The sequence below is a fragment of the Kogia breviceps genome, chromosome 1, assembly GCF_026419965.1.
Source record: "Kogia breviceps isolate mKogBre1 chromosome 1, mKogBre1 haplotype 1, whole genome shotgun sequence".
Classification (NCBI taxonomy): domain Eukaryota; kingdom Metazoa; phylum Chordata; class Mammalia; order Artiodactyla; family Physeteridae; genus Kogia; species Kogia breviceps.
The window spans coordinates 182,655,458-182,943,815 of record NC_081310.1 but is presented as its reverse complement, the minus strand read 5'-3'; the positions used below and the strand labels follow the sequence as shown (position 1 = coordinate 182,943,815).

The 288,358-nt window shown below is 43.2% G+C and overlaps 5 protein-coding genes, 1 long non-coding RNA gene, 1 other non-coding gene and 1 pseudogene across 15 annotated transcripts; 4 read left to right on the top strand and 4 right to left on the bottom strand.

Moving 5' to 3' along the window:
* Positions 1-66,153: 66,153 nt before the first annotated feature.
* Positions 66,154-66,256, top strand: LOC131746873 (U6 spliceosomal RNA). Its single transcript, XR_009332692.1, has one exon. It is a non-coding gene; the product is annotated as a U6 spliceosomal RNA (small nuclear RNA).
* Positions 66,257-103,633: 37,377 nt separating this feature from the next.
* LOC131752787 (pre-mRNA-splicing factor SYF2) lies at positions 103,634-109,431 on the bottom strand. The gene is made up of 7 exons (XM_059057510.2): positions 109,339-109,431; positions 108,997-109,107; positions 106,949-107,074; positions 106,417-106,534; positions 105,979-106,069; positions 104,734-104,832; positions 103,634-103,950 (listed from the first exon to the last, which is right to left on the bottom strand). Exons 1-7 carry the CDS (start codon positions 109,363-109,365, stop codon positions 103,785-103,787), a joined length of 738 nt encoding a protein of 245 aa, XP_058913493.1. The 5' UTR covers positions 109,366-109,431; the 3' UTR covers positions 103,634-103,784.
* Positions 109,432-113,089: 3,658 nt separating this feature from the next.
* Positions 113,090-138,386, top strand: LOC131740229 (pre-mRNA-splicing factor SYF2-like; annotated as a pseudogene).
* A 3,822-nt stretch (positions 138,387-142,208) lies between these two features.
* On the bottom strand, positions 142,209-146,096 carry RSRP1 (arginine and serine rich protein 1). 3 transcript variants are annotated; one of them, XM_067014665.1, is made up of 5 exons: positions 145,882-146,096; positions 145,077-145,659; positions 144,525-144,676; positions 143,254-143,337; positions 142,209-142,682 (listed from the first exon to the last, which is right to left on the bottom strand). In XM_067014665.1, exons 2-5 carry the CDS (start codon positions 145,597-145,599, stop codon positions 142,545-142,547), a joined length of 897 nt encoding a protein of 298 aa, XP_066870766.1. In that variant the 5' UTR covers positions 145,600-145,659; positions 145,882-146,096; the 3' UTR covers positions 142,209-142,544. The 3 variants fall into 3 exon arrangements, with proteins under 3 accessions (XP_066870766.1, XP_066870773.1, XP_066870771.1); XM_067014672.1 differs by lacking the exons at positions 142,209-142,682; positions 143,254-143,337 and adding exons at positions 143,350-143,898; positions 144,100-144,144; XM_067014670.1 differs by lacking the exons at positions 142,209-142,682; positions 143,254-143,337 and adding an exon at positions 143,350-144,144.
* Positions 146,097-156,243: 10,147 nt separating this feature from the next.
* LOC136792655 (uncharacterized) lies at positions 156,244-161,491 on the bottom strand. Of its 4 annotated transcripts, none has more exons than XR_010836754.1 (3): positions 161,387-161,491; positions 160,547-160,669; positions 156,244-158,066 (listed from the first exon to the last, which is right to left on the bottom strand). It is a non-coding gene; the product is annotated as an uncharacterized lncRNA (long non-coding RNA). The 4 variants fall into 4 exon arrangements; XR_010836753.1 differs by having other exon boundaries at positions 160,547-160,690; positions 161,387-161,480; XR_010836751.1 differs by having other exon boundaries at positions 161,244-161,450.
* Positions 161,492-161,504: 13 nt separating this feature from the next.
* On the top strand, positions 161,505-184,207 carry TMEM50A (transmembrane protein 50A). Of its 2 annotated transcripts, none has more exons than XM_059057520.2 (7): positions 161,505-161,721; positions 163,379-163,484; positions 165,524-165,636; positions 167,830-167,897; positions 169,969-170,061; positions 172,566-172,626; positions 183,327-184,207. In XM_059057520.2, exons 2-7 carry the CDS (start codon positions 163,392-163,394, stop codon positions 183,370-183,372), a joined length of 474 nt encoding a protein of 157 aa, XP_058913503.1. In that variant the 5' UTR covers positions 161,505-161,721; positions 163,379-163,391; the 3' UTR covers positions 183,373-184,207. The 2 variants fall into 2 exon arrangements, with proteins under 2 accessions (XP_058913503.1, XP_066870761.1); XM_067014660.1 differs by lacking the exon at positions 161,505-161,721 and adding an exon at positions 161,801-162,168.
* Positions 184,208-185,491: 1,284 nt separating this feature from the next.
* Positions 185,492-226,673, bottom strand: LOC131752755 (RH-like protein). Of its 3 annotated transcripts, none has more exons than XM_067014646.1 (10): positions 226,556-226,673; positions 219,697-219,727; positions 209,319-209,505; positions 205,606-205,756; positions 203,001-203,148; positions 202,057-202,223; positions 197,164-197,297; positions 193,348-193,427; positions 190,159-190,232; positions 185,492-185,639 (listed from the first exon to the last, which is right to left on the bottom strand). In XM_067014646.1, the coding sequence occupies exons 2-10, from the start codon at positions 219,710-219,712 to the stop codon at positions 185,613-185,615; spliced, it is 984 nt and encodes a 327-aa protein (XP_066870747.1). In that variant the 5' UTR covers positions 219,713-219,727; positions 226,556-226,673; the 3' UTR covers positions 185,492-185,612. The 3 variants fall into 3 exon arrangements, with proteins under 3 accessions (XP_066870747.1, XP_066870740.1, XP_058913425.1); XM_059057442.2 differs by lacking the exon at positions 226,556-226,673 and adding an exon at positions 200,145-200,282 and having other exon boundaries at positions 185,604-185,639; positions 219,697-219,844; XM_067014639.1 differs by lacking the exon at positions 226,556-226,673 and having other exon boundaries at positions 219,697-219,844.
* A 450-nt stretch (positions 226,674-227,123) lies between these two features.
* MACO1 (macoilin 1) lies at positions 227,124-283,497 on the top strand. Its single transcript, XM_059082518.2, has 11 exons — positions 227,124-227,403; positions 241,997-242,138; positions 243,678-243,804; positions 248,138-248,261; positions 249,800-249,978; positions 251,222-251,723; positions 270,739-270,897; positions 272,274-272,456; positions 274,681-274,801; positions 277,852-278,026; positions 282,322-283,497. The coding sequence occupies exons 1-11, from the start codon at positions 227,324-227,326 to the stop codon at positions 282,522-282,524; spliced, it is 1,995 nt and encodes a 664-aa protein (XP_058938501.1). The 5' UTR covers positions 227,124-227,323; the 3' UTR covers positions 282,525-283,497.
* The last annotated feature ends 4,861 nt before the right edge of the window (positions 283,498-288,358 follow it).

The following is a 288,358-nucleotide window of genomic DNA, read 5'->3' as shown; positions in this document are numbered from 1 at the left end:
CATTCCAACCTCAGGGCCTTGCACTTACTATGACCATTTTGTGGAATACTTTTGTCCCAAATCTTCGCATGACTGATTCCATCCTGTTGTTTCTCAAATGTCCCCTCTACTAAGAATACTTCCTCTGCCAGCTCAGGGTGGCCCTCTGCATCAGTTTGGGCTGATATAACAAATTACCATAGACTGGGTGTCTTATAAACAACAGAGATTTTTTTTCTCACAGTTCTAGAGGCTGGAAGTCTGAGATTGGGCTGCTAGCATGGCCAGGTTCTTGGCGAAGGCCCTCATCCAAGTTGCAGACTGACAGCTTCTCACTGCATCCTCACAGGGTGGAAAGAGGACTAGAGAGCTCTCTGGGGCCTCTTTATAAGGGCACAAATCCCATTCGTGTGGGCTCCACCCTCATGACCTACCTACCTCTCATTTAAATTCCTCACCTCCTAATACCATCACATTGGGGGTTGGGATTTCAACACATGGATTTGGGAGACACATACTCTTGATCTGTAACATCCTTCACACTCCATCACACCCCCGTGCTTTACTTTTTACAGCTATCCATACAACACATATTTATCGAGCAGATACTGGTCTCATTTCCTTACCTGTTTTTCTGTTCATTGCTTGCTGTCTGTCTCCCCACATGTACACCCCTTGGGAACAGAGGCTTTTTGGGTGAAATAGCACCCAGCACTAGAATTAAGCACACAGGAAGCATGCAGTAAATATTTGTTGACAAAATGAATAAATTTGGGGCTTGAAAATGAGATAGGAAGAGAGTCCTGCACAGGAAATCAGGTGTTAAACGATGTGAGTCTGAGACCACCTCAGCTGCTGGCTGACCTTGGGCCAGTCACAACCTCTCTGAGCCTCATATGTCCTGATTCTGAAGGTCCTTTCCCACCTGGAGAGCCTGAGGCTCTCTGACCAGGAAGACCTCAGAGCCCACCCAAGACGCAGCTCTGTCCCTCAGACCTGGTGAGACGGGAAAGGTGGGCTCTTTCCCCCTTCTCTGTGGTTCCCTCCATTAGTTCCAGGTCCAAACCCTCCTGGGAAGAGAGGTGGAAGCCAAGGTGAGCCGGCAGCCCTACTCCTCAAGAGCCTGCAGCCCGCATTCGGCCTCCGGGATAACTGTGGCCAGCTGGGCTGCATTTACCCTGCCAGCTCCCTGCCCCTGGGAAGCTGGAGAAGCTCAGCCTCTGCCCACATGTGGTTGTTTGATCAGGGAGTGGGGAGAGGGAGCTGGCAGCCTGACTGCTGGGCCGCGGTGCCAGCGGGGCCAGCCCTGCTGATGGTCTCACTCGAGGGTCCAGAAGTACAAGTAGAGCCAGGCACAGTGAAATGTCAGAGTGCTGCTGCCTTCCTTCTAGCCTGGGGTGACAAAAGAGGCCCCAGGTTCCAGCTCACGGCCACATGTGGCTGTAGGCTGCGGCCGGCAGATCCCTTTACAGCCTAGAGCACTCTGGGAAAAGGTACCTATGGCTCAACTGTGAGAGCTAGGAATGAGCTACTGATAGATGCAGAGCCCGTGCACCCCTAGGCTGAGAAGCAGGAATAGATGTAAGGGCCAGAAACCTGCAGGAGCTTAGGTGAGGTTTGACCATCAGCCATGGAGCCAGAGCCACAGACAGGCTCTCTGCCCATGGAGGAGGGACAGCAAGATGAACCAGGCTGGTCCTCGGCCTTTCATGAGGGCCTCCCCGGTGACAGCGCAGGCAGGGCACCATGTTCCTAGATTACCCCAGATGGAAACTTCTTTCAGTCAAGAGCCACACTGGAAGGGCACTGAGCTACTAATTCATACTAGGGTGTCAATGACTACGGCTAAATTAACAGGACAAGTCTTCAAGTGGGGATCAAGCTTCTTGGGTTCAGAGCCTTCCAGGCCAGTATCCCAGGAAGACCAGTCATACGTGGAATGAATTTTAGCTTATGTAAGTGTGTGTGTGAGTGTGTGTGTGTGTGTGTGTGTGTGTGTGTGTGTGTGTGGAGAGAGAGAAAGCGAATTGCATATCTGACATCTTTTAAATGTCTCAAGAGATCCTCAGCCTTAACACGTGCAAACGCAACCCAGAATCTACCCTCCACCCAAGCCAGGTCCTCTCCATGGGGTCTCCCCAGCACCCTCCGGTGTGCAGGCAGGAGCCCACCCCTCAACTCCATCTCCCTGTCCTATCTTTCACTAACTCCCAGAGATTTCACATCCTGAACACCTTCTGGGTCTGCCCACTTCTCTCCTGAGTGGTGGCGATGCTGGGTCGCCCATACAGGCCCACTCCTTCCGAGAGTACAAATGGGGGGCTGTGGGTCCCTGTCCTCTGCCTTCTCTTGCCGCCCCTGCTCCATCCTGCTGTAAGGGCAGGGTGTGGACACTGCAGCCACACCCTTGCACACCAACTGCTTTGCCACCCTCAGGCCCAGGGGTGCACACGTTGGCAGTGGGGGAAGAGGCCCTCACGGCCTTGGAATCAGGCTGCTGTGGTGAAGGGTTGTGGGTAGAGGCTGGGGGAAGCGGGGCAAGGGCCCTTGGCCCACTGACTTGTCTCCCTGTTGGGAGAGACACAGACCACGGAGGGTGAGAGCAAGGCCCTCTAAAGGGTCCAAGGATGATACTGTGCCCGCCTCTACTCTTGACCGCCCCAGCCGACTTCTTCTCTATTAGCCAAAGTGATCTTTTAAAAGCAATCGGATCACATTACACTCCCCTGCTTTAAACCCTTCAGTGGCTCCCCTTTGCTCTCAGGATAAATGCAAAACTCCTCAAATGCCAGCTATGAGGCCTCTGGGTCTGGCCCTGCCAACTTCTCCATTCTTGTCCCCCTCCCTTCACTCTCCACCCCAGTCACGCTGGCCTTCCTTCCGACCCACGCTGGCCATGTCGCTCCCCCCACAGGCCTCAGCACATGCTGCTGCCTGCAATGCTCTTCCCTCCCAACCTGGCCTAGTTCATTTCTCTGCATCCTTTAGATCTCGGCTCTTGATTAACCTCTTTCTCCCCCTGCTAGACCAAGGGCTCATGCAGTCAGAGACCTGTCCTTTTTTGCTTACAGCCTGGCACAGAGGGTAACAGCTGGCATTTATTGAGAGCTTACCACGTACCAGGCATTGTGCTAGTGTTTTCCATGCATATTCCCTGTGGATCCTTGTCACAACCCTATGAGGTTTAGGGTTGTATGCTGCTATTGTGTCCATTTTTCAGGTGAAGAAACCGAGGCACATGGGGTTAAGAGCCTTGCCAAGGTCACATTTAATAAGTGGTAGGGCCAGGACTGAACCACACAGTGTCATGGAGTCCACGGGCTTCCCTCTCATCGCTTCACCATCTCCATTGCACGTGCTCCATGAATAGTTTTCAAATGAACAGAAAGACACACACACACACGTACACACACAAGATCCAAAAGAGCACACGCCAGGATGAGAACAGAGATGATTTCTGGTTGGTGGGATTATGAATGTTTACTTTCATCTTTCACTTACTCGTATGTTCCAATTTTTCTATATGAAACAAGTTTTTGTTGATGTCTTTAAATTAAGAAAGAAAACCTTAAAATCTCTTTAATCTTTTTTTTTAACAACAAATACCTAATTTTTTTTTTTTTTTTTTTTGGCTGCCTCGTGTCTTAGTTGCGGCACGTGGGATCTTTTGTTGTGGTGCATGGGCTCTCTAGTTGTGGTGTGGGTTCCAAAGCGCACAGGCTCAGTAGTTGAGGCGCATGGGTTTAGTTGCCCCACAGCATGTGGGATCTTAGTTCCAAACCAGGGATTGAACCCGCGTCTCCCTGCATTGGAAGGCGGATTCTTAACTACTGGACCACCAGGGAAGTTCATCTCTTTAATCTTTTAAAAGGAAGCAATCATGGAGCAAAATCAAGACTTCCAAAGAAATGGTATGTCATTCCCTTCCATTCCACCCAAAGCCCTACTTTGATAGAAGATAACAAACCATCTTCCAGCGGTAAAGGCCTCAGGATGCGTCAGTTAAAACAGAGATGTTAGCTTCAAACAGACCAGGTCTTAATCTCGGCTCTTACTGTGAGGCTTTGAGCCAGTCTCCTCTCTGACCTCAGGGGACGTCCTGACCTCTGACCTCCTCTGTAAAACATGGCACTACTGCCTTATAGTCCTCACAGAACTGTTGTGAAGACTGGAGAGAAAGGACGTGAATGCCTCCAAGTGGGTCTTGGCACATAATAGATGCTCAGTGAATGGTGGCCATCAGCCTCGGCCCGGCCCTCCTGGAAAAACAGAAGACATGGATGCCTCACGGAGCCCATGCGCCCACACCCAGAAGCAGCCACCTCCAGCCGCTCCACTGCGCCTCTTGTGAGCCGCGTTCCTGCCTGCCAGCCCCAGCAGTGTCTCTCTGGGTCTAAGGACACTGGGCCACCTGAGATGACCCCCACCTCCACCCCCCAGGCAAGCCGTGGGGGTGGGGGGAGCCCAAGGACGCGGGCCACCCAGGCGGCTGTTTTCATGCCTGCAGGGGCCCCATGGGGGTGGAGGATGCAGCCCCCTCCCAACACATCCTTGCCAGCCCCCCAGAAGGACAGAAGGAGCATTTTTTCACCTAGGTGGAAACCCCAAATCAGCTTCTGGGGCTGTGGTTTGGAGCCGATCTAGGAGGATTCTCTTGTGAGGCCTCGGGAAGAAAAGCAGAGGAGGGTAGAGAGAAAGGGAGTGAGCGAGACAGAGAATGGGCCGCCTGGAGGCCCCTGCGGCTGGTCTGGTATTTACTTTCTGCCACAGCCTTGAATACCGTGGGGCTCTGAAGGAATTTCCAAGAAGATGGAAATTTGAGGAAATCAAAGTTTAATTAGTCACAGCTGCTGTAATGTATTCCAGGTGATGGCTGGTGTGGCCGCATCTCCCCTCCAAGCCCCCTGACGCTTCTCAACCTCCACGGGGGCAAGTAAACAGTGGGGTGTTTGCGGTGGGAGCCCTTTCCCGGGTCAGCTGGGCAGGGATGGCCTCCTGCTACCTGGACAGACACGGGGGAGGGAGCAAGAGGGAGGGTTATGCTCGGGCTCTGCCCTCCTCTCCGCTCCTTGTTCAATTCCCATGCGGCTCTTTGCTCTTTGCAAGTGAGAGCAGAGGACTTATGGAAGGCTGGAGAGCACGGGCTAGGAGTAAGGGGGAGGTCTCAGCTCACTCCTGAGTTACAGCGTGACCTTGGACAAGTCGTTTAACCGCGAGACTGGCCAAACTTTCAGGAGTCCGAGCGCTCGGTGGGAATCCCAGCTCTCCCACTCCACTCTGTGGCCTTGGGAAAGTTGCTGAACCTCTCTGAGTCTCGGCTGCTCCAACTATAAAATGGAATTAGGAACCGCATTGGCACATAGGATTGTCGTAAGAGTTAAGCGAAGTCCCTTAAGTCAAGGAGTGTATGTGGAGGACGTTAACACAGAGCTGACAGGAGTTCAGTTAGTAACCACGGTGGGCCTCAGTTTCCCTATCATCAGACTGGAATGGGATGGCAATACTATAAGAGAGGGAGAAGCACTTTCAGCCCCTCAAAATAAAGCCAAGCTGACAGACATGCAAGGGCAAGGTTAACCCATCAGAGCACCGTTCTTCAGAGAGGGGTCTGCTGAGAGCCCAAAGGGGCTGACAGGTAGTACCAGGTGTCCTGTGATGATGGGTCCAGCTCCAGAGCTGGGAGGGTAACTGATAAGGGTGCGGAGCAGGTTCTCCCTTCTCTGGGTCTTTGCAAAGATGAACCTGTCACCGCGACCACCTGCAGGAGCCTCTCTGCTGTGTTGACACCGGCCTTCCTCTCTGACGTCATCTTGCCAGGGGGAGTGTCCACACTCCCAGCCCCAGATGGTTCACAAGCTGGTTCTGTTTAGTCCCAGCCAAGCTTGGGGACAGGGACAGGGGCTCAGGCTTGCCTTTTCCCCCCACTCTGCCCTCCACTGAGCCCTCACTCCACCCTATGTTTGGGGGTTCAAGTGTCCTGGAGTGTCAAAGGGGGCAGTCCCCAAGAACACAGACGGGCACCCTGCCAGCTGACTGGTCAGTGGGCAGCGCTCCTGCTGCCGTCCGTGGGAAGACCTCATGGGCCAGCAACCCAGCCACAGAGGGCTTGAGGACGCTGGGCCATCTGCAGTGTGTGCTCTACTCCACGCAGCTCCCTGGGGTCCGCCACAGACGGTTCCCTCGCGATGGAGCTGGACCTGATTCGTCTCTCCCCCATGTGGTCTCTCCAGAGCCAGCTCCCGCCCCCTCCCCACCAACTTCTCCCCCTCTGTTTCTCTAATTTTTCCCCCAGCCCTGGGGTTATTTCTAGTCTAAGTCTTTGAAACTCATAGCTAAGAATCCATTCTTTTTTCTCTCTGCATTTCTGCTGTGTCACCCCTTCCCTGAGGCAATGATCAGAAGAGTCTAGCGAACTGAAGGGAGGGGTCAAGGGGTAGAAGGAGACACCAGAAACCAAGGCCTCTTGGTTAACAGTTCAAACACAGTATCCTGCTTCGTAGCAGGGGAAGCTCATGTGTAGTTCCAAAAATACGTCTAGGCAGCCATGCTGTTGTACGGACTATTTTCCTTGATTAAGTGTGTTACTTGTGAAGACTGTCATTTGTCCATTATTTACCTTTCTCTTCCCTTGCAGTGGTTATGAAGAAGTGAAAGGGAGTGTGGCAGACACTATGGCTTGTCTGTCCACAGCCTTCCCCCCTCTTTCCTTGTCAGCCAACCTGCTTCTACCTCAGAGCCTGAAAATGCCAGCTGGTCACTTTCCTATCCTCCCCTGCAGCTAGAGATGGTCAGAGGACCCCATTCTCGTCGGTATGACCTGAGAGGAAGTTGGCTGAGGTGACTTCTGGGGAAGCCTTTCCTCTCTGGTTTAAAAAAGAGAAAAGATCGGTGAGGAGAAAGCCTCCTTCCTGCCCATGGTGGCCATCTCGTGATCACACAAGGACCAGCCTGAAGACAAAAGCCAAGACAAGGTCGGCAGAGCAAAAATGGAAAGCACCTGGGTCCCTGATGATATCCTTGTGCCTTGTAGAATCACCCCCCAGACTTCTGGTTAAATGAAATAAAGAGTGTTCTCATCGTGTGAAAACTCTTTAAGATTTATTTCAGCCACTTGTAGCCAAAAGCAGCCCAACTTATGCTGAGAAAATATCTCAGAATCCTTTCAGGTCTGTGCTAGTCAGGGCTCTTTTTAGTTGCAAGGTAGCCACAGGAATCCAACTTCAGCTTGCTTAGCCAAAGAGGGCAACTTTTAAAATTAATACACATGGGTATCTTGTGAAACTCAGCAGAAATATGACTGGGTCTCAGAATATGGAACCAGGGACTCTAAGACTGTCAGAATTTTCTCTGTGACCCTCATATTGTGTCCCACCATTCTGAGGTAGTAAATCCTTGGTGATGTATCACAAAAAGTCTGATTGTTCGGAACTGACTATTTTTCAATTTAATTTTAACATGCCTGGAGAAAAAGGATGAATGCATTTCTTAGCTTCTATATATTGCAGAAAGACTTCTTTTTAAAGACAATAACTGATTCATGTTGTTAATAACTTACCTCTAGAGTTCTAAACATGCCCATGAGGCCTCAAGGTTCTGGAAAAATACTTTCCTTTTTTGAATGTTCAGCGTGTCATATTCTGGGTGTGATATGAGTATGACTGATGGTGAGAAACCCTCTTCTAATAGGAGAGAGAGCTTCCCCCCCTCCCCGGTGCCTGTGTGGGGAAGCCAGTGCCTCAGACGCCGGCGGGGCTCGCTTCCCATGGGGGCGACATCGTTTTCTGATGAGTGGAAAACTTCCCTCCACAGAGAACCTGCTGCTGCACTTTGCCAAAATGAGTTCAATATTTGGTTTCAAATCCTCCTTCAGGCGCCAATGCAGGAAGAACTTTCAATGTCGTGGGAACTCGGTCAACCTATAAGCAAAGATTTTTGAATGTTGTGTCAGTAAGAAGTAAAGGTTGTACGATTTTCTAAGTCTCTCTTTTACAGGTTTAGAAGCAAAAGATCAGTTTTTGAAAAAGAAAAAATTTGATAAGAATAGCACAATCTAATGTGAAACGGAAGAGAGAAAGTAGGCAGTTAGGAGTGGATGTCCTCTGTCACACCTGGATGGCTTGGCCATTTGTGTGTTTAAAAAGCTTTTCTGGGGGCTTCCCTGGGGGCTTCCCTGGTGGCGCAGTGGTTGGGGGTCCGCCTGCCAATACAGGGGACGTGGGTTCGTGCCCCGGTCCGGGAAGATCCCACATGCCGCGGAGCGGCTGGCCCCGTGAGCCATGGCCACTGAGTCTGCGCGTCCGGAGCCTGTGCTCCGCAACCGGAGAGGCCGCGGCAGTGAGAGGCCCACGTACCGCAAAAAAAAAAAAAAAAAAAAGCTTTTCTGGTGATTCTGGGGCACAGAGTGTGAGTCCCTTGAGGACAGGGCCCATGTCTTATGTGTCATTGAGTCCCTGTCCCTAACATTTACATGACTGGTACACAGTAGGTGCTTAATATATGTCCCCTGAATCAATGAATGAGGAAAAGGAAAGATGGGAATGCAGAAGTGAAGGAAGGTTTTCTTCTGTAGGATTTTCTCATCCATAAAATACCAGAGAATCTGTGCCTCTGGGAATGGCCCTTCCAGGTAGGGGTGGGTTGGACAGGAGCTCAGTGGAGGCCAGGGGCCTGCCCATGGTGCTGACCTGAAGCTGGGGTTCAGTCCAGACAGAGCAGCTTCTCGGAAGCCCCTGCCCGTGGGGAGATTCACTGCCCTGCACCAGGCCCTGAGGAGAAAACACATTTGTTTACTTGACCTGAGTGACATGTTCATTGATTTCTCTGGAGTGGTTCATTCATAAATGCAAATTGAGCTCCCCTCCTGGGGATGCCAACGGCCTTTTAACAAGCTCCCCAAGGCGTGACTTCTGAAAATGAGTCACTGATGAGCCAGAAATGGAGTTCACCTGCCCACCCTGGCCCTGCTGGCCCAGGACCACAGAGCAGCGGGGCAGGAGGTGCCACCTTGGACTTGGGGTGGGGGATGGTCTCGGCCAGCAGGCGGGGTGCTGTGGGCGGGGCAGAAGTGAAATGCACCAGCTCCTTTACACTCACAGCATCTGGACAATTAAGGCAAAAGGGGTTTGTTGCTCACATTTTCTCGATCAATCTCCCACTTCAGTCAGCTTGAGTAGATGAACGTAACAAGAGAAATGGACTGAGAGGGTTTCTTCACCAGAAACACCGCGTCTTCTTTCTTTTGGGTCCCAACGTTTTCAGTTCTTGCCAACGCCAGCTGCTCAGGGAACGTTGAGGAAACAGAGGCCCAGAGGGGAGCAGTGACCTACCCAAGGTCAGACAGCCTGGTGTCTTTTAATAGGGATTTACCGTTCACAATCAGGCACTTTTACATCTGTAATCTCACCTGATCCTTACAGCAAACATATGGCGTAGGTATTGGTACCCATCACTTTATTTTATTTTATTGTGACATTACTTTTCATTATTTCTAACCCTGACCCCTCTCTCCCTCATGTTCTATTTTAGGAAAGATTTTCTTTTCTTTTGTCTTACCAGATGACACTGTTGGAGCGGATCCTCAGAAGGCATCTGGGATCCACTGGTCTGGAGAACACTCGCTTCCTTTACTTTTGTTGTTGTTTTGTCCCCTTTGCTTCTTCCTTTTACTCCCTTATCCCTTTCTTTCTCCTCCACTTCTACCTCTTTATTTTCTCCCTTCCCTTCACCCCTTTTTCCCTTCAAAGACAGCCCACGGACTGGTCCAAGCATTAAGAGATATGAGTTCCAGTTCCTGTCCTGCCACCAACTTGCTGGATGACCCCAGGACAAGTCACTTCTCTCTGAGCTTTGGTTTCCCCATCTGGAAAAGAAGAGGTTGATCCTTTGCTCTTTGAAATTGCTTCCAGCTTAGAGATCCTGAGATGGCTACGACCTCTGGTACTCCGTTGACTCGCAACGGAAGCAAATGGACTTTGTACTTTCTAATCTGCCGGCTGAAGTCCTAACCCGAGAAATCGGGGTGAATTAGTGAGAAGTCACACCGATGGGGACAGCCTGGTACTCCTGCCCACTGGAGAGGCCCCCTCCGTATCTCACTCGTGATTTCCACCGTGATGAATCACCAGCGCGTTCGCGCTGGTGAGAGGGCTCCTTGCATGCACTCTCCTTCAGAATGATGGGCCATCTATCTCACTTTGTTCTGTTTATTGTGTGTGACATGGTTGTCACTATTGATTCAGCATTATTGAGAGAGAAGCTTCTTATTTCTTCTTAGGGATTTTGCCAGCAATTAGGATGTGCAGCCAGCAGTTGAATGATGGAAACTTAGTAACGGTCAAAGCCTTTTTATACCCCATTATTCTTTTGAAAAAAAATTGTTATGAAAATTATTAAATAAATAGGAAAGAGTGAAATAGTCCTAAAAGATCAGGAGATTTAAGGAAAGCAACTCATAAACATAATATGGTACTCTTCTCACAATACTCACTCAACTCTGCTCATTCGAACCCTGGTTTTATCTGAAGATTCATCAAACACTTCTTACAACTTTCCCTTCAAAGGACAACCCTCAGAATGGGAGAAAATATTTGCAAATGGAGCAACTGACAAAGGATTAATCTCCAAAATTTACAAGCAGCTCGTGCGGCTCAATTACAAAAAAACAAACAACCCAATCCAAAAATGGGCAGAAGACCTAAATAGACATTTCTCCAAAGAAGATATACAGATTGCCAACAAACACATGAAAGAATGCTCAACATCATTAATCATTAGAGAAATGCAAATCAAAACTACAATGAGATATCATCTCACGCTGGTCAGAACGATCATCATCAAAAAATCTAGAAACAATAAATGCTGGAGAGGGTGTGGAGAAAAGGGAACCCTCTTGCACTCTTGGTGGGAATGTAAATTGATACAGCCACTATGGAGAACAGTATGGAGTTTCCTTAAAAATCTAAAAATAGAACTACCATACGACCCAGCAGTCCCACTACTGGGCATATGCCCTGAGAAAACCATGATTCAAAAAGAGTCATGTATCACAGTGTTCATTGCAGCTCTGTTTACAATACCCTTCAGTAGGTTTTAAGAGGAAAGCATTCCCAGGGAGCGTTTATGTTCTAGGACTTGAGGACTTGAGGGAGTGGGTATTTAAAAGCCCAGGTCTTTGTTCTCTCTAATAAAAGGGATGTGACTGCCTGCTTTTGACTGATCACAAAACCAGTATTACTGGTCTTAAGGAAAAGGTCATATGGCTGTAAGTTGTTGTGTTAGTTTCTATTGATGATGTAACAAATCACCACAAATTAGTGACAAATGATACTAATGTATTATCTTAGAGTTCTGGAGGTCAGAGGTCTCAGTGGGCTAAAAAGCAAGATGTGGGCCGGGCTGCCATCCTGCTGGAGGCTCTAGGGAGAACTCATTCCTTGCCTTTTCTTCTGGAAGCTGCCCTCATTCCTTGGTTCATGGCCCTTTTCCATCACTCTGACCTCTGCTTCTATCGTCACATCTCCTTCTCTGATGGGACTCTCCTACCACCATCTTTTACCTATAGCAACCCTCGTAATTACATCGGGTCCACCCAGATAACCCAGGAAAGTCTCCCCATCTAAAGATATTTAAATTAATACTTTAATTAATTCACTTAATAAATTGATTTTAATGATTAATAATTTAATAATGAATTGTTTAAATTACTAATTTAATTAACCTGCTATGTCCTTTTTGCCATGTAAGGCAAAACATTCATGAATATAGCACACGAACGTAGAAATCTTTGAGAGAGCCATTATTCTACTTACCTACAGGTAACTTTTGACCTTAGGAAAACCAACCTGATGGATTGCAAAAGTAGCCTCAGATTCCTTTCATCCCTAGACCTATGTCTCTTCTCAACATGACTTTGTAACTCTTTCCAATGAGAGGTTGAGTCTATTCCTTTACCTGTTGAATTTGGGCTTGGTCCTGTGACTTTCTTGGGTCAATGGGACATTAAGCAAATGTAATGCAAGCAAAGACATTGGAGATTGCCTTCTCTTGCTACTCTAGGGAGCCCCATGATGACACCCATGTTAACAAGCCTTAGGTTGGATGATGAGACACAGCTCAGTTACTGCTGTCACCCCAGCCAACAGCCAACCACATACCAGACAAGTGAGTAAGACTATTGTCTGTCGGTTGACTGTGGACACGTGAATTAACTCAGCAGAGACCAACAGAAGAACAACCCAGCTGATCCTGGCGCAAACTGCCAAACCATAGAACCCTGAGCAAATAGATGTCTGTTTTAAGCCACTATATTTTGGTGTGGCTTGTTACACAGCAAATGCTGACTGATATAACTAGTGACCCACTGTCACCTGATCAGATAAGTTTTTTCAATTAAGATATCCTTACATCAAACATTTCCTCCTGGTTCTCACTATAGAGAGGCAGATACCTTTCTATTGACCAGTAAAATATAATGGAATTGCTTCCTAAACAAAGGTTTAACAAAGTATTTCAAGTCCTCTTTCCTCTATTAGATTCAATTTCCTTGAAGGCAGGATGAGGTCCTCTGGGTCAGGTCTTTCTTATAGAGCAGGAACTCAGATGGCAGAGAGCTTAAGAGCATGGAATCTGGAGTCAGGTATACATAAGTTCAAATCCTGAATTTATCTGCTGATTATAAAAACTTAGGCAAGTTACTTAACCTCTCTGCAACTCGCTTTTCTCACCTTTAAAACTATAATTCAAAAAGATACATGCACCCCAATGTTCTTTGTAAAACTATTTACAATAGCCAGGACATGGAAGCAACCTACATGTCCATCAACAGAGGAATGGATAAAGAAGATGTGGTACATATATACAATGAAATATTACTCAGCCATAAAAAGGAATGAAATTGTGACATTTGCAGAGACTTGGATGGACCTAGAGACTGTCATACAGAGTGAAGTAAGTCAGAAAGAGAAAAACAAATATTGTAAAATATCACTTATATGGGGAATCTAGAAAAATGATACACATGAACTAATTTGCAAAGCAGAAATAGAGACACAGATGCAGAAAACGGACGTATGAATACCTGGCGGGGGGGAAGGTGGGGTGGGATGAACTGGGAGATTGGGATCAACATATATACACTACTATGTATAAAATAGATAACTAGTGAGAACCTACTCTATAGCACAGGGAGCTCTACTCAATGCTCTGTGGTGACCTAAATGGGAAAGAAATCCAAAAAACAAGGGATATATGTATACGTATAGCTGATTTGCTTTGCTGTACAGCAGAAACTAACACAATGCTGTAAAACAGCTATACTCCAATAAAAATTAATTTAAAAAAGAAAAAGGAATCTAGTCACAAATTATCTGTGACTTGACAATAATAAATCACCTACAATATTGATTATTTTGTAACAAACAAAGCATTGATGACAAAGAATAGTCCCATCTTGCTGTAATGTGGTGCCAAAGGATAATTTTCAAAATGTTAAAGACATGATTTTCATACAAATATAAAATTAATGCATAAAAAATAAAATGAGGCTAATGAAAATACCTACCACATGGGATTGTTATGATAATTATGTCCAACGATATGTATGAGCACTTTGAGAATGTCAGGTACAAGCCCTCAAAAATGCTAGTGATTATCATCACACAGGGCAGGGCATAGAGTAGGTGCTCAGTAAAGACTTGCCCATTTGACTTGAGTCAGATTTGGGGGATTTGGTTTTGGAAGAATCAGGAAACAAAATTTCCAGGGCCCAAATTTAGGCAAACTTCAGTTCTTTGGGAGAGTGTGAGGGTGCCTGAGACATTACAGGCCAAAGAAGTGTCAGCTCTCCTCATTCAGAAGTTTACCTCCAAATTAACACTTGACCCAAGTCTCCTGAGTAGACTCTGATTCTCAGCCATGCCAGAGTAACTGAAGCCCTTGGGACCTTCATGATTCAGTGCTGCTCCTGTGCTAACTAGTCTCCAAAAATGCCCTCCCTCTGAACCAGTGAACACACCTCCCAGTACTCACTGGACCAAAATGACAGCATGTGACTTCCAAGGCTGGGTCATGTGACCTTCAAGGCTTCAGCCTGGGCCTCTTGGAATGCTTTCCCTGGATGGAGCCAGGCACCATGTAAGAAATCCAACTAGCTTGAGTCCACCATGCTATAAGGAAGCTCAACCAACCACATGGAGATGCCATGTAGCAGGAGAGATGCCTGACCATCCTTCAGCCATCTTGGATGTCCAGCCCAGGTGAGCCGTTAGATGACTCCAGCATCAGTTGCCATCTGAGTGTAACCTCAGGAGGGACCACGAGCCAGAACCACCCAGCTGAGCCCCATCAAATCCACAGAACCATGAGAGATAATAATGAACAGTTATTTTAAGCCACTAAGTTTCAGGATGGTTTGTTATGCAGTAGTAGATAACCAGGAAAGCTGCCAGAACTTCCGACGAATTCATTCCCCAGCCATTTTTTCACTGATTCGATCCACAAACTTTGGAAACAAATAAATCAAAGTCCAATACTGGGCCCTGTGAGGTGAGTTCATATTCAAGCAACATTTGAGAATCTGTGGCTATGGGCCAGGCACCACCCCAGGCACTTCCACACATTTTATGGTATTTAAGCTAGTAGTTATGAGCTTGGACTCTGCCATTAGACTGCTTGGGTTCAAGTCCGGGCTTTACCATTTACTAGCTGATGACTTTAAACAGCTTAAACTCTGCCTCAGTTCCTTTTTCTATAACGTATAGAGGATAATGACACCAACCTCATAGTTTTGAGTATTAAATAAAATAACTCCCATAAAATGCTATAGGCCTGGTCACAGAGTAAGCATTCAGCAAGTGGAAAATACTATTATAATTATTATCACAACTACCACCGGCTTCTGCCTTTGAGGAACTTGGAGACATAAGACATGGGCAGAATAACATTCCAGAACCAAAGCAAGTACCCACAAGTGTTTGTGAATGATGGAGTGACTCAATTACAAGGTAAAAGATATCCCAGTAAAGGTAAGAGCATTACTTCTGGCTGAGACACTCAGAGAAGCCACCCTGAAGGAGGTGGCTCTGGGGCCGGCCAGTGAGAGGTGGAGAGGACGCCAGCATCAGCGATGGGGGAGTGAGCCCTCCAGGTGACGGGGACAGCCAGGCAAACCCAGACCACCGAGGGACCCACACGCTGACCGACTTAGCTGAGACGGGGAATGTGTGAGAGGAGAGGGGAGACAGAGGTAGATCAGGGCCAAATCATGATTTGATGATTTCCTATGTTTATTTATTTACTGGAGCTTCCAAAGCGAGCCAAGCATGTCAGCCAGGAAGGCCATCCTAAGCAGCCCGTCACGTCGGGGAGGGAATGGCAGGGATCTGGCCCTGAGCCTGGCTTCGCACCCAGAGGATCACAGAGTTCCCAGCCAGCCAGAGGTCTCTCTCCATTCTGCTTCTGGCCCATGGAGCCCTGGAGGGACCTCTGGGTGTTCAATCCAGCCCCCAAGGCTCCTGACCTGTGTTCCTTTGCCTACCTCAGCATCTACCACTTCTCTCCCTCCACATCCATTTTTAAAATCTAGCCATCGCTCCTCAACATCCCCTCCCCACCCCTCCTTAGACACTTACATCGGCTCAAATAGAGAAGGTGGACAATCCTGATTGAAAGGGACATCATCCTGAGGCCTTGGGGAGAAACAGAAGGCACGGTCCCTCGGTCCTTCTGTGAGCCTCACCCCCATCCTCTCCGTCTCTCCTGACTCAGACAGCCCTGAGTTCGGATCATTCAGACCCCGTCTCCACCACCTTCTAGCTGTGTGTCTCTGGGTCAATCACCCCAATTTCTCCGGGTCTCAGTCTCCTGATTTGAAAAATGGGGAGAACAGCCGGCCCAATTGTTCTATAGGGACTGAATGGGGACATAAAGGTGAAAGCCCAGCACATGATAAATGCACGGCAAATACCAGGGATTATGATCATCAATGTGCTTCCTGCTTCCCTGATTCTTTCCTCTGAACCCCTGCCTTACACCTGGGAGCCAGCCTCCTACTGTCCTGCCCTGAAGGCCTGAGCACACCTTCCCTGATCTCCCTGCCCAGCCTGGCCAGCCCATTGCTCAAGGGCCTGCCTGACCAGGGAGCCCACTTCTTGCCTGCTGCCAGAGGGGCCTTCTTGAGTGTTGAAATCCTTCCATTTCACGAGGCCAGAAACTTGATTATGTTATTAATTAAAGCAAGATGCTGGGCCTGGGAGATTTATTTTCTTTTCCATATCTGTGGCTGTAAATGCCACTCAGGGAGCTCAAAGGCCCATGTCAGCCTGAATCAGGCTCCTGAACAGACGTTTTGTTCCCAGTTTGGTCTCCTCGGCCCCTCCTCCTCAGTGCCAGGAAGGAAGTGTGTGTTGTGATACCCGGCCCTCACCCCAATTTCCCTTGCTCCATCTGCATGAGGCAAAAAGGGGGAAATACCTGGGCAGTGTGGCATGGGGAGGGAATTTTCCAAGAAAGTTGTTTTAAGTTTCTGCCTCATTATTATAGGACTTTCACGTTTCTATTTTTAGCTGCACAAACGAACCAGGCCCACATTCCCCTCATCTCCTTGCCCCAACCTTTGTTTATACAAACACATGCTGAAATCATTATTTTAAAACCTCCAAACCCATAATTGCTCAGGTAGGCGAAGAATGCAGGCTTTATGGACGTAGCTTACCGAGGGGCCAGAGTATTCCTGGGGAACCATGGCTTATTCATATTTGCATCTCCCTGCTCCTAGCCCACGCTGAACCCCTGGAAGACCGAGAGGAATCAAGTAACTTAGAGCAAGAAGAGGCATTATTGATAATAAGAGTCCAAGCACTACATTTTGCTTTGTGTTGGTGTTGTTTTATTTAGTTTTGTTCTTTATCAAAGCATGGTTTATTTATAACATTACATTCATTTCAGGTGTACAACACAGGGATTCAAAATTTTATAGATTATATTCCATTTAAAGTTATTATTTTAAAAAATGGTTATATTCCCTGGGCTCTACATCTAGCAGTACATTTAGGAAGAGGAAACAGAGGCATGGAGTACAGATGAGGCACATCCAAAGGTCCCCAGGATATCACTGTCATTGCTGGGATTCAAACCCTGACATCCTCACTTCTAATGTGGCACTACTGATTCTACTCCACTATGAAAATGAGTCGAAAGCTGGACTGTTTGTCCCAGCTCTCCAGTTACTAGCTGTCAGACCTTGAGCAAGTTACTAAACCCCTCTGGACCTCAGTTTCCTTACCTGTAAAATGGGGATAACAAAAATACCCACCTGATAAGACTGGTGTACGAGTCAATGAGTGCCTGGAAGAAAGTAAGCCCTGTGTTTTGGTTCTGGTTGCCCCAGAAAGCAGAGCCAAGCCATTAGCCATGCCCAGGACCCCATGTATCTTGGGTCCTTTTTCTCTCTGTGCAACATGGACCACAGAGGGTGCTGCTCACAGCTCTGCCCGTCTAGGATTTCCCTTCACCATGTCTCTTAGGGCCACTCCTGAGTGGGGTGGCACCAGGCCAGTTTTGGCCAGTTCCAGGTATTGCTTCAGCTCACATGTGAACCAGGCCAAGTTCTTCCTTCAATCAGTCCTGAAGAACCCCCACCAAGGTCACACGTGTGAGCTGAGGAAAGGGTGTCTGTATGAAGAATGTAGTTGCATGGGGTTCTTCCCTATCTGTTCATGAATTGATTTGTGCCTCCTGGATCCACTTGGCCTCAACCCCAAATAAGCCATCTCCACTTGAAGCATTATAACTAGCATCTTGACTTGGAGCATCTGACAAGACACAGCTCACGATGGACAAGCAGCTCTGGCCACACAGGCACTTGTGTCCCATGGTTAAACACTCATTCTGTGCCTGAAGCTGCTTTTCAGATAGAGTAGCTCTCTGCCAAAGAGGGCATGGCCTTGACAGGGAACCCTAGGGAACTGCGCTCTGACTCTCTTAATGAGACTGACCAGATACTCTCCATGGCAACCTGATCTGCCGTAAGTAGGCCTAACAGCATCAAATTGACCAGATTCCACGTGGTGAGAGGCAAAGCAACACCCAGAGCTGCACTATGGCTCTCGTGGGCACCAGGCATTTTTGCCATATGGGCTCTTTCTTTCATTAAAAAAAAAAAAAAATTAAAAAGTGCATTTTACAACTCCATTGGCATAAAGATGGGTATAATCTAGGCTGAATTCATGATCATTAGATTTATTTTTTTCTTTTGATTTTAAAATAAACTAAAATTAAAATATTTTAATGGACCCCTATAAATGTATCTTGGGCCCTAGGCATTGGGCAGAATGAATAAGCAGACCCTGCCTCCATCTCAGTCTGGACCCATTGCAGAGTCCTCTCTTGTCCTGGACCCACTTAAAATTGGCAGCCTCCTAAGTCATCGAATAAATGAGTCAGAGCAGTATTAGCAAGTGTGGTAAACACTGCCTCCAAAATCCAAAAGGCCCCACCAGGCATTAGGTCTATTTCTTAGTGGTAAGATGTGTAAGGCACAACAATTTGTCCTTTACTTTAGAGATGTACTAGCATTCCCCAGACCACTGTATCCCTACAAACCCCACCAATATGGCAGGTCTCTGAATCTTTGTGGGGTTTACTTCCTGCCCTATGGCACATAGGGGTATTTCTAGGGTATCTTGGTATCTACTTCCTGCTCACCAGGTCCATTATCATGATATCATCAATACAGTGGACCAATAAAATATTCTGCAGAATGTCCAGACCATCAAGATCCCTATAGACTATATCATATCAGAAAGCGGGAGAATTAATGTAGCCCTGGTGCAAGACATAAATGTATACTGCTGCTCCTGCCATGTGAAAGCAAGCAGCATTTGCTCTTCTCTACTGATGGGAACCAAGAAAAATACATTCACCAGATTGTCACATACTAAGTTCTAGAGGTTGTGTTGATCTGCTCCAGTAAACATATCACTTCCAGCACAGCAGCTAGGATTGGGATACCCACCTGGTAAGTTTACAGTGTGCCATAATCCATTCAAGTCAGATAGGCGAATTGGATAGGGATGTGATGTGGATCACCACTCATGCACCCTTTGAGTTTTTGTTGGTGCCACTAATATCTGCAACTCTTCCCTAAATACACTATTGCTTCTGATTTACTGTCTTGGCCAGGAGTGGCAGTAGGAAAGAGTTTCAAGGGCTTCTATGTGTCATCTCTTACCATAATGGCTCTTACCTCCATAGGTCAGGAAACCAATGTGAGGGTTCATCCAGCTGCCAAGTATACCTTTCCCAGGTATATGCTCAAGGACCAGTAAATAACTTCAGAGTAGGTCTGCAAAACTAATGTGAGATGTACTTGGGCCCAAAGTCCATTTGTCACCTGACTTCCATAAACCCGCACTCAACTTAGACTCCTTATCTAATAGTACTCAAAAAGTCTGATAGAGCCCGAGACAAGGTTAATGAATAGGCTCTTAGTGCTGAAATATCTTGGCCCCTTCCCTTCCCAAGTTGACTCTTTTGAATCTGTCAGTTATTTCAGTACCCATTAAATTACCAACTCTTTTCCTTTTAAAAAAATGTCCATTTCTATTGTTTTCAGCCAAAATTATTTTAACAAACGCAACAGTGGCAAAATGTCTGTCACTGGAGACTGGTCAATGAAGCTCTTCTCATGTTACTCAAACTCTCGGCATCACTTGACACTGTGGACCTCCCAGTCCTTCTGGAAACCTCTTTCTGGTGGCAACCAGGACACCAGACTTCCCTGGATTTCCTCCTAACTCACAGGCAGTTCTTTCAGGTAGAGAGGAAGAGGAGGCCTTGTGGCATCATATACATCATATTTAAAAATACTTGCCAAGGGCTTCCCTGGTGGCACAGTGGTTGAGAGTCCGCCTGCCGATGCAGGGGACACGGGTTTGTGCGCCGGTCTGGGAAGATCCCACATGCCGCGGAGCGGCTGGGCCCGTGAGCCATGGTCGCTGAGCCTGTGCGTCCCGAGCCTGTGCTCCGCAACAGGAGAGACCACAACAGTGAGAGGCCCGCGTACAGCAAAAAAAACCAAAAAAACAAACAACAACAACAAAAACACTTGCCAAGGTTCCAATTTTACTGCTGTTTGGTTCATGCTTCTCTCCTCCATTAAACCCCAAGTTCCCTGAGGGCAGGTGCCATGAATGATTTGCTCACCAGGGTATCCCCTACATCAATGGTGTTAAAACTTTCCAGTCTCAGGACCCCTTTCCACTCTTATTGAGAACCCCAAAGAGCTTTTGTTTATACTGGTTATATCTATAGATCAGAGATTCTCCACTGGGGGCCATTTGGCTATGTCTGGAGACATTTTTGGTTGTCACAACTTCCAGGGAGTAGGTAGCAGGAGAGCAGGGCATGATACTGGCATCCAGTGGGTAAAGACCAGAGATGCTGCTAACAGCCTACAGTGCACAGGACAGCTCCAATGACAAAGAATTATCAGACCAAAACATCAATAGTTCCAACATTAAGAGATCTTGCTATAGATATTTACCATATTAAAAATTAAAACAGAAAATTTTAAACATTTACTAATTCACTTAAAATATTGAAAATAAACCTATTACATTAGCAAAAAAGAATTTTTAAATAACTGTGTTTTTTCAAATCAAAAATATTAATGAGAAGAATGCATTGATTTATTTTGTAAATTTCTTTAATGTCAGGCTTAACAGAAGACAGCTGGATTTCCATATCTGTTTCTGCATTCAGTCTGTTCCAATATGTTGTTTTTGTTGAAGTGTATGAAGAAAATCTGGCTTCACACAATATGTAGCTGGAAAGGGGGAGAGTGTTATGACAGCCTTTTCAGGTAACTATTCATATTCTTCTTTGTTACTACACCAAACTCAACAACCTCTTAAAGGTTAGTTACAGTGTGGAATCTTAAACCACATCCATGAATTTTTCATAATCAGTTACTATTAAATCCATTGGTCTGTCTTGAACTTTGAATGAATCTTTTACCCATGCATTATTTTGTGACATCATGTGCTGTGGGCTGAACTGTATCCCCCCCAAATTCATATGTTGAAGTCCTAACCCCCAGCACTTCAGAATGTGGCCTTATTTGGAAATAGGGCCATTGCAAATGGTATTAGATAAGATGAGGTCATACTAGGGTAGGGAAGACTCTAATCCAAAATGCCTGGTGTCATCATAAAAAGGGGAAATTTGGATATAGACACATACAGGGAGATTGCCACCTGAAGATGAAGGCAGAGATCCAGTGCTGTGTCTACAAGCCAAGGAACATGAAGGATTGTCAGCAAACCTCCAGAAGCTAGAAGAGAAGCATGAAACAGTTTCTTGTCACAGCCCTTGGGAGGAACCAACCCAACCAACCTTGATCTTGGACTTCTAGCCTATAGAACTATAAGAAGACAAATTTCTGTGGTTTAAACCAAAGTGCCAGTTTGTGGTACCTTGTTAAGGCAGCCCTAGAAAACTAAACCATCATGCACTGGACACTTTGAAAACAGTGGTTCATTGAATTATGCAGATCTTCCAAATGTTGACACATTTCATTATGTGATATCAAAAATCACACTTGTTAATACCATCACAGATCTCATCAGAAAAGTCTGCAAGTATTGAGAAGCTGCCAAGCTCACAGTGGCAGATACAAGCTTTCCAAAATTCTAATTTTCAGTTGAAAGCTCAAATTTTATCACTGACCACAAATACTGTCTGTTGTTTTCCTTGAAGTGACAGACTCATTTGGCTCATATTCAAGAAAAGATCTACCAGATACCCAAGTCTGAATAACCATAGTTTGTCCATCAGTCTTTAAAATAAATACGGTGACCCATGAAAGAAGCAGCTATTTCAGCACACCACCCAAATAATCCACCAGTGTTTGTTCTCAAGGCAACCATCAGACTTCTGTACACAGACTTCTGTTATGTGTCTCCCCATTGCCTCACACAGAATACTAAAGAGATGTGTACTCAAAGATCAAGATTTAACAAAACGAATACTGCTTTGTTTTATTTTTACCGTGGGTACACGGCCATGAAGAACACAATGAGCCTAGTACGTTGGACACCATGGTCTTGATTCATGTTAGGACACCGGCAGTGTTACCCACCGTTGCTTTTGTACCCTCTGAACAAATATTACCAAAGTGAAAAAGGCAAATAACGTCTTAGTGTTATTATTAAAATAGCTTTGGTTTCACAGACATCCTGAAAGGGTTTCAGAGACACCCCCTCACCCCCCTGCCAGGGACCCACAGACCACAAGTTGAGAACCACTGCTCTGCATCAAGCATAGTGGTAAGATCCAAACAAATCTTTGCTGAAAGAATGTTTGAGTGGATGGATGGATGGATGGATGGATGGATGGATGGATGGATGGATGGATGGAGTCAATAAAATAGTAGAGAAAGAGAGAAGGAAGGCCTACTTTCCTTCTGCTCTTGGCTTTCCATATCATCTGAAAGACTGGGCCCTACATAACTAGATTTTCAGCTGAAGACAGTTGATAGAGAGGGCTCTGTAGTGGGTTCTTCCCAAGCCTGGGAGACAATTCCATGAATGAGCGTTGTTGTCGAGTCACGTCTTTGAAGGGGCTCAGTGAGACATGTCTTAACATCACACCAAAGTACCTTGGCTCAAAGTGCCCCCTTGTCTCAGTGACATTATTATGACCAAAAGAAGAATGGAAAGAAAGACTGTTTTACCCTTCAATGCCTGAGGAAAAGTACTCATAATCATTTACAATCTGGGAGTAATGAACCACTGTAAAATATTTTTAAAGTCTTTTTTTTGAAAAATTTTACTGAAATATGAATAAGGGGAGAGTGAAGAACAACTTTATTAGATATTCTAATAAGAATTTAAACATAGCAAACCTAAATTTTTATTCCATGTCATCCTGGTTTTGAAGGTAACTGATATGGGCAACATCCTCCAAATATAAACAACATCTCATCAACTGTCATGCATGAACAGGAACACACACATCTTGTAAATACTGATTTCAGATTCAAAATACATCTCCACTGGATTCTAGATTCTCATCATTTCTGATTTCCCTTCTTTCACTTGCAAATCCAAAATGCAGTTCCTGAAGAAAATTTTGAAATCTTTGATGGCTCATAATTTTACTGGAGAGAAGACAGTCATCTTCTTTGCTCCATAATTGCAAAAGAATTGCACTTTTACTTTTATAATCTCCAACCAGAATGAGAAGCCAATGATTTTTTAAAACTTCTCCTCCAGGTATTTCCTTCCAACTACCTTTTGTTGACACCTGCCTTAGCATTTGTCTACTTATGAACTATATCAAGTAGATGTTGGTGCACAAACATCACAAAAGATGAAAATAGTGTGACATATCCTTTTAGTGAAACAGGATAGTCCAGGTTCTTGTCCCGCCTGTGAAGTGAATGACTAGATGAGAATGCCACATTTCCTTTTTTCTCTGGAAATACATTGTTGACTCATTGATTCTTGAGTTTGAGAAAGTTCATCTAGGACGTTGTCATCTGAAGACTGATGATCTGAGATTTCACTTATGTGATAAGTTTCACCATCCTCATTAACCTGAGTCTAAAGTGATGCTATCTGTCTCTGCATTCATCTTCTGAATCATCCAATTATTTCGAAACACCTCCCTCTGTCCATTTTCTTCCCTTTGTCATTATAGATGAAAAGGAAAACATTCTGATTTCTCAGTTGTGTTCAATGAAAGCAAAAGTCAGACTATAAAATGGTGTTTCCAGATTTCTCTTCATATCTTCTGACAATGCAAGATCTGGGGCAACTGTATTCATTTCCTACTGTGTCTATTAAATATCACCACAAACTTGACTTAAAACCACACAAATATATTACCATCTACTTCTGGAGGTCCGAAATCTGAAATGGGCCTCACTGGGCTAAAATCAAGCTGTCAGCAGGGCTGTGTTCCTTCTGGAGACTCTAGGGGAGAACCACCTCCTTGCCTTTTTCAGGCTGAACCACATTGCCTAGCTCACCGTCCATTCCTCCATCTTCAAAGCCAGCAATGCTGTATCACCCTGGTGCTCCATTTTCATAGTCACATCCTCTTCTCCGACTCCTTTAGGGATGCTTGTGATCGTATTGAGCCACTCAAGTAATCCAGAATAATTTCCCATCTCAAGGTCCTTAACCTAACAACATCTTCAGTCTCTTTTGCCATGTAAGGTAACTTATTCACAGGTTCCAGGGATTAAGATGTGGACATTTTGAGGGGCCATTATACTGCCTGCCACAGCAACACAGTAAAAAAACTGTAGATGATACAACGGTGATGACTTGTGTCACATCATCCTTCTAGATAATTCCATCATTGTTCCTTCTTCCTATTATTTTAGTCTTTTTAGCATAGCTGAGAATAGTTAGCAAGTAATGATGAAATAATTCCTAGGATGAGGAAACAGAAGAGCGTTTTAAGAGATAGGAAAAATAAGATCACTAAAATCCCAAAATCTATCTTAGATTTACAAATGTGTCCAATGGACCCATGTGGTAATTGCAAGATAGAGTAATATTTTTCTATTTAAAAAACAATAAGTACCATTTCTCTATATTCTTTGGAAAATCTGTAAGGAAGAATAAAAGCTATGAAATATCAAGCCTTACAAATAGAACTGCGCAAAAAAAAAAACCAAATTAAAATCAGGTGCAAAGGACCCTGATTATATACTGAAGTTTAGGGTGTACTAAGCAAAAGCCCTATCTATTCCCAAACAAGAACATTAGTGCAGTGGTATAGGCTAAATCTTGAATTCTGAACATTGAGCTTAAAATCTGTTGGGGTAAAATAAGTGGGGCAGAGAGAGAAGTACTAGTTATGGTAAGGTAAGCTGCTGTAACATAAGTAAACCTGCAAATTCAGTGACTTTAAGAACAACAACAAAAAAGCATATTTGTGTCTCTCGTTCATATCTGAGTTGAATATTGACAGTTGGCAGGTATCTCAGCTCCATGTGGTGATTCAGGGAACCAGGCTCCTTCCATTTTGTGGCTCTGTCACTCTTTGGGAAGATGTCATCTGCGTGGCTGAGGTCCCAGATGGCTGGAGAGAGCTCACAGAGAAGACCCAGCCTCTCTCTCCAGGCTTAGTCCCAAAGAGGTGTGCATCACTTTCTATGCGCTAGAACGTAGTCACATGACCCCTCTCAACTCTAAAGGAGACTGGCACTTGCAGTTCAGCTACGTGCCCAGGAAGAAGGGAATGAATCTCAGCGCCCAGCTAGCAGTCTCTGCCCCAGGGAATGACATTTGATGACCAGTGATGCTTTGATCATTGCAGATAAGCCATCTCAGCTCCTGAAGGACAGAAATAATTGGACTACCTTACAAAGCAGTAGTTCTTAGCGAGCCAAAACTGAGAAGCAGAATTAATGTGGAAGCTTTTTCTGATTCAGCCTTACTGAGTCAGACACACTGAGGGGGGACCCAGGCAAACACATTTTGAAAAAGATTCTCCAGGCGATTCTGCTAGGATTAAGATCCACTGTGAATTCAGATAAGAGAGGTAAACTCGGTGTCTAAGGAGGCCCTTCCTATAGTTAGAGGCCGTGTGTGGGGATTGACCTGGCTGAGGTTTGCATTCTTAGGTGTTTCCTGATGCATCTTACTCAAGCCTGGGATCTCCTCTCCAGACCGTAAGTCCCAGGCCCAGGTTGTGGCCCATAACAGGCACCGAGTGAATGTTTGTTAAATGTATTGTTTTTACCCTCACAACAGAAAGAGTGGGGAAATCCTTTGAAATGCCTTTACACCTACAGAAGGAAGTATCATTTGACTCAATCTGCTTTCAAAAATAAGCATAGATAAACCACCTCAGAGGAAAGGTGTTTCCCAAGTGTCACCTCCAGTGAAACTGTAGCATCTGCTCTGAGAGCAAAGCTGTCCCTCTACCACCTCTCCCTGCCGGCCAGGGGCTGGGGTGGGGATGTGGGGGACTGCTTCTCCATCTTGAACCTTGAGCGTTGAAGTGTAGATTCTGCTCTGTGGGGCCCAGGTGCTGCATTTCTAACAATGCTCAGGCATTGGCAAGGCCACAGCTCCACAGACCAGGCTTCCAGGATTCAAGCTGTAGAAAGCAAATAAGCCAGCAAAGGTAGGATGTGATGGAGTGAATGCAGAGACAGCCCCGCTACCTGGCGGCTGCAGCCACAATTCCCTTCTGCCCCTTTGGATCCTCTCTCCTCCCTTTCCCAGGCTCCCCCTCTTTGGGGAGGGAGCAGATTCCTGTCCGAAAGTTTGGAGTCTTACGGTAGGAGCCGAAGATGTGACCTGGAGTGAAAGGTGAGATCTGGGGCTTGGGGGTCCCCTTCACTGCAGAGCATTATCTTCAAATATCTCATGGATGGACCAGAAGCCGGAGGAAGTCTTTCCTCAAAGACCCCAAAAGACAAGAATCTCAGAGCGGGGAGAGTCTTGAAAACAGAGCTAGAACAGACCCAAGTGATGGATTTGCTGAGTCCTGCTCATTTGTGGCTCTTAACAAACTGTGTACCTGGACCATCCCATCCTCAAGTTCATGCTGAGTGCATTGAATCTCACAGCTGGGAAGGACGTAGGCATCGCTGTCAAGGATCTGCTCTCCCAACCGAGGCAGACGGGTAAAATATAATCTGCCGGAGGCCACAAAATGAATACTATTTCCATGTGTCTGAGCTTCTGGCCTAGAGGTTTTCCCAGGAAGTCACACCACCTACCAGACTTGTAGGAATCAAGGATAATCTGCGTGCTGGGCCATCTCCCTGCCTGACAGCCAGGGAAAAGGGACCGTTGGCCACGCCCCATGCTGGGTCACCTGACTTGACCCCTCCCCCCCCCCAGCTGCTTGCCTTGCAGAACTCCCTGTTTAATGTTTTATTCCTCCCAGTGTTTCATTATTGATTCAGCCCCTTGCTGCCGGGTCTGACCAAATAAGCCCTGAGCGTTTGTATAATGTCAACTTCATCAAAAATGCAGGAGTTGGGGTTTTACTTGTCTGTGCTACCTACATGGTTTAAGTCGATGATTGGTGGTTTTGTGAGCCAAAGGGTACTGACAGCCCACAGGCTGATTTCTGGCTTCTTTGAAGGGATGCTGTGTCCCCAAGCTCCAGGGAACCCGGCATCCCTCACCTCTTGCAGATGGGAATGAGATCTAGGATACGACATTGGTTGAGGTGGAGAGTTAGGGGGTTGGGAGCGATTTTTTAAAATAAGCACCCGCACAAGTTTAGAAACAAATTCAGCAAGGCATTATTATGCGGCTGTTAAATGTAACAGATGAAAATCTAATGAGGTGAAGAAATGTCTCTTCATCTATTTATTCAAAATATGTTTACTGAGCACCTACTATGTGCCAAGCACTAGATTACCAACATGAGTAAGGCATAGAAGGTTCTCATTCTCATGGAGTAGAAATTCTATTTCAGAGAGAAAATGAGGCTATAAAATGGAAATAATGATAATAACAGTTTACACTTATCAAGCACTTACCATGTGTCGGGTACTGTTTTAAGCACTTTACATAGAGATTGATTCTATTTTCCAGGTTTTTTAAAAAATTAACTTATTTATTTGGCTGTGTTGGGTCTTTGTTTCTGCACGAGGGCTTTCTCTAGTTGTGGCGAGTGGGGGCCACTCTTCATCGTGGTGCGCGGGCCTCTCACTATCGAAGCCTCTCTTGTTGCAGAGCACAGGCTCCAGACGCGCAGGCTCAGCAGCTGTGGCTCACGTGCCCAGTTGCTCCGTGGCATGTGTGATCTTCCCAGACCAGGGCTCGAAACCGTGTCCCCTGCATTGGCAGGCAGATTCTCAACCACTGCGCCACCAGGGAAGCCCTCCAGGGTTTTTTTTTTAAGCCTATATGTATATCTGCCCATTAAAAAAAGACAGGAAAGATATGCACCAAACATTAACAAGCATCATCCTCAGATTGTAAGTTTATGGAGGACTTCTGTTTTCTTCTTTGGGCTATAACCTGAATTATCTAAATTTTCTTTATGTCTAGAACAATTAGGGAGGAGAATTAAAGTGGGAAAGGCATTTTCTTGGGCCTCAACCTCAAAGAAATCAGGCAGAGAGCCTCAAAATGTTTCTCATTTGCTGCCTGATGTCTTCAGGCTCTGAGTATAGAGGCTCTGGTCTGCTCCAACCGCTCTGGGTTCTGTCCCAGCTCAGAAATCCATCGCCTCTTCCTCCCTGGAGAATAGAGTCGCTGGAGAGTCCGGAGAATGCAGCCTAGCACCGTATGGCTTGTGGTCAGCGCTGGGGGAGGGCTAAGGCATCTGAAGATGGAATCCTTTTATATATATATATATAAATGTATTTATTTAATTTATTTATTTTTGGCTGCTTTGGGTCTTTGTTGCTGCGCATGGGCTTTCTCTAGTTGCGGCGAGCGGGGGCTACTCTGTTGTGGTGAGCAGGCTTCTCATTGCTGTGGCTTCTCTTGTTGCAGAGCACAAGCTCTAGGCACGTGGGCTTCATTAGTTGTGGCACGCAGGCCCAGTAGTTGTGGCTCGCAGGCTCTAGAGCGCAGGCTCAGTAGTTGTGGTGCATGGGCTTAGTTGCTCCACGGCATGTGGGATCTTCCCGGACCAGGGCTCAAACCTGTGTCCCCTGCATTGGCAGGTGGATTCTTAACCACTGCGCCACCAGGGAAGCCCTGAAGATGGAATCCTTTAAGCAATGTCCCCAGATGAGCATTGGGAGCCTGACTCCCTGCTGGTGCCAGGTGTGCAGGTGCCAGGATCCAACCTCCCTTACTGATGAAACTCCAACCTGACTTGGGTAGCCAGGGCTGCCGGCCAGCCCAACTGGACCCCTGCCCTGGCTGGAGAAATGGACAGTAACAGCTATGCCACTGTCTGAAAGGCCTCATGGCCCTGGAGGCCCTGCTGGCCCACTCTCTGGCTCTGAAAGCTCCCAGGGAGGAGGGTGGAGGGCCCATCTTCAAGTGGATGGCCACCCCAGGGTGATAAGAATAACCACAAAAACAACAACAAGTTACATTCAGGAAACTTCAACTCTGAGCTCTGGATGCACAAGGCTGAGCACTTTACTTTCCTAAAATGCATTTAATTCTCATTATCATCGTCATCCTCATTTTACCAATAAGGAAACAAAGGCCCAGAGAGGTTAAGTCACTAGCCCAAAGCCACACTGCCAGGGGGTGTCAGAGTGGCAGGATGACTCCAGATGCCACACCTTTAACCACTTTGCCACACTGTCGCCCACTCTCTGCCTGGGATCTCTGGGGACATTGCCCCGCAGACCCTTCCCTAGGACTTGTCCCATGAGGAGGACAGCAGCTCTGGTCACTGAGGAGGCAGCAGAACACTGAGTAAAGGGAACAGGGTGGGTGTCAGGCAGTCCTGGCTTTGAATCCCGGCTGAGCCACCTGTCACTGTGGGACCATAGGCAAGTCTGTTTCCTCATCTTTGGTGGATATGTAATGCCTAACTTTTCAGACTGCTGGGCAGTTTTTACCATACAGACAATTACTAGTGTTGATTGAACACCCGCTAAGTATGCTATGAAGGAGCATCATTTCTAATGATGTGTGCATTTCTAATCTTTGTAACAGCTGGAGACACTATGATCACCTCCACCTTACAGAGGGAGAAACTGAGGCTTGACTAGGTTAAGTGACCTCCCAAGGTTATAAGAAAGAAGCAAAGCCAAGATTTGAGCCCACATCCTCTGAGAGCAAAAGCCCTAGTCTTAGTCCATCTGCCATAGATGCCATACCTGCATCAAGTGAAATGAGGCCTGTCAAGGGCCTGGCACTGTGCCTGGCTCATGTGAGCCCTCAAGTAACAGAGCTATTATTGCTGTTGCTATAACGAGGAGAGAGAAAATGTATTTGCACTCAGCATAGGGCCTCGTTCCTAGGAAACCTAGGAAACCTCAGATCAACCACGTGTGTTAAATGGTTGTAGTTGTCTCGGGCAGCTCAAGGCCACCTGCAGCAGCCAGGGCCTCTTTGCTCAGCCCAGTGAGGGCTCCAAGGGAATCAAGCAGGTCACTTCTCCTCCCCGGGATCCTGTGGTTTACCTGGGAAGTGAGGAAAGACCCACGTGCAGCAGTTTTGTCACTGTTCCCTCCTCCACAAACCAACCAAAGTGGATGGGAGACCCTCAGAGGCCCTTCCAACCCTAACGTGATTCACATCCTGCGTGGAATTGGCACCAGGCGAAACTCGAAACAACACAGCTTGAGTGCTGTTTGATCAAAAAATTTCCCAGGCCTATGCTCCCCATAGAACAACTTCCTATACAAACATCGCCAGTGGGCCCGATATTCCACCCAGGTCAGGAGTGGATCCTTAGGAGTCTCTGGATCTTGGGCATCCAGCCGTGCATCCTGCCTCCACCCCATGTTTGAAGGCTGATCCCCAACTCTCAAGTGTTTACCAGAGTCCTCAGCAGCACTACTTCCTTCACTTTTGACCCCTTGTGGGCAACGCTGCTAAACAGGGAGGATTTGCCGTCCCCCCAACCCTCTCCCACAACCATTGTGTTCCTAATCTCCCCTTGGATTATCTACCAAGCCACTTGCTCCCATTCTGCAAATCTTGATACTGAAGCTTTCGGTGTTTGCCCAGACAACAGCAAGTGTAAGACGCCATCGATCGTAAGATACATCCAAATTCCTGAGGTGTAATATGGGAAAGGTTTGTTTTTATAGAATGGATGATTTGGGTAATAACATTTATTAAGGCCCCAGTATGAGCCTGGCCCCATGCTAGGTGCTCCTAGCACACATCTTCCTCAGTGTCACATCTCTTTTATTTATTATTGTTATCATTCCTCTATAGAGAGGTAAAGCCATCTGTCCAAGGTCACATAGCAAATAAGTGGCAAAGCCAGGACTTGAACTGTGGTCTCTTTGATCTTGTCACAATAGCAGAGATAGACCCTCTCCTGGGCAAGCTACCTTCTGAGCCCAACGGATTTATGCCAAATTAAGTCAGCTCTGACCTTGGGAAGCCTTTCCCATCTTTTGATTTCCTTACATTAGAGAGTAATAATAATAGTACTCTGTGCCAGGTACTGTACTAGCTGGTGTATGTGTCCTAGTGCATTCAATGTTCCCATCTGCCTTATAGGGTAGGCTCTATCATTAGCCCCATTTCACAGATGAGGAGACTGAGATGCAGAGAGGTAACGTCACATACTCAGGTCAGATTGCTGGGAAAGGGAAGAACAGTCTGGCTCCAGATCTCACTCTCCTAACCCATCCCATCTTCCCACTTCACCAAACTGGCACAGGAAGCCCTCTGGTACCCCAAACCCAACCCCACCCCTCCCCACTCCTGCCACCCCAAATCCTATTGACGTTCATGGTAGCCAGGCCCCTCTCCTGCTGGGAGCAGGACCTGGGCTGTCAGGCTTGAGTCAGATGGATGGTCCTCCCCAGCCAGGCCCAGCTTCCCAGTTTCTTCACACTGGACCCAAACATAACACAATCTAGCAGCCCTGGATGCTCTTCAGAAAACGAAATCGAGGGGCGGTGTGGAAAGAAATCTAATTAGAATCCCTTGGAGCCCCAGCTCTTCCTATTATTAAATTAGCCCCCTTTGAAGTGGAGCTTGACTCATTACAATAATTTGAATACTGAGGAATTGTCTTCTGTGATCCTGGTCCGAGGCAAATTGCTTTCACAATTGCATTTATCCATGTCCTGGTCTCTCTCCACTGGGACAAAGGATCGCTGGGGATGCCAAGCGGTTCCTGCTTCAGAGAAGAGCTTGGGGAGTATCCAGGGGGCCTGCTTCCCTGTGGGCCAGAGCTGCTGAGATGCAGCGTTGGGGACCCCACACAAACATGGTAAGAGGGGCCACCCAGGTTTCCTACAACATCATAGCCATAGACCCCAATCAGAGGGTCACACTGGGACAGGAAGGCTGGTGGGGAAATTTAGAAGGTCTGGGCCAAACACTTCATGTGGTAAATGGCCCAGAAGAGGGATCCCCTGGGCATGTATCAAAACCACCTGGCTGCAGATTCCAGTGTCCCACCCCCCAGAGATTCTGACTCTTTGGGTCGGCAGAGGGGTCCCCTAATCTAATTTAAGGCTCCCAGAGTGAATCTGAGGTGCAGCCAGGTTTGGGCCCTGCTGGCCTGGCACCACTGGGGATCCTTCTGTGGTTCCTGAGATCCAGTGCCCATCCACCACCCCGGAACCTCATTACTCTTACGGAAGGGGATTCCAGTACCCCCAGGCTGGCAAAATGCTAAGAGGGTCAGCGCTGGTGGCCAACTCCCTTTCTTTCCCTGGAGTCTTAGAGAGCAAGACCCATGGCTGCCAGTCTTGGTGTCCTTGGAGAACACCTGACATCTCTGTTTCACCAAGGATATTTTTGTACCCTTTACTGAGGACAGAAACAAGAGGTAGTGTTTTCTCTGAACTTTTTTAAAGGAATGTGTTTTGGGGGATTCTTATGTCTGCCCGTCTTAGCTGACCTAGTTCAAGTCTCGCCTCCTCTAAAGAAGACTGCCAAATCTTCCAGGTACTCCAGCCCTTACCTGGTCTCCACAGCCCTTATTTTCTGGATTGGCCCCCAGGTCACCTTGCAGCCAGGTGCTGAGCTCCTTACTACTTCCCGCTCTCTCTGATCTTTACCCATTCGTGGTGCTCTGGGGATCCGGAGCCAGCCATCGGTTTATAAAGCACACTGGACATAGTGAATGGAACCCAAAATGGATCTCCAAAACAAGCCCAGGCCAGTTTCTCAAATATCTGACCGGTCATCCCTCGGGGGATCCCCTGGGGACACAGGAAGCTCAGGGACCAGGTGCCATCCTTCCCTCTTTCGAGATGAGGAGCCCGAGCCCCAGGCAAGATGGCACAGCGCCCAGTCCCCGCTCTTGACGCCGTCTTTCACCCACCCAGAAGGCGGCTTCTTGTTCCCTCTGATCAAGCAAGTTAACGCCGGGCCTCCTTCCCTCCTGAGTGACTATTTCCTGCCCAACAGTGAGGAGGTTCCACATGGCTTCTCTCTTCCCACAGGGTTGGCTGCTGAGAGTGCGGCCTGGACAATGCTCCATGCATCTGCCAGTCTTAAGAAAGAACCACAGTATTTCGGAAGAGAATTGTGGTCAGAAAAGTGACTCGGTTTCAAGGGCCCTCTTTACTCGATAGAGCTTCTCTCGTGTCTCCTAGTCACATCCACTTGCCTTCCTGACCTGAGGGCAGGGTCTCCACAGCGTAGGACATAATGAGCTACCAGCAACAGTGCTCTCCCAGTGACTGTTTATCCTTTACCTCCCCATTCCCGAGACCCTAAAGAGAAGAACAAATCCAAATATCTGATTTCCAGAAAATGTTTTCACCATCTGCCATTAGTCTCACCCCGAAATGGAATAAATCCAACCCTTGCATTAGCTTGCAGAGAATACCCCTGCTTTGACATTACAGATGACGTCAAAGGCTGGCAAACCCAACAGCTTGCAGCAAAACAACCACAGGGTACAACCTTGCAGACCTCCCTGCTTCCTTCTTCTGGTCTTTCATTCATACTCTTAATTAACTCTGTCCACACTGCACTCTACTGTAGGACATGAGTACTGCAGTGCCAGAGACTCATGACTCAGAACTGCTTTTTCCAGTCTTCCAAATCCCTTCCACTGACCTTTAACCATAGACTTGCCAAGTAGGTTCAATCGCTTGTGACCCCTTCATCCTGCAACAACCATAGGGCAGAATATCGTACGGACCTTGGCACCACATAGACTTGGGTTCTAGTCCTGGCTCTGCCACTCTGTGACCTTGGACAAGTCATATACGCTCCAAGCCTCAGTTTCTGTGTATGTAAAATGGGAATGATAATGCCAACAGGTTTACTTTAAAGATCTACTGAGATCAAAAGGCTTATCACGGTGCCTGGAAGAAAGTGGGTACAATGAATGTTCTATATTATTTTTTTTTCCATTTTACATATGAGGAAATTGAAGTTCAAGAGAGGGAAAATGGTTTCTCAAGAGACACACAGATATATGAGGAGTTCAGGAGGCAAACACATCTCCTGATTCTACATTCTGGGCCCTTTTTATTCAACAGCAGAGTTCAGCCTTTAGACTGAATTTGAGAACAAAGGCACCTTATGTAGACTCAGAAAAGATCAAATAGGATAAAGTCACAGCAAGAGGACAGCACTAAGGACCCAGGTAAAGATGGAGATCCTCACTGATTCCTACCATGTCTCCTTATTGATGTAGAGAAACACAAAAGTACAAAAGAATGTTAAGGGGGAAAATAAAGACAGGGATAGGGACAAAGAAGGAGAGGAGCCTCAGTGTCTGAGGAAGGGAGCTGGAAAATTTAACACCAAATGCATCACAAATTCACTGCCCCCTTCAATGCTCCTCCCTAGGTCAGATGGGCATCTGGGTCTGGCCCCTTTCTGGATGGAGAAATGGCAGCGACAGAGGCAAAGGATTCAGCCCTGCTGCCAGAAACGGTCGGCCCCAGAGACAACAGAGGCTCCCAAATTCCTGGTGTCTCATCTCTGCCTTGGAACATTCTCGGGCCAAAACAGACATGAGAACCTGACGGTGGAGTCTTTGAGCTGGAAGAAAATCCAAGATGTCGCCCAATGTAGCCCAGTCCTTCCAGGCAAAACCACACCGAAACCATCCGGACGGATGCTAATTGGATGAATGGTTTTAAATTACATAATGGGGGATGGGTGGGGAGAAGGGAGCCAAGGATAATCTGAACAGAAACACAGTCCAGAGAAAATAGTGGTGACAACAAAGAATGACTTAAGCACACACAAAGGAAGCCGGTATACAGGTAGGGGCCTGTTTCCCCCACAAGGGGCTGAAGGCAAAGATGCAGCCACAGAGCCTCACAAGGCAGGGAGAGCTTTGGCCTGGGCCCCTCCACTTCTCAGACAGGTTGCTGGTCTCTCCCTACCAGTCCTCCTGTCGATGCTCCACCAGTCTCATCTCCCTCCTCGCTTTCAGTTCTTGGAATGCACTGCACTTTCCCTTCTCAGCCTTTGCAACTGCTGTTCCCTGGGCCTGGAGCACTGTTCCCTCACCCCACTTCCCACCCCGGATGCTAGCTCCCCAGCTCCCATCCTTCCTGGAGGTCCCAGCTTGGTCCTGGGAAGCCATTTACCATCCCCATCCCCAAAAGGCATGGACTCCAAGTGCCTGGGAAACTCCCTGTGCGCTCACCCACCCCGGCCCAGGGCATGTCACTGACGCCCCGACTAGGCTGGAGGCTCCCAGCCAGCAGGGACCGTGGTCACCTTTTCACAACTGCATCTCCCAGATGGAGCCCCAAAGAGCAGACTCTTCATAAATATTCGGTGGATAAAAAAAAGACAATGAATGCTAATTTCCCATAGCGTGGCCCACTGTTTCAATTGTTGAGGCTGAAAATAAGAAATTAGTATCGAATGTGCCCTAACAGGTCTCTAAATAATAACAAAACAGATATTTCTTAAGTGCTTCTAATGTGCTGTGCCCCATGCAGGGTGCTTTACACTCCCTGACTCAGCTAAGTGCACACAACTCCATAAGCCAGGGGTTGCTGTCATTATCTCCACCTCCAGGACAGAGAAATGAACAGAGTGGTTGAGTAACTTGCCCGAGATCACAGATCCTTGACTTAACTGTGGGCCTGGCTGATCCTGGAGCCCAAGCAGTTGCCAAGGCACCCCAGCCTCTCCCCTTGAAACCCACTTCAGAAAGCCCCTTGTGTGTAACTCTAAACCGTGCCTGCGGCGAAGTCAGCCCATCTCCTCTTCTCACATCTCAAGCCCAGATGGGGTCTGAGTGACATTTATCTCATCCCCAGTCACAGAGCTGGAGCCCAGCAGAGCCCTGGGAACATGGAACTCCCCGTGGACAGAGAGCAGGAGGAAGTGACCGCTGGCCCGAAGCGGGGCTTGGTCCCCTGGGTCCGATGGTGCCTTCTGGCCCCTGCTGCCACACGCCTCGTGTCGGTAAAGCAGAAGTCTCAGAGACAGGGAAGGAAGCCAGTAGCAAGCAGACTGTCATCACAGGTTAGGTGTTCTCCTGTCCGAGGACAACAGGAACTAGCCAAGGCTGCCTCCTCCACGCAGTCTTCCTTGATTTCTTGATTCCACATTTGTGAACAACTGTTGCTTGAGCCCCCGGATCCCTCTGCTGGTACCTGTACTATGGTCCTGCCCTGACCTTTTGTGTACCTCGTGACCCAGCTACAAGCAGCTTTTAATTGCCCGCTTTACCTCATCTGTAAAATGCGGCTGTTAATATCACCTACCCCTGGGGCTGTTGGAAGGAGTGTGTGTGTATATACTCATATAGATTACTATAGATAATGTGATTACATAGATGACTATATAGATGTATGTGTGAGTGTGCAAATGCTTGGAACAACTCTTGGCATATAGTAAGTGTTTAATAAACATCATCTGTTCTCATTAATGTCAATATGATTATGGAAATAGGCCAGGGAGAGGCATCCTTTGCAATGACAGAGGAAAATGCCTTTTATGAATCACGCTGAGATTCCCAAACACTGGTCTGTGTAACAGCCTCCAGAGGACCTCCCTGGGGCATTTGTTAGAGACAGAGTCCCAGGTCTTGCTCCTGGACCTACTGACTTTGAGTCTCGGAGGTGGAGCCCAGGAACGTATATTTTTACAACCTGTCCAGATGAGGACAGTGGTCAGCCAGGTTTGGGGCCCACTGGGCTAGATCAGATGTTTCTTGAGCAAGTGGAGGAGTGGGCTCTCCTGGGATTCCAAAGTGGGGAGGGGTCTCTCCCTCACTCCCTGCCTTGTTTTATCAGTATTTTCAGCTTTACTCCAGAAGAACTCCCAGTAGACCTTCTGACCATGTGAACCCTGAGTACACTTAGTCTTGTTTCACACCCACTAAATGTCCTTGAGCAGTTCGTTTTCCATCCCCTGTGCAAATAAAGGTTTGCTACCCATGTGACTTGTGTACACTGGATAGAAGGGGCCATGTCTGATCTACCAAAAAGGTGCCTTGTAGCATTTAACCTTTCTCTTCACAGCTAAGAAGCTGAGACCCAGAGAGGGTATGTGATTTGTCCAAGGTCACACAGGAAGCAACCAGAGTGCAGACTATAGTCAAGTCTCTGGTCTCTTAGCCACCACCATTTCCACGGTGACAGGCCCCTCTTCCAACCCCACAGGACCACTCATATGTGTATGCTAATTAGTAGGGTATGAGTTACAAAGTTTTCTCTATTGAATACTCTATGTACCAGGCATAGTGCTAACTGCTTCACATACATTCTTTCATTTAAGCCCCGTGAACAGTTCGTTGTGGGCATTTTATCCTCATTTCACCTCTAGGACAACTGAGCCTCAGCAAGGTAAAGTGACTATTCAAAGCTACACAGCTGGAGCAAGCTAGGATTGCAATGCAGGCAAGTCTGATTCCAGAGCCAGGATTCTTGGCTGTGATGCCAGCCATGGAGCTAATGTTTCTCACCTCAAACCCCGCCTTCTCTCTCTACTCTGTGATGCGGGCAGGGACTCAGCACACTGCATCTTCTCTGCCAGCTGGCTCTGTCATGAAGGGGATAAAGGGAGACTGCAAGGCTAGAGGAGGAAGGAGGGACCTTCTGCTCCCTGCTCGCCTCCTGCTGCTTCACAGCCCCACTCAGAGACACCAGAACCAGCCCAATTGCACCTCTTCCTTAAGAGCTGGGTCCCGGGCCCACGAGGCCCCTCATGTGGCCTCAGAAACACCAACCCCAGCTGAGCTGCACCCCGTCCTCAGAGGTCTGTGTTTCCTCTCCACGGAATTGCTCCTCTAAATTCCTGTCTTCATAATTCCAACTTCCTCCTTTTGTTCTCCCATCCCTTCTGCAATACCTCAGTGTTCTATTTTGACCTTTTCAGTTTCTTAGTTAACAGCTGTATACCTGGTTAACAATTCTTTATATTAAACCCTGTCTGTTTAAATAAGTGATGTGGTTTCTGTCTCCTGACTGGATTTGACTGAACCAGGAGTGGTGCCAGGAAACAGATCCCCAAAGATGGAATTGGGAAATTGGTTTTGCTCCTGTGAGGTCATCCTAGCAATGTCCCTTCACCCCGGCAGCAGCAATTCCTTCTTGCAGCAGAAGCTGAATCCACTTGGCAGTTTTTCCAGCAATTGCGGAACCGCTTCATTGCCCCCACCTCACCCCCAGATTCCAACACTAGCCAGCCAGTGCCCACCCCCACCCCCAGAGGTCTGGGTCCCAGTCCCATGGGACCTACGAGCCCAGAGACACCAGCACCAGCCAGAGGGCTCTTGATGGACACAGTCATCATATTACACTGGATAGTGTAAGTTACTGTAGACGCTGCAAAAAACAAAAGGACTTGTGTCTATGGGCAGAGGGTATGATCCCAAGGCATCAGTTTGACCTAAGCAGGACTGTCCAGAGAGAGAGAGAGAGAGAGACTGCTCTCTTGGGCAGAGAACTAAGCCCAGTGGGGTGGACCAGGCCTGCTGTGTGACCAGCACTGACCATCAAAACTGCCTGGGATGGGAATTCCCTCATGGTCCAGTGGTTAAGGCTCTGTGCTTCAGGGGGCACAGGTTTGATCCCTGGTTGGGGAAATAAGATCCTGCATGCCATGCGGTGCCACACCCCTGAAAACAAAACAAAACAAAACAAAACCCTGCCTGGGATTTCACCAAAGAGGATAAACAGACAGCAGATCAGCACATGAAAAGATCTTCAACATCATTAACCATTAGGGAAATGCAACTTACAAACCACAATGAGATACCACTACACACCTATCAGAATGGCCAAAATTTTTTAAAGTGACAACACCAAATGCTGATAAGGATGCAGAGGAACTGGATCCCTCATACATTGCTGGTAAGAATGTAAAATGGTACAGCTGCTGTGGAAAACAGTTTGCAGGCTTCTTTAAGAACTGAACATGCAATTATCATATGACCCAGCAATTGCACTCCTGGGCATTTATCCCAGAGAAATGAAAACTTATACTCACACACACAAAAGAGCTGTACCTGAATGTCTATAGCATTTTTACTTGTAACAGCCAAAAACTGGAAACAATCCAGATGTCCTTTAATGGGTAAACAGTTAAACAAACTTCAGTATATTCATACCATGGAATACTACACACCAGTAAAAAGGAAATATTGATACACAATAGTACACACAATGATTGATACAAAAGAATTATTGATACACATGACAACCTGGATCAATCTCCAGAGAATTATGCTGAGCGAAACAAATCAATCTCAAAAGGTTAAATACTGCATGATTCCATGTATGTAATACTCTTGAAACCACAAAGCTATAGACATGGAGAACAGATTTGTGGTTGAGAGGAGTTAAGGAGGGGGTGGGGGGAGGAGGGAAGTGAGTGAGGCTAGAAAAGAGCAGCATGATGTAGCCTTGTGGGGACAGAAATGTTCTGTATCTTAACTGTGTTAATGTCGATATCTGGGTTGTGACTACAGACACGCTTAGGAGAGATTGCGGATTGGGTTCCAGAGCACCGCACTAAAGCAAATATCACACTAAGGTGAGTCACACGAATGTTCTGGTTTCCCAGTGCATATAAAAGTGATATTTACACTATACTGTACTCTATTAAGTATACAATAACACTGTGTCTAAAACAACAAGGTACATACCTTAATTTTAAAATACCTTATTGCTAAAAAATGTTACCCGTCATCTGACAATGCGAGGTTCCCACAAGCCTTTGATTTATAAAAACCAAAATATCTGCAAAGCGCAATAAAGCGAAGAGCACTAAAGTGAGGTCTGCCTGTACAGTTTTACAAGATGTTACCTCTGGGGAAAACTGGGTGAAGGGTACAGTGGCTCTGTCTTATTTCTTGCAAATGTATGTGAATCTACAGCTCAAATTTAAAAGTTTAATTTACAAAACAAAAACAACCTGAGACCCCTTTTCAGAGCCCCCATCTGAGCTGGAAGACTGGTTCACATGTGTTATTTGAGAGTCTCCCCAAGAGTTGAAAACCACACAATTAAATGATTGCTAAAATCCTTTCATCTAAAAATGTAACATTTTTATGTGAAAATATATCATAATCCAAACATCTTATGAAGTCAGGCTGGCACTACACCCTCCAACACCACCCGCCCTCTCCCCCAGCCCCGGGCTCCCCAGCAGAAAGGGAGAGGAAACCCTGAAAGATGGAATCAGGACGCAAGGGAGGGTGACCGGGGAGGGGGCAGCTCTCTCTTTCATGGTCTGAGGACTCCCAACCATGAGACTCTCAATGAAGCAGAGCTAATAGCCACAGTGGCTGAGGGCGGGATTAGAACCCACCTTTCTGGCTCTGCTTCCCGCAGCTCAGCGAGCTCTGGGCAGCCCCCCCCCCCCGAATGTTTCAGAACAGTTAGAAATGGTTCCAATTATAACCAGGAAGTTTTTAAGCCTGTGGCTGGAAAGGAATGCCGATTCATGTAATAGCCGTTACCGCGCACAATACCCGCCCACCAAGTATTCTTGGCGCAGTTTTTGAGGGTGACAAATGGTGTCCCCATTGGCACAGATAGGAGCCTTTATCACAAAGGGGAGAAACCCCCAGTCTCTGGAGAAGAACAATAGTGGGAAAGGTCTTGGGGAGGACAGCACTCTGTGTCCCTGGATGTAACTGGATACCTGCGGGGGAGGGGGGTAGTCCTTCCCCCTTCATAATTAGTCAGCTAATTATCCTCTTCTCCATGCTAATGAATCACCAAAGACTCTTTCAGGAAAAAGAGTACTCAGAGAGGTTTCGCTGTCTGGGGCCCCACAGCCTCCCTCCTCCTTTCTCCCTGGCTCCCACTGGGGTCTCCTCTGCCACCCCGAGCAGAGAGCCAGCCATGAGCTTGTGATCCAGAGCCACTGAGCCTCACAGCTAACATGCAGCGCAGGGGGGTGGGCTGAGCCGCGAGCTCTCGGGGTACTGCTTCAGATATTATTATTTCCTTCTTCCTGGTGTGTCCAGCAGCTCCTTCAAGTGCCAGCGATGGTGTTACAAATCACTGCAGGAGGCCTGGAAATAGGCATCTTCATCCACCGTTTCCTAGCTGTCTGACTCTCAGCAAGTCACTTCACCTCTCTGCACCTTCCAGAGTTTCTATCTCCAAGGAATCTTCTTCAGAGAGCTATGGGGGTGGAAGTGGGTGCCTGCCACCCAGAGCCCAGGCAAACAGTGGGTGCTCCATGAACAGTGGGAAATGCTCTACTTCCAACCTCCCAGACTCCACAAGCCCCTTGGTAGGTCCTCTGTGCAGTCCAACTTTTCCAAGCTTGGACCTCAAAAGGTCTGAAACATCCAACAGCCATTCAAGACGGTGTTCTTGAAGAATATTTAAGTATATGGGGAAAGTCTCCCAAAGACTCCTGAATGATAAGCACAGAGTAGCAAATATATAGACACCAGGATGACAGTACTGTCACAGGTAGAAAAAAGACTGTAATGAAATCCACAAAAATATTAGCAATGGCTTTCCTGGGATGTGGGGGCACTGCAGGAGATGGTCTTTTCTTATTTATTTATTTATTTATTTATTTATTTATTTATTTATTTATTTATTTTGCGGTACGCGGGCCTCTCACTGTTGTGGTCTCTCCCGTTGCGGAGCACAGGCTCAGAGGACATGGCTCATGGGCCTAGCCGCTCTGCAGCATGTGTGATCTTCCCAGACTGGGGCACGAACCCGTGTCCCCTGCATCGGCAGGCAGACTCTCAACCACTGCACCACCAGGAAAGCCCGGTCTTTTCATCATTATATGTCTAACATTTATGAAATTTCTACCATGAACATTTAAAACTCATAGAAATACTGTTTTATGTTTATATGCTATATACAATGATTTTACATTATATACAATATAGAAAAGCTACCATTTAAAAAAAATTAAAACCTTTCAATAGAATTGTTGAGGGTGGAGATTGGTTCAAGATGGCAGAGTGGAAGGACGTGCATTCACTCCCTCTTGCAAGAGCGCCAGAATCACAACTAACTGCTGAACAATCATCGACAGGAAGACACTGGAACTCACCAAAAAAGATATGCCACATCCAAAGACAAAGTGGAAGCCACAATGAGATGGTAGGAGGGACATGATCACAAAAAAATCAAATCCCATAACTGCTGGGTGGGTGACTCACAGACTGGAGAACACTTATACCACAGAAGTCCACCCACTGGAGTGAAGGTTCTGAGCCCCACATCAGGCTTCCCAACCTGGGGGTCCAGCAATGGGAGGAGGAATTCCTAGAGAATCAGACTTTGAAGGTTAGTGGGATTTGATTGCAGGACTTCGACAGGACTGGGGGAAACAGAGACTCCACTCTTGGAGGGCACACACAAAGTAGTGTGAACATCGGGACCCAGGGGAAGGAGCAGTGACCCCATAGGAGACAGAACCAGACCTGCCTGCTAGTGTTGCAGAGTCTCCTGCAGAGGTGGGGGGTGGCTGTGGCTCACTGTGGGGACAAGGACACTGGCAGCAGAAGTTCTGGGAAGTACTCCTGGGTGTGAGTCCTCCCAGAGTTCGCCATTAGCCCCACCAAAAAGCCTGATAGGCTCCAGTGTTGGGTCACCTCAGGCAAAACAATCAACAGGGAGGGAACCCAGCCCCACCCATCAGCAGATAAGTGGATTACAGTTTTACTGAGCTCTGCCTACAAGAGCAACAGCCAGCTCTACCCACCACCAGTCCCTCCCATCAGGAAACTTGCACAAGCCACTTAGATAGCCTCATCCACCAGAGGGCAGACAGCAGAAGCAAGGAGAACTACAATCCTGCAGCCTGTGGAACAAAAACCACATTCACAGAAAAATAGACAAGATGAAGAGGCAGACGGCTATGCACCAGATGAAGGAACAAGATAAAAGCCCAGAAAAACAATGAAATGAAGTGGAGATAGGCAACCTTCCAGAAAAAGAATTCTGAATAATGATAGTGAAGATGATAGAGGACCTCGGAAAAAGAATGGAGGCAAAGATTGAGAAGATGCAAGAAATGTTTAACAAAGACCTAGAAGAATTAAAGAACAAACACCTAGAAGAATTAAAGAACAAACAAACAGAGATGAACAGTACAATAACTGAAATGAAAAATACACTAGAAGGGGGCTTAGCTGGTGGCGCAGTGGTTGAGAGTCCGCCTGCCGATGCAGGGGACACGGGTTCGTGCCCTGGTCCGGGAGGATCCCACGCGCCGCGGAGCGGCTGGGCCCGTGGGCCGTGGCCGCTGGGCCTGTGCGTCCGGGGCCTGGGCTCCGCAGCGGGAGAGGCCACAGCAGTGAGAGGCCCGCATACCGCAAAAAAAAAAAAAAAAAAAAAAAAAAAAAAATACACTAGAAGGAATCAATAGCAGAATAACTGAGGCAGAAGAACAGATAAGTGACCTGGAAGACAGAATGGTGGAATTCACTGCTGTGGAACAGAATAAAGAAAAAAGAATAAAAAGAAATGAAGACAGCCTAAGAGACCTCTGGGACAACATTAAATGCAACAACATCCTCATTATAGGGGTCCCAGAAGGAGAAGAGAGAAAGAAAGGACCTGAGAAAATATTTGAAGAGATTATAGTCAAAAACTTCCCTAACATGGGAAAGGAAATAGCCACCTAAGTCCAAGAAGCACAGAGTCCCAGACAGGACAAACCCAAGGAGAAACATGCCGAGACACATAGTAATCAAATTAACAAAAATTAAAGACGAAGAAAAATTATTGAAAGCAGCAAGGGAAAAATGACAAATAACATACAAAGGAACTCCCATAAGGTTAACACCTGATTTCTCAGCAGAAACTCTATAAGCCAGAAGGGAGTGGCATGATATATTTAAAGTGATGCAAGGGAAAAACCTACAATCAAGATTACTCTACCCAGCAAGGATCTCATTCAGATTTGATGGAGAAATCAAAAGATTTACAGACAAGCAAAAACTGAGAGAATTCAGCACCACCAAACCAGCTCTACAACAAATGCTAACAGAACTTCTCTAAGTGGGAGACACAAGAGAAGAAAAGGACCTACAGAAACAAACCCATAACAATTAAGAAAATGGTAATAGGAACATACATATCGATAATTACCTTAAACGTGAATGGATTAAATGCTCAAACCAAAAGACACAGGCTTGCTGAATGGATACAAAAACAAGACCCATATATATGCTGTCTACAAGAGACTCACTTCAGACCTAGGGACACATACAGACTGAAAGTGAGGGGATGGAAAAACATATTCCATACAAATGGAAATCAAAAGAAAGCTGGAGTAGCAATATTCATATCAGATAAAATAGACTTTAAAATAAAGAATGTTACAAGAGACAAGGAAGGACACTACATAATCATCAAGGGATCAATCCAAGAAGAAGATATAACAAGTATAAATATATATGCACCCAACATAGGAGCACCTCAATACATAAGGTAACTGCTAACAGCTGTACAAGAGGAAATTGACAGTAACACAATAATAGTGGGGGACTTTAACACCTCACTTACACCAATGGACAGACCATCCAGACAGAAAATTAATAAGGAAATACAAGCTTTAAATTACACAATAGACCAGATAGATTTAATTGATATTTATAGGACATTCCATCCAAAAACAGCAGATTACACTTTCTTCTCAAATGCACATGGAACATTCTCCAGGATAGATCACATCACGGGTCACAAATCAAGTCTTGGTCAATTTGAGAAAATTGAAATCATATCAAGCATCTTTTCTGACTACAATGCTATGAGATTAGAAATCAATTACAGGGAAAAAAATATAAACAACACAAACACATGGAGGCTAAACAATACGTTACTAAATAACCAAGAGATCACTGAAGAAATCAAAGAGGAAATCAAAAAATACCTAGAGACAAATTACAACGAAAACACAGTTATCCAAAACCTATGGGATGCAGCAAAATCAGTTCTAAGAGGGAAGTTTATAGCAATACAAGCCTACCTCAAGAAACAAGAAAAATATCAAATAAGCAATATAACTTTACACCTAAAGGAACTAGAGAAAGAAGAACAAACAAAACCCAAATTTAGCAGAAGGAAAGAAATCATACAGATCAGAGCAGAAATAAATGAAATAGAAGCAAAGAAAGCAATAGCTAAGATCAATAAAACTAAAAGCTGGTTCTTTGAGAAGATACACAAAATTGATAAACCTTTAGTCAGACTTATCAAGAAAAAGAGGGAGAGGAATCAAATCAATAAAATTAGAAATGAAAAAGGAGAAGTTACAACAGACGTGGCAGAAATACAAAGCATCCTAAGAGACTACTATAAGCAACTCTATGACAATAAAATGGACAACCTGGAAGAAATGGACAAATTCTTAGAAAGGTATAATCTTCCAAGACTGAACTAGGAAGAAATAGAAAATATGAACAGACCAATCACAAGTAATGAAATTGAAACTGTGATTAAAAATCTTCCAACAAACAAAAGCCCAGAACCAGATGGCTCCACAGGCGAATTCTATCAACATTTAGAGAAAAGCTAACACCCATCCTTCTCAAACTATTCCAAAAAATTGCAGAGGAAGGAATACTCCCAAACCCATTCTATGAGGCCACCATCACCCTGATACCAAAACCAGTCAAAGATACTACAAAAAAAGAATATTACAGACCAATATCACTGATTAATATACATGCAAAAATCCTCAACAAAATACTAGGAAACAGAATCCAACAATACATTAAAAGGGTCATACACCATGATCAAGTGGGATTTATCCCAGGGATGCAAGGATTCTTCAATATATGCAAATCAATCAATGTGATATACCATATTAACAAATTGAAGAATAAAAACCATATGATCATCTCAATAGATGCAGAAAATGCTTTGGACAAAATTCAACACCCATTTACAATACAAACTCTCCAGAAAGTGGACATAGAGGGAAACTACTTCAACATAATAAAGCCCATATATGACCAACCCACAGCAAACATCATTCTCAATGGTGAAAAACTGAAAGCATTTCTTCTAAGATCAGGAACAAAACAAGGATGTCCAGTCTCGCTACTATTATTCAACATAGTTTTGGAAGTCCTAGCCACGGCAATCAGAGAAGAAAAAGAAATAAAAGGAATGCAAATTGGAAAAGAAGAAGCAAAATAGCCACTGTTTGCAGATGACATGATACTATACATAGAGAATCCTAAAGATGCCACCAGAAAACTACTAGAGCTAATCAATGAATTTGGTAAAGTTGCAGGATACAAAATTAATGCACAGAAATCTCTTGCATTCCTATAGACTAATGATGAAAAATCTGAAAGAGAAATTAAGGAAATACTCCCATTTACCATTGCAACAAAAAGAATAAAATACCTAGGAATAAATCTACCTAGGGAGACAAAAGACCTGTATGCAGAAAATTATAAGACACTGATGAAAGAAATTAAAGATGATACAAATAAATGGAGAGGTATACCATGTTCTTGGATTGGAAGAATCAATATTGTGAAAATGCCTATACTACCCAAAGCAATCTACAGATTCAAGGCAATCCCTATCAAACTACCACTGGCATTTTTCACAGAACTAGAACAAAAAATCTTAAAATTTGTATGGAGACACCAAAGACTCTGAATAGCCAAAGCAGTCTTGAGGAAAAAAATGGAGCTGGAGGAATCAGTCTCCCTGACTTCAGACTATACTACAAAGCTACGGTAATCAAGACAGTATTGTACTGGCACAAAAACAGAAATATAGATCAATGGAACAGGATAGAAAACCCAGAGATAAACCCACGTACCTATGGTCAACTAATCTATGACAAAGGAGGCAAAGATATACAATGGAGAAACGACAATCTCTTCAGTAAGTGGTGCTGGGAAAACTGGACAGCTACATGTAAAAGAATGAAATTAGAACACTCCCTAACACCATACACAAAAATAAACTCAAAATGGATTAGAGACCTAAATGTAAGACTGGACACTATAAAACTCTTAGAGGAAAACATAGGAAGAACACGCTTTGACATAAATCACAGCAGGATCTTTTTTGTTCCACCTCCTAGAGTAAAGGAAATAAAAACAAATATAAACAAATGGGACCTAATAAAACATAAAAGCTTTTGCAAAGCAAAGGAAACTACAGACAAGACGAAAAGACAACTCTCAGAATGGGAGAAAATATTCGCAAATGAATTGACGTACAGAAGATTAATCTCCAAAATATATAAACATCTCATGCAACTCAATATTAAAAAAAACAAACAAACAAATCCAAAAGTGGGCAGAAGACCTAAATAGACATTTCTCCAAAGAAGACATACAGATGGCCAAGAAGCAAATGAAAACCTGCTCAACAACACTAATTATTAGAGAAATGCAAATCAAAACTACAGTGAGGTATCACCTCACACCAGTTAGAATGGGCATCCTCAGAAAATCTACAAACAACAAATGCTGGAGAGGGTGTGCAGAAAAAGGAACCCTCTTGCACTCTTGGTGGGAATGTAAATTGATACAGCCACTATGGAGAACAGTATGGAGGTTCCTTAAAAAAATAAAAATAGAATTACCATATGAGCCAGCAATCCCACTACTGGGCATATACCCAGAGAAAACCATAATTCAAAAAGACACATGCACCCCAATGTTCATTGCAGCACTATTTACAATAGCCAGGTCATGGAAGCAACCTAAATGCCCATCGACAGACAAATGGATACAGAAGATGTGGTACATATATACAGTGGAATATTACTCAGCCATAAAAAGGAATTAAATTGGGTCATTTGTAGAGGCATGGATGGATCTAGAGACTGTCATACAGAGTGAAGTAAGTCAGAAAGAGAAAAAGAAATATCGTATATTAACGCATATATGTGGAACCTAGAAAAATGGTACAGATGAACTGGTTTGCAGGGCAGAAATAGAGACAGAGATGTAGAGAACAAACATATGGCCACCAAGAGGGGAAAATGGCAGGGGGGTGGGGTGATGAATTGGGAGATTGGGATTGACATATATACACTAATATGTATAAAATGGATAACTAATAAGAACCTGCTGTATAAAAAAATAAATAAAATAAAATTCAAAAAGAAAAAAGAATTGTTGAGAGCAAAAGAGCTGATTTTCTTTCATTGTGCACTCAGCCAACATTACTGTGGATGCTGCAGGGGGTACAGGGGTGTGAAAGACCCAGGCCTAACCCTCAGAAAACTTGACAATCTAACAAACAAGGAACATCAGGTGTTATTGAAGAAGTACAGGCAGCAAGGAGATCAAGGAGGGTCACTTAGAAGAGATGCCATCCGGACAGGTTTGGGAAGGATGGATTGTAGGGTTGAGACACATGGTTATATTTCACCCCACTGTACCCATACCTGGGACATCAGTTGGGGGGGGGTGATGTCCCAGGTATGGGTACAGTGGGGTGAAATATAGGGGGTGAAAAATTGGTCTCCTGCCCCCTTAATTTTCTACACCTGCACCTCCCTGGACACAGCACAGAAAATGATCCCTCTCTGGGCATCTCACAGAATCACAGGACCATAATCTGTTGGATATGGAAGGGTCCCTTAGAGATGATGGAGTCAAATATCCTTATTATGTATACAAGGATATTGAAGCCCAGTGAGAGGAAGAGTCTTGCCCCCAAGGCCTCTTAATTTTCCATCCAGGGAACCAGCTAGACTCACATCCAAGGACAGACTTGGTTTCTGAAACCACTGCTATGCAGGGTGTATTTTCCAGAAGTAAGTGACAATAGCAGCACTTCAACCCCAAGATCCTACTCTGGATGCTCCTAATTTCATCTTCCTAATTGTTTTCCACATCCGACAACAGCACTGTGTGATACAAATGGCTTCGGAGGTCCTGAACATGAGCCTTCATCTGCTCAGTCCTGTTCCTTGGAACTCTAAGCTCTGATCATGGATTAGCCTGACCTATTACCCAAATTCATCCTAAGAAAGCTAACAATGGCTTCTACCTGCATATCCCTCCACACATGTAAGAAAGAAAGTGCCCTCTCTTCCGGGCATACCCAACAGTGCCCTCTTTGGGCATAGCAAGGAGCATAATGTTAAGGACAAAGGCTTTGCAGCCAGGCAGACCTGGGCTCAAGTCCCTGATCCACCTCTTAATAGCTGTCTGACCTTGGTTAATTTACATAATTTTTCTGTGCCTTCTTTTCCTAATCAATAAAATGGTTGTGTACAACCCGCAGGGTGGTTATGAGGATTAAATTAAATAATGTACATAAAGTGCTTAGCACAGTACTGTAAATTCAAGTCACTGGACTGTGAGTCTCATGAAAGCAGACAGGGGTTGAGTCTACCCTGTCCACCTGAATCCCCAGGACCTAACAAAGAGCCTGGCGTTTCACAGAGGCTTAAAAAAATGATTAGTGAATGAAAGAATAAACATGCTAGCCCACATTAATGATTCAATGCTGTGATTATTACATCTGACCATGTCCTCTACTTGCATGTCCAAAAACAATAACATATTAGGAAGAGAAAACCAACCAGAAGCTGATTTACAGGTTTTCACTAAAAAAAATTGCTAGTAGGGGAAATGAAGGTCTTTAGACCCTCCAACCAAAACCAACCAAACATGCCAGCTAGGAAAAAAAAAAAAAAAAAGCTTTAATTGCACCAATTAAGTCTCCAAAAGGTAATGCCTATCAGAACCCAAAACTAACTGAACAGTGGAACTCAGAGAGGTTAATGTTGTTCTAAAACTACATGGGGTACAGGCTGGGGACAAAACCCAGAGCCCACCCAAGGTGAGGACTCTAAGAGAAAAGTCCCTCAGCATAAAGCCCAAAAAGTTACACATTGGTATCAAGGTGAACTAGACCAAAACCACCCTACCCTCTACTCCCTGGGGACGACAGGCAAATTGCTTGTACTGAACACTGGCAATGAGTAGAAGAGGGGGGAAAAAAATCTCTCTCAGAATTCGTAACTACAAGCCAACACCAAAAAGAGGGTTTGCAGCCTGAATTCACTCTACTTGGGTGGTCCAAAAAATACGAAGCCAAGAAATTAGTTTCAAATGGTCTCAAGCTGGTAATGACCACAGGCTCCTGGCAGAAGTCAATGCACATCCCCTGTAGGAACCGACCTCCATCACAGCCCCAAAAATTACCCAAAGGTAAAATTCTGATATATGAGCTCATGGTTGCAATTACAAAACACACAAGGAAACCAAGCATCCTGAACAAGACTCAGCAGAAACAACAGGTAGTAGACTCAGACCCACAAAGACCTCAAAAACTGGAATTATTAGACATAGAATTTAAAATAATTTTAACATATTTAAAGAAATTTTTAAAAGGACATTTGAAAATATAAGTAAAGAGTGTCTATAAAAATGACTACACAGATTTATTTATTTATTTATTTTTGGCTCGTTGGGTCTTCGCTGCTGCGTGCAGCTTTCTCTAGTTGTGGAGAGTGGTGGCTACTCTTCATTGCAGTGCACGGCCTTCTCATTGCAGTGGCTTCTCTTGTTATGGAGCACGAGTTCTAGGTACATGGGCTTCAGTAGCTGTGGCTCACAGGCTCTAGAGCACAGGCTCAGTACCTGTGGCACTTGGGCTTAGTTGCTCTGTGGCATGTGGGATCTTCTTGGACGAGGGATCAAACCCATGTCCCTGCATTGGCAGGCAGATTCTCAACCACTGTGCCACCAGAGAAGTCCCAACTTCATAGATTTAAAAAAGAACTTCTAGAAATGAAAAATATAAAGACTGAAATTTAAAACTCAGTAATTGTCTTTAACGGTGAATTAGAACAAGTTGAAGAATAAAACAGAAATTATAGAGGTGCAAAATATCAAAGAGAGATTAAGATACATGAAGAATAGCATGACAAGTTGTAACATATACCTAATCATGGTTACAGAACGAGGGCAGAGAAAGAATATGGCAGAGGCAATATTTGAAGAGATAATGGCCATTGAATCAATTATTATCTCTGAGAAGTTTCTATAAATAATGAAGATAAATAGCCACAGATTTAAGAATCTAAAAAAGCCCAAGCAGGGTAAATAAAGGAATTAACACCTAACAGTGTTACCAGATTTAGCAAGTAAAAATACAAGACTCCTAGTTAAGTTTGAATTTCAGATAAACAATGAATTTTTTTTTTTTAGTATAAGCATGTCTCATGCAATATTTGGAACATACTTATACTAAAAATGTACTTGTTGAGACTTCCCTGGTGGTCCAGTGGGTAAGACTGTGAGCTCCCAATGCAGGGGGCCCAGGTTTGATTCCTGGTCTGGGAACTAGATCCCACATGTCTGCTGCAATTAAAGATCCTGCTTGTCACAACAAAGATCCCTCATGCTGCAACTAAGACCCAGAGCAGCCAAAATAAATAAATAAATAAATGTTTTTTTAATGTACTTGTTTTTTATCTGAAATTTTAATTTAACTGGGCATCCTATATTTTTTTCTGGCAACTCTAATACCTAAACACATTATAATGAAACTGCAAAACACCAAAGTAAAAGAAAAGTTCAAAAAAGCAGCCAAATGGCCTCTAAGTTGATGACAGATGGCCTCTAAGTCGATGACAGTTAGACTGACAGCTGACTTCTCAACTGCAACAAGAGATGTCAAAATTCACTGGAGTAATGTCTTCAGTGTACTCAAAAAACATAACTAGAATTTTACATCTAGAGGAAAGACCTTTAAAAATGAGACTAAAATAGAGACATTTTTAAACAAATAAAAACTAAACAGGTTTGGGCTTCCCTGGTGGCACAGTGGTTGAGAGTCTGCCTGCCGATGCAGGGGACATGGGTTTGTGCCCCAGTCCAGGAAGATCCCACATGCCGTGGAGCGGCTGGACCCATGAGCCATGGCCGCTGAGCCTGTGTGTTCAGAGCCTGTGCTCTGCAACGGGAGAGGCCACAACAGTGAGAGGCCTGCATACTGCAAAAAAAATAAAAATAAAAAAATAAACAGGTTTGCCATAAACAGATCCTCATTTTTTTTAATGATAAAGGATTTCTTCAGTCAGGATAAGAGTAATACCAGATGGAAACTTAGAGAAGCAAGAAGGAATGGAAAGCAAGGAAGATGGTGAGTGAATATGTGGGTATTTCTAAGCAACACAGATTGACCAAACCATTAATACCATGCAAGATTTTAAAACTAAAGTAGAATTAAAATATGTAACAACAGTGGAATTGAATAGTGGTGGTGGGGACTCCCCTGGTAGTGCAGTGGTTAAAAGTCTGCCTACCAATGCAGGGGACACGGGTTCAATCCCTGGTCCAGGAGGATCCCACATTCCTCGGAACAACTAAGCCCGTGTGCCACAACTACTGAGCCTGCGCTCTAGAGTCCACAAGCCACAACTACTGAGCCTGCGAGCCACAACTACTGAACCTGTGTGCCATAACTACTGCAGCCCTGTGTGCCTAGAACCCGTGCTCCCCAACAAGAAAAGCCACCACAATGGGAAGCCTGTGCACCATAGCAAAGAGTAGTCTCTGCTCCCCACAACTAGAGAAAGCCTGTGCACAGCAATGAAGACACAACGCAGCCAAAAATAAATAAAATTTTAAAAAATAAAAAGAAGTGTGGTGGTGGAGTTTTAGCTTGCATTTGGGTGAAAAGAATAATGGTAATTAATTTTAGTATTGGATTATGTAAATGGTATGCTGATATTTCTAGAGTAATGACTAAAAGAATAGCAATAAAGTATATAACTTCCAAACAGACAATTAGGATGGAATGCAAAAAAAAAAAAAAAATCCCCCCCAAATGGTTAGAAAATACAGAGGGAAGAAACAGAAAAGGCAAAAAATAGTTTAAAAAAAAAAGTTTTTAAAATAAATCATTGATTACCTAAAATCCCAGTTATCAGGGTGGATTTTTTAAAAATCCAAGTAAGTATCATTTATGAAAGTAAAAACTAAAACATAAGTACCCAAGAGGGTTAAAAGTGAAAGAATGAAAAAAGATATTCTAGGTGAACACTAATTAAATGAGAAAGATAAGGTAGTTATATTAACATCAGAAAAATAGACTTTACTGAAAAATGTATTATTAGGAATAGTGTCACAAACTAATGACAAAAGGTCCAATTCACCAAGAAGATACAACAATTCTAAACCTGTATGCAACTAATAACATTAAAAATTTTAAGGAAAAATTGACTGAGCTACAGGAGAAATTGACAAATCCACCATATATGAGATTTTAACATACTTTTCTCGGTAATTGACAACACAGAGCAAAAAAAAAAAAATCAGTAAGCATATAGAAAAATTTGACTGACACAACTAATAAGCTTGATCTTATGGACATATATAGAATGTTGCATTCAGTATACTTTCAAGAGTACATGAATCAATTTTCATGAATATTTCAAAGGCTGGGTGTCATACAGATAAGATTCTCTAAGTACAATGCAAATAAGTTAGAAAATCAATAACAAACACATAATGGAGAAGCCCCATATATCTCCAAATTTTAAAACATTACTAAATGACTCATGGATTAAAAAAAAGAACTCACAATGGAAATTAGAAAATATTTAGAATTAAATGATAATGAAAATATTTCATACCAAAACTTGTGGGATGCAGCTATAGCAATACCAAGAAGCAGATTTGTAGCCTTTAAAGGTTATATTACAAAGAATGAAGGATGAAAACTGAGTTGAATATTCTATTTAAATAACATCAAAGACAGTAGAATGAAGGAAACAATACAGAGTAGAAATTATGAAATAGAGAACATACATTTTAGAAGATCAATAAACCCCAAAGTTGATTATTTGAAAAGACCAATAAACCTGAATCTAATCATGAAGAAACAATCAAACAAATCCAAATTTAAGAGTGTATTAGTTTTCTACTGCTGCTGTACCAAATCAACACAAACTTAGTGGCTTAAAACAACACAAATTTATTATTTTACAATTCTGTAAGTCAGTATTCTGATATGGGTCTCAACAGGCTAAAATAAAGTTGTCAGCAGGGCTGCATTCCTTTCTGGAGGTTCTACGGAAGGGTCCATTTTCTTGCTCATTCAGCTTATTGGCAGAATTGGTTCCCTGTGGTTGCAAGACTAAGATCGCTGTTTCCATGCTAGCTTCCAGCTTCCATTTCCAGCTTAGGACCATTTCCTGCATTTTTTGGCTCATATCTCTGTCTTTCTTCAAAGCCAGCAATAGCAGGTTGAGTCACTCTCATGCTTTGAATCTCTCCTTTTTCTTCTTTCATCTCATCTCTCTCTGACTCAGTCAATAAACGTTTTCTACTTTTAAGGATTTATATTCCAAAATAATGAAAAAGAAAGAACACTTCCCAACTCATTTCATTATGCATAACCTTGACTCTAAAACCCATTAAGGACAGTATGAAAAATAAAAATTACATGCCAATGTCACTCATAAACATAGATGAAAAATCCTAAATAAAATACTAGCAAACCAGGGACTTCCCTGGTGATCCAGTGGGTAAGAATCCATGCTCTCAATGCAGGGGGCCCGGGTTCAATCCCTGGTTGGGAACTAGATCTCTAATGCATGCCACAACTAAGGGTTCGTATGCTGCAACTAAGAAGAAGGCCGCGTGCTGCAACAAAGATCCTGCATGCCACAACTAAGACCTGGTGCAGCCAAAATAAATAAATAAATATTTTAAAAAATATACTAGGAATGAGCAATGAGTAATAAAAAGGGTAATAAACACATCAGAATCAACTTGTATTTATTTCAGGAATCCAAGATTGGTATAACATTCGAAAATCACTTAATATGCTTCATTACTTTAACAGATTAAAGAAGAAAAATAATATGGTTATTTCAGTAATACAGAAAAATCATTTGATATGATTCAACATCCATTTATCATTTTTTTAAGTTAGCAAACTATAAGTAAAAGAAATTTGTTTGTTAAAGAGTATCTGGGAGAGAAAGAAAAAAAGGAAAAGAAGAAATAAACCCACATTATATTGAATATCATACTGAATGGTGAAACACTGAAAGCATTTGCTTTAAGATCATGAGCTAGATAAGGTCTCATTATCACCCATCTATCACTATACTGGAGTTCCTCGCAATGCAGTTATGCAAAAAATAGGACAAAAATATCCAAAAGAGAAAGGAAGAAAAAGAATGCAATTATATATAGAAACAAAAAAATTATATAAAAATTATTAGAATTAATAAGAGTGTCAAGAACAATTGTGCAATACAGAATCAATCTATAGGATACAATTGCATTTCTAAACATCAGCAACACAATTTGAGAATGTAAGTTTAAAAATACAATGCAATACAATACGATCAAAATTTGCAATAGCATCAAAATATAAAGTATCCAGGACTAGGGCTTCCCTGGTGGCGCAGTGGTTGAGAGTCCGCCTGCCGATGCAGGAGACATGGGTTCGTGCCCTGGTCCGGGAGGATCCCACATGCCGCGGAGCAACTAAGCCCGTGAGCCATGGCCGCTGAGCCTGCGCGTCCGGAGCCTGTGCTCCGCAACAGGAGAGGCCACAACAGTGAGAGGCCCGCATACCGCAAAAAAAAAAAAAAAAAAAAAAAAGTATCCAGGACTAAATTGTAAAAAAATTTTGCAAGCCCTTTGTATAAATAAGTGGAGAGAGATACTACCATGGATAGAAAGACACAATTTAAATATATATGTGGGGCTTCCCTGGTGGCGCAGTGGTTGAGACTCCGCCTCCCGATGCAGGGGACACAGGTTCGTGTCCCGGTCCGGGAAGATCCCACACGCCGTGGAGCGGCTGGGCCCGTGAGCCATGGCCGCTGAGCCTGCGCATCCGCGTCCAGAGCCTGTGCTCCGAAACGGGAGAGGCCACGACAGTGAGAGGCCCGCGTACCGCAAAAAAAAAAAATAAATAAATATATATATATATATATGTGTGTGTGTGTGTGTATAAGTTTTTCCTCAATTGATCAAACCCTCAGTAAAATTCTTTTTGTGGAACATACGACCTGATTCTAAAACATATGTGGGGCTTCCCTGGTGTCACAGGGGTTAAGAATCCGCCTGCCAATGAGGGGGACACGGGTTTGAGCCCTGGTCCAGGAAGATCCCACATGCTGCGGAGCAAATAAGTCTGAGCGCCACAACTACTGAACCTGCACTCTAGGGCCTGCAAGCCACAACTACTGAAGCCCGTGTGCCTAGAGACCATGCTCTGCAACAAGAGAAGCCACTGCAATGAGAAGTCCACGCACCACAATGAAGAGTAGCCCCCTCTCACCGCAACTAGAGAAGGCCCATGCACAGCAATGAAGACCCAACATGGCCAAAAATTAAAAAATTTTAAAAATAAAACATATGTGGAAATACAAAACACAATGACACTTCAAAAGAAGAAAAAAATGGGAGCTTGTCTTTAAAGATATCAAAAATTATTTTAAAGTTATTCATTATTAAGACAATGATGCATTGGCATGGGAATAGACAAAATGATCTATGAAAAGAATAGAAAGCCTAGAAATAGACACGCACATATATTGACGTATGAGTTATAACCAACTTAGCATTGTAGATGAGAAAAGGATGGACTCTTCAATACTTGTTGCTGGGTCACTTGGTTAAACATACAGGTGGGGGTATAAAATTGAATCCTTATCTCACACCATATACTGAAATCAGTCCCAGGTAGATTAAAGACCTATAAAGCTTTTAAACAGACAAAAAAGAATAACATTTTATAACTTTGGGATAGGGGAAGGACTTTGTAAACTAGATATAAAAAACTTACCATAAAGGAAAAGAAAGGTAAATGTAATTACATTAAAATAAGAACTTTTTTCACCAAAGCACATCATAAAGAGAGTGAAAAAACAAGCCACAAAGTAGGAATAGAGCCATCCATGTAAGAACCACATAAAGAACTCCTACAAACCAGGAAGTAAAAGACAAAACAAACTAATAGGCAAAAGATTTAAAGCAAGCATTTCACAGACGAAGAAACCAAATGACTAATAAACACATAGACAGCCAACCTCATTGGTAGTCAGGAAATGCAGATTAAAACTTTAATGTGTTACCATATTCACAAAGTCAAAAAGTCTAATCATATGGAAACAACCAGAAAGTCGATCAACTATAGAATGCATAAACTGTGGAGTATCCATATGGCAGAGAAAATAAATGGATTACGACTACATGCAGCTACACGGCTGTATCTCGGGAACAAGATGTTGAGTACTAAAAGCAAGTCACAGAAGAATACAAGATTCCATTTTCATAAAGTTTAAAATGTGAAAAGCAGACAATATTCATTTTTAGAAACACATTCATCTTGTTAAACTACCTCGAGGAGGGAGGTGAAGGAATAAAACTGAGAGGGTGGCACACAAAGGACTTCAAAAATAATGGTAGTTATATTTCTTAAACTGGGTGGTAGGCGATGGGGAGGGAGAGAGGAGGCGATCTTAGCTCATTGTTGGAGGGGTTGCAAGTCAGTCCCCACTGAGAGGAGGGGAGAGGGGTCACATTTTTCCTTCCCCAAGTGTGTTGGGAGACAGAGATGAGGAAAATTGGGAGAGAGATGCAGAGGAAGTGAGAGAGATAGAAGAGTCCGGGGGCGACCAAAAGTCCAGAAGGCAGGTGGAGGGCGGGAGGGTGGGGAATGGAAAAGTCAATGTTAACTTACCCGTTAAAGTCTTTTCTTTTTTTGTGTTTCCTTTTTTAAAAAAATTTTGACTGGAGTACTGTTGATTTACAATGTTGTTTAGTTTCAGGTATACAGCAAAAAATTGTCTTAAAAAAATCCCTGGGGACTTCCCTGGCAGTCCAGTGGTTAGGACTTGGTGCTTTCAATGCCATGGGCCGGGGTTTGATCTCTGGTCAGGTAACTAAGATCCCTCAAGCTATTTGGCACAGCCAAACAAACAAACAAACGAACTCCTGGAACTCTAAGCAATTATAGAAAAAATGCAAGATACAAGGTTAACATACTAAAGTTAATCACTTTCCTATATACGAGCAATGAACATGTACAATTTGAAATTAAAAGCAATATATCATTTACATTAGCACCATCCCCCAAACTGAAATAGGTTAAACATAACAAAATATAAGCAGTGTCTGTGGGAGAAAAACTACAAAACTCTGTTGAAAGGAATCAGAGAACTAAATAAATAGAGAGGTATTGTTTGTTCAGTATTAAAGGTAGTAAGACCCAATATTGTCAAGATATCCGTTCTTCCCAACTGGATCTGTAGATTCAATGTAATCCCAGTCAAAATCCTAGCAAGTTATTTTGTGGATATCAACAAAGTGATTCTGAAGTTTATGTGGAGAAGTGAAAGACACAGAATAGCCAACATAATTTTGAAGAAGAACAAAGTTGGAGCACTGACACTACCTGACTTCAAGACTTAATGTAAAGCTACAGTAATTAAGACGCAGTGTGGTATTGACAAAGGGATAGACAAATAGATCAATGGAACAGGATATAGAGTCCAGAGATAAATCCACATAAATGTAGTCTAATGATTGTTGACAATGGAGCACAGGCAATAATGATGGAGCAATGACAGTCTTTTCAACAAATGGTGCTGCAATTAAGAAAATATATAAGCAAGCTACAGACTGGGGGAAAATATTTGCAAAACATCTACCTGACAAAGGACGTCTATCTAGAATATGTAAAGAATTCCTAAAATTCAATAATAGAAGACAACTAATCCAATTTTTAAAGGACAAAAGCATCACTTCAAAAAAAGAAGACATAAGAATAGACAATAAGAACATGGAAACAATGAATGATTTATTCATTGATTCTACAAACATTCACTGAATATTAAATATGAACTACATGAATAAAACAACAACTGTGCTCCCAAGGGCCTCACTGTTGGTAGGGGAGGCAATTAAACAGATTCGTTTTTTACAAAATGGTGCTGGAGCTTCCCTGGTGGCGCAGTGGTTAAGAGTCTGCCTGCCAATGCAGGGTACACAGGTTCGAGCCCTGGTCCAGGAAGATCCCACATGCTGCAGAGCAACTAAGCCTGTGTGCCACAACTACTGAACCTGTGCTCTAGAGCCCATGAGCCACAGCTACTGAGCCCGCGTGCCACAACTACTGAGCCTGCGTGCCACAACTACCGAAGCCCGTGCACCTAGAGCCCTTGCTCCGCAACAAGGGACGCCACCACAATAAGAAGCCCGCACACCTCAATGAAGAGTAGTCCCCTCTCACCACAACTAAAGAAAGCCCGCATGCAACAATGAAGACCCAGCACAACCAAAAATAAATAAATAAATATTTTTTAAATGGTGCTGGAACAACTGAACATCCATCTGCAAAAAAATTAATCTAGACACAGACTTTATACCCTTCACAAAAATTAACTCAAAATGCATCACAGACTTAAGTGTAAAATGTAAAACTATAAAACTCCTAGAAGATAAAATGGAATAAAATCTAATTGACCTTGGGCATAGCATGATCCATGAAAAAAATAACTGACAAGCTGGAGCTCATTAAAATTAAAAACTTCTGCTCTGGAAAAGACTAACAAGAGAATAAGAAGACAAGCCATATACTGGGAGAAAATATTTGCAAAAGACACATCTGATAAAGGACTGTTACCCAAAATATACAAAGAATAATAAGAAACCCAATAATAAAAAAACAAATAATAAGAAAACAAATGACTTAACTAAAACTGGACAAAAGACCTAAACAGACATCTCACCAAAGATTTATAGATGGCAAATAAGCACATAAAAAGATGCTCAACATAATGTGTCATTAGGGAAATGTAAATTAAAACAACAAGATACCACTACACACCTATTCAAATGGCCAAAATCCAAAACTCTAACACCACCAAATACTGGCAGGGATGTAGAGCAATAGGAACTCCCATATATTGCTGGTAAGAATGCAAAATGGGGGCTTCCCTGGTGGCGCAGTTGTTGAGAGTCCGCCTGCCGATGCAGGGCACACGGGGTCGTGCCCTGGTCTGGGAAGATCCCACATGCCGCGGAGCGGCTGGGCCCGTGAGCCATGGCCGCTGAGCCTGCGCTTCTGGAGCCTGTGCTCCGCAACGGGAGAGGCCACGACAGTGAGAGGCTCGCGTACCGCAAAAAAAAAAAAAGAATGCAAAATGGTGCTGCCACTGTGTAAGACAGTTTGGCAGTTTCTTACAAAACTAAACATGCTCTTACCATATGATTCAGCAATCACATTCCTTGGTATTTACTCAAATGAACTGAAGACTTATATTCACACAAAAATCTGAACAGAAATGTTTATAGCAACTTTATCCATAATTGCTGAAACTTGGAAGAAACCAACATGTTCTTCAGTAAGTGAAAGATTCAATAAACTGTGGTACATCCAGACAATCTCAGCACTAAAAAGAAATGATCAAGCCATAAGCCGTGAAAAGACATAGAGGAAACTTTAGTATTACTAACTGAAAGAAGCCAATCTGAGAAGGCTGTATCCTGTATGATTCCAAATATATGACATTATAGAAAAGGCAAAACTTCAGAGACAGGAAAAGGATCAGTGGTTTCTAAGGCTTAGTGGGGAGAGGTGGATGAATAGGTTTAACACAGAAGATTTTTAGGAGAGTGAAACTGTTCTGTATTCTGTATGATACTACAGTAGTGGGTATATGTTATTATACATTTGTTGGAACCATAGACTGCACAACACCAAGAGTAAATATCAATGTAAATTATGGACTTTGGGTGATAATGATGTCAGTGTAGTTTCATCAACTGTAACAAATGCACCACTGTGGTGCAGGATGTTGATAGTCAGGGAGGATGTGTGTATGTGGGGACACGAGGCATATGGGAAATCTCTGTACCTTCCACTCAATTTTGCTGTGAACCTAAAAGTGCTCTAAAATTATTAAAAAATAAAAACATACTATGACCCATCAAATAGAATAGGAAATCATGATATAAATTAATAAATTGAAATTTTGACAAGAATTGGGATATTTACAGTTTCCAAGTACCTCCCCCCCACAAAAAACACGTATTAATTCCAAGGAGAAAAAGAATAACCTGACAGTGGAGAAGTGGAAAAGTGGTTGACACCACCTGAATCAAGGGTTCAAAGTGCACTTCATCGGTAATGGAAAATATCCAAATCACACCACCTGACAGGATGCACTGAGAAGAACCCCAGCATTGCTTCTGTGATATTCTGGCTATATATGCAAAATCTGAGTCTAATCTTGAGGAAACACCAGAAAAAGCCAAACTGAGAGATGGGCTACAAAATAGCTGACCTGCAATCTTCAAAAATGTCAAGATCTTAAAAATTAAGGAAAGTCTGAGGAATTTTCCAGAATGAAAGAAAAAAGACATGATACTAAATGATTCTGAATTGTATCCTTTACTATAAAAGATATTGTTGGGACCACTGGGAAAACTTGAATGGAGTCTGAAGACTAGACAGTAGTAACAAGCCAATGTTTATTTCCTGATTTTGATGGTTATATTGTGGTTCTATAGAACTATCTTGTTTGTAGGAAATACACACTAAAGTATCAGGGGGGTAATGGGGCACCATATTGGCAACCTACTCTCAAATGAATTACAAGAAAAAGCTTTTTTGTACTATTCTTGCAACTTTGAGGTTTTTCAAATTTTTTTAATTGAAGTTTATTTTATATGATATCTGCATGCTGTAGAATGAAGTTGGACCTCTACCTCACACCATATACAAAAATTAATTCAAAATGGATCAATGACTTAAATATAAGAGCTAAAACCATAAACTCTTAGAAGGTAACATAGCAGTGAATTTTCATGACCTCAGATTTGGCAATGGATTCTCAGACATGACACCAAAAGAACAAGCAGCAAAAATAAAAATAAAGTGGACTTCATCAAATTTAAAACCCTTGTGCATCAAAGGACATTACCAAGAGGGTGAAAAGGCAACCTACAGAATCAGATAAAATATTTGCAAATTAGATATCTGATAAGGGTCTAGTATCCAAAATATATAAAGAACTGTTGCAAATCAACAATAAACAGAAAGCCCAAATTTAAATATGGGCAAAGTACTTGAATAGGCATTTATTAAAAATATATACAACAGAAATTTTTCCAAAGAAGACATATGAATAGCCAGTAGGCACATGAAAAACTGGTCAACATCACTAATCATCAGGGAAAGGCAAATCAAAACTAAAATATCACTTCAAACCTGTTAGAGTGGCTATCATCAAAAAGACAAGAGATAACAAGTGTTGGCGAGGATGTGGAGAAAAGGGAACCCTTGTACACTGTTGCTGGGAATATAAATTGGTGCAGCCACCATGGAAACAGTATGGTGGTTCCTCAAAAAGTTAAAAAATGGAACTTTATGGTCCAGCATATGATCCAGCAATCCCACTTCTGGGTATATATCCAAAGGAAATGAAAGCAGGACAGAAAAGAGATATGTACACTCCCATGTTCATTCCAGCATTATTCACTATAGCCAAGATACGGAAACAACCTAAGTGTCCACCAAAAAATAAATGGATAAAGATGTTAAAAAAAATAAAAAATAAAATAAATGGATAAAGAAGATGTGGCATCTATGGAGAACAGTATGGAGGTTCCTTAAGAAACCAAAAATAGAACTACTATACCAGCAATCCCACTACTAAGCTTATCCCTGAGAAAACCATAATTCAAAAAGAGTCATGTACCACAATGTTCATTGCAGCTCTATTTACAATAGCCAGGACATGGAAGCAACCTAAGTGTCCATCAACAGATGAATGGATAAAGAACATGTGGCACATATATACAATGGAATATTACTCAGCCATAAAAGGAAACGAAATTGAGTTAGTTGTAGTGAAGTGGATGGACTTAGAGTCTGTCATACAGAGTGAAGTAAGTCAAAAAGAGAAAAACAAATACCGTATGCTAACACATACATAGGGAATCTAAAAAAACAAAGGTTCTGAAGAACCTAGGGGCAGGACAGGAATAAAGACGCAGATGTAGAGAATGGACTTGAGGACACAGGGAGGGGGAAGGGTAAGCTGGGATGAAGTGAGAGAGTGGCATGGACATATATATACACTACCAAATGTAATATAGCTAGATAGTGGGAAGAAGTTGCATAGCACAGGGAGATCAGCTCGGTGCTTCGCGACCACCTAGAGGGGTGGGAGAGGGAGGATGGGAGGGAGACGCAAGAGGGAGGAACAGATATATATATATATTACAGCTGATTCACTTTGTTCTAAAGCAGAAAGTAACACACCATTGTAAAGCAATTATACTCCAACAAAGATATTTTTTTTAAAAAAAGATGTGGCGTGTGTGTGTGTGTGTGTGTGTGTGTGTGTGTGTGTGTGTGTGTGTATAGTGGAATATTATTCAGCCATGAGAAAAAAGGAAATCCTGCCATTTGGGACAACATCGATGGCCCTTGAGGGCATTTATGCCGAGTGAAATAAGCCAGACAGAGAAAGATAAATACTACATGGTATCACTCATACGTGAAATCTTTTTTTAAAATGTCAAACTCAGAAACAGAGAGTAGAAACGTGATTGCCAGGGGCTGAGGGGTGGGGGAAAGGGAAAAGTTGGTAAAAAGCTACAAATTTTCAGCTGTAAGATGAATAAGTTCTGAGGATCTAATGTAAACATTGTGACTCTAGTTGATAACAATGCATTGTATAATTGAAATCTGCTAAGAGAGTAGAGCTTAAACGTTTTCACCATAAGTAAATAAATAAATAAATAAGGCAATGGATGTATTAATTACCTAAATGGGGGAAAATCCTTTCACAAGGTATACGTGTATCAAATTACCATGATGTACACTTCATATACCTTACAATTATATATGTCAGTTATACCTCAACAAAGCTGAAATAGATGAATGGTTTATTTTAACCTTCTCATCTTTGGGAAAAAAATGATGAAGAAGATATACAAGTGGCCAATAAGCACATGACAAGACGCTCAACATCACAAATCATTAGGAAAATGCAAATCAAAACCACACTGAGGTACCTCTTCACACCCACTAGAATGGCTCTATTTTCTTAATGGAAAATAACAAGTGATGGCAAGGATGTGGAGAAATTGGAAACCTCATGTGTTGCTGGTGGGAATGTAAAATGGTACAGCTATTTTGGAAAACAGTTTGGCAGTTCCTCAAGATGGCCCATCAATTCCACTCCTAGGTATATACTCAAAAGAATTGCAAGCAAATACATGTTCATAGCAGCATAATTCACAAGAGCCAAAGGACATATGGAAAACAATCTGACGTCCAGCAAAGGATGAACAGATAAACAAATTGTAGTATGTACAAACAAAGGCATATTATCCGTCCATAAAAGGGAATGGAGCACATTGTAGCATGAGTGAACCACAAAACATAATGCTAAGTGAAAAAAGAAGACACAAAAGGCCACATGTTATATGGTTCCATTTATATGAAGAGTCCAGAGCAGGCAAATCTATAGAGACAGAAAACAGATTGGTGGTCGCTAGGGCCTGGGGGGAAGGGGAATGGAGAGTGACTGTTTAATAGGCACGAGATTTCCTTGGGGGATGATGAAAATGTTTTGGAACTAGGTGGAAGTGATGCTTGCATAACACTGTAAATGAACTAAATGTCACTGAATTGTTCGCTTTAAAATGATTGGTTTTATATTATGTGAATTTTGCCTTAATTTAAAAGAAAAGAAAAGTACTATCTTCCTTCCCTGAACCTCATCTTCTCATCCCATAGAGATAAAAATCCCTATAAACGTTTGGATTATAACCCATAATATAAAATAATATCTGTGTGTCCATACTGATACAAATAAGTGACTGGATTAAAAATTAATAAATAGGGGAGAAGAGATACGTCTCCTATGCAAAAGAATTCCAAAGAATTTATGTAGACACTCACCCGCCTCAGAGAGGTGGAGCTCAACTTGCCTCTCCTAAAGTATGGGCTGCACATCTTGACTTCCTTCCAAAGAATAGAATATCAAAAGGGGTCGGAGGGAGCAACTTTACAGTGGAGAAATCTGGAAACACAACCTTAACCAAAGGATCAAGGGAACATCACAGTGAGAAGTCATATTGGTGATATGTGCCCCCCCCACGATGTGAAGTGATGAGAAAGCAATTCATCTCTGTGGTCTTCCTTCCAAAACCCATAACCCCAGTGTAGGCATGGAGAAAACATCAGATAATCCCTAACTGAGGGACATTCTACAAAATACCTGACCAGTGAATGCTCCTCAATACTGTCAAGTTCAGACTTCCCTGGCGGTCCAGTGGTTAGGACTCCAAGCTCCTAATGCAGGGGACCCGGGGTCAGTCCTTGGTCAGGGAACTAGATCCTGCATGCCACAACTAAAGATCCTGCATGCCACAGTGAAGATCTCTCACGTGGCAACAAAGATCCCGCGTGCTGCAACTAAGACCCAGCGCAGCCAAATAAATAAATAAATATTTTTTAAAAGACTGTTCAGGCCATCAGAAACAAGGAAAGTCTGAGAAACCATCACAGACCAGAGGAGGCCAAGGAGACCTGACAACTGAACACAATGAGGTGACCCGGATGGTGGGCGAAAACAGGAAAGAGACCTTAGGGGGAAACTGGGGAACTTAGAATCAACCATGGAGTTTAGTAAATAGTAGTGTACCAGAGCTGGTTCCTTAGTAGTGAAACATGGACCACACGAATGTAAGATGTTAACACTGGGGAAAACTGAATGGAGGGTATACAGGAACTCTTTGGACTATCCTTGTAACTTTTCTGTAAATCTATCAATAAAACTATTCTAAAATAAAAGGTTTATTTTAAACAAAAAGGCAAGGGACAGAACAGTAAATATTAGTGTCATCATATACACATACATATGCATGTGTAATACACACGTTTGCACATGCACTGAATATTTCAGAAAGCATACTCTAGAAACCGATAACACCAGAGGCTTCTGAGAGGAACAAGGTGCTTGGAGGACAGGGAAAGGAGGACACAGCATACTTTTTCTATCTTTTGAATTTTGATACAAATGGTTAAAAAAATGAGTGTTCTGGGAATTTCCTGGTGGTCCAGTGGTTAGGACTCGGTGCTTTCATTGCCAGGGGTGCGCGTTCAATCCCTGGTCAGGGAATTAAGATCCCGAAAGCCACCTGGTGCAGCCCAAAAAAAGTGTTCTGTGTTGGCTTCGGCACAGACTAAAATTAGAATGGTATGGAGAAGATGAACCTGGCCCAGTGCAAGGATGACACACAAATTCATGAACTGTTCCATATTCTTTAGTGTTTAGTGTGTATAGAGTTTCAATTTTGTAAGATGAAAAAGTTCTAGAGATTTGTTGCTCAACAATGTAAATATACTTAACACTACTGAATTGTACACTTAGAAATGGTTAAGATGGCAAATTTAATCAATGTGGTTTCACCACAATTTAAAAAATAGAGTGTTCTAAAGCAAAAGTGACAAAATGTTAATATCTGTTCAGAGATGGGGATCCAGTTTATCTTCTTAATTATGTTCTGTAATTTTCTTCATATTTGAACATTTTAAATCTCAGTCCAGGGTTCTGTGTGTGCAAAGGCCCTGCGGCAGGATGAAGCATAGCCAGTGTGGGCTGGAGAGCAGGGAGCAAAGGACAAGGTGGCACAGGATGAGAGAAGTAGGTGGGGACTCAATCACACAGCCACCGGAGACAACGTCCTTCCCACACATTCCAGAGGCTCCCACCTGTGCCGCCTAGAAGTCAGGTCTGCTCCCTAGCACTAACAGGGCTCCTGAGTCTGCTTCCTAAATCACATAGTGTCAGCCCCAGCCCAGCCCCCAGCTCTGCCATGAACAGGACAAGCTCATGTTTCCCCATCCCCTCTAGGCTGCTTTTCCCCACAAGAGACAGTTCTGAGCCAACAGGTTTCTGTGGGCGGATGCCGCAGGGCAGGGTTCACACAAAGACGTGACTGTCTCAGGCACCATCCTGGCCCTGCAGAGCAGGATCCTTGCCTGATCCTCCAGCCTCCACATCAAAGAGGAGACATCTAAACCCCCACTAGCTGCCCACAGCACTCAGCCCAGTCCTGGTTCCGGGTGGCTCTCTTGGGGCACTTTTCATCCCTCGGATAGGAGGAGGGAGGTTGAGGCAGGACAAGACAGTAGCGGGTTGGCACTTCTGTGCCCAGGAGAAGAGTCAAGCCATGGAGCGCAGCATCTTCCATGCACACAGCACTTTACAGTGCTCAGCGCACCGTGAAGGAGGCATGGTGAGTACTGTCATGCTTGTGAAAGGTCAGGAAAAGGAATTGATTGTACTGAAGTCACAGCTGGCCAGAGGGTCCAGACCCTCCAGCTCCCAGGAGCACAGGTTTCCACCCCAGGAGTGACAGTCTGACAGCAAAGACACTGGGCGAGGCCTCCCAACAGCACCACTTAGTAGCTGGGATCTTTGGCAGACCTCCTCCTTGTGACCTCCCTAGGGCTCCAAGTAAATATTCAGCAGTAGGTGGCTCTTCTAACTGTGATGCCCCAGAAACAACCCACTAGAGAGCTGTCGCTAACAACCAACTCACCTACTCCAGAGGCCATCACATGGGCTGAAATAGGAGGAGGGGTGAGGGCACCTGGGGCCAGAGCACCTGCCTACCAGATAGACCCCCTGCCCCACACCCAGGCTCACCAGCTTTGCTGAGATAAAATGCAATCACAGTCACAGAAAAGGCGGTGGGAACCAGGAGACCTGAGAGGTCCAGTCCCCACACTGATCATAATGTGCTGTGTTACTCTTGGCAAGTCACTTCCTCTCTGAGCCTCATGGGTTTTTTTCATCAGTAAAATGAAGAGTCTGGACATCAAGAAAGGCCCCTCAAAACTAAGGTTCTGTGAATGTATTTTCTTTCCAAATTCCTTCTAAAATGAATCGGTAGATAAACATGGATGGATGGGTGTGTGGATTGGGGAGGTGGATGAAAGATAGATAAAAACTGATTAGTTATTATCTTCTTTGAAGACTGACTCAAGAAAGGAAGAAAGGAATGAAGGGAAGGAAGAAGGAAGGGAGAGAGGAAGGAAGGGGGAGAGAAAGAAAGAGAGAGAAAGAGGGGGGAAGGGAACTAGCTACTGCTCGCTGCGCCCTCCCACATGCCATGTGTTGTTCAAAGCACTTACGTGGGGCTCTCCTGCCTCTTCGAGATGGTGGCAAGTGAAGAAATTCTTCAGAAATGATGAGGAGAAAAGGTCTAAAATTACTGCCAGAAACCAGCTATATCAGTCAAGGTTCTCCAGAGAAACAGAACCAATAGGATGGATGGATGGATGGATGGATGGATGGATGGATGGATGGATGGATGGGTGAATGGATGGGTGGGTGAATGGATGGGTGAGTGGATGGATGGGTGGATGGATGGATGGATGGATGAATGGATGGATGGGTAGATGGATGGGTGGATGGATGGGTGGATGGATGGATGGATTTATCTTAAAGAATTGGCTTACACAACTGTGAAGACCAGCAAGTCCAAAATCCTGTAAGCAGCAGGCTGGAATCTTCCAGCAGCAGGAAACTCAGGCAGAAGTTGATGTAACAGCCTTGAAGTAGAATTTCTTCTCTTGGAAACCTCATTTTTTGGTCTTAAGGCCTTCAATTGATTGGATGGGGCCCACCCACGGTATCAAGGGTAACCTCCTTCACTTAAAGGCAACTGATTGTAGGTGTCAACTACTATCCCTTCAGAGCAACACCTAGATTAGTGTTTGATTAAACAACTAGGTACTATAGCCTAGCCAAGTTGACACATAGCATTGACCATCACCCCAGCTGACCCAGCTTCAACCGTGCTTCCCTTAACCTCTCTCCTATTTCCCCAACCCAGCCAAACCCAACTTCCCATCCTTATCTCAAAGAATTAACTTCCGGTCTGTGGCATTTCCACAGTCAAGATCTCCAGGGACCTCACCCAAGAGGGTACTGTATTGGGATGGGAGCTGAACAGAACCAGAAAGATATTTCTATCAGGAACTTGGAACAAGAGACCCAGACTCGGCCAAATCAGCCCAAAAAACCTGAAAAAGAAAAGAAAAAACCTGCTCCCCAAATCAGCTGATCTCTCTCTGGGTTCTCGGTTTTTTCCTGCTCCATGGATTCCTTGGTATTCACTGTCTCTCATAAACATATTTCTGTGATATATACTGTACATCTGCTTCATTTGAAATTCACAGTTAATGACCTATTCCCTCGGATTCAGGAAACAGAGTAAGGTTCCGGCTTTTAAAGGCCAGGAGTTTACTAGCCAGAATATGACAAGTATTACAAAGTATAGGCCTGCTCTAAAAGCACTTAAGAAACAGTCTCCATCAGAAATTTCAAGAATACCTTCAAATAACATCATTTATCTGCCAAAAGGCCAAGGGGGTGGGGAGCGATGGTGGGCAGGGAGTAAATGAGTATTTGATCAAATCCATACTCTCGACTCCCTGAGGAGGGGGATAGATATTTACTAACCCTTCTTGCTCTGGCAAGGTTTGTGTGCGCATTTGTGCGGGCCGGGGGTCTGCAGGGCTGCAGATGGGTGCACACGTGGGCACCAAAGACCCTTCCAGCCACCAGCCCCCACGGCTGACAAAGCAAACTCCACCATGATCTGAACTCTATGACAAAGAGGTAATTTAATAAAATGAGTATCCCCGTTTTCGGGTCGGCCCACTTAACTGAAATCCAAAGCCCGCTCTGGAGTCAATTGGGCTGAGGATGCATTGGTCAGGCTCATCCACACTTTCTCATTTTCAATAGAGTCAGGGCTTAACCAGGTTAATTTCTGTTAAACACATTACCCAGGTTCTCTCCTCTTACCAGCCCAGTGATTTTGTGTCAGGCCTGAAGGATTGTAATTGCAATCCAGTGAGACGCCAACTCAACAGGGTGATTTACTGAGGCCCACGGAGCCCAGGCCGGCCTCCTACCTGCTGGCCGCTGGACGGGAACTTTCTTCCTTGAGTCTTGTGATTAACAGCCGAGGGCCCAGAACAAGGTGTCACGTGAGAGGCTGTCCCTGGGGAGAACAGGATGCTGCTTCTTTTGGACACACACTCCGTGCTTCTCTCCAAGCCTGGGGAGGGGGAGGGGGGGAATTGGCACGAGGGCCTCTTTGTTCCATGGAACAGGAACGTGGGAGGGGCTGGGCTTCGGGAATTGGTCATTCCAAGTCACGCCCGTTCCTCGGTGGAGTGTGACCCTCCTGTCATACAAGGAACGTTCCCAGCCGTACTTTCCAGTCTCCTCTGGACCACAGGCCTCAGCGGGACAGGCCCCGTGCTCCCACCTCGGACCCCACCTTCTCCCAGCTTCTCTCCCCTCTGCTCTCTTTGGGCCCGACTCCCACGTGCTCCCATCCTGCTTTGTGATTGCTTCACCTGTGGCCTGAGCCACTCGCCTCACGTGTCCACTTCCCAGGCCCCTCACCTGGGGTGTGACGAGGACACCTGCTTGTAGGGTCACGGAGACAAAGCTGGGGAGCAGCCCGCCCAGCGCCTGGCGCACGGTGAGCCTTCCGTCAATGTCACGTGCCGTCATTTCCCTTCAGAAGAGAAGCTGGAAAGGACAGACGAGAACCGGCGCTGGTGAGGATGGGGAGAAACTGGAGCCCTCCTCCCGCGCTGTTGGGAATGTAAATGGTACAGCCCCCGCGGAAACAGTTTGGCAGTTTCCTAAAAAGTTAAATGTTCACTTACCGTCTGACCCAGCAATGTTCACTCCTAGGTTTTTTTTCACTCCCAAGAGGAATGAAAACAGGTGTCCACACAAAGACTTGTGCACAAATGAGCACAACAGCTTCATTCGTAATATACCACAAAATTGGGAACTGCCCAGGTGCCTATCAGCAGATGAATGGATAAACTGAGTGTGGTCTATCCACACAGTGGAGTGTTATTCTGCCATAAAAAGGAATGAAGAACTGAGACCTGCTACGACATGGATAATCCACAAAATCATTATGCCAACTGCAAAAAGGTATACACAAAAGACCACATAGTGTATGATTCCGCACATATGAAATGTCCAGAAAAGGCAAATCTATAGAGACAGAAATTAGATTAGTGGCTGCCTGGAGCTCAGGAGTAGAGCAAGGATTAACTATAAATGGGCACTAGGGATCTTACGGAGGTGGCAAAACGTCTAAAACTCAATCGTGGTGATGGATGCACAACTCAGTGACTTTACTAAAAAGCATTGAACTATACACTTAAAATGAGTAAATTTTATGGAATGTAAATTATGCCTCACAAAGTTGTTTAAAAAGAGAGGATGGGGCTTCCCTGGTGGCGCAGTGGTTGAGAGTCCGCCTGCCGATGCACAGGGGACGCGGGTTCGTGCCCCGGTCTGGGAAGATCCCACATGCCGCGGAGCGGCTGGGCCCGTGAGCCATGGCCGCTGAGCCTGCGCGTCCGGAGCCTGCGCTCCGCGACGGGAGAGGCTACAACGGTGAGAGGCCCGCGTACCGAAAAAAAAAAAAAGAGAGGATGAGAGCAGCTGGTACCTGTCACTTGTAATGAAGGTTGCTACCTTAATTTGATTTGGGTTTGTTTGTTCTTTGCTTGTTTGTTTTGCACCTGCCGTTGCAGAGAACACGGATTCGTGCCCCGGTCCGGGAAGATCCCACATGCCACGGAGCGGCTGGGCCCGTGAGCCATGGCCGCTGAGCCTGCGCGTCCGGAGCCTGTGCTCCGCAACGGGAGAGGCCACAACAGTGAGAGGCCCGCGTACCGAAAAAAAAAAAAAAAAAAAAAAAGCTCTTGGCTCTTTCAAGAGAAATTGATTTGTCGTGCAGACCTATATAGGACTTTTAATTCCATTAATATGTGCACATAAATGCTATTATAAGTATCTATATGAGATGATGTATGTTAACTAAATTTATTGTGGTCATCATTTCACTATATATGTAAGTCAAGTCATTATGCAGTACATCTTAAATGTGTACAGTGCTGCATGCCAATTACATCTCAATCAAACTGAAAGGGGAAGAAAATGCTGTTATGAGCATCTAGTTTGCCTGGAAAAAAATAGTAACGTTAGTACAATTATTAGGTGCCAGGTGCGCTTTATGTGTATAATCTCCAGTCTTCACAAGAGAGCTGCAAGGTGGTATTTTTCATTTCTAAATTCAGCTGAGCACTGAAAATTGTCCAGAATGTAGGGGAAATTTTGGCCTGGCTTTGCGTCTGCTCAGAGGTTGTCCAGTGAACACAGCAGCTGAGAGCCCAAGGAACACAGTATACCACTTCTTCCCATCCGGAACCCACCCACTCAATAAGTTTAAAGAAGGAGAGATGGCTACGGTGGACAAGGAAGATGAAGGGGCTGGTGGGGCTGGAGATGTCACGAGAATAGCGACATCCTGAAAGTCAGAAAAATCAAAAGTTTCCAATAGGGAGAAACAAAAGCTTTTCCTGAAGGTGATCAAACATCCAAGGGAAGCAGCTTTTCATTCGGTCCAATAGGGCAACTGGCCAAAAAGCAGCAGTGTTCTGCGGCCCCAAATGTTACTCACCACTTGTGAGAACAAGGTTACTTGTCACCTGTTTTATAAAAACAACTTCCAGGGTAAATCACTGGTGCATGTTGTCCTCTCCTTCTGAATCAGGATTCAAAAGGACACTTCAGCATCAAGAAGAGAGTCAGTCCTGTTCATCCTAGGATAGCCTTATTGAGCCTGGAATATTTAGAAATAAATTTTAGAAATATTTAGACACGATAGTTTTCTAAATTATATTTAGAATGTAATACCTAACCATTTGGGGGCCCCGCTTGGCCACAAAAATCATTTGAGAAAAGAAAGACTTCATTGCATCACTACTGTCCTTTGGTAATTGTGCAGGAAAAGGGCAGGTGACAGATGACTAATACCTGCGGAGGCCAGGCGCTCCCCAAAGCAGATACACGCTTGGTATGAGGAGGGCGCTTCGTTCCTGGGTGCTGAGTCGTCTGCAGGGACACGAATGCTCAAGTGTCTGAATCTGGACTCACCGCATCATTCCACTGGGGCAGCTTCCTCGCTGGTCTTGGGAAGTTCTGGAACAGATTTGTTTTTCCCAGTCTGCAGCATGAAAGCAGGATATAAGGAGTTGTTTTTATGAACCACAGCGGAGTGTCTATTGAAGGAAGTGCCATGCGTGGAAAGGTCTGGATGGGAACATTAGACAGTTTTAGGTACGGCTGAGATCAAACCACCATCTCTTGGTTTAAAATATGGTTGACTGCCCACCCTTCCCTCTGCAAGCCGAGCTCACTTGCAGAAGAAGTCAGGACTCAGGCCCTCGTTGCATTTCCGGAAGGTGGTCGAATATGGCATCTAATGAGAATGGGATATGAGGAAGATAGATGAACAGCTACATAAGCCGAAGAGCCAATTCCAGCTGATTCTCCATCTCTCACCTTCCTAAAAACAACAAGAATCGTTTTCATCTCTCACCACCTACCAGGGAGGCAGGGGAGCAGGTGACTAAGCCCAGTGCTCGGGAGCACATGCTCGCTGGGCAAGCTCCCCATGCCTCATTTTCCTCGTGGGTAAAACGTAGATGATAATAATCATGTCCTTCTTCCTGGACTGTTGTGAGGATTTAAGGTGATTACTCAGGTATAGCGTTCTTGGTGAGGGTATTTGGCTCATGGCAAAGGGTCCACACACAGGACTTATTTGTAGTGTATTCACCCGTTCCAGGCACCAGGTAAGCCTTGGCCTTCACTGTTTCATTAAATCATCACGGCACCAAATGAGGTAGGTATTTTATTTTCCCCTTTTACAGAAGAGGAAACTGAGGCCCAGCCAGGTAAAGTGGCTTTGGCCAAGGTCACACAGCCTCAAAACCTGGTAGGCCCCTAAGGGTCACAAAAGCAGCCCTGTTGGGGGCAACTTCCAGGCCAGGGCCCCCCACAAGGGGTCTCTGTGTGGGCAGGGCTCCCCCAGCCTGAACCACAGCCTGGTCCCCAGGGCCTCCTGCTCCAGACCAGGCCAGGCTCTCCATCTCTGCCCATGGACGGAGGCTCTGCTGAACCTCTTCTCCCCCATAACCCAGCTACTCATTCCCACCCCAGCTAATGTGCTGCCAGCATTTCAGAACTAACCAGCAAATAAAAAGCTTTTCGCTCTCCATCAGCCTCTTAGGGCCTCTCAGCCACGTTCCCTCACTTGTCAGTTTCACTTACGGAGGCAGACCCGGGAATGGAACCACTCACCTCAGCCGACCACGCTGCTACGGATGTGTCTCATGGAGACGGGGAAGGGGGGAAAGTAAGTGTGTGTGTGTGTGTGTGTGTAAGTATGTGAGTGTGTGTGTACATGGGTGTGTGTATGGCCTCCTGGTGCTGTGCCCAGAGGAACTGAGCTGAGGGATATGGTGGGGATGGGCAAGGGCTCCTACCACTACTTACTGCTTCTGGAAGGCTCCAGGATCACCTGAGAGACCCCAAACCTGAAAGCCTCTGCTTTCCTGCCTGAGCAGGCAGAGGAGGGGGGTGGACCATTGTCTTCATTTGGCAAACGGAGAAACTGTGGGAAGGTGTGTGGGCCGACATCCTGGCCTCTGTTCCACACCCAGCACTCCTGATGCTCCTCCACCCCCATCCTCCACTGCCTGGGCACCGCGGGTTGACTGCCTGTCCCAGCCATGTGGCTGCCTTGCTTTGTGCCCCAGAGTAAGGCACTCAGGCTCTCTGTCCTTAGTCTTAGTGACAGCCAGCAGCTGACTGGGCACCAAGCACGTTACCCTCACGACAGCCCTCGTGGAGGGGATCTGAGAGCTGAGCATCCCCATTGTACAGATGAAGCAACTGAGGCCCCAAGAGATTAAGTAACTAAACTTTTACACACATCTGTGGTTGTCTCCTTAAGATAAAATCATGGGTGTGGAAAGGCTGGGCTGCAGGGCACTCAAAATGAAGGCTTCTAATTCATCTTACCAGTGACCCTCCATAAGTGTGGTACCGATTTGTGCACCTACCAACCAATTTCCCTCTTTGTTTGGAAATCTCATTTCCACCATTCTGGGGGCCTGACCTGCAATTCCAAAGTCAATCCCTTCACCAATTCTGCCAGAGGTCTCAGGGGTCCCAGGAGACATCCAGGTGCTCAGCTAAGGTGTCCCAAGCTCCCCAGGTGACAGACAAGTTACCCCCTCCCCCTTGCATGCACTCACAAACACACACACAGAAGGTGTACCTCAGCTTCTGGACACAAGCACGTATGTGATAAATGACTTCTATTGAGTCTGTTCAACAGGCTGTGGGCTGGGGCTCCTCACAGAGCCCTTCCAACCCAGTGAAGAAAGTCACACTCAAATAACAATAAGCAGGTCCTAACGTAGACAACAAACATCCTCGAGATGGGAATGCGGGGCGCCCTCTGAGGGATGGGATGGGCAGGGTTTGGATCTCAAGCCAGAGGAGGTTCTCCAGGCAGGAGGGGGCCTGGAGTTCCATCAGTTCTACTTTACAAAATAACTCCTCAAATTGGAAAACTAAGCAAGACGCTGCCTAGTTCCTAGAGAGCCTTTTGAGCTGGAGCAGCTCTGCAAAAACATTTTCCAAACTCATTAGCCCTGCAGAAGTCCAGTTTTGCTTGCAAAATTTCCCCTGGCCCTACCAACACTTTGTACAATTGCTCCCCTTTTCATTCCATCCGTCCCCCAGGATCTCTCCAACCTCTTCCCACATCACCTGGCAAAAGGAAGGCTCAAACATTTGCTGCTCACAGCAAAGAACTTGAACTTGGGTTTGGATGTGGTGTGAGAGGTTACAAGCAGGGAACCACCCTGGGTTAACAGATGTCCTTGCCCCTCACCCTCCACTGCCCGCCACCTGACCTTCATTAGCCAGCTTCTGTTTTCTCTTAGACCCCATACCTGGGACCGTTTTTCACATCTACAGCCAGGACGTGCTCTGCCTGGCTCTGTACCCCACCTACATCCCAGCCCCCAGAGCAAACACAGAGCCAACAGCTGCCCAAAGCAGCCGCCTTGATTTACAGTCAAGCGTAAGCGCTGCAAATTCTATTTCCCCAGAAACACATGAAAAACTTGGCTCTTTCATTTGCTGACACAAATCTTCTTTTTTCTATTATTCCTCCCTCCCCAGGCTCCTCCCTCACCTCCCACCTCTGCCCCAGGCACCAGCACCTAAATGAAAAGCTGCAGTTGCAGAGGCAGGGAGACTAGACAAACTGACTCATCTTGAAAATCAGCTTCCTTCCGAGTCTGCATGTCTCCGGGAACACACATCTGTTATCACACGTTAAGGGCAGGAGGGGGCATTCGCTGGCCCTGGCTTGTTTGTTAGGCACCTGGAGGGACCGCACACTTCAGGGTTCAGCAGAGTTGGAGAATCCGTAGTCCCCGCACCCATCCCAAGGGGCTGGAGCCATGCAGTGGAGTTCCTTCAACCAGCCTGCCCACGGAATCCTCACCCATCTCCCCACTCCCTCCAGACCCATTCTCCCGAAACCCCACCATGTCCCATGTCCAAATCAGATGTATTTGGTCACTCCAAACAGGAAAGTCCTCTTGACCGCCCATCCCCTGCAGCGCACACACACACACACACACACACACACACACACACACACACACACACACACAGTCTCACCATCAAGCACAGCACAGAAATGTCAGCACTACAAGGTCTCAGAGCACAGCCACAGGCCCGCAGCACCCTTCCAAGTCCTCTGTAAAAGTGCTCCCCCTCTAACCAAGTTGTCTGGATGCTGGAGTTTGTTAGGCTGGGTTGGGGGCGTGTTTCTTAATTTAATGTAGCCGTTGAGTCTGAGCACAAGGGTCACCAGCTGACTTGGGGGGTATAGAAACCTGATTAGGACATTTCACACATCACAGGAGGAACCCATCACCTTGACCAGGGCCTTCTCAGATGGCAGCTCACAGGTCTGTGATCTGTGACAGCATCAACACTGCCCAGAGGCTGGGGGAAGAGTTGGGCAGCATTGAATTTGAACCCAGCATCCCCTTCAGGTCCACAGGGGAGATGAGTGATCTAATTAAAGAGTCCTGAGAGTTTGAGGATGGTGGAAATAAGACCCTGGCTTTCTCAGGCTCACTTTTCTTCCTGAGAGCCCTAAGCATTTTCACAAAGACAGTCGTGTCTGTCCTAAAGAGTTCTGTGAAGGTAGAAATGCACAGGAATTGCATCATGGAGTTGTACAACAAAGTTGAGGCCCAGGGAGGTTAAGTCACTTGTCCAAGGTCACACAGCATGATTTTAAAAAAACTGAAGTTGGCAGTTTCTTAAAACTTAAACAGACATTTAACATACAACCCTGCCATCCTACCCCTGGATATTTACTCAAGAAAAATGAAAGCATATGTCCACGTAAAGACTTGTACCCAAATATTTATAGTAGCTTTATTCATAACAGCTCCGAACTGGAAACAACTCACATGTCCATCAACAGGTAAATGGATAAACAAAGTGTGGTATATCCCTACAATGGAATATTACTCAGCAATAAGAAGCAAGAAACTACTGGTACATGAACAACGTAGATAAATCTCAAAAAAACATTATATTAAGTGAAAAAAATCAGACTCAAAAAGAAAAAAAGTACATACTATAGATTCCATTAATACAAAATTCTAAAAATGCAAACTCATCAATAGTAATAGAAAGCAAGTCAGTGGTAACCTGGCGAATGGGAGGGATGGATTACCAAGGGAACTTTCAGAGGTGATGGATATGTTCAGTATCTTGATTGTGGCGATGGTTTAACAGATGCATTCATATGTTAGAAGTCAAACTGTACGTTTTAAATACGTGCGGCTCACTCTATGTCAATTATACCGCAAAAAAGCTGTAAAACAATTTACTGGCAAAAGGAGAAGGGGAGACAAAGCAAAGAGGAAGTACAAGTAGAAAAATTTAAAATGCTAGAAATGAAATCAGGGTGCAGAATGTAAGACATGCTGCCTGCTAGAGGCCCAACTCAAATTTATTTCTAAGTGAAAGCAAGGAGGGGGGAAAATGATTTTAACACGATAAAATAGTGTCCAGGAAGCTAGAAATAAAAATGTTTGGGTAAAGCCCAGTAGGCTCCCAATCCTGCGCACTTCTCTGGAGCCTAGTCATCTACCCCCACTGTCGATAAGATTCCTAAATCCTAAATTCCTGTTGGTACAGGTAGAAACAGAGGTGTGCTAGTAAGTGTTTAACAACCGGCTTCTGGGGTGGGGCCATCTTGGTTGCAGTGTTTGCCGATTTCTGGGGTATAAATACTCTCACCACAGCCAACATCAAACTACTAATGTGAAGTCCTTGGTCACAGGCTTGGGAAGAGAGACACAGTAGCATCGTATAGTGTTTCCACCACAGATACAACAGCTGTAAATAACCTCAAGGCCATAGATAATAACAAAATATAGGGAAATACTTAGGAAGTGGTGGGTTTTGAATACTTCTTGTCCTTGTTTTTAATATAATTTAATTGTAAGCTTATATAATGTAATTTATAATGATGGCTGGCTCATAAAATTCCTGATGATTTAAGGAGTGGATCTCGATCTGGTACCAGCCAGCTCTAGCACACCACCGGGCAGAAGCTGGAGGGTGCCACTGAAGACAAAGTCTCCACGTGACCCAAGGCCCCATGGTTGGATGTGGGGCCAGAGCTGGGTAGCAGGAGAGGGTGGCTGAATCCACCTATCAGACACGGATGTAGGTGGCCATACAGGTGGTGCTAAGGCAGGGGTCCCTAACAAGGAGCTAGTCAGCTACTCCCTGGAGGCCTCGGAGGGATTGAGCACCTCTGAATATTAAGTGAGGGGGCTTCTGGCTGTGAACACGCTTCAGAAAGGCCCTCGTGCCCTGAGTGTCTGGCCACAGACTCACAGAATCCAGGGCTGGAAGCCCGGTGGGTCCGTAATGCACGTATGGCATCTTTGGTAGCTCTTTGCTTGAAGACTTCTGCCACTGGGGAACTCATGACCTCCCATCATTCATTCACCGAAGATTGACCGAGTGCCCTCTCTGTGCCAGGCGCTATAGAAGGTGCTGACCAGACAGCCCTGAACAAGACATTGGTGGTTCCTGATAAGGGGAAACTTAAAGTCTGCTCCAACGACTCATTACAAAACGACACCGGGGGCTTTGGAGTTTGACCACCCTGGGCCCTCTCTCAGCTCTGCACCCTCCTAGCTATGTGACCTTGGGAAATTGTTCGCCCTCTGAGACTCGGATTCCTCACCCCAAAAATAGGACTAAAAGGCCCCTGTAAGATCATGTGTAAAGTTGTCTGACACATAGCCTGGCTCACAGCATGTATTCAAGTGGGCTTTGTCCTCCAGAGCCACACAGAGAATGTCTGGATCCTTCTGCACATGAGATTCGTCCAAAAAGGTGGAATGAGCCCCAATAATAATAATAATAATAATAATAATAATAACTGACACAGATTGTATTCTGTGCCTCAGGGACTATTCTGAGGCTCTCTGTGTATTAATTCATTTAATCCTTTCAACAACCATGGAAGATGGGCACTTCCATCATGCAAATGAAAAAAATGGAGGCCCAGAGAGGTTTAGTTACTTCTCAAAGTCACACAGCTAGTAAGTCATGGCATAGGACTTGAACAGGGGAAACATCCTCAAGCTGGACATCCCCACCCCCTGAGGTGGTTTCAGGTATCACACCACCCTGTTTTCCCCCCTTAGTTCCCATAGACTCAGACCTGGACTCACTGCTACACACAATGTCCCAGCACACAGGACAGAAGGAGCAGGGCTGGTGGTCCCTCCTCATTGCTGCACTCACCCCGTCAGTGGTTTCCAACCCCTGGGTCCCAGAACCTGCCTCCCCTCCACCCTCTGCCCGCTTGGACTCTCACTGATCCAAGGGAAAACATGTTCTAGGAAAGTCACTAACTGTTCTTTCTTGGAAAATACTGTTCTTTAACATGAGACTATGCCACTTCCCTTTTTTAAAATGTCCTTCCTTTTATGATATGATAATGGTGGTCTATTTTTGGCCACAGCTTTAACATCCTTAACTGGCAAAATAAGAAGTTTGACACCCCAAGCGGTCCCAAGATTGAGAGAAGGGGCCCTTACCAATCCACAAGGCCCGAAGTCTGGGGGGCTTGGGTGTTCCCCTTCAGACAGACACCCACCCCCGCACGTCCTCCGTGTCCTGATGCTCCGCTGCTCTCCCGCGCCCCCCACCCCAGGCACCATGCCTGCCTTTCCCTTGTCTACCTGGGGGTTGCCCCCCGACGAATTCCAGAGAGAAGCACCCACACCACCACTGCCTGACCCACTTGCGAAATGATCTGGTGGCTTCACCCACTCACCAGTGGGCACTGAGGGCAGAGGTGGCAGGTTGGCCGTGATGAGCCCCTGTAAGTGGGAACAGACGTAACACTTCACCCTTAGAAGGGACAGGGGGGATGGTCCTGAGAGCTTAGCATGAGAACATCCGTCCCCAGCCTACAGGGCATGGGGCAGGAGGAGGGGACAAAGGGAGCACTGCTGCTGGACCTCAGATGCCGGCGGGAGGCAGGGACCTGCAGGAACCGCGGGTAAAATCCACAGAGGGCCTCTCTGTCCCTCTTCCCCAGCGGAGGGCTCTGACCCAGCCCCCCTCCTCCCTCTCACACCCTCAGTTCACGCTCACACATACTCACACACTTTATCGTACAGCTTGCGTGCACAAACACGGAGCCACACTCTCTCATACACTGACACTCACTAAAGCACACTCACACTCTCACCTCCACACCTTCTCACACACCCTCGTACACACACCCTCATACACTCACACCCTCTCACACAGCCCCGCACGGCCTCGTACCCTCACTCCCTCACACACACTCACACACACTCACACCCTGTCACACGCCCCCTTCCATGGGTGGTCCCTGGGACCCATCTTTGAGCCATAGCTCCGAGGACCCCCAGGTGTGGGGCCTGCACCCAGCCCCGCACGGCCCCCCTCCCCACCCCGATCTAATTTGGATTAGGGAACCAGCCTTCCTGTTCCTCAGACACAGACCCTGCTTGGGTGATACAGAACCTAAGGAGGATTTGCTCTCTGTAATCATTGCAGCATCTGGTCTGGTGGGGGGACAAAGGGAAGTGCCCAGGGAACAGAGCAGCGCCTGCCAGGCCTCCATCGCCGTCCAGCGCAGCCCTCGAGCTGCTGGGCCCCTGAGCAACACAGGCCAAACTGGTTCCTCTGGCGTGTGACAGATGCGAGGCCACCAGGGGGAAGTGCCAAGGCCTCAGTTTCTTTCGGTCTTCGGGTCACAGCAACTCAGAAGGAGTGCCGGCTTCCATGAGATATTTTAAACTCATGACTAGTTAGGCCTCCTGAGAAACACCACCACCCCAGCCTCTGTTCTGTCTGCTGTCCTGGGGGCCCGGGGGTTTGCCTCTCATGGTTGCAGCCCAGCACCTTGCCCAGGAACCAAGTGAAGAACTAAGTCACCACAGAATTAGCTACCTCATCCCATTGGATCCTGGCTGCAGCCCCAAGGGTACCCATTTTGCAGATGAGCAAACTGAGTCTCAGTGAAGTCAGATTACTTGTCCAGTGATCAGCCTCTGAGTGGTAGGAGCCCAAAGTGGAACCCAGGCCAGTCACCCCCCGAGCCTGAGCTTCTAAACATCATGGCCATGAATGAAATAGTAGACATTCTGGTGGGATGAAGTTTTTAAAGTTCCGTGAGTGATCCTGATGAACAGCTGGGTTTGGAAACATCCATCCCGGGTGCAAATGCTCCCATCCAAACTCCCAGTGGTTGCTGGACTTTCCCACAAAAATCGTGGCCCCTTTCTGCTTCCTGATAAAATAGCATCCTGTATGGAGAGCTTACTCTCCGCCAGGCACTGCTCCGGGGACTTTACATGAAGGGACTCGTTGAATTCTCCCTTCCAGTCTTCCCAGTCCTGTGATATAGGAATTACTATACCCATTAGACCGATGAGGAAACAGGCACAGAGCCATTAGGAGGCACAGCCAGGAAGAGGCAGGGACTTCAAGCCAGGCGGGGCAGCTCCACCTCCACTTTGGGCGGCGACCCTTAGCGCTGCCCCCTGGCACTTGGCTGGGCTGCTGGGGCCCGGGGCAGAAGCACTGTCGAGCACTGTGATTTTTATCTTGACAAGTGGCCTTTTCACAATTGCTATTTCCCCTCCACAGCCCAAAGCGGAAATGAGAAAGGGAGAAAAAGAAAGAGGGCGACAGCAGGGCCTGATGGATGTGCCGGGTTGGATCACACCTTGAAACCAAAACTCCATTCCCTTTGTCTACACCAACAATGTGTGCGAGGGGAGGCAGGAAGCACAAGCGGTCCACCCCACCCCGCAGGGGAGCTTGGCATACCTCCGGGCCATGTGGGCACCCCTTGCCCGCGAGGAGCGGGAGACACGGGAGGGGCAGGTGTACACAGGGTCCAGATGGTGAAATCATGGAGGTGGGGAACAGGCACTGGGGAGGCCCCAGAGCACCCAGGACTGGCTGGGGAGAAGCCTTTCAGATCACCACACCCTCCCCCCCAAACAGCTCTGGAGTCACTATCAGGACAAAGGTTTCCTAGGCAGCCTCAAGTCTCCGGAGAAGCCGGATCAACACACCTCCCAGGATACAAGACTCGGGGACCTAGCCCCGCCCTGGTCAGTCTGCAATCGAAGTTTGTCTGTGGTTCCTCCCCGCTCTGACTCGCGGGGGGGGGCCCTGTCTAGGGCTACAGAGGTGGGATCTAGTCTTCGAGGGGCTTCCAGGAATGAGACACACACACTCAAAGTGACACCAGGCAGGTGGTCTCACCACTACACCTGGCAGGTGTGTGTTGGGTGAGTTGGTGATGAGAACATCAGTAAAAAGCTAACATTTATCAGCCGTGGACTATGAGCCAGACACGTGGGGATTATCTCTTGTAATCCTCCTAACAACCCCACGACGAAGGCACTCTGTAAAAACCCCAATTTTACAGATGAAAAACGGAGGCCCAGAGAGGTTAAGTAATATATCCAAGTTCACACAGCTAGGAAGGACAGAGAGAGGATTTGAACCTCGAAGCGTGGCTCCAGAAAATGAATACAAGCAAAGATAGGAATTCAGAGGACTGGAGATGGGGACCACTCAGGGGACACTGGGGACAGTCGCGCAGAGCAGGAGCCATCTGGGCAGGTGGAGAGGAGACAATGCCCTGCCCCTGCCTGTGGGCTGCCCGTCAGGAACCCTGGGCATCCACCTCTGTGTTGATGATACATTCAGCCCCAGGGTGTCCTAAATGGGCAAAGCCAGCCCCAGGCAGCCCAGGAAATGAAGCAGCGGGGAAGGGCCCACGGTGAGCAGTGAGGAGCCACCCGCGCCAGTGGGGTGAGTCAGGCCTGGGAGTCGGGCTGAGACGGAATCCTGACTCAAGCCCCTGACTGGAGGTGCTGAGTGCCTCCATAAACGTCAGCTGCCACTGGGCCCAGTAATGAATCACGCCGACAAAGCATCACTCTTTTGGAGCCACCAGTGTGGGCACCTTTTGCTGCCTTGGGTAGGTGAGTCAGCATCCTCCAGTGCTTCCACTGGTCACCTCTGGCTCCCAGTAACTCAGCCGTAAATCCTCACTCCGTATCACGGACATGTCCATCTGCCCCTGGGAAACCCTGATGAATTTACGAGCTCACAAGTCCAGATCCACTGGCGAGGGAAAAAGGGATCGTGTTGCCCATAGGGGACCTGGTGCTCAGAAGCCATAAACCACGCTGGTGACAGCGGCCTGACGGGTTGAGGGCCCTCCCGGGTCATTTGCGCTCAGCTTAATGGCCACGATGATCAGGCAGGCGCTGTGCGAGAACTCCACGCGGGCCACTGCTGAAGCTTTAAATCAGTCACAGGAGGTAAAGGGAGCAGCTGCCTCTTTTCATCTTATTTTTGGGGTGCCTGATTGCAGCCCTTTTTCCTTTTCCTCTCTTGTTCCTTCTTGTTTGTCCTACCTTGGCCCACGAGACGGCCACAGCATTTCGAACACACGAGTCGAATTCTAACTTGGGGGCACAGGGGAGCCACTGCATTTCCCAAGCTTTTTTATTCTCTTTGGAACAATAGTCTGCTGTGTTCCAAAGCACACAGGCTCATCTTGCATGGGGCAGCAGAAGGAATGAGGGCACTGGGGGGTGCGGCGGGGGCAGGAGGGCGTCCAAGCCAGCAGCAGAGAGCAGCCCGTGGGGCGATGCAGATCTGGGGATAACCTCGGGGAAGTCGGGTCCTCCGTGTCTCCACTGGCCTGCCAACCACAGTGTGGTCTGGGCTACCTCCCCTTGACACCTCTCTCCATGGACCCAACTGCCAGCCCATTAAATGGCCATTGAAAGGAGGAGTGCTGGTCTTCTTGTCTTGTGCTGGGGCAAAGAATATCCAGGTCTTATCCAGGGAGAAATCTCAAATTTCCAAAAGCCAGTGCTTTTATATGATCTAAGACTCCGTGTGTGTGTATGGGTGTATGTGCGTGTGTGTGTGTGTGTGTGTGTGTGTGTGTGTGTGTGTGTGAGAGAGAGAGAGAGAGAGAGAGAGAGAGAGAGAGAGGGGGAATTAAAGGCAAAAGGGGGTATTATATGAACTATCCATTGGCACAAGGAAAGAAAGAGCTAGCGTCTCTGGCTGGCTATGAATGCCCTTTAATTAAGCAATAAATTTGGAACTATGGAAATGAGCATTAGTAAAGAAACACTCTGTTTAATTACCCATTCATCTGTTTGGCTCTGCCAGGGCACCTGTGCCAAGACACGCCAGCATATGGTCACTCAGGACAGAGGCTGCCCAAGTACACATTCCAATTTGGTTCCAGCTCATGCCATGTTGAGAGAGAAAGAGAGAGAAACAGATGCCCAGAAGCCAAGAGAGACAGAGGCGGGGAGACATTGACGGCACAGAGCAACAGCTATAATTCCATCAAAGGGCTCTGGTGACACTGTAAACCACCAGACACAACCAGAGTGGTTTGTCACCAGAGCCCCAGTGGAATTGACTCAGAAGGCATTGTTGCAGATTTTTCCAACATGAGGCCAAAAGAAGGAGGCTGTGTGTGTGTGAAACACTGTTCTCCGTCATCTCGAGCCCTGCATGGCTGTTGAGGAGCAAACCCCGTGGTTTTGATCCCAAGTTCAATTCCAAGTCATTGCCGTTGAGCGAAGTGGCAGAATGACACCCTGTCTGCTCTTACATCTCGGATTCAGAGTCTAGCGGGGAGCGAGGCAGGATCCCGCGGGGCAGCTGGACACCAGGAGCCAAAGGCTTCAGGACTCTCTGTCTGTGTTCCTGGGGGACCTTGGAGCTCTGGGCCTGATTCCAGAGCTGAGGCTCCTGGGTCAGCTCCATGGAAGCCAATCACAGGACCGCCCAAAAGCCAGGGGCCAGGATGCTGGGAAGAGCTGGGGAGGGGGTGGGGAAGAGGCTGATCAATGTGAACTCTTTCCCAGCTGCTCACTGTGTGACAGGCCTCTGGGAGTCTGGAGTTTGGGTTCCGGAGCATTTCTAGAATCCAAGAGAAGAGCAAAGAGAGGATTTCAGGCACCAGAAAGGGTCCTTCGTGTTACTACGGTGCCCTAGGGGTGACTGAAGAGGTACCTCCCACCTCTATCAGGGACCCCAAACCTGTCACTTGTTTCCAGAACTTTCTCTCCATGTGGAAGAATTTCTGGAGAAATATGTACTATGGAGGAATATGTATTTCTGTGTAGGGGGATGTGCTTAGGGGATGGACCAAATCTTTCCTGCTTTGGCCTCTGATCCCTAAAATCTGCACCCATTAACAGCTTTCGCTCACCAGACAGCCTCATGACATGTGAAGAATAAGTGAATCTGAAACTGCAGAGGAGATGGCCTTCCAAAGACTCGACTTTAAAAATTAAGGCGAGGAGGAAAGCATTTGGCAAAGGACATTTCAGGTTTGGACAAATTCAGGGCTTGGAAAAAATATCTTGCGATGTTTCACTAAACCCAGAGCAAAGCTGTCAGGGCCCGGCTCTGGTCATTATAAGTTATTTGTAGCTTGTTTCTTTCCAAAGCAATTTTCTTTTATCTGCAAGCTAAGCTCTTTTGACCCAGCCTGATTTCTGCAGCTGTTGTGCCCAACTCCTGCCTTCACCAGCTGACAGGCGTTTGGAGACAGCTCTGGAAAGCGGCAGGAATGTGAGGGCCCCAGCTCCAGTCCGAGACCCCAAAAAGACTCTGGCCAGCTCTCTGCATGCCCAAGAAGTATCACTCAAGAATAGTGCCATGGGGCCGGCGTGCACGTGGGACACAGCAAATCAGAGTTCTCCCAGGCGGGGTCCAGCCAGGCGAAGTCATGCCCATTAGAAGGTCAATACCATGTGGGACCCGAACTCTGACAGACAGGGACTCAGGACAGATGGCAGGAGTGCAGGGAGAGGGAAAGATGGAGCCTGGGCCTCTGCGGCAAGCTTCAGCACACAGGCCAAGTTGAGAAGACTTGTGGCTGGTGGTTGGGTCCTTAACCACACCACCCACTCATGGGGCTGCATATACACTAAGTGAGCTCCTGCGTGGGAAGTTTCCTCTACAGGGAATAGATCTTTAGGCCTCTTCTTATAGCCTCTCCATCTTCTTTAAGTTTTGTGATCTTCCTACCCCATCAGTCCATTCTCTGTTAAAACTGTATCAGTGTATGCTGCTCTCCCATGCCTCACTCCATCCCCATGGACCTGCCCAGCCAGCAGAAAACCTCTGCGGCTCCCAGGTCCCTCAAGGTCATCAGCTTCCATGTCCACCTCTCACCCATACAGGCTGGAGGTCACTTGTTGGGAACAAGTCCTCTGGAGCCTTCCAAGAGGTCAGTTTCACAAGTAAATAAATCCCCTGGGAACATGTCCTCTGATCTGCCTCGCCTCCAGGTGATGTGATCCTAAAGGCCATGTCACCAACCTGTGTCCTCCAACAGTGTGGTCGGACTGGGAAGGAAGGCAGAGGGTTTTAGGGCATGAAAGCATCCAGTTACCCATACCTGATGCTGTATAAGCCATGACCCTGCTCCACCTTCAGTACCTCCTGCAAAAAATAAGGATGGAGGAGATCGAGATCTTCAGGGCGGGTGTTTCTCCAAAGGCACCCACACTTATTAATTCTGATTTGTACACCTGTCAACACTTCCCAAGATAACAAACTAAACACCAAGGAATAAAAGAGCAATGTGCTCCCTGGCACATCTATTTCCAGATGCCCTTGTAGGATTCTCTGCTCACCAAAAGGAACTTTGCCAGCTGCCAAAGTCAGTCTGAGGCTGGAGATGGCGGGCCATTCCCAGGCTGGGGTAATTTGTTCTTCCACAGGCCGATGCTGAAAATCAAGACCTAGAACAGAGTCTAACAAATTTTCCTGGCCCACGGAGCTTGGTTTTGTCTGATTCTCTTCCTGTTGCCCAACGGTGGCAAGTTGCAGGTGCATCTGTTCTGAATACTGGTCTCTTGCCTTTGATGCCCCTGGCTAGTGTCTCTGAGATGTTTAGTCAGAGCCACCAATGAGACTGACACGTCTCACACAAGGCTCTGCTAAAGACCTCGATTTAACTTAATGGACTAAACAGGGAAACATTTCTATATGATTAAGTAGAGTCTTACTAGGAAGGATAATAATATAACAATTTAAATAAGACTGCAAGGCCTAGCTGCCAGTTCATAAACAGAACACCAAGAATAGCACAATTAGAAAGACATTCAAGACAGAGGGAACATGAAATAGTGGACCCAGCTCTGACTAAGTCCACCCTTAGTTCACGGGGTTTCAAGTCCAGGGTCCACCTATTCGACCTGAAAGTTACCTGCCTTCTCTGAGCGGTTTCCTCTCTCAATAAATGGAAGGACTGAGGTATATTCGTCAGTGCTGTTGTGGAAATCCAGTAGATGCCATGCATGAAAACTGTCCAGAAAACAGGCTTAAAATGCATGGAAACATTGCCCCAGAAATTCCAGCCTAATAGCTTGTACTAAGAATGGAAATAAATGGAAAGAGTTCTGACGAACATGGTCCATTCTGTTTTATCAGCAAACATCTTATTTTTCACTGCACTTTTTTCACTGCTTGCCCACTCCAAGTCCTTTGAAAGTAAGTGAATGAAAAGTCCCCATAAGAACCATCTTAGCTGATTATATATGAATAAATAGTTGTTATTTGCAGATGAGTCAAGATGATTCTAGTTAGTAGATTTGCTGGTTGTTATTTGGATTGGGGGGCATTTGTAGCATCTCAGTGTCCCTCCAACCTTCACCCAGCCCTCTCCTCTCTCCCATACTGCTCCTCCTTTCTCCTCCTCACCCCTCACACTTTTGCCCATATTACTTACTACTCGAGGTCTCCCACCTTGGGTCCCTCAACTGTCCTGCGTCCAGAGACCCAATCCCTCAAGGCCTTGCTAGATAACTCTTTATCTAAACCTAAACCTTTTCCTGTAAAGGACCAGACAGTAACTATTTCAGTCTTTGCAGGCCATACAGTCTGTCACAACTCCTCAACTCTGCCTCTGCAGTGTGAAAGCAGCCATAGACAAGATGCCAGTGAGTGTGGCCGTGTTCCAATAAAACTTTATTTGCAAAAACAAGTGATGGGCCTGATTTGGCCCAAGAATCTAAATAGTTCTTTGGTGTTACAGGATTATAATGGTTAATATGTTGGAGCTAGAGGTTCACTTCCTCACTTCCTTCTGGGGCTTTTTATATTTTAACCCTAAGTCACGATTAATGGGGGACATTTTAGACAGTGGGAAAAGCCCAGTATAAAAGATATTGAGGGGCTTCCCTGGTGGCGCAGTGGTTGGGAGTCCACCTGCCGATGCAGGGGACACGGGTTCGTGCCCTGGTCCGGGAGGATCCCACGTGCCGCGGAGCAACTGAGCCCGTGAGCCATGGCCGCTGGGCCTGCGCGTCCGGAGCCTGTGCTCCGCGTTGGGAGACGCCACAACAGTGAGAGGCCCGCATTCCGCAAAAAAAAAAAAAAAAAAAAAAAAAAAAAAAAAAAAAAAAAAAAAAAAAAAAAAAAGATATTGAGAATGGGTGCCTTTTAGTGTCTCTCAATCACAATACTTGTGGCTAAAGACCAGCAGACTTTGTCGCCTGTAATGCTGGCATTTTCAGATCACAAAAAGACCTAAGCTTAACTAGATCAATGGCTCTTAAGCTTGAGAGTATAACAGAATCACCCAGAGGGCTTTTTATAAATTTATTTATTTATTTATTTTTGGCTGCGTTGGGTCTTCATTGCTGAGCGTGGGCTTTCTCTAGTTGTGGCGAGCGGGGGCTACTCTTCACTGCGCCGTGCGGGCTTCTCATGGCGGTGGCTTCTATTGTTGCAGAGCACGGGCTCTAGGTGCATGGGCTTCAGTACTTGTGACACGTGGGCTCAGCAGTTGTGGCTCGCGGGCTCTAGAACGCAGGCTCAGTAGTTGTGGTGCATGGGCTTAGTTGCTCCGAGGCATGTGGGGTCTTCCCGAACCAGAGCTTGAACCCATGTCCCCTGCATTGGTAGGAGGATTCTTAACCACTGCACCACCAGTGAAGTCCCTGGAGGACTTTTTAAAACACAGATTACTGGGCCCCATTCCCAGACTTTCTGATACAATAGGTCTGGGGTGGAACCAAAAGATTCACATTTCTAATTCCCAGGCAATGCTGATGCTGCTGGTCCAGGTACCATGGTTTGAGAAATGCAGAGTTACATGTTAAAAACCTAGAGGTATACTGCCACCTAGTGGAGAGTTCTTAGTGATACCCTACACCAACTATTCTTTGATTTTTAAAGTGTACCAAAAATTACACATCTTTTGCCATGGAGAAGAATCAAATTCATAAAGCCAATTTGTCGTTTGTATATTTGGGATTCCATAACCATATTCCAAGCTTCTTTAAAGAAATGAGATGTCACTTTATTTACGATAACATGGCAGCAATTTTAAATCAACTTAAACTAAAACCAGATTATTTTCCACAGGGAGAAAAACACTTAAAACATCTAAATAGAATAAAACCACTGCTGGCTCTGTTCTCTGGCCAGTCTCCCATTGTCCAGATGCACATACCTCTTCTAAGGGCAAAATCCACACCCCAGCCCTCCAACCCCCTATCGATGAACCACTTCGACCTGGTGTAATTGATGAAATTCAGCAGGAGATTAGCCAAAACGAACCTGTTTCAGACCCTGGACTTTGTGATCTTTGCACACACAGAACAGTAGCAATGGTAAAGGTCCCTGTTAATGGGTAACTGTGTAAATGTTTGCATTCCAACGTACTGACAATGTAATGACCCACTCCCACCTATTCATCCCCATTAGTTTCATCTAACTCCACCTGGCACAAAATGAAGGGGCGCTACAGTTGCCAATAGCAGATGACTTGGGAAGCCATGCTTGGCGGGCCGCTGGATCATTGTCATTGTGGAGAAACACATTAGGGCCGTGTTACAAAGGATGGCCTGGTACCAAGAGCACGGAAATGACAGGGACCGGAACGATTTTTGATGCCAACAGTTTATATTTGATCTCCAGATGCAATGCAGCTGACAGCTAATTAGTTTGACTTAGATCTACACAGATCTTCCCCTTTTTTCCCACACATGCTGTGGGCATGCTAGTGTGAAAATGTGTCTGCCTGGGGTTGCGCTTTGATTGAGAATTCTCTGGAATGAACACACTTGGAACCCCTGAGAAGTCTGGAGCCCCAGCATGTGGACCATCTGGTGAAGACAGTCTTTTTCTCTCCTACTTGGCCTGAGAGCAGGTAATGCAGTGGCAGTCTTTATTCCAGTGGCCGATTCCAGCCTAACAAAGCTGGAGTAAATCATGCAGCTTCATTTTTTCAAGTATGAGGCCACCATTAACTGCAAACCTCAGTGGTCGAGAGCTACTGGATGTGAATTCTGTGGCTACTAACGAAAAAGCAATCGCAGTAAATTAGCTGGTGAGCTGTTTGGGAGGAATGAGAAGGACGTGCAGAGCTACAGTCCCGGGGACAGCAAGAGCAGCAAGACCCTCCCCTCCCCTGGCCCCAGAGTATCAGAGCTACATTTATGCAGTCTTACTGTGCGCTGAGCATTTTTAGAAGCACATGTAGTCTTCACAACAGGGGCTATTGTTGTCCTCACTTTACAGTTGAGGAATATGAGACATGAAATTGATTGCACCAGATCAAGCAGCTGGTATGTGGAGAAGCTAGGTTTTGATCTCCGAAGTCCTTCTCCAGAGACCGTGCTCTCAACTACTACACCTTACGACTTCATGAGCCCAGCTTGAGCTAAGCCTTCCATGGCAATCCAAGCCCTATTGACTGGTCTAGGGAAAGGCAGGTGTGGCCTTCACTCCCCAGAAGTAGGATTATATCTCACCCCCTACCATGACCTCATAGTGGACTGAGTGGGTCTCCCTGTACCCTGACTTTGGGCTTGGCCATGTGACTTGCTTCAGCCAATGGGATGTTTCACCATGTGATCCAAACTGGGGCTTGAAATGTGCTCGTGCCATTGTCCTCATGGGCCTCAGAAGGAGATTCATGGAGCCAACCCAGACTGGAGTGAAGCCCAGAGCCAGGCCCAGCTGAACCCAGACTTAATCATCAAACCCTGGCCACCCCACTGGTTGTATACATCATGCACTGATACAGCTCATCATCGTGTTCTAGTCCATGATACTCTGGGAAATGTTTCTAGAATAAATTGAGCCTCCAGAGGAGAAATATTTTTGGACCTTACACCTCTCTTCCTCCCTGGGCACTGTACCTAGTACAGTGGTACAATGTACAGAGGACATTGTACCTAGTGCTAGATACCATCTGGTGACCACAGGAAACAAACACAAAAGGCCAATACACTAAGGATGCCAAAGTAGAAAAAAGGACTGATCCTAGGTCCTTGGTGATCTTTCAAGCCACTGAACAATTGCCTACCTCCACATTTTTAAAAAATTTATTTATTTTATTTATTTATTATTTTTGACTGCATTGGGTCTTCGTTGCTGTGCATAGGCTTTCTCTAGTTGCGGCGAGCGGGGGTTACTCTTCGTTGCGGTGCGCAGGCTTCTCATTGCAGTGGCTTCTCTTGTGGCGGAGCATGGCTCTAGACGCATGGGCTTCAGTAGTTGTGACTCGTGGCCTTCAGTAGTTGTGGCTTGCAGGCTCTAGAGAGCAGGCTCAGTAGTTGTGGCACATGGGCTTAGTTGCTCCGCAGCATGTGGAATCTTCCCGGACCAGGGGTCAAACCCGTGTCCCCTGCAATGGCAGGCGGATTCCTAACCATTGAGCCACCAGGGAAGCCCTACCTCCACATTTTTTGAGACAAACAATCTTCTCTTTGTTCAAGCCAGCATTAGTTGGGATTTCTATTATTTACAGCCGAAGCCTTTCTTAACTGCTATTGACTCTCTTAAGTATGGTAAAGAAGAACTTTTACAAAAGCTATACCTTCACATCTCCCTCTTTTTTCTTTAAGTTGGTCAAACCTCTCCAAAATAGCAGGAGGGAAGTCACAAATTCTTGCTAATATCAGTCAATCGAGAACTGCTGCCACTCTTCCTGGAGTGATCAGTTTAGAGTTGCCCATGTGAGAAGCAGCTTAACTAAAATCAACCCTTAAATTTTGTTTGTAGATGTAGTCAAACTTCTAGAACACTTCCTAACATATAATAGGTGCTCAGTGTAGCTTGTTAAATGAAATTTTTAATTGAGTTGTTGATATTTCTCTGGATGGGCCATCACACGCGCCTCTTGGGAATCTGCTTTGTCTTCTCAACAAGCCTCCTGGAAATCACACCAAAGTGAATTTTGTGAAAACTGCATACTAAACAGACCTTCTAAACTCAATGGAAGTCTTCTCATGATATGATTACAAACAGAAATCATAACAGCTTTATTGAAATATAATTCTCATAGCATAAACTTCACTTTTTAAAGTGCACAGTTCAGTGGGTTTTAGCATATTCACAGGATTGTGCAACCATCAACCATAATATAATTTTAGAACATTTTCATCATCTCAAAGGAAACCTCATAACCATCAACAGTCATTCACCATCACTCCCTCCCCCATCCACCCAGCCCCTGGCAACCACTAACCTACTTTCTGGCTTTATGGATTTTCCTATTCTGGACATTTCATATAAATGAAGCCATACAATATATGTGGTCTTTAGTGTCTGATTTGTGTCACTTAGCAAATGTTTTCAAGATTCATCCATGTTGTAGCAGGTATCAGTACTTTATTCCTTTTTATTGCTGAATAATATTCTATTATATGGATATACCACATTTTCTTTATCCATTCATCATTTGACTGCTTCCACTTTTAGGTTATTATGAAGAATGCTGCTACAAACACTTGCTTACTAGTTTTTGTGTGGCAATATGTCTCCTTTTCTCTTAGGTACATACCCAGGGGTAGAATTTTTGGGTCAAGCTCTATGTTAACCTTTTGAGGAACTTCCAGACTGTTTCCCAAAGCAGCTGCCCCATTTTATATTCCTGCCAGTGGTGTATGGAGAGTTTCAATTTCTCCACGTCCTCACCAACACTTGTTATTATCTGTCTTTTTGATTATAGCTAGCAGGTGTGAAGTGTATCTCCTTGTAGTTTTGCTTTGCATTTCTCTGAGGGTTAATGGTTTTGAGCAGTTTTTTTGTGTGTTTATTGGACATTTGTACAACCTCTTTAGAAAAATGTACAACTAGAGCATGGACTTGAGGGTATGGGGAGGGGGAAGGGTAAGATGTGACGAAGTGAGAGAGTGGCAGGGACATATATATACTACCAAAGGTAAATTAGATAGCTAGTGGGAAGCTGCCGCATAGCACAGGGAGATCACCTCTGTGCTTTGTGACCACCTAGAGGGGTGGGGTAGGGAGGGTGGGAGGGAAGGTGATGCAAGAGGGAAGAGATATGGGAACATATGTATATGTATAACTGATTCACTTTGTTGCAAAGGAGAAACTAACACACTATTGTAAAACAGTTATACTCCAATAAAGATGTTAAAAAATAAAATAAAATAAAATAATAAAAAAAGAAAAATGTACAGACATAAATTTGATCTTATTTATATAGTCTAATTTTGCTGAAAACTTTTGTGAGGCTGCATTATGAAACCAAAATTCTTTTTTCCCTAATAATATACAAAGTATTATGAAAATCTGATTAACTCACATGTCACTGATTTAGAATGGCTGTATCCACAACAAAGGAAAATATCATTGTTTTCTCAGCCACTAAAATCCCATCTCTTAGCATGTCTGGAAAAAAAAATCAGTCTAGTAGAGCAAAAGTGTGATCAGAATTAGTTAGATGTTTAAATGTTAAATGGCTTTTAGAATTCCCTTTTCTTCTTTTAATTACATGTAGTAACAGAAACTCCTGTGTACTTTAAAATTATAATGTCCCACTTTTTAATTTATCTACTAATAAGTTTTTTCTAAGTTGCTATATGTCAAACATTATACCAGATTTATTCCAGCTGCTGGTTCATTTAATCTTCACAAGAACACTATGAGGTGGGTAGCATGTATTAGTTAGCTATGCTGTGTAACAAATCATCCCAAAACATAGCAGCTTAAAACAACAGCCATAATTAATTAGCTCTCATAGTTTCTGTGGCTAAGACATGGGCAGGATGGCTAAAACAACAGCCATAATTAATTAGCCCTCATAGTTTCTGTGGCTAAGACATGGGCAGGATGGCTTGACTCTGCTACACAACATCTGGTGCCTCAGTGGGAAGACCTGAAGGCTGGGGACTGAAATAGCAAATATCACTCAAACGTCCAGCAGTTGATGCTGGCTGTCGATTGAGACCTTCACACAGGCTATGCATGTTCTTCTTGACGTGGTGGCTGGATTCCTGAGAGAGAACCAGATGGAAGCCATATTGCCTCTGTGACTGAGCCTCAGAAGTCACTCAGCATCATTTCCAACACAGTTACAAAGGTCCACCCAAGTTCAAGTAGAGGAAACACAGTCCCTCCCAGTTATGGATCACAGTATGCACTGTGATGGTTACTTTTATGTGTCGACTTGACTGGGCCACAGGGTGCCCAGATTGAACATTCTTTATGAGTGTGTCTGTGAGGGTGCTTCCAGATGAGATTAGCATTTGAACCAGTGGACTAAGTAAAGCAGATCACCCTCCCCAATGTGGGTGGGCATCATGAAATCTACTGGGAGCCTGACTAGAACAAAAAGTGGAGGAAGGGAGGATCCATCCTCTTCCCACCGGCTTGTTGAGCTGGGACATCAGTCTTCTCCTGCCCTTGGACTGGAACTTACCCCTTCAGCTCCCCTGGTTCCCAGGCCTTCAGACTCAGACTCAACTGCACCACTGGCTTTCCTGTGTCTCCAGCTTGCAGATGGCAGACCATGGGGCTTGTCAATCTCCAAAATCATGTGAGCCAGTTTCTTATAATAAATCTATCTACATATAGAGATTTATATAGAGATTGTATAGATACACGTACATAAAACTACATATACATGTGTCTGTGTGTGTATTGGTTCTGTTTCTCTAATACACATGCCCCAACAAAACTCATATGTTGAAGTCCTAATCCCCATACCTCAGACTGTGATCTTATTTGGAAATGGGGTCATTACAGAGCTAATCAAGTTAAAATGAGGCCATTAAGTTGGGTCCTAATTCAGTATGAGTGGTATACTTATAAAATGGGGAAATTTGAAGACAGTTAACACACACCCAGGAGAACACCACATGAAGATGAAGGCAGAAATCAGGGTGATGCTTCTACATGCCAAGAAATTCCAAAGATTGCCAGAAAACCACTCAGAGCTAGTGAAGAGGCATGGAGGAGATTCTCCTTCACAGACCTCAGGAGGAACTGGCCTATTCTTGGTCTCAGACACCCAGCCTCCAGAACTGTGAGGCAATAAGGGTCAGTGGTTCAAGCCAGCCAATTTGTGGTACCATCAGCCCGTATCCTCAGATGCAGAATCCACAGATATGGAGGGCCAACTCTGGAACTTGAGCAATCCCCTGCAGATACCGAGGGATGACTGTACTTTATCACAGCAGCCCTAGGAAACTAATCCACCACCTCTTGATGGAGAATCATCAACATCACATTGTAGGAAGAGCTTGCAGAACGGGGTAGTTAGGGGTGTGGCCATCTTTGGAAATTCCAACCTGTCACAGCCCATCCGCCGGCCAAAAAAAATTCACCTCCCTCCCATACGCAAAATACACTAGTCCCCTCCTGCAGACCACCAAGTTTCATCCCATTACAGCACCAGCTTAAAGTCCAGGATCTTATTATATAAATCAGGTCCAGATGGAGTTGAGACTTCTGGAGTTCAGTCAAGGAGCACAGCTCCTCTGGATCTGGTGTCATCAATTAAATAAACCAGTTATTTACCAGCCCCCATGGGCCACAGGCAATGGGGGGACAGGTCACTAACATCTTCTCCTTTTTGTCATCCTCATTCTTTGAAGAGCCTGAAACTATCAACTCTAAAACTCCATCAAATGTCTCTCTCAAATTGTATTCTTCCCTCATTTCCTCCCTCCTTATAGGACTAGATGATCTCAGAGTTGGAAAGGGATTTAAAGTTTAAGCTGGCCCCGCACACAACCTGGGCAAATCTCACTCTAGACATGATGTTGCACTAAGAAAGTCAGACTCTGAAAACTAGATACTGTATGAGTCCACTTATGGGAAGCTCAAAACTGGCAAAGTAATCTGAGGTGATAGAGGTCAGAATAATGGTTACCTCTGGGTGATGGTTTGACGGCGAGTGGTCATGAGGTATCCCTCTAGGCTTGACCTGGTTGTAAATATGTAAAAATTCATCTTAAGATTGTGCATTTACGTAAGTTATACCTAGTTTTTTAACAAGAGGTTTAAGGTAGTTCTGTGGTTCCCATACTTAAGGATTTCATAAACTAATCAAACTCCATACTTCCTTCCCCACCTCCCAATTAGAAGAAATAATTTTCTAAAATTACTATGGATTAATGTTATAACTAGGAAAAAGCCGAATGCTTTCTTCTCGGGTTTAAAAAAGTACGACTGATTTTGAAACTATGCTCCTCATACCCCACAAGGGAGAGCTACACAGTTGCCATGATCACTCCAAAGGGCTGTTTATTTGTCCCTGCTTTTCTTCCCCAGCCCTTTCTGCTTTCAGGCTCTGTTCCTGTGCACATGGGCCTCTAAGCAACAGGTGAGAAACAGACCCCTCCTTATTTGAGGGCTTCTATTACATTAATAAGAATGAGAAATGCCAAAGCAGGACTTTGTAAAAATTGTGGTATATTTTAGATGTTTTACTTTTACATACATGTGGTGACCGATATCCTATGTATGGAAGACTCCACACATTGTAGAGTATACCTCTGAGATTGTGGGGTATTTTCTGCATCTTTCCCCAAGGAGTCATTTCTAGCCGAAGAAACACACACCTGCCCCTCCCAACACACCCCACACACCACACACTTGCATGTACACACACAGGTTTCAGCCAGGTGAGATGTTGTGTCTCCCAGTTTCTCGTGGTCCCTCCAGCCTGCTGAGCTCCCAACAGCCTGCAGCTTTCCAAACAAAAATCCGACAACCTCATCTGCAGGGACAAGACTGGATCCAAAGCTAAACTAACTATTCATTCAAAAAGTGAACATGTTTATAGATAAGGATTTTCTGTTTGTTTGTTTTTGCTTTAATGATTTGACCATAAGTGCTGGTCCTATTGTAGCAAAAAATCCAGGAGGGACCTCTGATTCTCAGATCCCTGGGTTCTGCAAGTAGTTGTCGTTTGTCAGAAACTGGTCTCTGGGGACTTCCCTGGCGGTCCAGTGGTTAAGAATCCACCTTCCAATGTAGGGGACGCGGGTTTGATCCCTGGCCAGGGAGCTGAGATCTTATATGCGGTGGGGCAACTAAGCCCATGACGCGGCGCCACTAAGACCCGATACAGCCAAATAAAAGAAAGAAAGAAATAAGTATTAAAAGAAAAAAAGAAACTGGATTTTGAGTCTAACTGCCTTGGATTGGAGAAGCAGCCCAAGGAGAGCTCAAGGTTAAATCTGCATTAGTGGTGAGCTTCTGAAGAGAGCTTGCCAAGGGAGCAAGGAGCAGTGCTGCAGCATGCAGGCCCCAGGAAAGGCCTGGGGAAGGGTGGTTTCAAAGCTCCTGGGTTTCCTATCTCTTCAAAACTTCAGATTGGCAGACAGAGGAAGTCTCTGCTGGTCCTAAAAAAAAAAAAAAAAAAAAAGCCAAAGACTTTTGGGGGCAGGGAGCAAGTCACACAGAAATCCTACCTCCCTTGGAGATTTCTGAATGTTCAATTTGGCATTATCTTGATTTGGAAGTGAGGAAAGTACAGAAAATATCCATGAGGACAGTACTTATTCATTTCATTATTACTATTATAACTCACATAGTACCCACTATAAACCAGACATGTCTAAGCATATTACACTCATTCAATCCTCCCAACAACCCTCAGAGGTAGGCATTATTAACAAGTTTTAAAGCTGGGGAAACTGAAGCACAGAGTAGGTGGTTGATGTTATGGACTGAACTGTGTCCCCCCAAATTCATATGCTGAAGCCCTAACCCCCAATTTGACTAGACTTGGCGATGAAGCCTTTAAGGAGGTCCTTAAGGTTAAATGAGGTCATAAGGGTGGGGCCCTAATCCAATACAACTTGTGTTTTTATAAGAGGCAGAGACACAAGGAATACACATGCATGGTGAAAATGCCATTAGGACAGCAAGAAGGTGGCTGTCTGCAAGCCAAGGAGAGAGCCCTTGCCAGAAACCAACCCTGCCAGCACCTTGAGCCTGGACTTCCAGCCTCCATCACTGTGAACAAATAAATGTCTGTAGTTTAAGCCACTTAGTCTGCAGTATTCTGTTGTGGAAGCCCTAGTGAACAGTTCAAGTGACTTGCCCAAGATCTTTTGCTTGGTAAATGGAAGAACTGAGATTTGAATCCAGACTGTATTCTGAGTCCATGCTTTTCATGGCTATTGTACAGTGTCTATTGCCCTGAGAAAGGGGAGAGTAGAAGAGTCCCACTGGAGAACATGATGGTGACCACAGGAACTGCCAGCATGCATAAGCATTTACTCTGCACTGGCCCACCTCGCTAAGTGCTTTGCATGGATTATCCATTTAATACCAACAATCCTGTGAGGTTATTGCTATTAACAACACCCCCCCCATTTCACTAAGGCCTTAGGAGGAATCCAGTGGGGGCAAACTCACGCCAGAGCCAGCTGAGAACACTATGCTATACCACAATTAATGATAACTATTAGAGATCATTTTGTTATGGTCAGCTTCACCACCTGGCCAAAAACTATTCAACTGGGTTTCCCAAGTATGAGAACACAGTTGAGCCAAGTGAGAATTATGAGCCAATGAGGAAGGTGTCCCCACTGAGATAGCACAGTGCTGAAGACAAAGGGCCAGTGGAGAGGCAGCTCCGCCCTGATGGGCAGGATAGGGTAGGAAGAAGCACTGTCAGAGGGACATACCCATCCAGGACTGCTGCAGCAGGGCCACGGGACCCCTGTTTGCTCCTTCTCTCTTTGAACAAGCAATGGCTAATGGGGACTCAGCAGCAGTCAGGTTGGGGTTAAAGAGAGTTTGCTCACATTGCCTCTGTCTCCAGCCACACCCTCTACATCCCCCCAAATAGGCCTCGCTTCCTTTTTTAGGCAGTCAATTTCATCAGTCCCATGGATGGGTTAGGAAGGACTGACATAACTCATCTCCATTCTGCTGGCACAGCACTTTCCAAAGGGCAAGATGTGTCTCGCAGGTGGGCACCCCGGAGACGGGTAGACCCTTTTCAAATCTTTCTCAACCTTGTGACTATGTCAAGGAAAAGGCTTGGTGCTAATGTGTCTTTTATAATGCCTCCCATATTTGCTCATACTTGAACAAAGAGAGACCAGACTTCAGGCCCAGAGCCTACCATGGGCAGCAGTGTCTGCTTGGTAAATCCAAATTACACATACAGGGGCCCACATCTAACTGATGCCCTGTTCACTTTTTAATTTTTACTTTCTATATTGCCTTTTGGAAGGTTTCTGATGCTGTGTCTCCAAGTTCACTACTTTCTTTCATGATGTCTAATCTGCGATTAAGCCCATACAGTATACTTTTCATCTCAGACATGTACTTTTCATGTTAAGTTCTATGTGGGTCTTTTTTATTTTATTTTATTTTTTTTAATATTTATTTTATTTTATTTTATTTTATTATTTTATTTTATTTTTATTATTTTATTTTATTTTATTTTATTTTTTACGATACGCGGGCCTCTTACTGACGCGGCCTCTCCCGTTGCGGAGCACAGGCTCCGGACGCGCAGGCTCAGCGGCCATGCCTCACGGGCCCAGCCGCTCCGCGGCACGCGGGACCCTCCCGGACCGGGGCACGAACCCGTGTCTCCTGCATCGGCAGGCGGACTCTCAACCACTGCGCCACCAGGGAAGCCCTGTGGGTCTTTTTTATATCTTCCTGTCTCTTCTTAACTTCTTGAACATGTGGAGTACAACTATAGTAACTGTTTGATTTGTCCTTTTTTTTTTTTTTTTTTTTTTTTTTGGTGGCCATACTGCACAGCTTGTGGGATCTTAGTTCCCCATCCAGGGATTTAACCCAGGCCCTCGGCACTGAGAGTGCAGAGTCCTAACCACTTGACCACCAGGGAATTCCCTGATTTGTCTCTTAATTCAAACATCTGTGTCAGTTCTTGGGAAGTTTAGATTGATTTTTCTTCTCATTATGAGTCCTACTTTCCTGTTTCTCTGTTAGATGCTGGACATTGTGAACTTGATGTTTTGGGGTACTGGATATTTCTGTCTTTTTTTACAATGATTCTTAATCTTTGTTTTAGGCTGTAGTTAAATTATTCAGAAACAGTTTCTTTCAGGTCTTAACTTTTGATTTTTAGGCAAGACCCAAGCAGTGTTTAGTCTAGGACTAATTATTCTCCACTACTGAGGCAAAACCTCACTATACTATTCCATGAATTATAAAGTTTTCCAATTCAGCTGGTGGAAAGCACTACTCCTGGCCACACGTGAGGGCCGGGTGCTATTCTCCCCTCAGCCTCGAGTCGTTTCCTCACACGTGTATTCTGCCTGATACTTGAAGAGACCTCTGCAGACTTTCAGAGTTCTGTGTGCAGCTCCCACCTCTCCAGCACTCTGTACTGTAAGGTCTTGCCACTGTGGTGTCCCCAGACTTTCAGCTCTATCTCCTCAACAAAGGGCACCCCTGGGCTCTGCCTGGGTTCTTCCGCCACGCGTCACAGGCTGGAAGTTCTCTAAAGACAGTAAGCTGAGGTGATCACAGGGCTACACCTGTTTGTTTCCTCTCTTAGGAACCATTGGCCTTCCTTGCTTGATTTCCATTATCTTGAAAACTGCCGCTTTTTAAAATTTCAAGTGGCAAGGCAAATCCATCCCCTGTCACTCCATCTTGGCTGGAAGTAAAAGTCTTAACTCTTTTTTTTTTTTTTTTCAGTACGCGGGCCTCTCTCAGTTGTGGCCTCTCCCGTTGCGGAGCACAGGCTCCAGACGCACAGGCTCAGCGGCCATGGCTCACGGGCCCAGCCGCTCCGCGGCACGTGGGATCTTCCCGGACGGGGGCATGAACCTGTGTTCTCTGCAACGGCAGACGGACTCTCAACCACTCCGCCACCACGGAAGCCCACTCTTTTTTTATTTTTGGTAGTTGATTTACAATGTTGTGCCAGTCTCTGCTGTACAGCAGTGACTCAGTTATACTCCTGTTAATTCTTTCATTAGATTTTATAATTTTCTTCACGTAGGTCCTATGACTTCTCATTAGTCTCAGTAGATTCTTATTTTTATTGCTACTGTAACTATTTCCTCCCATCTCCATTTCTATTATTTCTACAGTGGAGAAAAAACTATTGACTTTTGTATATGTAACATTTGTCCTGAAATTGAAATATGCATTGGTCATAAATTTATTCAGCAGTGAGGAACAGGAAGATGAGAGGTAGGCATCTAGTGCTGGTGTAGCTACTCAGCAATGCCAAAAGGAATGCAAGCTCTTCTCCACTCTCCTCAGCATATTGACTTTGTCCTCATGCTTGTTACTTCACGGCACATACGGCTGCTAAAACTCCAGGCCTCACGTATGTGCTCCAAGCTGGAAGGAAGGGGGAGGGAGTGACAACTCCCTTACCAGGAAAGCAAAAGATTTCTCAGAATAATTAGATTGTGTCTTATTAGCCAGAACTATAACATTTGACCACCTGTAACAGCAAGTTGGTCTGGGGAAGCAAATGTTTAGCTGGAAATTTTACCACAAATTCACCAAAAAAATCAGGGTTTGGTTGGTTATGAAGAAAAGAGAATTGATATTGGACAGGTAACTAACACGACTACAAGCTACTCTTGCATTCTTAGAATAAACCCTGCTGGCTCATAGTGAATTATTATTTTAAATACCTTGCCAGATTCTATTTGACAACGTTTCTTGATGTGATTTTGTTTAAGGCTATTGCAATACTCAGGACTAAAGACCTGAACTAAAGTACTGGAAATGGGAAAAGAAACATTTATTTTCAGAGGCAGCATCAAGGCCCTATGATCAGACCTGATAAACTGCACATAAATGCTAGAAGAAACAAAATAAGAGCAGAAATAGAAAGTACTACATAAATTTTTAAAGGGAATAATTGCCAGTGGTATTAAATGTTCATTAAACACAAAGGCTGAAATATTTGTGAAATTTTCTCTGAATTTCAGATTTTTCTTAATTTGGAATGTCCTAATTAGGTACTTAGTATTGTTATCATCACACCGAAAAAAATTATACCAATCTTTCACTTCTGACTTTTATTAAGCTATTATTGCGTTAATAGTACTGTGGCCTTTTTAAAGTTTTTGTCTTTCAGGTACATATGAAATATTTATAGACGAAATTATATATTTAGTATTTGCTTCAAAATAACACAGGAGTTATACAGGGAAAAGTGGATAGAAATAAAGACAGAACAAAGATTGGCATAAGTTGGTAATTATTGAAGATGGGCATTGGGTATATGGGACTCATTGTACTATGCTGTCTTCTTTTGAATATGTTTGGAATTCCCTATAATAGAAAAATTTTTAATGTTTATGGAATGGAAGCATGTACGTGTATATTTGTATATATATAAATGTATAAATACAAATATTTGTTTTAAATGATAAATTGTTTACCAGGGATTCTATTCCATAAGACATATCCTTTTTTAAAAGGGAACTGTGCATAGTCAGTATTCACGGGAGGACAGTTCTGCTACTTCCTGAACTTGGTCCTAAGCAGCCCGGGTAGAGCCTATACCCACCCTCCAGCAGCCACTGCCCTCTTCCTCATCACTGTCCTTAGCTGCAGAGTCTACAACCCCAAATAGTTCCTGAGTCCAGCTCTAGATTTTGTCAAATTCATAAAAACATTCAAAGTAACAATGACTGCATTTACGTATGCTGCCAGCATTCTTAAAGCCAAAATGCTTCAAAGATTCAACAGTCATACACATTTAAAATACATAGAAAAATAATAGAATTTATACAAAGTAGATTTTTACAAAACAAGTACATTACAAGAAATAGATCTTATATCCAAGCACAAAAATGTGGAAATATACATGGAAGTAGAAGTTTAAGAAAAAACATTTATTTTTAAATGCTGAGTGGGAAGGCATAGACCGAGTTCTGGTTTACTGGTGTAACTCTGAAGAGAACTTCAATTTGCTAGCAGAAATTTACACTCCATTCTCAAGCTTCTAAACAGTTCCTGAAGGGATTAGACAGCTGTTCCTCTTTCCAAATTCTGTTTAATTTCAGCTGTATATTTCCCATAGAATCTTTCTGCCTTCTTGTTGAATTTGGCATTCCTTTCATTAATGTAGTCAATATCTGCATCATCATTATAAGGACGTCTCCGACTATATTTGTCTCGTTTTTCAATTCTGGGAGAAGAAAATAATTTATAAAATTCAAAATTGCCTTCTTTTTTGATCTTAATAAAACATGGCCAAATAGAATCAGTACACTTAAGACTAGCACTTTGGGAAGGGGTGGGAGGAAGCCCAGTTTCATCAAGATGAAGTTGAAACTGCCAATTAACAGCACAACTCTGGGTATGAACCATGAAATTTAGTAAATACAAACTCATCTTTAGAATGTTTCTAGAAGAGCAATGATACACTGCTAGGAACTGGACAAATGAAGTATCACTTAACAGAAAATGATTATGACAGTAATTATATTAATAATAACCACAGTTAATATGAACAGAGTACACAGTATATACTAGACACTATTCTTCATACTGAAGGGTATTAGCTCCTATAATATAAATTCATTTTGCTCTGCCTGATCAGCATCAGGAAACACACTACTATCAGTATTAAGAAACACAAATATACAAAGATAAATTTACTAGAACATTTGTACTTCTTCAAATCAAAGAGTGCAATGGTTGTTAAAGTAAAAATAAGAATAATTTCTTAAAGAAGAATAATTTTCTTTATAAGTTTCAATTATAACAACTCAATTCCATCAATATTTTGCATCTTCATTCCAAATCATAGGGACTCAACCCATCCTTACTGTCTGTCCCCCAAACCACTAGAGATGCTAGGTCAGAAATTAGGAAGTATAATATCTGTCTTCTCAATTCATTCTAAGCATTTTATGTCCATTTTGTCATTAAACGTTTAAAATTTCAGGCTGCTACACGGAGTACTCACTGTTTTTCCAGGTCTATGACCATCCTATCAATTTCCTCTGTGGAAGGCACATGTGTCCCATGAAGAAGACTGTTGGATGTTGGGTAAAACTCTTCTTCACTGGAAAGATGGCAACAGGGACTTGGAGTAACACTACAAGTGCTCCACATTTTCAAACTAAACTACCATTCACAATGAGAGATAAAATACATACATATCTTTACACTATAGGATCCTACCTTACCTTTTAAAAAAAAACAACACAGAATTGGAAGGGACATAAGTAAGAAATCACTTACTCCAACACCTTCACTCTACAGATTCTGAAAGAGCCCAGGGCCAGAGGTTAAAGGACTCGCTTGTAGGCTCAGGATATTTCTCTTTCCACTACAGCAGGCCAATAAATTGCAGCATGTTTCTATAAACAGTTTTACTGGGACACACTCCGTTTGTTTATATCTCCTCTACAGGCTGCTGCTGCTTTCACATCACAAGGACAGAGTGGAGTAGCTATGACAGAGACCACATAGCCCACAGAGCCTAAAATATTTACTATCTGGTCCTTTACAGCAGAAGTTCACCCATCCTGGCACTAAAGCATTCTGCATCCCAAAATATCTGAATAACTATGATAATCTGGGTATTAAACTCTCAACACCCAGTCGTAGAATGCCCAGCTAGAAAGATAACCAGGTGGTTAGCTTAACTGCTGTGGATGAGCAATAAGCAGTGTCAACACGACCAGAAACTATTATTAAACAGCTGTTGATAACCCATACCCAAGTACTGCAGTCTGTTTGCATTTATGTATGTACATTTATATACATGCACAAGTCCATCAATATCACTTCAGAAGGGCTTCCCTGGTGGTGCGGTGGTTAAGAATCCGCCTGCCAAGGCAGGGGACATGGGTTTGAGCCCTGGTCCAGGAAGATTCCACATGCCGTGGAGCAACTAAGCCTGTGTGCCGCAACTACTGAGCCTATGCTCTCGAGCCCACAATCCACAACTACTGAGCCCACGTGCTGCAACTACTGAAGCCTGCACGCCTAGAGCCCATGCTCCACAACGAGAAGCCACCGCAATGAGAAGCCTGCGCACTGTGATGAAGTGCAGCCCCCGCTCGCCGCAACTAGAGAAAGCCCACACACAGCAACAAAGACCCAACGCAGACAAAAATAATAAAATAAATAAATAAAGTGTAATGTTAAAAAAAACAAAACACCTCAGGATGAAAAAGGACTGGCATTAGTCCTGTCAACTTACTGCTTTTCTCTCAGTCTCTCATATGTTTCCATGTCCGGTTTGATCTGTTTGGTCAGCCGATGGTACTGGCGAAGCTGGGCAGCAGCATAATCTAAAAATAAAATGAGAATCGGAAATGATGTATTTCCTTGTCTTGTCATTACTATTCAGAGAAAAATCAAAATTATTATTAGCAATATACGCACTAATCTAAGCAGAGCCTCTATCCTGAAGATGCTGATAATACAGGCTTTAATTTTAGCACAATGAGTAAAGGGATCCAGCTGCCTCAAGCACAGCCTTTTTTACTTCTGCCCTATGAGATATATTTGTATTTTTCTTGGGAGTAAGCCTCTTGGAGAATATTCCATGAAGGGGTATATCCTTTCTTAAAACCATAAACATTGAAGGCAACACTTATCTCACAGGCTCATTCAATAAAGTAAAGGTGAGTTTTACCTGAAAATCCCAGGTCGGGATTTTTCCTCCTCTTTTTCCTCTCCCATCTTTCTGCATCTTCTGCACTGATCTCTAGCAACTTCACTTTCTCGTAGTCTTCCCCTCTTGCTGCACATTCCTGAAAAAGAAAGGAGAAAAAGCTAATGCTTGCCCCTATGATTCAAGCAATTATTCGACCTATTTTAAATAAAGATATTAAGCAATACATTAAAAATGATTAATATCTGAAGGAAATTTGATAGTCTGCTATGGTATATAAGAAGTGAGTACATCAATCTAAAAAATAATACTTATTCAACATTTATCAGGTGTCAGACCCTCTTTTAAATGTTTTACATGCATTGACTCATTTAATTCATAATTAACTCAAATAATTATTACAGGTCCCATTTTACAGATGAGAAAACATAGGCACAGAGAGGTTAAATTACTCACCCAAAGCTTGGGGGCTGGTAAAAAGCATTTTTTACTGTCTTAATACTATAGAAAGATTGAATAAACCACTTATGAAAATAGCGGAGTAGTTCCTAACCTTTTTCTTTTCTTCTTCTTGTAGTTCCCATTCCAAACGAGCTTTTTTGGCTTCCCAATTTGCAGGTAACTTAAGTCTTTTATCTTCTTCAACAACTTCCTGGTGATTTAATTTACGAGCTTCATTCTAAAACCATAAACGCAAAAAGGCTATCGGCTGAAACATGAAAATAAATCCAAACAAATATTTCCCTCTTTGAGGAAGGTCAAGTAAGACACGTTAACAAGGGGACTCCATTTTACCCTAAAAGCAAGAGAACCATCAGAGGATTTTAAGCAAGGAAATGGCCTAATTAGGTCTGCATTTGTATACAGTCAAGAAATGTGTTGAGTTGCACTGGTTTGCTGTGCCAAAGGCCTGGGAGTTAATGTCTCACATTATGAGAAAGATATTCTACTTTCAATTCTCTTTTAATCCTGACTGATGCAAAGAAGAAGCCTCAATTTGGGGCTGGGGCTTTAATACCTATCATAATATCTCTAACCTTTCCCAAGTACCCTCTCCTCTTTAGATATTTTAGCAGTTTACATCATGTCAAATGAAAGGCATTTTCCATTTAAATTACTGTATGTAGAGTCTGTTTTAAAATAACTGCATAAAACAAAATGAGTATACCATCTTAAGGACAACCTAAGTTAGATGTTTCTTGGGTTACAGGCTGGTGGCCATTAGTCCAGGAAGACATGTCTCTTAATATCCAACCCCATGTTCTTTACACAGTCCCTCCAAGTAAATATATGTGTGCTGAATTCTTTATTAAATTTTTCTGGGTAAAGAGAAAAACCCAGAACATTTCTCTCAACAACCATCCCTCACATACTCTTGGCTCTGGCAATGCCCTCCAGTTGAAGACACCAAGAACACATGTGTAGTCAAACAAAGTTGGGTGTATTGCATTGAAGGAAAGAGCAAACCATGGGGAGGAACTGGAGGCATTTCAGTGAGAGGGTGTTAGGAGGAGCCACTTACAGGATCTGAGTTTGTATCAGGTGACTGGAGGGAAAGGTTCAGGGAAGCATGGTTGTGCCCTGGATTAGGCACTGTCAGAAAGCCAGAGCATTCTATGATTGGGTATCTTTAGTTTTTATACGGGAAGCAGGACTAATGGAGTGAGGCTAGTGCTGTACTTGTCACTGGTGTTAGCAGAAGTGGGTGCTGTGTGGTCATTTCTGTGATTTGAACAGTTTTGGTTTTGTCACACTGCGATAGTCAGAGTGATGTTGGAGTTTTGTGAAACCATGGCCAAGCTATCAGTCAGGCCCCTTTGAGGTGAAACAGTCAAGAGTTGCTCTTTTGTTTCTCAGCTCCAACTGCAGCCAGTTGTTTGCTGGACTCTCATCCTTGATATGACTTCTCTTTCTTTGCATTTGTTCTCTCTGCTTAGATACTTCCTCCTCAAACTTCTTTATTTTTCTAATAACATCTTACTCATCTTTATAGCAGTACTTTAGGTATCACCTCTTATATGAGGCATTCCCTGGGGGGCCCCAAACTATACCAATCTCTCCCTCACTGCACTCCCAAGGCACTTTGTTCCTAACTCAAGCATGGCATTTATCACAATATAATTTCTAGCTAGAACGTTGTCTCCTCTACTTAAGAGCAGAGGACTTATCTTACTCATCTATTTCTCCACCTACTAGCTGAACCACTGATCCTACAGACTTCTCGAGATTTGCTAATTATTTTTGAATGAAGAGGCAACCTGCTCTCTTACTGGACAAGTTTCTTCCAGTCTCTAGCTCCACATATTTCCCTAAGTAAAATGAAGAGTTTACTAGAATCATACAGCACAGAGGCGGTTAGTAAGAGACCCCCAAACTAGCCCAATTGAGTTAAAACAGATGGGGGTGAAAGCAAGCTTGGTGAAAGCATGTCCCCTTCCAAAAGTGACTACAATGTGTTGCCAGGTTGAGAAGCATCGAGACCGAATTTTCATCCAGCCCTATGGGTCTGCCACACGCGCTGGTGCGGCTTCCTCGTCCCTCCACAAACGCGTACAGGCCTGGTCACGTGACAAGTCTCAGCTGGCCTCTGGGGCGACTCACCCGCTTCAGGTGCAGCTCCCGGAATTTGCGCAGTCTCTGTTCGCGCTTCTGGGCGGCCAGCTCCTCGGCCGCCGCAGGTGGCTGCTGTTCCTCCGCGCCGTCTACCGGCACCTGCGGCGGAGGACGGGCTGGAGTTGGGGCCGGTTAGGCTTCTCCCCGGAGAGCCCAGGCGGATTACCCGCGGGTCCCGACAGCCCAGGCCGGGCCCTCACCGCCGACCCAGGCCCCACAGTATCTGCGCCTTCCTGGCCCGGCACACAAGCACCTCCTCCACCTCTCGCCCTTGCCGTCCCTCAGAGCCCTCCCCAACTAAAACCCCTGGAAAGAGCCGGCAGCACTTACCTTCTCTGCCACCGTCGCGGCCGCCATCACAATCCTTCCTCGTCCACTTCCGGCAACAACCCGGAGCACTTCCGCCGGCCTTTGGATTGCTGCGTCAATACAGCCTACTATAAGCCCCGCCCCTTCCTGTCAGCCTCAGGAGTTTAGGACCAATCCCTGCCCCGTTTGGCAGTGAGACGTTTTCAATTGGGCAGGGCCTTGCGCAGCCGCAAAAGGCCGCAGAGGCGGGAGCCGGAAGGGTGGAGGCTGAGATCGAAGCGTCGGGGGTTTCGGTAGAGGGTGGCTAGGTAGGAATGGCGGAGGTGGGAGCGTCGTGGAAAGTCACCTCAACTGTGTGCTGCACCCTTGAGCGAAAAGTGCTTTCCATTCAGCGCTTAACCTGTGTCACCTCCTCAGAGGCAGGTCTCCCCTGACTACGTTGTCTCGCGTAGGCCCTTAGTACTGTCATAGGGTACCATTTTCATTCTCTTTAATATATGTAAGATATTTTTCTCGTCTGTTCGTTTTCTTTTTCCTCCAACGACGTTGTAAACTGCAGGAGAGCAGGACCCGTCCCATCCTGTTTGTTCTTCCGTACTCAGCGGTGAAACTGCGCCAGAATTAATAATGGTGCTAAAGTTATTAATATAATTCAGTAAGGTGCTGGATACAAGAGAAGTACATGAAAATAATTTTTTTCTTCACTAAAACCATTAATTAGATGTGGAAATGAAATAGTAATCCCCCAAATGAAAAGATACCTGGGTATAAGATTGAAACGGTAATATGAAGAAAAATACGAAGTAAAGTACAAAGAAATTTCAGTAAGTGATGACGGATTTTCTGGTTGGAAGACAATAGAAAAATGTAATATCACAAAAGAGTATCTCGAATGAGTATAAATGTAATATTATTCCATCCATCTCAGTGGGTTGTGTTTTTTATTTTGGAACTGTAAAGTATTGTGACAAAAATCTAAAAGTTCAGTGAAACACTATCGGTGAGCCTGTGAAGTGTTACCAGCCAGGGTTCTTGGACTCTTTAATCAGTAGAAATTGATGAGGCCAGATGAGGAATTCAAGCAAGGCTTGAATTGGGACTCTTGCTGCAGCAGGAGGGAGAGAAAACAAGTAACAGGTGCCCTTGTTAGCTCCCTGAGGGAGTGGTGGAGATGGGGCACGCTAGTTGGTCCTTTTAAATGGTAGGGGCGGATCCATGGGTTGGGCCGGAGGGTTGGCTTAGGTGGTCTGCCCACCTGCTTGGTGGTGCTGTGTTCAGGGATCATGCTGCTGTAGACTGCTTTTGCTCCTGACATCTCAGAAGTGGCAGTTGGGTTTTGGGCCTTTTTGTATTGTGTGGTTCATAATTTGCCCCAACTGCTCATGTACCCAGTTATTTTTAGTTCCGTATTGTTTCTTTGTGGTCCCAGGTCCTAGCCTATCTCAGTAGGACTGAAAATTGGCACAACCCTTAGGGAGAGCAATTCGGCAATATCTATAAAAATTACAAAGGCATCTAATCTTTGACCCAGCTACCTGGGAATTTATCCTGCAGGTACAATTGCACAGGCATAAACTGACTTATGTACAGGGTTGTTCATTTCAGTTTTTTGTAAAAGCAAAAAATTGGAAACAACTCAAATGTCTGTCAGTAGAAGACCAGTTAAATACATTATGGTACATTCGGAGGAAGCTGTAAAAAGGAATGGGGCAGGGAATTCTCTGGCGGTCCAGTGGTTAGGACAGTGTCCTTCCAATGCAGGGGGCATGGGTTCAATCCCTGGTCGGGGATCTAAGATCCCACAAGCCACGCGGCACAGCCAAAATAAATAAATAAATAAGGAATGGGGCAGCTCTCTGTATACTAATTTGGAAAGTTCTCCAAAGTATACTAAATGAAAAATGCAAGGTACAGAAAGAACTGTGTATATATGGTTATAGTATGCTATATTTAGGAGGCAATGGGCAGGGTTAGGGTTACTAAGAACATATTTTTGCTTTGCAAGAAGCTAATATAAGTGATAATCTGGGGGATTTACTATAGATATATATACACATACTTTGAATCATATTAATATCCAATTCCAAAATCAAAAACTAATTTTTACAGAAACAGCCAAGAGTATTTTTGGAAAAAAAAACTGAGAAGGAACTTATCTTACTAGGAATAACTTAATAAGAGGCTTCAGTAAAAACACTTGCACAGAAAATGACACATAATCGGAACAGAATAAGGTCATGGGTCCGGTCCCCATATGGGCCACCAAAAAAAAAAAAAGGAACAGAATAGAAAGTTCACAAGTGGATTTAGTGGGAAAGTGATGCTTTCTAGAATAGAAGAGAATAAATGGTCAGGATATCTATTCCCTGACTGGATTATGGGTTGGCTGTATTTTTTTAGTCACATCTTCTGTCTGAAGACTTTCTCCTATCCTATCCTTCCTCTTCTCTTTAGGATTAGGGGTAGCAATGGCTCCCCCTTGTTGCTAGCCCTGGAATGCTTCACTCTTGTTGGTTTCTCTTAACCCCGTCTACAGTTTTGTAAACAGTCCCTTTATTAAACTCTCCTTAATTACTTGGTTTGAGTGTGTAGGGCTTTGACGGATAAAATATTTTTACAAACGGTGTAATTCTGGTTAAGTGATCATACTGAAAATAACTGACGTTTCTGTATTCCTAAAGAATAAAAACACGTGTTACGACTGCTCTGTCAAATCATCCATAATAAGAAAAAATATAAGCTTATGACTGCTAGATTTGCTTTCATAGTTGTTAAGAAACTTGTCTTATTTAAATTAACTGCACTAAACATTCAATTACACGCTGATTTTAATTACATTTATGTAGGCATCACAAAGAAGAAAGTATGAAAAGCTGTAACAGGGGAAACTGACCCTTAATGTGGTGAAGATTAGGACTTCCCTGAAGAAAAACGTTTAAAGACATCTTAGGAGGAGGACACACCTAATCCCAACTGGTATATTGGTCATTTGCCATGGGCCAGGCACAAGTCACAAATATTTCACAAATATTGTCGAATTTGTCCTCAAACTACTCTGTAACATGGGTATTGTCTTATTATTTATTTTTCATAGATGATGAACCAAAGAATAGATGAGTTAAATAGGGAATGGTTATACAGTTCATTACTGAATAAATGGACAGATATACGAAGAATGGTGTCCTATGCAGAATTTTGAGAAGAAAGTCAAAATCTCACGTTAATCCAAGAAATCTTTCTGCATCTCGGAGATGCTTGAGGAAGAGATCTCAAATACCCTCAGTCAATTTGTTCCTTCCTTTCTTCATTCAAACAGTTCGGGGCACAGGGAATCAGCTGTGAACAAGACAAATAGATCCTGTTCTCTTGGAGCTTCCGTTGTACCGGGCGTTGTACCGCCGCGCAAAGATTAAGATAGGATGCTGTGATGGTGACTGTAGGCCTACTTTGGTCACTTGATGGGCACAATCTGTGCTCTGGGTTGCTTTCTCACACTTTTGGTGGCGTTTTCTTCCTTTTACCCCTCTTCCTCCAGCAACACGCTCAGACGGTTCCGCCGCGCTGCCCTGGTTCTCCACTCAGTGCGCCTGCGCCCAAGCCTGGCCCAATACAGCCCAAGGCTGTATCGAGGGCGGGATTGGTTCCTCATCTGGGGAAGCAGAAAGGGGCGGGGCGTTGTCCCGAAACCTGTGGCTGCTGGCTGACGGAAGTGAGCTGGAGACTCGGAAAAGTTGTTGTCGCCGGAAGTCTGGGGGAAAAGCGCTACCGGGTGATGGCAGCAAAGGCTAAGGCAGAGGAGGTGGGTGGGGCTGGTCTTGCCCAGCGGTTGGGAGTGTAGGGGCCTTTGCGGCTAGACGAATAGGTGGTGCCAGGGAAGCAGAGAGGGGGGCGCAGACACTGTGGGGTCGGGGTCGGCAGTGAGGGCGCCCGGCCTGTCGGGAACCGCGGGGAATCACCTGGGCCGTCCGGGAAGAAGCCGAACCGGCCCCGCCTCCAGCCTGTCGTCCGCCGCAGGTGCCGGTGGACGGCGCAGAGAAGCAGCAGCCCCTTGCGGCGGCCGAGGAGCTGGTCGCCCAGAAGCGCGAACAGAGACTGCGCAAATTCCGGGAGCTGCACCTGAAGCGGGTGAGTCGCCCCAGAGGCCAGCTGAGACCTGTCACGTGGCCAGGCCCTTACGCGTTTGTGGAGGGACGAGGAAGCCGTACCAACGCGTGTGACAGACCTGCAGAGCTGGATGAAAGTTCGGTCCCGATGCTTCTCAACCTGGCATCACACTGAAGTCACTTTGAGAACTTTTAAAAGCTAGACATGGTTAGGCCTCACTTCCAGAGTGTCTGATTTGATCAGTTTCTAAACACAGACATTGGTATTTTTTTAAGCATCCTCCCCCCGCACCCTCCTCTCAGCTCAAGTGATTCTGTATGGAGGGGGATACCGTGGACCAGAAATGGAAAGTAACTTGTCTGTTGTCACGCAGCAAGTTGGCGTCATTCGTCCAAAAACAGCCCCTCCCCTAATGGCCTCTAGTGTGCTATAGCCAACTATCAACAGATGGTGTGGATACAGTGGTAAATGTGGTAAGGCTTCTGCCCAGTTATGGAGGCAGATCCGTAACCAATAACTACTTCACGACTTGGTAAATAGTATGTTAGAGGGAGGAACAAAGTGCCTCAAAAGTGCAGAGACGAAGACTGACAGCTGGAGACTAAGGTGACAGCTAAGCTGCTTGAAAAATGGGTAGGATATTATCAGAAAAGTAAAGGAGTTGGGAGCAGTAGGAACGAGAGCAAAGGAAAAGTGTTCATTAGGATAGGAGGTCAGCAGGCAGCTGGAGACAATAGATATGTGTGAGGTCTGTAGTTATCTCTATTTGCACAGAAAAACGCAATCTAAAAACTAGTGGGACATACTTAATTCACTTGAAATACTGTTTAAAAAAATAGGAGGCTGGATGATATGTGAAGAAGCAATGATATAATTCAAACATCCCCCTTTTGCAGTCTTTAATGAGTCACTGGATCACAGTCAGTGGCTGTGAACATCACAAAAAGGATAAAATCAGAGATTATGTGTCTCCTGATAGAAGTATGTAGCACCAGTTTCATATAAGTAGACTTGCTAAAAATAAATCTAACCTGAATTGGGGACTTCCCTGGTGGTCCAGTGGTAAAGAATCTGCCTTAAAATGCAGGGGACGCAGGTTTAATCCCTGGCTGGGGAACTAAGATCCCACATGCTACAGGGCAACTAAGCCCACGTGCCACAACTACTGAACTCGCGCACCTCAACTAGAGCCCGTGTGCCACAAACTACAGAGTCCACACGCTCTGGAACCTGCATGCCACAACTAGAGAAGAGAAAACCCGCATGCCACAACTAGAGAAGAGAAAACCCGCACGCCACAACTAGAGAGAAGCCCGTGCACCACAACGAAAGATCCTGCATGCCTCAACGAAGATCCCACGTGCCGCAACTAAGGCCCGACACAGCCAAAAATAAAATTAAATAAATAATAAATAAATCTTTAAAAAAAAAATAAATCTAACCTGAATTGGATGAAGCCACTAGATCTACTGACCAATTTACAGGAAATACAGGGGTCAAAAAAATACGTTATAGGACGGCAACTAACAGATGCCACTTTGGGAAACAACAGGACAGTCAACACAGTCATTTTCACACTCCTCAAAAAAGCAATGGATAAAAAAGATGGAAAAGGAAACTATACATTAAATAAACCTTAAGAGGTGTACATACATATTGACTAATTGCAACATGTGGGACTTGTCTGAATTCCAATTCAAACAAACTGTAAAGATAATAATGAACACTTATGAGACCATGAGGAAAATGTGAACACTGACAAGATATTTGATAATAAGGAGTTACTTGGGGAGTGTGCTGATGGTATTGTGGTAAAAGAGATATTACAATATTATAGGTAAAAAAGAAAAACAGCTAGAAATCAGGAAATTTGGGTTCTTGGCCTAACTGCCACTAACTCTGTCACCTAAAACTTTCTGAACTTCATAGATAATAGAATTAGATTGTAGTCCTTCTCATTCCACCTTCATGGTTTATGCTGTAAGTGTGACCACCTGTCCACTTGCACAGTGTTTTTTTTTTAATAAATGTATTTTATTTTTGGCTGCATTGGGTGTTCGTTGCTGCACGTGGGCTTTCTCTAGTTGTGAGCAGGGGCTACTCTTCCTTGCGGCACGCAGGCTTCTCATTGCAGTGGCTTCTCGTTGCAGAATATGGGCTCTAACCACGTGTGCTTCAGTAGTTGTGCACGCAGGCTCAGTAGTTGTGGCTCACGGGCTCGAGAGCACAGGCTTCAGTAGTTGTGGCATGCAGGCTCAGTAGCTGTGGCTCGAAGGCTCTAGAATGGAGGCTCGGTAGTTGTGGCACACGGACTTAGTTGCTCCGAGGCATGTGGGATCTTCCCGGACCAGGGCTCGATTCCGTGTCTCCTGCATTGGCAGGCAGATTCTTAACCACTGCGCCACCAGGGAATGCTCCCTCTGTTTGTTTTTTGTTTTCTGTTTTTGTTTTTTTTTTTGAGAGAGAGATTATGAGGACAGAGAGATTATGAGGAGAGAGAGAGATTATGAGGAGAGAGAGATTGTGAGGAGAGAGAGAGAGATTATGAGGAGAGAGAGAGATTGTGAGGAGAGAGAGAGAGATTGTGAGGAGAGAGAGATTGTGAGGAGAGAGAGATTATGAGGAGAGAGAGATTATGAGGAGAGAGAGAGACAGAGGTTATGAGGACAGAGAGATTATGAGGAGAGAGAGAGATTATGAGGAGAGATTAGGAGAGAGAGATTATGAGGAGAGAGAGAGAGATTGTGAGGAGAGAGAGATTGTGAGGAGAGAGAGAGATTATGAGGAGAGAGAGACATTGTGACGAGAGAGAGAGAGATTGTGAGGAGAGAGAGAGAGATTATGAGGAGAGAGAGAGATTATGAGGAGAGAGAGATTATGAGGAGAGAGAGATTATGAGGAGAGAGAGAGATTATGAGGAGAGTGAGAGAGATTATGAGGAGAGAGAGAAATTGTGAGGAGAGAGAGAGATTGTGAGGAGAGTGAGAGAGATTATGAGGAGAGAGGGAGATTGTGAGGAGAGAGAGAGATTGTGAGGAGAGAGAGATTATGAGGAGAGAGAGATTAGGAAAGAGAGATTATGAGGAGAGAGAGAGATTATGAGGAGAGAGAGATTATGAGGAGAGTGAGAGATTATGAGGAGAGAGAGAGAAATTGTGAGGAGAGATAGAGACTGTGAGGAGAGTGAGAGAGATTATGAGGAGAGAGGGAGATTGTGAGGAGAGAGAGAGATAGTGAGGAGAGAGAGAGAGATTATGAGGCGACAGAGAGAGAGATTGTGAGGAGAGAGAGATTGTGAGGAGAGTGAGAGATTATGAGGAGAGAAAGAGATTGTGAGGAGAGAGAGAGATTGTGAGGAGAGTGAGAGAGATTATGAGGAGAGAGCGAGAGATTAGGAGAGAGAGATTATGAGGAGAGAGAGATTATGAGGAGAGTGAGAGAGATTATGAGGAGAGTGAGAGAGATTATGAGGAGAGTGAGAGAGATTATGAGGAGAGTGAGAGAGATTATGAGGAGAGAGAGAGATTGTGAGGAGAGAGAGATTGTGAGGAGAGAGAAAGAGATTGTGAGGAGAGAGAGAGAGATTGTGAGGAGAGAGAGAGATTGTGAGGAGAGAGAGAGAGATTGTGAGGAGAGAGAGAGATTGTGAGGAGAGAGAGAGAGATTGTGAGGAGAGAGAGATTATGAGGAGAGAGAAACATTGTGAAGAGAGAGAGAGATTGTGAGGAGAGAGAGATTATGAGGAGAGAGAGAGATTATGAGGAGAGAGAGAGAGATTGTGAGGAGAGAGAGAGATTTTGAGGAGAGAGAGAGATTATGAGGAGAGAGAGAGATTATGAGGAGAGAGAGATGAGGAGAGAGAGAGATTAGGAGAGAGAGATTATGAGGAGAGAGAGATTATGAGGAGAATGAGAGATTATGAGAAGAGAGAGAGAGATTGTGAGGAGAGAGATACTGTGAGGAGAGTGAGAGAGATTATGAGGAGAGAGAGAGATTGTGAGGAGAGAGAGAGATTGTGAGGACAGAGATTATGAGGAGACAGAGAGAAATTATGAGGCGAGAGAGAGTTTATGAGGACAGAGAGATTATGAGGAGAGAGAGAGAGATTAGGAGAGAGATTATGAGGAGAGAGAGAGATTGTGAGGAGAGTGAGGTAGATTATGAGGAGAGAGAGAGAGATTATGAGGAGAGAGAGAGATTGTGAGGACAGAGATTATGAGGAGACAGAGAGAGAGAGAAATTATGAGGAGAGAGAGATTATGAGGAGAGAGAGTTTATGAGGACAGAGAGATTATGAGGAGAGAGAGAGATTGTGAGGAGAGAGAGATTATGAGGAGAGAGAGAGAAATTATGAGGACAGAGATTATGAGGAGAGAGAGATTATGAGGAGAGAGAGATTGTGAGGAGAGTGAGAGAGATTATGAGGAGAGAGAGAGAGATTGTGAGGAGCGAGAGAGAGATTGTGAGGAGAGAGAGAGATTGTGAGGAGAGAGAGAGATTATGAGGAGAGAGAGATTGTGAGGAGAGTGAGAGAGATTATGAGGAGAGAGAGAGAGATTGTGAGGAGAGAGAGAGATTGTGAGGAGAGTGAGAGAGATTATGAGGAGAGAGAGATTGTGAGGAGAGAGAAAGAGATTGTGAGGAGAGAGAGAGAGATTGTGAGGAGAGAGAGAGAGATTGTGAGGAGAGAGAGAATGAGGAGAGAGAGAGATTATGAGGAGAGAGATTATGAGGAGAGAGAGATTGTGAGGAGAGAGAGATTGAGGAGAGAGATGAGAGAGAGATTGTGAGGAGAGAGAGATTGTGAGGAGAGAGAGAGAATTATGAGGAGAGGGAGAGAAATTATGAGGACAGAGAGATTATGAGGAGAGAGAAAGATTGTGAGGAGAGAGAGATTATGAGGAGAGAGAGAGAGATTGTGAGGAGAGAGAGATTGTGAGGAGAGAGAGAGAAATTATGAGGACAGAGAGATTATGAGGAGAGAGAGAGATTATGAGGAGAGAGAGATTGTGAGGAGAGAGAGATTATGAGGAGAGAGAGAGAGATTGTGAGGAGAGAGAGATTGTGAGGAGAGAGATTATGAGGAGAGAGAGAGATTGTGAGGAGAGAGAGAGATTATGAGGAGAGAGAGATTTTGAAGAGAGAGAGATTATGAGGAGAGAGCGAGAGATTAGGAGAGAGAGAGATTATGAGGAGAGAGAGAGATTATGAGGAGAGTGAGAGAGATTATGAGGAGAGAGAGATTGTGAGGAGAGACAGAGAGATTGTGAGGAGAGAGAGAGAGATTGTGAGGAGAGAGAGAGAGATTGTGAGGAGAGAGAGAGAGATTATGAGGAGAGAGAGATTATGAGGAGAGAGAGAGACATTGTGAAGAGAGAGAGAGAGATTGTGAGGAGAGAGAGAGATTATGAGGAGAGAGAGAGAGATTATGAGGAGAGAGAGAGAGAGATTGTGAGGAGAGAGAGAGAGATTGTGAGGAGAGAGAGAGAGATTATGAGGAGAGAGAGAGAGATTGTGAGGAGAGAGAGAGACATTGTGAACAGAGAGAGATTATGAGGAGAGAGAGATTATGAGGAGATAGAGAGATTATAAGGAGAGAGAGATTATGAGGAGAGAGAGATTATGAGGAGAGTGAGAGAGATTATGAGGAGAGTGAGAGAGTTTATGAGGAGAGAGAGAGATTGTGAGGAGAGAGAGAGATTGTGAGGAGAGTGAGAGAGATTATGAGGAGAGAGAGATTGTGAGGAGAGAGAGAGAGATTGTGAGGAGAGAGAGAGATTGTGAGGAGAGAGAGAGATTATGAGGAGAGAGGGAGAGATTGTGAGGAGAGAGAGATGAGGAGAGAGAGAGATTTTGAGGAGAGAGAGATTATGAGGAGAGAGAGAGACATTGTGAAGAGAGAGAGAGATTGTGAGGAGAGAGAGAGATTTTGAGGAGAGAGAGATTGTGAGGAGAGAGAGATTATGAGGAGAGAGAGAGAGATTATGAGGAGAGAGAGATTATGAGGAGAGAGAGAGATTGTGAGGAGAGAGAGAGAGATTATGAGGAGAGAGAGAGATTATGAGGAGAGAGAGAGATTTTGAGGAGAGAGAGATTATGAGGAGAGAGAGAGATTGTGAGGAGAGAGAGAGATTGTGAGGAGAGAGAGAGATTATGAGGGGAGAGAGAGATTTGGAAGAGAGAGATTATGAGGAGAGAGAGAGATTATGAGGAGAGAGAGAATAGGGGAGAGAGAGATTAGGAGAGAGAGATTAGGAGGAGAGAGAGAGATTATGAGGAGAGAGAGAGATTGTGAGGAGAGAGAGAGATTGTGAGGAGAGAGATTATGAGGAGAGAGAGAGAGATTGTGAGGAGAGAGATTATGAGGAGAGAGAGAGATTGTGAGGAGAGAGATTATGAGGAGAGAGAGAGAGATTGTGAGGAGAGAGATTATGAGGAGAGAGAGATTATGAGGAGAGAGAGAGAGATTGTGAGGAGAGAGAGAGATTGTGAGGAGAGAGAGAGAGATTATGAGGAGAGAGAGAGATTTTGAAGAGAGAGAGATTATGAGGAGAGAGAGATTATGAGGAGAGAGAGATGAGGAAAGAGAGAGATTAGGAGAGAGATTATGAGGAGAGATAGAGATTATGAGGAGAATGAGATTATGAGGAGAGAGAGAGAGATTGTGAGGAGAGAGATATTGTGAGGAGAGTGAGAGATTATGAGGAGAGAGATAGATTGTGAGGAGAGAGAGATTATGAGGAGAGAGAGAGAAATTATGAGGACAGAGAGATTATGAGGAGAGAGAGATTGTGAGGAGAGAGAGATTATGAGGAGAGAGAGAGATTGTGAGGAGAGAGAGATTGTGAGGAGAGAGATTATGAGGAGAGAGATTATGAGGAGAGAGAGAGATTGTGAGGAGAGAGAGAGATTATGAGGAGAAAGAGATTTTGAAGAGAGAGAGATTATGAGGAGAGAGAGATTATGAGGAGAGAGAGAGATTATGAGGAGAGAGCGAGATATTAGGAGAGAGAGAGATTATGAGGAGAGTGAGAGAGATTATGAGGAGAGAGAGATTGTGAGGAGAGAGAGAGAGATTGTGAGGAGAGAGAGAGATTGTGAGGAGAGAGAGAGAGATTGTGAGGAGAGAGAGAGAGATTATGAGGAGAGAGAGATAATGAGGAAAGACAGAGATTATGAGGAGAGAGAGAGACATTGTGAAGAGAGAGAGAGAGATTGTGAGGAGAGAGAGAGATTATGAGGAGAGAGAGAGATTATGAGGAGAGAGAGAGAGATTGTGAGGAGAGAGAGAGATTGTGAGGAGAGAGAGAGAGATTATGAGGAGAGAGAGAGAGATTGTGAGGAGAGAGAGATTATGAGGAGAGAGAGAGATTGTGAGGAGAGTGAGAGATTATGATGAGAGAGAGAGATTGTGAGGAGAGAGAGAGATTATGAGGAGAGAGAGAGACACTGTGAGGAGAGAGAGAGAGATTGTGAGGAGAGAGAGATTGTGAGGAGAGAGATTATGAGGAGAGAGAGAGATTGTGAGGAGAGAGAGAGAGATTGTGAGGAGAGAGAGATTGTGAGGAGAGAGAGATTATGAGGAGAGAGAGATTATGAGGAGAGAGAGAGACAGAGGTTATGAGGACAGAGAGATTATGAGGAGAGAGAGAGATTATGAGGAGAGAGAGATTATGAGGAGAGATTAGGAGAGAGAGATTATGAGGAGAGAGAGAGACTATGAGGAGAGAGAGAGATTATGAGGAGAGAGAGAGATTGTGAGGAGAGAGAGAGAGATTGTGAGGAGAGAGAGAGAGATTGTGAGGAGAGAGAGATTGTGAGGAGAGAGAGATTATCAGGAGAGAGAGATTATGGGGAGAGAGAGAGACAGAGGTTATGAGGACAGAGAGATTATGAGGAGAGAGAGAGATTATGAGGAGAGAGAGATTATGAGGAGAGAGAGATTAGGAGAGAGAGATTATGAGGAGAGAGAGAGATTGTGAGGAGAGTGAGAGAGATTATGAGGAGAGAGAGAGATTGTGAGGAGAGAGAGATTATGAGGAGAGAGAGAGACATTGTGACGAGAGAGAGAGAGATTGTGAGGAGAGAGAGAGAGATTATGAGGAGAGAGAGAGATTATGAGGAGAGAGAGATTATGAGGAGAGAGAGATTATGAGGAGAGAGAGATTATGAGGAGAGAGAGAGATTATGAGGAGAGTGAGAGAGATTATGAGGAGATAGAGAAATTGTGAGGAGAGAGAGAGATTGTGAGGAGAGTGAGAGAGATTATGAGGAGAGAGGGAGATTGTGAGGAGAGAGAGAGATTGTGAGGAGAGAGAGATTATGAGGAGAGAGAGATTAGGAAAGAGAGATTATGAGGAGAGAGAGAGATTATGAGGAGAGAGAGAGAAATTGTGAGGAGAGATAGAGACTGTGAGGAGAGTGAGAGAGATTATGAGGAGAGAGGGAGATTGTGAGGAGAGAGAGAGATTGTGAGGAGAGAGAGAGAGATTATGAGGCGACAGAGAGAGAGATTGTGAGGAGAGAGAGATTGTGAGGAGAGTGAGAGATTATGAGGAGAGAAAGAGATTGTGAGGAGAGAGAGAGAATGTGAGGAGAGAGAGAGAGATTGTGAGGAGAGTGAGAGAGATTATGAGGAGAGAGAGATTATGAGGAGAGTGAGAGAGATTATGAGGAGAGTGAGAGAGATTATGAGGAGAGAGAGAGATTGTGAGGAGAGAGAGAGATTGTGAGGAGAGTGAGAGAGATTATGAGGAGAGAGAGATTGTGAGGAGAGAGAAAGAGATTGTGAGGAGAGAGAGAGAGATTGTGAGGAGAGAGAGAGATTGTGAGGAGAGAGAGAGAGATTGTGAGGAGAGAGAGAGATTGTGAGGAGAGAGAGAGAGATTGTGAGGAGAGAGAGATTGTGAGGAGAGAGAGATTATGAGGAGAGAGAGAGAGATTATGAGGAGAGAGAGATTATGAGGAGAGAGAGAGATTGTGAGGAGAGAGAGAGAGATTATGAGGAGAGAGAGAGATTATGAGGAGAGAGAGAGATTTTGAGGAGAGAGAGATTATGAGGAGAGAGAGAGATTGTGAGGAGAGAGAGAGATTGTGAGGAGAGAGAGAGATTATGAGGGGAGAGAGAGATTTGGAAGAGAGAGATTATGAGGAGAGAGAGAGATTATGAGGAGAGAGAGAATAGGGGAGAGAGAGATTAGGAGAGAGAGATTAGGAGGAGAGAGAGAGATTATGAGGAGAGAGAGAGATTGTGAGGAGAGAGAGAGATTGTGAGGAGAGAGATTATGAGGAGAGAGAGAGATTGTGAGGAGAGAGATTATGAGGAGAGAGAGAGATTGTGAGGAGAGAGATTATGAGGAGAGAGAGAGAGATTGTGAGGAGAGAGATTATGAGGAGAGAGAGATTATGAGGAGAGAGAGAGAGATTGTGAGGAGAGAGAGAGATTGTGAGGAGAGAGAGAGAGATTATGAGGAGAGAGAGAGATTTTGAAGAGAGAGAGATTATGAGGAGAGAGAGATTATGAGGAGAGAGAGATGAGGAAAGAGAGAGATTAGGAGAGAGATTATGAGGAGAGATAGAGATTATGAGGAGAATGAGATTATGAGGAGAGAGAGAGAGATTGTGAGGAGAGAGATATTGTGAGGAGAGTGAGAGATTATGAGGAGAGAGAGAGATTGTGAGGAGAGAGAGATTATGAGGAGAGAGAGATTAGGAAAGAGAGATTATGAGGAGAGAGAGAGATTATGAGGAGAGAGAGAGAAATTGTGAGGAGAGATATAGACTGTGAGGAGAGTGAGAGAGATTATGAGGAGAGAGGGAGATTGTGAGGAGAGAGAGAGATTGTGAGGAGAGAGAGAGAGATTATGAGGCGACAGAGAGAGAGATTGTGAGGAGAGAGAGATTGTGAGGAGAGTGAGAGATTATGAGGAGAGAAAGAGATTGTGAGGAGAGAGAGAGAATGTGAGGAGAGAGAGAGAGATTGTGAGGAGAGTGAGAGAGATTATGAGGAGAGAGAGATTATGAGGAGAGTGAGAGAGATTATGAGGAGAGTGAGAGAGATTATGAGGAGAGAGAGAGATTGTGAGGAGAGAGAGAGATTGTGAGGAGAGTGAGAGAGATTATGAGGAGAGAGAGATTGTGAGGAGAGAGAAAGAGATTGTGAGGAGAGAGAGAGAGATTGTGAGGAGAGAGAGAGATTGTGAGGAGAGAGAGAGAGATTGTGAGGAGAGAGAGAGATTGTGAGGAGAGAGAGAGAGATTGTGAGGAGAGAGAGATTGTGAGGAGAGAGAGATTATGAGGAGAGAGAGAGAGATTATGAGGAGAGAGAGAGAGATTATGAGGAGAGAGAGATTATGAGGAGAGAGAGAGATTGTGAGGAGAGAGAGAGAGATTATGAGGAGAGAGAGAGATTATGAGGAGAGAGAGAGATTTTGAGGAGAGAGAGATTATGAGGAGAGAGAGAGATTGTGAGGAGAGAGAGAGATTGTGAGGAGAGAGAGAGATTATGAGGGGAGAGAGAGATTTGGAAGAGAGAGATTATGAGGAGAGAGAGAGATTATGAGGAGAGAGAATAGGGGAGAGAGAGATTAGGAGAGAGAGATTAGGAGGAGAGAGAGAGATTATGAGGAGAGAGAGAGATTGTGAGGAGAGAGAGAGATTGTGAGGAGAGAGATTATGAGGAGAGAGAGAGAGATTGTGAGGAGAGAGATTATGAGGAGAGAGAGAGATTGTGAGGAGAGAGATTATGAGGAGAGAGAGAGAGATTGTGAGGAGAGAGAGAGATTGTGAGGAGAGAGAGAGAGATAATGAGGAGAGAGAGAGATTTTGAAGAGAGAGAGATTATGAGGAGAGAGAGATTATGAGGAGAGAGAGATGAGGAAAGAGAGAGATTAGGAGAGAGATTATGAGGAGAGATAGAGATTATGAGGAGAATGAGATTATGAGGAGAGAGAGAGAGATTGTGAGGAGAGAGATATTGTGAGGAGAGTGAGAGATTATGAGGAGAGAGAGAGATTGTGAGGAGAGAGAGATTATGAGGAGAGAGAGAGAAATTATGAGGACAGAGAGATTATGAGGAGAGAGAGATTATGAGGAGAGAGAGATTGTGAGGAGAGAGAGATTATGAGGAGAGAGAGAGATTGTGAGGAGAGAGAGATTGTGAGGAGAGAGAGATTAGGAGAGAGAGATTATGAGGAGAGAGAGAGAGATTGTGAGGAGAGTGAGAGAGATTATGAGGAGAGAGAGAGATTGTGAGGAGAGAGAGATTATGAGGAGAGAGAGAGACATTGTGACGAGAGAGAGAGAGATTGTGAGGAGAGAGAGAGAGATTATGAGGAGAGAGAGAGATTATGAGGAGAGAGAGATTATGAGGAGAGAGAGATTATGAGGAGAGAGAGAGATTATGAGGAGAGTGAGAGAGATTATGAGGAGATAGAGAAATTGTGAGGAGAGAGAGAGATTGTGAGGAGAGTGAGAGAGATTATGAGGAGAGAGGGAGATTGTGAGGAGAGAGAGATTGTGAGGAGAGAGAGATTATGAGGAGAGAAAGAGATTGTGAGGAGAGAGAGAGAATGTGAGGAGAGAGAGAGAGATTGTGAGGAGAGTGAGAGAGATTATGAGGAGAGAGGGAGATTGTGAGGAGAGAGAGATTGTGAGGAGAGAGAGATTATGAGGAGAGAAAGAGATTGTGAGGAGAGAGAGAGAATGTGAGGAGAGAGAGAGAGATTGTGAGGAGAGTGAGAGAGATTATGAGGAGAGAGAGATTATGAGGAGAGAGAGATTAGGAGAGAGAGATTATGAGGAGAGAGAGAGAGATTGTGAGGAGAGTGAGAGAGATTATGAGGAGAGAGAGAGATTGTGAGGAGAGAGAGATTATGAGGAGAGAGAGAGACATTGTGACGAGAGAGAGAGAGATTGTGAGGAGAGAGAGAGAGATTATGAGGAGAGAGAGAGATTATGAGGAGAGAGAGATTATGAGGAGAGAGAGATTATGAGGAGAGAGAGAGATTATGAGGAGAGTGAGAGAGATTATGAGGAGATAGAGAAATTGTGAGGAGAGAGAGAGATTGTGAGGAGAGTGAGAGAGATTATGAGGAGAGAGGGAGATTGTGAGGAGAGAGAGATTGTGAGGAGAGAGAGATTATGAGGAGAGAAAGAGATTGTGAGGAGAGAGAGAGAATGTGAGGAGAGAGAGAGAGATTGTGAGGAGAGTGAGAGAGATTATGAGGAGAGAGAGATTATGAGGAGAGTGAGAGAGATTATGAGGAGAGTGAGAGAGATTATGAGGAGAGAGAGAGATTGTGAGGAGAGAGAGAGATTGTGAGGAGAGTGAGAGAGATTATGAGGAGAGAGAGATTGTGAGGAGAGAGAGAGAGATTGTGAGGAGAGAGAGAGAGATTGTGAGGAGAGAGAGAGATTGTGAGGAGAGAGAGAGAGATTGTGAGGAGAGAGAGAGATTGTGAGAGAGAGAGAGATTGTGAGGAGAGAGAGATTGTGAGGAGAGAGAGATTATGAGGAGAGAGAGAGAGATTATGAGGAGAGAGAGATTATGAGGAGAGAGAGAGATTGTGAGGAGAGAGAGAGAGATTATGAGGAGAGAGAGAGATTATGAGGAGAGAGAGAGATTTTGAGGAGAGAGAGATTATGAGGAGAGAGAGAGATTGTGAGGAGAGAGAGAGATTGTGAGGAGAGAGAGAGATTATGAGGGGGAGAGAGATTTGGAAGAGAGAGATTATGAGGAGAGAGAGAGATTATGAGGAGAGAGAGAATAGGGAGAGAGAGATTAGGAGAGAGAGATTAGGAGGAGAGAGAGAGATTATGAGGAGAGAGAGAGATTGTGAGGAGAGAGAGAGATTGTGAGGAGAGAGATTATGAGGAGAGAGAGAGAGATTGTGAGGAGAGAGATTATGAGGAGAGAGAGAGATTGTGAGGAGAGAGATTATGAGGAGAGAGAGAGAGATTGTGAGGAGAGAGATTATGAGGAGAGAGAGATTATGAGGAGAGAGAGAGAGATTGTGAGGAGAGAGAGAGATTGTGAGGAGAGAGAGAGAGATTATGAGGAGAGAGAGAGATTTTGAAGAGAGAGAGATTATGAGGAGAGAGAGATTATGAGGAGAGAGGATGAGGAAAGAGAGAGATTAGGAGAGAGATTATGAGGAGAGATAGAGATTATGAGGAGAATGAGATTATGAGGAGAGAGAGAGAGATTGTGAGGAGAGAGATATTGTGAGGAGAGTGAGAGATTATGAGGAGAGAGAGAGATTGTGAGGAGAGAGAGATTATGAGGAGAGAGAGAGAATTATGAGGACAGAGAGATTATGAGGAGAGAGAGATTGTGAGGAGAGAGATTATGAGGAGAGAGATTATGAGGAGAGAGAGAGATTGTGAGGAGAGAGAGAGATTATGAGGAGAAGAGATTTTGAAGAGAGAGAGATTATGAGGAGAGAGAGATTATGAGGAGAGAGAGAGATTATGAGGAGAGAGCGAGATATTAGGAGAGAGAGAGATTATGAGGAGAGTGAGAGAGATTGAGGAGAGAGAGATTGTGAGAGGAGAGAGATTGTGAGGAGAGAGAGATTGTGAGGAGAGAGAGAGAGATTGTGAGGAGAGAGAGGAGAGATTATGAGGAGAGAGAGATTATGAGGAAAGAGAGAGATTATGAGGAGAGAGAGAGACATTGTGAAGAGAGAGAGAGAGATTGTGAGGAGAGAGAGAGACATTGTGAAGAGAGAGAGAGAGATTTGAGGAGAGAGAGAGATTATGAGGAGAGAGAGAGAGATTATGAGGAGAGAGAGAGAGATTGTGAGGAGAGAGAGAGATTGTGAGGAGAGAGAGAGAGATTATGAGGAGAGAGAGAGAGATTGTGAGGTGAGAGAGATTATGAGGAGAGAGAGATTGTGGAGAGTGAGAGAGATTATGATGAGAGAGAGAGATTGTGAGGAGGAGAGAGAGATTATGAGGAGAGAGAGAGGACACTGTGAGGAGAGAGAGAGAGATTGTGAGGAGAGAGAGATTGTGAGGAGAGAGATTATGAGGAGAGAGAGAGATTGTGAGGAGAGAGAGAGAGATTGTGAGGAGAGAGAGATTGTGAGGAGAGAGAGATTATGAGGAGAGAGAGATTATGAGGAGAGAGAGAGACAGAGGTTATGAGGACAGAGAGATTATGAGGAGAGAGAGAGTTTATGAGGAGAGAGAGATTATGAGGAGAGATTAGGAGAGAGAGATTATGAGGAGAGAGAGAGACTATGAGGAGAGAGAGAGATTATGAGGAGAGAGAGAGATTGTGAGGAGAGAGAGAGAGATTGTGAGGAGAGATTGTGAGGAGAGAGAGAGAGATTGTGAGGAGAGAGAGATTGTGAGGAGAGAGAGATTATCAGGAGAGAGAGATTATGGGGAGAGAGAGAGACAGAGGTTATGAGGACAGAGAGATTATGAGGAGAGAGAGAGATTATGAGGAGAGAGAGATTATGAGGAGAGAGAGATTAGGAGAGAGAGATTATGAGGAGAGAGAGAGAGATTGTGAGGAGAGTGAGAGAGATTATGAGGAGAGAGAGAGATTGTGAGGAGAGAGAGATTATGAGGAGAGAGAGAGACATTGTGACGAGAGAGAGAGAGATTGTGAGGAGAGAGAGAGAGATTATGAGGAGAGAGAGAGATTATGAGGAGAGAGAGATTATGAGGAGAGAGAGATTATGAGGAGAGAGAGAGATTATGAGGAGAGTGAGAGAGATTATGAGGAGATAGAGAAATTGTGAGGAGAGAGAGAGATTGTGAGGAGAGTGAGAGAGATTATGAGGAGAGAGGGAGATTGTGAGGAGAGAGAGAGATTGTGAGGAGAGAGAGAGAGATTATGAGGAGAGAGAGAGAGATTGTGAGGAGAGAGAGATTATGAGGAGAGAGAGAGATTGTGAGGAGAGTGAGAGAGATTATGATGAGAGAGAGAGATTGTGAGGAGAGAGAGATATTATGAGGAGAGAGAGAGACACTGTGAGGAGAGAGAGAGAGATTGTGAGGAGAGAGAGATTGTGAGGAGAGAGATTATGAGGAGAGAGAGAGATTGTGAGGAGAGAGAGAGAGATTGTGAGGAGAGAGAGATTGTGAGGAGAGAGAGATTATGAGGAGAGAGAGATTATGAGGAGAGAGAGAGACAGAGGTTATGAGGACAGAGAGATTATGAGGAGAGAGAGAGATTATGAGGAGAGAGAGATTATGAGGAGAGATTAGGAGATAGAGATTATGAGGAGAGAGAGAGACTATGAGGAGAGAGAGAGATTATGAGGAGAGAGAGAGATTGTGAGGAGAGAGAGAGAGATTGTGAGGAGAGAGAGAGAGATTGTGAGGAGAGAGAGATTGTGAGGAGAGAGAGATTATCAAGAGAGAGAGATTATGGGGAGAGAGAGAGATTATGAGGAGAGAGAGATTATGAGGAGAGAGAGATTAGGAGAGAGATTATGAGGAGAGAGAGAGACTATGAGGAGAGAGAGAGATTATGAGGAGAGAGAGAGATTGTGAGGAGAGAGAGAGAGATTGTGAGGAGAGAGAGAGAGATTGTGAGGAGAGAGAGATTGTGAGGAGAGAGAGATTATCAGGAGAGAGAGATTGTGAGGAGAGAGAGAGAGATTATGAGGAGAGAGAGAGATTATGAGGAGAGAGAGATTATGAGGAGAGAGAGATTGTGAGGAGAGTGAGAGAGATTATGATGAGAGAGAGAGATTGTGAGGAGAGAGAGAGATTATGAGGAGAGAGAGAGACATTGTGAGGAGAGAGAGAGATTGTGAGATGAGAGAGAGATTGTGAGGAGAGAGAGAGAGATTGTGAGGAGAGAGAGAGAGATTATGAGGAGAGAGAGAGAGATTATGAGGAGAGAGAGAGAGATTGTGAGGAGAGAGAGAGAGATTGTGAGGAGAGAGAGAGATTGTGAGGAGAGAGAGAGAGATTGTGAGGAGAGAGAGAGAGATTATGAGGAGAGAGACAGAGGGATTATGAGGAGAGAGAGAGATTATGAGGAGAGAGAGAGAGATTATGAAGAGAGAGAGATTATGAGGAGAGAGAGAGAGATTGTGAGGAGAGAGAGATTGTGAGGAGAGAGAGAGATTATGAGGAGAGAGAGATTGTGAGGAGAGAGAGAGAGATTGTGAGGAGAGAGAGATTGTGAGGAGAGAGAGATTATGAGGAGAGAGAGATTATGAGGAGAGAGAGAGACAGAGGTTATGAGGACAGAGAGATTATGAGGAGAGAGAGAGATTATGAGGAGAGAGAGATTATGAGGAGAGATTAGGAGAGAGAGATTATGAGGAGAGAGACAGATTATGAGGAGAGTGAGAGATTATGAGGAGAGAGAGAGATTATGAGGAGAGAGAGATTGTGAGGAGAGAGAGAGAGATTGTGAGGAGAGAGAGAGAGATTGTGAGGAGAGAGAGATTGTGAGGAGAGAGAGATTATGAGGAGAGAGAGATTATGAGGAGAGAGAGAGACAGAGGTTATGAGGACATAGAGATTATGAGGAGAGAGAGAGATTATGAGGAGAGAGAGATTATGAGGAGAGATTAGGAGAGAGAGATTATGAGGAGAGAGAGTGAGATTGTGAGGAGAGTGAGAGAGATTATGAGGAGAGAGAGAGATTGTGAGGAGAGAGAGATTGTGAGGAGAGAGAGAGATTATGAGGAGAGAGAGAGACATTGTGACGAGAGAGAGAGAGATTATGAGGAGAGAGAGAGATTATGAGGAGAGAGAGATTATGAGGAGAGAGAGATTATGAGGAGAGAGAGAGATTATGAGGAGAGTGAGAGAGATTATGAGGAGAGAGAGAAATTGTGAGGAGAGAGAGAGATTGTGAGGAGAGTGAGAGAGATTATGAGGAGAGAGGGAGATTGTGAGGAGAGAGAGAGATTGTGAGGAGAGAGAGATTATGAGGAGAGAGAGATTAGGAAAGAGAGATTATGAGGAGAGAGAGAGATTATGAGGAGAGTGAGAGATTATGAGGAGAGAGACAGAAATTGTGAGGAGAGATAGAGACTGTGAGGAGAGTGAGAGAGATTATGAGGAGAGAGAGAGAGAGATTATGAGGCGACAGAGAGAGAGATTGTGAGGAGAGAGAGATTGTGAGGAGAGTGAGAGATTATGAGGAGAGAAAGAGATTGTGAGGAGAGAGAGAGATTGTGAGGAGAGTGAGAGAGATTATGAGGAGAGAGCGAGAGATTAGGAGAGAGAGATTATGAGGAGAGAGATTATGAGGAGAGTGAGAGAGATTATGAGCAGAGTGAGAGAGATTATGAGGAGAGTGAGAGAGATTATGAGGAGAGAGAGAGATTGTGAGGAGAGAGAGAGATTGTGAGGAGAGTGAGAGAGATTATGAGGAGAGAGAGATTGTGAGGAGAGAGAGAGAGATTGTGAGGAGAGAGAGAGAGATTGTGAGGAGAGAGAGAGATTGTGAGGAGAGAGAGAGAGATTGTGAGGAGAGAGAGAGAGATTGTGAGGAGAGAGAGATTATGAGGAGAGAGAGACATTGTGAAGAGAGAGAGAGAGATTGTGAGGAGAGAGAGATTATGAGGAGAGAGAGATATTATGAGGAGAGAGAGAGAGATTGTGAGGAGAGAGAGAGATTTTGAGGAGAGAGAGAGATTATGAGGAGAGAAAGAGATTATGAGGAGAGAGACATGAGGAGAGAGAGAGATTAGGAGAGAGAGATTATGAGGAGAGAGAGATTATGAGGAGAATGAGAGAGATTATGAGAAGAGAGAGAGAGATTGTGAGGAGAGAGAGATTATGAGGAGAGAGAGAGATTATGAGGAGAGAGCGAGATATTAGGAGAGAGAGAGATTATGAGAAGAGAGAGAGATTATGAGGAGAGTGAGAGAGATTATGAGGAGAGAGAGATTGTGAGGAGAGAGAGGGAGATTATGAGGAGAGAGAGATTGTGAGGAGAGAGAGAGAGATTGTGAGGAGAGAGAGAGAGATTATGAGGAGAGAGAGATTATGAGGAAAGAGAGAGACTATGAGGAGAGAGAGAGACATTGTGGAGAGAGAGAGAGATTGTGAGGAGAGAGAGAGATTATGAGGAGAGAGAGAGAGATTATGAGGAGAGAGAGAGAGATTGTGAGGAGAGAGAGATTATGAGGAGAGAGAGAGATTATGAGGAGAGAGCGAGATATTAGGAGAGAGAGAGATTATGAGGAGAGAGAGAGATTATGAGGAGAGTGAGAGAGATTATGAGGAGAGAGAGATTGTGAGGAGAGAGAGAGAGATTGTGAGGAGAGAGAGAGATTGTGAGGAGAGAGAGAGAGATTGTGAGGAGAGAGAGAGAGAGATTATGAGGAGAGAGAGATTATGAGGAAAGAGAGAGTTTATGAGGAGAGAGAGAGACATTGTGAAGAGAGAGAGAGAGATTGTGAGGAGAGAGAGAGATTATGAGGAGAGAGAGAGAGATTATGAGGAGAGAGAGAGAGATTGTGAGGAGAGAGAGAGAGATTATGAGGAGAGAGAGAGAAATTATGAGGAGAGAGAGATTATGAGGAGAGAGAGATTGTGAGGAGAGTGAGAGAGATTATGATGAGAGAGAGAGAGATTGTGAGGAGAGAGAGAGATTATGAGGAGAGAGAGAGACATTGTGAGGAGAGAGAGAGATTGTGAGGAGAGAGAGAGATTATGAGGAGAGAGACAGGGATTATGAGGAGAGAGAGAGATTATGAGGAGAGAGAGAGAGATTATGAGGAGAGAGAGATTATGAGGAGAGAGAGAGAGATTGTGAGGAGAGAGAGATTGTGAGGAGAGAGAGATTGTGAGGAGAGTGAGAGAGATTATGAGGAGAGAGAGAGATTGTGAGGAGCGAGAGAGAGATTGTGAGGAGAGAGAGAGATTATGAGGAGAGTGAGAGAGATTATGAGGAGAGAGAGAGATTATGAGGAGAGTGAGAGAGATTATGAGGAGAGAGAGATTGTGAGGAGAGAGAGAGAGATTGTGAGGACAGAGAGAGAGATTGTGAGGAGAGAGAGAGAGATTGTGAGGAGAGAGAGAGAGATTATGAGGAGAGAGAGATTATGAGGAAAGAGAGAGATTATGAGGAGAGAGAGAGACATTGTGAAGAGAGAGAGAGAGATTGTGAGGAGAGAGAGAGATTATGAGGAGAGAGAGAGAGATTATGAGGAGAGAGAGAGATTGTGAGGAGAGAGAGAGAGATTATGAGGAGAGAGAGAGATTATGAGGAGGGAGAGAGATTTTGAGGAGAGAGAGATTATGAGGAGAGAGAGATTATGAGGAGAGAGAGATTTTGAAGAGAGAGAGATTATGAGGAGAGAGAGATTATTAGGAGAGAGAAAGATTATGAGGAGAGAGCGAGATATTAGGAGAGAGAGAGATTATGAGGAGAGAGAGAGATTATGAGGAGAGTGAGAGAGATTATGAGGAGAGAGAGATTGTGAGGAGAGAGAGAGAGATTGTAAGGAGAGAGAGAGAGATTGTGAGGAGAGAGAGAGAGATTGTGAGGAGAGAGAGAGATTATGAGGAGAGAGAGATTATGAGGAAAGAGATTATGAGGAGAGAGAGAGACATTGTGAAGAGAGAGAGAGAGATTGTGAGGAGAGAGAGAGATTATGAGGAGAGAGAGAGAGATTATGAGGAGAGAGAGAGAGAGATTGTGAGGAGAGAGAGAGAGATTGTGAGGAGAGAGAGAGCGATTATGAGGAGAGAGAGATTATGAGGAAAGAGATTATGAGGAGAGAGAGAGACATTGTGAAGAGAGAGAGAGAGATTGTGAGGAGAGAGAGAGATTATGAGGAGAGAGAGAGAGATTATGAGGAGAGAGAGAGAGAGATTGTGAGGAGAGAGAGAGAGATTGTGAGGAGAGAGAGAGATTATGAGGAGAGAGAGAGAGATTGTGAGGAGAGAGAGAGATTATGAGGAGAGAGAGAGAGATTGTGAGGAGAGAGAGATGAGGAGAGAGAGAGATTGTGAGGAGAGAGAGATTATGAGGAGAGAGAGAGACATTGTGAAGAGAGAGAGAGATTGTGAGGAGATTGAGAGATTATGAGGAGAGAGAGAGATTGTGAGGAGAGAGAGATTATGAGGAGAGAGAGATTGATTATGAGGAGAGAGAGATTATGAGGAGAGAGAGAGAGATTGTGAGGAGAGAGAGAGAGATTATGAGGAGAGAGAGAGATTATGAGGAGGGAGAGAGATTGTGAGGTGTGAGTGAGTGTTGTGTGTGAGGTGAGGTGAGATTGTGTGGTGAGTGTGAGTTGTGTGGAGTGTGTGATTGTGAGGAGGTGAGATTTGAGGTGAGTGAGTGATTGTGGTGGGAATGAGAGATTATGAGGAGAGAGAGATTATGAGGAGAGATTATGAGGAGAGAGAGAGATTGTGAGGAGAGAGAGAGAGATTATGAGGACCCCTCTGTTTGTTTTTAAAGGGAGACTAAAGAAGGCGTTAAGACTGGTGTTTTTAGAGGTGTTAAACCTGAAACTTTGTCTTCAACCCAATCTGAATTTAAAAAGCAATGAGAGGGCTTCCCTGGTGGCGCAGTGGTTGAGAATCCTCCTGCCGATGCGGGAGACACGGGTTCGTGCCCTGGTCCGGGAAGATCCCACATGCCGCGGAGCAACTGAGCCCGTGAGCCATGGCCGCTAGGCCTGCGCGTCCGGAGCCTGTGCTCCGCAACGGGAGAGGCCACAACAGTGAGAGGCCCGCATACCGCAAAAAAAAAAAAAAAAAAAAAAAAAAAAAAGCAATGAGAAATGGAATCACTTTCTCAGTATTTGACTGTGTAGTTCACTAGTATCTAAAATCATCTCAAATACCTCTGTACAGTGGAACTGATACTTCAGGAAATGCTGTTTCAATCCAATCCTAAGTGACTTGCTTACATCACACAGCCAGGGAGTAGTCAAATCAGTATATTTCTCAGGTCTTCTTACTCCCAAACTATTGCTCTTTCCATCTGTACCACATGGTTCCTTGAAGGCAGTAAAATAATACTTAAAGGTATAGATATTGGTGTTTACCTCTCTTCCCCCTACATGAAATCTCTTCAGTACAAACACACTCGGACACAGTCTTTCAGTACAAACACACTCGGACAAAGTCTTCTCCAGTGGCTCCCTTCCTTTCAGGATAAAATCCATAAGTCCATTTTGGATGGCCTACCATACAAGAAGATAGGTAACATTTGGATTTTTTTCCATACCTCTGCTGACAAACTTTGTGTCCTGGTAGTAGAATGAAGCTTGAAAATTAAATCACCAGGAAGTTGTGGAGGAAGATAAAAGACTTAAGTTACCTGCAAATTGGGAAGCTAAGAAAGCTCATTTGGAATGGGAATTGCAGGAAGAAAAAAAGAAAAAAGTAAATACACTCCTGCCACCTTCATAAGCTGTGGATTCAAATATTATATTGTGTTTTGTTCAGGCGGTATATTGCATGGTAGTTAAGCATTAAGCATTCTAGCTCTGGTTTCCTCATCTGTACCTTAGAGAGTTGTGAGAATAAAATATGTAAGACATTTACAACACTGCGTGGCACATAGTTACAGCCACATAATGGATATTAGGGTAAAAGGTTAAGCTACAGTAACAAAAGCTCCAACAATAAGAAAAGATAAAACTCATGAGTCTCTCCTGTATCAGTTCCCAGTTGAGCAGCCCAAGTTACCTGGCCTGATGCAGCTGCAAGGGACGTTGAGAAATGGGCGGCCATAAGCCCAGAAAGGAGGCGAGAAAGGATTTTGATGGACACCTAATGTGTCCCCCACAGCTATTTTTGATGTCAGGTTTTTTTTGGTTTTTTTTTTTCCAGTACTTGGGCCTCTCACTGTTGTGGCCTCTCCTGTTGTGGAGCACAGGCTCCGGACGTTCAGGCTCAGCGGCCATGGCTCACGGGCCCAGCCGCTCCGCAGCATGTGGGATCTTCCTGGACCAGGGCACGAACCCGCGTCCCCTGCATCGGCAGGCGGACTCTTAACCACTGCGCCACCAGGGAAGCCCCCTTGGTGTCAGTTTTATTGATGTATTATTTCTTACAGATATAGCAGATTCCACAATTTTCTTTGTAAACTGGCCATTTTACTGTCTTGATGGCAGTCTTTAGGCCTTTGATTTGAAAGGAAATAAGGAATTGTATAAGGCAATAAAGCTAATGTTTTTTCCCCTCGTTTTAGGAATGTACAGCAAGAGGGTAAGACTATAAGAAAGTGAAGTTGCTAGAGATCAGTGCAGAAGATGCAGCAAAAGTGGGAGAGGCAAAAGAGGAGGAAAAACCCCAATCTGGGATTTTCAGGTAAAAATGGCTTTTACTTTATTGAATGGGCCTATTAATGGCCCATTTAACAACAAGTCTAATAATGTCCCACCCAACATCTAAAATAGTATGGTTTCTCTTTTTTTCAGATTATGCTGCTGCCCAATTACGCCAGTATCATAGGTTGACAAAGCAGATCAGACCTGACATGGAAAGTCGATGTGATTTTAAAGCATACATTATGTATGTTACTGGAAGGCCTTGAATTTAAGAGTGCTGATTTTGGAGCTTTGCTTCCTCGCCTTGGGTCCTGGCTCCACCACTAAGTAGCTGTGTCACACAGTTTTGCTCGTTTCCTCATCTGTAAATAGGGAATAACAACAGTGCCCACCTCACAGGGTTATTATCAAGATTAAATAAATTCATACAATGCCCTCAATTAGTGCTTGGCACACAGAAAGCACTGTATATGTATTGGCTATTATTTGTTATCATTGATTATTACTGTTGCTATTACCCTTATCCACAGGTAAGGGACACAGTAATACTTTCTTTCGTCATGCACAGTAAACGATGCTAAACTGCACTCCTTACCTAATTATGTAAGTAAGACAGGTACTGTGCTAAGGATCAAGACTGTTTTAATAGTGATAGTGTAGAGTGGAGAGGGCTATAAATTGTGCCCTCAATTGAGCATGTTACTCAAGCTTTCCCACTGTTACGAACTTCGTTAATTCCATTAACCTGTGGTCCTCAGCTAACTCATTTGGGCTTTGGAGGGGGTGGGTTTTTTTGGCCAGGCAGCATGCAGGATCTTAGCTCCCAGATCAGGGATCGAACCCAGGCCCCCCTGCAGTGGAAGCATGGAGTTTTAACCACTGGACTGCCAGGGAAGTCCCAGGAGTAGATATTTCTTAAATATCTTTTTTGGGGTCTGAATTCTATTTCTTTGAAATCAAGTATCTCAAAGTTTTCCACTTTTGACCACTAAACATTGTCCAGTTCTGAAGGTATAGGATCTTCCACTTCACTCTTTTTCAGTGGAGAGGAGTTCTACCCAACATCTAACAGTCTTCATGGAACACATGTGCCTTCCACAGAGGAAATTGATAGGATGGTCGTAGACTCGGAAAAGCAGTAAGTACTACAAATGGAGCCTAAAGTTTTAGTAGTGATTCATGCTTAATGACAAAATTAACTATATGGTCTTGAAGTGTAGCAACTGGATTGAAGTTAAGGAACATTTGAATTATTAGTTTGAAGAATGGTCCTATTCACCACCACTTTTATATGTGTGGGGTTTTTTTAAACATTTTTATTGGAGTATAAGTGCTTTACAATGTTGTTAGTTTCTGCTGTATAACAAAGTGAATCAGCTATATGTATACATATATCCCCATATCCCCTCCCTCTTGCATCTCCCTCCCGCCCTCCCTATCCCACCCCTCTAGGTGGTCACAAAGCATCGAGCTGATCTCCCTGTGCTATGCAGCTGCTTCCCACTAGCTATTTTACATTTGGTAGTGTATATATTTCAATACTACTCTTACTTCGTCCCAGCTTACCCTCCCCCCACCCCCCCCCTCCTCAAGTCCATTCTCTATGTCTGTGTCTTTTTTCCTGTCCTACACCTAGGTTCGTGAGAACCATTTTTTTTTAGATTCCATATATGTGTTAGCATACAGTATTTTTTCTTTCTGACTTCACTCTGTATGACAAACACTAGGTCCATCCACCTCAAATAACTCAAATTTCGTTTCATTTTATGGCTAAGTAGAATTCCATTGTATATATGTGCCACATCTTCTTTATCCATTCATCTGTCGATGGACACTTACATTACTTATATGTGTTTTGAATGGGGTAACTACTAGGCAGAATCTACAGAGTTATGTATAAAAATTCTCTCAATGTAATGTATCACCACTCATATTTCAGCCTGAACCTGGGTAATTTCCCAAACTTCAGACCAGATCATCTGATGATACTGTTAACTTACAAGATTAAATTCAAGAAGAATGCTCATTGAACATACATCCTTGTAGGATGCTTTCTAAAGATATTGCTTTCAGTCTTAACTATTAAGAACAAAAAGGAGGGACTTCCCTGGTGGTACAGTGGTTAAGAATCCGCCTGCCAATGCAGGGGACATGAGTTCGATCCCTCGTCCGAGAATATCCCACATGCCGCAGAGCAACTAAGCCCAAGAGCCACAACTACTGAAGCCCGCAGTCCTAGAGCCCATGCTCTGCAACGAGAAGCCACTGCAATGAGAAGACTGCTCACCACAACAGAGTAGCCCCCGCTCGCCGCAACTAGAGAAAGCCCGTGCGCAGCAACAAAGACCCAAAGCAGCCAAAAATAAATAAATAAATAAATTTTTTTTTTTTTTTAAAAAAAAGGAATGCAGCTTTGAATTCTGTATATTTGTTTCCGTTACAGAATTGAAAAACGAGACAAATACAGCCGGAGACGTCCTTATAATGATGATGCAGATATTGACTACATTAATGAAAGGAATGCTAAATTCAACAAGAAGGCAGGAAGATTCTATGGGAAATATACAGCTGAAATTAAACAAAACTTGGAAAGAGGAACAGCTGTCTAATCTCCTTCAGGAACTGTTCTGACTGCCAAATTGTACCAGTAAATCAGGACTCTTTCCTTTTATAATTTGTAAAGACGTGTTCTACAAATCTGTGTATTTTCATACTTACATATTATTCATTTGTTTTAGAAAATTGTCTTGTATTTCTGTGTTTGAAGTGTGTGCTTAATGTGTGCACTCTGCTAGGCTTAAAATCCTTAGATACAAACACAAGTCATCATCATGCTGAAATCTGTCATACATTTGACTTGACCTGGAGTTGAACTTGGGAGCTTCAGGGGTGAGTTGCTAAATTGGCACTAATTCTTCTTCTAAGCTATGGTAGGTAGTGAAAGAAAGGCAGTGGTCACTGGAAATTCAACCTAATCCCTCCCTGCTCCAAGAGGTCACAATTAGCAGGTGCTTGCCTGTCCCATGTTCTATCCCATGGCCCAGGTGCATTTATGGAGGGTGGGAGACTGATTCTCCAATAGCATTTTACAAATATGCCATCCTTCAAAAAGCAAATATGCCTTGGAAGAAGGTGTGAAAGTATTATTAAAATACACATAATACAATCTTTTTTTTTTAATGGCTAACTGGAATTCTAACCTTATTTCAACTGTAACTAAAAAATTAGGACATGTGATTTTAGTAGTAATTATGAGAAACAGAGGATAGAAAACCTGAAGTCAGGAGTATCCCATGAAAGTGAAGACTATTTGTGCCATGTTACTTGAATAAAAACATGCCTAAGATTGAGATCAGTATAAGCGGGGCACACTTAACTGATCAATGAGTAGGAAGCTCTGATTTAGCTAATGATGGGCTTATAAAGATGGTAATATAAATGCTAATAATAAAGGTATATTCAGTGTACTGTGAATAGGGAAATTTAAACATTGTGGTACAGTCATACAACTATAGAATGAGACAGATCTAACATGAAAAGATGCTCTTACCTATATAAAGAGGTTTGTACAGGCATAGAAAAAAATCCAGGATGTGCACCATACTATTTACAGTGATTGCTCCTGGGAATGGGAACAGATGTGGTAATTTTACGTATCTTTTTAAATTTGACACAAATACGCACCCATGCTGCCCAATCTTATCAAGAGTAATAACATGCCAGTAGTTTTTTCTTTTCCTGTATTTTCAAAGAAACATTTAATAATACCTTTCTACTAAGGGAAAAGGAGGGGAGGGAAAAATTAATAGGTCTTCAAAGACATCATACTGACTGGGGTTTAAAGGACAAACAGGATTTCCCCAGAGGAGAAAAGTGCTCCCAATAGCCAACCAAAAAAACAGATGTCAGTATGATCTGAAGACTACTCTGAAGGTACTAGGTGGATGGTAAAAGCCACTAAAATTCAAACAGGCAATACTGTAATAAGCTCAGTATAGGAAAGCTTCATTTTGAAGAGCTGAGGCAAGGTTTGGAAACTAGAGTTCAGAAATTAATACTCTTCAGTTAGTAGATGGTAGTTAAAGGCAGAGTGGAGGAAATTAGCAAAAGAGCTTGTACTGGGAGTAGGCTAAGGATAGAATCCTAACAGTGGGCAAAGGACAAAAAGCCACTGTAGATAATGGAAGAGGTCAAAGAAGACACAAGCATGGAAATCTCTGCCTGAATGACAGAAAAATTTGAGAAAGGACTCCATGAAGAAATAGTGAAAAGTGAGCCCTCATAAGAACAAGTTTTATTTTGCTAGGCAAGCTTAATAAGTGCTTCAGCAAAGAAAACCAAAGGACAGCATGCTGTGGTTAGTTCAGTAATCATGGCTTCTCTAGAAAAAAAGCAAAGCATTACACACCTGAACCTACAATCTAGGGGGCTGTGCTTTCCAAAATAGTAGCCACCCACCATATGTGACTAGTGATCATCTGAAATGTGACGAGGGCAAATTGAGGTGTGCTTTAAGTGTAACATACACACTGAATCACAACACCTACCCAAAAAAAGTAATATACCACTTTTCTACATTATATGTTTAACTATTTTAACATCTACTGGGGTAAAAAATGAACTCACCTTTTTACTTTTCATTGAAGCTCTCCTTTCTATTGGACAGCACTAAATCTAGTCTCTTGGTACAATTTCTCACTGTCAGTGCCTGCTTGCTATATTGTCCACGGGTTATATAATGACATGGTATCACACCTGGGCAACCGCATCCCACTTATGTAACAACAGGCAGTCTGGGAATATGCACGAGTTATCTTCTGTGTTACAAAGCCTAGGAGAAACTGAACACAGTTGTCCTGGCCACACCCAAACAAGGTCAGGTTACACAAGGACAGGACTTCATGGGGTGATTATGAAAAAAAAATGGAGAAAGTGTACATTCTTTTCCGGATACTGGGTAGTAAAAAGAAAATGAACTAATAAGGAAAGAGAAAATAGGCTAGTCTCAAGGCTGAAGGAAAAGACCACTGAAGAAGTGAAATCAGACGTGGCACATATCCATAGCAACTAGTCAAACCTTACATAAGGTCATAAAGCAGGTGCTTTTGTTACCAGCTAAGTGAAGGTGAAAATGATCTTAGCATTATGTCATCAATTCATTGCAAAAGTCTCCCTTACAAGGAAATCCTTGAGTTCTATAGCTTTACTATAGTAATAGAAATTATATGTCCAAGAATGTATATATCCAAGTCTAAGTTTATACATTTAAATTTTTCATAGGGTCAAATTTAAGAGCAGCTCTTATCCAATACAATGTTCTACCGTAGAAGTATTCTATTATCTGCACTTTCCAGTAAGTGGTTACTTAAAATTCAGTTCCTCAGTCATACTAGCCAACTTCTCAAGTGGTCAATAGCCACAGTGGCTGGTGGCTGGCTTAATGGGAAATGCAGGTAAAATACTGGACAGCACAGCTTTAATTAATACAGTATTGCATTCCACTTGAGGATTCTTCACCATCTTTTTAAAGTCAACTTCTACTTACAAATTTAGGACTTAAGCCTGCTCATCTATTATCTAATTTCTGGGTGTTCGTCTTTTCCCAGGTTTTTTGTCTTGCCTCTAATATTCTCCTCATCCTATTCTCTAACTTGTAATCCCTGCCTACTGGAAGTCTATTTCCTTATTTCCCAAACTAAAGAGTCTGTTCAAAATTATGGCAAGATTCCAAGGAGTTTCAAGCAATCAATAGTACCCACCCCCATCACTAAAATAAAACCTCATGCATGTTTTTGACCTACTAGGATGTTTATTTTTTGCTTAGGTTCTAGCAAGACGTTTTGTTGCTAAAGCCTAGCACATAGGCAAAATAAATTCATTAAGCTGGCATTTTACGTTTTATCCAAACATTTGATCTATTAAGTCAAATTAACACTTGGAGAGACCATCTAAAACTGGCTTAAATCTTCCTAGTTTTGGTATCCACTAGAATGTATTATTAACAGGCAAAACCACAAAAATTCATAATCAGCTAACGTTTAAACCAACTGCCCAGACCTTTCAGTTAAGTGTAACATTCCTCTCTAAATTTTTATGTGCTTAGTTAAGGTCTTTTCCAGCTACAGTAAAAAGCAATGAAGAATTTCAAATCAATGAATATTTTTTAAAACATAATAAGAAAAAAATGCAACGAAACCTCTGATTTTATAGCCCAGTGAGGCATTCTGTTTCAACCCCTCTCTGGCTGAGTTTCCTGCCGTGAAGCTCAATTCTTCCAGGATAACATTATGCCAGTATTAAGTCTCAGGCCAAACTCCCCAAATTTTAATGAGTATCTACATCAACCGGCAGTACTTTACAAATCAACTTCTAATTCAGTTCTGGGGTAGATGTGAGATTCAGCATTTCTCACAAACTCTCAGGTAAGATCACTGAGCCCTATGCTGTCAGTCCATGGATTTGGATCTGGGATTAGCAAGGCTTTAAACAAGAGATACCACCTCATTCTTCTTCATTAAATAAAAACCCATTATGTAAAATATACACAATAAAGTGAAACTAAAATGATAAAAACAAATTTATTAACAAAATATATACAACACAAACAGTTCAATTACTGTTTGTCTTAAAAATTTCACTTCTACACAACCAATCCATATTATATAAAACATTTACAAGTATATATACAAGAATGCCACCTGTGCATAACCTCTGGTCCATTTGTGCTATCTCCCATCTGCAAGAGAAATCTAAAATGTTAATATTTAAATATTAAGCATTTACCTCTTTCTGTGTTGTCATCTGTAATTGCAACAATTATCACTAAATGGTTCAAAGGAATGGAATAATGCTGGAAACAAACTCGCAAAAAAAAAAAAAAAAAGTGCATTTCAGGCAACCTTAGCTACTGATGTTCTTTTCGACAGGTATCCACAGTCCATATGGACTTTTCTTCTTATCTATTTTTGGGGATCCTGAAGAGGTCTCTTCAGCAGTAGCTTTAGCTGATTTCTGAAGCAATGGCTTTGCTACAGAATTCTGTAAAAGAACAAGTTCTTACGTCAGCTTCCCTAACAAATATTATACATATTTAAAATATTTGCTTTTTACAAAATACATTAAATAATTCCATTTAAAACTAGAACTTAAGAGACACCAACCAAATAAATGCAAAGCCACGGACTGCACTTGCAACTTGATTCAATCAAATCAGACATATGCAAGGCATATGTCACTACTGCAGTAGTGACGTATTAAAAATAGTTTCGAAATTTTGTTAATTAAGCCCTTAGCTGATTTTAAAATATTCTGACTACAGGATATTCTGAGACTTGTTTTTTGAATATTTCAAGTTAAAAAGGATAACGGGAATAATTAAAAGGAGGACAAAATATTGAGACTGAGAATGTAGATATTAGATAGAGTAGGAGCCTATTATATTGGTCACTTGTAAGAACCATACAAAAAAAATTTTAATTCTATTTATTTAGCGGCTTAGTAGGCCTCGAATTATCAGCATAAAAACAATGAGCCAACAAAAATTAAAACCCACATAACAGAAATATGTTTAAGGCCAGTTTTTGAGTGGTCAATGCTTAGATATACTTACATTAGAGCTAAAAGCTATGCTTTTTTGCTGGGACGACTTCTCGTTGGGATTTTCTGTTTCATCTTCTGTTAACTTATCCGACAGCTAAACAGGTAAGAGAAAGTAAACTTAAAATAACCATACCCTTGTAGGTATAAAAAGCAGCCCAATTGTATTACAAATTCACTTGTAGAGACACAAATCAAGTTGGATGTAACCAAATAGTTAACATCCTAAAATAAACAACACAGTACTCTGTTGAGTTTTCCCCATAACAAAATTGATTCAATGATAGGCTTAAGACACTCTTCCCCATAAAGCAGTATTATATCCCCCTGATGCAAATTCAAGTAACTTTGAAAGTCAAGTCATACCAGAAAACACCTAGTTTCAAAGAATAAGGCATTTGCCCATCCAGTTGGGCACCTAACCGTCTGAAAAAGTGAATGAACGAAGATCTTTTTTGTCCACCACTAATACTTAGGCAAACCCACATCTGGGTCTGAATGACAGGTAACCCATCTTTCCTATGTTAACTGAGTGTTATCAATTCCTAACTACCTTAAACCTTTAAGCTATGAATTTTATGCTGCACATTTCTGGAGAATTGTAATAAACTTATCTGCAAGTGAAGCAGGCCTCTTCTTCTGTAATCTCTCAAAACATCTGGAATATATTGCATATATTATGAAAGGGACATCTATATCAGATGCCCCACCATTACAAAGTACACTTTTGTTTAGTTTAGTACCTGTCCCAAATTCTAGCATGCACAGGGATCTACCAACAAAAAGCTAAGTTTTCAGTGTGTCAACATAAACTTCAAATTAGTTAAACCTCTGATGCTTTTGCCCATGTATCAATTACCAACAGATTTTCTTCATCAATGTCTGGAGACCACATTCATGATTTCTATAAGACAGAAATAAAGCAGATAAACTATACTGTATGTTGAGTACAGAATTTGTGGGAACATAATGCTGCCAATGAGCGCTACAGATAAATACTCCGTAAAAAACTAGCTAGAAAAACTTGGTAACTACATAGAAATCACCAAAGTACCAGCTACAATTATGAAAGTAACTAGTACTGTGCCAACTGAAAATAAAGTTCATTAGTCTCCCATTTTCACGGGGGGAGACTATCTACTATTGTCAGATCTGTTATTTTAAATTATATTTAGCTAGCCTTTCCAGGAAGCAGTCTAAGGCAAATCAAATAAAAATGGCTAATCAGATCTTTCTGGTAGTAGTTTTCTGAAGACTTTGTTTGGCTAAATCTGAAATACTTACCTCAGACTTTGCACTATTATTCAGTACAGCTGTTCCACGGTTGGTTTCTTTAGATACAGAAACAGTTCTGAGACTAGCTGGCAAGTCAAAGTTGGCTGTTCCTAATGCTTTTGCGGCATTGGCTTTTGCTATTTCTAACAGCTCCATTCGATCTACAAAAGAAACACAAAATGTTCATTTATCCTGTAGTATTTCTCCAGAAAACTCAAAAATCACAAACTATGTTTGTGCTTTTAAACTAGTAATATCTAGACGTTTACACGATACTTCCACATGTAAGATATACTTCTACTGATGGAAAAAGAACTCTACTTATTTTGCTGAGAAAAACAAGCATCCCTAAATGATCAAGAAGTAAAAGCAAAGGCTGGGTAAATAACTCCCTGACAATGTCAAGGCTCCACCCAGAACCGCCCTGCACCAAGCCATTTAACGTGCACAGCGTTACTCCCAAGGGGAAAGCATGCCGTCCATTTTAAAGCTGGGCGCCCACCACAGTGCAGTTTAAACTATTAACCTACTGGAGTCCTTCCTCGACGACCGACGACTCACCCTTCTCACTCAGCCGAAATGGGGTTGGGCTCCGCGACCTGGTCCGGGATCGCCCTCTCCAGCCTCTGCGCTCCTCCGGGTAGACGGTGCAGCCGAAGCCGTAGTAACGGCGGTCCCGCGCGAAGGCGTAGGCCCTCCGGTAATGCGAGCGGCCGCGAGAGCGGGGGCGGCTGAGGGACCGGTAGGACCTCCTGGAGGAGCCGTGGTGCCTCTCCCGGTACCGGCGGCTGCGGGGGCGCGAGCGGCTCCGCGAGTACGAGCGCGAGTAGCGCCGGTACCTCCTCCGGTGGCGCCTTCGGGAGCGAGACCTCGACCTGCTCCTCCGCCAGGGCGCGCTGCGGCTGCGGCTGCGGCTGCGGCTCCGCGACCACGACCGACTTGAGACTATGGATCGGGACGGAGAGCTCCTGGGCGAGCGGCTCCCGGACGCCGAGGACAGCCGGCTGGACGGGCCCGACCGCGACGACGAGGGGGAGGCCTTGTGCGGCGAGCCCGGCCACAGGGCGTTCACGTAGCTGGACATCTCGGACGGCAGCTTCCGGGCTTCCTTTTCTTCGACGACCCCTGCCCGAAAACTCAGTTCCTAAAAACAAACAAGAGGAAACAAAACAGAAGTGAAGTCCCGAAGTGAGCCGCGCGGGCAGCCTCGGGCCGAGAAAGAAACGAGCCGCCCGGCCTCCGGAACTCCGGGCTGTGGCGCCGCCTGCTGCCGGCCTTCTCGCCCTCCACCGTCCCCGTCCGGGCCCCGGCTACGCTCGCCTTGACGTAACCGACCGCAGGGCCACCCCGTCACCAGAAAACCCACCACGGGCCGTCGACGCCTCACTCAAGAAGAGAAAGGCCCAACGGACAACTTCCTTCTGAAGTTAAGGACGGAGAGAGGCTTTTCGCTGCTTCTTCTGAATGACAGACACACAACCTCGACCTCCGACGTCCAACGTCCAAAAAGGAGGGGAACAGAGGAGCAGCAGACGTGTCGAAAATACCAGAAGCTGGCGCCCCGCGCCTGCGCAGAGACGTTGCGTGGTGGGCGTGGCTCCCCTCTCGTCCAACCGCCGCTCCCCTCCTCTCTCCACCCGGAGCCCCACCCTCCGCCTCACCCAATGGCCTCCAGGATGCGCATGCGCGCTCTAGCACGGAAGCGGGGAAGGGGGAGCCGCCACTCCATCCGGGTGGCAGTGTGTGGCTCTTTGGTGTTCTTGGCTGAAACTGGGTGAAAAGGAGGCGGCCTGGCGCCGGCTACACCGGACTCTGGGACTGTGTGCCTGGCCGATGTTAACTGGGTCGTTGCCTCCCCTTCGGGCTGTGCCTCCCTGGTCTCTTCTTAGCCACTTCCTCCTGACCCATGTCCGGCCGGCGGGCCGCCTTCCCCGGGACGTCACAGGATGCCTGTCAATGCATTATCTTAGAAAATGTTTTTCACTCCCATGTTTTGGCTAGGAAAAGTCAGAAAGGTGGAGACAATGCAAAGGGCACTCATAGCTGACCTTTAAGTTAGTCTAAAGGTTCAGAATGACGTCTGAGATGTCTATTCTGAGGACAGTGTTCTTGGTGCTAAGGATTAAACAATGGTGACTGTTTTATATCCAAGGATTTATAAGTAGGATACATTTTAGACATATTTATTGTTGTTAATAAAGCATGACAATTTCCTTGAAATAATTTTTCATCGAATGAACTAACCACTTATGTAAGGAGAATTAGTCCTATGAGCTGCTTTGCAAGTCAATGCTGCTTTGCAGGCATTTTTACAAAAGCTACTTTCTTGGGAGGTAGATACAAAATCATTTATCCTGGATTATATAGGTTGGGCCTAATCTAATCACCTGAGAGAGTAAAAGCACGAGAAAAATTCCACATTTTATTGCTGCTTCTGAAATGTGGGGGTCTCCACAAGGACCTCTGAGAGACATCTAGGAGCTAAGGATGGCTCCCAGCTGGCAGCACCAAGGAAACAGAGATCTCAGTCCTATGACCTCAGAAGTGAATTCCTCCAACACCTGAAGGAACAGTGCTGGGGATTCTCCCCTAGGTTTACGAAAAGAATGCACTCGCTGCCCTGTTGACACCTTGAGTTTACCTCAGTGAGACGTCTCACCTACAGAACTGTAAGATAATAAGTTGGGATTGATTTAAGCCACTAAGTCTGTGGCTCTTTGTTACTGAAGCAATAGAAAACTAATACATTCACCAAAGTTTTGTAGCTTTTTTCCATACACATCCTGTACTTGTCTTGCTAGGTGTATTCTAAAATATTTTGATGGTACTTGTGGCTTGCAAATAGTATCCTTCTGAGGCAGGAGATAGATGAGCCCCAGGCTGAACAGTTTCTCCCCTATGGACAGAAACTCCATAATAGCAGAAACTCCATAAAATCAGGATGATGGAGGAGGCTGGGCCCTGCCCAGAAAAGAGATAAAAAAAACACGTATTCCTCATTCTTGAAGTCAAGGAGACTTCACCGACTACATATGCACAGAAAGGCTCCTTGGAGGTCAAAAAGGGAGGGGGCGCCACCTCATAGTAAGTGATGCCAACTACCCATAGGCCTCTTCACTAGAATCCATCTTGGCCAAGAGACACACACACACACACACACACAGGGGAGGATGGTGAGAGGTACCAAATACGGACTCAGAACCAGGCAAAGCAAGATGATTGGTCAAAGGAAACCTGGAGGAAATGCCCCATAAAAGTGATTCAAACTGCCAGGAGGGTAAGATTCTGAGCCTGCCCATGTATCTATTTGCACATACTGTAGTCTTTTTCCTCCTAATAAACAGTTTACTTGCTTCGCTACTTTCCGTCTTCACGTGGAAATTCATTCCTACACAGCTGATGGGCCAGGGCCTTGTCCCAGGCCACTGGTCCCTTGTGGTCTAGTGGTTAGGATTCAGTGCTCTCACTGCCGCTGCCCAACCTCAATCTCTGGCCAGGAACCAAAATCCTGCTGCAAGCCACTGCAGGCCAAGGCCACCCGAGATCATGTTTTGTTAAAGGTTCACTTTGTTTTATGCATTTTGAAAGGTACACAAACATCTACTTAGGTGAATAACACCTACCTGAGGGTTTACACCCAGTATGAAAGATTTTGTCATTCGATAGGTAAATTCAACCCATTTACATTTATTGTAGTAACTGCAATATTGATCTTATCTTTTCCATTGGTGCCTATTATTTATTTTATAATACTTTGCTTTTTTCACTTCTTCCCATTTTATTTTGCCAACCTAATCAAGTATCTCTTTCTTCCTCCCTCCTGCTGTTCATTTAGAGGTTCTGCAATGCTTCATTATACCATTAATGCTTTAAGGGTTATCTTTTTAGCACTGTGAAACATTTTAACCTGTTCCTCCTCCCCCATATCTCCTTCCATACATATTTATAGAATGTTTACTGTATTAGATGGTGTAGGATAGGTTAAGAAAAATTTAGTAGTCCTTTCCCCTACCAAAATTAAATTCTTTCATTAATTTTAATAACAGCTAATTTTGTGACAGGTGAGGAAATCCGAAGATATATAAAGTAAAAGCTAATAATCCATTCTTCTTCCTCATAACTTAGAAGTAACCAACGTTAACATTTTCAAACTCTTTCAAATATACAAGCATATGGTATTTTTTATGAATATGGGCTCATTCTAAAACTGATTTGAAACTTGTTCTTATAATCAGTATCCTTTAAGACAAACCATTTAGATCTAAGTTATTTCCAATCAGCTATCTAATATTCCATTGTCTAGAAAAACCAGAAATTAATCTTTTATCCCTTATTGCTTATTCATGGACATTCATGTGGTATCCGGTTTTTCCACCACTAAAAACTATGCCTTAGAACAAAAGTCAGATTCCAAAAACATAAGAACAGTTGCAGAGTGGAGCTCCTCCACTGGCTTTTAATACATGGCTTCAAGGTCAACAGAGCCATGTCCAGTAAACAACTTGGAGCAGCTGTTTGCAATGAAGACTCCAGCACTACTGGAGGAGTTACCTCCAAGGTACCTGAGATAGTAGCTCAGGAAGTAAGCTTAGCTCTCTCAGACGATGGGATAAGATGAACTTGCAACCATGGAGCTCATCTAGAGAGTTAGAGCTGCAAAGAGGAATTCTGACACAGAAGACATATTCATTGATCTTAGATCAGAGATGAGATGAGACACCTCTGTTGTTAGAGCTGCTTAGAATCATTAGCTACAGTCAGCCAGTGCAGCATTCAAGGCGGTTAACACAAAGATCAATAAACTCCAGTCTGATGTGACATTCCTGTCTTCCAAGATGTCCCAGGTAACTTCTGCCATTGATTCAAACATCAGCCCATGTGGGCTTGCCACTCCACCTCCTGTGATCACTGAGCCTCACTATACCTAGGCTGTTATTCTTACTGCCCCTCCAGATGACTCTTTCTTGGGTTGGTAGCTTTGGCATGGAAATACCAGGCTTGCAATGCTACTCAGGAGGCACCTCTCGATGCAGCATCTTGACACAGCTGTTTCCTGCCATGAAGACAGGAGGATGTTATCTACAGTATCACCATGGAAGCTGACCACCGTGTCCCCATTGCAGCCACCATCGAGAGGTGTTAGGAAGTCTCCTGTACCACCATGTCATTTGGCTTTCGGGTGTCTAATCAGAAGCCAGGAAAAGCAAGCAAACAGCACACAAATCCAGATGCATACCTGTCAATAGCATTCCCAATAACCCACAAAGGTGGTGTCATTACAATATAAGGACTGATCAGTGCCTCTGCCTAACTAAGAATGTGACATTTGTGTCCATGCCTAATGGCGACCTGTATTGCTTGTTTGAGGATTGCTGTACTCTGCACAGCAATATAACTCTTCAGTGCACACCTTTGCTCACTAGAGCGCTGCTCTTCAGTCAGACGAGCCGTCTCGGCCATACCCACCTGAACATCAGAGGAACCATAACTGTACGTCTGTGGATTATAAGACCTGCACAAGGAATTTGACTTCAGTAAAGGCACAGTCAGAGGTAATGTAATAACGAGAATGTCAATGGGTCCAGAATAGAAAATGGAGAAATACTGCACAAGGCTACACTATTGATTCTGTAAGAGACTTCCTTTTCAAAGGATATATGTCATGCAATTTACTCTGTGTCCTGCTCCCTCAAGTTTCTCACAGCCTTTACTTGACCATACTCAATTTTTGCAACCTTGGCTCAACAACCAAATAATCACAGATATTATCTCACGAGACTCAGCACTTGTCTTGCCCTATGTAAAGATAAACTATTCTGTCCTCAATCTAACAACAGGTGAGCTTTGCTTCAAGGTACAATGCAATGCAACTGTGATGTTTTACCAATGGAACAGGATCTCACACAGCAATTTGCCTCCCATAGGCAAAGGACCATACACATCAGCCAGTTTGGCCAATAAGACAAATGTGCTCCAGGTAGCCAGAGCTAACCATCGCCCCCATGTTCAACAACCATTTCATCAAACCCCATTAATGGATAAACTTTTACTGGGAGACTTCCATCAGGACCTTATAGCAAGCTTTCAGTTGCTGGATACTTTGTATTATGCGATTGGACCTAAATCTGATTTCTCTGGAATGTTCTATGCATCTCATGATGAGTACACCACCTGAATATTTTTTAATGACATACAAGGTTACCTGCATTTGCTTTCCTCAGTCCACCAGTCTGGCTTGGAGATTTGACATCTTGGGCAGCCTGGCTTGGTGGGATATTATACGTTATAATGCTTGCAACTTTACTAGGAGCCAGAGTCACACTTTAAGCCACTTTAAGTACTGGTACTTTTACTGTTATATGATAAAATCTCAAAAGTGGGATTTCTGGGTTAAAGTTTTTGTGTGATTTAATATATTGCCATATTGCTTTCCAAAAAGCAATGATGTCTGAGAGAAAGCCTTTCTGATCCCCCAGACCAGTCAATTTTTCCCAGTATAGGTTATCCTATTTTCCTGTGCCTCATATTTTTAGCATTTATCACAACTGTAATAACGTTTTAATTCATTTTGTAATGTGTCATTTTCCTGCTAGAATATAAACTACATAAGGACAGGCTTGTTTTTATTGTACCCCAGTATTCCAGACAGTACATGGCATATGGAAGGCACTAAGTTGATGTTTACTGAATAAGCAAATGGCATAGACTCTCAAATAAATCTTGAAGGGCAGGCAGAGGGAAAGGAAGGAAATATTTTATTTTATTTTATTTTATTTATTGGCCACACTGCGCGGCTTGCAGGATCTTAGTTCCCCAACCAGGGATCGAACCCAGGCCCATGGCAGTAAAAGCACCAAATCCTAACCACTGGACCGCCAGGGAATTCTGGAAAGGAAGGGAAATGTTTTAGACAGGAACAAAGTTCTTAGCAAAATGTTAGAAATAGAATTGCCCATTTTATAATTTGGGGACAGAAAACATACCAGCTTGGCTAGATCAACGAGTTTGTGGTGCAGAATTTTGGAAGATCAAGCTGGAGATGTAGAATTGGGGCAGATTATGGGGAACCATGAATGTGAATATCTGCTTATCAAGCAGCAGGGTCCTAGTTTGTCAGAAATACTGAATCTACCTTTCAAAAGCTGACTGAATACACTGAGATGGTAAATAGCTTTACTTGATTGGAAGGAAGAAAATACTTGCAGGATTTGGGGAATAGGGTTCAAAAGGCTTTTAACCCAAACATATGCTCCCCTTAAACAGACACCTAAAACAGTCAGCTATACTATAAAAATGCATAATCTCACACCTTATTATGCACTATAGAATGCAACGATAAAATACGGCCCATAATGAACACATTTAGCTTCCTTTCTATAACTTTCAGAATCCTCTGTCATGAGGACAAATTCATTCACTAAAGGAATTTTAAACTATTTTTCCTTGACATTCTGTGAAAATGTTTTGATTAAAAGTACAGAAAACAACAGGGCATAATTGACATCGACAATAGCAGTTTCCATGGGTTACTGGGAATGAAAACCAGATTGGAACAGACTCAAGAAAAAAAAATAAGAAAAGAGGATGTCAAGATAGTAGGTTTGGGCAAATTAGAGGAGTTTTTTAATTGAGGTATAATGTACACAGCAAAGCATTCATCCTTTTAAAGTATACAACTAAGTGGTTTTTAGTATACTCACAAGGTTGTGTAACCATAACCACTAATTCCAGAACTTTTTCATCCCTCCAAAAAGAAACTCCTTACCCATTGGCAACATGCCTCATTCCCTTCAGTCCCTTGCAACCACTGATCTACTTTCTGTCTCTATGGATTTTCCTATTATGGACATTTCACATAAAAGGAATCCTACAACATGTGGTCTTTTGTGTGTGGCTTCTTCCACTTGGCATGTTTTAAGAGTTCAGCCTTGTTGTAGCATGCATCCATATTTCATCCCTTTTTATGGCTAAATGATATTCCACTGTATGTATATACCACACTTTGTTTATCCATTCACTGGCTGATGGACATTTGGGTTGTTTCTATATTTTGGCTATTATGAATAATGCTGCTGTGAACATCCATGTACAAGTTTTTGTGTGAACAAATGTCTTCGGTTCTCTTGGGTACATTGCTGGAGTGGAATTGCTGGGTCATTTGATAACACTATGTTTAACTTTTTGTGGGACTGTCAAACTGTTTTTCACAGTGACGGCACCATTTTACATTCCTACCAGGCATGTATGAGGGTTCTAATTTCTCTACATCCTTGCCAACACTTTTCTTTAAAAAAAATTATAATCATCATAGTGGATATAAATTTTGAGAGTTTTGCTGTAAAGAGAAGTGAAGAATTGGGCTGGTGGCTAGAGAGGGTGGTTCTATCAAGGTTTTTTTGTTTTTTTTATTTTAAGATGGGATATATTATAGCATGTTTGTATACTTATGGTAATAATCTAGTAGAGAGGGGAAAATGGGTTATGTAGGAGAGAGATTGTACAGTTGTGGAGCCATGTTCTTGAGTAGGAGAGCGGGTAGGTCCAGAGGACAAGTGGAAGAGTTGGCCTTACATAGGAGCACAGTTTACCCAGTATGGTAGTGCTGTGGTCTGAATGTTTGTGCCCAAGTTCATATATTGAAATCTAATCCCCAAGGTGATTAAATTAGGAGGTGGGGCCCTTGGGGGTGATTAGGTTATGAGGGTGGGGCGTCATGATTGTGATTAGTGCCCTTATAAAAGGAACCCTGGAGAGATTCCTCATCTTTTCTACCATGTGAGGACACAGCAAGAAGTCAGCAGTCTGCAACCAATAAGAAGCCCTTTACCAGAACCTGACCATATTGGCACCCTGTTCTTGAACTTCCAGCTTTCAGAAATGTGAGAAATGAACTTTTGTTTAAGCCACCCAGTCTGTGGTACTTTGTTATAGCAGCCCCAATGGACTAAAACAGGTGGGAAGGCAGAGCAGGAGTACAAATGAAGGTAAGATGATAGCTTGGTGGTGAGCACTTGTGGAAATCCTTTTGTGATTTTTACCCCAGTGAAATGAGCAGCTGAGATTGAGGAGGGGCAGGAGATATTAAAGATCTGAAGAGAAAGAAGGTCCAATGTAATCTTTTAGGATGAAATTGACTAGATAGAGTAAGACAGCTAGGCATCACTTGAAGTTAGTGATCATGAGTTCAAAAGAAGACCAGTCAGTACTATTTTTTTCTCCAACATCTGACCTTCTCTTACCATAGAGGTTTTCAGTATTTAAATGAATGAAAAATAAAGTGAGTTAATACTGAGTTTATGTTGCATGCACAAAGAGAAATGCTTTATGCCAGATTTTATTTAAATTAAAGAACACATAAGAGCAAAGAATAGCACATCCTAGTTCAATTTTTCTGATCAAGGTAATTAGATTAAACAAGGATTTCATTTTAGTACATTTATTTCTCTTGAGGATGACGTTGCTGAATAAAGAAGGATTTTAGGGCTTCCCTGGTGGCGCAGAGGTTGAGAGTCCGCCTGCCGATGCAGGGGACACGGGTTCGTGCCCCGGTCTGGGAAGATCCCACATGCCGCGGAGCGGCTAGGCCCGTGAGCCATGGCCACTGAGCCTGCGTGTCCGGAGCCTGTGCTCCGCAACGGGAGAGGCCACAACAGTGAGAAGCCCGCGTATCGCAAAAAAAAAAAAAAAAAAAAGAAGGATTTTAAACTGACAACTAGTTTTGAATCTGTCCATCTACATGTTATTTTCAGAAAAGGAGGAAACTAGAAGTAAACGGTAGCTGTAGGATCTGGTAATCTCTAGGAATTTCTTTCTAAAATTCTGAACTGTGCTTGATTATCCATTTATTAATTCATTCAACAAGCATTTTCTCCATATATCCTTTTTTACCAGTTACAGGAAAAACAAAACTCAATTAAACATGATTCCTAACTTGAAGTACATCAGTGAAAGTGGCGAGTCCTAACCACACTGAACCGCCAGGGAATTCCTGAGCCAAATATACTTTTATTTGAACCAATTCTTTTAGAGAATTTGGTCCTATGTACCATCACATAAAATTAGCACTGATAATTAGAAAATGTTATGAAATTTGTAAAATAAAAAGCTCAAACATTAATAAGTTCAATACATTATATATAGTCTTTCTGGCAGGGCTTCTACTTTTTTTTTTAACAGTAAACATGCTCATAAAGACCACTTTGTATATATGTGCCACATCTTCTTTATCCATTCATCTGTCGATGGACACTTAGGTTGCTTCCATGTCCTGGCTATTGGTACATGACTCTTTTTGAATTATGGTTTTCTCAGGGTATATGCCCAGTAGTGGACATGGGGAGGGAGAAGGGTAAGCTGGGACAAAGTGAGAGAGTGGCATGGACTTATATACACTACCAAATGTAAAATAGCTAGGTAGTGGGAAGCAGCCGCATAGCACAGGGAGATCAGCTTGGTGCTTTGTGACCACCTAGAGGGGTGGATAGGGAGGGTGGGAGGGAGACGCAAGAGGGAGGAGATATGGGGATATATGTAAATGTATAGCTGATTCACTATGTTATAAACCAGAAACTAACACACCATTGTAAAGCAATTATACTCCAATAAAGATGTTAAAAAAAAAAAGACCACTTTGTCACAACTACAATCATGTGCTTCATGGAATTTTAGCTAGGATACACTATTAGAGTCTTAAGATTTTTATACTTCCCTTTTTGAAGTCCATTTGGTGTTTTTGCAGAATTAATAATCTTGTGAACCTGGTAGTGCTTGTGATTCAGACTTCCATTGAGACCAAGGGCAGAACACACAGCTGGACACTGTGTGGCAGTGTTTAAATACTCTTCCAAAAGCTAATGCCACAGCTCTGTGCATTGATTGCAAATGCAGCCCAGGGTTACGTTTGTCTTTTCTATTGCTGTTTGTCGCATTTTGTTTAGATAAATGCTCAAAATGAACGCCATTGCTTAAGAAAAGCATAAACACAATTTAGTCACTGAATATGGCTGTATGTAGATTATTACTGTGGGGAATCTTGGTTTGGCCAAAGTATTGTTTTTAATGAAAATTCTGACAGACCCAGGTCCTTTATGTTTCCATAACACTTAAAAAAATGAACAAGCTAACCAATTACCGAGGTTTCCCTTGTATCAATGTAGTTGCACATATAAAATTTGACTGTGAATTTATTTTTCCAGGACTTTTAAATTATGAACATTATTTGAATGAAAGAGAACCAATCTATTGAGTATTTACAACTGAAATACAATCTCATAGATATCTTCCCATATAGTACATAAAACAATGAATCTGAAGCCACCCCCAAAACACGGGGTGGGGTGTCTTCCTCATTGTCCTTCACCTTCTAAGATGATACCACTCACAGTGACTGAAATCAGACTAGGTGGCTTAAAACCACAGAAATTTATTTGTTTACAGTTCTGGAGGCTGGAAGTCCAAGATCAAGGTGCTAGAGGGGTTGGTTTTGTGAGACCTCTTCCTAGCTTGCAGATAGTGGCCTTCTCACTGTGTATTCACATGGCCTTTTCTCTCTGCACACCTGTCTCTTCCTCTTCTTTTAAGGACACTAGTTCTATTAGATTAGGGCCCTGCTGTTATGACCTCATTTAATCTTAATGACTTCCTTAAAGGCTCTATCTCCAAATATAGTCATAATGGGGTTAGGGCTACAGGGGGAGAGGGGAGGCACGGAGACACAATTCAGTCCATAAGTGTTATTAACAAACATTATATAATTTTAATGTGTGATTATTGTCCTCGTACACAAACTTTCTCAGTATTCCTCTGCCTTTCAGATATGCTGCCATCACAAAGACTTTGCTTTGCCACATTGCCAATTTCATTCCAATTAATTATAATACAGGTATCTCTATTGAGTGCTCAGTGTATTCAAGGAATTATCCCAGATTCTGGAGATATATCCATTAATGAACCATCCCCCTGTAAGTAACTTATAGTCTGACCAGATCTTTAGAAATTCAGAAAACTGCCACCTTCAAAGATATCTAGGAGTTCAGGAGTCCCAGATTGTGAACCACCTTACCTGACAACCAACTTCCTTGTAAAAAAAAAAAAAAGTATTTTATTGACTAATTAATGTAACCAATATTTATTGAGTGTTAACTTTGAGCCTAAGACACAGCAATAAACAAATTGTATTAAGTGCTTGGCCTTGTGAAACTTGTATTCTAATGGAAGAGACAGACAATAAACAAATTAAGATATAGAATGTAATGTCAGGTAGTAATATTTTGAATTTTTTTAAAAAGTTAAGGAGAAAGAGGACAACTTGGGGGCAGGCTGCAAGCTAAGGTGCAAGGGAATGCCTCTCTGAAGAGGTGACATCTGAGCAGAGACTAGAAAGAGTGGAGGAGTGAGCCTGTGGCTGTGCGGAGGAGGAACGTTCCAGGTAAAGGACAGGTGCAACGGTCCTAGGGCAGGAGTGCGGTGTGTTTCAGGGGCTACAAGGAAGCCAGTGTGACAAAGCAGAGTAAGCCGGGGGAAGAGTGATTAAGTGATGAGAGCATGAAGGATCCTGTAGTGTATTTTAGTCTACAAGAAAAGATGCCACTGAAGCATCTGGAGACCAGAAGAAATAGAAGCTGATTTATATTTTAAAGCCTCTGTGGCTGCTGTGTGGAGAAAAGATGGGGGGAATGGAGGCCCAATATAGAGCAGAGAGACAACTGCAGTGATTAGAGTGAGAAATGATGATGGCTTGCACTAAATTGATAGCATGGAGGTGGTGTGTGTGTGTGTGTGTGTGTGTGTGTGTGTGTGTGTGTGTGTGTGTGTTTTAAGGTAGGCCCAACAGGTATTGCTATCACAATTGATTAGTAATTTTTTTCTCTTTTTGGTCGTGCCATATGGCATGCAGGATCTTAGTTCCCCAACCAGGAATCGAACCTGTGCACCCTGCAGTGGAAGCACGAATTCTTAACCACTGGACTGCGAGGGAAGACCCTGATTAGCAATTTTTCTTTTTTTTTTTTTTTTTAATGATCACCACTCTTAGGTTCTTTTTTTTTTTTTTTGGCTGCGCTGGGTCTTCGTTGCTGCACACAGTCTTTTCTCTAGACGCGGTCAGAGGGGCTACTCTTCATTATGGTGCGTGGGCTTCTCACTGCAGTGGCTTCTCTTGTTGTGGAGCATGGGCTGTAGGTGTGCAGGCTTCAGTAGTTGCAGCACACGGGCTCAGTAGTTGCGGTGCACGGGTTCTAGAGCTCGGGCTTGGTAGTTGTGGTGCACGGGCTTAGCTGCCCCACAGCATATGGGATCTTCCCAAACCAGGGATAGAACCTGTGTCCCCTGCATTGGCAGATGGATTCTTAACCACTGGACCACGAGGGAAGTCGCCCTGATTAGTAATTTTTAATCATGAAATGTTACATACAAAAAATAACCAACACCTACAATATTCCTGACCAGTACTCCTCAAATCTGTGCATCAGAAACAAGGAAAGTCTGAGAAACTGTCACAGTTAAGAGGAGCCCCAGGAGACATAAATGTAATTTGCTGTCCTGGATGGGATCCTGGAACAGAAAAAAGACATTAGGTAAAAGCTAAGGAAATCTGTATAAACTATGGACTTCAGTAATAATAATGCATTAATATCAGTTCATTAATTATACCAAATGTACCACACTAATGCACAATGTTCATAGGGAAACTGTGTGGGGGGGTGTGTAATATGAAACCTTCTATACTATCCGTTCATTTTTTCTGTAAATCCAAGTTAAAAAGGAAAAAAAAAACCCAACAATGTAACTTACATCCATGTATCCATGGAGATGGCTTATGGTGACGGCTGCACAATGTGAATATACTTAATGCCACAAAACCATATACTTAAAAATGATTAAAATGTATGTCACATACATTTTATTGCAATAAAAAAGGTGTTTGACATTTTTGCTTCAGTTTTTTTTTCTGTTCACAAGGTTTAGAATTAGGTGATTTTCTCAGTCATAGTATTATAAGTGACAGAACTGATATTTGAACCCAGATGTGCCTCCAAAGCCCATGCCTTAACCACCCTGCTTTACTGTCCCTCCATTAGTGTCTGTGGGACACCTCCTCCCCTGGCATTTCACATATATTCCAAGGTCTTACCTCCCCCAGAGAGCTCTTAAGATTACTAGCTCATATTCATTCATTCAACAAATATGACTTGAGCTTTTCCTAGGTACCAGGAACTATGCCAGTACCTTTTCCATACTTGTGTAATTCTCATCACAGCCCACAGTGAAAGAGGTAGTGCTACAGACCTGAGAAAACTGCAGCTTGGAGAGGTTACATCACTTGTTCAGTATTATGGACCTAGTTGTACCCAAGCCAGGCATTAAACTCAGGTGTGTCTAGCTCTAAAGCCAAAGCTTTTAACAGCTTCCTTGTTCATTGGAGACAAGAGTATTATTTTTATTATTTCTGGTATTGTGTTTACCATGAGGGAAGGTTCACACCTCACATTGTTAGTAGCTTGAGTTGCCCTCATTCTCTAATTGTCTATACCTGTATTTTATGATAGATTCCTCTGGTTATTGATTGTTTCTTCTGTTTATGTCTTTTATCTCTCCCATAAGATCTGAGCTTCATATACATGGAACTTCTTTTTTACCTCTGTACCATGGCATCTGAAGCTAGAAGGAAATTGAGTGTTCTCTCCCAAGCCTCTGCCCTTTCAGAGTTATTTTTCAAATATGAGGCCACCCAGCTACTCAGGGGAGCCATGACTAGAACCCTGTTTATATCTGCTCAGCTAGGGAGGGCACATGGCGCCACGGGTCTTCAGTTTAAACACAGGGGAAGGTGAACATCAGGGAATCAATGGTGTGTGAAAAGGTCCATAAGACACCTTTAAATCTCTTTCATTAATCTTTTTTTTTTTTTTTTGTGGTATGCGGGCCTCTTACTGTTGTGGCCTCTCCCATTGCGGAGCACAGGCTCTGGATGCACAGGCTCAGCGGCCATGGCTCACGGGCCCAGCCGCTCCGCAGCATGTGGGATCTTCCCAGACCGGGGCACAAACCCGTGTCCCCTGCATCACCAGGCGGACTCTCAACCACTGCGCCACCAGGGAAGCCCCATTAATCTTTTAATAGAACCATTCTCTTAAAGTTGATCTTCCATAGCCTCCAAACTGCCAAAAGTTCTTTTCTGTTTTTATCCTTTTTATCTTAATGCCTTCTTTCTGAAGCTCTTCTTTCCTTGGCTACCATGGCACTGAACTCCCTTAGTTGTTATTCTGTGATCACACTTTATTTTCTTTAACTGTTCCTCCTTCCACTTCCTAAAATGTAGGCAATTCCTAAGGCTGTCTTGAACCCTCCCCTTTTTCTTTATTCTTGCATCTACTTCAAGGGTTTCTGAACAATGGATCCCACACTTCTTTAGTCTTTTCTCCAAGGTCTAGACCTGAGGCTCCAGCTGTTTGAAAAATTCAGCTTGTACAAAGCTAACTTCAACACCTACTCTCCACACCAAACCTGATCCTCCCTGTAATATTCAGTGCAAAGAGTCATCCTGTTCTCTCTGTAAGGACCCCATGCTTCCTAACACCTCTTGCCAACATCTTCACAGAAGTACCTTCGGGGTGTCCGGATCGATAGTCTAATCCTACTTCAGTGTAACCTAGTAACTGATTCCAAAGTATTTGTAAGGTCAGCTCAGATGATTTCCCTCTCCTCTGCAAAGGAATTTTAAGGGGAGTCCATTGCCTATTAACTCAAATTGGGCTTTCAAAAAACCCTTTATGAGCTGGTATCAACTGACCTTTCAGGTCAAATTAATCTATCTCATTTTCTTTTGACATGTCTACACTTCTCTAATTCTGTACTTTTTCCTAATACTCTTCCTTTTTCTAGAAAGCCTCCCTCATTTCTGTTAAGACCTGTCAAAAATAAAATAAGATCAAAGTAAAATGTTAAGAGTTCACTGCGCATACAAAAGAAGAGTTTACAAACTGGTAGACTTCAGATAGAAAGTGGCAAGAAGCTCAGAGGCATGTCCTTACGCGAGGAAGACTGCGAGTGGCGCCCGTACTTTCTCTGGTGGCGCCTTCCGGACCGAGACCGTGACCTGCTCCTTCTCCCGGGCGGGCTCTGACTCCTGGACCACGACCGACTCCAGCGAGACGCTGGAACAGGAACGAGAGCGTCTGGAAGAGCGGACGAGCCCGGCCACAAGTTCGTTCGCGTAGCTAAGACATCGTTGCTGCCGGCTCTGAAAAGGATCACTTTCCCAAAACCCAGAGTATCTCCTAAATCTAATCCTATCCCCCGACGATGTTCCCCGGGAGGGGATGTCTGGTAATCTGCAGACATTTTTGGTCGTCACAACTGGGGGAAAGAAGGGGATGCAGATAAACACCCTACAGAGCACAGGACTGCTCCCCTCCCCGCAAAAAACAAAAACAAAAAAAACAAAAAAACAGAATTATTTGGCCCCAAATGTCAGTAGTGCCTAGGCTGAGAAACCCTACCTTAACGCAAACGGAAAAAAAAGGTCAAGTCTCAGAAGAGGGTCACCGCGCTGGGACCCTCTGTGTCGCCCAAGTAGCCCGCTTCCAGAACCGGGAGGTCCCCGCCTCCCGGGAATGACCCCGCCACTCACGGAGGCGAAGCTACGGCGAGGACGGCGCCAGGCTCTGAGAAAATAAACGGGACTTTAAAACCCCGATTAGTGCTGTGGGGCCTCGAACCCGGACCTACCTTTTGCACCACACGGGACCCATGCCTGAGATAACTGAGTGAGCGACCCCAGCACTAGAAAATTTACCACCTCACTGAAGACGGATACAGAGCAAACGCCTTCTTTGGAAAGCTTAGGAGAAAGAGCCACTTCTCACACCTACCCTTGAACGCCTGACCCAACTATCACTTCCGACGTACGCTTGTGAACTGAGCGCTGCGGAAAGTCCCCACAGCTGGCCCCCGTAGCATGCGCAGAGACGTCGGCGCGGTGGGCGTGGCTCTCTCTGGCCCTCCCTCAGCGAGTCCTACTCTCTCCCAGCGCCAGTCTCTCCGCCCCTTCTCCGCATGCGCAACCGAGCTCCTGGGGCGGTGCTGCTCAATCCGGGTATCCGGCGGTCTGTGGCTGTTTTGTTTTCTTGGCTAGAACTGGGAAAGTGAGGCGGCCCGGCGCGGCGCGACACCGGGCTCTGGACCGACTGCACGCGCGGGGCTGGACGTAAGTGCCAGGCAGGAGTGGGGGAAGGGGAGGAACTGCCGCAGGCCAGATGAGGCCGGGACCCGGAAGTGTCTGCCCGGCTGATGCTGCCTGAGTCGTTGGGTCCACCCTCTGGGAAGCTGCAGGCTCAGGCTGTGCCTTGCTGGACCCTTCCTGGCCACTTCCTGCTGATTTCGTGTCCGGCCGGGGGCGGGAGAGGACTCCGCACTCCGGACAGCGCCCTCCTCGGCATGTCACAGGATCCCTGAAACTCAGCATGCCCCCCTACTTTAGAGCTGCAGAAACTGACACCCCGGAAGGAGTGTGAGCCGGCTGGTTCCCTGGGCGAGGGAGATGGCCGAGCCACAAGAGCTAGAACTAGTTTCCACATCTTCCCAGTCGCAGGCCACTCTCTGCACCTCAGACCCCCAGAATCTGGAGGGCGGAGTTTGGGCACGAGTTGTGCGGGTAATAAACCAAAGAAAAACGGATTCGGGGCGGCGTCATTGGGGTGAACCGAAAACAACATACTGGCCGTTCCTCCCAGGGAAGAATAGAACGAGTGAATTTTTAAAATTGGACTTGTCCTAAAGGCATATTAGCACTGGGTATAATCACAGTTTTAAATTTAATTTTTAAAAGGGAGTTTCCAACTGGATTCATTGCTCTTGTTTAAGATATGTTTTTGAACAACCATGGTTGCTGGCTACAGAGTAGCTTAATGGACAGGTTAAGATTCACTGTAGGAGTTTGGATGTTTGCTTGATTATTAACAATTTACACTTAATGCAGGCTTTTTTATATTCTGAAATAGAGATCCTATGGATGTGTATCAGACCAGGTTTGTATGGCCCAACTCTAAGGAATGTTTTATGTAAATGTCGTCTATAGTAATTTATCCATGGTAATATAGCAGTGCGTTTTCTTTCTTTCCTTCTTTCTTTAATTTCTTCCTTCCTTTCTTTTTTTCTTTCTTTCCTTCTTTCTTTTTTTATGGTCTGAATTAATATTGACTTCAATTTTTTGCTTTCTTTTGGCTGGGAAACATGTTAGAATCAGAGATAGAGCTTACTAAGATGAAATGGGTGTTCTTTACATAGAAATGACGCCAACAGACAGACATGGAGAAGGAAAAAATAATGAAGTGAAGGGACGTGAGGCGGGTGCAGTGTTTAATTTCTTAATCTGAGTGTGAAGAAACATGTTCTATGACAAAATGTGTAAATTGCTAAGAGAAATATTTTTCATCTGAGCCCATGCTTTAACTCAGAACTAAAGTTTTATCACTTGTCTCTTTGCTATGCTAGTACTGCTGGACTGTAAATATCTAAGTCACATAATAACTTAGTTTGGAATTAAAATTAATAATCAGTGTAAAAATTTTTCTATATTTGGATGCCCACTTTTGTTTATATTGCTTAAAATATACCAAAACCATCTTTTAAATTAAAAAAAAAACTTAAATGAGTCCACATTTTGTTTTCCAAAGTTATGTGGAAATTTATCAAAAGCTAAATCAAATATTCTGAAGTATATGTAGCCAGATAAAGTATTTGTAACTTCACTTTTATTAAATTATTCCTAAACTGTTAATTATTTTCTAGAAACATAAGTCAGGTTTGAAGCAAGTCAATAGAAGTACTTTAGTTGGTTTTGTTTGTTTGTTTGTTTTTTCAAGTGACCTGAAAAAAATGTCTGGATTTCTAGAAGGCTTGAGATGCTCAGAATGCATTGATTGGGGGGAAAAGCGCAATACTATTGCTTCCATTGCTGCTGGCATCCTAGTAAGTGTCCTTGATAATTTGGGCCTTCATTATTTTGGTGTGTTTGTTTTTATGTATTTAAAGCTCTGTGTGATGTCTTTAAGTAAGTGCTATATATTTTATCTTTGACTACTGAATTTTTAAAAATAAATGTTGATATTTGTTTTATTTATGAGAGGGTTTAGTTATTCCATTTAAAGAGTTGACATTATGGCTTGAAATTTGATTAGATTATTTTACTTTAACTGCATGAAAAAAATTGTATAGTAAGACAGTATATTTTATACACTTACTCATAGCATGGATTATGCTTCCTCTTAATGAGTACATTAAGTTACTAAGAAGTGTTTAAGAAACAATCAGGTCAAAACCATTCAAGAGATATGATTGCGTTTCTCCATGATCCAGCGTTAACTTTCTTCTCAATCTCATTAGAAAATAGAAAGAAAGAACTCATAAAAATATATTGCTTAGAAGTAATTTATAGTATAAAATTCTTATTTACATGACAGATCCTTCAAGGTATCTGATATTTGTTTTGTCCTCTAATGTTGTCGTATGCTCTAAAGAGTGAATTTTAAACAAACAAAACTCTAAGTTTAAATATGTCCTCTTTGCCTAGTCTCTGACAGTTAATAATCTATGAAAAATAATTATCCTATATTTTCCAAAGTAATGTCAAAATATAAAACTACTGTAGAAATTCTGCTCTTAAAAATAAAAAAGCTTTGAATTTTAGTCTATGAAGAAAATATCTTGAATACATTGAGCTAAGGGTGAAAAAAAACAGTGAAAGAGTACTTGCACTAGCTAGTAAAAAAGTCATTAATGGAGTATGGATCTGTCTGTAACCTGCTAAAAATAATTTGATTAGCCTAAAACAGTTATTTTAAAATAATTCCCTGAAGATGGCAATTCTGAGAGCGAACTAGGTCAGGGTTGCAAGTGGGGATAGAAAAGGGGGTTACTTTCCAAACCTTCTAAGCTACTTGTCAGTATTTGCTTAATATCATCTTATTGTAAGTCTCTGCTCAGGTGATAAAAAATATTTGTGCAGGTTTTTTTTTAAGAAGATGTTGCGTGTAGGAGTTAATTAATTAATTAATTAATTAATTATTTTTGCTGTGTTGGGTCTTAGTTTCTGTGCAAGGGCTTTCTCCAGTTGTGGCAAGCGGGGGCCACTCTTCATCGCGGTGCACGAGCCTCTCACTCTCGCGGCCTCTCCTGTTGCGGAGCACAGGCTCCAGACACGCAGGCTCAGTAGTTGTGGCTCACGGGCCTAGTTGCTCTGCGGCATGTGGGATCTTCCCAGACCAGGGCTCAAACCCGTGTCCCCTGCATTGGCAGGCAGATTCTCAACCGCTGCGCCACCAGGGAAGCCCTATTTGTGCAGTTTTAATGTTTTTCCATTATATGTTTGCACTTGATAGTGTCCAGAACCAAATGCAATTAAGATAAATTATAATTTGGTATTTAAATTGAATTTAGCATAATCTCTGAAACCGTCTGTAGACTGCACTATAATTCATCAAAAGGGAAATCAGTACTGCATAGCCATTGTTTATTTCACAACACTGAGAGGCTAGCTAAAATTCTATCAACAATAATTATTCCCTATATTATTTTAAATGCTTTTTTTTCATTTTCAATAATATCTTCCTGGAGGCTTATAATATATTGGTAACAGACCACTCCTCCTGTCAGCTGGAGTCTGAATCACTTTTTTCCTTTCTCCTGCCATGAAATATTGTAACTTCTAGTTCACAAAATTAGATTACAGATTTTAATATGACAACATAAAATAATGACTAAAGTAAACTTAGAAAAGAAGTGTTAATAAATAATAATTGCTTTGGGACTTCAGGGTATCTAATCTTTCATCAGATATTAAGCCATATACTAATTATATGCAAGAAACTGCTGGAACATTTAAGAAAATTTTGGACTTTATTAGAAGGGATCTGTTTGCTTAGATTCTTTGCTTGATTCCTTGCTTTCTTTTTATCCCGTAAGATATGAAATAACTGTAATTTCTCCTTTTTGTGGTTTGTTTGTTTTAGTTTTTTACAGGCTGGTGGATTATCATAGATGCAGCTGTCATTTATCCCCACATGAAAGAGTTCAACCACTCCTACCATGCCTGTGGTGTTATAGCAACCATAGCCTTCCTAATGTAAGTGTCATTGTTAGTGACATGACTTACAGATTGTCACAAAAGAAAAATGTTTTACATACAGTTGAGTAGAGTTAAATATTTTAAGTGTTACCAAATTAACACATGGGACATGGTTTAAAAGTCAAATCATAGAGAAGGACTGATTAAGAAAAGCCGCAGGCTTCTTTTCTATTCTTCCTTCCACCTCTCCTCTCCCACTTCTGTCTCCCAGCTTCTCTCAGATATCCTTTTATTTCTAGACTGCCAGTGTTTATAACTTTACTTTCACATCAGACACCATATACTTTGTCTAAGAGTTTGTTTATTCATTCATCCAACAAATATTTATTAAGCTTTTTTATTCCCAGGCTCTGCTCTAGGTACAGTAAATACAGTATATAAAACAGGAAAATCCATGCCTTTATGGAATTTATACCTTAATGAGTGAGGCAGATTGTAACTAAAGAGAAATAAATTAAATATATAGCATGTAAGATAATGATAAGTGCTAGAGAGAAAAAGCAGAGGGGGGAGATATGAGATGTCAGCAGGGGGTGCAGAAATTTTAAATAAAGTCAAGGAAAGCCTTACTGGAAGGTGATTTTTAAGTACAGATTTGAAGAAGTGAAGGACCCGATCATGGAGATACGTAAGAGAGGATCATTCCAGACAGACGGAAGAGCAAGCACAAAGGCTTTATGGCAAGGGGACCAGCATGGCTGGAGTAAAGGGTCAAGGTCATAAATGCCAGAGAAGACTGCGGAACTGTCCAGGCTGAGGAGGCTAAAGAGACAGGAGAACAAAATGTCCCTCATGGTTCTAGACCCTATCCTTTTACTATTTAGAGCATTATTGGGGCAACCGGGGAACTTGAATGAGGTCTGATGGTTAGCTATTGGGAATGGATCATTGTTAATTTCCCGATCTTGATGGTTGTATTGTTCAGTAGAACTGTCTCATTTAAAGGAAATACATACAAATTTCTGGGGTTATGGGTCATCATGTTGGCAAGTTTCAAATGTTTCAGGAAAACAAATTTATTTGAAGTATACTTGGGACTTTTCTATAAGTTTGAGATATATATAAAAACCAGTAATACCAGAGAACAAAAAGAGGTTGTTCATTCGAGGATGTGCCTCGTGGTGAAGACTGACAAGGCAGGGTCATGGCTGTCCCACAGAGAGCTGTGAAGTATATTCAGGTGGCTCAACAAGGAAAAAGAAGAGCCAATAGCCACTAGCCCAGGAACATCTGCATTGTTTAAAAATATGAAACTTGTTTTTAAATGTATTTGTTTTATGTACCAAATAACTGAAAAGAGATCACTGAAAATAATTAAGAGTATTTTGATTATTCTTTTTAAAACTTAGATTTGAATGAATAAATTAAGACTTATGTTGTTGAGAAAAAATTAGGGTTCATGTATTCAGCACCTACTGTGTGCCAATCCCTGTGCTAGGCACTGAGACTAAAAGTGAGAAATAAGATAGACACAGCCCCTGTGTCTTTCTAGCAGTAGACGCTCACACATACACAGTTAAATGGAGATACACACACACACGCACACAGAGTTTTCTAACTTCTTAACTTGATGTATTGTGAACAGTTTCCCTTGATATTTTAAAATTTTCAGAGGATACTTCTAAAGAAAGCAAGGCTATCTCAATTTAGTATTCTGTGAAAGTCAGCAAAAGACTTCTTATGTCTGGAATGTGTAACAGGGATTGAAAAAACAAGATTTTACCACTTGCATCTCTTCATGTTGAGTACGTCTGATGTGTACAAATGGAAAACTAGATAGGACCAAGCTAAAGATCTTTCCAATCTTAGCAAGATACAATTTTGAGAATTTCACTCTCAAATTTTAACAAGTATCAGAATCACCTGAAGGATTTGTTAAAATTCAGATTGCTGGGGCCCATACCCAGAGTTTCTGCTTCAATATACTTGGGGTGGAGCCAGGGAATTTTCTTTCTAAAGAATTCCCAGGTGATGCTGATTCTGCTGGTCTGGGGACTATGGCCACTGCTTTACAGGATATCTGGTTGAGGGGACTTGCCCAAGGTATATAAACCCATTACTCAAGACTTACGAAGACTTACCTTAAATTTGCAGAACTCTAGCTTATTGTACCTGATAATTTGATGTCATGGATAATTTCCTGTTAAGAGTCAGAGACCCTGATCTCTTGGTTTTATTGTATTCACACAGGATTAATGCAGTATCGAATGGACAAGTACGAGGTGATAGTTACAGTGAAGGTTGCCTGGGTCAAACAGGTAAATAGGTGCAAACAACATCTTACTATATACCCTTAAAATGAGAATTATACATGGAAGGGCCACTTGTCTGACTCCTTCAGATCAGAGATAGGTTATAGGTTCCAAGGAGAGGTTATAGGTTCCAAGGCCTAAGGTAAAAGTCGCATTTGATCAAAGATTGCTGAATAGTATTTTTAAATATATGCACAGTTTTGAATATATAACCCTGTGCAATAATATGTGGATATAAATGTATACAGAGTATGGTAAAGAACAGTATATAATAAAGAATACATGTGCAAAATAGAGTTTCTGCTCCTTGAGGCTGTACCGGGACTTCCCTGATGGCCCAGTGGTTAAGACTTTGCGCTCCCAATACAAGGGGCCTGGGTTGGATCCCTGGTCAGGGAACTAGAGCTCACATGCCACAACTAAAGATCCCGCATGTTGCAACAAAGATCCCACACACAGCAATGAAGATTCCGCATGCCTCAACTAAGACCCAGTGCAGCCAAATTAATTAATTATTTTTTTTTAAAAGAAGCTATACCATATAAATTATTTTCTTCCCTTTTTTGCCAACCTTACTTGATTGAATTAGCATTTTGAAATAGCTTAGAGTCATAGTTTTCTGGTGTGTTTTAAAATACACAACATAAAATTTACCATCTTAACTATTTTTCAGTATACAGTTCAGTAGTAGGTACATTCATTTTTGTTGTTCAGCTCTTTTAATCTTGCAAAACTGAATAGAATAATAGAATTTTAGTGCTTAGATTCACCCAGGCCTGCCCTGCTCAACTAAGGAACTCATATCCCCTGAACCCCATGGCCATGTACCCAAGGTAGGCAGAATACAGGATACGTGTAGCACAGCTTCCTATAGGGTCCAATTTAGTCAGAGATTTGAGGGGACAGATATTTATTGAACAGTTTAAATGGTAAACTTAAAATATTATATCCATACAAAAATAAACCTGGATATAGGCAAATTTCAGGTGACCTTTTTTTTTCTTTCCCTAATGAAACAGGAGAAACTGCAGTAGTCAGCTCTGGTCTATGCTTTCAGACTTTCCTTTGGTTCACTCTCTTTGTAGATCAACTTAAGTAGAAGAGATACAGAAATACTGATGTACCACAGCCTTGTAAACTCTAAACAAAGAGATGAACGTTAGCAGTTAGTATTGGTAATAATAAGCCAATAATAGCTCAAGCTAAGACTAGATAGAATATGGCAATCACATCCATAAATAAAATTTGTTAGCTAGCACAGCTTTGGGGGTCCAGAGCTAGTTGTATTTGGTTTAGTATCTCATCTATGAGTAATAGCTTATTATTTCAGAACTATTTTATGTTTTGGGTATGAAATCAGAAATTTATGTATAACATTCTATTTGCTGTGCTTTATTGAGCAGGGCAGTGTTTTTATTAAAATGTATTTGTGCTAATTAAACAAACTCATCTCAGAATTCATTTTAGGCCATCTAATGACTCCATTTATTTCATATCAAATCTTCATAAATATTGTATAATGTGATTTATAAGTTGGTTGTCTTTCTCTGTTAACATAATTTTAATGCAGCTTAGTCCTAAGTGCCAGTCACACTAAATTTGAATTTGCTTTGCTGCCTGACTTGCCTGAAAGGGAAATACGGTAGTGTTTAGGTTCACATATCACTGAGTATGAATTTTTTGTTAAGTATACCTATGTTATTGTTTGAAAGTTCTCTTGGAGAGCTTTAAACTTTGGAGCACAATTTCTAAAAATACTTGGAGAATGAGCTTCTAAATATGGTGAAATATATTTCGTGAGATTTATATGGGAAGGGAGAGTAAAGTTTTTCTCAGGGTCATAGTTGGGGAAGGTAAACATAGGCACTTAGAATATACAGACCAACTAACCAACAGGAAAAGGGCCAACGTCCACACTGATGATACTCAGCACATTTTTCACTGTTCTTGCTTTAGACTTTAATGACAACTACACATTTTTTTCCTCTTTGGGTTTTTTGTCTTCTTCTTGAAAAGTTAATTGAACTGACTGCTGCCATTTGAGAAACAATTCTGGTAAAATATTATTTTCTTTAAGGTGCTCGCATTTGGCTGTTCATTGGTTTCATGTTGGCCTTTGGCTCTCTGATCGCATCTATGTGGATTCTTTTTGGAGGGTATGTTGCTAAAGGTAAGAGAAAACGCAGTTTTTATTTTACTTCAATGGAATACTGAAATTTTGTGTTAAAGTTGGGTTTTTTTTTTAGAATAAAGCTTTTTTCATACTAGCAAGGCATTTGTGCCTGGGAACTCTCCTCCCCCTATCTGTATTTGTTTTGTTTGTTTGCTATGTTTTTAGTGTGCCTTTCTTCTGTATTTTCTAATCTAGAGCCTGGAAGGAATGGGACACAGCTCTATACCTTGTTTCTCTTTGGCTTCCCAAAACCTCAAAAGCAGAACACATATGTTGTCCAGCTATTTGGCAAGTTTTGACTTGCTGAATAATATCCAGGCAAAGCTCTAACATCCTAGAATTGAAATTTATTGAGCTAAGCCTCCCTGATAATATGATAGCATCTTTTAGACAGAAAAGCAAATTAACACTTAAGCTGTATCTGCTATATAAGGCCAGTTTAAGACAAGCTAGGAAAAGACCTGCTTTTGGGTCCCTGGCTGAAATTTTGCCTTGAGACACCCCAGAAAAACATGAAATCCATTTAATGTTCTGGGTAAAACTGATGATGCTTATCATAGTAAAAATATAATATTAATGATTTGCCAAACTAGACCAGCAGAGATCTAAGCTAGCTCATATTTTAACATTTTATTTCTTTGAATAAAATGTAATTCTTGGATTGAAATCATTGGTTTCCTGATTTTTTATTAAAATTTTAAAATTTTAATCTTACAGATAGGAATGATAGACAATTTTAAATATTTATATTTTTTCTTTTATTTATATAATTTATTATAATACCATGTTACTAAAAATGTAGAAAAGAAAGAAAAGAAAAACTATAATAATCTTTCTACTCTTAAGTATTTTGGTATATTTCCTTTGGTATCTTGTGTTTTTTAAGTAGTTATAATCATAGTATAAATATAATTTTGAACCTAGCCTTTTGCATTTAACATGATAGCATAAGCAGTTTTCTTGCTGCCATGAAATCTATCACCATCATATTTTAGAAACAAAAATGTTACTTTTTTATCATGTGAAGTGCATAATTCTTGTTCATTGTAGAAAATTGAGAATATAAAAGAGCTCAAAGAGGAAAATAAATTCTTCTTTCCTAGATACAACTATTAATACAGAGCCCCTTTTTGTAGGAATGTGTTCATCTCATAGACTTTTAAGTTACTTTCCTAAAGGCTTCTGAAGCCAGGTTATGCTTTGAGAATTATTAGCAGCAGATCTGGAATTTTATAAAGTTGCCTTTATATAGGATCTTTATGAGACATTCTAGTGTTAATAGTTATTTAATGTGGAACATTTAATGTGGCCTTGTAGTAGAGAAGGCCTATACAAACCAGTGGCTGTGGTAATCAGATTAATTTAAAACTATTATGAGAAAAAGTTGCTATTCATCTATTCATCATGCCTCAGTTTGTCAATTAGTCAGTGATGATTAAGTTTCAATAGTAGAAATTTAGGAGAATTTCAACTTCAGTCGAGGATAAAATGGGGACAAAATGGTCCTCTGGCAGTCTTGCCCATCTTAGTTAGGGGCTGCTTTCTCCATCCAGGTGTTTAAGCCCCAAACCTGGGTGGTTAAGGCCTGTCAAGGGTGACACCTCTCTCTCTCACATCCCACACACCCCAGTCCATCAGCAAATCGTGTTGATTCTGCTATTTAAAAAAGTGGTCTTGCATCTGACCACTTTTTACCTTCTCCATGGCTCCCACCCTGGTTCAATCCATTATAGTCTCTGGCCTGATTTCCTAAAATAGCCACCTCACTGGTTTCTGTTTCTCCCCTTCCCCCCTTTAGTCCACTGTCAGCACAGCAACCAGAAGGATCCTATTGAAATGTGTCAGCTCAGGTCACTTTTCTGCTCAAAACCCTCCAATGGCTTTTCCTCTCACCCAGAGTGAAAATCAAAGTCCTCACCATTACTGCGAGGCTCTAGAGGACCTGCACCTCCCAGCCTGCCCCTTGTAATTCTCTGATCTGTCTCCTGCTTTTCTCTCTTTGGCCCACGTGACCATTCCTCTAATGTACCAGCCCACTCCCACCCCATGCACTTCTTGTTCTGCTGCTTCTGCATGGCTCCTGCCCCCACTTCCTTCTTCGTGTCCTTATGCCAGTGTCACCTTCTCATGTGGTTTTTCTGGCCACCTGCATAAAATATCATCATTCACTACATTTCCTATACCCTTCCTGCTTTTTCTCCTTATTTATTCTTGGTATTCTCTAGCTCCGTGAAGGCAAACGCTTTGCCTGTTTTATGTCCTGCAGTACCCTCAGCACATTGAACAGTGCTGGCACATAATATGTACTCAGTATTTGTTAAATAAATGAAGGAGGTTACCAGCGCTACACTCTGTCATATGTATCATGTCATTGAATGCCCACACCAACCATAGTTACCAGAAAAATCAATTATGTTAGTCAGGAAAACTGATATTCACCAGTTTATCAGAAACAATGTGTTGAGATCATAAACCTGTAACTATTACAATTACTTTTACAGAAAAGGCCATAGTATACCCTGGAATTGCTGTATTTTTCCAAAATGCCTTCATCTTTTTTGGGTAAGTTTGTTATGCATTCTTCATCCTATCTTTTTAAAAAATAATGGTTTATTTTATGTCATTTACTATATTTAGTTGCTTAATTTCCCCCTGTCTAATGCTCCTTCCCCATGTTAGTGTCATAAAATACGAAGAATGAGACTGAGAAAGATATTTTTACTACATGGGTTGGCTTGCTGCCCACGTTGGGAACATACATAGATTTTTAAAATTGCTACCACCTCCCCTTTAATGAAGAACTGTGATTTGTGTAGATTTAGTGACATAACACCGGCACTGTTCATTTAAAATCTGTATCTCTAACAGTTGATTTTAATGAAAGCCTGCTTAAAATCATTTCTCCTTAAAATTTTGTTTCTGAATGCATTTTATGGTTCTTACTATCCTTGGTGTCACTAGAATTTGTGACATTTGAGGGGTAGAGGAAAAGCCCTGACATTTTTTTTATCCTTCTGATGCAATGACAAATTAAAAGATTGCTAAGACCTTAATACTTTTATCACTAATCTTTTCTAATGTTCATTCTTTCCTGGACACTTAGGGCCTGCCCTTTCCCCTATCCCTGGCCTCCCACTCAACCCCTCCCCCGCCAAAACAACAACAACAACAAAAACTTCTCTTTATCCTGTGCATCAGGAGTTCTTAACTTCCGTTCCATGGGTAGGCTTCTGAAGATTGGGAACCACCAGGTATTTCTGTATGCAAGACATTGTTTTTTCTGCTTGTTTCTGGGAAGAGAGTCTGTGGCTTTCATCAGATTTTCAAAGATGTCCTTGATCCAAAAAAGGTTTTAAGAAAACCTTTATATTCTTTATCTTCTTTATATGCTGTATATTCTAGGACAGTCTATTCTAGGACTTTTCCTTCCCTGTCCCTTCCCACCTACCTCCTAAAAGGAAATAGATGCCCCATATCTACTTGAACCACTCATGAAATGCTAACAGTTGCCCTTTAATAATAGTCAGCAGTTGGTATTCACACTTTTTCCATTCTACCACAAAGCATTTTTGCAACTTTATAAAATCAGTTTAGAAATAAGAAAAATGTGAACTTACATGTGGCAAGATACACAGCCTCTTTGGGTCATACCTTGCATCTTGAAACTAGTGGAGAAAACCTAAAAGAGTTTTTAAAAAAATGTTAGGCCATTGATTTTTGTGAAGAAAATAATAATGACCAAAGTTTATTGAGCACTTTTTATGTGCAAGGCCTCATTTTAGTGTTACATGTGTGCTCTCAGTTAATCCCCAACACAACTCGGAAGGTGGCTCCATTATTATCACCATTTTATATGTGAGAAACAGGCACAGAGCTCATGTTTGAGATCATGTGGCTAAAATTCAGGCTATCTGACTTCAAAGTTCAGTCTCCAGCTATTATGAGGGTGAAATTTGAAATTTGGAATGAATTTAATTGACATTTTCTCCTTTTGCTGAATCTTCAACCAGTTGCTTAGTATAAGTTCTGTTTCCCTCCTGCCTTCTTTTTTTTTTTTTTAAGATGTAACACTGTACTTAAAAAATACAAAGTGAACAAACCTCGCTCCCCAGATTATGCAAATTTGGTAAATATGGGTAAGTTTATTTTATAGGGTAGTGTAGCATGTGTTTATGAGAGGGACAGAGTTGATATTTATGATTTCTTTTCCTTTCAAGCTGCAATGCTGAGGCTTGGGCATCTTTAAGGAAGGACCAGGCACCCTGAGCTCACTACTCCAGTATCTCCACAGGGTTAGAGGTGCTTGGGGGAATTCAGTGCCCTACAACTTCAGCCAAAGGAAGACAGTGTAACAGGGTTAGAGGCAGGGGATAGAAAAGCTTCAGGATGGAGTGGTGGGGAGGGGATTTACGAGAACCAGCCAAGGAAGGGCAAAGAGCAGCCTTCTTTATTTTAATCATTATTTTCTCTGGCAGAGGTAGAGGATAAAGTAAGTTCCACCTTGAGATGCTGTTTTTGGCAGAGAAGTTAGTCTGTCACATGGAGGAATCAGAGGATTGAGAGAAGATTTATGGGAAACTTTTATCTTTTCCAATGAGGGAAGAAACACATTAAGTTCATATGGTAGTTATCACATTTCACAAAACCTTGGAAACCGATCAGTGACTTGTCATTGTCTCAAATTAGTTATAATAAATTACTTTTCTATGCAACGAGTTTGGTTAATTTCTCATTTATTACTATTCTATCTATTAAGTCTAAAAACTAATTTGGTTTTGTGAAAATACTGTAAGCAAATCGAGATTAAATTCAACTAATAGACACCATTGTTAGAATAGTTGTAGCAGATTGCCTACCATTTTGATATATAACAGAACAATTCTCAGCAACAGCTTAGAAATTACTATTTCAGAAACAGATGTCAGTACCAAAGGTGACCATCTGACAATGTAGGAGGGACTGGCTCTTGCCCAAGAAACTATTGAGATTATAGTTTACATCTGGTGACTAGTGTGCTGAAGTTACCACATCTCTTTTAAGCTCTCTGGAGAGTAGGGGCCCTAATACCCAACTTTGTATTTTCTTTTTTTGAAGAAGTAGGTTTGTTATTACCTGGAAGAGCAGAGATCAAATCACTTTTTGGAGGTTTATGAAATCCTTTATAAAGAGAAATTAATATACTTCCAGGAGAGGGTATAGATGACTTCCTGGTTGCACTTTTTTTTTTTTCCTGGTTGCATTTTTGTTTTCATCAAAAAACACTCAGATGTTTACCTTTATAAAGGCCTATGAAACCTGTTTTTTTATTTTTTGGCCGTGCTGCTAGGCTTGCGGGATCTTAGTTCCCCCACCAGGGATCAAACCTGCCCCCCCCCCCCCCCGCAGTGGTAGTGCAGAGTCCTAATCACTGGAGCGCCAGGGAATTCCCTGTGAAACCTGTTTTAAATCAACCAATTTGATTGAGGGTTTAACCTTGAGTATACACTGGAGATTGGAAAACAGATATGAAAACCAGCAGATGCCATTGAAGCGTCCACTCCTCTCTTCATTTCTCCCTTGCACTTACTCCCCACATCCAAGCCCTGATGATGAGTCTCCCTCTGAATCGTCTTAAACTTGTTCTCTTTTTGTCTATTTCCATTGTTATGTTTGGTCGCCCTCATCCCTTCCTGACCACTTCACGTCCTTGACTGATACCTCTCTTGGATCCAGTTTTCCTGTGTCAGGTTTCCTTCTAAAACAAAGCTCTAAGCCTGTCACTTCCCATCTTAAAATTTTTCAAAACTCGGAGCTGTCTACAGAAGAGGTCACCACTAGTGACCATCTGGCCAAATTCTGCCCACAATTCTGTTTTATTTAGCCTATACAGTATTTTTTGTTGTATTGAGCTGACATTTAAAAATCAAGAGATTTCATCAAAAATTGGAATTTGGGGCCTTTCTTGAAAAACTAGAGGATCTATAACAACCCTGGGCCCTGCTCAGCAACAATCCGCTGGAGCTAAAGTTGTTTCTTTTAATGGGGGATACATCTCTGCATAGTCCCATCTCATGCATTGCCTGGGCCCGAGTACCAGCTGCCCCTTTAGTAGATCACAGGCTGGTGCTTGCCCCCTTGATTCATCTAAGGCACCGAAGGCCCCTGTGGGCAATTTGCCACCCTGGTTAATTGGCTTACCAAATCCGGCCACTGCCGTTCCTCATCCTCCTTGATTCTTAAACTATACTCTGGCCATATTGAACTCTCTGCTGCTTTACTACACCACAGATATTTATATTGAGATATATATATATGTGTGTGTATACATATTCTTATGCATATAATTCCACTCTGCCCTCTTAAACTGAAGCCTTGAAGACAGCTATAGATACTTCCCAAACTAAAACCTAGAGTGTAAGCTCTGTGAGGGCACTTCCTGACACATCCATCTCCTGGGCTTGTCCTGAGGCCCCATGGTCTTTTATCCCTCTTTGCCTTTTGATCTACTTTTCCTTTTCCTCTCCCTGAAACATCTTCCTTCATCATCCCACTAGTTCCTGTTCCTCTCAACCTCCCATTCAAACTCCTGCTTATACTTCAAAACTCATCTAATATTACCTCCTCTGTAAATGCTTTTCTAACACATTCAGGCAAAATAAATTTCCATATGTTCTCTGCTCCATTAACATGTGATATATATGTGTCTCCCCACCCCCACCCCCTATACTACCACATTGTGTCATCAAGAACATGAGCAACTTGACGGCAGGGACTGTATCTTTACTTTTATAACCCTAGCTTCTAACACCTAGCACCTCGACTTAAAAAAGGCTTGTTGGCCAGGGGAAAGTGGCAGCAGCCGTGTGGCTGACAGGGTCTTGCTGCTCCGGCTGGGTGTCAGGCCTTTGCTTCTGAGGTGGGAGAGCCGAGTTCAGGACATTGGTCCACCAGAGACCTCCCAGCTCCACATAATATCAAACGACAAGAGCTCTCCCAGAGATCTCCATCGCAACGCTAAAACCCAGCTCCACTCAATGATCAGCAAGCTACAGTGCTGGACACCCCATGGCAAACAACTAGCAAGACAAAAACACAACCCAACCCATCAGCAGAGAGGCTGCCTAAAATCATAATAAGGTCACAGACATCCCAAAACACACCACCGGACATGGTCCTGCCCACCAGAAAGACACGATCCAGCCTCATCCACCAGAACACAGGCACCAGACTCCTCCACCAGAACACAGGCACCAGTCTCCTCCACCAGGAAGCCTACACAACCCACTGAACCAACCTTAGCCACTGGGGGCAGACACCATAAACAACAGGAACTACGAACCTGCAGCCTGCAAAAAGGAGACCCCCAAACACAGTAAGTTAAGCAAAATGAGAAGACAGAGACACACACAGAAGATGAAGGAGCAAGGTAAAAATCCACCAGACCAAACAAATGAAGAGGAAATAGGCAGTCTACCTGAAAAAGAATTCAGAGCAATGATAGTAAAGATGATCCAAAATCTTGGAAATAGAATGGAGACAATATAAGAAATGTTTAACAAGGACCTAGAAGAACTAAAGAGCAAACAAACAGTGATGAACAACATAAGAAATGAAATTAAAAATTCTCTGGAAGGAATCAATAGAATAACTGAGGCAGAAGAACAGATAAGTGACCTGGAAGATAAAATAGTGGAAATAACTACCACAGAGCAGAATAAAGACAAAAGAATGAAAAGAATTGAAGGCAGTCTCAGAGACCTCTGGGTCTCACAACAACATTCAAATTATGGAGGTCCCAGAGGAAGAAGAGAAAAAGAAAGGGACTGAGAAAATATTTGAAGAGATTATAGTTGAAAACTTCTAGTAATATGGGAAACGAAATAGTTAATCACGTCCAGGAAGCACAGAGAGTCCCATACAAGATAACTCCAAGGAGAAACATGCCGACACCTATTAATCAAATATCAAAAATTAAATACAAAGAAAAAATACTAAAAGCAGCAAGGGAAAAACAACAAATAACATACAAGGGAATCCCCATAAGGTTAACAGCTGATCTTTCAGCAGAAACTCCACAAGCCAGAAGGGAATGGCAGGACATATTTAAAGTGATGAAAGGGAAAAAACTACAACCAAGATTACTCTACCCAGCAAGGATCTCATTCAGATTCGATGGAGAAATTAAAACCTTTACAGACAAGCAAAAGCTAAGAGAATTCAGCACCAACAAACCAGCTTACAACAAATGCTAAAGGAACTTCTCTAGGCAGGAAACAAAAGAGAAGGAAAAGACCTACAATAACAAACCCAAATCAATTAAGAAAATGGTAATAGGAACATACATATTGATAACTACCTTAAATGTAAATGGATTAAATGCTCCAACCAAAAGACATAGACTGGCTGAATGGATAACAAAAACAAGACCCATATATATGCTGTCTACAAGAGACCCACTTCAGACCTAGGGACACATACAGACTGAAAGTGAGGGGATGGAAAAAGATATTCCATGCAAATGGAAATCAAAAGAAAGCTCGAGTAGCAATTCTCATACCAGACAAAATAGACTTTAAAATAAAGACAATTACAAGAGACAAAGAAGGACACTACATAATGACCAAGGGATCAATACAAGAAGAAGATGTAACAATTGTAAATATTTATGCACCCAACATAGGAGCACCTCAATACATAAGGCAAATGCCAACAGCCATAAAAGGGGAAATCGACAGTAACACAATCATAGTAGGGGACTTTAACACCCCACTTTCACCAATGGACAGATCATCCAAAATGAAAATAAATAAGGAACACAAGATTTAAATGATACTTTAAACAAGATGGATTTAATTGATATTTATAGAATATTCCATCCAAGAACAACAGAATACACTTTTCTCAAGTGCTCATGGAACATTCTCCAGGATAAACCATATCTTGGGTCACAAATCAAGCCTTGGTAAATTTAAGAAAATTGAAATCATATCAAGTATCTTTTCTGACCACAACGCTATGAGACTAGATATCAATTACAGGAAAAAAACTGTAAAACATAAAAGCACATGGAGGGTAAACAATACACTACTAAATAACCAAGAGATCTCTGAAGAAATCAAAGAGGAAATTTTAAAAATACCTAGAAACAAATGACAATGAAAACACGATGACCCAAAAGCTATGGGATGCAGCAAAAGCAGTTCTAAGAGGGAAGTTTATAGCAACACAATCCTACCTCAAGAAACAGGAAACATCTCAAATAAACAACCTAATCTTACACCTAAAGCAATTAGAGAAAGAAGAACAAAAAATCCCCACAGTTAGCAGAATGAAAGAAATCATAAAGATAAGATCAGAAATAAATGAAAAAGAAATGAAGGAAACAATAGCAAAGATCAATAAAACTAAAAGCTGGTTCTTTGAGAAGATACACAAAATTGATAAACCATTAGCCATACTCATCAAGAAAAAAAGGGAGAAGACAAATCAATAGAATTAGAGATGAAAACGGAGAAGTAACAACTGATACTGCAGAAATACACAGGATCATGAGCAATTACTACAAGCAACTCTATGCCAATAAAATGGACAACCTGGAAGAAATGGACAAATTCTTAGAAAAGCACAACCTTCCGATACTGAACCAGGAAGAAACAAAAAATATAAACAGAACAATCACAAGCACTGAAATTGAGACTGTGATTAAAAATCTTCCAGCAGACAAAAGCCCAGGACCAGATGGCTTCATAGGTGAATTCTATCAAACATTTAGAGAAGAGCTAACACCTATCCTTCTCAAGCTCTTCCAAAATATAGCAGAGGGAGGAACACTCCCAAATTCATTCTACGAGGCCACTATCACCCTGATACCAAAACCAGACAAACATGTCACAAAGAAAACTTCAGGCCAATATCACTGATGAACATAGATGCAAAAATCCTCAAAACAATACTAGCAAACAGAATCAAACAGCACAGTAAAAGGATCATACACCATGATCAAGTGGGGTTTATCCCAGAGATGCAAGAATTCTTCAATATACACAAATCAATCAATGTGATAAGCCATATTAACAAATTGAAGAAGAAAATCTATATGATCCTCTCAATAGATGCAGAAAAAGCTTTCGACAAAATTCAACACCCATTTATGATAAAAACCCTCCAGCAAGTAGGCATAGAGGGAATTTACCTCAACATAATAAAGGCCATATATGACAAACCCACAGCCAACATCATCCTCAGTGGTGAAAAACTGAAACCATTTTCTCTAAGATCAGGAAGAAGACAAGGTTGTCCACTCTGACCACTATTATTCAACATAGTTTTGGAAGTTTTAGCCATAGCAATCAGAGAAGAAAAAGAAACAAAAGGAATCCAAATCGGAAAAGAGGAAGTAAAACTGTCACTGTTAGCAGATGACATGATACTATACATAGAGAATCCTAAAGATGCTACCAGAAAACTATTAGAGCTAATCAATGAATTTGGTAAAGAAGAAGGATACAAAATTAATGCACAGAAATCTCTTGCATTCCTATACACTAATGATGAAAAATCTGAAAGAGAAATCAAGGAAACACTCCCATTTACCACTGCAACAAAAAGAATAAAATACCTAGGAATAAACCTACTTAAGGAGACAAAAGATCTGTATGCAGAAAACTGTAAGATACTGATGAAAGAAAGTAAAGATGATACAAACAGATGGAGAGATATACCATGTTCTTGGATTGGAAGAATCAACATTGTGAAAATGACTCTACTACCCAAAGCAATCTACAAATTCAGTGCAATCCCTATCAAACTACCACTGGCATTTTTCACAGAACTAGAACAAAAAAATTCACAATTTGTATGGACACACAAAAGACCCCAAATAGCCAAAGCAATCTTGAGAAAGAAAAACGGAAGCTGGAGGAATCAGGCTCCCGGACTTCAGACTATACTACAAAGCTACAGTAATCAAGACAGTATGGTACTGGCACAAAAACAGAAATATAGATCAGTGGAATAGGATAGAATGCCCAGAGATAAACCCACGCACATATGGTCACCTTATCTTTGATAAAGGAGGCAAGACTATACAGTGGCGAAAAGACAGCCTCTTCAATAAGTGGTGCTGGGAAAACTGGACAGCTACATGTAAAAGAATGAAATTAGAGCACTCCCTAACACCATACACAAAAATAAACTCAAAATGGATTAAAGACCTAAATGTAAGGCCAGACACTATCCAACTCTTAGAGGAAAACATAGGCAGAACACTCTATGACATAAATCACAGCAAGATCCTTTTTGACCCACCTCCTAGAGAAATGGAAATAAAAACAAAAATAAACAAATGGGACCTAATGAAACTTAAAAGCTTTTGCACAGCAAAGGAAACCGTAAACAAGATGAAAAGACAACCCTCAGAATGGGAGAAAATATTTGCAAACGAAGCAATTGACAAAGGATTAGTCTCCAAAATTTACAAGCAGCTCATGAAGCTCAATATCATAAAAACAAACAATCCAATCCAAAAATGGGCAAAAGACCTAAATAGACATTTCTCCAAAGAAGATATACAGATTGCCCTCAAACACATGAAAGGATGCTCAACATCACTAATCATCAGAGAAATGTAAATCAAAACTATAGTGAGATATCACCTCACACTGGTCAGAATGGGCTTCATCAGAAAATCTACAAACAACAAATGCTGGAGAGGGTGTGGAGAAAAGGGAACCCTCTTGCACTGTTAATACAGCCACTATAGAGACCAGTATGGAGGTTCCTTAAAAACTAAAAATAGAACTGTCATATGACCCAGCAATCCCACTACTGGGCATATACCCTGAGAAAACCATAATTCAAAAAGATACAGGTACATGGGCTTCCCTGGTGGCGCAGTGGTTGAGAGTCCGCCTGCTGATGCAGGGGACACGGGTTCGTGCCCCGGTCCGGGAAGATCCCACATGCCGCGGAGCGGCTGGGCCCGTGAGCCATGGCCGCTGGGCCTGTGCGTCCGGAGCCTGTGCTCCGCAGCGGGAGAGGCCACGACAGTGAGAGGCCCGCGTACCACAAAAAAAAAAAAAAAAAAAAAAAAAAAAAAAAAAAAAAAGATACAGGTACAATAATGTTCATTGCAGCACTATTTGCAATATCCAGGACATGGAAGCAACCTAAGTGTCCATCAACAGATGAATGGGTAAAGAAGATGTGGCACATATTACAATGGAATATTACTGAGCCATAAAAAGAAATGAAATTTAGATATTTGTAGTGAGGTGGATGGACCTAGAGTCTGTCATACAGAGTGAAGTAAGTCGGAAAGAGAAAAACAAATACCGTATGCTAACACATATATATGGAATCTAAGAAAAAGAAAAGGTTCTGAAGAACCTAGGGGCAGGACAGGAATAAAGATGCAGACGTAGAGAATGGACTTGAGGACACGGGGAGGGGGAAGGGTAAGCTGGGACGAAGTGAGATAGTGGCATGGACATATATACATTACCAAATGTAAAATAGATAGCTAGTGGGAAGCAACCACATAGCACAGGGAGATCAGCTTGGTGTTTTGTGACCACCTAGAGAGGTGGGATAGGGAGGGTGGGAGGGAGACGCAAGAGGGAGGAGATATTGTGATACAAGTATACGTATAGCTGATTCACTTTGTTATATAGCAGAAACTAACACACCATTGTAAAGCAATTATACTCCAATAAAGATGTTTTTTAAAAAAGCCTTGTTGGGCTTCCCTGGTGGCGCAGTGGTTGAGAATCCGCCTGCCGATGCAGGGGTCACGGGTTCGTGCCCTGGTCCGGGAAGATCCCACATGCCGCAGAGCAACTAAGCCCGTGAGCCATGGCCGCTGGGCCTGCGCGTCCGGAGCCTGTGCTCCGCAACGGGAGAGGCCACAGCAGTGAGAGGCCCGCATACAGCAAAAAAAAAATAAAAATAATAAAAAAAAAAAAAAGCCTTGTTGAATGAATTACATAAAATCAGACTTCTAATGGTTACATGCTAAACATTGGTTAACTTTTTAGGAGGGACATATGTCTCCAAAGTCAGAAGTTAAGGATGCAGGGAAGCTAGTGGTAAATAGCACAGCTGAGCACAGTGAAAGAATTTACTGCCTTAGAATGATCAGTTTCTGTTCTGATACATCCCATGGGTTTTTTCCATACAGCTCATCAATTATTCTTTGTTGTTAGTTTCCCATGATTCTAAACCTCACACAGTCTTCCTTTTACCAAACTCAGCTAGTCATGTGATGTTTCTTATTTTATCCACAGAGGACTCATTTTTAAGTTTGGCCGCACTGAAGACTTGTGGCAGTGAAAACATCTGATTTATTACTGCAGAGAAGTCCTGCATGGGTTTGGTTTTTTTTTTTCACTACTCACTCCCAGTCTTTTGTAATGCCATTTTCTAAACTTCTTTCTGAGTGTAGTCTCAACTTAAATTTGTATAATACTAAAATCATGAGAACTCCCTATTTAAACAACAACAACAGCAAAATCTATTGTGGTATGCGTTTGATTAACTCGTAAAATGTTAAAGAAAAATATTTCACATGAGAAATTTTTTTTACGTTTTATCATGGTATAATTTGTAAAAATAAAAATAAATCACAAAAGAAATTATGGAAGCATCTTATATGAGTATTTGTCATATCCAAGGTACAAAACTGCAGTTAAAGTGCTCAGAAGATTTAATGTGTTTATTTAAATGTGGCCTCTTCTGTGTCAAATGTTAAATGAAATATAAACATGTTGTTGTTTTTAAAAAACTATTCAGTGGTCAGAATTCTTTCTCAGTATACTTTGTGTTCGATTTATATGGTTTTGCCAAAAATTCTGTAAATATTTCAGTGTAAGTAACTATTGAGAATCTCCCAAGTGGTGAGTGAACATGTTGAAAGAGAGTAGCCCCACAATCCTGCCTCCAGTCTCCTCAAAAGTGACCCTTCAGTGGCAATGATTGGGGGCGGGAGGGCGGGGAAGGGGGTGAGTAATAACTCAGCTGTGATACCTGGTCCTGGTGGGACGCTGACAGTCACTCCACAGCCACCACGGAAGGAAGGAGGAAGAGTATAGGAACTTGACACTGGTCTTTACTCACGTGACTAATTCTGTTGTCGGTTTGATAATAAATTGGATTCCATTTCATTGTATCTCTGTACTGAACCACTAAGCTCAAGATAGACCAGCAGGGTCAATTATAATAACAAATGTTAACTACCGGGAATTCTTAGTCTGTTCCTCTTTGGAATTCTGTTATCCCCCAGGCTCCCCACTTTGGCAAAACGGAAATTTTTTTTTTCTTTAATAAACTAGCTAACTGTGGGATACATGTTCTTCAGAACTAAAGCTTGAAATGTTTTGTTTCATAAAATTTGCTACAATTAGCCATTCATTAAATGCCAAATATCTCTTAGATTTAAATTGTGGTCCTTTTTTAATATTTATTTTTTATTTTTAATTAATTAACTATTAGGCTGCATCTTCATTGCGGCACGTGGGATCTTCGTTGCAGCATGCGGGCTCCTGTCTAGTTGTGGCAGCAGGTTTTCTCTTCTCTAGTTGTGGTGCGCAGGTTCCAGAGGGTGTGAGCTCTGTAGTTTGCGGTACGCGGGCTCTCTAGTTGAGGCACGCAAGCTCAGTAGTTGTGGTGCATGGCCTTAGTAACCCCGTGGCATGTGGGATCTTCCCCGACCAGGGATCGAACCCTCGTCCCCCACATTGGAAGGCGGATTCTTTACCACTGGACCACCAGGGAAATCCCAGTGGTCCCCTTTCTATGTCAGCCATAGTTTTCTCCCAGTGTGTACAATTTGAATGTTGCCTGGTCATCAACTATTCAAAGAAATGGCTGTGTTGCTATCATCTCACAGCAAATCACTCCTGGTGAGGTTTTAGATCCACAGGATGTGAGAAGTGGAGGCGATCTTAGCGGTTGAAGTTCTCCTTCTCTTCTTACAGATAAGGGAACCCAGACCATGGCAATTGAAATGATTTCCTCGAGGTCATAGAACTAGTTTTTAAATCTTGAGGCAGTGTATCTCCATGTTTGACCATGAATGTCTTCCCCACAGTTAACTTCAGGATATGCTCAGGGAGTAGGAACTCCTTGTAAAACCACTGGAATAAAAGCACAGTGTCTGCAAGGGCTAAATCTAAGTGAGTTCTTAGTTTTCCCCTGTTTTATATCATCTGCTTTGCTGATGTAGATAAGTTAACTGATAGCTTAATACTTTATTAAGCGCAAGAATGAATCTAGGAATTGTCAATAAAATTGAACCAAAACCTTAATTTTGTGAACTGTGTGTCTGCACCCAAGAAAATAATGATAGCATCATCTTTCATGAAACCAAACATAATTATTTAAAATTATTATAATATAAAATTATCCCTTATGTTTTTAGTATTTTATTTTTAATATCAAATCTATCTCTGACCTGTTTCGTTGTACATAAGGAGACTTTGCTGTAATGAGTGTTTGTCGCACACACAAAAAAATGGGCAACAGTGAAAAGAAGTTGTTTTCAAACAGGTCTTGTTTTTCTTGGATGCTTTCGCTTAATATCCAACAGCCAAATGTGGAAACTGTAAAAGGAAAGTAAACATTTTTTATTACAGATGAACCCTCATTATATGCTTAATATTGTACACATATTGATTCTGACTTGATCTTTTGAAACTTATGTTGCCCAAAATGTTGTTTCATCACAAAGGTCTTAGAAGTTCTTTCATAAAATCTGAATTGGAAGATCTTAGATAGCTAGATCTCATTTCATATAGCTCTTTACATGAATCATTAATGGTCACCTGGCTTTTGTTTGAAACCTCCAGTGACAGAAGACTCACTACCACATGAAGTAGTTTATTCCGTTTTGCAGACAGTTCAAATTGTTAGCAATTTATACTGCATCGCCCACTGGGCCTAGTTAAATTCTTTGGAGAAGCATAGAAAAAAATCTTTTCCCTCTTCTACATGACAGTCTCTCAAGTGTTTGAAGATTGTTCTTAGGTCTCCCTTGGGTCTTCTCTTCTGCAAGCTAAATAAATCGATCCTCAGTTCTTTGGTTGTGCCATATGGTACCCTGCCATACAACATCACTGCGTGTTGAGTAGCCTTGGATCACAGAATTCTAGAACCAGAAATCAGAGTAGCTAAAGTTTATGCGGTGTTTTCTATGGATCAGTGTGCTAACATTTCACACACGTTACCTCCCTTAAATCCTTCCAACAACCTAGTGAGATATCTCCATTTCAGAGATCACAGAGCTAGAGGTGGTAGAACCCAGGTCTGTCTGACTCCAGAACGTTGAATTTGATCTCATTTCACAAATGAAGGAACTGAGCCTCCCCTCCACCCCACAGAAGTAAAGTCACTTGCCCAGGGGCACCAGCCTGTGGTAGGTCAGCTAGGACTCAATTCAGATCTGCCTCCCAGATAAGGCTGTTTCCACTGGGCCTCTCCCAAAGGGGAGGAATCAGCAGGCTCCTGATCTGTTTTCCTACTTTGCTTTAAAAACTGGCTCTCCTCATTTTGGCAGAACGAGCATTTTTGGACCCTTACTGTGTGTCTAGAACATCTATTTTAAATCAGAAGCAGGGGTGACACCAGTGTGACAAGGCTATGCTGTTTTGCATAAAACAGCAAGAGGAAAACACATTTTGTCGTGTTTTTGTGCCAAAACAGGTGGTGTTTAAATTTCTTGGCAATACAATCATGTAAAAAATAAACTGCAAATACGTGTTCAGAAAGCAATGGATCATCCTGAGTATACTGCAGTCATTTCAGAATCCATCCTACATGCTTAATCCTGTCCTACTGCTCACCCCTGAAACATTAATTTTATGGCACCATTTCCCCACGTAAACCTTGGGAGCTTCCCATCGCCTGAAGGATGATTCAAGTGACTCTGCCCACCATTCATCCTCCTCTTCACCAACTCGCCCCTGAGCCAGTTGCTTCATGCTTCTCCTGTGTTTGCTCTCAGTCCTCCCCTTTCTTGGAATGTCTTTCACTTTCTGTCACTTAGCCACGTCCAGCAAATCCTGACCTCCCCAAGCTTGTGACCTCTGCCTCCGCTGGTTCAACTAGCAGCTACTGCCAGGGTTACTTATTTAGTACCTAATAGATAGAGCTGTGCATAGGTAACGATCCAGTTCTTCTAAGTGCTTAGACCCCTATTTTCTCTGTTTGCATCCACACAATAATCAGAACAGGGGCTTGTCCATGGGAGACTCGCAAAAAAAAGTTCCTTTCTTCATTTTAATAAATGGATGTCAGTGGGTCCTTGTGCCTTGGAAAGCATGAAATAAAAGCCACGGTTTAGGAAACTGAAATTAAAAGTTGAAAGAATTTATGCTCTTAGCGAAGGCAGAAGACATATGAAAAATTATAAATTGGATTTTTGTAAATCAGTATCTGGGTGAGGATCACTGTAATTTCCAGGAAGACAGAGGATTAGTACATGCAGGTCCTTAAGACCTAGAACTAAATTTTATTTAGATTTGTCTCCCCCGCTCTTCATACAATATTGATCACAGATAATATATTTATGGAATTAATAATGAGTGAATGAATGAGTACATCTTAATAAAATCATCCAAGGATGAGATGGGTGTTCCTGGGGGGTGGTGAGTGCCCCATCCCAGGAAGTGCTGAGCATGGTCTGGGCAACCAGTGAAGGAATGTCCCTTCCAACCCCCAGTAGTCTGCTTCTATGACATACAATAAAGGGCATTCCATAATGTTTAAAATGTCTTTTGGGATGGTTTACCAAAAAAAAAAAAAAAAAAAAAATCACCCCTGGATTTATCAGCTTTGGAAGTTTGTATTCTTGCTTTTTAAATGCAAGCTATAAGTGTTACACTGCTGAATAAATAGTTCTACTCAGCTGTCAAAAAAAAACATCAGAAAATGAGGGGAGAAATAACCATTCTCCAGTAGCTGCCCACAACACATACATGCTGTGTCTTTGGAGCCAAACAGACACCGATTCAAATTCCTCCTGTTCCATTTACTATCTCTGACATTTTGGACAAGTTACTCCTCATCTGCAGATGGGGAGACTTATTCTTACGCAGGGTTTTTGCGAGGATAAAATCAGATAATGTTGAAAAGCATCCAGCACAGAATCGGAAACAATAGGCTTGCAATAAATGATAGCTGTTAGGCTTACATGTTCCTTTGTGGTTGTCTAAACCCCTAGTAATAAACTTTCACATTCACATGGCAGTTTGCATTTTACATAATGTGGTCACATACGTTATGACCCCATTTGGTCTTCAAAACAATCCAGTGAGGTAGAACGAAGGTTACTGTTCTTATTTTACCAGTGAGAGAGGTCAAGGGTCTTGCCTACCTCAGACCTTGCAGAATGGTGACTAGAATCCAGGTCTTCTTGTTCCAGGGACACAATCTCCATTTCACCTGCTGCTGCAAGGGGCTAGTGTTGGGGGCGGGAGTCCGCAGACTTCCTTCATTCGTTCAGCAAGTATTTATTGCAACTCAAATAATTCAGCTGGATATTTGTCCTATTTGTGGTATCTCTCGTTGATGAGCAGAGTGCTTGGTATATAACAGTTGCTCAGTAAGCACTTGTGGAATGAATGGATGGATGGAGCCAGTTTTCTGAGTCCTTTCACTAGATTACCCTGCTTCTGCTAAAGGGGCAGGAACGCTTGCAGGGGACTGGGAGAGACTAGCTGTTGGGAGAAGCCATATAGAGAGAAGCTGGTGCAAGATGAGGCAGATTACACACAACAGCATGCATGACTCCCAGAATAATTACACTGAGCCAAAGAAGCCAGACGAAGAAGAGTACATGCCGTGTGCTTCCATTTATATAAAATTACAGAAAATGTAAGCTAATCTATAGGACAGAAAGCAGTGCCGTGGTGGCCTGGGGATGGAACAGGGTGGAGTCAGGAGGAAGCAGTTTCAAAGAGTCAGGAGGAAATGTTTGGTGGTGATGGATATGTTCTGACCTTTATTGCGGTCATGGTTTCATAGGTGTATAAACATGTTTAATGTATCAAAATGTATGCTTTAAATATGTGCAGTTCATTGTCAAGTATACCTCTAGAAAGCTGTTTCAAGAGGAAGAGGAGGAAAGAGAGCGCAGAGATGAAGGAAAGGGAGACGAGGTGGGTTTTCTCCCTAGGTTCTCTCTGCTTCGCCCCTACAGACACAAATGCCAAGGCCTATAGTAAGGCTGGTTCTCTGTCCCTTTAGTGGTCAGTATCTTGGCCTGCTGGGTGGAGAAAGGGTTGGCCTGGGACTCAGAAGGACTGCTTCCACTCACAAAGGCATGATGCTGGGCATTAGCCTGCCCTCTGTCGGCCCCCATTTCCCATTTATAACTTGGCAATGTGGGTCTCTGCCTGCCCAGCCAACCTCAGCATCAACTGGAAGATTACCTAAGGTGACACACATCAGAATGCTTTGTGAACGGTGAGTGTAGGTTAAAGGGAGGAGGGCAGCGGGGTTTCAGGGAATGAGCCCTGACCTCCTTTCTGGCCCAGTCATGACAACAAACACTACAGTGTCACACAGACCCTCAGCGGCAGCTGAGTTGTTTGAGCTTTACGTCCCCTGACTAAATAACCCCAGACACCTATGCTGCAAGTTTTCTCATGTCCACTAGCTCTAATTTCTTCAGCTGTGCCACTCACTCCCTGTGAGAACTTGGATACTCATGGCTCCACTTGGAGGTCTATCAAGTGAGGGGATTGGACTTGCTGGCCCCTGTGGTCCTTTCTGGCTCTTGCACTGCAGGATTCCATCACCTTCACGTCAAACTGTTCGCCTGCCCACTTTGGTGACTCCAGGTGGGGAGGAGACATGTGGCCAGTGACAGTTCTCGCATCCCTGACCCTCAGTGATTTTGAGGCATCAGGGAAATGGGAACATTTACTACCTCCTCACCCCCCCGCCACCAACACACACACACGCTCACACACGCACGCATGCACACACGCTCACACACACATCTTGGATTTGTTTGTTTGTTACTTTACTCTCATAAATGCCAAGTTAACATATATACCCAGGTATCTTTTTAAGTTCATTCACTCAAAACCTTAGACATTAATAGGTTAAAACTCTTACCTTCCAGAAAGTTTGGTCATTAAAATAGTTAACCACATGAGGTGACTTCCATATTTTGAGGTTTAAGAGCAAACCTGTTTAAATTCATAATTAAGTGTTACACACTTGGATGATTGCATTTGTTATCTCAAAATTAATCAAAATATTATAAGTCAACTATGGTGTCTCAACAGAAATCCTTTTTTCTTCCACAACCAGGAGATAGACAAATTGAAGCACTGTCCTTCCTGGACCAGCTTAATTAATTCTATAGACATCTTTCAAAAGGAACTGACAATAGCAATTACATCCAAAGGATTTAGGTTACGCAGGGAGGTATACGATAGTCATGGATTAACACACTTCCCAAGATGGAATAGAAGGACCCTGTTAGACGGTGCCCCACGTAAGAGCTGATCCATTTAAAATGCAAGAGCTACCATGGAGAGCAACTCAAATAGCCACCCCTGCAGGTCCATCCTCACTGGTTCCAATAAAGTCCCAGTGACCTCAGCTCAAGATTCCACTTGTTAGGAAAGTAGTTTATAACAACTTGCTTCTGTGCCTGTTCCTTTCACCCATCCCTCCTCCGTCCAGAGAGCTCGGGCCCTATGCCTTCCCCAGTCACTCAAAGTCTGCCAAATTTCCAGTACATAAAGTAGTGTTTACCTTTCATGTGAAGCAGGGAAATGCCATTGATAGGTTTATCTGTGTATTTTTAATGATGATCAGTCCCAATGTATTAAATAGTAAGATTAACAAGAGTAGGTGTGTGCTTATTCATATTTTCGTCTTATAGTGCGTGCCTTTAACTGATATTGGCATGTAGAGTGAAATCAGCACACCTCATTTAGCTAGAATTACTCAGAAATGATCCCTGTCGCCTACATATATTTTCCAGATAGCTGAGGCTTGCTCATCTGATGCAAATCCTCTAAAATTATTATATCTTCTTGTCTTATGAGACAACACTGAACACATTTAGACTTCAAAAAAAATCAGAACTGTTCCTAGGAACATCCTTTTATGAAATGTTCTCTGTAACGTGGAGAAGGGCTACAGCTGCTGAAGGTTACTGGCCTGTTCTCCAGCAGCCCAAAAGCTTCTCATGTTCTTGTGACTGGTTTTAGGAAATTCTCTTCTGCTAGGTTCTCTGCTTTCACTTCTAACTTCTACCAGGGTGCCTTGCCTCTAGAAACCTGTCCATGTCTAATCTGCTATTTCTAATCTGCCTGACCTGGGAAACCCCATAACTATGCTTGATAAGATGGTTTCTTTTTCCGCGGCATGCGGGATCTTCCCGGACCGGGGCACGAACCCATGTCCCCTGCATCGGCAGGCGGACCCCCAACCACTGCGCCACCAGGGAAGCCCAAGATGGTTTCTTAAATAAGTGTATATATTATAGATGGGCTCCACGGAACGGGGTCTCTTCACATGTAAAGTGCTTGGCTTTAGGGGGTCAATTTGTTGCCATCTTGGCCTCTTGGAGGCCTCTTTCCACTTCCATTGTCCAAGTGCTTTTTTATCACTGGCTCCCTCATGTGGAAAGCAACATGTGAAGAGGAAAGCTGGTTGGTCTTAACTCTTAAAGGAATAATAGGAGTGTCTTTCCTCTATTCTCTTTCTTGGCTTCAGTGAAGCATAGGAAGCCTCCACACGCTGGGGAGAGTGGTAAATGGTGTGAGAGGCCAGGTGTAGGGCTGCCAGATAAAATACAAGATGCTCAGTTACTTTTGAATTCCAAATTGGGTGCCTTGTGTTTTCACTTGCTAAATCTGGCAACCCTATTCAGGGTTGGACTGCCACCATGAATAGAATGTAAAGTGATGGCTAGAGACATTTTTCTTATCTGTATTTAATTAATCACCTCAGACTCTGTCGAAAGCTGAGGCCAATTGTTACGTTAAAACAATTCTAGCCAATCTCACTCTCTAAAACTCCAAACAGTACTTTCATACATGTTTTAGAGCTGAAAGGATGCCATATGTTTAGTTACTATAATCATTTCATTTTACAGAGAAGCCAGCCAATGCCCAAAGTGACATGCCCAAGATCACACAACTCCTCAGTGTCTACTTATGCTATTTTGTCTCTTATTTGGCATTCACTCCATGCTTAGAGATACAATATATGAAAGTTTAACCAATAAAAGCAGTTTGCTTGTAGAATAACAGTGAACAGTTCTGTACAGAAGGCATGTTTTCACCTAGCATGTAAGACTGGCAAATTGGTATGTCCCCAAGATTTTTTGCAGGTCTGTCATATTGCAGAAGCAAAAAAAACATCAATCCTCTGTTTATAGATCTCTAGTGCCTTCCCATCTCTCAGAATGATCTGGCTCCTTGCTACCACTCTATCCTCAACCTCTGCCACTCTCCCCATCACTCCATCCACATCAGCTACACTGACATCCTTGCTGTTCCCCAAACATGCAATGCATGCTCCTGCCTCAGTGCCTTTGCACTTGCTGTTCTTTTTCATGGAATGTTCTTCTCCCAAATAAACACATGGTATCTCCCTCGTTTTATGCATTCAAGTCCTTGCTTAAAAGTCAGCTTCTTAGATAGGCCTTCCTTACCACCCTTCTAAAAGAGCAGCCCACCTTCACAATAACTCTACGTTGCCCCTACCCTGATTTATTTCCCTTCATAGTGCTTATTACTATCTGATATAGCACATATTTATTTTATTTTATTTTATTTTATTTTATTTTATTTTTTTCTGTTTATGGTAAAAGCCCCCTCCCCATCTAGAATGTCAACTTGATGAGGCCAGGGAATTTGGTTGGTTTACTGCTGTATCCCAAGTACCTAAGAATAGTGCCTGGCTCATAGCAGATATTGAACAAATATTTGCTGAACAAAATAGTATTTAGATGTTCTCAGGGAGTAAAAGGTACACTCTGTAGCATAAGGGTCTCCTTGGTCTTCTGTGCAAATTTTGATGAAATCACCAGTCCTGGGCTCAAAAGGCTGCAGTGTCCAGGTGACTTCTGAGGACCTTTCCAACTATGAAAGTTTGTAATTCTGTGTTCCTTTATTTTTTAATCAAGGTCTGGGATCCTTGCCTCCTTTGGCTGGAGCTGAGGGGGTGGGTTCAGGGGGAAAGGGATGGGTACATACACACATCCAGGGATGGGGCAGGTGCAGTCTAGGCCCAGGCCCTGTGCCCTGGACAATGGTGGAAGAAGGGTGATCTCACACTGACCTGTCAGAAGACCAGATCCCACACCCATAATGATGGTGAAGCTGAATGCCCCCGAGTCGGTGAGTATCTGGTAGCCAAGCCTAGAAATGACAAAGCAGAGGTGGTCACATTTGGGCATCAGGCTGCAGAGGTCATTGGGGACAGAAAAGACTGCATCAGTAGTGATGCTGTCAGGAAGGGCCACCAGGAGAACAAATGTCCCCTCCCTAGGCAGTACATTCCTGTCATTCTCCCACAAAGCTATGCAGACCTGTAGAAGGGGAAGAAAGGATTTCAAAATCCTCTTTGGCTTACTTTAGTTCTCAGCCCCCATGAACGATGAACTAGACTAGAAGTCAGAAAACCCAAGTTCAAGTCCCAGTTCTGTCACTAGCTGCACGACCCTAGGCACTTGACCTCTCAGAGTCCTGAGTTTCCTCATTAGGCAATTAAAGGTGAAGGTTTTATTTCTATCAGGGCGAGATGGAGTACAGCTTGGCCATCAGACCCATCTCCCCTGCCTACCCCCTTGGACATACTTGCCTGTCCTCTCTCCTTCAAAGCAACCCCAGGGCTTCACTTTAAACTATTAAGTGGCCCTTGGAGGACACCTGTGTGACCTTGCAGTAGGCAAAAAGTTCTTAAACATGACACACCGGAGCTAAACATAGAGGGAACAATGATAAATTGGACTATGATAAAATTAAAAACTACTGTTCATCAAAAGATACCATTAAGAAAGTAAAAAATCGAGGGACTTCCCTGGTGGCACAGTGGCTAAGAGTCCACCTGCCAATGCAGGGGACATGGGTTCGAGCCCTGGTCCGGGAAGATCCCACATGCTGCGGAGCAACTAAACCCCTGCGCCACAAATACTGAGCCTGCGCTCTAGAGCCTGTGAGCCACAACTACTGAGCCCATGTGCCACAACTACTGAACCCCGTGCACCTAGAGGCCGTGCTCTGCAACAAGAGAAGCCACCGCAATGAGAAGCCTGCACACCACAACGAGGAATGGCCCCTGCCCACCGCAACTAGAGAAAGCCCGTGCACAGTAACAAAGACCCAACGCAGCCAAAAATAAATAAATTTATTTTTTAAAAATCCCACAATTTGTGAAAAATGCTCCATCCAGCCTCCAAGCACAGCATCTGACTCATTTACATCGGCTCATCCAAATAGGAAATCAACAAATATTGTTTGTGGAATGAATGTAAAGTCAACTGACTCATCCAATGACACAGAGCTAATAAAGCAGCTGATCCACACTTCCCAGAAAGCGCTCTGACTGCCAGCTCTGTCCTTTCCCCATCTTTCCACTACATCCAGATGCCCCTCCTACGGAGGCAGCAGCATCAGTAACCATCATAAAGAAAGGGGTCATGTATTGGGTGTTTACTGCATGCCAAGCACTGTCCTGAGCCCTTTAATTATTATATGTTGCTGAATCTTCACAGCAGCCCTAGGACATGGATCTTATTATCCTATTTTACAGATAGAAAACTGAGACTTAAAGAGAGTTTGAATACCATCCCTAAGGTCACATAACTGGTAAATGTGACCTTGGTCTGTTTGTCCCTGAAGCCTGCGCCCTTTACTTCCGGCAGAGACCAGAGGCCACCCTGAGAGGGGTCATTGCTGTCACTATGCCCTTCCCTTTGCCAGGTTCCCGCAGAGGAGAGAGGACTACTTCTTGCTCCTCGGCTGTCTCATCCTGATGAGACTTGACTTGCAGAGGGGTGCTGGAGCCAGCTCACACAGATACACAGGCCGATAGTTCTCAGCTCTTCTCAACTCCACGTTCAGGGGTGTTACCTTGATGGCTTGAAATTGGCCACGGGGAGAAATCAGCAAATGCTCTAAATCAGGGCTTTGTTTCCCTGGAGAGCCAGCTGTTAATCCTTTAGCAGCGCACTGCTGGTTGACAGTTTTGCTTTGGTTTTTTGGATTTTTTTTGTTTTTGGGGTTTTTTTTTGCTATAGGCCAATAGTTCTCAAACTTGAGCATGTATGAGAATCACACAGAGGACTCGTTAAAACAGACTGCTGGGCCTGCCCCCAGATTTCTAATTGTGTGGGTCTGGGGTGGAGTATGATTTGCATTTCAAACAAGTTCCCAGGTGATGCTGATGCTGTTGAGAGCCACTGTTCTAGGAGAGCCACAGAATCACAGAATTTGGGGGATGGAAGGGTAGGTGGTCCAGAAGTTCCAGGTCAGCAGCCCACGAGCAGAATTTGGCCCACACGATGTTTCTAATGATTTTGAATCTTTTGCCAATGCTTGGGAGAGTACATGCAAATCTCTGGATTTCTGACTTTTGAAAAGTCATTAGATCTGGCAACACTTATCCTGGGACCCTGCATGGTATTAGCTGCCTGGCACCGAAGAGCAAATGCCCATAGTTTCCTCCCCTCACCGATCTCAGTTTTAACCTTACCTGCCTGGTCCCTACAGGTATTTGAGTGTAGGACCCTGCTAGATCAACACCTCATTTTACAGAGGGGAACTCAGGAGCCCAGAGAGAGGAAAAAGCTCTGCTGAGAGTCGCACAGCTATTGAAACAGTGGCAGGCACATCATTGGAGTCCATTACAGAGATGCACCGCTTCACACAGACCATCCCCTCCCCACCCCCAAATGGGATCCTCCTCACCCCCAAGCAGCTCATGGAGGTATATCTTACCTGCTCATAGAGGATTCCTATAATTTGGGGCTATGGTCGTCTCTGTTGTTAGAACTGAGGGACGCAGACCTCCATGATTTCTTTGAGATACCTCCGCAACGATGAGCTCTCATCACCCACCGCGGGTGCTCACAACCTTTACAGCCAGGTTTCAGGCACATGACCATGGACAGCTAACTCCCCGGAAGTATCATGTCTTAGGAAAGCTAATAATACCTCACCAGGTGGTTGTGAGGATTGAATGAGATGATGACGTAATGATTTTAGCATAATGCCTAGCATTTAGAAAGCAGTCAATAAACAGTACTGATTGTCATCAGTAATATTATTATTGTTATCACTAACTCAGTTCATCTGGAAAAATCTATCCCTGTGCCCAAGTCACTCTTTCATTATATGTGAGTCACATTCAGAAGATAAAAAACTGTCCCCCACCACAAAAAAAAAAAAAAAAAAAGGAAAGAAACAAGAAGATAAACAACTTCCAGCAGGTGATGGTCAGGGTTCTGATCATTGCTGTCCATTGTTTGGGGGGCACAGGACCTGACTCTGGTCCAGAGACCCATGGTCCCACCTCACTGTGTGACCTTAGCCAAGCTCCTTCCCTCTCTGGGTCTCAGGGATGGGCTGTACTCAGCATTTTCCTACATTAACATATAAAATCCTCTTAACCACACAGTAACTGGCCTCAAGTAGCATCCAACACCCCTATGAGGGGAGGAATTATCATTATCTTCATTTACCATTGGGTGACAGAGGCTCAGAGAAGTTAGGTAGCATGGCCCAGCTAGTAAGAGGTCAAGACCCCACGGCACACTTCACCACAACCTAAACCACCAGGGACTGAAAAACAGGCTCAGTTGGCTTGAGCCTGATTGCCTGCTCTGCCTGCATTTGGGGAGGACTCAGGACTGTCTGCCTTTGCCCTGCACCTAAGCTGCCTGCTTTAGAAAGAAGTGGCCTGGACAGGTGATAAGTCCATACACAGTAGGGGCTGGGCAGAATTTCAGAGTAAATTGGCCAACGAATATTCACTGAGGCCTCTGACTGCCCGGCCCTGAACGTAACCCCCCACACCGCTGCCCCGGCCAAGGGCTCTGGGCACACTCTTTCCTGAGCTGGATGGGGTGATAAGGGGCTGAGCCAAGTGACCTACATGGAAATCTTGGTCCACTTGACCTGAAGCGCCATCAGCACAATGTTGGTGAGCCCTCCGAGTAGACCCGGCAAGCCAAAGGTATATTGCACACCATAGGTGTCATGGAGGTCCAGCATTCGTTGAAGACACACCTGGGGACAAACACCATTATCAGCAGATCTGCATGTGGGACTGATACTCCTTACCCACCCTTTCACAGACCCTTGACATCCGGGGCATCCAGGGGGTTGGGCATTAGGACTCAACTAAATAAGTGCTTCTCAGATTTGAATGTGCACTCACAGCACCTGGGGAGCTCATTAAAATGCAGAGTTGGGGCTTCCCTGATGGCACAGTGGTTGAGAGTCCGCCTGCCGATGCAGGGGACACGGGTTCGTGCCCCGGCCTGGGAGGATCCCACATGCCGCGGAGCAGCTGGGCCCGTGAGCCATGGCCGCTGAGCCTGCGCGTCCGGAGCCTGTGCTCCGCAACGGGAGAGGCCACAACAGTGAGAGGCCCGCGTACCACAATTTAAAAAAAAAAAAAAAAAAAAAAAATGCAGAGGTGGATTTAGTGGGTCTGGGGCCTGAGATTCTGCATTTCTAGCAAAGTCCCAGGTGACACCAATGCTGGTCCATTGTCCACACTACTCACATTTGGGGCTGATAATTCTGTGTTATGCTACGGGCCCTCCTGTGCACTATAGGAGGTTTAGCAGCGTCCCTGGCCTGTACCCTCTGGATGCCAGGAGCACCCCTCTCCCAAATGTGTCAACCAAAACTGTCTCCAGAGATTGTCAAATGTCCACAGGGGCCGATTGAGACCCACTGGTCTAGACCAAACCTAACTGCCATCCAAGATACTACATGGCTGATTAAAAGGAAAGAATCTGACCACACCTCTAGACGCCCAATCAGTACTCCTTCCATTTCATCACTTGGACTCCCAGATGGCCGGGAGCCAACAGATGTGGATACCAATGCAAATTAGATCAGGCTAGTTCCCTCCTTAGAATCCTCATTGTCTTGGGAATAAAAATTCAGACTCTTGGGACTTCTCTGGTAGCACAGTGGTTAAGACTCCACGCTCCCAATGCAGGGGGCCTGGGTTCAATCCCTGGTCAGGGAACTAGATCCCACATGCGTGCTGCAACTAAGAGTTGTCCTGCCACAACTAAAGAGCCAACTAAGGAGCACATGTGTCACAACTAAGGAGGCTGCCTGCCACAACTCAGGCCTGGTGCAACCAAATAAATAAATAAATAAAATATTTTTTTAAAAAAAATTCAGACTCTTGAACTCGCCCAGAAGGTATTCCTGAGCACCTGCCATCTCTCAAGGCTATGGTGAGAGGCACACTCCCTGATGAAATTTATGCTTCAGCCCAAAGAACATCCTTCCGTTTCCTGGTTGGGCCACATGCTCTTCTCGCCACTGAGCCTTTGAACACACTGTTCCTTCTGCCTGGAGTACATTTCTCACTTCTTTCCCTGGCTAATATTAGTTCTTTGTCAATGCTCGGGTGAGACATTCTCTGCTCTGGGAAGCATTTCCTGACCCATCTCAGGCCAGCTTAGATGTGCTCCAGTAGCAGTTAACACACTGTGTTGCATTATTTATCCATTTCCTTCACTACACTATAGCTTGGGAAACAGGATGACTGTTAAAACAAATGTGTTGAATGAATGAATGAATGAGTGAATGAATGAAAGAAAAAAAATCAGTGAATCATCTTTGACTCCTTCCCGCAGTGGTAGACTCAAGGAACCTGAGGCACAGAGAAAGTGACGAACACTGAGCCTCATGTTACTTGTGATACATGTTTATGGGCCACACCACGCGGCTTGTGGGATCTCAGTTCCCCAACCAGGGATTGAACCCGGGCCCTCGGCAGTGAAAGCTTGGAGTCCTAACCACTGGACCGCCAGGGAATTCCCGTGATACACGTTTTGCTGAATATGTCCTACTTTCATCAGAGGATCTCACAACCAGAGGAGATAAAAGACATGCGCTTCCACTCCAAAGATGAAAAGCAGACTACTCCGTCTATTGGTCAGATCGAACTGTTGGTAAGTTCTTCCTTATTTGGGATTGAAACTGCCTCCCTGAATATCCACGGTTCATCCAAGTTCATCTTCTTGTGTCACCCAAAAGTCTATTCCTTTTTCCTCCATCAGGGCTTCAAACCTCTGAAGATCTGTTGCTCCTAAATATTTCTCTTAGAAGTGTGTGATAACAAAACAGCTATAATGGAGCATTCTGATATTACCAGTATATGTTGAATATTGAAGGAAGAAAAATCCATCCACTTAGAAGAAGAACTAAATACTCAGAAGTGGACGTGACCTGGATTATCAGCCCCGCATCCCTCTTTTGAGTGCTGCCCTTCCCACCCCCATTCACATGGTTCATGGACAGCAGACTTGCATGTATCATGTGCCCTACCTCCCACCCAGCCAAAGATGGGCACATTATCCAAGTTAGACCAAGGAGCCTCTTCTCCAAAGAATTTGCAACTGGGGCCAAGAGATTTCACCTGGCTGCTTTCTTGAAGAGAAAGACAACATTCCACCATGTGGAGTAGGAGAAGAAGAAGGAAGTCTACAGAGTGAGAATAAAGCAGGTGTTCCGGAAAAGCAAAAAAAAGAAGAGCAGGGACTTCTTGGGTTCCCCACAAGACTCGCATCCCTGGTGCCAGCCATTCCTGGGGCTCCCAGCAGCATTCCTGTCCTTGGGTTCGGTGATACCCCAGTAGCCTTCTTACAAATCCCCCTTATTCCTGAGCAAGCTTGAATAGGTTCTGATACTTGGCTCCCCAGATCTTAACAAATGCACCATCCAACTTGGGTGGGTCCCTTACCCAAGCTCTGAAGCTAAACTGAGAAGGTGCCAACAGCTGCCTAATGCAGCCCTTGGCACTACAAGATGGCCCGCCATGTTCTAGGGGCCTGGACCCTGGTGGAAGCCAAAGCAGCAGGTGTTCGTTGCCCAGCTCCTTACCTGCAGGTACATGGCTCCCCAGATGGAGATCAGCCCAGCCACGAGACCCAGCACCATGGCAAGCCAAGGAGAAGGGATCAGGTAACAGGGGGCGCCCACAGCCACACCTCCTGCCAGCACCGCATTGTGGATGTGAGTCTGCAAAGGAATAGCTTGTGGGTGAATGAAATGACATAGAGAGGACAGCATCTCTCTAAGTTACTCGGTAAGCCGGTAGCAAGACGACAGTGTAACGTCTTCCCTGCTTCTCTGATCCTGAAACCGGCCCCTCCCCTCTGCTGAGAGTTCACCAACGGTCTTATCTCACCCCACTTCTCAGGCTCAGGGAGCAGTCACCCTGATTGGGAGTTATTTAGCCTAAAAGTGCAGTTACTCAGGAGCCTAGCCATGTTCACACTTAGCTGTGATGTGTCCTTGGGCGCTTAACCACTCAGTGCTTTAACTTTGTCACCAGAAGAATGGGGTTTTGATTGTATCTACTGAAATGGTTATTGAGAAAATTGAGTTACCATATATAAAACTCTGAGCCCAATGCCTGGCATAGAACATGAGTAAATGCCCCCAAAATATAAGCCATTATTATTGTTTTTTACTACTATTATTATTGGCTACTTGGTGCCTATGTCACCCTGTATTATTGGACCCCACCCAAGAAGCTGGCGCTTATTCCTGGGTCATGTTTCTTCTATGACCTACACTTCCTCTAGAACTGGGGCCTTGCCTCGCTCTTATGATACTACTCTCTGCCCCTCTCAATTCTACCCAGATCTTGGAGCTCAGGGCCCTGGGACCAGCTTCTGGGCTTCGCTGACCTGATGCCTACACCTGCCTCCCTGGATGTCACTACCTTGTCTGATCCTAGACTCCCTGTGACCATGGAGCTCCCCTGTGGGGACCCTTACCTCCCCCTTAGTGCTGTTAACCTGTCATTCTTGGCCATCTTCTCTCCCCTTCACCCCCGCCCCCTACCCACCCCCCCACCCCATCTGTCTAGACTTTCCCATCATGTCTGGCTGGCTGACCTCATGCCCTGATCATCATGGGACCTTGTTTTGTCTTTAGTCTACCACCTCACCCATCTCTCCCTCGAAAACTCACACACAGACTCGCAGCTACGTTGATAATAGCAGCTAATATTTGCCCAGCACTTATTCCACATGAAGCCCTTTAAATGCATCATCTCTCAATTCCCACTTTACATATGAGGCAGTTGAGACTCAAAACGTTTAAGTGGCTTGGCCAAGTTCAGATGGCTAGGGAAACAAAGTTCTTTACTTCTGATTACGTTTATTCCATTCTTGAAATTTCTTGGGGGAAGGGGAGAGGATGACTCACATTCTACCCCACTTTTTCTCTGCTGACTCTTGCTAATGGGAGCTGGCTTTAGTAACTAGCAGAAATGGGGTTCAGACTTGGGTTTGTTTGATGTCAAGCCTGATAGATTTAATCACTCCCCCCAGAGGGCCTTTGCTCATTTGACAGTCTCCTAGGTTCCAGGCCCATTTTGACAAGGCAGTGCTGATGGGCTGATGCCCCACAATGCTGCAGATAAGACCCCATCACCCGATATGCTCTTTTTTTTTTTTTTTTTTTTTTTTTTTTTGTGGTATGCTGGCCTCTCACTGTTGTGGTGTCTCCCGTCGCGGAGCACAGGCTCCGGACGCACAGGCTCAGCGGCCATGGCTCACGGGCCCAGCCGCTCCACGGCATGTGGGATCCTCCCGGACCGGGACACGAACCCGTGTCCCCTGCATTGGCAGGTGGACTCTCAACCACTGCACCACCAGGGAAGCCCCCGATATGCTCTTTCCTGACCTGTGGGGCTGGCACTGAGGCTGGCGGGTGGGGTGCGAATATGTGTGTCAGGCCTAGAAGACCCAAGTGCTGCCCAAGGGACAGCCCCCCTCCTCACCATGTTGATCTTCCCTTGAGGGTGAGCCAAGGCTGACACTGAGATGGCTGTCACCATGCTGACAGCAAGGGCGTAGTAGGTGTTGAACAAGGCCTTCTTTTTTTCGTCCGGAACGTCCAGCAGAGCGGAGTTGAAACTCGGCCAGAACATCCACAAGAAGAGGGTGCCTGGAGGCCAGAGAGGGTCAGTGGCGCCGGAACCAGTATTCCTGTTCCAAAGCCTGAGCCAGGGGGACTTCAGACAGGAGAATTCTGGACCTGGCAAGTCTCATCTCTGTCACTTTCTTGCTCTGTGACTTTGGGCAAATCATGTCTCCTCTCTGAATTCTTAAGCTGGTAGGGCCCAGCTAACATACTTTACAGGCAAGGAAACTAAGGTCCAGAGAGTTGAAATCACCAAACCCCAGGCCTCCTGACCCTGGCCTGTGATGGCTTAAATGCTTATTTAAAAAAATTAACGGGATGCTTTCATCTGGCCCAATGGCCTGGTATTCAGTTGCCTGCTGGCGATCTCACTGCCTGATTTCCTTCTTCTAAGTCTCCCCCAGCCTCAGAGTTCATCACTTTTACTGGAGCTCTTCAAACTATTGATACACCATTATTACTCCTCTCTTCCCACCCCCTTTCTTTCCTCCACTCCTAGGCCCGGCTTGCTTCACATGTCCAATTCTCTGCTTTAAGTTGAGGACAAAAGGATTGGACAACCTTATTTAAACTGAGATGTAATGAGCCTCTCCTCTCCTTTGGATATTAATGAAGAGAAGTTCCCTAGAGGGGAATTCAAAGATGTGAATTCATCAGATACTACTTGAAGAAATGGATCATTACCGAGGGGCTTCAGACACCCAGAGAAGGTTGGAAAAGGAGAGAGATTTTTCTGCAGAGCCCTTTTGGAGCCTCTTGCCCACCCCAGATCTGAGCCCACCCACGCCACCTCGTCCTCACCCAGCATGGAGAACAAACTGGGGCTCGTTGCCGTCTGATCTTTGTCCTCCGCTGCATTGGGCAGAGGCTTTGGGAGGCAGCAGGCCACAGTCAGCCCGAAACAGGCCGCAAACACATGGATGTACATCATGCTTACGTGGTTGTCCATCTGCAACAAAACCCAGTGGGAACAGTGAGTGTCAGCATCTTCTGCCCACAGGGAGGGAACCTCCCGTGTTCCTTGGAGAAAGTTCTGGCTTCACATAGGAGGCGTGACTTGAAGTCAGGAGACTGACCCGGCCCAGCAGCCCCCCTTTCAGAGGAGTCCTGTGAGTTGCTGTGTATTTATTCCCTACAGGTTTCCGGTTGGCTTTATTGATTTAGTTGGCCACGCCCTGCAGCTTGCAGGATCTTAGTTCCAGGACCAGGAATTGAATCCAGGCCACAGCACTGAAAGCGCCAAGTCCTAACCACTGCACTGCCAGGGAACTCCCCTCTGGTTGGCTTTAAACACTTTTGGCTGAAGTTCACTTAGGTGGGGGAAGAGCCACACGGACATGTACCCCCACTGCTTCCTACATTTTGGCAGAATTTCAATTTTTTTTTTTTTTTTTTTTTTTTTGTGGTATGTGGGCCTCTCACTGTTGTGACCTCTCCCGTTGTGGAGCACAGGCTCCGGATGCACAGGCTCAGCGGCCATGGCTCACGGGCCCAGCCGCTCCACGACGTGTGGGATCTTCCCAGACCGGGGCACGAACCTGTTTCCCCTGCATCGGCAGGCGGATTCTCAACTGCTGCGCCACCAGGGAAGCCCCAGAATTTCAAATTTTGCATAGAGTATAAGTGATATGATCTTTGCAACATGAAGCAGCCAGAATTTTTATAATACTGAACTAAAGTGTTCAGAAAATTCCAGCTATATGCTAATTTTGCTTTACGAATATCAAATTTAGTAACCCTTCATAACTCACTTCGTGGGCTACTGGTAAGTCCTGTCAGCTGTGCCCTCAACAAATATCCAGATTTGGCACAATTTTCACCACCATGCTCCATTGACCCCCACCTTGGTTTAAGCCACCATCAACACTTTCCCAAATTTTTGCAGTAATCTTCTAACTGGTCTCCCCCTTTCCACCCTTGTCCCCCAACTGACTCTTCTCCACGTAGCAGCCAGAGAGACCCTGTTAAAATCTCAGCTCATGGCATATTTCTGCTCAGAATCCCCCAGTGAGGGGGGTGGGAATTCCTCAATGTCTCCCTCAATGTCAAAGTCAGCATTCTTACTACGACCTACAGGACCCTGCGTGATCTGCTCTCCCACAGCCTCTGTGACTTCACCTCCTGCTCATTCCACACACACTGTCCTGGCTCTTCCTCAAACCCACACTCGTGCTCCCACATCAGTACCACTTTGCACCGTCTGTTCCACTGCCTGGAGTCCAGAGTGGAGGGAGTGGTCCACCCTGGGTACAGGCAATAAGGGGATACATTGTCTGTAGAGAATTTAAAACAATTAAAGCAACTAAAAGTCCATCTGCTTTTTATTATCATCATGTGCCAACAATTCTAAACAGTGTCACTGACACAATCCTCTTCCTGAAAGAGGCAGACCATTCCCACGGCCCTGCCCTCCATCTGCCACTGTCCTCAGATACCCACGTGACTTGCAAATCTGCTGCCTTCAGCTCTTCACTCAAAAATTATTTGCCCAGTGAAGCCTTCGTTGGCCAACCTCTCTAACACTTTATCCTCCCTCACAGCTATTCCTGTCTGCTTTCCTCATTTTATCTTTTTCTCCATAGTACTTATCACTATCTAACACACTGTATCTTTTGCCTATTTTATTGTTTATTGGCAGTCTTTCCCTCTGGAATAGAAGTTCCACAACAGCTGCATTTTCCCACTGCCTAGAAGAGCGCCTGGTACACAATAGGCTCAGAATAAATATTTGTGAAAGGAATGAATGAATGGTAAGGAACCCTCAGTCACACGTAAAAATGAAAGTCTGTGGAATTCCCTTGTAAGAACTGAAGAGGTCTTGCATTTTTAATCTCTTTGAGGTCCCCCAAGAATCCAAAAACCACATTTGGGAATCGTCAGCTTGGAATACTCATTTCTTGAGTTGCCTCTCCTGGGAACAGCTCTGGTTTCTGGCTCTAGTTTCCCCTGAGCCCTTCCATGCAACAAACCCAGGCTGAATTGAAGTTTTTGAGGAGAAGCAGTGAACTCTCACAATCAGTGCCAAACCCTCCCCCGGACCAGCTAAACTAACACATTGAAGCTGCAGAGAAGAGAGGAGATGGCTTTGAATTAATGCAGCTTTTTAAAACAACCACTATGAAAACCATAACAAAGCAGGAAAAGGCTTATAATGCATTGCCCACAGTGGGCTTTCCATCTCTGGGAATTGACCTCTTTCCTTGACAGTTTTTACCGTGGGAACCGCCTTCATAGCATTTGCTTGCTATGTTTAAATGTTTAGCATAGACCACACTTTTGCAACCCCATTTTGGCCTGTCTTTCATTTTTTTAATCCCAGAAGCTTTATCAAATGGAGACAGAGCCCTCCCCTTTCACCTGCTCAGCCCTCATCCCCGAGATCCCTCCTCACAGCACCATGACTCACATTGAAGACTTCCTTGCCGACCATCCTCGTGGCACTAAAGGCTGTCACCTCTATCAATGTCATCAACAGCAGCTGCAGCAGGTTGACCTTCCCCAGGATGACACCCACTGAGATCAGCACAGATGTAGCGCTCATGGTGGATATCTGAATACTGGGGAGAGGGGGCAAGACAGGGATGACTGAGAAGGAAGAAAGCCTCCCATTCATTCATCCACTCATTCAGCAAACACTTGTTGAGGACCTACTCTCTGCCTGAAACTTTTCAAGAAACTGGGGATGGAGTAGGAGAGCAAATAGACAAAATTTCTGCTCTCATGGGGATGGAGGCTGCCAAGTCTGGGGTCTCCTTCATCCCCTCCCCCCCTCAGGATGGCAGTCACACTCTGATTGATCTGCATACACTCATCTGTACTGAAGATGCTCCGAAGTTCTCATAGGAATGTCTGATTGTTCCCACGGGACTGCTTCTGGGATCTGACTAATAAGGATTCTGCCCTGGGCTTCTCGTCTACTGTCATCACTCACAGATGCTCAATAGAGGGCACTCTTCACCTGCCCGCCCATCCTTCAGGCACCACCACCCTCCTCTCTCCCTCTCCCAGTAGTGGAAAGAGACTGGGTTTGGAAGTAGGACAAGCCTGGCTTCCAGTTCCAGCTTTTCCACTTGAACAGCTATTTAATCTCACTGAGGCTGTTTCTTCATCTGTAAAATAAGAAGAATGATAATACTTATCTCATGGGAGTGTTGCGGGGGATTAGAAGGAATAGTTGTGCATGTGTGTCTAGCACACCATGACTGGCACAAAGAACTAACTCAGTGCTATTACTGATTCCTTCCTTCCCTTGACAAATGAGCAAGCTTAGTGCAGGGATTCAGAAGGAGGAAACAATTTTTGTTTTCAAGACACTTATGATTAGGCTGGGGAGACAAAGCAGACATCACGACCCTGTCAAATAAAACCATCACGAGGCCAGAGGGGTTCACTGGAGGGAGAGAGCAATGTGAACTGGACTCATCAGGGAGGGCTTCCTGGAGGAGGTGGCACTGAGCTGGACAATCCACTGTGGTTAAACCAACCCACCCTCCTCTGGCACTTTGCTGAGACCACCCCTCCCCCTGGGAGTTGATGATGATAATGCTACAACCACCACCACCGCCATAATAGTGATAGTAATAATAATAATCTATTGCACATTATATATAACAGGCTTGCAAGTACATCACCTCATTTAAATTTTAATCCTCCAGGTAGCCCTCTGTAAATGGTGCTAGGGTACCATTCAGTACCTCCATTTTACAGGTAAGGACATTGAGACTGGAAGAGGTGACTGTTTTGGTAATGGCCACACAGCTAGTTAATGACAAATGTAAGGTTCAAACCCACCCATTTGGCCTTGATGCAAAGCCTGTGTTCTGAAGTCTGGACACAGACTTCCCACTGTTTGCTGCCAATGTAGTGTCCTACTTAAGGCTCAAGGACTTCAGAGGGAAAGCCAGAGGAGGCCAAAGGTATGGGGAAGGAGCCTCACAGAGGCCAGGAATTATCTGAAATGAAGGGTCACTCAGTGCTTCACTGTGGCTGGCCATGTTATCTTTTGGGTGAGCACTCATTTAACTGGCAAAAGCCTAATTCAAGAGATTCTGTGCCAGTGGCAGGATTTCAGACCTCAGGGGCCAGTTGGGACCAGGGAGGTATTGAGACAGTGAAGTACGGTGCTTAGGACAGTCTTGTTCAGGCTACCAAGGTTGGAATCCTGACAGCCACTTCCCGGCTGTGTGGCCTTGGGCAAATGACTTAACCACTCTGTGTTTCCATGTCCTCATCTATAAGAGAGGCAAGGCCTACGGAGCTGTTGGGAGGGCAAAGTGAGTCAAGCAAAGTAAGGGGGTTGGTTATTGCTATGATAGGCCCTCCAAGACCTTTTAACATACAGCATTGAAAATATCACAACTTTCAGGGTTCTTTTTATTTTCATCTTTGTTCCAATAACCATATACTAAGTCCTTACCATGTGAGGAAAACAAAGGAGGACAAAACTGAATAAGACAGGCCCCCGCCCTGAACGGACTGGTCATCGGTGACTCAAGGCAGAACCGATTCAGTGCCAAGTCAGGCCTCGGGTGGGTGAGGCAGCAGGAGAGGGAGAGGGCCTGTCTGAGAGGCAGGCCTGGACACCGCCCACCAGCCCAGCCAGAGCAGGAGAGGTCAGGAAGGAGCCCATTGTTCAAATCTGTGAAGCCAGCCCCATTGGGGGTCGCAGCTGGGAGGACCCAACTGGTCAGGGCAGGGCAGGGGCGTTCACCCGGGCTGTAAATGGCCTCTTCTTGTCTTTCCGGATTGAGTTGAGAGGAAACAGATTCCTGCAGGCAGGACGTCAGAAGAAGGGGGCAGCCTGAGGATGCCTGGAGACTCAGGCTCAGGAAGCCGAAGGCTTGTGTGACCTTAAGCCAAGGCTGCAGGAACACCAGACCGGGACCATCCTATTGGAGTTCCCCCAGAATGCCTTTTGTCACTTCCCAGGTGGTTACTGGGGTTATTGAATCCCCATGGGGATCAGCTCTAAAATGGTTTAAAAGAAAAAAGGGAAAGAGTTTTTTTCAGGGCCTGTGGGGAGCTGGCTACCCTGTGTTTCTCGTCAGGACCACTCTGCAGTGTGTGAGAAAGGTTACAGAGTTAAAACTGAAGCCATTTCCACCAGTTAGCTATGTGACCCTAGGCAAGTGTCTTACGAGCTCTGAGCGTCTAGCTCCTTGTCTATACGCCACATCAGACCCCTACTTGGAAGGCCTAAACAAACAATGTTTGTGAAGTGCCCAGCACAGAGCCCAGTTCATGGAGAGATGTTTAACAGCAGTGCCCAGAGGTTTAATAGGGTCTCAGAGGGGAGGGTAGAATGGCCTTGAAGGGGTCCCCAAGATACCTAAGGTGGGATTTACCCATCATCTGGGCAAGACAAAGTTTCAGAATTGGATAAAACCGAAAAACAATTTTTAAAGAAAAATTTTACCTGGTTCCTCCTATTAAGTGTGAATGACTTTTTTTGCAAGTATGTACAACTTAATGTATGTGTGTGTGTATATATATATATACTCTTGTGTAACCATCACGCAGGATAACATAGAGAATGTTTACTGCACCACATAAACTTCTTTTGTGCCCCTTCCTAATCAATAAATACCACCTTCCTCAGGTAACCATTATTCTGAGTTCTAGCAACACAGGTTAATTTTGTTAGTTCTTATAAAGGCACCTAAATAAATCAAAGTTAATTTAAAGAAACTAAAGACAAGGCGATTTCTTGTCCACCAGCATTTGAGGACTGAGCGTACTTCCTTCTTTTCAAGAGACTCTCTCTCTGAGTGTGAGATTTCTATTTCTTTTTGTCTAATCTCTATTAATTTTTTCTTTGAACTAATATTTATTGTATAAGTTTATGAAATCAAAATCAATAAAAAAGAAAGGATACAGGGTGGGCTGTAGATCTGGGCCCCTTGTGATGTCATAGAGTAGGGTTGTCAGATAAAATAGAGGATGCCAGTTAAATTTGAAATTTAGACAAACAATGAGTAATTTGTTAGTATAAATAAGTCCTGAATATTGCATGGTGTCAGTGCTAGAAAGAGAAGGGGACAAGCCAGCTCTTCTAGAATCTGCCTTCTTGGGCCCCAGACCCCCAAGGACCCAAAAGTGATCCAGCGGCCATCCAGTTACCTGGAAAGATTGAGGACCATCTTCCTAAGGGAGAGTTGGTTCAGGAAGCCATCCACCAGGACTGTCAGCTGCACCCCAAGGGCCAGCATGAAGAGATTGAAGGCCACGCTGCTCCAGCAGTGTCTCCGCAAGGATGTGTTGAGGAAACCCAAGCCAAGGATTGCCATGATGATAACATCCTGGAAATCTGCTCAGGGAAGAGATGTCGAGAAGGAGGAAGAGAAGCAGACAAGGCGGAGGGTTGTGTGAAATTGGAGTTTTACAGAAGGGCAGCTGGAAGGGACATTAAAGATCATTGAAGAGTGCTTAGTCAAGTTACTCCCCCACTTTGAGCCTCAGTTTTCTCATCTGAATAATGGGGATAACACATACATACCATGCAGGTTTGAGGGAAGGTTTAACTGAGCTAATGCAGGGCCTGGCCCATAGTGAGTGCTCAGCAAATGCAGCAATTATTGTTATTATTAAACACAATGATATGAACACATGTAGAGCATCAGGACAAGTCCTTGCACATAGTTTACACTCAGTAAAGGTACTGACTCCTGCTTTTGAAAATCCGGTTCAACCTCCTGATCATGTGTGAGAGAAAATAAGGCCACAGAAGCTGGTGACTTAGCTCAGGTCATTCAGAAGAGGGGGCAGAAGCAGGTCTAGAGGTTCATAGGCAAGAACCAAAATTATCTTCTCAGAAAATGGCTCTCTCCCTTTGACCCCTGCTGAAAGGGACCTAGTGGGCCAGCAGAAAGCACCAGAGCCACATGGGTGACCCTCCCCTTTTCTAGCCTCAGACCCTGCACAGGGGCTGCTGTGACAGATGAGCGCAAGGGACTTAGCTAATGTTCCGGAGGGGGCCAGCAAAAGGAAACGGGCGGATGCTTTGAATTAATTCCAGGTTTGCAAAATGGATAACAGTTTGGGCTCTGGAACCAGATAAGCTTGGGGTCATATCAGGGCTCTGGCACTTTCCAGCTGTGTGGCTTAATCTAGTTATTTAATGTCTCTGAGTTTTAATAACAGCCGACATTTATTAAGTGTTTACCAAAAGCCAACACTGTTTTAACCACTTCACGTAAACTATCTCATTTAGTTCTCACAAGCATCCTTCAAGGTGGGTGCTGGGTCTTTAAAAAATATTATTTATTTATTTGTTTGTTTGTTTGCCCTGGGTTTTAGTTGTGGCCGGAGGGCTCTTTGGCTGTGGCATGCAAATTTATAGTTGCAGCATGCGTGTGGGATCTAGTTCCTTGACCAGGGAACGAACCTGGGCCCCCTGCATTGGGAGTGCGGAGTCTTAACCACTGCGCCACCAGGGAAGTCCCGTGTACTGTTATTATCACCATTTTACAGACAAAAAAACCGAGGCACAGAGGGCTTAAGTAACTTGCTCCAGTTGGTAGAATTGGGATTTCAACCTAGACGGTCTGCTCTGGAGCCTGTGCCTTGAGCTACCACACTATCTGCCCTCCTGCTTTTCTCATCTATTAAATGGGAAAAATAATCATACCTCTCTCATCAGGTTGCCAGAATCAAACAGTATCAGGCACGTAATTACTCAGAATAGTAAAGACTATTTTATCAACAAACACCAACTATGTTCATACGTGTACAAATGCCTGGAGAGAGATCATGAAGGAATTTTTTGCCCCATGGAGATTATCTCTGGGTTTAGGAGAGTTTTATTCTTTAAAAATTTTTCAGTGTTAAAAATTTCTACAACCAGCATGTGGACAGTAAGTAATTTTTTTTTTTTGCGGTATGCGGGCCTCTCACTGTTGTGGCCTCTCCCGTTGCGGAGCACAGGCTCCGGACACGCAGGCCCAGCGGCCATGGCTCACGGGCTTAGTTGCTCCGCGGCATGTGGGATCTTCCCGGACCAGGGCACGAACCCGTGTCCCCTGCATCGGCAGGCAGATTCTCAACCACTGCGCCACCAGGGAAGCCCAGTAATTTTTTTTAAAGGAAAAAGCATGGGCTCTGAGGTCAGACAGTTCTGTTTGACTCCACCTCTATTGTTCCCTATTAGGTTAAACCATATTAAATTGCCAACATTTGACCATTTTGACCTATAAAAATGGCAGTTTTTATGTTTCAACTTCTTAGCTGCATGGCCTTGTGGGTTGCTTACTTTCCTCATCGGCTAAATATGGGCAATTATCCCCCCTTCGGAGGGTGCTGGGAGAGCCAGAGGAAGTACTGTTTTGTTCAAGAGCTTGGCACCATGCCTGGCACATGGAGAAAGCTCAGTAAATGGTGGTTATTCACCACCAGCACCATCATCACCATCACAGCAATAAGAACTCACCTGGTCTCCACCCTTGGCTCTGATAACAAGGAAGCTCTCCTTTCCAGATCTCTCCAAAGCCTCTTCAATTTACATTTAAATTCACTTTCATTGAAAAATACACATACCTAGAATCTTGCACATAGGACTTGGGCGGGTGTTGATGATCCCAGGTCAGTCTGACAAACACCGGGTTATAGGAGACCCGGGCATCTCCACGGGATCTGGGGACTCGGGGAGTGGGTGAGAAGTGGACAATCAGGAGGATTCAAGCTCTTTCACCTTTTTTCTCTGACATAAGGGAGGGGGAGGAAATGTTTCCATCTCCTGCTTGCATCCCCTTAGGAATGGGGGTGGAATGGGGGTGGGCAGGGCACATTTTGTATAGGGGCTCCTCTTGGGATCCCTCAAATTCCTTCAGGAGCCGAGCAGGAAACTATGTATATAAAGGGTACAATGTGTACTAGGGAGTGGTGAGGGCTATCGCCAATTGGAGACTGCGAACCTCACTTTAGATATTCAAATTCAATCTTTTCTTGAACACTGCTGTTAAAAAACAAACTAACTAACAAACACATCCACCAACTTGCAGCAATGCTATATGCAAAGGGTCCAGACTTATCGAAGATTCCATGAGTAGGAGGATGCTTGCATTTTCCTCTCATTCTACAGAAGGGGACCAGAGACAGCCTGTGACTTACCTAAGGGCACAGAGCATGTCAGTAGCAGAGCCAAGCTCGGGACTCCTTGTGCAGTGCCCTCCCATCAGGCTAGGCTGTCTCTTGCTCTTGTTTGCCCGCAACGCACTAAAGGACCTTAGGCAAGTCCCTTGCCTTCTTTGGGCCTCCGTTTCCCTATCTGTAACACATGGGAGTCGGACTTGATACTCTGTAAGGACCTCACCGCTCTGGTGTGTTCAGAGGAGGAGGTCAGTGGGTGGGGAGGGGAAGGGCACCAGGATTACGACAGACGTGGGCTCTAAAGATAGAAAGTCAGAGCCTCTTGGTTGGGGATTTATCAGGCACAGCTGCTATGCCTGCTGCCAGGTATAGGCACTCAGGACCCTCCTCCCAAGACCCCACAGTGTCCTTGAGGGTGGGGTTGTGCTTCGGCCGGGGGATGGGATTAGGGTGGCAGTTTCTGGGAGCTGTTGACAGAGCACATTCACCCCAAACTGGTCAGTAAATCACATTTGATTTCAGGGTCCCTTTACTCTCACCCCATGCATCCTCCCATTTCCTCTCCCAGCCTCCCAGGGCTCTGGCCCACCCCTGCTCCTCCCATGTCTCACGACCTGGACCCCAGCTTCAGCGCTGGGTCCCAGCTCAGGGCATCCCCACTGGTGTCAGCCTCTGCCTCTCAGACCCTGCGCTGGGCCCCTCATCAGCTGCTGGTCTGAGAAGCTAATGATGCTAAGGTGTCCAGGGGTGATAAGGAGAGGGTTGCTGCGGAGGCCCCAACAACTGGGCCCCAGAGGGGAGTTTCACATACTGTCTGAGGCAGGCCTTCAGAAGTTTATGAAAGTCCCATGACTTAGAGAAAGTCTAACCTGGGAGTCCTGCAGTACAAATAATTACCATCACTGTAACAGCGGGCACATACATGGTGCCCGCCACATACCACAGGCACTCTTCCAAGTGCCTGCCAGCCTTGACCTTCAACAAGCCCATGCAGGAGGTACTATTTATTATCCCCATTTTACAGATGGGGACAGGGAGGCACAGAGAGGTGCTGTAATTAGCCCAGGTCACACAGCTAGCAAATGTTGGTGGCAGAGCTGAATCCTGACTCTCTGGGCTTAACCACTATACCATCCTGCCTCTCCATACATTCTTCACTCTCCATAGTGTCAAATGAAGAGTGTGGGCCTCTGAGTCAGGTTGTCAGAGTTCAGAGTCTGGCTCTACCTCTGTGCTCCCGCTTGCTAGTCTGTAAAATGATCTGAAACAATAGCACCTGCTCAGAGGTTTGCTGTGAGTACTGAGCTCGCCGGCTTCTTCGAATTGCTTAGCCTAGCACTGGGTGAATGGTAAGTGTTAGTAACTGTTATTCCACGTCTGCCACTTGTTAGCTGTGACTTCAGGCAAGACAGTTCCCCATTCCTTTGGTCTGGCTGACCCTGGGAGTCTCACTCTGTGTCCCCACCCGCCGTAGCCCCTCCCTCTGGCCTGCTAACACTTCAGCATCCTCAGCTCTGAAGCCAGGCCCAGCTTCTGTCCCTCAGACCCTGGACTCGGCCTCCACACCGTGCTCCCCACCACTGACTGGGAGGACCTCTGCAGCCCCTGTCAGGGACCATCCACGGAGCCCCATGCTGCCTTCCCCTTCCCCGCAGCCTCTCAGCCCACCCTCACCCCTGCAGCAGCCTGGGAAAAGAAAAAGAGATTGCCCAATCAAAGGAGCAGTCAAGGCTGAGATATAGAAGGTACCAGGATTTGGGGGTATTTATATGTCACTGGCAAAGCCGCTCTTGTCTTTTAGTAGCTCTGCTTACTGCTTCTAAGGAGTATGGGGGCAATTGGGTGGTAGCCACAGTGCAGGGCCCAGGATGGTCCCCCAATGTGGCAGCTTGCAAGCAGGTTCTGTGTGATAAGTTGTCAGAGTAATGGCCCCCAGTGAATCATGCCTTCCAGTATAGACCCCTCCCACCTGAGTTGAGCACTGTGATTGGCTTGGGTTAATGGGACATTAGCAAACACCATACAAGCAGAGGCTTGAAAAGCACCTGCGCATTGGGGCTTGCCCTCTCTTCCTGTGGTAACTCATGTGCTGCCATGTGAAAAGTCTGGGCTGGTCTGCTGGAACCGCATGGGCTAGCTGCCAGCCAGCACCAACTGACGAACATGCGAACGAGGTTATCTGAGGCCATCCAGCCACAGTCAAACCTCCAGGCTGGAGATGCATAGTGACCCTAGGTAAAAATGACAGAAGAACTGCATCACCAAGTACAGCCAAAATTGCTGACCCATGGAATCATAATCAGGAGCAAGTTAGAGGATTTCTGTTTTGAGCCACTAAGGTTGGGGGTGGTTTGTTATGCAGCAGTAGATAATGGATGCACTTGCTTCCCCCAAGCATCTCACAGGCACTTGAATCCCAAGGCCAGAATGAACATATCATTGTTCATTTAACCCACAATCTGCCCCTCCCCTTCTGTCTCTCATCTCAGGAATGGGCTCCTCCATCTGCCAAATCTCACCTATGAAGCCATCCTTGACTCCTCTCCTGTTTTCGCCAAGAACAGCTGATTTTATCTCCTAAATAGCTCTTGAACCTGACTCTTCACTTCTCCTCTACTGTCCCTGCCCACTTGGCCTCATCACAGGTCATCCAGGCCAGTGTCATCAGAGTGGGGAACCACACCCCCCAGAAGATGCTCCAGACAATCCATAGGGGCTGCTGGAAGAAGAGATGTTAGCACTCTAGTGCTATTCATGTTTACCAACAAAATTAAAGTTCATTCATAATAAAAGATAATACTCTTTATCAGTCTTGGTATGTGTTCATTCTTCTAATCCTTTCGACAACTAAATAAGTACTATCATCATGTGACAGAGGTTAAAACAGAGGCAGAGAGAGGCTGAGTGATTTGCCCAAGGTCTCACGGCTAAGAAGAGCCAGAGGTAAGATGTGAACCAGTCTAGCTCCAGCAGTCCTCAAACTTCCATGAGCATTTGAGTCACTTAGAGCACTTGGTAAAACACAGATTGCTGGGCCCCACCCTAGAGTTTCAGATCAGTAGGTATGGATGGGGGCCCGGGTATTTCTAACAAGTTCCCAGGGGATGTTGAGGTGGCTAGTCTGGGGACCACATTGTGAGAACCACTAATCTAGGCTCTTCTACCCCTAAAGGCACTTGGTGAAGTTTGCAACTCTGCAAGCATTTAAGGTTCAGATGAACCCAGGAGCCTCCTCTCACTTGCTCAGCATGTCAGACAGCTTAGTCTCCTAGCTTTGGAAGGTGTTCTAAGGGAATGTTGGACCACTGAGCAGGGGGGTGACATGTGGTTTCTCAATATTCGTCATGTTGCAGCTAATGACAGGGATTTGTTTTTTTTTTAATTTACCTCTATATTATGGAAAATTTTAAGCATACACAAAAACAGAGTGAGTAGCATAATGAACCTCATGCACCCATTCCCAGCTTTGATGATTGTCACATGGGGTCAATCTTGTTTTTGTTTTCCTTGTTTCCTTTCTTCTTTTTTTTTGGCATGAAGCAGACCCTAGACATCATTCCATTTCCATATGCTTCTCTAACAAATAGGGCTCACTATTTGTTAAATTGTTAAACCTGTTTCTAAATAGGTTAAAAACCACCCACTATGCTATTATCACACCTAACAAAACTAACAATAATTTCTGTATATTATATAATATTCATGTTTTATTCCAGTTTCCAGATTGTCTTAAAAAATGTCTTTTTTAAGAATTGGCTGGTTTACCTACGACCCAGCAATCCCACTACTGGGCATATACCCTGAGAAAACCATAATTCAAAAAGAGTCATGTACCATAATGTTCATTGCAGCTCTATTCACAATAGTCAGGACATGGAAGCAACCTAAGTCTCCATCAAGAGATGAATGGATAAAGAAGATGTGGCACATATATACAATGGAATATTACTCAGCCATAAAAAGAAATGGAATTGAGTTATTTTTAGTGAGGTGGATGGACCTAGAGTCTGTCATACAGAGTGAAGTAAGTCAGAAAGAGAAAAACAAATACCATATGCTAACACATATATATGGAATCTTAAAAAAAAAATTGTTCTGAAGAACCTGGGGGCAGGACAGGAATAAAGACGCAGACGTAGAGAATGGCCTTGAGGACGCGGGGAGGGGGAAGGGTAAGCTGGGACAAAGTGAGAGAGTGGCATGGACATATATACACTACCAAATGTAAAATAGATAGCTAGTGGGAAGCAGCTGAATAGCACAGGGAGATCAGCTCGGTCTTTTGTGACCACCTAGAGGGGTGGGATAGGGAGGGTGGGAGGGAGGGAGGGAGGGAAACTCAAGAGGGAAGAGATATGGTGATATATGTATATGTATAGCTGATTCACTTTGTTACAAAGCAGAAACTAACACACCATTGTAAAGCAATTATATTCCGATACAGATGTTAAAAAGAAAAAAGAATTGGCTGGTTTAAATAACTTATCATTTACAGGGACTGGATTAGATTAAGTGGATTGACAGATTGCTACCTAGTTTTAACTCAACTAACCTTCACAAAATGGACTAAAGCCTCAAACAACTCCTGCCAAAAAACACAGATTAAAGGCAGAACAATAATGGCAGCCAAACATACAGAAACAAAAGGGCAGAGTGATACTTCTCCCCAAGCAGACTCTCCGTCAGCCACATTCAGAGTTTAAAAAAAAAAGTCAATCTAATCATATCTGACAAGAAGCAAGGCAAGATAATTTGAAATTGTTAAGTAGACCCCGAGGAATGGATTGCCATCCACTATCGTTTATTTATTTATTTGGCTGCGTTGGGTCTTTGTTGCCGCGCAGGCTTTCATTAGTTGCGGCGAGTGGGGGCTACTCTTCATTGCGGTGCGTGGACTTCTTACTGCAGTGGCTTCTCTCGTTGCAGAGCACCAGCTCTAGGCGCGCAGGCTTCAGTAGTTGTGGCACATGGGCTCAGCTGTGGAGCACGGGATTAGTTGCTCCACGGCATGTGGGATCTTCCCGGACCAGGGATCGAACCCGTGTCCCCTGCATGGGCAGGTGGATTCTTAACCACTGCACCATTAGGGAAGTCCCGATCCACTATCATTAACAGTAACAATGGACCTTGCCTTAAGAGTGACTGACACCATCATGATCAGTAATTTGAAAATATTTTATATTTACTTTTGATTTCTTTCAAATTTTCTAAGTCGTGTACATGTATAATAATGTACAAAATGTATTCATGTAACAGTACGCATAAATATGGTGCATGCTTGAATAATGGCGTGCATGATCAGAAAAATTGGAAGCCCCCTGGTCCATACTACACTACAGCCTCCACACTGGCCTTTTACCTCAAGTCATGCTCCCTTCCCCATCCCCATGCCAGCCCTGGAATGGCTTTCTCCAGAACCCAAACCACACTGATCACACTGCTGCTTCCTATTAGATCAAAAGAATGAAGGGCAAACTTCTTACTCAATGCAGCGGGTCCACCACACTCTGCTGCCCTATGTATGCTCCAACAGCACTGCACTGTTAAACCCCAGATTGGTGCCATCCGATGAGTGTACACACAGTGGTTCCTGCTGCACCCTTGACCCTCCATTTTCACATGGTACCTCCTACTGAGCCTCCAAGTCCTGGCTGGGCAGTCACTTCCCTCTAGAGGCCTTTCCTGACATAACCATCTCCCTGCCTGGGTTGTGGGCCCTCCTCTGTGCTTCCATACAAAGTGAGCATCTGAGGACACTTATATCTATTATATGTTAGCAGCACAGCCTAGGGGTAAAGAAGAGGGACCCTGTACCCAAACGACAAAGTTTAAATATTGGCTCCTACGCCTACTGATTATATGACAAGAGACTCAACCTTACTGTAAAAGGGGGTCGTGAAGCATCATGGTTAAGGGCATGGAAATTCAAACCAGGCTGCCTAAGTTTATTTTTTTCCCTTAATTTAGTTTTATTTATTTAATCTGTGTAATTTAAAAAAATTTTGTTTTTAACTTTTATACTGTAGTATAGTTGATTAACAATGTGTTAGTTTCAGGTATACAGCAAAGCGATTCAGTTATACATATACATGGATCTATTCTTTTTAAAATTCTTTTCCCATTTAGGTTATTACAGAATACTGAGCAGAGTTCCCTGTGCTATACAGTAGGTCCTTGTTGGTTACCTATTTTAAATAGAAGGCTGACTAAGTTTAAATTACTGTGCTATCGTTAGCTGAACAACCTTGGGCAAATCATTCCATGTCTAAGTGCCTAGTTTCCTCACAAGAACAACAGAGATCATAATAGTACCTGTCTTGTAGAGTTATGGTAAAGCATTTAGAATAGTGCTTGGTACCTAGTAAGTAATCAATAAATATCATCCCTGATTAGCATGTGTTTGGATCTCACATGGTTTGTAATACAGGGTTGAGGGAATGAATGAGTGAATGGATTGAAGTACATTGTACTGGATTGAAAAGAATTAAAGTAAATTGAAATGAATTAAAATTGTGCCCACGTCTCACTTGTCCAGCACTGAGAGCCCTCTCTGGGCTAGCCCATTAAGCAGTATAGGGACTTCCCTTCCCAAGTCATCTCCTTGTCCTTCTTTCCACTGCTGAGGGCCCAGGGATGCCTTCCCTTTGCTTCCAGTTAACTAGTTAATATCAGTTAGAAACAAGCAAACGCTCAACTAGGCTGGAGTTTCAGCTTTGCCCCAGGGACTTCACTCAAGGAGGCCCTTCCATTACCATAAACAACATATTGACCCACAGATATACTTGAAAACTCATCTCAACTTTTTAAAACAGCAAAAGCCACACCACTGTGGATGTCTGTCTTGTTTAGAGTTGTTCTCATCACAGTCTATGAATATTTTTAGCTGCATATAAAATAACAACCATCCTACATTCCCCTCCAGCCAGAGCTTATGGCTCTGGATTTGCAGGCAGAAAGCAGACTTCCCAGCCCCTAAGTGAGAGGAAAGCTTCCAAAAGGAGGGTGGCACAGAAATGAGAAAAAAAGACAAAAAAAGGAAACGAAATCCCCCAAACCCAACAACAACGTGAAATTCATTGCTTTTAAGGAGAGAGAAGCAGGGGTGGGGGAGCAGAGAAGCAGAGAATTGTGAAGACCATTTGGCAAAGGGAATTCTAGGAACACAGAAAAGGAGGGCCCTCCCTCTGCCCTGACAAATCAAGGGAGGCTTCATGGAAGAGGTGATGGTGACACCGGTCCTAAAGAAGAGACTGTATTGTTGGCTGGGTCTTTGCGCAACGAATGGAAGAGGATGAGGGAACCCCTTTCCTCGGAGACTTTGTGGAAAGGAGCCCCTAGGCCCCTGGAGGACCACAGACCTCTTCCCCTGCCCCGGCTATTTGCCTCTGTGACCACCTCCCCTCTGGACACTCACCTCGATAGGTCCTCATGAGCTTCTTCTGTTCCTTTACAGAAGTTTCATAGGAGGTGAAAAAGAAGAAGACGAGAATGAGAGTCACCTCCAGCATAAAGGCCCACAGGGTCAGCAGGCCCCGCACAGACTTTTGGTACTTAGAGCCCATCTTGTGTCCGTCTCTGTGCGGCAGTTCCACCAGCACCGGCATTACACCTCGGCTCCACACCCACTCAGGGGAGGGATGGGGAGACAACCGCCAAAGGCCTTATCTCAGGCTTCAAGGCTGGCCCTGCTGGCCTGTCTATGGAGTTAACACAGGAGCAGAGGGGCAGTGACAGGGAGGAGGAAAACAATGCATTTATTCCAACATTAAATGATTCATTCAATCATTCATTGATTTATTCGTTCAACAAGTAGTTGCTACATTCCTACTACAGGCACTGTGCTCAGTTGAAAAGAGGGCATTCATTCACTCGATCCCCAAACATGAGAATCCTTCTCTACCCCTTACTTCGTTTACCTTCACTATATCTTGCAAGAATGGCAAAGAATAGATCAACTCAACACCTCTATTTTACAAATGGGGAAACTAAAGCTCAGATGGGGCTTTGGATTGGCAAAATTTCTCTGTAAAACCTTACCACATGTCAGAGAGGGCACCAGGTGGGCTCTTAAAAAGGATATATTGAATGAATGAATGAATGAATGAAAGCAAAGAGCAACGCCTTAGCTCTCTGGTTCTGATTTCTGGTCCTCTTCTGGCCATCAGCACTTCTTATGAGCTGGGTTTCCTTAAAGAGGGACTCCCCTGTGAGGGGGATAAGTGAATGTGACCCCTGTTGGCATGGGTCCTGTACCAGCAGGTTGTAAGCCAGGCAGCCCAGGGAAACCAAATGTCAGGCAGATGAACACCAAAGATTTCCAGTTGCTGCCAGCTCCTGTGTCTGGAGCCCCTGATGGTTGCGTTTACCAGTTAGCAAATTCAGTGATGACAGCAGCTGGCTCTCACAGGGGCATCCTAACCCACTGTGTGTCCTGATCCTGCCTCAGTGAGGGACTGACCACTTGACAAGAGGGCCAAGTTCCTCAGTGAACAGAAAGGCTTTTTTTATTAAAGGGAGGGGACCCCGACAGGTGGCCTCTCCCAGAAGACTGGTCAAAAGGGGAGTTTTCTGTCTTCCTCTCTAATTCTTGCAAAAGACCCCTGTTTTCTGATGACAGTTCCAGATAGTCTGACTCCAAATCTTCAAGGCAGGGCCCCTAGTACAAAAAAGCACAGGCGATCTAGGCCAGAAATGTCATAAAGCAAATCAAAGGTTAATTGTTGACTCAAGGTGGGAGGTGAATGGCTTTTCACTGAATATTTCTTTCAACTTTTTTGGTATATGTTTGAAATTTTTCATAACAAAATGTTGGGGGGAAAAGGTTCTGTGTGCACCTGCCACTCCCTATGCCAAAAGCACCCCTCCACCCAGGTATCTGCATGCTCCCGCCCTCGCTGACTCAGATCCAAGCAACAGGAGACCAGAGACTTTTGACTGTTGTATCCTCAGCACCTGATGCTTAGTCCATAGTACGTGCTCAATAAATATCTGTTGACTGAATAACAGATGCCATTTCTGGAATGCCAAGCACTGGACCCAGCATTTTGCATACATTATTTCATCTACTCTTCCCCTCAAGCCTGTGAGTACTGGTATCACCGCTCCCATTTTACAGATGAGAAAACTATGGCTCAGAGAGGTGATGTGAGTGCCCAAAGTCACAAAGCTAATAAACAGCAGAGTTAGAACCCAACCCACATCCATCTGACGCCATAGCTTGTGCTGTTAACTACTTTGCAATTCTGCCTTCCATTGACTAAACAACTCACAGTCTCAATTTCTTTATGAGTCAAATAAGATGAGCTGCTTTGCTTTCCTCACATAGTTATTATAAACGTGAGACTATGTAAGCATGCTTGGCAACCTGTGTTTTGGAAATGAAGGTGAGCAAGGGGTGCCATGACTGTGACCTCCTGTTCTGAGTGACCAGGCTTCCTCTAGGTGTGATGAATCAAGTCAGAGAGACTGCAGCTTTCACGTGTAACATGTGTTTTCTGTAAAAAAACAGGACTCTATGAGAATACTCACCACGCCCTCCTCACCTGAGTCAAGTATTGTAAAACTCAGTCATGAGCAGTGACCAAGGAGGTAGGTAGGCCCTCCATCTCCTCTCTGGAAGCTTGTCCACACCAAGGGTGTGATCCTGCTCTGGGCATGCCTGGTTAAAGTGTGGCTAAGTCAGTAATTTATTCATTTAACAAACATGAGCTTTGGAGTCAGGCAACGTGGGTTCAAATCTTAGCTCTGCAGATATTAGCTGTGTGACCTTCGGTAAGACTACCAATATCTCTGAGTCTGTTTCTTTACCTGTAAAGTGGAGAAAATCAGGGTCGATCTCACAGGGTGGTTGTGACGATTAAATGAGGTAATGCACATAAATTGTCACATGTGTAGAAAACACTCCATAAATGTTAGCATTATTATTATGGCACAAGCTTGGCATGTTTACCATAGAAAACTTCAAAAATGCAGGGCTTCCCTGGTGGTGCAGTGGTTGAGAATCCACCTGCTGCTACAGGGGGCACAGGTTCATGCCCCGGTCTGGGAAGATCCCACATGCCGCGGAACGGCTGGGCCCGTGAGCCATGGCCACTGAGCCTGCGCATCTGGAGCCTGTGCTCCACAATGGGAGAGACCACAGCAGTGAGAGGCCAGAGTACCACAAAAAAAAAAAAAAAAAAAGAAAGAAAGAAAGAAAAAAAAGCAAAGGTGCATAAAGCTTACATAAAGCACCCATGATTTCATCATCTCCCCAAACCAGCTCTACTTCTTTGTGTATATATCCTTTCAGATTTTTTTCTATTCATGTGAATTTATGCCTTGTTTCTTCCCCTACAAAAAAGGGATTATATAGCAAATGTTTAGTAACTTGCTTTTTTCATGAATAGAATATCATAAGCGGTTTCCAAGCCAGGAAAAATCTTTCTATAACATTATCATGGTGGATAAGAGCCCAGGCTCTGACACCAGACTGCCTGGGTTTGAATCCTAGCTCTATAGCTTACTGTGTGACCATAGACAAATGACTTAACTTCTTTGTGCCACAGTTTTCTTTTCTTTTTTTAAAAAATAAATTTATCTATTTATTTTTGGCTGCGTTGGGTCTTCATTGCTGTGCGCAGGCTTTCTCTAGTTGTGGCGAGTGGGGGCCACTTCTCGTTGTGGTGTGTGGGCTTCTCATTTTCGTGGCTTCTCTTGTTGCGGAGCACGGGCTCTAGGCGCACAGGCTTCAGTGGCTGTGGCACGTGGGCTCAGTAGTTGTGGCTTGCGGGCTCTAGAGCTCAGGCTCAGTAGTTGTGTGTGTCACAGTTTTCTCATCTGTAATATGGCACCAGTAGTAATCTCTTTGTCATAGGATTGTTGTGAGGATTAGATCAAAAGGCATATGATACTTAGAGGAGTGCCTGCACATAGCAAGTGCTATGTGTCATCATTCTCCATGGCACACTGAATTCCACAGTAAGAATGTGTGATCATTTGTTTGACCAGCCCCCTTTGTGGGATATCTGGGTGATTTCTAAACTGTTTCTGTTCTAAACATACTATGAACATCATTCATTAACAGGGTTCTCTGGGGGATACAGACACACATATAGGAAGTGGCCATCCAATGCCTGGATTTTTCTGTGACTCATGTGGGACAGGAACAAAGCTCAAGGCAGCTGGGCCAGCCATGCCTGGCGGGTTTGAGGGGATCGAAGCTGCTGAAAGAGGTGGGTATGCAATTTCCTCATATGTGAAATAGGGTGTGATGATCTCTTTCCAGGCTATTCTGAGCTATTTTGAGCTCAGTTGAAGCTCACATGCCAATCCCAACCCCTTGGCCACCAGAAAGTCCCAGGAGAAGAGGAGGAACAGCTCTGAATTCCTGTCTGGCGCTTGGTCTTTTGAATGAGAGCAAATGATTTCTTCTTCCCTGTCTTACTCATTTGTAAAATGGCCACTGCTGATCTCCCCTGCTTCCTGATTGATGGTGGCAGTGTGGGGAACTGGGGAGCTTTGTGTCAGGCCTCATCTCAGCCCAGCTCTGTGCCCTTAGGATCCCAAAGGGTCCTTTCAGGTTGCAGAGGTGAAAGGCTGGAACTTGGCTAGAGCCAAAGGGGCTTGGGCTATGGTCGGTCAGGAAAATACAGGGTCCAGCTGGGACAGGAGGTATGAGAGGAAGGGAATGGAGAAGGGCAGACTTACTGTGGCCTGTCCTAGGGCTCTTGACAAGGAGGCCTTTCCCATCATCCCACTCCAGCCAATCATTAGATCAACAATCCTTACCATCCAGAACCATGTACAGGCACCAGAGCATCAAGGCTTCATATTGCTCAGCTTGTGACTCAAGCCAAATTCCTTTACCATACCAACTGCATGACCTTGTTTTCTCTGAGCCTCGGTTTTCTCATCTGTAAAATGGAGCTAACATGTTCTGCTTCAACACACAGGGCTTGAAGTGTCTCCAGAGGTGATCTTGGCACAGGGTGGGCGGGTGACTCAACTCTGGACACCAGTGAGTTGACATCTGAATTGGGACTAGAACCCAGACCTCCAGATTGCATCATCTTGGGCCAACCCTGGGATTCTCTCTGCCCTTCCTCTGCTCTCAGATAGTCCGTTGCCCGATAGTAACTGCCAGCCACACACTCCAGTAACACCCAGCCACTCCACACTTCTCCACAGCATGGGATGCCGTTGTCAGGAAACTATGTGATGGCAGGCTAGACAGTGAGCTCCAGAAAGCTGGCATGTGTCCCCAGTGCCTCTCTCATCTTTTCTCTGGATTATTCACCTACCCATTCCACAGTGTGCCGTGGCACTGTCTTAGATGACAGGGACCCAGTGAGGAGTGGAAAAGACCACAGATATGGCCCCTAACCTCACAGAGTTGGCTGTCTTAGTCCCTGGCCCAGGTAATCTGGAACCTTGCAGTCATGGAGAGGAGGGCTATTCAGGCTGACGAACCCCATGGAGTCTGGAGCCATGACCTCACCATGTACCTATGCCTTTCAGCCTACAGTCATATTGATTTAGGTTCCGCCTGTATCCTTCTCCATGAACCAACCTGCCCTGGCAACTGAAGTCTTTTTCTGTAGTTCCAAGCAGAGCATTCACAATGATGGACAGCCTTGGTGAAACTTTGAGCTCACAGAGTATGTTACCCTTGGCTGCCCGGTGACACTTTATCAATGCGCTGGAGTAGAGGGGAAGGATGAAAAACAAGTATACTGTTAACAGAAATGACTTGCTGTTACCTACTGCATGCCTGGCCCTGAGAGTTCATCATCTGGTAAGCCTTCAAACAAACCTGAGTGAAAACATAGGCTCTGAGACATTCAGTAACTTGCCCAAGCTAGTAAGTGGCCAAGCTGGAATTTCAATCCTGGTCTGAAAAAGCAGGTATTCTTGCCATTTTTCTAAACTGCATCTCTACAGGGTATGAATCCAATCCCCAGGAAGCTTTTCATCTAGGTGGATGGACAAGCCTCACCCAAGAAACCACAGGTTAGGAACAATACTGACAGAGATGCTCTCTGTAGGAGTAAAGGCAGGAAGGAGGGAAGATAAGGTTGTACTAGTGGGTTTGAGGACAGTGAGTAGATAAGGCTTGCTTGCCTGAGGAGGCCTGGAAAATAGGGGTGGGTCCCCATTGTGACCATCTTTGGATGCCATAATAAAGAGAATGGGTTTTCTCTTTCAGGCACTGCGTGATCCTTGAAGATTTGTGACAGTATAAAGTAAAAGAGCAGCAGTTGAGGATGACGCATTTGGTGTAAATTACAAGTTCCTTCTTAGGGCGGGTTTTTATTTCAGGGGGTGATCACAGGGCAGGGAGAGGTCCACGCATCCCAGGACAAAACAAGACGGCATCTGCTTCCTGTAAGTTTTTAAAATGTGCTGTAAGACCATCTAACTGTCCCACTGTTGGTGAGTGGTTAAGTTGGTACAGCCACCTGACAGGAGATTTTGCAATCATCAGAAATATTTAGGAAGGGTGCATTAACTATAGCATGTAAAAATGCTTGTTAGCCAAAGAACAGAATACAAAATTGAATATCTAATATGATCACTATTCTGCTTAATAATAAAAACAACAGTAATAGTTAATAATATATCATCCATGGGGGAAAACTGGAAAGAAAGGAGAAAATATAGAATGCTAACAGTAGTTGTGTTAAGGTGATGAGACCCATGGGTGTTCCCCCCAACCCAGCAACTGTGCTACATTTCCCCAGTTTTCTTTAATGACATGCACTCCTCTTTTCGACATACATTCATCTTCTTTCGCTTAAAAATTTTTTTTATTGTCTTTTCTAATTGTTATTTTGCCATACCTACGCTGCAGGGGTAAATGAACAAATAGATGCAGAGCACCTAGCACGGTTCTTGGCACAATATCGGGCCTCTAGGAATGTTAGGTGAGAACGGTCGCTGGCCCAGCATCCCCGCAGCTCCAGACCTCTGCCCTGGGGCAGAGACGCTCACGAAGCCGACGCTCGCCGCGTCCAGTAGGCACGGTGCCCGCAAAACCCGCCGCCCAGCCCGCCCTGCGTACGTGGAGCCCGGGCCGCACCGCCCCACACACCCCCTGCAACCTCGCGCGACGTCGCGCGCACCCACGGCCCCGCCCCCTGTGACACCACCTCTAGGAGGCAGGACTGCAGCGGCCCCGCCCCGCGCCTCCTCCGATAGGCCGCCGCGCTGTCACCGCGTCGCGGGAAGCTGGCAGGGTGTGTGTGTGTGTTTGTGTGTGTGTATGCGCGCGCGGTTTGCTTTGTCATTCGTACCCCCGTCGCTGGCAGGCGCGGCAGACTTGGCCGGGCACTCCAGGCTCCGCAGAAAGGGCCCCCGGCGCTGTCCCCGGCGCCTCCCGGATGAGAAGGGTGCTGTGAGCCCCTTACATAATGATGCGACAGACTGGAGCACAGTTCAGCCCAGATACGCACATGCTGCAAACCCAGGCCTCGCGATTTCATAGGGTGCTAGTGATCGCCTACAATGAAAACAGCACCGTATGCTCTAATGTGGATTATAATACAATGAAATGCAATCCAATAATAATGAAATGTACCTTCGCAACAAGGCATAATATAGGATGTTATATTTATAGGGCCTATTTATAAGCCTCTATTTAAGTCTTTTCTGATAGGCTCGACTCGGGCCCAGACACCGTAATGATTGGCGCACTCTTCTGTCCTTCAAAGAGGCGGGTTCTAGAGTCCGTTTAGCCACAGCGGGCCCTGGGATTGGCCGGCAGCGGCGTAGCGGCGCCTTCTATTGGCCTCGAAGGCCGTCCGTCGGAGCGGAGGAGGCGGGGCAGGCGGCTGGCTGGTGCTGGGGCGGGCGGGCCCCGGAATTGTCATTTCTTTGTTTCCGAAGGCGGAGGAAGCGCTGAGCCCACACCTCCTCGTCCCACCCCCTCCCCCCGGGTGCTGGCTCCATGTCTGTGTGACCGGCCCCAGGGGTAGAGTCCAGGCCCGACGCGGGGCGGGCCGGCGGCGGCGGCTGAGGTGAGAGGCGGCGGCGGCGCGGGCACCCGGCCCCCCAGCGGGAGGATGAAGCGGCGGAACGCCGAGTGCAGTAAGCTCCGCCGACCCCTAAAGCGGAACCGGATCACCGAGGGCATCTACGGCAGGTGAGCGGCGGCGCCCCCGCCTCCGCCGGCGCGGGCCCCGCGGCCCCCGGCAGTCTCTGGAGGGGCCGAGCCCCGTTATGTAACCCCGACTAGGCCTCACGCCCTTGCCGGGGGCTCCCCGGAGGAGCGCTGCCCATGGGGCCCCGGGCGGCCCGCCGGGGTCCGCCCCGAGGGCGCGGGGCGTGGCGAGGGCCGCCGGCCGGGCTGGGAGGGCGCGGCGGGCTCGGGCTGAGGGAGCCGCCGCGCCGCCGTTGGGACTGTCCGGGCCCCGCCGGGGGGGAGGGGCGGTGACCCCCTCCCCATCCGCTCCGCCGGGCCCTCGGGGCTGCTCTGGGGGCTGACGGGCCTCTGCTGGTCCCCCAGCCCGCTCCGGCCCGGGAGTCGCCGGCCTGAGTCGGGAGGCGCGTGGACCATATGCACTGGTGCGGGGGAAGGCTGACAAAGTTGGGAGCAGACAGTGGCCCCGCGGTCCCTCTGCGGACTGGGCAGGTGGCCACGTTGCCCCCTTTCGCCTTTTACTTCTTTTATGGGATCTCAAACTTGGCACCGAGGGCTGAAGCCGATACCCCCCAAATCATGGCCTGTGGCCCCGCTCCAGACTCAGAAGGAGTGATGATCATTTTCTCAGCAGCATTATTTTGACAATTCCAAGCAGATAGTTTTCTTCGACCCCTTTGAAAAGGATTTTCTCCAAACTCACGTGGTTTGTTGTTGTTTTTAGTTTGTTTTAATTCTCCAAAAACAAGGCAGTGTCCCTTTAAATAGAAATTGAATTCAGGACTGAGGGGTAGAAGGACAACAGGTTCATGGGGCAACTTAGAATCCCAGCTTCCCTAAGCAAAATTTGTGTCGGACTGTTATTTTCTGGTTCTCACAATGTTAATTCTGAATGGTACCTGCCTTTATAAAGAAATGATTTCAGAGAAGTAATTAGTTTACAAAGGAGAATTCTCAGGATGTGCCTATACGCTTAATTGAGTCCTGGTGGTGGTTTACAGTTTAGTTCTTCTAGCTGTGGGACTTAGAGAAATGTGTGAGGTAGCTGATAACACCCAAGTTGCCTTAGCATAGCTGTACACCTTGCACATTGCTACTGTTTACACATTTAGAACGATTCCTTTCCACAAGCAGCTGACCGATGTAAACATTGGGTGTTTTTTTTATTTCAAGCTTAAAAGGGTTAAGAAGTCAGTTGAAGTAAAAAGTTTTTAGATATATCCTTATGTAATGAGCCATAGATCATAGGAAGAGTTCATTCATTAAACAAATACATGTACTATGTGCCAGCCCCTGTTCTAGCTAGTAAGGGTGCAGCAGTGAGTAAAACAAGCCAAAATCCATGCTGAATCAATCAAATCTGACCATTTAAGCTAAAACTGTAGAAGCAAAAACCAATTTTCTTACAGATTTAGTGGGTGGGGGAAAGTTCTCTTCAAGTTACACACACTATAATTCTTGAATAAAGGAAGGGTTTTCCCCCGGCCTATTGAAAAAGATTTGAACAATTTAATATTAATAGTGACCCAAGAATAGAAAAAGCGTATTAAACAGAGTTGGTAAAGCAAGGACAACTGTGCCATTTGAATGGCTGCTATTTACAGTAACATATGATGATGTACTTCTGTTTATAGTGAGAAGATTGGGAATCCCGTATTGTTTACATGTTTTCTGTTGTATTTCAACTTCTCTGATATTTAAACAAATATGCCCAGTTTAGTACCTGCCCCATAGTAACCACTCAATCAGTGTGCATCAATGTGAAGAAGTGAATTTATTGTCTAATGAAGGTCTGTTATTTTACTGATGAACTTTAGGAATTTGAATTTTCTTACCCTAAAGGTTAATAGTAAATACCCTATGCAAGGTATTCAGAGTTTCATCTGTAAAAGTTTAAAAAAACCAACAGTACTTCAGCTCTCAAATATGCTTACTCTTCTCTATTTGGCATTCTTTAGGTTAAACGTTAATAAAAAACTTACATATATTTCTACTTTCTTTTCTCTTGGAGCATCATATATCAAATGAGCGTTTCAATTCACTTATCTGTTTGTTAGTTTATATTATGGAGTATTATATTATGGAGTATTATTGTCTGAAGAACAAGACCATAGTGTTGGGGTTTTGTTTTTTTTTTTACAATTTTGTTTTTAAAAAGATTTAGAAAATTTCCAATTATCTCTAAAGCAGACAGAATGAGTGGGCTAGTTACAAATTAGGTGTTTGAGGATTTGTGAGTATCAAATTTCTGTTAATCATCACATTTAAGTCTATACTAAATTGTTTTTCACACCATTGCCCATTTTGTTTCTCAATGTCTGGCCAATTTTTATCTCATTAAATAGAGAGCTTTGTTTTTTTCTCAGGCTCTGTTGACAGTTTTGATAACCACTATCTACTGTTTCACAGCATAACTTTTCATGGACTTATTATTTTCATGTTCTCAGTCTGCACAGCTCTCTGAGCTTGGCGTAGCAAGGAGGCAGCTGTGGTGAAGAGAGTGCTGGACTGGGAGTGTCAGGAGACCTAGGTTCAGACTCAGTGTCCCAGCTCTGCTGTGTGGTATAGGCAGGGCATCCACTGCTTTGAGCCCCAGTTCTCTCACCTGTCGAGCGAGTTTTGAGGACAGAGGAAATAACGTACAGTTTGTGAAACTCTATAAATTCTAGCATGCTTAACACAAACATTATTTAGCATGTAGTTGTTATCGCAGTTTACCATATTTGTTTTATTTTTAAGGAGTCAGGAAAGACCATAAGGTTTGGTACAACTATCAAACAAAAGTTGAGTAGTCAAAACAAGGGGTCAGTTTCTGCTTGGTCTTGCTGAAAAAAAATCCTGTTGCTGAGATGCTTTTAATCATGGGCTCCAATCCAGCAACTGTGACTGAGGTGATTGTCAAATGATATCATTATTGTCATTATAATGGCTGTGGTAGAATTCTGTTTCAGGGGCAAGGTAGATGGAAAATGGATTTTAACATTATGTTAATATTACCTACATTTATATATATGCCCATCATTTGAAAACTGAAATGTATAGAAATATGTTATTCTGGTCAAGTTAGTAATCAAAAATAAGAGAAAGGAAATAGGAATGCTGACTATTTTCTTTTATACTATTATGAGCTAAAATCAATGTTATTTTTAAAAAATCTGAGCCAGTATAGAGCCTAACAGAGAATAGAAATTCATTCCTCAGTAAATGTTGAGCAAGTGAATTAGTAAATAAATGAATATAAGCCAATCCATTCTATTCATTTAAGAACCTGCATTGTTTTGGCAATTATGGAGGATACAGGATAAGACATGGTTCCTTGTCTTCCAGGAGTTTACAGTCTAGGAGGCCATAATAATGCCCTCTTAAATTTGTACAGTGGTTTTGAGGTTCCAAAGAACTTTGAGTTCTGTTCAAGTAAAAATATTTTAGTTGAATTAAATTTTCGCTTGCTGTTTTAGTGGTTCACCTGATGCATTAACAATTTTGCCCTGTACTATTTAATGATGAAGTACACAATTGCCGCTATGTGAGGGAATATGTATTTTCTAACTCAAATGAAATAGATATGAAAGTACTTTGGAAATTATGAAAAAAAGTTATTAATAAGAGAAAGTAAAATGAATCACTCTACCTAACTATAACATTTCAGAGGTCCTCGGGTTTTAGGGCAGTGACTCTCTCCCTGTGTCTGCCTTCACACATGCACCAGACACTCCCAAAAGTAATATCTAATTACTCCATGCAGTGATTCTCCAGGTGAAGTGGGGTTGGAGTGCTATGTAGATTTTAAAAGGCTTAAGGGAATTCCGGGTGGTTCATTCACCTTTCATCTTGCCAGGCTCCCTACTCTTCTCTGAGAATTAATGATTTTATAATAGGAAGATGAGGAGATAAGGTGTGGTGAGTAGAAGACAGAGGTAGAAACATTTTCGTTTAAAGTCTCTGCAGTTAAAATTGTTCCTTACCCAAGTAAGTAATATAAGAATTTTAAGTAAGGCAGGTGTTTTAAGTTTCAGGAAATTATTTTATAGCTTTGTTACTGGTGGTTGAAGGAAGCACTCCTTCACTGGTGGATTTATGGATACTTCCTGTCATGGTGTGCTGGGTTCTCCTTGTAGTATGTTGCCTGAAGCTTAAGCAGGGTAGTACTGTACCTGACTTTTACATTTTAGGACTCAGGACTTCCCTGGTATATACAGTACCTTTTCCCATCCTTATTTCATAGAAGAGTTTTCTGGCCTTTGACTTTCTGAATGGTCAAAGTTTACATACTTCTCAGCTTCCTAATTTCCTTTTTCAGACCCTTGTCTAAATAATCTGATCTCCAGAGATTTCACTTCTCTGCTTTTCCTGCCCACCTTCATGATGTTTCCTAAGCCTGGTTTTAGACTCCTTTGGGCTATGCTTACTAAAGCCACTGGAGGCTGGCATGACCCTTGGCTGCCTTGAGTGTGCATGTGTTCTGCAACTGAAACCCCAGATACCAGTGTTGCAACCTCACAGCCTAAAAGCATTTTGGTAATCTTGGTAGGCCTTAACTTCAACTATGCTGGACTTGACATAAAAGTGATAAATGCAGTATTGTTTTAGAGGGGTATTGGGAGGGGGGTAAGTACCATGGAGAAATTAGAAATTGAAATGTTTTCACTCACCTCTAGTGAGGTGTTGAGCTAAACCCTTGTATTTGTAGTTTCTGTGAAATACATTGAAACAAATCTGCCACACTGGAATTTTATACTTAATTTTTGCTAGTAGTATACTACCTTAAAAAAAAAAAAAGTACTTTCCTCCAGTTTTCATTTATGATTCTTCTCGTCTGAGCATTCTTGGCAGTTTCATTTCATTAGATGTTTTTTTGAAAATCCCTTTAAGTTGCTGCTATGTGTTGAGGCAGGGAAAGGAGGGAATGTGATCTATTCCAGATTATTGGCTTAAAAGCTTCCTGTTTTGTTAATGATACTCTCCTTTTTCTTCACATTGATACCGTGTGGCTCTTCTTGAACCTCACTAGATTTGGAGACTGATTTTAATGGTAGACTTAATAGCTTATTATTTTCACTTTCTTGTTATATACCTATATATTGTAGACCTAATCCATGTTCTATAAGCACTTTTATTTCCAGAGTCTTTTTCTTTGGCCATTTCTCCCACATTTGCTCCATATTAACCTTTTGGGGTTTTATGTGTATGTATGTGTGTTTTGTTTTGTCATTTTCTAGGCTACCCTCCAGGTGATATACTTAAGGGGCTGTAAGGAGATATAACATGTATCTTGTGGAGTCTGGAGGGTCAGATAGAAATTTTATAAACTTAGTTGAGATCAAAGTGAAATACTATAATTGGATTACTTTTCTTCATGAAATTTAGTGTGCTCTTCAAGTATAGTTTTTACTTTATTCTCTAGGCTTCGCAGATTTGGGTGTAATTATTTTACTTGGATAGTTTTCAAGAAATAGGTCCAGAAGAAAAATAAGTTCTGTGCTCAACAAGCTGCATAAGTAGAATGGTACTTACCAACAGTAGAAACACATATCCTCTGCTGGACTTTTTTTTTTCCCCATCGTGGATTTCTTCAAATACCTGAGGAGTGACTATTTCCTCAAGGTCTCGCACCTTCAGGCATATGCATTCTGGTAATGGAAACGTTAAAAAATGTAATCAGCTGTTAAAGTATATTCTTTGAGGCTTTCTATCTTTACTTTGGCATTTAATTTAACTGACATCAAATTGGCCTCAGCTCATCAACCTTCTAAGATGCCTATCATCCCCAGACTTTGAAGCCCCTTCATAGCACTGGCTTTCATTCCTTTGTATTTTTTCCTCTGCTGCCCTTAAGGATGATATGCTCACATTGACTCACGGGGTTATAATATCAGAAGTAATTTATCCCTCACCCCATCTCCTCTATTGCCATTTCTGTTTTAGAGGTTTTGCATTTAGTGGATTGAAATGGTGCATCTAGTCCACTTCAGGTGTATGCAAAGAGATCAGTGACTCATTAAGGCTGTTTGGGATCTGTTTCCTACCCAGAACAGGGGAGGTGGCTAGAAATAATCTGGTTCTGTTTTTAAATTATATTATTACTTTGCTCATCTTCAAAACACTTTTAAAAACCAAATAAGCTGCTCAGTACTAAAGTCAGTACTTTGCCATCTTGTAGTGAGGTCAGGAGCTCTGGAGAAAATGGGGGCCATGTTCATGGTCACACAAAAACTCCTGTCTCAGATGAGAGAAATACTAAGGCTGGAGTCTTCTGTCTCAGATGTAATAAGTATTATTTTCTTGTCTTTTTCTAGACTTGACAAACTATACCTCATGGTTCATTGTGTTTCTGGCTTTTTAAAAAATGAGTTGTCTTTTTATTTTTAAATTACATGTTTCTCTTTTACAATGACCATTCTATGAGTATGAATATTGTTGGAAAACAGTCTTGAATTGTCCCATCTTTTGTGCCATAGCTATTTCTGTAAAGAGCATTTGACTTTAACATCTTTTTCTGCAGAACTTCATAGTGTGTTTACAAATTCATAGCTTATGAATTAAGGTACTGAGTGTTTATTCTTTCATAAAGCACATCTGCTCATTTTTTAAAAACTTGGTTTTCTTGGAGAATTAAAGAATTATGTAACTTGGGGGCTTCCCTGGTGGCACAGTGGTTAAGAATCCGCCTGCCAATGCAGGGGACACGGGTTCAATCCCTGGTCCGAGAAGATACCACATGCCGCGGAGCAACTAAGCCCGAGCACCACAACTACTGAGCCTGTACTCTAGAGCCCGCGAGCCACAACTACTGAGCTCGCACGCCACAACTACTGAAGCCCGCACACCTAGAGCCCATGCTCTGCAACAAGAGAAGCCACCACAATGAGAAGCACACGCACAGCAACAAAGAGTAGCCCCTGCTCACCGCAGCTAGAGAAAGCCCGTGTGCAGCAACAAGGACCCAACGCAGCCAAAAATAAAAAAAATAAATAAATAAATTTATTTTAAAAAAAGAATTATGTAACATGAATATGTATACACAAAGGGATATAAAGAAGGGAAATAATATTTATCAAACATTTAGTACGAGATGAGAAAGTCCAATGTGATGAATAAGCATATGGGCTTTAACATCATATGAACTTGTGTTCAATTAATGTCCCCAACACTAGTTATTTGATCTTGAACAAGTCATCTACTTGCTTTAACCCTCAGTTTTCTCATCTGTAAAATGAAGATAGTAAATAATATTACCTACTTTATAGGATTATTATAAGGATAATTGAGATAATTCACATAAAATACTTAACATAGTGCCTGACACAGGCAGAGCTGCTCAAAAATGTTTGCTGTTACTACTATAATTTTATCTTCATTCTGTTATTTAGTTCCAGTAAGGATATTAGCTTCAGTTTCACAGGTGAGGAAACTGAGATTACAGGAGGTTTCACCACTTGATAGAGACCTCTGTCTGCCTTACCCCAAAGTCTGTTCTCTTTTTGTTTTACTTTTTGTGCTACTTCTCCCTTTCCTAATGGTGTTTATGTGTAATAACTCGTATGGTCCTCTCAAACTCTCTAGTACATGAAGGACAGGTGTCATTATCTTCGTTTTTCAGGTGAAGCAACAGGTACCAGGAGTGTCTTGTGCAAGGCCATTAATCTTTTTTTCTTCTCAAAATGAAAATCTCTTTTCCATTAAATAATCCAGTGTAGATGTGACAACAATGCAAAATGTGATCCTGGACTGGGATTGATTGATCAGTGGATCTATCTATCTGTTGCTGTAAAGGACATTAGTGAGTTCATTACTGAAATTTGAATAACTTCTGTAGATCAGATAATAGTACTGTATCAGTGTTAATTTCCTGATTTTGATAATAGTGCTGTGGTTATATAAGAAAATATTCTTGTTTTCAAGAATTTCAGGAGTAAGGGGATATTATGTCTGCAAATTATTTTCAAATAGTTCAGGAAAAATACTGTGTATACATATATAGGGGAAGAATGATAGAAACTTGACAAAATGTTTTATCATTTGTGAAATCTGGGTGGAAAGATATAAAGGAGTTCTTTGTATTATTTTGGCAGCTTTTCTGTAAGTCTAAAACTATTTCAAAATGAAGAGTTAAGAAAAGAAAAGTAATACGTGCTTGTTATAAAAAATTAAAGCAGTATGACAGTGTGTAAGTATAACGTAAAAGAGCTTAGTCCTCTTGCTCTGGAATGAGCACTGTTATATAATTTATAAGTACAGTTTCTTCTTTGATCCATATAAACAAACATATATATTTCTTTCTTAACAAAAATAGAATTCTGTTTTACACAAATATTTCTTGGTTTTTTTTCTTATTTAATCGTGTCCATTTCTTTACATAGAAATTTATTTATAATTTTTTAGCAGCAACACAGCAGTGCATGTAGAATTCACTCTGTTCTCTGTGGTCTCCTGACTCCCATTCCTGTGCTCTTTCAACAGTGTCCTGCAGCCTATTAGTTCCCTGTTCCTCAGATTTCTTTCCTATAAAATGATAATAACTGCCTTGCTTATGTCATAGTTGTAAGGATAAAATGAGATCATATGAAAGCTTTTGGAAGAGTTACACAAGTGTGATATAAACATAAGGTGTGATTAGGTAGATGATTATTACTATTAAAGATATGAAGCATAATACATGATTCGTTTATAAAATGAATTTCTAATGTTTGTACAATGTTAACACAATTTTTTAGGGCCTGTGGGTTGTCTTCTTTCTCCTGATGTCTTCTTTACCTCTTTTAATCCCAAACCCCATAGAATCCACACTATTAAAAGTGTTTTTGAAGCAGAAATTCTAAAACTTTAAACTTTCCAGTTGCATTAGGTTACAGTACATGTTCCTGATATCTTAATAGTCATATAGTACTTTAGAAAAATACTATACAACACAATTCTTAAAAGCTTTTTTAGTGATTTCCATTCTAGGGTTTTTTTCTTTTTAAATTGGACATATTTCACACTGTTAGATTTGTCATTCCAGTGGCTGTGCATGTATATAAGCATGAGTGTGTGTGTGTGAGTGATTGACTCTAGAATGGTTTTCTTTGCAGTCTGCAGGAGGCCCAGAATAGAAAAGAAAAATACAGAACAGCTTAGGTCTTCTCAGCCTGCTCCCCTTTTCTGGATTTTACACAGGATGTGGTTGCAGAACGTAGCAGTGGTTCTAGTCTTGAGGCTCATGCACAACTTTCTGTAGACCACCATTCCTCAAATTTTTTGTCTTGGGACCTCTTTATACTCTTAAAAGTGATTGAGAATCCCAAAGAGCTTTGGTTTGTATGGGTTATATCTAAAAATTTTACTGAATTAGAAATTAAGACAAAAATTTTAAATAATTACTAGTTCATATAAAAATAACAATAATAAATGCATGAGAAGAGTGGTGTGGTTTTACATTTTTGCAGATTTCTTTAATGTTAGGCTTAATAGAAGGTACTTTGAGGACCCCCACAGTAGTCAGAACCAGTGGCAGGTAGGCTAAATGGAGTGATAGTCTGGCATCCAGAGCAAGGCTGGTAAGATTTCTTTCTTCCTAGTGGAAAAATAGTGAGAACAGATTGGGAGCAGGTGCATGGTAATCCTTCAGGCAGAAGCTGCATTTGTTATCTTCGTTGGTGTTGCTTTGTTCAGACACCCTTCTTAGTCACCTGTGCATCATCTTTCCCTCTACCTTCACTGTAAGTGTGTGCTTTGATAAAAGCCCTACTCTTGGTCCTAAACATTCTTATGTATGGCAGGTCATTCATTCAACAACTATTTGTTAAAGTTTCTCTGGTGTGCCAGGTTCTGTGCTGGCATTATAAAGCAGGGAAAAAAGTGGGCAGCTCCTTTGTTCTTCTTGTGGACTTTACATTTAAACAATTAGTTATACAAAGTGTTATTTAATTATAATATGATTCTTGTGGTACAGGATGCTATATGAACATGTAATGGGGTAACAGTCTTTACTGTGGGGTCAGGGAGGCCTTTTTTGAAGAAATGATGTTCATGCTGCGTGCTGAAGGATAAGTAGTAATGGAAGTGCTTCATTTAGTTAAAGTTGTATTTAGGTAAGGATCTTGTCTGTGACTCAGAAAGAAATGTAGAAAAATGGAGGAATTAACCCTGAACAGTTTGAATGTTCCCAGTTGAGGGATGGACAACAGTTTGGAGATAAGTACTGATGATCTGAGTAGATCGTTGTCTTCTTTCTGAGAAACTGTGGAATTCAGTGAAAGTTCTATGACTATGAGAAGTTTACACAATTTTAATATATGCACAGAGGGTCTAGGGATCTGGTTAATACACAGCCTTAGATTAAATAGGCCTGGGGTGGGCCCTGAAATACTGCTTTCCTGAAAAGCTCATACATGATGCTGATGCTGCTGGTCCATGGACCACACTCTGAGTAGCAAAACTGTCATTACATATAATAAGACTTTAGCAGGATACCAGCTCGACAAGAGGCTGGGCAAACATTCTGGAGGTGATGTCCAATAGGAAGAAGTATTCAATAACAGTAGAGACAAAGCAGTTTGTTTCAAGGAGTATCATGCTACATACTAAAAGGTAAAAGGGATTCACAGTTGCTGTTACGGAGAGGACAGGAAAGCTTGGGATTGTGATAGATGACTACTAGCACAGCCAGTGAAATATCCCACAGACTCATTTCTGTGGTGAGGCCCAAGTGAACTAAATGGCCATTAGTCTGCCTAGGGAAAAGGTCAGGTACTGAGGATTGATGGCCACGCTGTGGTAATTATATGAGCCCCAGAAAATGATCTAAGTGACAAGCAGCTAGAGATACTAGAGAAAAGGTGCACTTTACATGGAAAAAGAAGAATGTTCAATACTTCTTCTCATTAATCATAGGTGATTAATCCATACATGGAGGGTATTGCTAAATAGATTCAGTTTTAAAAACTGGTTGTAAATGGCAAGGGTAGGAATAGAATGGGGAATTCTATTGGGAATGGAATGGGAAAAAAGAATCTTATAGTTAATATCCACTGTGAAAGAGTCACCACCATTAAGCCTAATGTTTGCATATCTCTTCTGTATTTCACTGGCACCCAGAGTAGAAGCTAATCAGACCATCAGAAGACATTATTGGTCTGCCCTTGTTTCAATATATTATTATGGAAAGTATCTTTTTGTTGCAATTATGCTTTAATTTTTGTTCAAGATATTTTATAGTAATTAGTAAATTTATTTGGATCAGAGAATTAAAGTAACAGCAAGTTAGCCATAAGTCACATTATGAACTATATATATAAAAATATTTTATATTTAATCATATTTTTTTCATGGTTAAAAGAAATATTTTGGAATGTTAAGGGTTTAAAACCCTGTCTAGGGACTTCACTGGTGGCACAGTGGTTAAGAATCCGCCTGCCAACGTAGGGGACATGGGTTCAAGCCATGGTCCGGGAAGATGCCACATGCTGCAGAGCAACTAAGCCCGTGCGCCACAACTGCTGAAGCCCACGTGCCACAACTACTGAAACCTGTGCGTCAAAACCCCGTGCTCCACAACAAGAGAATCCACCACGATGATAAGCCCGCGCACTGCAATGAAGAGTAGCCCCCGCTTGCCGCAACTAGAGAAAGCCTGTGTGCAGCAACAAAGACCCGATGCAGCCAAAAAATAAAAATAAATAAATTTATTTAAAAAAAAAAAAACCCTGTCTAAAATTTTCTCCCCCTTTAGAATGTCATCTCTTTGGATTTGGCAAAATCTTATGACCTTCAGAGTATGGAAGGAAAGGAATTAGTCAGGTTTTCTACACTGATGAGCAGTCATTTTAGTTTACTTGTCTTTTAACTTTTGTACATGTACCTATAGAAGGATTATAGGCATAATTTACTGATATAGAAGGCTCAGTGAATACTGAATCAGGCAACTGCCTTAAACTTTCTAAAACTCTTATTAGATTAAAATGAATCTATAAAGTTTAAAACTAGTCCTAGAGTAGAATCAACTGTTAATTAAGATTGCCTCTTGATTTTAGAGGCAGGCCCACCTAGAAGGGGAGCCTGAGGAAAGCTGAGGGTGTAGCACATGTTTGTGAAAGATCAAGTTTCCTTAGAAATCTGTACTTCCGAACTGTGACTCCATAAGAACTGGGTGTCCAGGAACATCAGAGGTATGAAAGCAGCTGTTTGAAAAGAAATTAAATATATAGAAAGGAACCCCCTTGAAGTTACAGAATTGAAAATGAGTAGTCACTGTAACAAAGATGATCGTTTTTGTAACGCCTTAGGTTTAAATGATTGAGTTATTAAAAAGTATTCAACAGGCTGCTATTCTTAGGATAATGCTTTCTAAACAGTGAAATGGCATGTTGCCAGCTAGACTATGATCCTGCCATGCTTGGGAGCATTTGGGGCAGAGAGCAGTTGGTAGAACTCTGTCTTCTCCACTTGGGAAATAGTGACAACTAGACATGATGAGGCACCCACCTTATTCAGCTACGTTCCAGACACAGCCCCATGGGAAAAGGATTCATCAGAGAAGTAAATACATTTCCATGACATTTCTTAAATGCCTTAGGTATGGATGAAAGGCTGTTATTTCTTCCTTAAAACCTAGAAACAATTCTAGAAATAAGGAAAAATCCTTTTACTTTTAAAGCCAAGCTTGGAAATCTAGTTTCAAACTAGATTTGTGCTCCTGAATGCCTGCGTGGCTCAGTTGTTCTTTCTAACAAACTATGCCTTACTCTCCACTGGATCAATGATGGATTTAATGAATGAGAATGAGAGCTGTGTCCTCATCTGACTAACATGACTCTAATGAAATGAAACTAAGAGGTGTGACTTAAGATTCAAGCTTGTGGACTTCCCTGGTGGCGCAGTGGTTAAGAACCCGCCTGCCAACGCAGGGGACATGGGTTCGATCCCTGGTCTGGGAAGATCCCACATGGCCACAGAGCAACTAAGCCCATGCGCCACAACTACTGAGCCTGCGCTCTAGAGCCTGCGAGCCACAACTACTGAGCCCGTGTGCCACAACTACTGAAGCCCACGCGCCTAGAGCCCATGCTTTGCAACAAGAGAAGCCACCGTGGTGAGAAGCCCGTGCACCGCAACAAAGAGTAGCCCCCGCTTGCTGCCCCTAGCGAAAGCCCGCATGCATCAGTGAAGATCAAATGCAGCCCCTAAATAAATATATGGAAAAAAAAAAAAAGATTCAAGCTTGTGTTGTGGTTTGCCTTGAGTTCCTTGATTCTACAGCAAACCTCTTAATCAAAACTTATTGTTGTGCCCAAAGAAGTTCTACCAAGAATTAGTATTAGAAATTGACCCTAGTTGCAAATTATGTATCATTATGACACTGTAACATTAAGGGTCATATGTGTCTGTTCTTGACATCTTTTTTTACCTGTGTGGCTTTATAGGGCATAGAAGGAATCCTCAGTGCTGGATCCTGCTTTTGTTAATTTTACCCCCAAGAATATAAGTCTTTTTGTACCTTATTTTAATACATTTCAAAATTATTTATTAAAAGTTTTGATTTTATTGTTCATGTTGTATATTCAGACAGCTAATTAAAGCAGCAATATTGGAATGTTTGTATTGCAAAACACCATGCAAGGCTGTTGCCTGAGTCAAAGTGAATTTTAGGTACTTCCCATCTGTATATCTTAGAAAACCTTTTAAAAAAAAAATACCTAAATTTAACCTGCTCCAGAACTGACCAGAGTAAAAACCTAGAATTAAGGGCTTATTAATAGGTAGAGTCTGAAAGCTTCTGTTATCTATGATACAACTAATGAATTGGAAGAATGGGCTTTTAGATTATATGAAAAATATATTTTTAAATCCAGGTCCTTACCTTGCTTTGAGATATCACAGTGGTTAGATATGTGTTCTGATTGGCTTATCAAGGTGTGTTTCTATTTAACATAAGTCCAGAGGGAAGTGGGTACACACATTAACATCTCAGCTAGAGCAAGGCTGGGATCTTTCAGGGCTTTTTTCTTTAATGTACATTTTGGTACCCTCACAGCCCTTAGAAGTGATTGGCATCTGCTCCCTAAGTTAATTTCTGTCTGTTTTGGGAAGTCATTTGTTTTTTGTTTGGTTAATTCACATGAATACTATAGAGAGAGGCAAGAGGAGAAGGGGGGGTGGGGCGAAGAATTCTTCAAGCCTGTAGGGATGTGCATCATGAATTTCAAAGACTCTTCAAACAGATGTTGAGGGGTGGGGAAACAGCAAATTTCAAGCCACTCAACCATGACATTTCTTCTAATGAAGAACAGCTTGAAAGCTGTAATTTTGAGAGTGTTGTGGTATTTTGAAGTCAGATACTTAGCACATTTTAAAATAGTGGTGAGATTTAAATGGGCCTTTTCCATCTTAAATGGAATTAAGCATTTTGGGTCATCATCTTATTTTGATAGTTGTGGGTCTCAGAATGAACACCAGAGCTTTTAAAATTTAGGTGGGCCATGGCAGCATCTCTTTTTGTCCTTTATCTCCATTGTTTTCATAGTATAGGAAGGTATTTTTTGTCTCTTTTTAAATAAAGCAGTGAATTTTCTTTTTCTAGCTCTTCACAAATGACCTTGAATTCTTTTATATTTTGCAGTACATTTTTATACCTGAAATTCCTGGTAGTGTGGGCACTTGTCCTCCTGGCAGATTTTGTCCTGGAATTCAGATTTGAATACCTGTGGCCATTTTGGCTTTTCATCAGAAGCGTCTATGATTCCTTCAGATACCAGGGACTGGTAAGTTTATTAATATATATATTTTTCAAGTGTAAAAGATTTATTTACCCTTCTAAGAAAGTCTTCAATAACTGATAGAGAAACTGTTTAAAGTAGATTTTATTAGCAATACTTAGGTGACTGTATTGAGTAACAGGGTCTATGGACTGAAACTAGCCTTTAAGGCTATTTTGTCTAAACCCACTGATCAAATCATTTTACTCCCTCCTTTACCATTCCAGTGAAAAGAAGGGGAGGGAGGGAGGATTTCAGGAGGAAGACAGAGTAGTAGATAAAGCAGTAATTGCCCAGTTCTACTCTGAAGTACCTCTGGAGCCCCTATCACTGGCTTTGTGACTGGGTTTGAATTAGAGCAGTGGTTCTCAGACTTTTTTGGGCTCCAGATCCTTTATACTCCTAACAACTATTGAGGACGTGAAAAAGCTTTTATTTATGTAGGTTACATCTATCTATTTTTACTATATTAGAAATTAAAACTGGAAAAAATTTTAATACTTATTTAATTTAAATAAAAATATAAATTTTTGTTTAAAATAAAAATTGAATACTTAATTCACTTAAAAATAGCAATAATAAACCCATTACATGTTAATACACATTACATTTTAAAATGAAAAATAACTGTGTTTTCCAAAACAAAAAAAATGAGAAGATTGACTACATTTTTGAAAATCTCTCTGTCTGGCTTAATAGAAGACAGCTGGCTTTTCATATCTGCTTGTGAACTCAGGTGATTACAATATCACTTATCCTGTAACTTCTAGAAGACACCACCATACTCCTGAGTAAATGAGCATGAAAGAGGCAGATAATGCCTTAGTATTATTATGAAATTATTTAACCTAGAAAACTCCCTGAAAGGATCTCAGAGATCCCCAGGGATCCCCAGATCATGTTTTGAGAACTGCTGGATTAGAGCAAGGGCATAGGCCTGGGCTTGCTCCCTTGGTTGACCTGTAGTTCTGTTGTGTTCCAGAGCCACATCTTAAACCTGTACCTCTTCTACCCAGGCCTGGTGCTTTGGTCAGAGCAAATCCATGCCTTGAAAAGATGGTTTCGAGCTCATGTCCTGTTAGTAATAGATAATGATGTGTCCAGAGGAAGCTGCATTGTTAAAATTATGAACATCAGTGTAATTCTTGCCACAGTTGTCTTGCATCTGTGCTTCAACAGCCTATCCTTTAAGAATGAGTCTCTTTAGTAATATTTTGTGAGGAGGGAGGAGCCTTTTCTATGTTAAAATTCTGTTTCTTTTAGGTAACCCACCTGTGGAGTCCAAGTAAACTCACTGTGAATCAACCTCAATTTGTTCTGGTCCAGTTCTTCATGATTTGAGGCCATAAATAGGATTACTCTTTAATGATAAATTAATGACTACTTTTTATATGGGTGATTTTAAATATTTAAAATTTCCTGTTGTAACTTGTTCTGTAGTTATTGCAGAGCAGTTTCAGAGATTTTGTCCAACGTGCTTTTAATAATCTCTGTTTGAAATTAACATGTTCTAAGATATGTTTTTTATTTTGTTTTTCCCTTTAGGCCTTCTCAGTATTTTTTGTTTGTGTAGCATTCACGTCAAATATAATATGTCTGCTGTTCATCCCCATACAATGGCTTTTTTTTGCTGCTAGTACATATGTGTGGGTTCAGTACGTATGGCACACAGGTAAGTTTTAATGGTTTCTTAGATGGCTAGAAATCTTAGATTCAAACATTTTTAATGTGGTGATTTCCTTGAATAAATTATTTAGAGTTGAGCTTAATGTGAACATTTTTTAAAATTCTTCCATTTTTTTAACATATTTATTGGAGTTTAATTGCTTTACAATGTTGTGTTAGTTTCTGCTGCATAACAAAGTGAATCAGCTATATGTATACATATGTCCCCATGTCCCCTCCCTCTTGCATCTCCCTCCTACCCTCCTGATCCCACCCCTCTAGGTAGTCACAAAGCACCAAGCTGATCTCCCTGTGCTGTGCTGCCGCGTCCCACTTGCTATCTATTTTACATTTGGTAGTGTATAAATGTGGACATTTTAAAGATCCCTTTTCATAATAGACCTTTAAAATTGTATTTTTTAATTATTGAATCAAAACTTTAAGCCTGTATGATTTGATATTTTGATTGTAGACATTCCAGTTACCAACTCTCATTATGAAGATATCCATTTTTTTAAAAAGTAGAAGCAGTTTTTATTTAGGTGGATTTGAAGACAGCCATGTGCCAAATAGGAAAAATGTTCCTTCAGCTTCAGTATTGAAAGGAATGTCAGAAGTCATCTAGTTGAACCCTTATTTGGCATAAGAGTCCCCACAGCATCCCTGGCACATGATGGTTTAATCTCTGATTGAAAATCTAGTGACAAGGAACTTACTACTATTGTTTTGGGGCAACTGGAATAGAAAATTCTTCCTCCTACTGAGCCAGAATTTTCCTCCTTACACATTTGACCGAGCATGTCTTGACTGTCTTGGGACTCACTGATCACTTAGAGGATATAAAGGGCTTGCCCCAGAAAAACACATGGGAATATACAGAAAATTTTTTTTTTAATTTTAAAGGGCTTACAGACCATCCCTCTAGTACAAACATTGGACCCCTGCATTAGAGCCACACTGAATGAGTGTAATCTTCCATCCATGTTAACATTTCTTTAGAGCCTTAAAGACACTGTCATATCCTCTCATCTTCTTTTCTGTAGACAAAGCATCTCCGATTTCATCAGCTTTTCCTTATATGTTATTTTAAGCACTTGCACCATTCTGATCTCCCTAGTTCTTAGTGGCTCTCTAAACCAAAATGTACTATTTCAGGTATGTTCTGACTTGAGTGGAGCTACGTAGCCACCTCCCTTCTTCTTAGAGCTATTCTTTTGCTATTACAAACTAAGATGAGCTGAGATGTTTTGATAGCTCCAGTCCACTATGAAGCCTGCACATGGGACGCATGGGGATGTGATGATTGGCTCTCAGATTGTCACATTTCTGTGCAAAGCTGCGTGAAACTTGATTCCTAGGCCCAGCTGCAACCTGTAGAATTTTGACCGCTGTTGGAGCACCAACTAATAAAAGCTCTCCGGAGCAACATTCATTCTCTTCTCTAAATGCTAAAAGGATGATGTTGTCCCATGTTAGAAGACACGGTTCAGCTCTGTTATTTAAAGTATACACTTGGAGCACTGTTTTCTCCATCTTTAGCACTCTCTCATATCTGACTGAATTTATAAGCTAGCATGCTGGTTCCTTAGTCTGCTTTCCTCTAGTTAAAGTGATTTTCCTATGTACCAGTTTGTAGTTGTATTTCCTTGTCCCTCAGTTTCGAGTGAGTTGCCATTTATACTTGTCATTCTCTCTAGGTCTCAGCTTCTTCTCTGTCATGTGAGGCTAGGGTGATCTAGACAGTGTTTAAGGGAGCCTTCGAGCTCAGATAATCTCTGACTCTGATGAACTATAATGATTCCCTAAATTACTTTAATAATGTCTTAATAGTTGAGAAAAAACTACTCATATAACTGTTAATAGAACCTATTGGAGTTCAGTGGGTGACCCACAGGGCAGCAATGAAGCTAATGTTATAAATGATATTGGCCTCTCTTTAGCTCTAGGCTCAGAAATGCATGTTGGAATACCTAAGTTATGAAGTATGTTTTAATTTGGAATGATTGGTGAACAAACAAAACTAACTTTGTGTTCTTATTAGGCCCAATAAATGTGAGTACAGTTTTTATAGCTTGGGATTAATTTCTCTTTCAGTTGTTAAAATTTTAAATTTTTCTTAAGAATATTAGTAATGATTGATGAAATTATATATTGCCACAAAAGAATGAAAATATTATATTATTAATTTTTTTCCTTGCTATTAAGAGGGAGAAAACAGGATATAAGACTGTATGTACGGGACTACCCTGGAGGTCCAGTGGATAAGACTCCACGCTTCCACTGCAGAGGACACGGGTTTGATCCCTGGTTGGGGAACTAAGAGCCCATGTGCTGCACAGCATGGCCTAAATACATACATATATACATAACATACGTAACAGAAGTTAAAAGAGTACCTAAAAAAAAACTGTATATACGACATGACTATTATACTAGTTCAAAAATATTTTCAACGTGGTTTGATTTTATTTATTTTATAGGTGTAGAAATATGGGTAGTTTATCCAATTTTTTCTAGTTTTTCTGTAATGTGCTTATTTTGTTTATGATAACTTTAGAATTTAATATAGGGAGTACAGAATATAAATTTTTTTAAATGCATTTTGAAATGAAATTGAAAATGCATTATCCTAAGGGTTGCTGTTTGTCTTCCTACATTGTGAAAATACCCTTTTTCCAGTGCATTAAATCTGTAAGAATGGTTGAGACCATTAGCTGCCTTCACAGAGCTTCAAGTGTCTTCTTACCTTATGGACTAGGTCTTTGGGGATTTAGGTTCTTAGAAGCAGATTCATTATTATCTCTGTGATTTGGACCCAATTTGTATAAACTCTGGGCCTCATTTTACTCTTCCATAAAATGAAAGTTGGACTAAGTGATCATCTTTCTAGTACCAAGATGCTATAATTTTTCTTGTGTTTCATCCCAAAGAGTCTTAGAAAAAAGCCATTTAGTTCTTCAGGTCACTGAGTTTTTCCTCCAGTTCTGTCTTCTGTAACTTGCTAGCTTTATATGGTCTCAAAGGAGATCTTTCCAGAGTTAGTGGATCTCATGCCTTTGTGGTCTATCTTCATGAAATATCCCATTATTAGTCATGTCCTGACATAGATGGACATAGCCTACAGACTTTAATTCTAAAGCCCAGTGAAAATTATCTCATTATTTGAGTTTTATTTATTCTATTGCAAGTTGCTTTTTCCTACATTGAAAATTGTTTTTAATTACAAAAGGAATATGAGCTCGTAGTTAAGAAAAAACAATTTTTGAGTAATACTTAAATGTCAGAAACATTTCTTAGTGCTGTAACTCATTCTTACTTAAGAATTTGTGTTTTTTTACATATCATTTTATGGTAGTACAGATCTTCATCCTTTTGAAAAGCTGCATCATATTTCATTATATAGATTTATCATAATTAAACAGTTCCTGTTGATAGACATTTAAGTTAATTCTAAATCCTAATTTTTGCTATTGCAAATAATACATTGAATATTCTTATACATTTTTCCCAGGGCTCTTTTGTATTTCTGTATGGTAAATTCCTGGAATTGGAATTTCTGGGTCAAAGGTATAAGTATTTTTAATTATACTGCCAAATTGCCTTCTAAGAAAGTTGCCCCAATTTATATTATTGCTGAGTATGAGAAGGAAGCCTTTCACATATCTTCCCTATACTATTACCCATCTTTAAAATTTTTGCTTTATCTGATAGGTTAAAATAATAGAATCTCATTTAAAAATTTTTTATCTCCCTAGTCAGTAATGAAGTTGGCATCTTTTCACATGTTTTTTAGCCATCTATATTTTTTCTTTTATGACTTTCAAATTTTTTTCTTCAGTTGACTTTCTGTTGATTTGTAGGAGCTCTTTGTATGCTAGGGCTATGACTTCTTTGTTCTACATATATTGTAAATATTTTCTGCCAGAATGCTTGTTTTTATTTTTGTCTATGATTCCAGGCATCTTTTGTCATATAAAAGCTTTCAGTTTGGATCATATTGCTTTTTAATTAGTTTGAAAGTCTTTTTTAAAAAATTTATTTATTTGGTTGCACTGGGTCTTAGTTGCAGCAGGTGGGCTCTTTAGTTGTTGCTCACGGGCTCCTTAGTTGTGGCATGTGAACTCTTAGTTGCAGCATGCATGTGGGATCTAGTTCCCTGACCAGGGATCAAACGCAGGCCCCCTGCATTGGGAGCACAGAGTCTTAATCACTGTGCCACCAGGGAAGTCCTGAGTTTGAAAGTCTTAAAGTTACTGTAGTTGAACCAGTCTCCCAAACAACCCATCTGTTATATTAGTTAATGTTTCATTGATGCTTGTCTCTCTCCTGCTTTCCCACAGAAAGGGGAGTGTGTTTGCCCACAGTATCCCTCTGGATACTCTTTGTTTATATTGAAGCAGCAATTAGATTTAAAGATCTCAAAAATTTTCATGTAGACCTTTGTCGTCCATTTGCTGCTCACTGGTGAGTATTATGTGTATTCTTAATCTGTAATCCAATTCAGTGTTTTCAATGTAGAATGGTAATTTCAATTGTAAATTTTTTCTCAGAGATATTACATGAATCCAGAAGACAACCTAACATGGTGTGGTAAAGAATATGAGCCCTCTAGTCAGGCAGATGGGTGTTTGAATCCCAGCTCTGTCCCCTAACAGCTTTGTTGCCTTGGACATGTCACCTTCTCTAAGCCTGAGTTCTCTTACCTTTATGTTGGGAACCTGTCTTGTGGGGTGTCGTGGGAAAGATGAAATAAGGTGATATATGTAAAGTGTTTAACTTAATGCCAAGCACATAGGTGTCTGATACATGTTATCTATTTTTATTGTAATCAGATAATGATTCCAAAAAGTCTTAGTGAAATATATGGCTATTTCATGGAGCTTAAATGAACTTACAATTTCCTTTGCCTATTTACAAAAGTAAGAGGATATTATTAATAATTTTTAAGGAATATTATTTTTAACGTTAAGCCATGAAACATGTTTTAAAATGAGCTCGATTCTTTTTTATATCTATTGCAGAAATAGCCACGTAATGTATATTTCTTTTAAATACACCATTTTTTGCTAATATGTATGGCAGAAACCAAAACAAATAGTAATCAACAACAAAAAAATAGTTTCCAATATGTTTTAAGTCTTTTCACAAACAAGTGAATTAAATAAACCTGGTCAGTAAAACTTGTCACTTTAAATTTGTGGTATGATCACGTTTAGACTAATTATAATTGTTGTTTTCATGTTAATGAAGCTTAATATGAGTTTCAACAGTGTTTGCAGAGACTTTGAAATGATATTAGACAGACTGATGAGTTGAATGAAAATATTTCAACTTTTTATCCCAGATATTAGAGTTGTAAGTACAGGTGGTTTAATTCATTGGTGCAAACCAGTTGTTGGCACTGATAACATCAGATACTTAGTTAAATGATTCTTGAATTTATGTTTGATAGAGTGTTTATGTATGAACTAATTTTCCAGGAATAGCTGGTGACAGTACCCCTCAGGCAGCAAGATTAGTCACCTGAGTTTGACCCTGCCTTCTAGTATTAAAAACCAAATGATGTCCTTTTGATTTTTTAACACTTGTGTAATGTTTACTTATGACCACTCATAAAATCTCTACCCTGTTAGTTCTTAAAAGCATACAGATGCCTAAGTTCTAATCATGCATAAGGCAGTTCAATATTAATCAAAGACATTAGCCACTGTATCCAACGGTCCCTACGGTAACTCCTTGAGTTCATTTGAAGAATGCCAAAGTCTGATGGGCAGCCTCTTATGGTCCAGCAGTCCTGCTGTTCCCTGGGGGTTTGTTCTAGGTGCCAGCTGCCTCTGATTTCCACAGCACGCATTACACACTACGTGTGTTTACTGAATGCTCAACTGTCATCATCATCTAGAATTTATTTCTTAATTTCACTCATAGGTGTCCTCATGTGCTTGATGCACGTGTTGTTTGTTTTTAACTTACAATTACTGGTGGGATTGTCTTCTTTCTAGTATTGGGTACCCTGTGGTGACTTTGGGCTTTGGCTTCAAAAGTTATGTAAGCTACAAAATGCGGTTGAGGAAGCAAAAGGAAGTGCAAAAAGAGAACGAATTTTACATGCAGCTTCTTCAACAAGCCCTCCCCCCAGAGCAACAAATGCTACAAAAGCAAGAAAAAGAGGCCGAGGAAGGTAGGTCTTTACTCTAAAGCTATTGACTCAATAGGTTAGTCATTATTTTGTCTGTCAGTATTATTTATTTATTTATTTTCAGAAAAGTTGCTAGGGCTCTGGAAAATTACCAAAGCTTTTCCTGTTTTCTGGTGTGCCTCTTCAGGACTGTTGCTTTGTTTGGTCATGAAATACAGAATGTGCGTGATGTTTTCTACCTAGTGTCTGAAGGCCGTGTGCTTTTAAATACGTTTATTTTATTATTTTTATATATGTCTTTTATAGCTTATTTTCTATTTTAATATTTTATTTGTTATAAATATTTTAAAATATTTATTCTCAGTAACAAAATAGTGTATATAACTATGTGCATTTGTAATTGAAGCAAACCAAGAACCAAAGTATAAGCAAGATAGAGATGTAAACTTATAGAATTGTTTCATAAGTCAAAATTCTTCTGAATAGAGCAAAGGTGGCTAGGTCTCGCTTTAAATGGTTTGTATAATGCAACATCGATCCCAGATTGACCTTTTTCTAATACAACCTCTCATGAATATATAACCAATTCAGTAGATGAATTGATAGCAATACCAGTTTTCTTTGGTTTGAGAGGGTCATGTTTTTAGTTGATATATGACAAAATCTTATTCTCTGGTGTGATGCAAAATTATCTCTTCAAGTAGACTTTGACAAGTTGGAATATGTAGACCTGATACGGAAAATTCTTTGTAAGTGGCCTAGTAAATGATAATAGACTTCTTATTATTTTAATGATAGAGTCCCGACAAAGGATAGATGCCCTGTATCCTAACATCACACCTTTTTGTTTCATTTAATCCCTTTCTTTGCAGTAAAATTATTAAGTTTGTTTAATCTAAGCATCTTTTAAAATGTGACCTTTTAAGAGTATGATGTGCCTGTGTCCTGTCACCCCCGTGATAGACAAGTTTGATTTGACTGATAAGTGAAGTATGACTTAATTGTAAAATCCTCATATTATTTTCAAGGCCAAAACTTTAATGGCTTGGTGTTTATAAATGATGGCAATTTTCTAAATGTGCAGCTTCTCAAATTTACTTGGATTTGCTTCTTGAAGTTAGCATAATGTGGTGTGGTTATTGCTTCTGAATGAATTTGCAACTTAATATAGTGAGTTTCTAAGTATAGATGATGTAGTTTATCAAATCAATACATTGTGTTTTTTTACAACTAAATATTCCAGTGTGGGTTTTTTTTGCTTGTTGGTTTGTTTTTGGTATTGTAGCAGCCAAAGGATTACCTGATATGGATTCCTCAATCCTCATACACCACAACGGAGGTATCCCAGCCAATAAAAAACTCTCCACAACTTTGCCAGAGATAGAATACAGAGAAAAAGGGAAAGAAAAAGACAAAGATGCCAAAAAACACAACCTTGGAATAAATAACAACAATATTCTACAACCTGTAGACTCTAAAATACAAGAAATTGAGTATATGGAAAACCATATCAATAGTAAAAGATTAAATAATGATCTCGTGGGAAGTACAGAAAATCTCTTGAAAGAGGACTCATGCACTGCTTCCTCAAAAAACTACAAAAATGCCAGTGGAGTTGTGAACTCCTCACCTCGAAGTCACAGCGCCACAAATGGGAGCATTCCTTCCTCATCTAGTAAAAACGAGAAGAAGCAGAAATGCCCTAGCAAGAGCCCAAGTACACACAAGGACTTAATGGAAAACTGTATTCCTAATAACCAGCTAAGCAAACCAGATGCACTGGTAAGGTAAGTGTGTGTGCTGTGACCTTACCAACGCTTTCCATAAACTTGACTTAGGTCTTGAAAAACACACTTCCAAGTATGCCTGTAGGAATTGTTTGTGATCAGATACTGTGACAATTAACTTTGTGGTGTTTGACATTCAGTGTTTATTGCACATGGGTTTGTTGGTCACCTGTGCCGTTGTCCAGAAGCATTGACCTCCAGCTCTTTCCAGTGTTCTGAGTGAGTGGTGACAGTGATTACTTTCCACATTTGACAAATTTACATGTAACTTGATTCTTCTCATGGTTTTGAGAGGCATATCTTTAGTCCTTGACCTTTTCTGTTTGCATATCCAAAGTTCTTGTGGCATAGACACAAAAAGAAGAGTGTGTGTCCTGTTCATGCAAATCTTTGTCAGACAGATAGAAAAATGAGGGTGAGGGTGGAGGAGGTTGTCCTTTATCACTTTGGACTTGTTCTTGATTGTCCACTTAGAATATGAATTATCCCCCAAATAATTCTGGGAAAGTTAGGTTTGAAAAATAATCTCTTTCTAAAAATTCCATAGGTAAATACAGTTGATCCTTGAACAACGTGGGTTTGAACTGCATGGGACCACTTATATGTGTTTATTTTTCAATAGTAAATACTACAGCACTACACAGTCCTTGGTTGGTTGAATTTGCGGATGTGGAAGAACCGTGGATATGGAGGGCCAACTGTAAATTACACTGGGATTGACGCCCACGTTGTTCAAGGGTTAACTGCACAGTGTTAGACATGGATTTTAATCAGAAAGGTTCCTTTTCCCATCTTTAAGTTAAAGAGTAACGTTGTATTACCGTGACTGGCTCAGACTTAATTTTGCTGTATTTTATGTATTTTATAAAATATACATGTTCATTTTACTTCATATCTTTCCATTTGGAAACTGTATCTGAATTGGAGCTTTTTTATTTTTTTCTCCTTATTTTTTATTTTTTAAAATTGAAGTATAGTTGATTTACAGTGTTGTGTTACTTTTTGGTGTACAGCAAAGTGATTCAGTTATACATATATATCTATATTCTTTTTCATATTCTTATCCATTATGGTTTATTACAGGATATTGAATATAGTTCCCTGTGCTATACAGTAGGACCTTGTTGTTTATTTTATATATAGTAGTCTGTATCTGCTCATCCCGAACTCCTAATTTATTCCTCCCTACCCCCTGTCCCCTTTGGTAACCATAAGTTTGTTTTCTATGTCTGCGTGTCTCTTTCTGTTTTGTAAATAAGTTCATTTGTATCATATTTTCGATTCTGCATATAAGTGATACCATATGGTATTTGTCTTTCTCTGGCTTACTTTACTTAGTATAATCATCTCTAGGTCCATCCATGTTGCTGTAAATGTCATTATTTCAAGGAGCGTTTTAAAAATACATAACTCAAGAGGGCACTTGTAACTCCTTCCCTCCACTAAGTTATCCTTGTTCCTCTTCCTTTGGCTTGCTTCAGAGCAGACAATTTATGAGGGAAGGTTTCTAGTGTTATGAATTATATGAATTAGATTATTAATTTGTTTTAGTTTTCTTATTGGCAGCTAGATGAAGGGAAATATATGTGGGTTCTACTGCTGAAGTCGCTAGAGGTTTCAGAGCCCTCTGCCACTTCTGGAAGCATATCATGCTGTTGCTGATGCCAGGCTGGCATCCACATCTGTTTGTTTTGACATTCTGCCCCATCATACCCTGCAGAGAAAACACTCAGCAGGGAACTCTCTTCCATTTGCCCATGGAAGAAAGACCAATTAGTGGACCTTCTATGTCAAAGGGAATATCCCACAAATTTACTATATGCTATAAGTGAAATATCTGCCACCATCTTTTTAACATCCTTTCTCCTACACAGTTTTAATAATAGCAGTCAAGTCAAAACAGTTTTCCTCTGTAGGGTGTTGCAGAGAGAGAGCAGTCAAGGCTCAGTCTTGGGATACCACCTCATGTGGGCCCCACTTGTCATGTTGGTTGACTCTACTACCTGATCTGCCTTTAGTAAAGAATTTCAAGGTCTCAGGTGGCCCATTTTCCAGTTGTGGGTCCAGTGCTCCTTTGCCTGCTCCTGGGGTATATACCTCTTCCTGTGGTCACTAATGTGTCCTCTGATGTGCCTTGATCTGAAGGGCCTCAGAATATTACTCTGCTTTAGGCAATACCTGCTGTCAAATACCTAAATATAAAATGTTATATTTAAATAGTTTTATAAGCTTCCATAGGATTATTTTCAACTTTTAATATAGTATTATACAAAATAAAGAGATGATATAAATATCCAACAATAGGGGAGAAATTTAAATAATTATGGTCCATCTGTTCCATAGATTTTTAATACAGAAATTATAAAATCATATTTTTGAGCCATATTAAATAATATAGGGAAGTGCTTATGACATAATATTTCATGAAGAAAGTAGAAAGCAATCTTATGAAAAACATTTTGTTTTTCTAATATACACAGAGAAAGGATTTGAAGGGAAAGGAACCAAAATGATAACAATAGTTAATTGCTCCATGATAGTATGGGGGCTTTAAATTTTTCTTCTGTCTTTCATGCATTTTCAAGTTTTTCTATGATGAACAACAATGAAAGTTTATAAAAGGAAAAGTATATCTATCCTAGCGAATTATCACACCGTCCCTCGCCCTTCTTGGCTATCTCCTGTTTCTTCTTCCTTGACTTCATTTATGTTTTGATGAATATTAATAAGACTGTAACAGATCCAAACCTGACATGTTTGAGCTGTTAGCCGTAGAGTGGATTTGTTATCTTCAGATGGAAAGGGCTGGGCTCAGTGGTCTCTAAGTCTCCTTCTGGTGCAAACGTACATGGACTGACAGTATGTACATGAGTCCTTTGTTCCTGCAGGTACACCCAAGGCTATGTGTATAGGTCCAGGCTGGCTATCAGGATAAGACTGATCATCCCTTTTATAAAGCTTTTTTTAAAAATCATTTGAAAACCAGTACTGTATTATTAATAGTAAATTAATTGCAGCACATTCTACGTAGCTATGTCTGTCTCAGTATCATGGTTGAAAACTACTATATTTGAGAAACCAATTCATTGATTTTGGGGGGAATATTCATTAGTACACCACCTTCAAAGAATTCTTGGAGATCAGTGTGGCTGTTAAAATAAGGTTCAGTGGTCGTTCCCTGTGAAGGAGCAAGCAGTCCTTCAGGTCTTTTCACCATCTCTCCAAGCTCCAAGGATGTTCTCTAGTGTGCTGTACACCACAGGCTGGCAGACCACTGCACACAGGCTGAAGCTGGCCCACTGCCTGTTTCTGTAAAAAAAAAATGTTTTATTGGAACATAGCCACGCTCATTCATTTACATAGTGTCTGTGGCTGCTTTATTGTGGCAGAGTTGAGTAGCTGCGACAGAGACTTCTATGGCCTACAAAGCCAAAGATGTTTACTCCTAGCCTGTAACAGAAAAAGTATGCTGATATATGTGCCACATCTTCTTTATCCATTCATCTGTTGATGGACACTTAGATTGTTTCCATCTCCTGGCTATTGTAAATAGAGCTGCAATGAACATTTTGGTACATGACTCTTTGAATTATGGTTTTCTCAGGGTATATGCCCAGTAATGGGATTGCTGGGTCGTATGGTAGTTCTGTTTGTAGTTTTGGAATATTACTCAGCCATAAAAAGAAACGAAATTGAGTTATTTGTAGTGAGGTGGATGGACCTAGAGTCTGTCATACAGAGTGAAGTAAGTCAGAAAGAGAAAAACAAATACCGTATGCTAACACATATATATGGAATCTAAGAAAAAAAAAAAGGTCACGAAGAACCTAGGGGGAAGACGGGAATAAAGACGCAGACCTACTAGAGAATGGACTTGAAAATATGGGGAGGGGGAAGGGTAAGCTGTGACAAACTGAGAGAGTGGCATGGACACATATACAGTACCAAACGTAAAATAGATAGCTAGTGGGAAGCAGCTGCATAGCACAGGGAGGTCAGCTAGGTGGTTTGTGACCACCTAGAGGGGTGGGATAGGGAGGGTGGGAGGGAGGCAGATGCAAGAGGGAAGAGATATGGGAACGTATGTATATGTATAACTGATTCACTTTGTTATAAAGCAGAAACTAACACACCATTGTAAAGCAATTATACTCCAATAAAGATGTTTAAAAAAAAAAAAGTATGCTGATAGATCCAGTGAGGTGGGGGAAGGTGGGGAACTTAGCAGTAAGTGTTGCCTGTAGGCTCCTTCCCAGGGAAAGTTTGGGAACTTGCTAAAGCTACTCCAAAGTCCTCTTTTGGTTTGAGAAATATGTATCTTACAAAATGACCCAATTTCTGCCAGCTTAATTTCTGAATTCTTTTCCCAAGTTATTTAGAAACAGACTTATAATATTGGTAGCCAAAAGTATTTTTAATTCTGACGTGGAAAAAACTTCTAGACATAAACAAAAAAGCAATGAGGAAGATCAGTTATTTTAAGTAAGTGCTGGGTTAGAAAGGAGTCCTGTAAATTAGAGTGAGGTTTGCTCAATTTTTTTCTTCAGTGGTCAATTTTAAAATATTTTAAGTGTGAAAAAATTATAGAAAATTTAGGTGGAAAAGGAGGAAATATATGACACAAATCACTGTTAAATTTTTGCTGTATTTTCATCAACTAAATTTATATAGTTGTGGCCATAGTGTTTGTGTAGGTTTTTTAAAATTAATTTTTATTGGAGTATAGTTGCTTTACAGTGTTGTGTTAGTTTCTGCTGTACAGCAAAGTGAATCAGTTATATGTATACATATATCCCCTCTTTTAGATTGCCTTCCCATTTAGGTCATCACAGAGCACTGAGTAGAGTTCCCTGTGCTGTACGGTAGGTTCTCATTAGTTGTCTGTTTTATACATAGTAGTGTATATATGTCAATCCCAATCTCCCAATCCATCCCACCCCCTCCTTCCCCCATTGTTAACCATAAGTTTGTTTGCTATGTTTGTGTAGTTTTTGTGTCCTGCTTTTTTCACCTAAATTATATGGAAATCACTTTCCCAATTTAGCCTAACACTGGTTTTCACTTGATGTGGAATATTCCATGGCAGGTCTGTGTGATCATTTAGTGGTCACTCTAAGATCCGGCAGGTCAGGGTGCGACACCTGAGCTGCTTTCCTGTAGTTTCAGGGCCTGCAAGCAGAAGAGCCAACACTTTTGTTTGTACTTGGCACAAAGCTCCCTCTCAAATACAGCCCAAGACTGTGGGGTTTCTTTTTGGGGTTTGTTACTTGTTTCAATTTCCTGGTTAAGGGAGAGAATTTAAAACTGAGTACAAAATGTAAAGTGATCCATATTCTGTAGAAATGTGGAAGCAAAAGTCTCTTCTTGGTTTATTTCCATCCTGCCTTTTCTTTCTTTGTTTTTTTGTGTTCAAGACAGAAGATTAACCTTTCTTGTTTCTAGTGCTTAATAAGATATCAACTCTTTAACGTAGTTGAATAATGTTTGGTGTGAAGAGTCATGAAGGAAAAGTATCCACAGTTTGCCTAGTAGAGATGCATTTTACAAAACTGAGTAGAATTTAGAGTGATGGGTTTTTTTTGGTTTTTTTTTTGGAACTGCAAGAGTTCTAAGAGACAGACCAGCCTCCCCAACCCTGTCTTTTTAGCAGCAAAGTAACAAGCCCTACAAGAGTAAATGGCTAGTCCAAGTAACCCAGCTAGAGTGGTAGTTACCAGGACCAGAACCGAAATTTCTTGACTTCTGCCTTTGCTGTTATACCATGCTACTTTAAAAAAAAAGTTTTATCAACCTGCTTTATTTTTCTGTTTTTTAAAAAAATTTTGTTTTTGTGTTTTTGTTTTAAATGCACATACAGCTAAAGCTGACATAAGGATTTGCACCAGAGCTAAATTTTATGCTCTTATGGCTAAAATCTATAGAAGAAATGCTTGGAATTTCAGAATTCATTTAATTTTACATTTTTCTAGAGATATGCTCTTTTAAGTGTTTTAAAAATTCTTGCTCTTGCCAAAGACACACAGGTGTACTTACTTCTGAACAGAAGGGGGCCATCCACTCATACCCTTGAAAGCTTACAGTGTCTCTGAGAATTCATTTCTGGTTAGGGCTACGTGGGAGTTAGTCTGGTTCAGATAGCCTAGAGCCACCCAGCAGGAAATTTGCCCTTTAGGAATAAATCTGGGGTAGGCCTAGCTTGACAGCAGCAGACCTAAGAGCCTTGAATTGGAAAATTTAGGATTGGGGATGTAACCATCAATTTACCCTGAGGAAAGGCCACCAGTGACTCGTTTGAAGGCCTTGAGGTGCTGGGGTGTGGGCATGGCCATGGTGGTAAGTTCTGAGGGTGAGGGTGGGGGTGGGGTTTCTTCAGGGGAAAGTGGAAATCTGGGGTATGTTTTCATATATTGAAAGTCACTCTATTTTCCTCTGTAATTTCATTTGGTTATTTTAAGCACACCAAAATGTTATTACTTATAAGTTAGTTTGTTCATACAGTTCTGCTTATTTGGAGACTTGAGAGCCTTGAGAGAAAAGGAGAAAACGTGTATCGGGATATTTCCAGTAATCACTAAGCAAGTGTGATGGCCCTGACTCAGAGGGGAGGGAGGAGGAGAGGAGGGATAGAGAAGCACTTTAAGACATTTTAACTCATTCACTGACACTGAGGAGTGTTTAACTTACACTCATACCCAGGAACTAACTTATATTACTAGATCTGGGTCTTAGGGAAATATTTTGGGATCATATAGATTAATGACAACATACTTTATAAATAGGCTTTATAATGTTCTGATCCATCGGTGAGTATATTGATTGTGTTTTTAGTAGCTGTGGTATGAGTATTTGTGACTCATTTCTTTCTAGGTTAAGCTGGTAGGTGAGCAAAATGTCACTGGTCTTCATTCCACTTTCTAGCCCATATAAACCTTGTGTTTATGTTTTATGATTTTATGTTTTTCTTAAGGGGGATGAAGATAGCAAAAGCTAACAACAGCCAGCTTTCTTCTTTGACAGGACTTGCTGGTGCCACAGATTGCTCAGGTGGTTTGACTAAGCAGTTCTCAGTCTTTGTACTTCTGAATTTAATCTTGTCTCCAGGCACCAGCATTTGAGATTGTCGTGTAACCTCTGCCTTATAGAAGGTGCCTTAGTGTGGTTTTGCTGTTTGGGGAGAAACAACAGACAGTTTACACTACTTCCTATTTTTCATTTCCCACATTTTAAGATGTCTACACACAATTAAAAATTATATATCCATTGAAAGGAAATGGCCATGTTTTTAGATACTGATTTTTAATAATCAGTGGGTTCAGTATGATTTTGGTGTGAATAGCTGTGCAAAAGAGCAAAGTAAAGAGAATCCAAGAAGCCCGTTTTGTCATCTTAGAGATTGTAGGCACAAAGCGAGGGTAGAATCCAAAATTGAGACCTGACTATGGGAAAGAAACAAGACAGAGCAGTCAATTCCAGAGGAAGAGCCCACGAGCATTCCCTGAGACAGGTACTTGAGGGGGAGGTGGCCTTTTATGGACCTTTCCAGCCCTCTCCCAAGTCCCTAAAGAGTCCTAAGGGGGAAATCACAGTAGTTTAAGTGGGGAAGGTTACAAAGGAGTCTCTTGAAAGGTGGAAACTCATCTTAAAAGAAGGTAATGGAAACACCCCAAGATTGATTGTTAAAGGGGTGGAAATAGCAAAACAGATCATATGGTATGAACCATTAACAAAATATGGTTAGGTATCATTCTTATATACACAGAAAATTATTTGAAATAGTATACACCAAATGGTCAATTGTAGCTGATTATAGGAGATGTTTACTTTCTACATTGTCTATTTCTACATACTTTGAATTTTTACATGGGCTTATTATGCCCATAAAATAATGTAAGCTCGACGAGGGCAGGGACCTCCTTTTTTCTTGTCTGCCACAGTACACAGTGATTGCCACAGGGTAGATGCTCAGTAAATACTGTTGAATGAATATTACCTTTGTGCAGGGAAAATACTAGATGGGGGCAGGGGGAGGAAAGATGCAGTGCAGTGCAACTCAAAGGCTTTTGAAGGTGGAAAACCTAAATATTACATTAGACCAGGCCAAGGACTTGCCATCCAGTGTCAAACTATTTGTTGTTCTTGAGTAAGTTGTTACTGATTTTATTTCTAAAAAATAGAAGGACTTTCCACTCTAAGCCCTTTTCCTTGGTATTTCCCAGGAAGTTTTAAAATTAAGTACTCTGTCAGGACTTTTTTCCAGGCTGTGAGGAGGTTTAAGAATTTCTGGAAGTTACAAGGGCAAGGGGAGAAAACTCCTCCAAGGGACTTTTGAAAAAGCCATTTGCTCTGCCAGCGGGTTGGTTGTTCCTCAGGGCCAAGGAATCTGGGCACAAGCCACATGTCAGCCAAGAACTCAGAGGAAATTCACTTTGCCTTGTCTTATTCATCTTTCCTGATGGGTGTTGCCTTCTCTCTTCGCCCTTAGCTCTAGCCATTCTCTTTGTCTTTGTGGCAGCTGGTTTCCAACCTTCCCTCCAAGGAAATCCCCCTGGTTAGAAAATGCATTGACTGCTTGTATGTCATCTCTGTGACCAGAGAGAAAATGGTATATTTGTTTGTTTTCTTTTGCATTTGAATACATTTTGCTGTATGTCAGGAATAGTTTGTGGAAGAAAATCTGACCTTGGGAGACAGTGATTGGGGCTTTGGGGCTTTACCCTGGCTGCTTTCCCTACGTGTGCTACCTGTCACCTGCGTTGACAACCTGTGCTGCACAGTGACTTGCCTGTCCTCGTGAGTGGTGGCTGCCAAAGTAGGCCTTTCCGCTTCCACAGGTGCATTTGACCATTTATTTGTAACAGTATAATTTCTAGCTGAGAGGTAAAATTTAGTAAAAATACATGACATTTCAGAAAGAATTAGATTAAATATGTTGGATATAGCTGCTACTAAATTTTTTGGAAATGATTAAGTGAAAATAAATTATTTGGAAATTATTAAGTGAAAAAAAGTAGTAGAGCCATATATCTATTTATTAGTAAGTTCAGTGTCTCTGTGGAAACGTGTTTTTGATTTGTATTAGTCTAGCATTGTTTCTGAGCAGATAAACATTGTTGGACCTGATTTATTTTCATTTTCTGCCGTGCTCATAATATTTAAGGTACCTGTAGGTTTTATTTGGTTAGCTTTGTTTATTATATTAATTCATAATATAGTTTGAATTTATTTTAACCATTGCAGTGATTTAAAACTATAATATTCTGAGATATAAATCTGGTAATAGAAGCATGATAATTTTATACTTAAGCAGGCCTATTTTGTGACTTGGAAAGCTAAGCAGCACTTTAGAAGCTAGGCATTAATGACTTTAAGCCAGCAGTTTACTTAATGTCTGCATATCCAGGTGATCAGAAAAGATCATTATCTATGTTGTATCGATAAATTATGAAATAACACAAATTATTTGGTGGGGGGAATCCACATTAGAAACATTTTTATGTTGAGTACTGAGAGTGTATTCTAACAACAGGGATTTCTGATTAGCCAGCTAGAAAGTTTCCTCCCTAGAATTCAGAAGGAACTACTATAAAATGTTGTGTTAAATTCTGGGTCAGTACCCCTGCTGGCACATAAGGAACTGAAATTTCCAGCTAAGGGAATTAGGGGTGGATTCCCTGAAGGGGCGGAACTCCAAGGAAAAGGAGCTGTATTCTTTAAATGTTACTCATGCTATCATTTAGAAACTGGCTATTTGAGTGCTTTGACCGCCAGTGTGGGTATACTTCAGTCTGTGCAAATCTCTCTGGGACCTCTTAGACCTCTTTTCTAGTCAGCTGGGACTCTCAGATTTAAAGCAAGTTTTAGTTTCTTTTTTATGGAAAGAATGACAACTCCTCTCTCTCCTAAGGTACATTTCATCTTTCTTGGTAGAGTGTTGTAACAGATTTGAAACAGAAACACAGTATAATGAACTGGAAAGGACCACTGCCCTTACTGTCCCACTGGCTCTAGAGAGGGTGTTGCAGACTCCGGCACGTACAGGAGCAAGGCAGGGCACAGGCGTGAGCAGGGGGCCGGGGTTGGCATCGTTCGTACTCAGTACTGCACCCGGCACGTGGGAGTTGGGAAGCACCTGCCCTTCCAGACGACCCAGCCAGGTGTTGCTGTGGGGTTGCAGGCCCAGTGTTGCTAAATCTTCTGATATTCAGAGGAGATGCCAAAATAGGTGTCTTTATGTGAAATCTCACAGTTCCACAACATTTATTTTTACATCATGTGGGGGAGAGTGAAACAAAACATGTTCATGGGCTGGATTGGCTCACCAGTCTGTAACCTCTGCATCTGCCCCTTCCTGTTATTGTTGTATTTTGTTCCATCCCCCACTGACCCCACCAGTCAAAAACTGGACTCCTGCAGGAAGGACTTGTAGTTAGGGGCAATCTGGTAATTCCCATGAACTGGTCTGCCATGTATTAATGGGACCTTTTTGCCTTCTCCTGTCCTTGACTTCCATGTGCTCCTGGAAAACATGCACCTGTTGACAGTGCCCCTCCAGAGTCAAAGACTGCCACCTTTTTTCTTGCATCCTCCCACCTGACCGTGAGGCCTTCAGACCACTCAGAAGGAGAGGGGACAGCGTTATGATAAGAAGGGTAGTTTGGGTCTCTGGTGTTCCTCAAACCATACAGTATAGAGGCCTCCTGTGTCTAAGGTAGGTGACTTACTCCACACCAAGGTGTTTTTCTGCCATGTTCTTGGAGCATAAAATACACCGAAACAGGGGACATGGACACAAAATACACTGAAACAGGGGACATGGACACTGGTTATTCACAGATTTCACAGACCAGCCAGTTTAGAATCTGGACCTCCCAGCACCATCCCCTGTAACGTGTGTATGCTGTCAAGGCTGATGTCAGAGCGATGCCTGCTCTCTTCTTTTACAGGGAGCCAGGGCAGAGCAATAAACTGCAGCTCTAGAATCTAGATTTAGGCAAACTGTTGCTTTGATAGGAACTGATGAATGGGAAGTACAGGTAGTTGACGTAGATTTAGGAACTGAGGCGTCTTCTACTTCAGAAAATTAAGTTCCCCTTCCTTGGAGTGACCTAAAAAGTTTAGGAAGTAAAAGAGTTGGGTTTTCCCTAAGGCTTTCAGATTATTCTGAAACTGGCCTGTGACATGGGCAAATCTAAGAGTAACAGTGAATGTTGAAAAGCCATGGAAAGCAAATTAAAACCTTCCTCTTTTAAAATAAGTTTTCTCCCAATCATAAAATGATAATTAAAATGTTAAAAATAAGCTGTTGATTACTTACAACTTTGAAAATAAAGAAGAGGTGGCCCCTATCTTAATGTATATCCTCTCAGTCTTTTTTTCTCTTGCATACATACATATTCTTTTCACAAAATGAAGCTCATACTATGTATAATGTTTTGTAATTGTCTTTTTCACTGACTATATCATGAGCATTCTCCCATGTCATTGAATATTCTTCCTCAGTGGTTTTTTTTTAATTAATTTGTTTATTTGCTTATTTTTTTGGCTGCGTTGGGTCTTTGTTGCTGCACGTGGGCTTTCTCTGGTTGCGGTGAGTGGGGGCTACTCTTTGTTGTGGTGCACGGGCTTCTCATCGCAGTGGCTTCTCATTGTGGAGCGCAGGCTCTAGGCACACAGGCTTCAGTAGTTGTGGCATGCAGGCTCAGTAGTTGTGGCTCGCAGGCTCGGTAATTGTGGTGCATGGGCTTAGTTGCTCCACAGCATGTGGGATCTTCCTGGGCCAGGGCTTGAACCCATGTCCCCTGCATCGGCAGGCGGATTCTTAACCACTGCGCCACCAGGGAAGACCCCAATGGTTTTTTAATGGTGGCATGTCAGTCAGACACATGAATATACAGTTTAGCCACTCTTCTGTTGAATACTTGTGTTCCTACTTTTTTTTTCTTATTATAAATAATGCTGCAACAAACACACTTTTACACAAATCTTTGTGTGTATCTCCAGTGTGGGAGACGGATGATGTATTAACAGATATGAACATTTTAAAGACTTTTTTGATACAAAATATCATATCTGACCACATCCTTTAAGGACCTTATTAAAAATACTAGTTCATGACATCCATAGCTTTATTCTTAAAGGGCTTCAAGAAGTCAGTTTCCTATTCTGTGAATGGCCAGTGAAATCCTCTAGATTTCCTTTCCTGTCTCTGTGTTCCTTAATGAAAATGAATGTGTTTGACAGATTAGGGAGCAGAGACATAAGATACTTTGTATTATGGTTTCACCTAGCAATCAGGTAATCAGGCTGTTGCTTATTTTTGGATACTTGTGCCTGGTAAGCAATTGTAGCAACCACAGTGAGACCTGAGGCAGCTTCATTTCCTTATTTACAAAGTTGTGGTTTATAGGATATACTAGAGCAGCTTCAAGTCAGTGTAGGCCTCACTTAAGATGAGAGACATTCATGTTTTTATGTGAATGACCCATGCTACCCAGCCTGTCAGGGTGAATGACCTGGAAAGGGGGGAAGGGAAGGAGTTGGTGGAGAGGGTAAACAGTATTTCTTCTGGGGACAGAGCTTTGATTTATGAGCTCAGTTTCCTGCATAGACAGCTGTGTGGTCCCTAAACAAGTCTTGTCTTGTATGATTAACATATGCCAGGGGATCTCCTAATGGAATTAGGTACTTAGCGAGATAAAGCAGTTGCTCTTCATTCAGTCTTTTTTTTTTTAACATCTTTATTGGAGTATAATTGCTTTACAATTGTGTGTTAGTTTCTGCTTTATAACAAAGTGAATCAGTTATACATATACATATGTTCCCATATCTCTTCCCTCTTGCATCTCCCTCCCTCCCACCCTCCCTATCCCACCCCTCTAGGTGGTCACAAACCACCTAGCTGATCTCCCTGTGCTATGCGGCTGCTTCCCACTAGCTGTCTATTTTACGTTTGGTAGTGTATATATGTCCATGCCACTCTCTCACTTTGTCACAGCTCATTACCCTTCCCCCTCCCCATATCCTCAAGTCGCTCTAGTAGGTCTGTGTCTTTATTCCCGTCTTCATTCAGTCTTTTCATGTGCACCTGCCTTCCTGATAAGCAAATGCCCCTTTACCCCTGTTTCCTTCAGCCACTATTTAAACTAAAAATCTGGCAGCCTGCTGTAGATAGGTTGTTTCCAGAGCCTCATATATCATAACGCTGACCCTGTTCTAATCTAAGCACTGAGGAAATGGACACAGAGCGAGGGTTAGAGACACGGTCTTGGAAGGGTTGGAAGAAACTTTAGAAATACACTTCCAGCTTCTAATTTTAGAGCACCGCCAGTCCCTGGCTTCAGAGAACTTATAGCCTTTTTAGAAATAAGATATATACACAGGAAAATATTAAAAACCAAAACAAATTTAAAAACAGCACAGGGAAATGGTTTAGTGCCAAACCAGAAACACCAACAGTAAGGGATTTCAGAAGGAGAGGGAAATCAGCACCTCATGGTGGAGAGTTTGGTTTTTGTTTTTATTTTTTAACTGGGTCTCAAATGATGAGACTTGAAAATTGGAGGCCATTCCTTCAGGAGGGAGGGGTGGTATAATTAAAGGCAGAAGATGTCTGGAATCAAGGAGTGGGTCGTTTTGGCTGATATGATGGGTTTGTGAAAAAAACTCATCTTTCATTCACTTGGCTATATCTTTTGAAGTGGACTTTCTGAAGCCCCTTTTCTTACATAGTAAGCAGCACTCTTAAGTTCTGTGTTGTCGTGCAAGGCCTACAGTATCTCTGTCACAGCTTCTTAGAGCTCAGAGATAACCAGCAGAGCCAAGGTTCCTTATCTTCCTGACGGCCTCATGGGGTCAAGCTGGCAACCCATAGAAATATACACTTAGGTCGTTTTCTTGAATGGGTATGGAGTTAGCCGTAGGTGAAGTCCTGGCTGAGAAAAGGTCTCCCTCTTTTTTGCAGGACTTGCTTCCTGGGGCAATTTCCTGCCCCACAGTCTTAAAGTTCTGTATTCTCAGTCAGGCCTCATAAAGCCTCAGGCTTTATAAAAACATGAAGGTACTGGCTCTACACGTTGGAGACTTTTAAACTTTCAATGAAGTCATAGCACTGTGGCTGTAATTCAAGTAATTCACAAAGATAAGGATTACAAACACTTAGACATAAATATCTCCCTACCTTTTCAGATGCTTGACAATACCTCTTTCAACTAAAAGCTGACACTTGAATACTGTACTTTGTTTTACTACCAGGTGTGCTTCAAGATGCTCAAAGATATTTTTCCTACTTAGCTTGCCTTGAAAGACTCAGGTTTGAGCTTCATTCTTTTGGTCAGCTAGGAAATTACCCCTTTTTAAAATGTAACTTTTTCCCTTAAAATTAAATAATTATCAACCATTTACATTATAGCTTACCTTAGTTGGGTGGAATGAGGGAGGAGATGAGGTAGAGTTGAGGTTTGGAGTGGGTAAGAGCGTTCCGCAACTTGGCAGTTTTGCTCTGAAGTCAGCTGGGCCAGCGAGTGGAGCCCTGAGGAAGGGCTGCTCCAGGGGCCCCACCTCTTGCTTGTGAGTTAGGTGCTCTGCTGGAGTTCAGAGGTAGCTTACAAGTTTAGAAGTTGATTTAAAATTTTATCAGTAAAGTGGAGTAAAGTAGCTCAGAAAGTTGCCTGGACCTATCAGGTAACATTCTGAGTTGATTAGACCCCTGGCTTGTCTGATTGGGCCGAATAGACATATTTATTGGACACATAGACTCCAGCTTTGCTGTGGGCCCTTGTCTGTATCCCAAGTGTTAGCACTACTGGGCAGCCTTCGTAAGGGTGACTAGCGCCTTGGGAGTTGGGCGAGGGGGGAGTACATTTATTTCCTGCTGAAGCCTTACCAAAGTTTGGTTAAGATCTGTCTGACCCATTATTTCTCTTTTTTGGATGAGTTTATAGTTCTGCTGGAGGAAAGTTCTCTTTTATCCCTTAATCTTCTATTGTGTAGGGAGGAGAGTAGGATTTAGCTCTGATAAATGTGTTTGAGCTTGGAGATGAAATTTTTTCCTGCTTTCTTTTGATTCCTATTTACTGAAATTAGTTTTAAGGGTTATAAACTATTACTTCTGCCTCATTTTCTTCCTGACCATGTGCTTCAAATTTAGGTTGCAGCTATCGACATTTTAGTAAAATCCCATGAATACATTTGAAGATTTTGCATTAACCTCTTACCACCCTTTAATCAGTACTTCTTGGTGTTCACAGCAATAAATTATATATGTGCATTTTACCTGGTAAGTATTGACCTTCAGCACAAAAGGGTTAAGTTTACCATTATGACAAGTAGTAGTTATCTGTCTAATAAATGCCCCTGGCACTTGACTGGCTTGATTCAGTTCAACTTACTAATTCACGTAATTCTTTAAAAACTCATGTATACATTATTTTATTGAGCATATGCAGAGATTGGTGGTACAGTACACCTATGCAGTGTAATATTATGCAGCTATTAAGTTGTTTGTGAAAAGTTTCTAACAGTGTAGAAAGGTACTTAAGATATGTAAACTATACATGTGATACTCTCTCAGCAATATGAAAAATGTTTACATGTGTTAAGAAAGAAAAAGAAAAAGACATACAGAAATGAAGTAAACCAAATGCAAATAGTGGTTCTGTCTGGATGAAAGGATTATGAGTTATTTACATGTTTATTCTTTATCCTTTTCTGTTGTATGCAGTTTTTTATTTTGACTGGGTATCACTTTTGCAATAAAAACATAAATCGAATAAGGGGTTATAAATCATCTTACCACCTACCTCAGTTAAGATTTAAAATATAGTGAACGTTCAACAATAAATTAATGCTTTCTGCAGAGAGACAATGAAAAATTTCCCCTAATAAATTTTAAAAGTTACTGAGAATTTACCATTTAGCACATTAAGTTATCTTACATGTTGTTATGCAGTTTCCTATAGACCAGTGTTTCTTAAACTGAGGAATGCTGTGTTAACTAATGGGTTCGCTGCAACTGTTTGGAAAACAGACATTCAGAGTTTTACAGAACTAATGGCAACAGTTATGAAAATCCTGAAGCATTTTAATTCTGTGCCTTGTGAAACTTAAGTTATTTAATTTTTGAAAATAAGCTTTTTATTGAAGTATAACACATCCACAAAAGTGCTCAAATCTTAAGTGTACAACTTATGAATTTTCAAAAAGTGAACACACCCCTGTAACCATGTCACTTTATTTTTCTTGTATTGTGCTGCTATATGTCTGATAAAATTTTCATAGTTCTACACACAAAAAATATTGTTTAGTGTTCTGCGGCCTTCAGAAGTTACACTGTAGATATTTGTGCACACTTTGCTCTCCTAACTGCACTAACTCCTTGTTTTTTTTACATTTTTCGAGGAACTCTAAAGTTTCATTCAGAAATTGTTATTCTTAGTTCATGGTAGGAAATTTGGCTTTTATAGTTTAAAAACTCTAAAAAAGTAATAACTTCAAAATTCTTGACATCTAGACTTCACAGATTTAATTTTTCTTTCATTCCCAACTGCGGCACATGCTTTGCCCCAGTGGCTGGTTGTGTGGAACTTGATTCCTGGGCCTCTGCATATGATACAGCTTAGGTTGCTAATCTGAAGGAGCAGATCAACAGCCAGTGGTAAGTGTGTCAGGCCTAGAAATCCTAGACCAAGCTGGGAGGAACTTTAGAGATCGTTTGCCTCAGATGGGGAAACTGAGTCCTGAAAGGTTATATGCTTTGTCCAGGGTCGCAGAGCTGGCACCAGAGCTGAGTCGAGAATCCTGATCCTATACCCCACTTCTAAACCATGCTAAGTCCCTAGTCTCTTCTTAAAGCTCATGCTTTTTACTAAAAATGCAATCCTCGGGCTGTGAAACCGACTTCTCAAAAAAGATAAATTACCTAACACATTTTTCAGCCAAACTTCTTAATGGAGGATAACCTGACAGCATCGACCTGTTTTACTTACCCTTGGGTAACTTCGGGTGAATGAGTGGCGGTGTGGGGATGGTATAAATGCCAGTTGGTAATTGTTTAGAGCAGTTCCAGGAGTACATTCAACTGGAATAACCCTGGCAACAGGGAAAGTGTGGCATGATGTCCATTTGTGACGCTTCCCTGGGGAGCGAGCTGTGTCAGGAGACCCGGCAGCTCTTCTGGAACACAAAGTCTCCAGTCTGTGTTCCCAGGCACTGGACAGGGGGACTGGCTACTGGGCCTGGGAGGTAACCATTGATGTTTCATGACTTTTTGGTTTTGAGATTTTGTTTCAATTGGCTAAAGGTAAGACGGGTAAATAAAGCTGCTCTTCGGTTTTCTAAGGAATGCCAGGCAACCGATATATGTATTTAGTAAGTGTTGATCACTGTGATTGATTGATGGGCCCTGGGGATTTAGTGCTTCATAAAACATATCTGTAAGGACCTAGTCTATGGACCTGGCAGTTCCAAGGAGAGATCCCCATTGCCCTCCAGAATTCTTGGTTCTGTTGGTATGTTGGATTAGTGAAATGCACAAGAGTCTTCAGAGCTAACTGACTTTTGCCTACTGTAAGTTTGTAGGAAAAGGTGTCTTCTGAGTCACCTGGCAGTCATCCTTGGCCTGAACTTCAGTGCCATTCTCCATGGTCTAGTCTGCCAGGTCCCTTCTATCCTTTCTCACCCTGTTCCCAGAGTACAAGCCTTCCTCAGAGGCCAGACTGATTGCTCTGCCTCCAAATGCCTGTGGCTGTTGCTACCTTTGAGCTTTTGAGCATGTTTTCCCCTTGTTTAGCATGCCTTCTCCTCCCCTTCTACTTCTCCAGATCCTGCCCAACTTTCGAGGCCCAACTCATTTCCCATCTTCTCTCCTCAGAACTCATGTGACGCTTCTCCCCATGCCATGCTGTGGCTGATAGAGCCACAGTTTGGCCTGCTGGAGAAGAGAGTGTAGTCTAGAGCTAGGCTGCCTGTGTGACCTTGGGCTGGAACCTTTCCTGAATCTAGATTTCTTCATCTGTAAAAATGGGGCTAATAATTGCCAAGGTTATTCGATTTAGCTCATAGTTGTACAGATTAAATGGCGTTCATACCATTAAAACCTATGGAACAGTGCCTGGCATGTAAGTTCTCATTAAATATTAGTTATTCCCTTTAGCATGTTTTTAACCATGGCCTTCCTGTATTATGGTTTAATCATTTTAAATGTCTGTTTATAGACCTCTAGTGAAATTGTAAAGTCCTCTCATGAAGAAGGGGGCTTAACTTTATATTCTTTGTTGACCCTTTTCAGTCCTACATGTGCATATAATATTTCCCCAATACATATCACTTAAAGTGAAACTATTACTGCATTAAAGAAAATAGATGGAACAGGAGTAAGGAATTGAAAAGATAAGCTTCATTTCACAGATTGAGTTTTCTTATGATTCGTAGATCATGTAATTTGTTCCTCTTTTCATTGTTGTTGAGTCTAGTGAGCTCTTCTGTCACAGTCACCACAAGTGTGAACATCCTTTAGCAAGGATGCTAGCAGTTTCAGGAGGCTGTCTCAGACACTGTTTTCTTCTAGGCCCATGGTGGGAGGGAATCTCAGTAGATTCTGATCTATCAGGATATCTCAAAGCATGTGGGTCCTGAGCTGGTTGTTATTAGCATATCTCCCTTGCTGAGGGGCATGGGGAACTCGCCAGTGGGGAGGGGACCGTGCCCTGCAGGCACCCTCCCTCTGCCTTCCCCTCCTCCTTTATTAGCAGCTCAGATACTCACAAGCACCATCTTCACCTGTCAGTGTTCACAGGTATTTGGGGGGAATCAGAAGTTACCCTCTGGTGGGAAGGGGGAGACCCAGGCAGAAGCACTGATGCAAAGGCTGATTGCAGACAGGAGCTACGTTGATGTCAGGAGCTGCTGGCGGAGTGCTCCACCAGCCACCCAGCAGTCAGGGACTTCAGCCAGGGTCTCCCACAGAGCCCCCAGGGGTGGCCTCTCAGTGATGAAGATGCTGTGTTTCTCCTTCTCCTAGGCTGGAACAAGACATTAAAAAGTTAAAGGCTGACCTGCAGGCCAGCAGGCAAGTGGAACAGGAGCTCCGCAGTCAGATCAGCTCCCTCTCAAGCACCGAGCGAGGGATCCGCTCAGAAATGGGCCAGCTCCGGCAAGAGAATGAGCTGCTGCAGAACAAGTATGTGCGCCTGTGGGCCTCTGGCCGTGAGTCAAGCAGCCTCGCGTTGCTCTTGTTTGCAGGGATTGGAGCACAAGGCTCATGACGACAAAGGGCTCTAACAGAGGGGTTTTTTTAAACAAAATGTTTAAAATATTTAATGTAGGACCAGATATTTAACATGTTATAAAATCTATAAAAACTTACTTCATTGCAGCAAAACAGTTTATTAAGATTACTATTCTGTCTTCTCTCATTTAATAACTTCTTCTCTTAGTTTAAAATAGTTATTGAGCTTTTGTGACAATATGAGTAAAATTGACAAGATGTATTTCTGCCACAATTTGAAACTCTTGTTCCTTTGAGTGAAAATTTCCAGAGGATTAGACTCTATCTACTTTGATTTCTGGAACTAAAAAATTATGTTAAACTTGATTTTATTTGAAGAGGCAGACAAAAAGCTAGCTCTTTTGCATGAATTCTTTTATGCTTTCCACTAATTCATTCTGGAATTACTTCTTGACGCAATGTGGGTCTTTTTTAAAAAATCTCTAAGCAATGTGTGTCTGGGGTAGTGATTACTATTATAGGTGCTGAGCTTTCTGAGCTTTTCCTTGAAAGAGCAGTCCTTCATCATTTTCAGGGAATGTAGCTCAAAAGCTAGAGCATTATAGGCAAATAACCTTTCCATTGCTTCTGACTCACGTATGTATGTGATGGCTCTAGCATTATTACATGAGAACATCTTACCTAACATTGATATATTGAGAGAAACTCACCTTATATTGATATGTAAAACTGGGGGTGGTAGTAGCAGGGAAGGGAATGTGGCTGAAATTTTTATCTGAAATTAAGCATCCTGTGATTCTAACTACAAGATCTATTTTGGGATACTCTGAGAAAACATCTCCCAGCTGGAAAGGAAAGGCTGCAGTAGGCTGCAGCATAATTGTATTCAGGCAGAGAAAGACCTTCCCCTCCCACCCTTTACCTCAGTTTCAGTGGATCTGGTTCAGCTCTTCCTTGATCTCAGACTGAAGTTCTTTCAAGGTACTTTGGGGCACTAGAATTAGTTCTACAGTTATCTTTTCCTCTGATAGAAACCTGTTTTATCCTATTTTCTGGATTACCTTCTGTAGATCACTTACATTAATAAAGCAGAGGCTAGGTCCAGTTCTGTATCTTGTAAGGCAGCTTGTTTATTGGCATTTAGGAATTGTTAAATAATAATGACAATGTATTTTTCCTGGACACTCTGGGAATTGACATTTATGATTTGCTGTTCAAATCTCTTGTTTACTTTGGCCTCAAAATGATAAAGAGGAGCCATGTTTCTCCAGGGTTTATATTGGACCTTTCTAATTGTAAAACTTTGTATGACAATCATTTCCATATAGGTTACATAATGCTGTGCAAATGAAGCAAAAAGATAAGCAGAATATCAGCCAGTTGGAGAAAAAGCTAAAAGCTGAGCAGGAAGCCCGAAGTTTTGTAGAAAAGCAGTTAATGGAGGAGAAAAAAAGGAAGAAGTTAGAAGAAGCTACTGCTGCCCGGGCTGTTGCATTTGCTGCTGCGTCTAGGTATGTTTGATGTCACCTGAGTGCTTAATCCAAGGTTGGCTTTCCTTGGACTGAGAATGGAAATTTGATGCCTTGGGCAGGACTGGAAATACACAATCATGCATGGATAGATTGCTTTTAAGTACTGTTTTATTAGCTGGTTTAAACCCCATCTGTGCAAGCTCATGCTGTCATGACAACTTCATCCCTCAGTGACCTGCTGTATAAAGTGAGATGAGGGAATCTCCATGCCTCCCACACCTGGGAGGCAGAATGCTGCTCAAAAAGGGGTTTCCAGCCACTATCTGTAAGACTGATAATTACTAAATGCTTTGAGGGAACCAATCTGGACTTTTGTTCCCTTTAAAGAACTATCATTATGCTCTACTCTTAGTTGTGTGTTTCTGTGCCGTGGGCCTCTCACCGCCACGACCCCTCCCGCTGCGGAGCACAGGCTCTGGACGCGCAGGCTCAGCAGCCATGGCCCACGGGCCCAGCCACTCCACGGCACGTGGGATCCCCCCGGACCGGGGTACGAACCCGTGTCCCCCACATCGGCAGGCGGACCCCCAACCACTGTACCAGGGAAGCCCTTCTGGTGTTTTTAATCTTAAAATGGAAGAAAGATAAAATCTTGGTCCCCCAAGCACTGTGTACTGACTGCTCATGTCTTTGTTGGACATCAGCAAACTGTCAAATGACCTGGAAAAGATGGGGAAGAGAGTTAAGAGCCTCTTTTTCTTTCTTTCTGTCTCTCTCTCTTTTTGGCTTCTACTTCACTTTTTCTTTTTTCTTTGTTTTTTTGACTGGTGAAGTTCATCTGCATGGTGGGGGGTCAGTTATGGGTTTACAGATGCAGGGTGAGGGTAAATTATTATTTATTTAATTTTAAGTTTCTATACCTAAATTTGTGTCTATGTGATATAATTCTACTTTTTGCCTTTTTGTATTTGTCATGTTAACAGCCTTCTTTTGGGTTCTGGCATTTGTAGAATAATTGGTGAACCATCATTTCATCTTTTAGGAAATAGCAGTGGGAGAGAGAACTCTTCCTCCTGCGTGATCCTGCCTTCCCCCAGCAGACTCTGTACTACAGATGCCTGAGCTAACTTGGCCCATTAGCATCTATACAGATTCACAAGACCCTTTACTAACCTGCTTAGGATGTCAAGGGGTGGGGGGGTTGTTTGTTCACTCATTTAAAGATTTGTGAGCGTTCCTGAAGTACTTACACTTGCAGGAGATTTTCCTGAACAGTCATCTGGTGTGTCTTGTGCTCTCCTTAATTCATCCAGCAGTTACTCTTTCTTAAAAAATCCCTGAGGAGGATATGACAGATTCTTTTAACCATATTGTTTAGTGTCTCTTATGCCTGAGAATCAGTACATTGATTTCAGTCTCTACCCTTAAATTCTTTTGCTTTTGGTTAAGCTTATTGCCTTTGGTCTTATCCTCGGATGGTCCTTGTTTGCCATCATTTATGTAGAGGCTGTTTTTATTCTTAAGTATATCTCAAGGCTTTAGTCTCTCACTGGGCCTTCCTTTTCGTAGGCAAAGGACACCTACCTTCTCCACCAGGTTGTTTCTGAAACCTAAACAGTTCACCAGCTTTGGACTGGCCATTGCCATCATCGTTTTAAGTTTATCCTTATTATAGCCCTCAGAAGCAACCTAATGCTGCGCCCTTCTTTTTCTGTTTACTCCAGTCTTGTCAAAACTTCATGACTAAAGAAAGGTGACGTTCCCAGTGCACAGTCCCTCAAAAGTGAAAATGTTTTTTAACTCACTGCCCCCTGCTGGAGACAGCACGTGTCTGGTTCTCTCTTGCTCAGCTTGTGTGCATTGTCTCAAGTCATATGGCCTGATGGGAAGCTTGCTGGATTGGCAAGGTGGAAAAACCTCAGTTCTTATCCCAGTTCTGTGACCTACAAGCTGGTTGACCTTGAACTAGTATTATATCTAAGTAGCTTCAGTTTTCTTCTCTGGAAAATAGGATAATAAACCCTACCCCAGTAAAGAAGGAAGTATGGGTAAAGTACCTAGCTTGGCACCTGGCTCATATTAGACACCCAATTAATAATTATTTTAGATCATTTTTGAAATTATAAAGAACAGAGAGAATGAGCAGACTGAGCCAAAAGCTAAAATCTGACTCTGTGGAGTATAAGAAAAATATCAATCCTGCAATGTAGTTAAACCTATAGTCTTTTAAATCCTCTTTCTCCTTTCTCTTCTTTTTCATAAGGGGAGAGTGCACCGAAACCTTACGGAATCGAATCAGAGAATTAGAAGCAGAGGGCAAGAAGCTCACAATGGACATGAAGGTGAAAGAAGACCAGATCAGAGAACTAGAACTGAAAGTTCAGGTAAAGGAGGAAAAACAGACTTCATTGTGCTTGAATTCCTCTTCTGTGTTAGGTTTGTGCTCTGTGCTTCCGTGTGGAGATGGTGCCTTCTGATACAGGCCAAACCCCATTGCATCTGAAAATCTCTGTATGACCAAAAGAAGCTCTCACCTGTCCAGCTCATTCAAGTCATATTTAGTTTATCTGGATTCTAAGACAAGCCAGAAATGTTAATGGTCCTTGACATGTTTTATACCAGAATTTGACTTACGGGAGATTCATTTCACTTTTTCAGGTTATAGGCCAGATTAGTGTGCTTTGGAATGTATACACCTCTTCTTAGCCCTAATTCTCTGTCCATCGCCAGGGAATTGACCATTCTGGATGGCTCTGAGCTTCACAGATGGACACTCTAGGCAATGCATGGGGAGGAAAGCTGCCAGTGCTGTGGACGTAGCCAGTTTTGGGGCTGTGTGTACCTTAGCCAAGTATTTGGTGGCTTTGAGTCTTCAAAGGGATGTTTAAGGCTAATGTCATAAGTTGTAAAGTTACAGTAATTTGAGTCATAGGGAGCCCATAAGAAATTAGTGGCAGGTCAGTGGGGTAGAATAGATGACCCAGAGACAAAGCCTAAATTAGTGTTCAGTGAAGGTGGCATCAGAAATGGATGGAGGGCTTCCCTGGTGGCACAGTGGTTAAGAATCCGCCTGCCAATGCAGGGGACACGGGTTTGAGCCCTGATCCAGGAAGATCCCACATGCTACAGAGCAACTAAGCCCGTGTGCCACAACTACTGAGCCCATGTGCCACAACTACTAAAGCCTGCGCGCCTAGAGCCACTCTCTGCAACAAGAGAAGCCACCGCAATGAGAAGCCCACACACCACAATGAAGACTAGCCGCCACTCGCTGCAACTAGAGAAAGCCCGCGCACAGCAACAAAGATCCAATGCAGCCAAAAATAAACAAATAAATAAATTTATTTTTTTAAAAAAAAAGAAATGGATGGAACAGCAAGGGTTAGTCAGTGAAAGGCTGAGGAACAGCTATACAACTGGAAAAAACAAAATGAGATGCTCATCTCACACCACAAAAAAATAAATTCCAGAGGAAGAGTTGAATGCAGCGAAAACCATTTTGTTTTAAATCACAAAGTGAAAAGAAAAAAAAGAAATCAATTGGGGAGGGTACAGATATTGCAACAAATATTATAAACAAGGAATTAATATTCTCAATATGTAAATAGCTCATAAAGATTGCTAAGAAAAGCTCAAATACACAGAAAGTAAGCAAACTATATGAACAGATAATTCACAGAAGAAATATAAATGACTGATAACAATGTAAGAATATATCCTCGTCTATCACCAAAGACAGATTAAAATTGGATATCACTTATCTCTTGTGAAATCAGCAAAGAATTTTTAAATGGTAATATCAGCCTGGGTGAGGATATAATGAAATAGGCCTTGTATGTTGCTGGTGGAAGTGTAACTTTCTGGAAAAGGTCACGTATTCTTGAAAAATATTCTCCTCAGAGTGCAGCCTTAAGGTAAATATTTAAAAGTCTCACCGATGATTGATATACAGAGATGTTCATCATAGTGGTATATAAATGCAAAAAAAATTGGAAGTAATCTTAACAATGGGAGATTTGTTTAATAAATTATGGTACATATACATGTAGGAATATTAAACAGCCAATAAAAATTGCATTTTCAAAGAACAGTTGAAATTATATGTTTTTTAAAAATTGTACATATAGTTTGATTTCAATTATGCTGAAAGATACACGTATACTTAAAAAAGACTAAAAGAAAATACATCAAATTTTTTGCAGCATTGGGATTTTGGGTGATTTTTATTTTCTTCTTTGAACTTTTAAGTAGTTTTTAATTGACTATAATAAGTTTCAATTTCTCTCTTAAAATTAAAAAAATTAAATATTAGCATATATACACACACACACACACACACACACACACACACGTATGCATATATAGGCTACATTATCTGATGTTTTAAGTGGGCTTATTTTGCAGTATACCCTGTCAAAATAATTAACATTTTTACAATTTTTAGTGTAGGTTGAGAGTAGAGTTTTCGCACATTTGACTACAGCATTACAGCAATGTTTGCAGCTGGCAGCAGGGAAACAGTTCGTTGTGGTTCTGAATTAGGATTGTAAGAAAGTGTTTTTTATATATATATATATATATATATATATATATATATTTGAAATTTATTTATTTAATTTATTTATTTTTGGCTGTGTTGGGTCTTCGTTGCGGCTACTCTTCGTTGTAGTGTGCGGGCTTCTCCTTGCAGTGACTTCTCTTGTTGCAGAGCATGGGCTCTAGTTGCACGGGCTTCAGTAGTTGTGGCACACGGGCTCAGTAGTTGTGGCTCGTGGGCTCAGTAGTTGTGGCTCCCATGCTCTAGAGCGTGGCCTCAGTAGCTGTGGTGCACAGGCTTAGTTGCTCTGCGTCATGTGGGATCTTCCCGGACCAGGGCTCAAACAAACCTGTGTCCCCTGCATTGGCAGGTGGATTCTTTTTTTTTTTTTTTTTTTTTTTTTGCGGTACGCGGGCCTGTCGCTGTTGTGGCCTCTCCCGTTGCGGAGCACAGGCTCCGGATGCGCAGGCTCAGCGGCCATGGCTCACAGGCCCAGCCACTCCGCGGCATGTGGGATCCTCCCGGACCGGAGCACGAACCTGTGTCCCCTGTATCGGCAGGCAGACTCTCAACCACTGCGCCACCAGGGAAGCCCTGGCAGGCAGATTCTTAACCACTGCACCACCAGGGAAGCCCGAAAGTGTTTTATTTGGAGACAGAATCCACAGTTATCTCAAAACAGCCCAATACAATCATCGTTTTTGTATGTGCACATCACTGTATAAATACATTTTGCACTCCCTCTAAGGGGCGAGGTCTAAACCCATGAAACACCAGGATTCTGTGTTCTTAGGGCCAGGTCAATAATAGTGGGATTTTATTTGTGATTTCAGGCTAATTTGTAGACATCGATGCCAAAACTATCTTGTAACATTGCTGCTTTGATGATATTGATAGGAGCTTCGGAAGTATAAGGAAAATGAGAAGGACACTGAGGTGTTAATGTCAGCCCTCTCAGCCATGCAAGATAAAACACAGCACCTGGAGAACAGCCTGAGTGCAGAGACAAGAATCAAGCTGGACCTGTTCTCCGCACTGGGGGACGCAAAGCGACAGCTCGAGATTGCCCAAGGTAGGAGAACGGCCCAGGTCACGGCATGGCTGAGAATGCCTGGGGACACGGAGAGCAGAGCTCCCTTAGAGCTCGAACCAAAGGCATTTCAGTTTCCTTTTCAAGTGGTTTGATAAGTGCCCACCATGGACATCTAGGAATCATCACTGCAGACATATTTTGAGATGAGAACATACCAAGTACAGGGCACACAGGGAAGACTATGAGTTTCTCTGCTCAAGGAGCTCAGAGTGTTGTAGAAGAAATAAATAGAGAACTTCAGAGTCACCAAAAGATGCTGAAGTAACAGGATGTACAGGGCCTGTGGGAACATAGAGAGTTAGAGAGGGCTTTTTCTCAGGGGAGCTGATGTCTGAGCTGGGTCTTGAATGATGAGAAGGGGTTAGCCCAGTGAAGAAGCGGTGTAGTGGCAGTGAGGGGTAGAGAGGCATCTGAACAGCTCAAAACAGCTCGAGCAAGGCCAGGGAAGCTAGGAGGGCCTGATGTGTTCAGAGCGGCAGCTGGCTCTGCTTTGCTGGAGCAAAGGTCACAGATGAGGAAGTGGAGGGAGGAAAGTCTGGAGAGCGGGCTGTTCCCTCGGCAGATATTACTGAGACTTACTATGTGCCAGGCACTGTGCAAATCCCTAAGGGGACAGACAATAACAAGCAAATATATAATATCTGATGGGTGCAGTGAAGAAAATAAAGCAGTGGTGATGCAGGCTGTGTGTGTGTGTGTAGGGCTGCTGGTTTGACATGGAGGACATGGAAGAGCCTTTGAATAGGTAGCATTTGAACAGAGACTGAGAGGAAGAGAGTGAGTGAGCCATGTAAGTCTCTAGGGGCAAAGCACATGTGTTGTGGCCACTGGGGCTGCAGCCTGAGTGACGGGGAGAGTTTTTAGGGTCAAAAGTAGCAGGAGCCACATTCTGCCAAACTTTGCAGCCTATGGAAAGAACTTTGGACTTTACTCTGAGTGACATGGGAAACTTTGGAAAGCTTCTGAACAGAGGCCTGACGTGACCTGATGAAAAGAAATTTAGATTTTGTTCAAGAAATTAATAAGCCACCAATACATTCCTGAAAAAAATTTTCAAACAGTTGACTTAATAGAAGGAAAAGAATATTTCAGCAGGTACTTACAGAGCGTTCACACTTGCTCTGAGTAAAGCATTTCACTAGAAGGTGAAGGGGAGACAAAGATGAACAAGACATAGTCTAGCTGGGGGTCCGCTAAGGTAGTTGTGCTCAAACTTTTTGGTCTTAGGGACCCCTTTACACTCTTAAAATTATTGAATACCCCAAGGGAGGTGTTTTTCAAGTGAATTATGTCTACCAATATTGATGTATTAGAAATTAAAACCTAAAACATTTATTAATTCATTTAAAAAATAATGTAATAAACATGTTACTTGTTAACATAACATTTTATGAAAATAACTATTTCTCAAAACAAAAAAAATTTAGTGAGAAAGGTGGTATTGTTTTACATTTAGCAAATCTCTTTAATTTCTGGCTTAATAGAAGATATTTCAATTCTCATCTCTGTTTCTACATTCAGTCTCTTGTAATTTCACTTGCCATGTTGCTCCTGGAAGACTCCACTTAGGCTCATGAGGGAACGCACGTGAAGAAGGCAGATAAATGTCTTAGTATTAGCACGAAGACAACATGGGCGCTGTGAGAAGTGCTGCACTAGGGAAAGCCACACACAAGGCCTGCTGCCACCTGGTAGAGGCAGATGGCTTGAAAGGCCAGAGGAGAGATCAGGCTGGCTTCATAAGGGAGGGACCATTGAGTGTACTTTGAAGGATGAATTCTGAGAGCAGAAAATAGGGAAGAACATTGTTACCTGAGGGAATGGCGTTTAAGCAAAGGAAGGACAGTGTTGAGAATGTTCAGGTAAGCAGTCCAGTGGCCTCTAGCTGGGGGACATGCAAGAAGAGAGTAGAAGATTAGTAGGACCGTGAATGAAGCTGTACTAGAGGATGTATCCCCTAGATTTTCAGGAGGAAGGGGGTGATGTATTCCAACAGGGTTGCTGGAACCATGAAGAAGAACAAAACAGATTAAGGAATGAGAAGAGAGAATGAGTTAGGTTTGGGATGCTTTGATCTGGAGTTGCCTACCAGACACTGGGCTGAAAGATCTTCATCAGTCAGTGGGAATTTGGGGCCTAAACCCCAGAGAAAAGGCCAGAACCCCGGGGTTGGGGGTGGGATGTAGAAGTTATGAGAAGTCAGTAAAGCCATAGGAGTGGCTTGGGATGGCAGTGGCAGAGCAAGAAGAGAAGGGGTTGAGAATAAGGCTTATGAATCTGTGGACTCAGGGAAAGACATTTAAAAAGAAGGTTCCTGGGAATCCTGCTTTAAAGCCAAACTTCTGACCATACGCTGGTGTTTTGCCTGCCTGCCTCAGCTCCCTGAGAAATGGTTACCCTCTCTCTGCCTCATCCCTTTTACTTGGATTTGCAGACTTGAAACAGGTTGTCTCCTGGAGTGAAGCAGCACATAGGTCTCAGAGTAGCCGAGGCGAGCTTGGCTTCCCAGCAAGATTATGCTTCCTTGTTGGCCCAGAAATTCTCGTAAAGCAAAGAGAACTGTCTTTTCCAAAGCTCTGGGAATGTTTGTATGTTACTGATTAAAGAAATCAGACTTAAATCTTCATGGAAAAAAGATACAGTGGCTCATATATCAGATGCCGTTAGGTATTTTATTCGTCTGAGGCTTACTTCGTTCAAAGGGAAGGAGGATATTTGATGCTTACTTGAAGCTGAGGGGACATGAAGGAAGCCAGAGGCGGGTGGCTCTTTGCTGCCGCCTTCCCCACTACTCGCCTCCTCTGTCATGCTCATACTTGGAATATTCTAATAAGAACTCAACTTTATAATTTAAATCAAGCCGCTTGTTGGGTTTGTCCTTCCTACTTTCTATATCATTTGATTCATCTTGGTTTCAAAATGGCTTTCATCTACTATATCATTTTTTAAAATATGCCACCACGCTCTCTTACATTTTAAATATATTACCATCTTCTGTAGGACTCAAAGTGAGTGCAACTCAAATACAATCTCTTCCTTTTTTCAGCATTTAACTTTCTGAAGGGCTACTCCTAAGTGTTCTTCCCCTAGTAGACCAGGGAGCATCCAAAGCATGATGGAAATTGCATGGGCTTTGGAACAAAGTGGTCCTGGGTTTAAATCCTGCTCAGTCATTACTAACTGAATGACTTTGGGCAAGGTACATACCTTGCAGGGCCTCAGCTTTCCACTGGGCTGCGCACTAAGGATTTGTCAAGGACAAAAACGGGGAGACAGTCTCAGCCCTCATGGAGCTCATGTGCCAGTGGAGAGATGATGGACACAAGTCATCACCGAAATGAACGCTCACCGGAGACAGAAGAATGCAGTCGTCCGGAGTGCAGACTCTAGAGCCAAACTGCATCGTTTTGAATCCCAGCTCTGTCACTCAACCTCTCTGTGCCCCAGTTTTTCCTCATCTATAAGATGGATGATGATGATGATAATTCCCACCTGATAGGGTTGTTGTGATGAATAAACGAGTTAGTCTACGTAAGCACTTAGAACAGTGCCTGGCACATACGTGTTAGCTATTGTAATTATTATCGTTATTACAAAGAATAAAGTGACAGAAAGGAAAGTTTAGGGTGTGTTGAGAATCGAGGAGTTGGGGGCTGGGGGTAAGGTCTGATTTAGATGGAAGGAGCAGGGAAAGCTTTGTGAGGGAGTAGAAACAGAAACCTCACGAGTTAACATAGAGAGCACGGGAGAGGCACAGAAAGGGAAGTGGCCCTGCGGCAGGCAGGATCTGGTTGGATTCCTTGGTCTGATACTCAGAGATAGTCCATCCTCCCAGAAAAATGTTTCCGCGTAAGAGGTAGAGCCCTAGTTCAAAAGCAGCACCCTCTTCGGCTGCCCTGGTGACTGCCGAGCTCAAAATGTGGCTCCTGGAGATTGAGCTCTTTGCTTCATCACACCTACCTAAACGCAGTTCCTCTTGACACCATGACCCGTAGGCCACATCTGGCCTGCCACCTTTTCTTGTACCACCCGTGGACTAAGAATGGTTTTTGCAGTTTTCTATGGTTTAAAAAAAAAAAAAAAAAAAACGACAAGGACAGTATGTGGCTCACGGTGCTTAAATATTTACTGTTTGGCACATTACAGGAAAAGTGTGTCTCCCCTTACAAACCATCAAAGCTGGAGTCGAATCCATTTGGGATCGATGGGCCCAAGAGGGCATTGTGTTGGGTGAGCCCTCCCTTCTCACTAATGGTGGGTCTTTGATCTTCCAGGACAAATTCTTCAGAAAGACCAGGAAATCAAGGACCTAAAACAGAAGATAGCCGAAGTCATGGCCGTCATGCCCAGCATAACGTACAGTGCTGCCACCAGCCCCTTGAGCCCCGTTTCCCCACACTACTCTTCCAAATTTGTGGAGACCAGCCCGTCTGGACTCGATCCCAATGCCTCTGTTTACCAGCCCCTGAAGAAATGAAGGCCACCAGTGTGTTTTGTCCAGGCTTTGGTTATCAGAAGGCATCGCAAAGGAGCGTCTCTGGCAGTCAAGATTTTAAAAAGTTTATATTGTATTTTGTGGGACTGTACATGTTGTCGTTTTTAAAAAGGGGGGAAAGATAACATCCAAGTCTGATTAGAACTGCCCACCAGTTTTTCTTGTAAGTTTTTAGAAGACCTCACAGAACTTTGCAGTTTATTTTTCTTGGCCAATACATTAAAACCATTCTTGGATTTCAAGTAGCCAATTTTGCCTTTTATGTATTCTTACAGTTTCCTCTTGAAGAAAAAAAAAAAAGCAGAGTTTTTCCTTCTCAACCCTTTTGTTTTGTTTTGTTTTGTTCTTAAATCAGCAAGCAAAACCTGCATATTGGATTCACATGGGATAACAATGAAAACTTAGTTTTTAGCGTGAAAGGTTTAAATAACCTAACACAGCTTTGATGCTGTAGCTGCATTAAAGAAGATGATTACTAAAATTACAGAAAACAGAAATTGATTACCCCACCAAGGACCAAACAAATTCAAGGAGTGTCATTTCAGCCGACGGGAGAGACGCAGGTTGATGAGACCAGCTGTGCGAATGTAAGAGGGGTTGTGTCTGAAATGCGTATCTTCCCATCGGTGTGTTTAGTCCTAGAAAATTGCTAGCAGCAGTCTTGTTCACAGTGCCTTGGGAAAAGACATTTCAAGAGGAAACTTGGTTTTAAACAATTTCTCCCTTTACCATCATCTACCTTCTCTCTGTATCAAGCTCACTACGGATCCTGCTGTAGAACTGGTGGGTAGCTGGGCTGTTCGGTACCACTTCAGCCACACCTTCTGTTTCCTTTCATTGAAAGCACCACAGTGTTCTGGACTTGTCTCGAGGCAAGCACCCTGGGAAGGGGAGCTGGGCGGTGTTTGTGTTCGAGAGACTGCAATGCCGGCTAATAAAAGCTGCGGTTCTAGGTTTTGTTTTGTTTTATTATTTTTTTTAATTTCCTTTAACCGTGCTTTCCACTTTTCGTCATCTTGTGTTTGACGATTTTAAAGAAACTTGACAATTCCTCAGCTCTTGTGCCAAGGAAGGTTTGTTGTTTTGTTTTGTTTTTAAAGAGTTTAAAACTCAAAACTCTGCACAAAGATTTCAGTCTCAAGTAGTATATTATACATTGGTAGAAAAGTGTTTGCACTGGCAACCTTTGGAAGTGTTTAAGAATCAGGGAGGGGGTGGAGGGAGGGGCTGGGAGAGGGAGGGGCAAAGCAAAATTGTATTTGGAACCTAGGAAACTTAAGAAACCAAACAGAATGGTTTGACTTCCTTGCCATGGATTCTGGAAGGACATAGTTCTTCTAAAATTTCCTGTTAATTGGCATGTACATCTCATTTAAAGCAAATTAAGTAGGACAAGCAAGTCAGCAAAATAGAAGTGTTAAAAAGAATTTTCCTTTTAATCACTGATCTTACTTTGGGATTAAAACCTTCTAGCTTTAGCCAGGTATGCATGTTGCTGCCACTTTGCATTTTTGAATCATCTTGTGTAACTGTCACCATGAAAGTGTTACTCAGAATTGTCACAGATTTTTTTCATCTTTGTGCAAAAACATGGAAAATTGTCACTGACTTTGTGTTGAGGTTTCCCCCATTTTGCTGCCTTTTGGGACACTATTTTGGTTAAATACTTGGTCTTGGCTGCATTCCTTTTTTTTTTTTTTCCTGTGGGGTTCAAAAGAATAAACATTTTCTTACGGATAAAACTAGTTTTCTGCCTTTTTAACTTTTCAGGAGGGCACAACAAGGTAGATTGTTCTGAATGGGCCTTAGATTTTCACTCTTGTTCTGTCCTCATTTCCGAACCCTGACAGTGGCAGTGCCCCGGGCAATGGGTGCCACGGGGCGCAGGTTACAAGATTTGGGGTGAATCCATCCAGGCTCTCAAGTAGTTTTCGTTCTACTTCGGATGTATCCATTCTCATTCTCCCTCCCTCTTCCTCCCCCTCCCTCCTCCTCCCTCCTTCCTCCCTCCCTCTTTCCTTCCCGTCTCCCTCCCTCCCTTTTCCTTTCTCTCTGGCATCTGAGTAGAACCAAGGCTGCCTTGTTTACTGGTACGATCCTCCTTTCCTAAAAAAGCAGGTTGGGTGGGGGGGGGCTTCCCTGGTGTCGCAGTGGTTGAGAGTCCGCGTGCCGATGCAGGGGACACGGGTTCCTGCCCCGGTCCGGGAAGATGAGCCATGGCCACTGAGCCTGCGAGTCCAGAGCCTGTGCTCCTCAAACGGGAGAGGCCGCGACAGTGAGAGGCCCGAAACAAAACAGGTTAGGGGTGGGGTTGGGAGGTAGTTGGTGAGAAATTTTTGAGAGCGGATTTCCATTTTCCAGAATCTTGTCAGGCCAGTTTGTGACCAGTACTCTATTGGGTTTCCTATCTGCTACAGATCCTGAACTGATCTCCAAGGTAACCGCTTCTGTAGCCCTCCCTTGTTTCTAGAGGCTTTGTCTGTTTTCTTCCTCTGAGAAGCCAGCTGCCCCTCTCGGCCTCTGTTTTCCTCTCTTGGCCATTGTTACAATTGATCTTGGCTCCAGTTTCGGAAAATTCTGCTCTTGGCACCTCAGCCCCGTCCTTATTGCAGGATAGCCTTCCTGAGTCTCAGCCATTTCGGCTCTTGCAAACATACCACATTTAATACCATGAGCAGAGTTCCCCAGGGGAAATGCCTCGGCTTGGCGGCTTGGCTTCTGCCTTGGCCCTCCCTGAAGGAATGTGTCTGCGCAAAGCATTCTCATTGTCATGTTCTTTTCCACCAAGGAGATCTCCAGTTGTTGTCTTTGTTACTCTAGGCCCAGCATGAAATGGTTCCGTCTTAGTACAGTATCATTTATGACATGCCATAAAGCAGTGTTTGCCATTCTGGATGGTTAAATATTTACAGAAAGCGTGGGCTGAGTGTTTTGACTGGCCGAATAACCTCTGTTGACGTCTACCAACTTGACATAAGGAAATAGCTGTTGCGTGCCCATTCCCTCTGTGATCATCTTTCCAAGACGTCCTATAAAATGAGAATGAGCAATTCCTCCTGGCTCCCAGCCTAGAGAAAGGGTCCTTTCTCCTGCCACCCCAGTTCCCCAGGCTCACCTGGCTGCATCAGTCAGGCTACGGCAAGCCACCTGGAAGGGCTGAACATCTCTAACATCTGCTGTCAGATTGCTTCCTGTGAAATTCACATCACGCTGGAGGGAGACAAACAGGTACACTGGAAACCCACCCCAAAGCCAATTCAGCGAAGGCCAACTAGTAAACTGTTTTCAGGTGGGCCACAGCCACTAGACCTGTTTAGGTTAAAGGCCCTTTGAGCCCTGTAAATTCCTGGCTTTCTGTGACTCTCAGTGATGTTTACCGCTGTGCTGGCTTCTTCACAAGCCTGCAGCATCTCCCCTCTTTAAAGGCCCTAGTCTGTTCTAGGCCAGGCAGAGCCCTCTAGACAGGGATGGGAGTCTGCTCCCAGCTTTGCCACCAGCACAACTTCCCTGGGGTAGGTGCTGTTTCCTCCCCTTTAAGAAGGAGTATTGTTCCTGGCTGCCCAGCCTGCCAGAAGGAGTTGCTGTGGAAATCAGGAAGAGGAGTGCTCTGTGAACTAGCTAGGGCCTCTGATGAGGTTAGGAGCTGGAGCTCCAGCAGGGAGTGGCCATGAGGCCTGTCTGGCTGGGAGTCTGCATTCCGGGCCAGCTCCATCCCCGCAGCCTGACTCCCAAGTGGGGTCCTCAGCAGTGTGGGGTGCGCTGTGGGCCTGCAGCATCAGCACCTGGGAGCTCTTCCCCAGGCCCCCATCTAAATCTGCACTTTAACAATGTCTCTGGGTGATTCGGTTGCATATGGCTTGTTTAGAAGCCCTGCCTGAACTGACTTTTCTAACCCGAAGACTCTCAACACTGTCGCTCTCCTAGCTCAGCTTTGAAGATTCAGAATAAGAGCTTAATTTCTGAGGGGCAAGCTGGAGATGAAGAACTCAAAGTGCTACACATTTTGCTTATTTTGTTTATTATCTCTCCCCTCCCTGCCATTAGAATGTAAACTCTTGGAGGGCAGAGATTTTCGTCTATTTACCACTTAACCCCAGAACCTAGAGCAATGACTGCCACACGGTAGGTGCTCAGTGAATACTTAATGAATAAAGTCAATTAATAGATTGGACATGTAACCTGAAATACAGTGTCTTAACTGAATCAGAGCATCTCTTTAATACTGCTGTTAGAATGAGAGTATAAACAGAACTGTTTCTAGGGGAGGAGAAAGTTTGATGTGGCGTATTTACCATGACAGCTTCCATCTGCCTGTCTGTGGTTTCTGCTGAAACCTTGTTTTTCTTGTCAGATTTTTCTCTACAAACTCCTGCTTGACTTTGCCAGGTGCAGAGATTTCCTAAACAGCTGGACGCCCTGAAAACCATCACTTCTCTGTCAGGGAAGCCTCGCTGCAGGGAACCTGCTGTGGGCCTAGGCATTTTCTATCCAGTTGGAGCCTCAGAGCCAATTTCCCCAAGTGCCAGCACCGCTGCACCTTGAGTCAGTGTGGGTCTTTTTCATTCTGACAGTAATCGAATTATAAAGCATTTCCTCCAGGAAGGCATCTGGTTAAAGACGAATCCATCTGCCCAAGGGGAGCACACTTCTTTTCTTGGCCCCCTCCTTCCTTGGGCTTACTTTGTTCCTGCTTTATTCCTACCTCAGTGTTTGCTTTTCATTCCTCTGCCTCTACCTGAAGTTCAAGTCTTGCATCCCCTCGGGATGGGCTTGCTAAGGTTCTGGAATCATTCTGCCCTTATACCTCTGATCTCTGTCCTGAGAATCCAAGGCTGAGCTTCACACAATGTGGTGTGGCCTTTTAAGCCCCGTCCAAGAAGCCTGGATGGGTTTACTCTGGGCAGTGGTCCATTCTGCCCCGTTCCCCAACTCTGCAGCCACCAGATACCTCAGGGCTGAGAGGGAGATGGGGCCGAGTGTGGGCAGGGACCTTGAGGAGGTGTTTATCCAGCACCAGCGCCTTCACCATTTCCTTCCCTTTTGTCCTCAGAGCTTGTGCTGTTTTGACACATTATCTGGTACCAGGCCTGTACTTATCTAGAACGATGGTTCTCAAACTTTAGGGCTTATCAGAATTGCCTAAATGGCTTGTTAAAACACAAATTGCTGGGTCCCACACTCAGAGTTTCTGATTCAAAAGACCTGAGGTAGGGCCTGAAAAGTTGTTTCTGACAAGTTCCCAGGTGAGGCTGGGTCCTGGGACCGCACTTTGAGAACCACTGACTTGATGGCCCTGTGAAGCCATCCTCTCCAGCTGCCACCAGAGGGCACATGCGCTCTTAGCCAGAGGTCTTTTTTTCACCTCCAGCGCTGTCTCCACTGGACAGCAGAGGTTCTTCCCTGAAAATTTCTTTCTTTCTGATTGTAATTTTTGTTATTATATATTAGGAAGAAGAAATATTGATCTAAAAAATAAGGTAGGTTCTCAAAGTCTGTCTCTGACAAGCATCAAAGGTCTAAGGGACCAGCCTTTTAAAGGTGTTGAGGGCTTCCCTGGTGGCGCAGTGGTTGAGAATCCGCCTGCCGATGCAGGGGACACGGGTTTGTGCCCCGGTCTGGGAATATCCCACATGCTGCGGAGCGGCTGGGCCCGTGAGCCATGGCCACTGAGCCTGTGCATCCGGAGCCTGCGCCCCGCAAAGGGAGAGGCCACAACAGTGAGAGGCCCGTGTACCACAAAAATAAATAAATAAATAAATAAATTTTTAAAATAAATAAAGGTGTTGAATGTCCAGGCTTTCAAGAATTGGAACTCT

Coding starts and splice junctions, on each gene's coding strand:
- LOC131752787 (XM_059057510.2), bottom strand. CDS start 109,365: ATGGCGGCCGCGACGGTGGCAGAGAAG. Junction 106,535..106,948: donor AAGAAGAAGAAAAGAAAAAG/GTTAGGAACTAC, acceptor TTTCTTTTTCAG/GAATGTGCAGCAAGAGGGGA. Junction 104,833..105,978: donor GAGAGACTGAGAGAAAAGCA/GTAAGTTGACAG, acceptor CCATCTTTCCAG/TGAAGAAGAGTTTTACCCAA.
- RSRP1 (XM_067014665.1), bottom strand. CDS start 145,599: ATGTCCAGCTACGTGAACGCCCTGTGGCCGGGCTCGCCGCACAAGGCC. Junction 143,338..144,524: donor ATAATAGTGCAAAGTCTGAG/GTAAGTATTTCA, acceptor TTACCTGTTTAG/CTGTCGGATAAGTTAACAGA. Junction 142,683..143,253: donor GCATAGCTTTTAGCTCTAAT/GTAAGTATATCT, acceptor GTTCTTTTACAG/AATTCTGTAGCAAAGCCATT.
- TMEM50A (XM_059057520.2), top strand. CDS start 163,392: ATGTCTGGATTTCTAGAAGGCTTGAGATGCTCAGAATGCATTGATTGG. Junction 163,485..165,523: donor CCATTGCTGCTGGCATCCTA/GTAAGTGTCCTT, acceptor TGTTTGTTTTAG/TTTTTTACAGGCTGGTGGAT. Junction 172,627..183,326: donor AATGCCTTCATCTTTTTTGG/GTAAGTTTGTTA, acceptor TTTTATCCACAG/AGGACTCATTTTTAAGTTTG.
- LOC131752755 (XM_059057442.2), bottom strand. CDS start 219,844: ATGGGCTCTAAGTACCAAAAGTCTGTGCGGGGCCTGCTGACCCTGTGG. Junction 203,149..205,605: donor TCGGCAAGGAAGTCTTCAAT/GTGAGTCATGGT, acceptor GTTTTGTTGCAG/ATGGACAACCACGTAAGCAT. Junction 197,298..200,144: donor GGGGAGCCATGTACCTGCAG/GTAAGGAGCTGG, acceptor GTTTGTCCCCAG/GTGTGTCTTCAACGAATGCT.
- MACO1 (XM_059082518.2), top strand. CDS start 227,324: ATGAAGCGGCGGAACGCCGAGTGCAGTAAGCTCCGCCGACCCCTAAAG. Junction 243,805..248,137: donor TCAGTACGTATGGCACACAG/GTAAGTTTTAAT, acceptor GCTTTCCCACAG/AAAGGGGAGTGTGTTTGCCC. Junction 272,457..274,680: donor GCATTTGCTGCTGCGTCTAG/GTATGTTTGATG, acceptor CTTTTTCATAAG/GGGAGAGTGCACCGAAACCT.